The sequence below is a fragment of the Leptinotarsa decemlineata genome, unplaced genomic scaffold, assembly GCF_025532065.1.
Source record: "Leptinotarsa decemlineata unplaced genomic scaffold, Ldec_3_MD MMD2_tig00026361_RagTag_RagTag, whole genome shotgun sequence".
Taxonomy (NCBI): domain Eukaryota; kingdom Metazoa; phylum Arthropoda; class Insecta; order Coleoptera; family Chrysomelidae; genus Leptinotarsa; species Leptinotarsa decemlineata.
In genome coordinates, this window is record NW_027412704.1 from 2,223,331 (window position 1) to 2,480,481 (window position 257,151).

General features: G+C 37.0%; 14 protein-coding genes across 22 annotated transcripts in view; 8 read left to right on the top strand and 6 right to left on the bottom strand.

The window, feature by feature from the left end:
* LOC111517755 (probable cytochrome P450 6a23) overlaps positions 1-1,120 on the bottom strand; it is a 12,408-nt gene extending 11,288 nt beyond the window's left edge. Inside the window, exon 1 of the mRNA XM_023174019.2 lies at positions 1,082-1,120. The gene's annotated coding sequence lies outside the window, so the exon portion shown is untranslated. The remainder of the gene's footprint in view (positions 1-1,081) is intronic.
* Positions 1,121-3,262: 2,142 nt separating this feature from the next.
* On the bottom strand, positions 3,263-6,847 carry LOC141486656 (probable cytochrome P450 6a13). The gene is made up of 4 exons (XM_074185028.1): positions 6,493-6,847; positions 5,144-5,377; positions 4,559-4,810; positions 3,263-3,551 (listed from the first exon to the last, which is right to left on the bottom strand). Exons 1-4 carry the CDS (start codon positions 6,830-6,832, stop codon positions 3,382-3,384), a joined length of 996 nt encoding a protein of 331 aa, XP_074041129.1. The 5' UTR covers positions 6,833-6,847; the 3' UTR covers positions 3,263-3,381.
* Positions 6,848-9,285: 2,438 nt separating this feature from the next.
* LOC111502801 (uncharacterized) lies at positions 9,286-14,179 on the top strand. The gene is made up of 4 exons (XM_074185026.1): positions 9,286-9,609; positions 9,663-9,983; positions 10,513-10,814; positions 13,722-14,179. The coding sequence occupies exons 1-4, from the start codon at positions 9,508-9,510 to the stop codon at positions 14,029-14,031; spliced, it is 1,035 nt and encodes a 344-aa protein (XP_074041127.1). The 5' UTR covers positions 9,286-9,507; the 3' UTR covers positions 14,032-14,179.
* A 791-nt stretch (positions 14,180-14,970) lies between these two features.
* Positions 14,971-31,014, top strand: LOC141486652 (protein I'm not dead yet-like). 3 transcript variants are annotated; one of them, XM_074185016.1, is made up of 7 exons: positions 14,971-15,102; positions 19,468-19,639; positions 20,664-21,004; positions 21,624-21,858; positions 22,896-23,209; positions 24,334-24,717; positions 25,100-31,014. In XM_074185016.1, exons 2-7 carry the CDS (start codon positions 19,495-19,497, stop codon positions 25,343-25,345), a joined length of 1,665 nt encoding a protein of 554 aa, XP_074041117.1. In that variant the 5' UTR covers positions 14,971-15,102; positions 19,468-19,494; the 3' UTR covers positions 25,346-31,014. The 3 variants fall into 3 exon arrangements, with proteins under 3 accessions (XP_074041117.1, XP_074041116.1, XP_074041118.1); XM_074185015.1 differs by lacking the exon at positions 14,971-15,102 and adding an exon at positions 16,217-16,763; XM_074185017.1 differs by lacking the exon at positions 14,971-15,102 and adding an exon at positions 16,856-18,578.
* Positions 26,120-38,503, bottom strand: LOC141486653 (probable cytochrome P450 6a23). The gene is made up of 8 exons (XM_074185023.1): positions 38,488-38,503; positions 35,457-35,689; positions 34,357-34,500; positions 33,622-33,807; positions 30,692-31,012; positions 29,669-29,902; positions 28,564-28,815; positions 26,120-26,404 (listed from the first exon to the last, which is right to left on the bottom strand). Exons 2-8 carry the CDS (start codon positions 35,680-35,682, stop codon positions 26,235-26,237), a joined length of 1,533 nt encoding a protein of 510 aa, XP_074041124.1. The 5' UTR covers positions 35,683-35,689; positions 38,488-38,503; the 3' UTR covers positions 26,120-26,234.
* A 5,838-nt stretch (positions 38,504-44,341) lies between these two features.
* Positions 44,342-53,533, bottom strand: LOC111517753 (probable cytochrome P450 6a23). 3 transcript variants are annotated; one of them, XM_023174014.2, is made up of 8 exons: positions 53,388-53,533; positions 50,811-51,049; positions 49,231-49,374; positions 48,596-48,781; positions 47,619-47,939; positions 46,223-46,456; positions 45,638-45,889; positions 44,342-44,630 (listed from the first exon to the last, which is right to left on the bottom strand). In XM_023174014.2, exons 2-8 carry the CDS (start codon positions 51,034-51,036, stop codon positions 44,461-44,463), a joined length of 1,533 nt encoding a protein of 510 aa, XP_023029782.2. In that variant the 5' UTR covers positions 51,037-51,049; positions 53,388-53,533; the 3' UTR covers positions 44,342-44,460. The 3 variants fall into 3 exon arrangements, with proteins under 3 accessions (XP_023029782.2, XP_023029783.2, XP_023029784.2); XM_023174015.2 differs by having other exon boundaries at positions 53,093-53,407; XM_023174016.2 differs by lacking the exon at positions 53,388-53,533 and adding an exon at positions 52,070-52,184.
* Positions 53,534-54,766: 1,233 nt separating this feature from the next.
* Positions 54,767-57,109, top strand: LOC111517754 (protein AAR2 homolog). Its single transcript, XM_023174017.2, has 3 exons — positions 54,767-55,276; positions 55,513-55,840; positions 56,488-57,109. The coding sequence occupies exons 1-3, from the start codon at positions 54,874-54,876 to the stop codon at positions 56,888-56,890; spliced, it is 1,134 nt and encodes a 377-aa protein (XP_023029785.1). The 5' UTR covers positions 54,767-54,873; the 3' UTR covers positions 56,891-57,109.
* Positions 57,110-60,133: 3,024 nt separating this feature from the next.
* Positions 60,134-64,248, bottom strand: Droj2 (DnaJ heat shock protein family (Hsp40) member A4-like). The gene is made up of 4 exons (XM_023174013.2): positions 64,017-64,248; positions 63,413-63,943; positions 61,187-61,603; positions 60,134-61,060 (listed from the first exon to the last, which is right to left on the bottom strand). Exons 2-4 carry the CDS (start codon positions 63,924-63,926, stop codon positions 60,786-60,788), a joined length of 1,206 nt encoding a protein of 401 aa, XP_023029781.1. The 5' UTR covers positions 63,927-63,943; positions 64,017-64,248; the 3' UTR covers positions 60,134-60,785.
* Positions 64,249-65,870: 1,622 nt separating this feature from the next.
* Dcr-2 (Dicer-2) lies at positions 65,871-91,662 on the top strand. The gene is made up of 11 exons (XM_023174012.2): positions 65,871-66,322; positions 66,626-66,858; positions 68,337-68,577; positions 72,360-73,278; positions 75,115-75,408; positions 77,978-78,190; positions 80,624-81,918; positions 83,672-84,270; positions 86,071-86,630; positions 88,564-88,748; positions 88,873-91,662. Exons 1-11 carry the CDS (start codon positions 66,177-66,179, stop codon positions 89,027-89,029), a joined length of 4,842 nt encoding a protein of 1,613 aa, XP_023029780.1. The 5' UTR covers positions 65,871-66,176; the 3' UTR covers positions 89,030-91,662.
* Positions 91,663-94,913: 3,251 nt separating this feature from the next.
* On the top strand, positions 94,914-97,336 carry LOC111517748 (uncharacterized). Of its 2 annotated transcripts, none has more exons than XM_023174011.2 (4): positions 94,914-95,069; positions 95,124-95,373; positions 95,426-95,624; positions 95,825-97,336. In XM_023174011.2, the coding sequence occupies exons 2-4, from the start codon at positions 95,161-95,163 to the stop codon at positions 96,880-96,882; spliced, it is 1,470 nt and encodes a 489-aa protein (XP_023029779.1). In that variant the 5' UTR covers positions 94,914-95,069; positions 95,124-95,160; the 3' UTR covers positions 96,883-97,336. The 2 variants fall into 2 exon arrangements, with proteins under 2 accessions (XP_023029779.1, XP_023029778.1); XM_023174010.2 differs by having other exon boundaries at positions 94,965-95,040; positions 95,112-95,373.
* A 6,558-nt stretch (positions 97,337-103,894) lies between these two features.
* On the top strand, positions 103,895-175,503 carry Chi (LIM domain-binding protein 2 Chi). 4 transcript variants are annotated; one of them, XM_023174008.2, is made up of 9 exons: positions 103,895-104,420; positions 108,280-108,898; positions 161,335-161,431; positions 163,220-163,322; positions 163,700-163,872; positions 168,244-168,453; positions 168,565-168,688; positions 169,412-169,539; positions 170,331-175,503. In XM_023174008.2, the coding sequence occupies exons 1-9, from the start codon at positions 104,384-104,386 to the stop codon at positions 170,601-170,603; spliced, it is 1,764 nt and encodes a 587-aa protein (XP_023029776.1). In that variant the 5' UTR covers positions 103,895-104,383; the 3' UTR covers positions 170,604-175,503. The 4 variants fall into 4 exon arrangements, with proteins under 4 accessions (XP_023029776.1, XP_023029774.1, XP_023029777.1 ...); XM_023174006.2 differs by having other exon boundaries at positions 103,896-104,420; positions 168,565-168,697; XM_023174009.2 differs by having other exon boundaries at positions 103,897-104,420; positions 161,335-161,428.
* A 3,262-nt stretch (positions 175,504-178,765) lies between these two features.
* Positions 178,766-207,108, bottom strand: Nup154 (nuclear pore complex protein Nup154). The gene is given in 17 exon segments (XM_074185086.1): positions 178,766-178,976; positions 181,551-181,679; positions 184,402-184,522; positions 185,102-185,330; positions 185,391-185,631; positions 186,272-186,531; positions 186,911-187,058; positions 190,474-190,748; positions 193,064-193,314; positions 199,104-199,359; positions 199,561-199,814; positions 200,523-200,883; positions 201,899-202,292; positions 202,367-202,638; positions 203,724-203,870; positions 203,873-204,129; positions 206,578-207,108. Coding segments are annotated over 17 exon segments (4,011 nt in total). The 5' UTR covers positions 206,867-207,108; the 3' UTR covers positions 178,766-178,849.
* A 7,015-nt stretch (positions 207,109-214,123) lies between these two features.
* Positions 214,124-239,622, top strand: LOC111517735 (uncharacterized). The gene is made up of 5 exons (XM_023173987.2): positions 214,124-214,276; positions 214,350-214,461; positions 215,046-215,233; positions 218,179-218,286; positions 239,415-239,622. The coding sequence occupies exons 1-5, from the start codon at positions 214,230-214,232 to the stop codon at positions 239,605-239,607; spliced, it is 648 nt and encodes a 215-aa protein (XP_023029755.2). The 5' UTR covers positions 214,124-214,229; the 3' UTR covers positions 239,608-239,622.
* Positions 218,310-225,451, top strand: LOC141486673 (uncharacterized). Its single transcript, XM_074185088.1, has 2 exons — positions 218,310-224,526; positions 224,590-225,451. The coding sequence occupies exons 1-2, from the start codon at positions 224,375-224,377 to the stop codon at positions 225,299-225,301; spliced, it is 864 nt and encodes a 287-aa protein (XP_074041189.1). The 5' UTR covers positions 218,310-224,374; the 3' UTR covers positions 225,302-225,451.
* Positions 239,623-257,151: the final 17,529 nt, after the last annotated feature.

The window sequence follows — 257,151 nt, forward strand, 5'->3', positions numbered from 1 at the left end:
ACGTCAAAACCATATTTCTTTAGGAAACCCTTTCGTCTGAAAACTAGCATAGGTCATCCTCCTTTCCATTCAACTTTTTCTTTTTAGGTAGCAACGATTTTTGGAATAATTGGGGCGTGTCGAAGGCATAGAATCTCAATTATCAATATGGTAGAAACTGTAACAAAATTACAGCGAACATTTACAATTACTGATAAATACTAAGAAATTAGTAAAAATTATATGAATCTACAGCTGAAATTTTGCCCCGCCCCATGTTTTTCGGTTAATTATTTTAATGGAAAATGCACAATTCGAAACATTGGTATTAATAAATTTGGTAATTCAGGGGAGCAAATAGCAACAAATTCAAATATGCCTGATACGAATCTGCAACGCAACCATATTAGTTCATTCCGGTGGTGATATTACTGCATTGAAGCTTCATGGTGGCTGGAAATTCAATTCGGTGGCGGAAGGCTACATTACAATACAATATTGAACTCTGATGAGACTAGCAATTATGACATAAATGTAAGGATTTCTCCTCCTTCCAGATCAGTGACCTGGAATAAATGGTTAAAACTGCACAAGAAAGCGGATAACATCTGTTATGTTCAATATAAGTAAGAATAGATTGTTCATGGTTTTTTGATATTCATGGTAATACTCGAAGTAATACCATTAACTACAATTCTGTACAATTTTTTTAAAGAATACGAGTAATTACTATTATTGTGTTCAACACGAATATAAATAAAGTATTCATAGTTCTTCATTATTTATCGATTGTAAAAAAATAGCGTATGCACCCCTCATGTGATGGTTATTAATACCCCTGCATAAACCATTAATACTTTGTGTGATCATAACACAATCGTTGAATAATATACTATTTTCTCAACAAAAGTGTTTAGAAAATATTTGATTTGTTTCTCTCCCGCACTGTACATTTTTTTAAATATTTTCAGAGTTTTGCAAGGGGTAAATGAAACCTTTAGGATCAGCGTTTGACGAAGGGCTATTAAATTTAGTCAAATAACCAGAACGATGGATTAATTACTCAAACAACTAATTCAAAAAAAGGAAATCGTAGACTCACGGTTCTGATACAAACACCACACAAAATGGCAAACGGTTAACTGTGAGGAATGAACAAATGCCTATATATATATATATATATATATATATATATATATATATATATATATATATATATATATATATATATATATATATACGTTCTATCAATGCCGATAAAAATTTTACCGTGTTTCAGAGTCATTATCTACAATCAAGGTTACATGATAAGTATCTACAAACAATGATTCATGATGATATCAGATTGATTTTTCTCATAACAACATTTCTCAGAAAAACACTTATGCGATATCAACTCATTTACTATCTTCTGGTGATGACTCTGTTATTATACCTGTATTGTCATGTGCAGAGTTTTGCTTCTGGGGTTGCACGGTCTATTTGCTTTCGTGAAGATCAGATACCACTGTGGAGTCCCAGGGAGTTTACCAAGTGTCAAGGCTGTGACAAGACTTACATCGGCCAGACCAACAGGAGAATCAACATACGTAAAGATGAACACAAACTAGCAGAGAAGGGAAAAGTTACCACGTCTTCTCTCTTCCAACACGTGTTGGCGACACGACGCAATATCAATTACGAAAACACTAAAATACTAGCAAGTAATAGAAACTTTCACTCTCGAACAATCAGAGGCTACAATCAGACAGTAGTATGAACAAGGGGGATGATGCGGAAAGATTACCAACAACATGGAGATCCGTTTTGTCTCTTCACTCCGTATATTTCATAACTTAGCCCTATTAGCCTTGAACAGACAACGTGTTACCTCAGGGCTAGTACTAGAGTGCCACCAAGATTTAGCCAAAGCCTCGGTAGATACTAACATTATCCTAAGGTGGGTTAAAGGGCGCGACAGGAGTAAAGGTAATCGCATTGCCGACTCTTTAGCCAAGAAAGCGGCTGGGCTAAGAATTTTAGGAGCCAGTGGCACCTACGTCCTGATGACTTCGACAATTGCGGAACTAGCCAAAGGTTACACCCATGCTCAATCCCTTAAGAGATGGGATGGAAGCAAAGGATCACCCTGGGCAATGACCAGAAAAAATTGACGCTTAACAGTAGGATATCTGACTGGTCACTATCAACTTAGGAAACACCTCCATAATATGGGGCTAGTGGACACATATCTTTGCAGGATGTGTGAACAGGAAGATGAGACTGTCAGGCATGTCCTTTGTGAGTCCCCAGAGTTATTGTTAATAAGAGAGTGTGTGTTCGGCGAGTCTTGGCCTACACCTGCCGATATAAAGGGGATAAGGATATAAAGGAGATGTCTCCTGTCCACGGGATGGACGATGACCTAGGAGGACAACTCCTCGGGAGGATGTACAATGGATCACATGTAGCCTAAGAGCTATGGGCTTACACTCACCCTCCCTACTCTACAGATACAGATATACAATTGTTGTTTATGAAAACCGTTGTTTATTAACGACTCTCTTTACGACAAATACTGATAATTCTCATTGTGAGGGATTGCCACAAATTTCATTTGCTAGTTCTGTTCACTGTCGTATTAAAAATCACTTGCGATTTCGTGAAACAATAACAATTCAATCACCTTAATGGGTTACAGACGTAAACTGTAAATTATCATGCATTTGCATACATAACCTAAAATAGTATTTTATGTCAATGTCATGTCAATTCACATGCACCTCTCAATTAAATGAACACGTTGTGGAATATGCAACACTGTTCCGTCACAGCGATATTAACACGTTTTTTTAAAAAGTGTACCACGTAAATGAAATCAAATCAGCCTAACTGTTCGGCAGATTTTAATAAAAATTCTATACGTATGAGTCGCTACACCAGTGTATAGGCTTCTTGGTTCAGGTACGCAGCACGCCGTACCTCCCAGTGTTGCCGGATCATACTCACCATCACCTTTTTTGCTATTTTTGGCATCGTACAAGAAATGGATTCCTCGAGTACCAATAATGTTTGTGCTATTAAAAGATGAAGAATGGAAACACCATTTTATTTATACCTTACCATTTTTAGCGGGTTCATTTGTATATAAATGCGTGCATTTCCATTCTGCCCTTATTAAAAGTAGTAATGAAAGTATTGTTATATTCTGTTACAGAGTTAAAGGTAGTTGTGAGGAAATACACAATGATCTCACAATGATCTTTGTTCATTTGGTAATTGGGAATATGAATAGAGAAAAACATTTTCCTTCATATATATGTTTTATTCTGGTACAAAAGGTTCGAATGAAAAAAATCTCAATAATAGTAACCCAATAATAAAAACACCTTTAAAACCTGATTGTGCGAATTCTGTGTTACATTATTTCGCAATTCTCTCCAGGTTCAGCCACATCCCTCCTTCTGTTGTGGGAATAAATGAGTTGACGGCAATTTTCAGAGGTAATTTAGTTTTGCTACTGAGTTTCACTCTGAAATTCTTGAGAATACTAACGAGACCAACTTTAGACTGCATCACACCGAATCTCAACCCTGAAATGTTATGTCATGAAAGATATATTTGTCATGGTATTGATTATAGATCAGATAGCAAAGTAATTCATCATTTGGGTGAAGAATAACCTACGTATATATTCTTGTGATGCACTGTTTGGAACTACTTCGGAAGCCAGACTATTCCTATGGACATGTTGGAGGATCTGTGATCCAAACAAATCCATTTATTACATGTAATGATTTCCAGAGGATTGCCCATGCAAAAATTAGTTGCCAGGTGGTCGAGACCTTCACAGCAAACAGTTCAGATGAAGATATTTGGACTGCATTTATTTGGTTGAGTTTGAATTGGTGACGAGATCTCATGAAGGAAGTGACTCCGACCATTCCATCTATATATGGACAGATTTGACAAACTTTGGAGGAACTGAGGAAACTGCGAATAGGAATAGATTGACTATAAACTAGATGCCAGGCCATACAGGTATCATAGGCAACAAAAAATCTGACGACTGTGCCAGACACTCCATATAAAAGTCCTGAACCAGCTGTGGGTTACGGAACACCAGATTGGAAAATGAGTTTGTGAGAAACATGAGGAGTTCTGGAAAAACTTACACCGACACACATGGGATAACCTTTATAAAAAGAGAGCCCAAGAAAATAACTGAATAACTGCTTCAACATAGAAGGGATCTGCTCAGAATGATCACAGGGTTACCACTAGACACTGTTGACTAAGTTCACACCTGAACAAGATAGGGCTGTACAACGAACACCTTAGCTGCAGGCAATGCAAGAACGGTACATAGACAACTTGTCATAACTAATAGGAACGTGAGGCTTTGGATCACAAGAGGCAAACAATGAAAGTACAACCCTAATTGCATGCGGAACAAAATATGTTATATATCCAGCAAGATTCCTGTACAGGTCAGACGGTATCACTGAAAATGTCCAGTTGAACAAAGTCCTCATTCGACTTCTGGTCAAGAAAACTGAACTATGGTGCAACCTGCTTTGAAGCCAATTATAAACCTTACCTATACATATCCTGGGTCCCTCGCCGAAAGGAATATGAGCGTAAGGATGCCTTCCTTGAATGTTTTCCTCGCTGAATCTGTCGGGGTCGAAAACTTCAGGATTTTCATAATACTCTGGATCGTAATGGATTGCTTTGATAGGAATGAAAACTCTAACGCCTTTTTCTATAATAACATCCGAATCAGGTATTCGGTAGTCTTTCAGGCATCGTCTGGTGACTATCGGAAGAGCTGGATACATTCTCAAAGTCTCTAAAATCAAAAATTTACTGTAGATTTATTTGAGTAACATTTTATTGTGTGAGATTTTCAATAATTTGTTGAATCGGACTTCAGATTCAAAAAACTAGTCCTATGTTCTTTCAGCCTTTGGAAAAATGTCCTCCCTGTTTGACCAATATAAAGTGTTGGGTCTTTACCATTACTAAAGTTGATAATGAACATGATTTATCAATTTTACATTACATGTGACTTTTGAATATTTTGAAAGTATTGAAAAGCTGAGTTACTTGTGAAACAACACGAGTTGACACAAAAGCCCGTTTTGAAAATTTAGCTGAAAGTAATATTGTTTGTCCAACTTACCATCGATTACCTGTCCCATATACTTCAACTCATTCAGGGCATCATACGTGATTTGGTTGTTGTGTTTTTCCAACACAGAGTTTATTTCGCTCCTAACTTTCTCTTGAATTACGGGATGAGTAGCTAACTGATACAGTGCGAAAGTCATTGTGGTTGAACTCGTTTCGAATCCGGCAATGAAAAAAACAAAACTCTGGGCAACGATTTCGTCCATTGTTAAGCTAGTTCCATCGCCTGAAGAAAAAGAAATGTTGAGTTGGTCTATTTGTAAAGCATAGGCCTGAAGCGAAGTCAATTAATTGTCGAATCACCACACAGGGTGGAAGATTTGACCAGTCGAGCAGGGATAGGGTAGTTTGCGATCCAATTTCTTTGGATAAGAATCAACACGTCTTTCAGAAAAATTATTAGCGAAAGGGTATGATCCAAGGGCTTCCTCTTAAGCATTAAAATCGACCAAGACACCAAGAAAATATGCAAGACACACCAAGAAGGCTTTCTCTACTTGTTACTAGCTTTATAGACAGAGTAGAACGTCTACTCAGAAAATTTGAGATAAAAATCAATAACAATAAAACACCAAAGATGGAAAAGATGACCTATCCAGTCAATGTGTATATTCGAATCTAAAAAGATCAGTTAATAAAAGGGTACAATAGCGACGGCTCCATGGCAAATTCAGTATTACACCCCGCCATGAAAAAATTAATGGACCTGAATCATAAATTCAGGGAGAGACATATACAAAGAGAAAAAACCATCCATAATCTTGAATATTCCAACCGCAGACAACCAACAGCAATCTTCAGAGTCGGCAAACGAATCTACTACGATAACTTTCCAATTTTAAATCAAGCACTGCTCCCAGATACAAACATCAGAACAGTAACACTCTTCTTGACGTGACTTTCACCAAAGAAGATGGAGTCTCAAATGTGATTGATGAAGAGCATTTGTGGTGTTTGAGAGCAGAATTCAATTTTCAAATTGGAATACAAGATGATCGAAATACAAGTAAATTCACCTTCAATTTTGTCATTAAGCAGGACTACTGAATGTGTTTGGACTGAAGTCAGGAAAAAATCCTACTATGGAACAAATAAAATTAAAAAAAAACAAAACTGAGTAAATTTGAATCGATATACTATACTTTAGGATATAAAAGGGGTGAGAAATTTGGCGGGGAAGATATAGAGGAAATGTTACAGTTTCAAACTTTTTGAATCAACCCCACCATCTCTCAAGCACCAGTTTGTTGTACTGATACGTTTTAAAAAATTCAACATTCCTAGCATTCATTCGACTATACAAATCAATTTGCCATAAAGTAAATGAAATAATAACGTCACCTGTATGTTCGTTAGTTTTGTTCTTAATGTCAATCAACATCTGAAGAAAATCTGGTCTAGTAACGCCTTCCTTCTCCCTATATCTCACAGTGTCTTCAACAACCTTCGTGTAGAAATCTTCCACTTCTTTTTCGGTTAATCGCATTCTCAACATCTTGGATACATCGGGAAATGCCATCATGAAAGCTATCTTCAAACTGCGAATCCTATCTGTCTGAAATACTCGTTGGCCCAATTGGGTGAACGGGGTATTTGGTTCTTTGAAGGTATTACAGTCTAAGCCGAAAGCACAGGAGCCGATTATGTCGGTGGTATAACAAGCTGGAAAAGTACAGTTCATGATGGTGTGACTGGCCCCTCCAGAAATAATAATAATCAAGTTTTTCCCCGTCGATGGATCGGTAGACGTGGCGAAATTGAATGGCCAGCCTGTTCTTGCAATTTGACTCCACTCGATTTTTTTTGTGGGACAATTTAAAATAAAAAATTCACAAGGGGAAACCAAGGAATATTTTGAGCTTAAAACACCGCATCGGGAGATGAACGGTTTCCATATGCTTTAGACTGTTATCATTTCAAATATTGTTGAAATTTATCCGTTACTTTAGGACCGCACTGTATATAAAGTGCGGTATTCAAGGTGGTCTAGTCATTTTCATAATATTAAATCATTTCTAGAAATTTCTGTAGAATTATCTATGTAAAGTTTTAATATTCGGTCACGATGATGCATTACTAGGCCTTGAGAGTGAAGTAAAACTATGTTTTGATGGGCTCTCAGCAAACACAATTATGTAAAATTGACATGAATGTTACATAACTGATAATACGTGTTATGTAACTATGTTATGTCCGTCACAAATATAACCTGATTTTTACGTAACATTATTGTCATTATTTTACATATATTTTATATGATTTCAGTGAGTAAATACAAACAAATATAACACTAGCTCGCAGAAAAACTTGGAATCATTAACTGGAAAAAGCATCCTTTAATAACTAAAACTTCCTGACCAAACTTTGTCTCCATAGTTTTTTTGGTGAAAAATACTCATCAACAAAAAAACAAATCTCAACGTATCAAGTGATAAGAATGTCTCAAAAACTCTAGCCTCTCCCACAGAACATCACACAGACCAACATATAAATTGAAAACTCAGAGAGATTCTCATTTGTTAAAAAGTCAAGTACGTCTGTACTTGAAGTAACAACTTTACGTAGGAGTTAAGTGGAATCTAATATACCATATTGACGTAAGTTTTTACGTATTAACTACGACTACGACATGTTCATATAAATTATTTATGTAAATATGGGGTGAAAGTATCATTTCATAGTTCTGAAATAATCAACAGACAAATATTATTAGTTGCTCAAAATGTAGAAATAATCAAAACGTTCAAAGTTCGAATTGTCTTTTCATTTTGTTTAGGAAACCGTTCCTGGCCGCCCATGGTGGATCTGATATGATATGATAATAGATCAGAAAAGAGTTCGGGGATGCTCCAGCTGCTGCGAACAATGTTAAAAACACGTCGTTCTTTTGTTGTTCGAAAGGATAATCGCAGTCGACGCGTTTATCCGGAAAATCGGAACGTATGTATGAATGCGGTCGAGGCAGAGGGTTGTTAATGACGCTTCAGTGGACCCCGGCCCATTAATAAAATTCATAATGAGAGATCAAATTATGCTTTAAATAGGCGATATGAATAATGGTACGTTCCGTTTGTTATTAATGTTTATCTAGTTAATCCACACACATACTACGTATCGCGTTCCTATTAGTTGTGTTAGGGAAAGAAGGGAAGTGAAATCAACTGTTGAAAGGAAAACAGTTCTTTTTACTTCACTACAACTTTATCACTTCAATCCCAATTAAGAGAAACTGCTCGAATATTCAATTATTTTTGGTTTAGAGATACTTGGAAACAATTCATTTATCGACAATATTTAAAAAATTAATATTTCAAGTTATCTACATTACATTTTAACTAGTACCAAACTACTCATTTACTCCTATTAATTCCTAGTAATTCTTGAGTCATGAGAATCTTCTATCTTCATTCACAAAGAAGTGATGTCAAAATGACGTAATTCAACATTGTAGGACATATGTTGAAAACTTCGCATGACTCGAAAATTTGGCTGCAGAAACACATCCGCTTTGTAAATAGCTGTCAGTTTTATGTCAACTCCTAATGATACATGATACCAAACGCCTCAGAGTACTCTGAGCCAAACGCCAATAGATTACGCATGAATGGCGACAAATTACGATAATCGGTGACATCTAGCATTGGTAGTGTGAACTACTATAGCAGTGAATAACAATTATGGACTGATTTCGATTATTTCATACAAAGAATGCTCCTAATAGATGAAACCATTTCTATTGATTCATATATGTAAGACACCTGGTAAAATATATGCGATTCAGGATTAGATTTCATTTGCTTCGGAAAAAATCAGGGCATTTGCTAGTAATCCCATAAATGAAATTACTGAATATGACAACTGACAAATACATTGATGAACTGAAAAAATTATATAGTTCACAGGAAAACCACGTCACTAATTTGATAAAACTCAAAATAACACTTTTCCAAATAAACATAGCTGCTTAGGAAATACTTCTCTAAATTTTCAGAATACATGTAGCTATTTTGTTAGTGACAGAATAAGAAACTGCACTGTCCTTTCGACGTGTAGAATCGTTGGATAACGATTTTTTAGATTAGATTTAATTAGGTGGTTACGCCAGTAACCAGGCTGGATGTAGACGGACTAGAGGAGGTCGTAAGTTCCACAATAGTTATGAACATGTTTTTAAAAGAAAATCAAAATGCGTAAAAAGTATTATGGGGATTATGTAACCCAGTTACATTATCGTCGGACCTGGATAATAGTCTTAGGTAGCGAGCCCAATAATCTAAAAAGAGGAGGATTCAATAAGGTTATGATATTTTAAATGTTTTGTTTTTACCTTCTGTAGAGCTAATAATATTAGTAGTAATGAAAAATATCTGCATATTATGCTTGAAAAAAACTGTCGCAAAAAAATGTGCGGAGTCAAAACTCTTCATAGAGCTCTTAGACGTACTTTTGTTGAACCCAGTAAGATAAAAGTGAATCATTTTTTTGCATTATCAAAATGTGTTGATTTGTAGTGGTGGAACATTTCACAAACCCCTATGTTATGCTACAGCTGCAGCATGAAGATTGCCAAAGCATTCGGCTTCAAAGCAAACTGTGCGTACACTGAAGATTTGCTAGCGCCTCACATAAAAACTAAGAACGAATCGAAGTTAGATTTGCGAACTGCTTATTTGAGAATGAAGAAATGTGAAGAAAAACCCCAATCTGCCAAAGGATTTTATAATATATGCTGCCTCTGCATCAACTTGATAAATGGTTCCTTCACATTCTTGATAGATCTGCTCAAAGACCATCACTTTCAAGATAAATTCAAGAAATATATTCCAGAAGTGGTATGTCATGTTCCTTATTTTACAATATTATGACCGACTGTTCAATATTGATTTATTGCCTGTCACAAAAGTGATGCAGCAATGATCCAAATGATCTACCTTGGTACAATACACAATCATATATTTAAACATCAACTATGTTGAAAGCTTTAAACTTCCCGAAAAATAGATAGAAACTACTTTTATCTTTTTCATACAAACAGTACATCTGGCGATGTGGTAAACACAAGAAGAAACAGGGCCAAAATTTCATTTTTCTAAGAAAAGTCATTTTTTATGAATAATATTGCTTCAACATATATTATCAAGATACTCCAGTTGGATTTTATGCTAAAATAAATGTTTCCTCTTAATATGTGCAGCAGTGCATATTCAATAGGCTTTGTCAGTGATTAGAATCAATTTAGGTTTATATTATCTAGTGGTAACGCCAACTGTGTGAAAGAATTACTCATCGGAAAAAGTGTCCCAGTTTTGGTGTGGAAAAAGTGTTTCTGTTGGCATTTCCTCAGTTTTTTTTAAATTTCAGGGTCTGAAAAATATTGAAGATCCTGTCATCTGCCAGCAATGTAATGACAACCTCAGGGATTTCATAGAATTTGTTTCGTCTTGTATGGCTACCAGTAATGTAATAAAAAAATTTCGAGAAAAGAGAAAAATCAAAGATGGTGCTGAAATTGACTTAGGAAGAGTACTTGAAGAAGTTGTGCATGATAATGTGAGTCAAATTATAATAAAAGAAGCAATCGTGGAGATAAACGATGAAATTGGTTCAGGCTTGCTATCGAGAGAGGAATGTGATAAAAAATCTGAAGAAATTGAAATAGAAAGGTAACTCATTGTTCCTAATGATATTTATTGAATAACGGGGTTCTTTGGATGTACTAGAAAAAATGGGAACTTCATGAGTTAACGTGAATTGGATATTTTGTACATGAAACTTAACGAGAATTCAATTAATGAGACCCTATGGCAATCTAATACCGATCTCGATATGTTATAATCATTGTCAACTAAAATTACCTATGTGTTAATGCATCTAAATCTAATGTCATGCTTTTTGGCGAGAAATCGTTAATCTGGCCTGATGAATATTGTAATAGATGGAACAGAACTTCCCTTGAAAGGAGTTACAAAAAACTTCTTATATCTTGACAACAGCTCCAGAATGCATGCATTAGGCTCTTTGCGGGAATGAGGAAAACGAGAACATATTTCACATCTGTTCAGGGATGTGGGTTGGTTGAATATGGAATCCAGAACTCCCCAAAACAAAAAAACCCTTTTATCTTTTCGAAAAAAGAAGCCATTCCAACTTGAGATTAAGGACACATTTAACAATACCACAACATAATACCTCTATTTTGTCCATTATATTCGACACCTGTCGGATATAATCCAAAGCCCTTCGTGGTATAAGCCAGGGTAGTAGTTGTTTTCTGTTGGTTGGTGTCAGTCCATTAACCTACAGTGTAGACGAGTAGAGACTGGCCTGAACAAATTGTTTTTGTATATAATTGAAAAAATATATATTTTATACTGTTTGCACTGTTTTTGATAACATACTGTTTCTTTTGTTCTTACGGTTGGATGGAAGAGTAATCTCTGCGATGATTTATCATACGCAGATATTGAAGCCTGCCATTTGATTGGTTGTAATTGTATGAACCATCAATAAGAGCTATTATTATTATTTTTTTAACCGTAGTTTGCTCTGGTCAGGTCCTATCCTCCGAAGCCCCGATACATTCGGGAGAGCGCGTCGACATTATGAACCAATGACCGCTCCCCACACCGTGGGGTAAGTGATCATTGGGTCCGAGAATCATGTGCCCTGAGCAAGCACAGTGAGCCAAGAATGACAGCCTTCTGCATCTGTGTGGCTAAGATTTCTGCCTTAATGCAGCAAGCAGGTATGATGTTATGATTCGAGAGTAAAGAGGGCATCATTTCACCAAGGAGTCCAATAATCAGGACAACCATCTTGACAGAGTGGTCTGGATAGAGTCTGCGGAGTTCGAAGAGAAACTCTCGATATTTTATCCGTTTCTCCTCCTCTTTTCGGACGATATTCGTCTCGCCAGGAGCTGAAATCTTCACGATAAATAATATCGTCTTGCTCTGGTGGTCGAGGAGGACTACATCAGACTTATTAGCTTGTATGAGCCTGAGGGTGGGGAACGAATAGTTCCAATAAATTCGGCACTTCTCATTCCCCACAACGGATTCAATATCCCCCGGAGCGCAGGGCAACAACGGTGTCTCGTCAATACCGTAAGAGTGCCGTAGATGGTAATATAGCACTCTTAGGGCCGCGTTATGTCGATGGATATAGGCCGAGATCGCATATGCTGGACATGCTGATAGCAAGCGCATTAGGGTCTCGGGTGCCTCGCGGCAAGCCCTGCACCTTGTGTCAGGAACCTCTATACCCATCACGCGACTGCGGTAGACTAAGGTGTTGAAGACACCATCCTGGCAAGCCATGATGAACCCCCTCAGTTTCCGACTTCAACCCACTCGACCTGAGGAAAGCGAAAGTCAGGCGCTTTGATAAGCCAAGGTCTTCAATATTATTGAAGAAGCCCATGCAGCTTTTTGCTGAACGGGTTCCAACTCGGTGACAGAGTTGTGGTCACCTCGTTCAGTGCCAAAAACTTGATCGAGTTCATCAGCAACTCAGGCAGCTGCCCTGAAGAGAAATGCTCCAATTCCTGCTCTCTCATGGTCACATACCTAGAAGGGGATCCGAACTCCTGACGACTTTACAGGCTATATCCAGTACCATTCTGTCATGTAGACACTACAAACTCAAAAGACCACGGCCTCCCTGTTGTCGGGGGAAGTACAACCGTGGAACGGACGATTTGGGATGCAAACTCCTATAAAGATGCATCATTTTTCGGGTCTTTACGTCGAGTTGATACAGTTCCTCCCGAGTTCACTTCACTACTCCAAACGAGTAGAGTAAGATTGGAACGGCAAGCATATTTGTTGCAGCAACTTTGTTCTTCCTCGACAGTTCCGAGTGTGTGCTGATATTTGCCGCAGGGAGAGAGATTTCTTCACTGCTGTTACCTCTTGTGAGTGGCATTGTTCCACTCTGAGGTAAGTAAGCTCTCTGTTGAAAGCTTCGAACTGCACTAGGGCTGGAGTGTCTAAGTTGAGTGGCTGCGGGTGTTCATAGATATCCTTCCAGAAGGATTCCACCTGATCAGCGTCGGCGGATTATCCAAAACACGTGGAGGCTCTTGGAATAAGTGACAAGGTTTCTCGCGGAACTCGAGAATACTTCTCACTCGCCTCACTAGTGACTTCTTAGCAGCTACTAGCATTCGTATCCTATCAAGGCAGTGCTGTTCAGTGGTCAGAAGCACGCCTTGACTTAAAGTGTGATGGATACGTCGTAGTTTGGCGGCTATTCGCCGCACTGCGGGCGTGAAAGGCCTGTTGGCCGCCCTGTACTCCATCACACATTGGATACGAGACGCGTGTTGCCTCGCCGACGTGATCTTAGCCTCCATCTTGTGTACACGCAGTTCAATCTTCCGAATCGCAAGGCCGGGATTTCGTTCTTCCGATTGAACAACGCTATACACGGCGGTGTTGATTTGGCAAATGTCAGCCTCTTCTGTTTTGTCATTACTGATGTTGGAAAAATATATTGTTTAGTTTCGAATTTTTTGATGGAAGTAATTTGAAGTCCAGTTGCGTTGATGATTTGTTTTATTTTTTTAGCGATCCGTTGCCAAGTGACTGCGAAGAAAGCATAGACAAAATCAATAAAAATTCAGTCACGCAAGCCCCAACCAAAAGGCATCTGGGAACAGAGCAAAAAAAATTAAAGGCAACGGTAAAAGTGACACTAGCCAAGAAGGTGAAAAACCTTTCAAGTGTCAATACTGTGACTTCAAAACAGCAGATAAATTCAGAGTTGGGAAACATGTACGAAGAAAACATTCGGATCTCCACTGTGTCTCTAAGTACTCTTGCGATAAATGTGACTACCAGACCACAAAGAGGTATTATCTCACACGGCATTCCCTGAGACACAAAGACTCCTCCGAGGTCAAAATATATCGCTGCAACGAATGCACTTATGAAACAAGGTACAAAGACTGTTTGAGGGGGCATCGTTTGACGCACCTCAGTGAAGACCAGCTGAAAATCCATCGCTGTGACCGTTGCAGTTTCACTACAAAGTACAAGGGAGGTCTGACCCAGCATAAGAAAACCCATGAAGATCTATCATCTGTGAAAACGTACAAGTGCGGAGTCGGAACGTGCACCTACCGAACCTTAGAAAAGAGCTACTTGAACAAGCATATCAAAAGACACGGAAAGCCCCCAGAACTGGAGACTCTTTACTGTCTGAAGTGCGATTATCAAACGAAGTACAAGAAGCATATGAGGGATCACGTGCTGGTTCACGTTGGGAAATATGAAATTCTCAACTGCAAGTTGTGTAAATTCAAAACAAAGTGGAAGGATAATTTACAAACCCACATGTTGAGAAAGCATGGATAGACTCGTGGGGAGTGAAGGACCTGAGAAATTTCGTTTAATTACTTTGAAAACTGTAGATTCCTGAGTCGTTTTATAATTTTTTTTTCACGGATATTATCGTACGTAATGAATTATACTATGTACTACAAGAATTTGTACAAATTTTATTTGGGTGGTATTTCATTATTTATTGTTTTTCCAATATTTTGTTGATTTTTTATTCTGAATATACTTGTATGTTGTTGCAATTGGACTTTCATTTACCTGAACATTATTAAAGTAAACTTTTACTCACTTTCACCTGGTTTTAATAGTTTCATTCCATTATTTCCAAGCCTAAACACTACACCCCACAAATTTTGCTAAATGAATTCATTTATTGTACGCCACTGAAGAGACGGCATGACACGTGTTTTATCTAAATCTATTTGAAATTTGGCGCTGTTTTGACCGAAAACTATCATCAACGCTCGAACATTTGGCAGCAGTGTGCAAAAGCCATGCGTCAGATTCGTTTTGGCGGCAGTAGGCTAGTCGGTCGATTTTTGCCTCATAAAAGTTTTTATGAAGTGATTAGAAGTTGCCTCATCATTGATTGTTATTTGAAATTAAGGTAAGTCTCAATACCAAGTCCTAACCGAACCAGAAAACATGGCCCCTGTGTTTGGACGATATTTATCAACAGTGATAACTGATTTGAATGAACATTTTGGTCAACAGTTTTCCACACAATGTACCACAGGTGAATTCAATCCTGCATCAATGTTTTTTGAACCCGTCACAGAGGACGAAATACTTGAGGTCATAAACTCATTACCGAATAAAAAATCTACAGGTCCGGACGAAATACCGATTTCAGTGATTAAAGACACCAGTGATATAATTGCACCAGCTTTCGAGCATATTATCAATCTGTCCGTATTGCAAGGCAAATTTCCCTCTAGCCCCAAATTAGCCTCTATAATTCTTATTTCGAAAAAGGCGATCCAAGTAATATTGAGAATTATAGACCAATCGCTTTACTAAGCATTTTTTCTAAACTGATAGACAAAGTAATGGCCAATAGAATCACAAATTTTCTCAACACATATCAGGTTTTATGTGACAACCAGCATGGATTCCGTAGTGGTTTATCAACTGAAACAAGCACGATTGAATTTGTTCAATAAGTCAACAACAAAATGGACTCTGGCGAATTTGTGATCCCAATTTTCTTTGATCTTACTAGAGCTTTCGACTCGGTCGATAATTCTTTCATATCTGATAAATTGAATAACCTTTGTGTCCGCGGCCCAATCAATGAGTGGATCGTGTCCTTCCTCGAGCGAATAAAGTTCATTGTTAAGATTGATGACGTCATCTCGGAGAAATTTGAAACAGATATTGGTACACCCCAGGGAAGCGTACTCGGTCCTCTAATTTTCCTCATTTTCATTAACGACCTTCCCATTCATATATCTCAAGAAAGGCTGCTTATGTACGCAGATAATACTTGCAGTGGGACTCTGCTGTGATGGTTTGGCCCGGTTGCAGAAAGTTATAGTATATCACACCAGCCATCGATCACCATACAGTAACCATGCTCTTTTTTGAAAGGTTTGTGCCTTTGGGAAGTGCATGGGTGGCTCATCGATGTCCAACCACTGCCCTGAACGTCTCTATTCATCACACGTGGCGATCCGATCCAAAGAAGGATCGTTTTGGTTGCGCAAAAGCAGACCTCGAAACGTGACTATTCCTGTCGATTGTTCAAATCATGGGGCACCCACTTCTCGAACCTATTGATCATTCCAATACATTTTGAACCATCAAAAACCGCATGGCAGCCCAGTCCTTCAGCCAACCCACGCACGAAATTTCGCAAACAAGAAAAAATGAACAGCATCAATGTATAGAGCACAAAATTCTCAACCAATCAATATATACCACGACACAGTAGAATGAATATCCATGTGAAGCTACAAAAACACATGACATTAAAACGGATAAGACTTTTGAAAGAACCAATAGCAACCACCAAGTTCTGACAATGAATTGTAACACTTTGTATATTCGTTTGACACGATAACATGTTTTTAGAAAGTCATTCTGTAGATTCTCATTTTAAATTACAACACCTTGTTTATTCGATCTGTTGATACGTGTTTCATACCTGTCACGATTTGTCAAAAAGGTTATGATCATAAATGGAAATCCAGAGAAAACCGAATTCATTATTGAAAAGCTGAACAAAACCTATAATTCATTGGAATAATTCAGAAAGATAATCATCAAGTGAGTAGTCATATTTTTCCAGTACATTTTGTCTAGTTAAATATATTTATTTTCACACAACACCTTGATATATAATAAATCTGATATAAATGATGAAAACAATATTAAACACAGACATGATCCGGCTCAATTATCTCCTTTCATAAAAAGCGATTTGGGGAAATTTTCTAGTGAGAACTTTTATCACGAATGGGGGATAGAGCACTGCCAAACCATATATCTATCTGCCTTGATTGTTCCACAATGATCTAGGATTTTCTCGAACATTCCAAACTATTCTCGAACATTCTACCAGATTCGGGGGTGTCCTAGAAAGTTCCAGGATGTTGTGTACTGTTTTGGAATACTCTAGAATGTTCTTGACTGTTCTGGAACTGTCTAGAGGGGGGAACCTCCTGTCTTCATATCTTCAAAAGCACGCTCTCCAAGTAAACACTGAGACCATCTTTACGTACAAGTTATTGTGCCATTATGACAGAACAAATGCATATACCAGCTGTGTCCAAAAAGTCTCCGACCTGCGTTCATATCTCCGCACTAGTACAATTCTCCGTCATCCGGGCCGTGGCATCCTTCGTAGTAGTTCTATAGTAGTCGTCTTGATGTCGTCGAACCGCATTCCTTCTAGCGCCATTTTCGATTAGGGAAACATTCAAAAGTCGCAGTGACCAAAAAGGCGGTTGTTTTCTTCTCACGGCATCGCGCAATCTTTTCAGAACTTCAACATAATATTCCTTGTCGATCGTCTCACCTCTAAAGAACAATTAGCATTGACATAACATGGCTCCGACTTTGACCTGCTTGTTAAGGCTGTGGTTCGTCTGGATGTTTCCACTTTGAAGATTGTTGTTTAGTTTCAGTATCGTAACCATGAATCCATGTTTCACAACCAGTAATAACCTTGAGGAGATTCTTATCTTCACTGATCATTGTCAAATTATCCTGAGCGAAGGTCTTTCCGCTCGGTGGTGAGCAATTTCGAAATGAGTTTCGCACACGAGAGTCTTTCCCATGATCTTATTCAAAATTCCCCAAACAGTAGTTTTCTGTATTTCGAGAACATTTTGTAGTTCACGAAGAGTTCATCGACTATCACTTTCAATCGCAAGTTGGACACGATCAGCGACGTTCGGCCAGAACAAGGTCAACTAACTGTACATATGCCTGTACAGTTCCTTTATCTGTGTTGTGCCCGTCCTCAAAGGCTTCTGTATCATTTCAAACGTCTCTGTACAACTTTTGTCGAGATTGTAGCAAAACTTGTTGATCTATTCTTTGTGTAATTTTCAACAGTGAAACAACACAGACATGAACCACGCTCTGCACGACTCAAAACGTTAGCCGGTAACTATGGCTATCACGGATTTCGTTAAGGATTACTCTCATTCTCCGCAGCGTTCTGGCGCGAAGATATTAACACAAATCGGATACTTTTCAAACACACCTCGTATGTTCTGCTACCCTTGCAAAGTTGGGTCGTGTGAAGTGAAACATGTATTGACTGTGCTATAATGGAAATGGGGTTCAATATCATTCGAAGTCTTTAATAATTGAGTCAGTTACCCACCAATACATCGAGAGATACGGTTCGTTCTTTGATTTTTTAAATTTTTTCGACAACTCTTGTGTTGCATTTCATACTTATATATAGAGACAACATGATAAACATACACTTTATCTCAAAAAGGCAGGTATCAGTCATTACACAAACTAAATAGTTGTTAATATATGAACTGTTTCGCAAACAGGTACAGATAAAAGTGGAAAATTTATAATTTAATATACTGTTGTTATTTGCAGTTTTACTTGCGAAAGGTAATTATGTTTTTTATTGTTTTCGATTTGTATAAATATTATCAACGATTGAACATTCTTTAAGCCACATTTAGTTCAAGTTCTGAAATAACGTATGCCAACAAAGTCCCAACTGTTTCAGCAAATGAGATTATTCACAAAGATCACCTCTGTCTCACAATATTGCACACCCCGCTTCTGCGTTAGTTAGGGAAGCCACAGATTATGCTGTAGACGACCCCTCCCGATATAGAAAGCCCCGACACTCTGTCGAATGAGGCCCTCATGTCCCCCGTTAACGGATGAATAACTTTCTCATCCATCCCACCCCAGCCAGGTAGGGGTATCCCGTGAAGGGCGGCACTGATGTCTAAGGACTTCATGCCGTCATCAATCAGTCATGAACCCATTGGTCCCTCTCAATACCAACAATTAGTCGAAAGGGTAGGGGAGCTGGACTCCAAACCTGGAAGAATTGACGATGACATTCTGACCCCCACCAATTGCACCCTCGCTACCACTGCCGTTTCGTCTTTTCCACTCGTCCAAGGAGATAGATACCAGACCAGAGCCTTTGGACCCACAGTCGACCTTGGGAGTAGGCATATTGATATTCCCGCCGTCAAGTCACAAAACCCTCAAAGCGTGTCACTACCTAAGGAGTAGGCAAATTGAGATCTCAGTGTAGTCATACCCTCTTGAAAATGGCTTCAAATTCGAAGCCGAAACGTCGAACATCTAAAAACAACAGTAGGGGTTTTGTGATTTGATGCGGAGGGCTCATTTTGCCTACTTCCCATGTTTCAACCTGGCAAGGGTCTCGATCTGCCTACTCCCTAGTAATAGTCGACGGTTATTATGGAACTTATTGTATAAATATAAACCAATAATGATATGTATTCTGTTTTAGCATTGTATATTCGAAAAGGCCTATTAAATGTTACCGTCAGAAGTTTACAAAGTTTTGAAGATCTACTGGAAGTCACTATTCGTAGTAGTCTACCCATTAGTTCTACTTCCTGTATTCCTTACCAATAACGTACCTGCTTATCGGTGTCTCTATGTTGTCCTACTCATGGCAGGTAAGATATTATAGATATCATGAAATAGAAGGTGAAGATGACGATTTGAAAGCCTAGCAGCATATGCCCTTGTTACAGTGTGTCGTTTGTTACAAAAGTAAATAACGGTGATTACAATATTTTATAACGAATCAAATACCTATGACTTCTTTCACGTACATGACCTGGAGTTTAGATCACCTTCCTGATCTCTCCTTGGTAGATCGCACTTCAGGAAGGTTTCCTATTTTTCCAGTACCTGGTACCACAGCCTTAGTCACGATTAAACATAACTGACCAGGCTAGTAGATTGTGGTCGAAACGTTTCGTCTGTTACAAGAACACGGACATATTGAACGTAAGTCATTGTTTGTCGAGGAGAGCAGAGTTCTTATCGACCATTTTAGATGGCCTGCTTAAAGAAATGTTGATATACACGACCAATATGGGGGAAAACAGCAGTGATGAGTTACCATGATGAGTTTGCCAAAGCAAACAAAGCTTTAAAATTTAATTCGCTAATCTAGGTTAACTTTGGAATTATCTCGACAAAAGCACCCAATATTCGTATTGGGACTCGATATCAGACAAGACAAAAGAAAAATGAATATAGCTTTGATCAGAGGCAACGTAAAATCGGAAAAATAGTTGGCTAGTCACTCTTAATATCGACACTAAACTAACCGTGCGCAAAAGCAAGAAAAGGACAGAGATATTGTGTTGTTTTATGCGAATGTGACGCATTGGATTACATTCTGGAAAGACATGTATTTTCAATAGTAATTCCACCAGCTTCCAAAGAATTGCATTGACTTATATAAGCCAATTACCACGACGTAGGAGACAGTCTATTTTGGAAAATACAGTGTGAAGTTTCTTGATTTCAAATGGATTAACATTTTCAGACTATGGAAGTCAAACTAATGAATTGGACAAATTTATGTTGAAATTGTTCAACAATCAAGTCCACATAGCAAATAATTATCAAACTCTCTCGTATTTTCAATATTGATACTCAGTTCGTTAAATATATTTTTTTCTTCAGGACTCTGGGTGTTGGAAGCTCTTCCTTTGCCAATAACAGCTCTTATTCCCATGGTCCTTTTCCCGCTCATGGGTGTTCTGAATTCGAGTAAAACCTCGATCAGTTATTTAAATGAAACGAACATGATGTTAGTGGGAGGTCTTATTATTGCCATAGCAGTTGAACATTGTAAACTGCACACCAGAATTGCTCTCAACGTTATTAATTTAGTGGGGTGCAGCCCCAGAAGACTGAACGTGGGACTTTGCTCGGTCACCATGTTTATATCCATGTGGATTTCCAACACAGCAGCTACGGCCATGATGATTCCAATCATACAAGCAACACTGGAGTCTCTAGAGGTAGGTTAAGTTAGGTTAGGTTAAATATTGTCAAATTACAAAATTTTAGAGACTCTACATTGATGAAGGTCACTGTTGGAGTAGTCATATTGGGACGTTGAAAAAGAAAATAAGAACAAATTTAGGAGTACTATTGAAGATTAGTATTTCCATTCCTCCATATCTCGAATGTATTCTATTTTAACATATTCGAACTTGCAATTCATAGGTTCTATTTGAGGAATCATATTTGGAAGCCACGTCAAATTTTCATACACCACGTGATTTTTTTTGTAGTCAATCTCTTTCTCAATTACAGATTTCTATTTCTGAATTTTCAATAAATCATAGTCTGACCAATATTTTTTCGACCACTCCAATAGAGATTCATTTTTTAACATAATTTCATATAAAATACTTTTCATGGGTGGAAGTCGCTTTTTGATTCTGACCTTCTACCGTGAAGGTCTTCAGAATTTAATTTTCTAATTTCTTTTTGAAAATGTTAATCATTTCAATGGTTTGAATACCTTTATGTTCAAATTCTCGTTGAAAAAAAACTTGGCGATTTGACAAATTCTCTTGAGCTTTATATTCGTAAAATAATATTTCTTCTCGGTTCTCGCTACTTTCATGAAAGAGAGAAGGCGTTATAGATATGTTCGAGAAACAAGATAAATCTGAACAGATAACCGCTCCCGAGGAAGATCTGGAAAAAGATGAACAGGATAAGAGAAGACCCACAAAAATAACGATGTGCTATTTCATATCAACAGCCTACGCAGCTTCAATAGGAGGAAGTGGATGCGTTATTGGTTCAGGGACGAATTTAGCCTTCAAAGGGCTCTATGAAGCTCGATTTCCTGATAGTCCAGGTGAGATTAAGTAATAAAGTTAGAGCTTAAAGTATCTTAGCGATTTTCTCAGAAGATCCAAAAGCTGAAGTCGACCAATTTGTTTGAAAAGTAGCTATATTCCACATACCCTAGATTTACTTATATTAACCCCATTTGGAGCATTGCCACCCAAAATAGTTTGAAACCTCCAAAAATATTGCAAAAAAAGTAATGAAATGTAATCTTCAATTATCATAACTGGAACCTACTATGAATATTCATAAATCAACTGAACTGTTGTATATTAAAATTCCCGATGAAATGCGAATATGAATATTCATACACGAAAAGTTTACTTGAATATAAATTCATAAAAAATAAAATGGTACATAATTATGATACGAGACAAATTGACTGTTTTAATATAGACTAACCCACAGTTTATGGCATCGCGAAAAAAACGTATCAAGGAAATAGCTGACAGCACGCGCATCTTTCAAACATGCTCAAAGTTTACTGGCTCCGTGTACGAAATAAGCTGTGAGGGTTGCGATAAAACGTATGTTGGTCAAACTAAGCAAACCATAATAAGGGGTTTCAAAGAACATGTTACACATACTAGGTTTCGTAGACCAAAGAAGTCTATTGTTACTCAACGTTCCTTCAAAAACTAGCACAAATAACGAAAAAATGTTTGAAATTGTTGAGACCGATACATGACAACATACTTCTAGACATCTCTGAAAGTTTGAAACTCGAAAAATGTAGAATAAGATCTATAAACAACGAAGAAGGTCCTATTTCAGCCGTGGAAGCCTACATTCCGAAACGCGTATCAAGGGACGGTGTTGTTCTATAGTGGGGAAATCGTTTTCTCTAGTCAATGTCGAATATTAACACTAGGCTCATAGAAAAGACTGCAGCCTCACCCTATTGTATTTTTGCAACCTGTTTCAGTAGTCAAGTCTCAAGAGTTCAAACATTGAAATAATATGATTTTTGCCAAGGAATTGAATTACCTTTTTTTAATACTCCGCCTTGACTGTGAGTATGAATCATAAACCTCCTATTTTCAGGTGTGGAATTTGATAAATGGATGATACTGAACGTTCCGATAATGTTGATAACGATGATTATCGGAGTGGTATGGTTTCAGTTTTATTTCCTGGGACTTTTCAGACCCAAATCGGAAGACGCAAAGAAAGTTGAAGTAGGACCAGAAGGACGACTTATAGCCAAAGGTGTCATCAGGGACCATATAGAAGAACTTGGTCAAATGTCTGCCCATGAGATATCCGTAGGAATATGCTTCGTGCTCTCTATATTATTGTGGTTCTTCCGGAAGCCAGGCTTCATCAAAGGATGGGTGGAATATTTCACCAGTATAAAGGTAGGTATCTTAGTTGAAAAGATAATCTTACTCAGGGTGCAGCAGAGTTAAAGGGTAAACAGGAAGGGTAGTCTGTAATACCCTCCAAAGAACTTAGAACAATGTTGGTTGGTACCAGAGGCAGCAATACTGTGATAGTCCCTCCAGCAGAAGGAGGAACTTGGACAATTCAACTGGATCTTCTAAACAAAGCCAGACTCTTCCTATGGCCAAACTTTTCGAAAAATCTACCTAGATTCTACCTGCTTTGAAGAGGTTCATCAAAAAATTGTTAGGCTGCAGCAGGGTTGGCCTACGTTGTATAACAGACCTATTTTTATAAGTCACTGTCTTATGAATCATCATATAAAGAGATCTGGAATGTAGAAAGATCTGGCATGTCGTTACTTATAACGATAATTTACACGCACGGGGCAAAATGATCCCGCGCTCACGTACACAGTATGTATTTTGAATCTTTCAAGTAAGCAAAAGTAAAAAGTCAAAAGTCTATACCTATAAATTGAAGGGATGTCAGAAAAATAATGAAGACATGGGAAATTATTTCAGCTCTACTATTGATGCAATTATAGTACTGAGAACATTTGAGAAAATTCAACATATGTTTTGTTTTGTGGCTGTGAAATTACTTTTTTTTTCATGAAAACCATGCACAAAAACTCTAGGGACCAGAAAGTTGTAATTTCAATTGTTTAATCTGAGGATAACATTGGACTTGAGAAAAATTAGTGGTATGTCATGATTCTCGCCATGAATATCAATTAAATAGCTGAAATCCATAATTGAAAATTAGTCTTAGTTACACGAGTACCAAAATTTCCTTTGCTTTAAGTATTTCCAGTACTTCAAGTAAAAGTTTTATAAAGAACCAAGGTAGAATTTTCAGATCCCGACTGCCAGTATTTTTATTTAGAGTTCCAGTACTCTACACATGGGAAAAATGACTTTATTCGAATACCAGTACCTTTTTTATGAAATTACTTACTTAAATTACAGTTCTAATGTACCCAAAGTACCGAGTATTTTAAGTAAAATAGTACTTTAACTAAAGTACTTCACAGTACCACAGCATAGCTCACCTCCAATCTCCCAGAGTATAAAACCCAGCTTGTTCGAATTTTCAGGTAGGTGACGCTACTGTAGCCATTTTGGTTGTCATGATCCTCTTCCTCGTTCCATCCAATCCGAACTTCATATATGCGTTCAGCAAGGATGAGCAGAAGAGGCCGAAAACAGCGTCCCCGGCGCTACTGACTTGGAAGATCGTCAACCAGAAGATGCCTTGGGGCTTAGTCTTCCTGCTGGGGGGTGGTTTCGCGATGGCGGATGGATCAAAGGAGAGCGGCATGAGTGCCATGATCGCGGGATGGTTGAGAGAATTCGGTTCTTTGGACAGAAATTACGTCATGATTATCGCGTGCTGTACGGTAATTGTAATCACGCAGATTTTCTCGAGTAATGTCGCCTGTGCTACCATAGTACTTCCGGTTATGGCAGATTTGTCAGTGGTGAGTCAAAGATTACTATCATTTATAGGGTAACTTTCAGGGGGGCTTCAATGCGTCCATGTAATATAAACGTTATTGAAGGTTCTATTGTTACAATTATGTCTGGCTTCCAGGATCTACAGAGTTTTATGCTTAATATTTCATTCATAACTGCGGTAGTAAACATTATCTTTCTCGTAATTCAGGTGGCCAGAAATTATTTTTTTTCCTTGAAATTAACTATGTATAAAAAATTTAAAAAAACTGAAAAATGTCTTTGTTGGGTTGGAAACTTTTCAGATCACCGTCGTATATTTACATAAACAATTTTTCATTATTTAAATCAGTCACTTCAAAAGAACATAAAGTTATCACTACATCAGTTTTCACTACTTTTTCACAGATTTCCAAGCTACATCCAATGTTCCTCATGATGCCATCTTCCCTCTCTTGTTCATTAGCGTTTTGTTTGCCAGTGTCAACTCCTCCAAACGCGATTGCTGCTGCACCCTGTAACATGCCAACCTGGGAAATGATGAAAGTTGGATTTGGGATGATTGTTATAGCTGCTGGGGTACTTTTCTGCATATATCCCTTCTACGGAACACTCATCTGGGATTTTGATACTTACCCGACGTGGGCAGTTTAGAAACTGTTTCAAGTTTCAACCCTTACGCTGGTTATATACTTTAAGATTTATCATTTTTTCAATACAATTGTTGTTTATTAAAACCGTTGTGTATCAATGACTTTTTCCACAACAAATACTGCTGATTATTATTGTGGGGGAAAGCCATAAATTTTATTCGCTAGTTCCGCTCACTGTTGCGGTGAAAATCATTATTTGTGGAACAATAACAATTTAATCACCGCAATAGGTGACAGGCGTTTCTTCTTACGATGAGTCATACTCAGTGTTGTTCTTCGGTCTTGAGAAATGTAACAGTGTGATCATGTCAAATTTAGGCGAGTTCTTGAATTCAACAGAAATTTCCGACCGATTGCTTCAACCATGGACGCGCTGAAGTTTCGAATGAACCAATAAAAATTAATTAATCGGATTAGTCAGTGGACTCGCTGATGAATTTAGGATACCTCCTATAATGCGCATTTTTCTTCACCGATCAATTCACAATAGCTTTCAGAATTCAGCTGAGTTGTCCCTTTTTCATCTGTTTTCATCAATGAAATTCGTCGAAACCAGAGTCAATGGATCTGTTAGCTGTCAACTGTCTGCAAGTAGTGGGGGCTTATCAAGTTTATATTTATTTGTATATGAATGCATTCTGCCCTTGGTAAAGAAGGCAATGAAAGTATGGTTTATTTACTGTTACAGAGTTAAAGGTAGGTGTGGGGAATTACACAATGATCTCACAATGATCTTTGATTATTTTGGAATTAGGAATATGAATAGAGAAAAATATTTTCTTTCACGTCTATGTTTTATTTCAGTACATAAGGTTTGAATAAAAAAAACTCAAAATCACCCAATAACAAAAACATCTTCAAAACTTGATTGTGCAAAATCTCGAGTTACATTATTTACCAATTCTTTCCAGATTCAGCCACATTCCTCCTTCTGTTGTGGGAATAAAAGAGTTGACGTCAATTTTCAAAGGTAATTTAGTTTTGCTGCTGAGTGTCACTCTGAAATTCTTGAGAATACTAACGAGACCAACTTTAGACTGCATCACACCAAATCTCAACCCTGAAAAGTTATGCCATGAAAGATATATTTGTGATGATATTTACTATACATCAGACATCAAAGTAATTCATCATTTGAGTGAAGAATAACCTACGTATATGTTTTCCATCATGTTATCATATCATGTTATTATTATTATTGAAATAAAAAATAATATGATACAAACCTAAGGAAAAACACATAATAATGATTCCGAATAGTTGGTAAACTCAAATAGTTTTGGTTGCGAGACGGCTTTACATACAAGTAAGAACTATCTAATTTACATTTGTTTCGAAGTTTGACTTCGAAATCCAGACTATTCCTATGGATATGTTGGAGGATCTGTGGAGAATCTTGGGACTTAAAACACAAACAAATCCATTTATTATATGTGATGATTGCCAGGCCAATGACTCTATCTGCCGGAAAACTCTTCTCTTTATGAAGATTTGACGAGTTGTATTTGATCTGGATTTCGGCCACACTAGTCTAGAGTCTAGAAGGTCATGAAGTTGCTGACTCCCTTGCAAGGAGGAAATAGAATCAGGATCTATCACCAGCAGGTTTTTCTCAAGCACTTAGTAGGTACTGCAAAAAAAAGTTTTTAGACTTCTGGACAAATCTATCCGGATTGGCCCATTGGAAGACATCTGCACATCTTTCGAAGTATGTCACCATACAATTAATAAACTACATCAGGCCTGCTAATAGGTCACTGTCACTTAAATCAACATATCAAGAGATTCGGATGAATTTATTGAATTGATGTGTTGCATCTTAAACCCAACCTAACTTAACCAACTTGCGTTCATCTCTAAATATTTTTTGTTCGTGCTTTCCCGTAATTCTTGTTATTCGTTAAGTAAATCAAGAGTGAGTTTTGATTCGTCTCCTGATGATGCAAACTTGGTCTAGAGACAGTATTTTTGATTCTCATTCTACTTATCCAGTTAGTTTTTCGGTATATAATGGTCGTTGCTTCTAGCAAAATAACTTTTGATTTTTTAACCGAAATGAAAAGACATTTCAGTTTCGAGTTATCTTCGTAAAAATACTGCGTTTTCGTCGACTTTTTTCAGTCTGCTGTAATGAATAAATTATTTGACCTCCAGAAGTTGCTTGAGAACTATGAGTATCCGGAGGTAGACGAGATCTTATGGAGAAACTGGCTCCGGCCATTCAACAGCAATACTTCACGACAATCGCTTGGTTAGAATCCATATTGGGAAACTGCGAACAGGAATATATTGACTATAAACTGATTGTCAGGACACACAGGTATCATGGGCAACGAAAAAGCTGACAAATGTGCCAAACAAGGAACATCATCGTGAGTCCAGAAACAGCTGTGGGAGTACCAAAATCGTTGGTACAGAACCAGATTAGGAAATGGGTATATAAGAACCATAGGGAGTTCTGGAAAACATACCAGGGAACACATATGGAAAACCTTTATATGGGGACAGTCCGAGAAGAAAACTGAAGAACTGCTTTAACAAAGCAAGAATCAGCTCAGTTTTTTCCTTGTACGAGGAATTGATGAAGTAGTTGTTATCTGATAGGTGTCAGTCGATTAACCTATAGTGTAGGTGAGTTGAGACTACCCTGAAAGAATAATTTTTTAGATAATTGAATATATGGACCACTCAAACCGTATGCAGGAGAGTATGTCATACGTCAAGTAAAGAGAACAAGATTGTTGGACTTGGGAAAAATAGACAGATCATACGGCTCCCAGGAAGCGGAAAATATCCATACAACGAAGTGAAAAGAAAACGCAAGGAAGTAGACAGACAAGGATTAACGTAGACGTAGAATAGACAAGGATTAACGTTTCTCGTCCAAGAAACTGTTGGGATGTATGCATTACTGGTAGGTAGTGAGAATCCAAATTATAGTTTAGTAAGTATGTTGTCGGCAGTTAAAAATAAAACGAAACGCTCGAAAATTTCTTCCTTTTCGTTATGCGAAGTTGTCAGTAGGTCGAAAGAAGATGGAATCTTTAACAGGCATAGACAAAGGTACACGTTATCTGAATGAATCTTATTCTTTTGGGATAAAAAGAATAGATCCTAGTTGGACTGGACATGTCCAGTTGAAGAAAGTTTCCATTTGACTTATTGCCATGAACACTGAACCACGGTGAAATGTGCTATGGAACCAATTATAAACCCTACCTATACAGATCCTGGGTCCCTCGCCGAAGGGAATATGAGCGTAAGGATGCCTTCCTTGAATGTTTTCCTCGTTGAATCTTTCGGGGTCGAAAACTTCAGGATTTTCATAATACTCTGGATCGTAGTGGATTGCTTTGATAGGAATGAAAACTTCAATGCCTTTTTCTATAATAACATCCGAATCAGGTATTCGGTAGTCTTCCACGCATCGTCTGGTGACTACTGGAAGAGCCGGATACATTCTCAAAGTTTCTGAAATCAAAAATTTACTGTCGATTTATTTAAGTAACACTTCAGATGGGGCGATGACAAATAAATTGTTTGTCAAAGTGGTTAAGGCTTTCGCGGCCGAAATTTTCAATGTTACCATCTTCAAAATTCACCGATGACATCGGTGAATCATCGAGATGAATCAACCTCTGGAGAAGCCAGCCATTCATGCTGGCGAAACGTTTGGATGCAGTTCCAAACTACGACGGCCTTCAAACCCGAATGAAGATAGTAACACTGATATTGTTCGTCGTTCGCTTCAACCTAGTTCGAGGAATGATACTCTGAAAGGAATTCGATTTTTAATTATCGAATTCATGTTGATGATGGACACTACCTTGCACTGATGAGTGACTAAATAGCCCGAAACCGGTCTGTGTTAGAATAATTGAAAATCGATTCCGGCAGTTGTATTTCCAACAGCATATACGGGAATAACTTCAGTGAAAAATCTTGCACTGACACCTGTCAGATATACTCCAATAATTTAATATAATCAATAATTTGTTGAATTGGTAAAAAACTAGTCCTATTCTCCTTCAGCTTTCTCTGGGGAAATTTTCTCCTCGTTTGCCCATCTACAGTTTTGAGACATTACTGAAGTTAATTTTTGGATTTATTCCCCTTCCCCGCTTATCTTCTGCACTGTGTCATGTGTATGTACAAAAATGTAAAATAAGAGGAGAATAAATTATTATTAATATATTATTATTATTATATTCCTTGAAAACTTTACGGTACACTTAAAAACTGAGTTACTTGTAAAACAACATGAGTTCAGAAAAATAACCGTTTTGAAAATTTTGCTGAAAATAATATTGTTTGTCCAACTTACCATCGATTACCTTTCCCATATACTTCAACTCATTCAGTGCATCATACGTGATTTGGTTGTTGTGTTTTTCCAGCACAGAATTTATTTCGCTCCTAACTTTCTCTTGAATTTCGGGATGGGTAGCTAACTGATACAGTGCGAAAGTCATTGTGGTTGAACTCGTTTCGAATCCGGCAATGAAGAAAACAAAACTCTGGGCAACGATTTCGTCCATTGTCAAGCTAGTTCCATCGCCTGAAGAAAAAGAAATGTTGTGTTAGTCTATATGTACAGCATAGGTCTGAAGTGAGATCAATGAATTATCGAATCACCACATATCGAAAGAAATCGTTAGTTATGAATTTTTATCGAGTATCGACCAATTCCATCATATAACATTTCGAAAGGGTATGATTCAAAGAATTCCTCTTGAGCACTGACATCGATAAAGATAGCAAGAAAATATGTAAGACTCATCAAGAAGGCTTTTTCTACTGTTCGCTACTAGCTTCATAGACAGATGACAACTTTTACTAATGAAATTTGAGGTAAAAATTAATCACAATGGAACATCAAAAATGAAAAATATGACCTCTCTAGTCAATGTGTGTATGAGAATATCAAAAAGATCAGTAAATAACAGGGTACAAGAACGACTACAGTATCACATCACGCCACATTGAAGAAGCCATGAAAATTGACGAAAGAATCAGAAATGCAGAAAAACAAATACAAAGAATACAAAGAGAAAAAGCTAGTATTCATAATTTCGAAAATGCCAACCAAAGACGAAAGACAGCAATCTCCAGAATCGACAAACGATCCTAATAAAAGAATTTTCCAATTTTGAAACAAGCATTGCCCTTAAACACAAATACCAGAAGAACAACATGCTTCTCGACTTGCCTTAAACCAAAGAAGATGGAGTCTGAAGCACCAGTTTGCTGTTTGCTATATTCTACGTTTTAAAAAATTTAAGATGACTAGCTTTCATTCGACTATACACATCAATTTGTCATAAAGTAAATGAAATAATAACATTACCTGTATGTTCGTTAGTTTTGTTCTTAATGTCAATCAACATCTGAAGAAAATCTGGTCTAGTAACGCCTTCCTTCTCTCTGTATCTCACAGTGTCTTCAACAACCTTCGTGTAGAAATCTTCCACTTCTTTTTCGGTTAATCGCATTCTTAACATCTTGGATAAATTGGGAAATGCCCCCATGAAAGTTATCTTCAAATTGCGAATCCCATCTGTACGAAATACTCTTTGACCGAATTGTGTGAACGGAGAATTGGGTTCTTTGAAGCTATTACAGTCCAAGCCAAAAGCGCAGGAACCGATTATGTCGGTAGTATAACAAGCTGGAAAAGTACAATTCATGATGGTGTAATTGGCCCCTCCAAAAATAGTAATGATAATTATATCTGTGTGAAATTCGGGATAGATGAATGTGCAACGGTTCATTTCAAAAGAGTGCGATGCAGGAATTACAGACAAAATGTCCAGCTCGTAGACTAGGGAATTCTGGATGCCGGAGGGATGTACACTTCGAGGTGGAACACCGCCTCTCACGAAAGGTAACAACAGATCTGGTCATCGGACCTGTCGGGGAAGAACAAAGTTGCTGCAACAAATATGCTTACCTTTCCAATCTTACTATACTCATTTGGAGTAGTGAAATGGATCGGGAAGAGATGTATCAACTCAAAATGAAAATACTAAATATGATGCATCCCCTTTTCTGTACGGTCTGCGACCAAGAGACAGCAGGAATTGGAACATATCGCTTGGAAGCAGTTGCCCGAGCGGCTTCAATACTCGCTGCAAACTCCCTTTTCTGTTATTAATCGACTGAAATCGGGGCCTCCAAGTGGTTATTTGAGGTTTAGAAAAAAAAAATCGACCAGAGCCGTATCAAAAGGATACGGTGACTGTTAAATAAGATTTATTGAATCCATAAGTTTTCTTTTCGCATGTCTGGTCTCTTTCGACGAATTTGCACTAGTCGAGCGACAACGAGTTACATGCCTAAAAGCTCGTTTAAAATGGTAGGAACTGATCCGTGAAACGCTTAAATTTCAGCGGATATGATCTAAACGACGATTTATTTTACTTTAGCGATGTTAACTTCAGTTGACCACCACGTCTTGACCGCTTTTAAATGCATTGTAGGGGAGAAAGGGGTGGGAAGTTATTTTTTTTTTGAATTATCAACGATATTTTCATATCAATAGATAGTACTTTTATACTCTTGCAACAAAACCATTCTCCTTTCTTAGTACGTCGTTCGTATTTACAGGAATTATTCGTTGTTGTATAAATGTCCTTCTTTTGTCGGTTGAAGCGCCATTATTGTTTTGCATTCAATATTTTATTTTGTACTACCACTAATGAGCAATAGGCATTAAACCCGTGTGGTATTGTTGGCTACATACCCAAAAGGCCAGAATTGGCAAAGAAACTACGTTTGACGTGGATCCGGAGCATTCCACTGGAAGGACTATAAAAAACTATCTACCCTTTTCTGTAATATCGTTAATTTTATGCGAAATAAAACTCAGGTTTGCAGTGGGAAACAATTGGTTGCCATCGACATTTTCCCAATTATTACATTTCGAAACAGCTAGAGTTATTTTGAATGTCTTTGGGAGTAATCCAGAAATATAAGATATGGTGTGCCTACATTTATATAGGTAGGTTTGAATTAGTTGGTACATGGGAATGTAACTTTATTTCCAAAATGTATTTCTGGATATTAACAATTTATAGTTTTAGTTCTGTCAAGCTCTCGTACTCTCGTTGGTATCATATCTGATAGATAAACCACTCGAATAAATTGGCCAAGTCGACCGGATCCACATTTGTTCCATCTGCTCCTACAACCCCAAAAAACCCTGAGATGACGAGATTTATGACACTCTTTTGAAAAGAAATATTCTTCTTTCTCCAACATCATCCATAGAAGAAATATAACAGTTGTAAATGGAAACGAAAAGTGTGAGTTTCAACCCCGGGCCGGGATGGTTGTCACATAGGTAATTGAGGGGTAAAAAAACATTCAAATGAATATTTTCATTGAAAGTGGAATTATATAAGTACGCAAATAATTATATCAAAGAAGAGAAAAAAATGTCTTCCTCGTAGGAAAAACATAATTGCTCCAATGGTAACTTAAATAACAAACATATAAATCCATCAAGCCGCAATGCTTGTAAACTAAAATGCCAAACGTAGCGAAATCATATTCATTCAATCTAAAATTCAATGAATATTCGAAATCACGATTATGGTATGGCAAATGTAACGTTGTTTTTGGAATACCCTTTGAAAACACACCAAAATAAATACTCGAAACCATGAGTACATATTTTTCTAATTCCTTCTTCTATTGGTCGGTGAATATTTGCTTATACCTTTGATAACCAACTTTTGTTTATGGTATTGATAACACCATGTTGCTTATCTCTTCCCAGCCCCTGTCAAGTTGAGATAACCAGCCTAATCTTCCTAAAATTTACGTTATTTGTAGGCACGTCTTCCAACGGCGGACATTTACAGTACGTATAAAAATATCATCGTCTTCTTCATAAAAGGTAATTGTTGCAATACTACTCCCACGTGAACATCCAATCAACTCCGGCCTCTAACCGGCGTGAATGAGAGAATTATATCTTTTAAAACAAGAAATGAGTTTCACCTCTTCTTTGTGAGCGTTCGTTATCGGCCCATTCGACACCACTATATCAGAAACGAAACTAGTTGACAAATTGAGTGCTGTTAACACACTGAATGGCGGATGGTGCTCAAACCACAGAATAGTAAGCTGTTTACTATTCTGTGGTCAAACTCCGCGGGTGTATAGGGGACATTTGTACCAACCTAGCTTTGACAATCCCATCACGCGGGTTTTTCAAATGATCGATTCGCGCTACCTTCCAGATTTCCGGTATATGATAAAAATAAACATTACCTAAAACATTTTTTATATCCAAAGGTTCATGGTGATCTACTTCATGTTCTATATACTTCTCTAGAATATGTCCGCAGTTTGCTATGGTCTCGAACATTTGTCTCATCTTTCCTGAAGTGAACGTGGGAGTGAATTTGGTCCTCAGGTTCCTCCATTTCTTTCCTCCAATGGAAAACAGATGAGCAGCTGGGCAAAAATTGATATTTTGAAACAGAAAATCAACATAAAATAATGAACATGTAGATAGTTACAGTTAAATAAATTGTTGCATTTAACGAAGAACATCATATACAGGAGAAGACAGATCTTAAGATATTGAGCCAAAGATAAGGAAGATATAAAAAACCTTTTAGTATTTAGACTGTTCCCACATGACACTGTCAAAATTTGATTTATTTTTAAATCTTTTGGTTTTTTCTGTTCATGTTGTGCAAGTTTCTTTATTATCTCGTTAGTAAGTGTAATATGTTTATATCTCTACAAAAATCATGTGATTTACTTTAGTTTTCCTGACGAAGGTAATAAAATTGATGAAAGCTTGACAAATGACAAACAAATAGTGGCTTCTTTGTAACAACCTCAAAAACATTGGGAAGGCTCATTTATAACAACATCAGAGCTCTCTAATCGAAGGATGATAATAATAAAATACTATGGGAGGGTACGTCTAGGTGGGGGAGATTCATAGAGGGTGTTACTCTTTTTGAAAAGTACAAAAGTAATTGATATACTCACTTATTGGCTCATCTTTCTCATTAACATAAGTTCCTCTGTCAACGAAATGTTGAAAATCTTTGGTCATAATATGTTTGATTAGTTCCAAATCCACCGGTAAAAATACTGACCCTGTCATAACATATATCCCAATGTATTTCCAACCTGAAGACAGATTACAATTAGATTGTTTTGAAAGGAATTTGAAATTTGTACATGTATTTCAATTTGTAAAATAATATCCATGATAATATCTGGTTCGTTGGTTACCAATAATGTGAACACTGATTATACCTACATACATTTACTATACACTTACTAACTATTGTCGTTAATATAACAGAAAATGGAATTCGATTTTCAATTATCGAAAGTCATCGACTTTATGTTGATGATAGAGACTACCTTGCACTGACGAGTGGCAAGCAGCCCGAAACCGGTCTGCAAGTGTGTTCCAATAATTGAAAATCTAATGCGGCAGTTGTATTGCCAGCAGCAATAACTTCAGTGAATAATCCTGCACTGACACCTGTCGGATATAATCCAACGCCCTTCGTGGTATCAGCCAGAGGAGTAGTTATTTTCTGATAGGTGTCATGAACGAATTGTTTCTTTAGATGATTTGAAATTTCATAAAGGTTGAAAGATAGTATGTATCTTCATGCGCCACAGAACCTTGTACTTAACAATGGTATTAGCTAGCTCGCGGTTCACGAATAGAATACATGTTTTAATTTATTGTTGACTTAGTAACCGAGCAAGAAAATAGATTTTGATATGATAAAAAACAAAGTCAGATGATAAGAAGCATATGTGATTTCACTTCTGACGATATAATCTAGTACTTAATTGTTTAAGAGTAATTCAACGAAAATGAATAACGAGATTATGAATATAAGGGGTTTCCAAAGTTCAATGGATTTTAAAGATTAATTATTGTCTACTATGAAATTGCTGTATCTTATCGTAACCACCTTTTTTCTACTTCTCCATTAAAATACAAGGTGTCATTCTGAGAATTTCTTCCCCAAAAAACGGTATGAAAGAGGGCGTTTACAATTAACATCTTCAACCATCATTCACATTTGAACAAATACAGTTCCAATATAAGGTATACTTGCCTTTTGCCTTGGCTTTATAATAAATATTTGCTACATCATCTCCTTCTGGAATATCCCTTGAGTGGGGTGGCTGCAAGTTTCCCCATGGTATGTTAGGTGGTAGATATGGGACACCTTTTCGATCCCAATACTGAAAACTCCTTTTGATATAAACAAAGAGTACAGCAGATAAAGCTACGAGTACGCCAAATAAATCCAGAAGTAAGTTGTCAGTGAAAAAAACCATGATTGTTCTGAAATTCAAAAATGAATATTCAGTCTAACGCATCACAACGGAATAATAATAGTAAGGATATTCAACAATTGGAAAAGAAATAATAATAATAATTTATGTAATGAGAATGTTATGCGAGAAGTAATGTGTTGCAAATGAATTAAGTTGCATTGCAAAAGGTAAACCTTCAGCTTGAGCTGCTCAACTGCAAGCTAGACATTAGACATTTATAAACATACGAGTATACACAAATATAGAATTTTGAATGATCAACTAATTTTCCTTTATTTTCAGTATTTCAATTTTAATATAAGTTACAAAAAGGATTTGGAGCTTTATAACTCCTGTTCAATTATATGTGAGCGCTTTCGACAGCTGGTCGGGCTGAGTAGAGCCTTGATGATGACAGCAAGACCAGCTGTCGAAAGCGCTCGCAAATAATTGAATAGGAGTTATAAAGCTTCAAATCCTTTTTGTGAATTATATGAATATTAAAATACAAATATATAAGTACATACATAAGAAACACATAATCACAAAAGGAATAATAATTTTCTGAAACAGATTCAAATTTATTTATCACAGTGAAGCGTATTAAAAGAAACGAATGATTTTTAAAAGTAATAAATATTTTTTACATCAACATATCTATGGATTTGGAGGTAGGGGATTTGAAGAACCCCTGACTTAGTTTCCCGTTTGAAAAGTTTTGAGTTCAGGATATTTTTTTCATTTTTTTGTAAAGCATTATGAAGTTTTGGACCTAAGTAAAGAAAACTTCTTTGCAGTGTTTTTTTATGAAATATAATTGTCGAACATCTGAGATTTACGACTCATTAAAAATTTGTTCAGTTGGGTGAGTATATGGTTTTATAAAAATGACTTTGGGAATCATTTTCAGAATTTTTTCCAGGTGTTTGAGAAACGTTTTATTGGCGCACCCCAAGCAATGATTCCATAGTTGCGATCAGCGCATAATATAATATTTTCATTTGGCCTTTGGTAGGTATTTTGGAATAGTGTTTCAACCTCTATAGAATACTTCACAGTTTCTTCTCTACGTAATTTATTTTTACTTTCCATTTCGAGTTACAATCTAGGTGAATTCCTAAGTATCTGCAAATGTCTGCCCTTTCAAAACTAACAACTTCAATAGTTTGTTTGATCTTTATAGTGTTTCAACCTCTATAGAATACTTCACAGTTTCTTCTCTACGTAATTTATTTTTACTTTCCATTTCGAGTTACAATCTAGGTGAATTCCTAAGTATCTGCAAATATCTGCCCTTTCAAAACTAACAACTTCAATAGTTTGTTTGATCTTTATGGTGTCAAAATTGGGCAAATTTTTGGAGTAAGAAGTGAAGGGGGAGTGAAGTATGTTTTGTCTGTATTTACTGTTAGTAGCTGCCCGTCAAACTATTCAAGGATAGTTCCGAAGTCCCAGTCTACTAGAGTTTTCAATTCTTCCCAACTTTTGGCTTTGTAGAGAACTGATGTGTCATCAGCAAAGCTCATCACATTTCCCTCTACATTTAATTTGAATAGGTCGTTCAAATATAGGTATGTTATAGAGTATAGGTCCAAGGACGGTACCTTGTGGAACACCTAATTCAATTATTCGGGTAGGGCTCATACAGTCTTCGATTTTAGTACATTGTTCACGGTTACTTAGGCAACTCTTGATTCCTAATTGAAAAAACGTGTGCTAACACATATCTTCAAACAATATACGATACGTCAAAACCATATTTCTTTAGGAAACCCTTTCGTCTGAAAACTAGCATAGGTCATCCTCCTTTCCATTCAACTTTTTCTTTTTAGGTAGCAACGATTTTTGGAATAATTGGGGCGTGTCGAAGGCATAGAATCTCAATTATCAATATGGTAGAAACTGTAACAAAATTACAGCGAACATTTACAATTACTGATAAATACTAAGAAATTAGTAAAAATTATATGAATCTACAGCTGAAATTTTGCCCCGCCCCATGTTTTTCGGTTAATTATTTTAATGGAAAATGCACAATTCGAAACATTGGTATTAATAAATTTGGTAATTCAGGGGAGCAAATAGCAACAAATTCAAATATGCCTGATACGAATCTGCAACGCAACCATATTAGTTCATTCCGGTGGTGATATTACTGCATTGAAGCTTCATGGTGGCTGGAAATTCAATTCGGTGGCGGAAGGCTACATTACAATACAATATTAAACTCTGATGAGACTAGCAATTATGACATAAATGTAAGGATTTCTCCTCCTTCCAGATCAGTGACCTGGAATAAATGGTTAAAACTGCACAAGAAAGCGGATAACATCTGTTATGTTCAATATAAGTAAGAATAGATTGTTCATGGTTTTTTGATATTCATGGTAATACTCGAAGTAATACCATTAACTACAATTCTGTACAATTTTTTTAAAGAATACGAGTAATTACTATTATTGTGTTCAACACGAATATAAATAAAGTATTCATAGTTCTTCATTATTTATCGATTGTAAAAAAATAGCGTATGCACCCCTCATGTGATGGTTATTAATACCCCTGCATAAACCATTAATACTTTGTGTGATCATAACACAATCGTTGAATAATATACTATTTTCTCAACAAAAGTGTTTAGAAAATATTTGATTTGTTTCTCTCCCGCACTGTACATTTTTTTAAATATTTTCAGAGTTTTGCAAGGGGTAAATGAAACCTTTAGGATCAGCGTTTGACGAAGGGCTATTAAATTTAGTCAAATAACCAGAACGATGGATTAATTACTCAAACAACTAATTCAAAAAAAGGAAATCGTAGACTCACGGTTCTGATACAAACACCACACAAAATGGCAAACGGTTAACTGTGAGGAATGAACAAATGCCTATATATATATATATATATATATATATATATATATATATATATATATATATATATATATATATATATATATATATACGTTCTATCAATGCCGATAAAAATTTTACCGTGTTTCAGAGTCATTATCTACAATCAAGGTTACATGATAAGTATCTACAAACAATGATTCATGATGATATCAGATTGATTTTTCTCATAACAACATTTCTCAGAAAAACACTTATGCGATATCAACTCATTTACTATCTTCTGGTGATGACTCTGTTATTATACCTGTATTGTCATGTGCAGAGTTTTGCTTCTGGGGTTGCACGGTCTGTTTGCTTTCGTGAAGAACAGATACCACTGTGGAGTCCCAGGGAGTTTACGAAGTACCAAGACTGTGACATCGGCCAGACCAACAGGCGAATCAACTTACGCAAAGATAAACACAAACTAGCAGAGAAGGGAAAAGTTACCACGTCTTCTCTCTTCCAACACGTATTGGCGACACGACGCAATATCAATTACGAAAACACTAAAATACTAGCAAGTAATGGAAACTTTCACTCTCGAACAATCAGAGGCTACAATCAGACAATGTATACAATGGACAATGCTGAGGATATGCTATTTTTCTGGAATACCAATTTGATACATCTCTTCAATATTCATGCTCCTCACCGTACTATACGAGCAACCAAGCCGCCTTCTCCCTGGATCACTTACAATATCAAACAGATGCTCAAGCTCAAGAATAAAGCTTTTCAAAGATTTAAGAGACTTAGGACACCCGGCGCTTGGGATTATTATAAATATCTCCGTAATTATGTTGGTAATGCAATTCGACGTGAAAATGCTGCATATTTGAATCATGTCTTGAGAAAGTCAAACACTAGGGCTACCTGGAGATCGCTCAGTATACTTCGTGATAAAAGTACTCCTGCCATACCTTCAGAAATGAAAAACTTGAACTTGTTAAACGAACATTTTACAAATGCACCCATTGTAAATAAAACAGACTATCAAATTGATTTTTGCGGGAGATATGCTTCACAGATATCTGAAAATGATTTCTCCTTCAAAACTATTGATAGTGAAACAGTCAGAAGATATTTAAATAAAATCAAAAGTAGTACTGTAGGTTGTGACAAAATTTCTATCCGTATGTTACATCTGGTGATACCTCAATTACTGCCGCATATTACATTTATTTTCAATTCCATTATCACAACAAGTCGATTTCCATCTATATGGAAACATGCCAGAGTTACCCCTCTAGCAAAATGTAGCAATCCCACCGAATTGTCTGATTTTCGACCCATCAGCCTACTTCTTACTATGTCGAAAGCACTGGAAATGATAATGAAGGATCAAATTTCCAACTACTCTGTGGAGAAAAATCTCATTTCTGACGTGCAATCGGGGTTTCGCCCACAATTTAGTACAACAACAGCACTGACCCTTATCACTGATGATATTTTCAAGTCATGCGATGGAAAAAAATTCACTTGTCTCATTTTGCTTGATTACAGCAAGGCTTTTGACACCGTAGATTCTTTTATCTTGTGTAAAAAACTTCAGTTTTTTGGTTTTTCTCGCAGCGCAGTAACTCTTTTAGACACATATTTATCAGAACGGACTCAAAATGTCATACTGGATGGTGAACAATCTACTCCATTGGTCAGGAGATATGGAGTACCACAAGGTTCAGTGTTGGGACCACTTCTTTTTGCTCTCTGCATAAGTGATTTCCATAAATACATACAGACATGCAAAATTCATCATTACGCCGATGATACCCAACTATATACGTCTTTCAGTTTTCATGAAACTAAAGAGGTCGAAAAAGTCATCAATAGAAATCTCAAATCGCTATTTGATATATCCTGTGCACACAATTTAAAACTCAATCCAAATAAATCGTAAGTTATGCTTTTCGGACCAAAAAATAGAAGAAGTACGGTGCGTGAATCTCTATCTATTCACATCGATAATCGCGCTATCCCTTTTGTAGAGGCAAGTAAAAATTTAGGTTTATGGCTTGACACCGAACTTAGATTCACAAAACATGTTAATTACGTATGCAAGTCTTCTTTCAATATTTTGAGGCAGTTATATCCTAACACACTTGTAATGTCTAAAAACTTGAAACTCGGCCTCTGTGAGTCTCTGATACTCTCAAGACTGGCCTACTGTGATAGCATTTACGGACCAGCTTTACTACAAACTGATGATCGGCGTCTTCAGAAAATACAAAATAGTTGTATTCGATTTTCGTATGGAATCCGTAAATACGATCACATAAGCTCATCCTTTGAGAATTCAGGTTGGCTGAAACTTAATGCCCTGAAAGAACTGCACCTTCTCACGTTCACTCATAAAATATTGCAAACCGGAACTCCACCCTATCTGCGTGATAAACTCATTTCACTATCTTTCAACAATAACAGTCGCAATCAACACCTCTTGTTTATATCCAATCATAATTCGGCTATTTTTACACGTAGTTTCTCATACATGGCAGCTAAATTGTATAACACCATACCTGAAGACTTCAAACAGTTACCTCTCAAGAACTTTAAAAAAAGACTCAAAGCTCTAATGTCAACGAGTCAATAAGTTACCACAATACTGTCCTCATGCTTATCAAATAGGTTTCGATTTCCCAGATGTTGTTTTACCATATCGCGATTTTATCATTTTGTGTTATTTTATAAAATAGAATAGAATAGAAAAGCATAGAATAGAATAGAATAGAAATTTATTCATCATTAAAAGATTTTATACATTTGGTACATACAGTATAAAACTTTATCAGACTAGTCAGAACCGAACATAAAGCAATTGTGCTTATCTATAGTTAGTGTATATATACATGTTATTAGAAGTTAGGTAGACATAATAAAAAGATGCAAGAACAGTGACAGATAATATATGCAAGTAGCTTAAATTAGTTAAAATTGTGAAATATAATTTTTTTTTTAATTATTATTTATTGTACAAGTAAAATAAAGTAACTATACAATAATAGCTAGAGTTGAAGAAATTCTTCAGTACTATAAAATGCATTTTTGGTAAGGTAATCAAGTAAAGCACTTCGGAATTCAGTGAAATTACAAGTGTTTCCAAATAGCTGAAGTGCTTTATTACAGCAGATGATACCTTGATAACTTGAGGATCCCTGACCAAGAGCCAGTCGAGAGTAGGGTAGTCGCAGTTCATTACCATTCCGAGTGTGATGTTTATGTATCATGTTATTTTTAATGTAGCTTGATTCATTTTTCTTGATATTCATTGTTATGATTAATATATACAGTGAAGGCAATGTTAAGAGTGCCAGTTCAGTGAAGGTATTTCTACAGGATTCTCTGTGACGTAGACCTGCCATACATCTTATTATCCTTTTTTGCATAGTGAATACTTTTGTCATATGGGCGGAATTTCCCCAAAAGGCCAGCCCATAAGACATTGCAGACTGTATGAGTGCAAAATATGTCAGTTTGAGTACCTGCAATGAAACAGTTCCCCGTAACTGTCTCATTACAAAACACAAGCTACTCATTTTTGAGATAAGATTTTCTGAATGTATTTCCCAAGTCAGTTTTTGGTCAATTGTAAGTCCTAAGTATTTAATATGACTGACCTGCTCTATAGATTTATGATCGATTCTTATGAGGGGACTGTAATCATATGTAGTATTTTTTTGTTGGAAGAGCATGAAGACTGTTTTGTTTATATTAACTTGTAAACCATTATTTTTACACCAGTGTGAGAATTCTTCTGCAGTTTTATTTGCAACTTCTATCAAGAGTGGAAGGTTGTTTTTCGCTACTATTAGGCTTGTATCATCTGCATATGCTATAGTTTTATTTGGTAACAAAGATGCAAGTATTATATCACTCATAAAGATGATGAAAAATAGCGGGGCTAGTGTTGATCCTTGTGGGACCCCCATTTTAACAAGGGCAGGTTCTGATTTTACCGAATCAATAACTACTACCTGCATCCTGTTTTTTAGATATGAGGCAACCCAGTCATTGGCTATAGTTATTTTATTTTATAATAATTTATTATTTATTTACGATACCATGCATTATTTTATAGTTTGAAAGGTTAGGTTTGAAAGCAGCTATAATAGCTGAACCTCGCCCATTCATCATATTATGTTTCATCATATCTTTCTACTGTTTATTTTTATTACGATGAATAAAGACCTGTTATTATTATTATTATTAGTATGAACAAGAGGGATGATGCGGAAAGATTACCAACAACATGGAGATCCGTTTTGTCTCTTCACTCCGTATATTTCATAACTTAGCCCTATTAGCCTTGAACAGACAACGTGTTACCTCAGGGCTAGTACTAGAGTGCCACCAAGATTTAGCCAAAGCCTCAGTAGATAATAACATTATCCTAAGGTGGGTTGAAGGGCGCGACAGGAGTAAAGGTAATCGCATTGCCGACTCTCTAGCCAAGAAAGCGGCTGGACTAAGAATTTTAGGAGCCAGTGGCACCTACGTCCTGATGACTTCGACAATTGCGGAACTAGCCAAAGGTTACACCCATGCTCAATCCCTTAAGAGATGGGATGGAAGCAAAGGATCACCCTGGGCGACCCTGGGAAGCTGGCGCCGAAAAAATACCTGGCAATGACCAGAAAAAATTGACGCTTAACAGTAGGATATCTGACTGGCCACTATCAACTTAGGAAACACCTCCATAATATGGGGCTAGTGGACACATATCTTTGCAGGATGTGTGAACAGGAAGATGAGACTGTCAGGCATGTCCTTTCTGAGTCCCCAGAGTTATTGTTAATAAGAGAGTGTGTGTTCGGCGAGTCTTGGCCTACACCTGCCGATATAAAGGAGATGTCTCTAAGTGACCTGTCCACCTTCCTGGAAAGGACGGGATGGACGATGACCTAGGAGGACAACTCCTTGGGAGGATGTACAATGGGTCACACTTGGCCTAGGTGCTGTGGGCTTACACTCACCCTCCCTACTCTACAGATTCAGATTTACAATTGTTGTTTATGAAAACCGTTGTTTATTAACGACTCTCTTTTCACAACAAATACTGATAATTCTCATTGTGAGGGATTGCCACAAATTTTATTTGCTAGTTCTGTTCACTGTTGTATTAAAAATCACTTGCGATTTCGTGAAACAATAACAATTTAATCACCTTAATGGGTTACAGACGTAAACTGTAAATTATCATGCATTTGCATACATAACCTAAAATAGTATTTTATGTCAATGTCATGTCAATTCACATGCACCTCTCAATTAAATGAACACGTTGTGGAATATGCAACGCTGTTCCGTCACAGCGATATTAACACGTTTTTTTTAAAAAGCGTACCACGTAAATGAAATCAAATCAGCCTAACTGTTCGGCAGATTTTAATGAAAATTCTATACGTATGAGTCGCTACACCAGTGTACAGGCTTCTTGGTTCAGGTACGCAGCACGCCGTACCTCCCAGTGTTGCCGGATCATACTCACCATCACCTTTTTTGCTATTTTTGGCATCGTACAAGAAATGGATTCCTCGCAAAGTACCAATAATGTTTGTGCTATTAAAAGATGAAGAATAGAAACACCATTTTATTTATACCTTACCATTTTTAGCGCGTTCATTTGTATATAAATGCGTGCATTTCCATTCTGCCCTTATTAAAAGTAGTAATGAAAGTATTGTTATATTCTGTTACAGAGTTAGAGGTAGTTGAGAGGAAATACACAATGATCTCACAATGATCTTTGATTATTTCGTAATTGGGAATATGAATACAGAAAAACATTTTTCTTCATGTATATGTTTTATTCTGGTACAAAAGGTTTGAATGAAAAAAATCTCAATAATAGTAACCCAATAATAAAAACACCTTCAAAACCTGATTGTGCGAATTCTGTGTTACATTATTTCGCAATTCTCTCCAGGTTCAGCCACATCCCTCCTTCTGTTGTGGGAATAAATGAGTTGACGGCAATTTTCAGAGGTAATTTAGTTTTGCTACTGAGTTTCACTCTGAAATTCTTGAGAATACTAACGAGACCAACTTTAGACTGCATCACACCGAATCTCAACCCTGAAATGTTATGTCATGAAAGATATATTTGTCATGGTATTGATTATAGATCAAATAGCAAAGTAATTCATCATTTGGATGAAGAATAACCTACGTATATATTCTTGTAATGCACTATTTGGAACTACTTCGGAAGCCAGACTATTCCTATGGACATGTTGGAGGATCTGTGATCCAAACAAATCCATTTATTATATGTAATGACTTCCAGACGATTGGCCATGCAAAAATTAGTTGCCCGGTGGTCGAGACCTTCACAGCAAACAGCTCAGACGAAGATATTTGGACCGCATTTATTTGGTTGAGTATGAATTGGTGACGAGATCTCATGAAGGAAGTGACTCCGACCATTTCATCTATATATGGACAGATTTGACAAACTTTGGAGGAACTGAGGAAACTGCGAATAGGAATAGATTGACTATAAACTAGATGCCAGGCCATGCAGGTATCATAGGCAACAAAAAATCTGACCACTGTGCCAGACACTCCATATAAAAGTCCTGAACCAGCTGTGGGTTACGGAACACCAGATTGGAAAATGAGTTTGTGAGAAACATAAAGAGTTCTGGAAAAACTTACACCGACACACATGGGATAAGCTTTATATAAAGAGAGCCCAAGAAAATAACTGAATAACTGCTTCAACATAGCAGGGATCAGCTCAGAATGATCACAGGGTTTCCACTAGACACTGTTGACTAAGTTCACACCTGAACAAGATAGGGCTGTACAACGAACACCTTAGCTGCAGGCAATGCAAGAACGGTTCATAGACAACTTGTCATAACTAATAGGAACGAGAGGCTTTGGATCACAAGAGGCAAACAATGAAAGTACAACCCTAATTGCATGCGGAACAAAATATGTTATACATCCAGCAAGATTCTTGTACAGGTCAGACGGTATCACTGAAAATGTCCAGTTGAACAAAGTTCTCATTCGACTTCTGGTCAAGAAAACTGAACTATGGTGCAACATGCTTTGAAGTCAATGATAAACCTTACCTATACAGATCCTGGGTCCCTCGCCGAAAGGAATATGAGCGTAAGGATGCCTTCCTTGAATGTTTTCCTCGCTGAATCTTTCGGGGTCGAAAACTTCTGGATTTTCATAATACTCTGGATCGTAATGGATTGCTTTGATAGGAATGAACACTCTAACGCCTTTTTCTATAATAACATCCGAATCAGGTATTCGGTAGTCTTTCACGCATCGTCTGGTGACTATCGGAAGAGCTGGATACATTCTCAAAGTCTCTAAATTCAAAAATTTACTGTAGATTTATTTGAGTAACATTTTATTGTGTGAAATTTTCAATAATTTGTTGAATCGGACTTCAGATTTAAAAAACTAGTCCTATGTTCTTTCAGCCTTTGGAAAAATGTCCTCCCCGTTTGACCAATATAAAGTTTTGGGTCTTTACCATTACTAAAGTTGATAATGAACATGATTTATCAATTTTACATTACATGTGACTTTTGAATATTTTGAAAGTATTGAAAAGCTGAGTTACTTGTGAAACAACACGAGTTGACACAAAAGCCCGTTTTGAAAATTTAGCTGAAAGTAATATTGTTTGTCCAACTTACCATCGATTACCTGTCCCATATACTTCAACTCATTCAGGGCATCATACGTGATTTGGTTGTTGTGTTTTTCCAGCACAGAATTTATTTCGCTCCTAACTTTCTCTTGAATTTCGGGATGAGTAGCTAACTGATACAGTGCGAAAGTCATTGTGGTTGAACTCGTTTCGAATCCGGCAATGAAGAAAACAAAACTCTGGGCAACGATTTCGTCCATTGTTAAGCTAGTTCCATCGCCTGAAGAAAAAGAAATGTTGAGTTGGTCTATTTGTAAAGCATAGGCCTGAAGCGAAGTCAATTAATTGTCGAATCACCACACAGGGTGGAAGATTTGACCAGTCGAGGAAGGATAGGGTAGTTTGCGATCCAATTTCTTTGGATAAGAATCAACACGTCTTTCAGAAAAATTATTAGCGAAAGGGTATGATCCAAGGGCTTCCTCTTAAGCATTAAAATCGACCAAGACACCAAGAAAATATGCAAGACACACCAAGAAGGCTTTCTCTACTTGTTACTAGCTTTATAGAGTAGAACGTCTACTCAGAAAACTCGAGATGAAAATCAATAACAATAGAACACCAAAGATGGAAAAGATGACCTATCCAGTCAATGTGTATATTCGAATCTAAAAAGATCAGTAAATAAGAGGGTACAAGAGCGACGGCTCCATGGCAAATTCAGTATCACACCCCGCCATGAAAATATTAATGGACCTCAATCATAAATTCAGGGGCACAAATACAAAGAGAAAAAACCATCCATAATCTTGAATATTCCAACCGCAGACAACCAACAGCAATCTTCAGAGTCGGCAAACGAATCTACTACGATAACTTTCCAATTTCAAATCAAGCACTGCTCCCAGATACAAAAAAAAATACAAATAGCAAAAAACCCATAGGAAATGAGATATTTCCAAAAAAAGCGCAAAAAACCGATTTTTGTGACCTTTGACCTTGAAATTTAATAGTTGCTTACACCCTACCATATGTATGTTTTGAGATAACTTTTAGGGTGTCAATATACAAGTATTTACAGACTTACAGCTGGGTATCTCGAATTCCGAGATTCTTACCTAATTTAAGCTTAAATGACTGGATTAGAATGTTTTTGAACTGAAGTCAGGAAAAAATCCTACTATGGAACAAATAAAATTAAAAAAAAAACAAAACTGAGCAAAGTTGAATCGATATACTATACTTCAGGATATAAAAGGGGTGAAAAAGTTGGCGGGGAAGATATAGAGGAAAAGTTACAGTTTCAAACTTTTTGAATCAACCCCACCATCTCTCAAGCACCAGTTTGTTGTACTGATACGTTTTAAAAAATTCAACATTCCTAGCATTCATTCGACTATACAAATCAATTTGCCATAAAGTAAATGAAATAATAACATCACCTGTATGTTCGTTAGTTTTGTTCTTAATGTCAATCAACATCTGAAGAAAATCTGGTCTAGTAACGCCTTCCTTCTCCCTATATCTCACAGTGTCTTCAACAACCTTCGTGTAGAAATCTTCCACTTCTTTTTCGGTTAATCGCATTCTCAACATCTTGGATACATCGGGAAATGCCATCATGAAAGCTATCTTCAAACTGCGAATCCTATCTGTCTGAAATACTCGTTGGCCCAATTGGGTGAACGGGGTATTTGGTTCTTTGAAGGTATTACAGTCCAAGCCGAAAGCACAGGAGCCGATTATGTCGGTGGTATAACAAGCTGGAAAAGTACAGTTCATGATGGTGTGACTGGCCCCTCCAGAAATAATAATAATAACAATCATGTCGGTGTGAAATTCGGGACGGTGCGGGGTTTACGGAGAGGATGTGCAACTCCAGCATCCTGCAATATCTGGATGCTGGAGGGACGAACACCTCGAAAAGGAACACCTCCAATCACAGTGAAGAACTCTCTCCGCGACAAATCTCAGCCGACAGATCTGGCCATCGGAATTGTCGGGAAAGAACAAAGCTGCTAGTTCTCTACTCGTTTGGAATAGTGAAGTGGACTCGGGAGGGGCTGTATCAACTCGAAATGAAAACATGAATAATCATGCATCCCTCTAGGAGTTAGCATCCTCTTTTCTGTATGATTCGCGACCAAGAGAGAGCCGAAGTTGAACTCGGTTTTGTTTTTGACACTGAACGAGATGATTAGAACACTGTAACAGAGTTGAAACCCTTTCGAGTGGGCTAAAGTTGAAAACTGAAGGGTCTATCATGACCTGCCAGGATGGCACCTCAGTTTAGCGTTGTCACGTGACGGATATGAACAGTTGTGCCAGCCTAGCTTTGACAATCCCATCACGCGGGTTTTTCAAATGATAGATTCCCGGTACCTTCCTAATTCCCGGTATGTATCAAAATAAACATTACCTAAAACAGTTTTTATATCCAAAGGTTCGTGGTGATCAACTTCATGTTCTATATACTTCTCTAGAATAAGTCCGCAGTTTGCTATGGTCTCAAACATGTGTCTCATCTTTCCTGAAGTGAACGTGGGAGTGAATTTGGTCCTCAGGTTCCTCCATTTCTTTCCTCCAATGGCGAATAGATGAGCACCTGTGCAAAAACTGGTATTTTGAAACAGAAAATCAACATAAAATAATGAACAAGCAGATAGTTACAATTAAATAAATGTTTGCCTTTAACGAAGAGCATTCTTTAAAGGAGAAAACAGATCTTGACATATTGGGCCAAAGAAAAGAAAGACATAAGAAATTTTTGAGTAATGATAACTTTCTTTCTTTCACCTGCTCCATGCTTAATTTATTTTTTAATATGTCTTAAATTTTCGGGGGGTCCTGACCCTCCCCCTTTGCTACGCCACTGGATGTGAATATTTCTTGTATACATTCCCCATATAAAACATATTTGGGAATGAATGCATGTATATCATCAAAAAAAAAAGATTGTATAGAGTCGTTTATAACAACATCGAAGTTCTCTAATCAAAGATTGATAATAATGAAATACTAGAGGAATAGTACAAAAGTAGTTGATATACTTACTTATTGGCTCATCTTTCTCATTAACATACGTTCCTCTGTCAACAAAGTGTTGAAAATCTTTGGTCATAATATGTTTGATTAGTTCCAAATCCACCGGTAAAAATACTGACCCTGTCATAACATATATCCCAATGTATTTCCAACCTGAAGACAGATCACAATCAGATTATTTTTAAAGGCAATTGAAATTTGTACATATAGTTCACAAAGTTCAATTCGTAAAATAATATCCATGATAATATCTGGTCCTTTGGTTACCACTAATGTGAATGCCGAGTTCCTATACCTATATACATTAAATATAAACTCTTTGACAGAAAATGGGTCTGTATACATTGAAGAAAAAATTATTTTTCACCTACATTACTCACGAAATGTGGTTAGTTATTTGAATGACAGGTTTCGAGGTCACTAGACAGGAAACGGCCTCCTCGGTCACCTGACCTGGTCATTAATGAATGTCGCGAGTTGAAACAGCAAGTGCTCCAACATCAATTAAGGTTAGAAGATAATCTGTATTTTCATAGAGGCTAACGAGATTTCCAGCATTGGATTTGCAGCATTTGCATTTTGATGAGGTAGTCAACTTCCATTCCCATTTTATCATTTTATCAAAATGGCGGTGGCCCCCTGCTTGAAGGGTTGAAGGATTTGAAATCGTTTTTGGGTCAAAACTTGCAACTCTCACAAACAAACATGACATGTGTTTGAATTTTTACCCGAGAAGTATGAATTACGGTACGTTTTTGATGTTACACCCTGTGTGTGTCTCGGAACCTTGTACTTGACAATGGGATCAGCTAGTACATGGTTCAGTTACAGATAGATAGATCTTTATTGTCTAAAATATAATTTGTCGACGAAGGGTGTCATGTTTATGAATACATAAAATGTTAAAAATGTATAAAATGTTTTTTAGGACTATATAGAATTCACAAAAATACAGTGGAGATTAAAAATATCAGACAAAAAAAGGAATTGAAAATAACAAAGATAATGAAAAATTCACAAATATGTTATCAATAAAACAACACAGTTTTAAAATTACTTGACATAAATCGTAATATAGACCGTGGTATACCGAAAGACTAGAATTTTTATGCAAAATACTCTTCCAAACTGTAGAAGTATAGAATGAATGTTTTGATTTACTATTCATCTGGCAAGACGTGACAACTTGGGAAACCGAGCAAGAAAATAAATTTTGATATGAATGAAAAAACAAGGTCAGATGATAAGAAACATGTTAATTCAACAAGTTCTGACGATAAAATCCAGTAGTTCTTTGACATTGTTTTTGACGAAAATAAACACTGAGATTATAAATATACCGGGACTCCCAAGTTCAGGGGATTTTAATGATTCATTATTGCCTACCACCGAATTGCCGTATATTCCCTTGACCATCTTTTTTGGATTTTTACTTCTACATTAAAATACAAGGTGTCATTCTGAGAACTTCTTCCCTAGAAAATTGTGTAAAAGACATGTTAATTTTATTTTCAAGGGGGGCGTTGTCAATGAATATTCCAACCCTCATTAACACTTGTACAAACACAGTTCCAATAAGGTATACTTGCCTTTTGCCTTGGCTTTATTATAAATATTTGCTACATCATCTCCGAATGGAATGATCCTTCTGTGTGGGGGCTGCAAGTTTCCCCATGGTATTCTAGGTGGTAGATATGGAACACCTTTTCGATCCCAATACTGAAAACTCCTTTTGATATAAACAAAGAGTACAGCAGATAACGCTACCAGTAAACCGAATAAATCCAGAAGTAAATTGTCAGTGAAAGAAACCATAATTTTTCTGAAACTGAAAAATGAATATTCAGACTAACGCATCACAATAGAATAAAAATAAGTTTATTCAACAAAACGGATGGTGAACATATGAAAATTGAAAACCTAAAAATACAAAGTCGCTAAGAAGTTTTCCATTTCAGAGGTTATTTGAATGACGTTTTTGAAGTTTGGACATTCAAACTGGTTCTAGAGAAATTCTAATAAAACGGTGCGACTGCAATTTAATTCTCATTAGAGATGAATGGATAAAAGAAAATTGATAAACTTATAACCGATAATTGGTAGATGATTGAATGCATAGCTACTAAACAATATTTATCCAACGAACAAAGTAACCCAATCAAAGATGGATGCGTGATCAAAGCATGGTCACCACGCACATTTGCATCTATTGGGTGAAATAAACAAGCCTGCTTACGCTGGCCAATTAGATCTAACTGCAATCAGCTGGCGGAATTCTTTGTCACAGTGTTGAAGTGGTCAGTTATGTTTTAACGCATGTGGTGTGTACATATACGGTATTTTGAAATTTTTAAATCGTCAATACGGCTGATACGCTTGAAGAAACTGCTAGTTTGTGTCCCTACACTCCACTTTAATAAATAAATGGCCTGTTCCCAGCCGCATAATATTAAAAAAAAATCGGTCGTTCCTTAGTGCGACTCTGTACAAGCAGCCTTGTCTGGGAGGTCACGTGCACTCTGCATGATAATGTTTTGAAGCACTCTGTTGCTTAGATAGACAGTGCATAAAATGATTATGAAACGTAGCAGGTAGATAATCTACAAAAGATTGCTTGCAATATTGAATATAACATACCAATATACATAGAATACATCTCTTTTCATATGAAGTTAGGAATGTTTTTCCCACCATTTTCAATTTTGTTCATGTCTGATTTGATTTTTCGTACAGTTTACATGCTAACCCCTATGGCTTCAGTTACTTGTTTTGCAGTTAACTATTAGAAGGCATTTTCAAAGACAAGAAATACTCACAATTCATCACAAAGAATAATTTCTCTACTTACTCTATTAACACGATATTCACTAGTCGAATTCCTCGATGTTAATGAGCTCTCACCCCACTCCGCTGGCTGATCTACTCCGTATTTTATATTCAGAGGCACATCTAGATTTGCCAAGCTGTAAGTAATTACCGTTTGGGGAGTTTTAAGGCTTTTTCAGATCAAATCTAAGATCAAGAGGCAGATCAAACTGATCTTCCTCTTGAAGATTACTCGGTGATCAAAACACGTGTCGAGGTGTTAAAATAACGGATTGGTGTTGGAAACCCCCGAAGTTGCAAACTCAGATGTACTATCAAGGGACCTATGTCTACCATTCCACCAAATTTCTTTTCCTCTCAAACTTTTGCGGATAGAAACTACCCTCCGCTTGGACTAAGGATCTACTTTTTATCAGACGTGGCGATCAGATCCAAATAAGGATCGTTTTGGATCACTGTAGGGCTTCGGGACTCATCTTCGAAGCTAAAATCTCCGGAACGAAATTTCACAAATAGACGTCTAACAGAGCGTTCATTAACACTATCTTTGCCAAATGTCTGATCAATCCTTCGGGCTGTTTCGGTAGCGCTTCGCCTCAATTTGAATTCGTAAAGAAAAATCGGCTTAACGACATCATATAGTAATGAGCTGAGAAGGGCGAAAAATATAAATTTGGAAAAAATGAACATAATCACTGTATAGAGTACAACATTCTCTATCGATCAGTATATACCACAACACGGTAGAATAAATACTTATTAAGAAATGGAGCTACAAAAACACATAACGTTAAAACGAACGAAACTTTTGAATCAACTTAATATTATGATCCCAAAAGACGTAAAGCCGTGCATGATTTTCATAATTCCAAACTGAATCAATTCTCAGTAGATGCTCTAACTATTCACTATTAACTATCATTGATGAGCATAAGTTAGTCTCGAAACGTTGTCTGACGTTTCAGAGCATTTCTGGAGTAGCTTGATGACATAATGGAAAGTTACATAGTGAACAGTCACATAGATTGATTCCTCATATAATTACCTTTTCAGTGATGTCCTTTTAGTATATATTCAAATGATTGTCACCGAGTCACCGAAATACACCTAAATATTTTTATTCTCAACAAAAGTGTTTTAAAAATATTCTATCCGTTTCTTTTCCGGTATCACACACTGTATATTATTTTAAAATATTTTCAGAGTTTTGCAAAGGGTAAATGAAACCTTCAGGGTCAGTCTTCAACAAGGGGCTATCATCAGTTCAAAGTTATCTAAATTATTCAAGCGAAACGATTACTCAAACAACTAAATGTAGATAAGGAAAATCGTAGACTCACGGTTCTCATACGAATACAACACGAAATGGTAAACGATGAACTGTGAGAAATTTACAAACGCCTATGCATATAACGTTCTATCATAACTGGTTTATTATGTAGCATCTCTGCCGTAAGATACCGTGTTTTGAAGTCATTATCTTCCATCAAGGTTATTTGATGGGTATATACACAGTGATTCATGATCCCATCTACCAATCCAGGTATTGTAAAAAATTGATCGAAGTTATCCAGAATTAGACATATAGTTTGTGAAAGTTCATGTAGTCGAAACATTAATAATATATCAGATCATACCTAATCGAAAAACGAATTATTGAAGACAAGTTATCATAGTCCGAAATTAAATAATCACTAGTCTTTGTCCTTGCCGGATGATTATATGTTATTATTCATTTGAAGGTTGGACAACCAGATTTACATATAGTATGAGTTCCTATATAATTATGTTGAAAATGAAACGAACAAGATGTTTTTATTTTATGATACGAGTAGAATATATTAAAACTGAAAAATTTCATCTATAGTACTTTTGAAAACACGCTTTTTTGTAAAACTGTTTGGTGAAAATCTCAGAATAAAGTGGAACTACAAAGAATATTATTCACGACCAAAGAATGAGTGAAGAATGCACAAAATTCTTGGGAACGTTATATGACAGCAGGTGTTCAGATACATTCACGGGTTTAGAAATTAAACATCAAGGAAGGTCCCTTAATAATTCCAGGTAGAAAACAGCTAAAGGTTGGGAATCATAACAGGTCGTAGTAACTTTAGGAACAATGGGAACGAAAGACAATAAGTTATACGCGCGTTAAGAACAGTATTCAGTTCTGGTTACAATTCTACCTATTAATTATTCAACTCATCATAAATATGAGTTGAATTTCATATTTATCCCTTGTACGTACATATGCTCTATATTAACAAATTTAAATTTGAGTAAATTATAATATACTTGAAATTCTACAGCGAGAAGCGAATCAGAATGAATAAGCAACAGGGCCCGCTGTCGTTACATGATATTTTACTTGAACATTTAAATATTCATAACTTAGACCTTACATTCTTTTCTTACCTAATCCCATCTCAAGCTGTAACGAAAAGATTCTGTGCTTACATTGCGAACAAACTATGTGCTTGCTAGTGCGATGCTTTCGTAGTGCATGGACAACCACTGTTTTCGGCTGTTTGATATAACTGGATTATTTTCAGATTGCCATGCTTGACAAGTTTGCGGATAGTAATTTCAACCCAAATGTGGATGGGCCCACCCCAGATCCACTTGAATGTGGCCACATTTGGCTTTTACAACAACGTTCGTTACCAACTGGCCAAATAGCCTTAGTTGCTGAGGCCATTGAATCGAAAAAAATAAGAAGAACCATATCGAGATGAAGAACACAACCTCGAAATAAGATTTTATAATAATGTAAACATTGAAGTAAATTTTCGAGAAATTTGCAGAATACTCCATACCGAATAAATGGACCAACCAACAGCAAAAAAGTTGCTAGCGGAGGGAGCTTTCTTTATATTACTTGGAGTTCCAGAAGGTACCGAATTTGGTATTGACATGAAATCCTGGAACACAGGAGACAAATTCAGGGGTGTTAAAATGATCCCCCCGGGAATACATTTCATATTTTTCAGTGCTGTTTCTGAGGAAGGTGATACAGCACCCAGAACTGGGTTTTTCAAAAATTTCAGAAAATCTGAAGTTTTCGTAAAGAAATGGGATGTAAAAAATGAATGTATAAGTGTAGAAACAGTATCGGAGGATGAAGTGGTTAATCTCAAGGATAATATTATGGCGTTAGATGACTTCCTAGGCCCATATCCGTATGCAATCAAGGATAAATGGTTGAATTTAAGTTCCAGTATCACAGGTGGGCAATTTTTCTTGAAGTGCATTCAACTTTCAATGTCATATTTTGTAAATTGGGTAAGCTCGTTATTAAAAAAGATTATATTGAATGAGTTTAACAGTACTTTCATGAAAATCAGATGCGCTGGTGTAAGCTCAGCATTAGTTTTCCTTGAATTATCTTGTATTACTTGACTTCATTTGTAGACATATTCAAGACGTCTTCACAAGAATTGTTACATTTGTTTCATTTTGCAGAAAGCTTGATTGAAAAATTAACCCCACTTTCTGGTTACATCCAGTCAGCACTAGAATTGGTTTCTTGTAGTGATGCAGACCGACCACGTGGAAAATCCAAAAGTGAACATTCCCCTGGAGGTACCAGCACGAACTCAAAAAGATCGAGATTATCGGATGATTTCGAGGAAAGGTTCCTACCAGAATTGAAACCATTGGCGGGAACTGAGCTCAGGTTTACAGCTTTTCCTGAAAAAAACTACCCAGCAGGATCTACTCCCGCAGAGATAACAAGACACTCTTTGGATTCAACGTATGTGCTTGACCAAGTTTTGACCTCGTATCAAAAGTAAGTGTTGAATTGACTTTTGTTTTTTGTCAGTATTCGGAACACTGAGTTTTGACTCTCCGTTAACAAGAACTATCGGAAGTCAAAACTCGCCATTTCTAGTTTGCAAAAACCTAATGTGTTGACAAAAATGATAATTTTTACTCAAGATTCAAAAATATTTCAATTTTTTGATATTAAAGATTGAGCAGAAAGAATAATTGCAGTAAATGAGTTGTTACCAGTCGAATAGAAGACACTCTATTCGATATCCAATAGGTTGAAACTAAAAAACACTGTGCCAGTGTTGCCAACCCACAGAAACTTTTGCACCGCATAAATACTTCAGATTATGAAGTTTGAATGTACATACTAATATTCACAATTGGCAACACTGTAATGTCAATGACTCAGACTTCTGACGTCACTGAATTTCAATGTGTTTTGGCACATATGGTTGTATGCTTTGAATTTGTATACTTAGAAATTCTTTATCGATTAGTATGTACAAAGACACAGTAGAATGAATATTTATTGAGATATGGAGCTACAAAAACACATGACATCAAAACAAGCTAATAGTTTCGTGAAGGAATTTTATTTGAAATTATATATGATACTTGAAATCTTTGTTTTGGAAATTATGGTTTTTGAATATGAAATTTCAGTCCCTCCGACATCCTGGGAGAACTGCAAGCTTGCTACATCTGTTTCCTAGTAGGACACAGCCTGGAAGCATTCGAACATTGGAAAAAGTTGGTCAATTTATTCTGTTCCTGTGAAATCGCCATCAAGAAGCATCGAAGGCTGTATGACATGTTTCTATCCATCATTGAAGTTCACGTAGCTGAAATTCCGGAAGAGTTTTTAGCAGACATAGTTGCAAATGACAATTTTGTCTATATGAAACTGAGAAGGTTGTTTGGATCTATACAGGCTTCTCAGGTTGATGGCATTTTGAAAACCAAAGCAGACAGACTGAGAAAAAGTTTGACAGAAAAGTATTTGTGGGACTTTGAACATTTGAATTCAGAAGAGGAGGATGAAGCGCCTGTTGTGGTTGAAACATGAAGCATCGAACAATGTGGTATGCAAGAAGAATAACATCATATCTGATTTATCGCTGAATCTTAACCTCTGTAATGGAAGAAAATTTGGGATTTTTTGTCATAGAAGTGAACCTGAATGCTGTTACATTTTAATTCAAAATGTTTCTTTTGGTAACATTCAATGGGATACTGTTGATATACAAATTATATAACAACCTATAAAATATAAAGAGAAGCATTATGGAGTGTTTTGATGAGAACCCACATCTACCCACTTTTATGCATTATTCATTGAAAATGACTAAATGAAACAAAAATCTCGCATAAATATTTTAATTTCCATACTTAGTCTCGAAAAAATAAAAAAAGTAGCAGATTATGAAAATGCATCAATTCATATTCCCCTTCCTTTAAATCGAATAGGGGATTTCCCTTTCCATCTATGGGAAATGTCAAGTACCCAAGATGAAGGCAAAGATCGTAGCACTATGAACATTTGAAGACGAATGAATCAGAATTGAACAATTTTAATACCCTCAATATTGTTTCTGATGATTTTGCCTGCAAGGCAACTTGAAAACCAGCGCCCAAACAATGCATAGAGATCTTTTTCTATGGGATTCCATCCCATAGGTGGCGTCTTCGTAATGGGAGATGTAGACGACCTTGAATGACTTTAACTGAGGGGATTCATTTTTCTCTCTCTCCCTCTATGTTTTGCCGTTGCTTCCTCCTTGGGCGCGTTTAGCCAATTTCCTCCTGTCAACATTCCTCGTGGGAGAGGCGACAGTGTTGCAAAGCAATGCCACATGCATGGCCGCCTTTACGTGTATATCCGAACCACTCCGGCCTGGATACCGGCGTGAATAAAGGGGACCCTCACTTCACATTTAATGATACGTTCACTTCACATATGTAGTTTATTTTTGTGTCAGACTTTCGCTACATATAAAAGAGCCCCGCGATGGCACTTAACATTCTCGTACCTTATTTGTGGGCGACGTTGCCAGCACGATTGTCTGCCACCACGGAAGTTCAAGACGTTCATCTATGATTTTTATAATGAATTGGTGTTATCACATGAGACTGTGAGGGGCCCTGCTTTAGGCTTATGCCTCATCAGAGGCTGTGTTATTTACAATAATATATTTATCTTAATCTATGTTAGTATATCTAAGGGGTAATGGTGAGTTTAGGTCCGAATGCAGTAGCTGGTGGTCAAATGGGTGAATAAGTAACACTTGAGGGGGCTGTCCACTATCTAATCGTCAGCGGGAACTGGCCATAATGTCCTAGAATCGCTCCTGGATGTCCTCCAGGGCTCCTAGGAGCTAGGCTGGGGGAAACTAAAGATTCTTCCTTGGAATTCTTCTAGAACCCCGCAGGGTCTCCAGGAGTTGAGTGCCCTGCACACGGTTGATGTGTGCAGAACATCCTATCTCGTCCATCCAACCCCGTTCCTCCGGAGCGGTCTTCAACTTACTGATGGGCACTTCAGCAAGATTGACATTGGACCTTCTTCAGTCGAAAGTCAGCCTCTATGTGATTTTACTTTCTGATCTATTGTATTGTTTTATCTTGACTTTCCTAACTGAATTTTTGCATGAGATCTCCTAAAAACTAACCGGAGACTACCACGGAACTCAGGCGAATAAATTTAAACACTAATTGCCTTCTTCCAGTGATGCCAACTGCTCAAAATCTTTTTCCCTAAGCCTATTTTAAAACCCAATAAATTCAAACCAAGATACCCCAATTTTTTTAGTAAATGAAATATCTAATTAAATATTCAAAGTTGCTATAACATTCAACAAGTTAATAGATTAACTTACCTTCATATTCTTATTATAACGAAGTTTTAAATAAAAAGGTTATTGAAAAATGTTACATAAGATGTTTAAAACATGGTAACTTTTTTATTGATGTTGTGTACGTCAGTACACAACATCAACTAATGAATAAAAAAATAAATAAATCAAATGAACACACATATATGAGCATGAATACTTATAGTATATTAATTCCCAATTCATTAATAATTTCGAAAAACTCATCAGCTTCCTGTTCTTTATTTGTGTCGATATCAGTTATTCATTTTCTCCCCAAAAAAAATTCCCCCAAAAATCCCCTTTTTCATATTATATCCCCTAAATTAAGTCTTCTCACTATTATTAGATGTCAAATCAGTGTTGCCAACCATGAAACACCCCAAACTGACCGAGACGTGTAGAACAATCATTTTTATGTGATTTTGGTCAATAAACAAAACGGTCAACTAAGGACCTGTAAAAACTAGTGAAGAAAACAAAATGGGGAATGTTCCTTCTGACTAAAATCAAGTAGTTTTCATAAAAGAAATCTAAAACAACGCATTTCAAACTTATCATTTCAACCTTTTTGTCAGAAAATTATTTAAATACTTAAAAAAGAGGAATGAAATAATGCATTCAACATTTAAAGGAATTCGTTTCTATTTCACCATTTGGCAACATCGGTTATAGTTAATAAAGGACAATGAATCTGTTACCTGTACGCGACAAACAAAGGTGACATATTTCAGAGGCGTGCTGTTCTGTTTACTTATGTTCCGAGACATTCTGTGACATATGACATTTTGTGCACCTACCTATCTTCCTCTATATAAATAAATAACAAAACAACTGTTGTTTTTGCCTTAATTGTTGATTTATAAAGATTATTTTCCTTTTTAAAAGTAGAATATCTAGGTACGTATAAATTATTTCAACTTGGTAAAGGTGCTATTGCCAATATGTGAATTAGAAACAAATCCCTTTAAAAATTAAAATCCAACATTTGAAACATCAATTTGAATACTTTTCGAAGTGAATTTGAAAAACTCGTGAATTGAACTCAACTTTATTTTGTTCAAACTTGCATTTGCTGTAATAACCCAAATTGAGGAACATTCCCCATTGTCAGAACGGGCGGCATGAAAAAATGGGAGACCAGACGCAAAAAACCCACGAGGTTGTTGTTTTCTGCAGTCCTGCAGTCCCAGTAACAAAATTATGATGCTTCCATAATGGACAAGTGGACAACTGTAGTTGTAATGCTTGGTTTTGACGAGGAGCACCAAATAGAGAGCAATTTTCCGTCTCCGCAGCATTCATAACCGACAGTCAATCAGATCAAAAAAGGCTAAATTCATGACTCACTGTTCGACGGGGATTTCAATCTGCCATACACCGTTATCAGTGGTTCTCAGTAAAATTACGAATGCAACATTTGGAAATGAAACACAACCCTCAATGATACAATTTATTGAACTCAAAAAAAAGTACCAGTAAAATGTGAGATCCTAAATTTCAACTGAAACTTTCTCATTCGGGGCTTTGTACAGTAACAGGCCAACCTCCCAAGATTCGTTTGTCTGTCCAACGTGCAGCAAACATAATTCTTCGGAGGTTCGTCTAGACATATACTACAAAATTTGCTGTTGATAGAAAAAAAAATCATGCCTTCTTAAAAATAACTGTACTCAACAATTATCAGGCAGTAGACCTCAATTAGTGTATAGACTAATTCGTAAATCTAGGTCACATCGCAATTACACAGACACTTGAATAAATTATTATAGTATACCCAATATGAAAATTCAATGATCAATTTAATTAACTAAAGTCCCATTTATTCTAAATTTATTTTAAAAGGAGTGCTAGAAGTATAATAAATACCCTTGGAATAATAGAGGCTTCGAAGATCGTACACATAGAAAAACAACCTAAAAACTAGGGAGAATATTTTGCCACGCATTACAAAATACCACACTGGGCCAAAGTAGATTAGCAACAACGTTACCCCCCTCTTTTCTGATCCGGCACTAATCAACGCCAGTTCTTCCAAGTATACAACCTTCGAAAACAGTGATGCCCAAACACGAATGAGATGGGTGATTTTTAGTTAGTAGCGCACTGCACTCTCTGTCCAGGTCCGTGCATTTCGTCGTCTTCCTCATAAGCATTCCTGTGCTGGCGCTTGCGTGCCTCCTGCTCGGGATCAAAGTCGACGAGTTCCACTTCTTCGGCATGATCAGGGATCATGAATTCCTGTCGCGGGGGTAGGGCATTTTCCAGAGCCGGGATTATTTCTGGGGGTAGAGTTTTGGGGAACTGCACCCAGAACTGGACAATCAGACGTCCCTTTTCGAAGGGGTTCTTGTACTGCGGCATACCTGTTGAGGATAATAGATATGGATGAGTCTTTGGCAGATTTCATCATCGAAATATTATAATACAAAAAGTTAAAAAGAATATTACACGACATTGATTTAATGACAAGGTTTAAAGTTGACCCTCACCTTCGTTCATGATGCATTTCACATCCCCGTGTTTAATGACCTCTCCCGGCAGATTGGTTATCACAAGATCTCGATCATCCAGGGTCTTGATCAATTTCTGGAAGCCACACAAAGCCTCCACCAGCTGGATCTCCATCCTCAAGATCAGATCGTTTCCAGATCGCTTATAGAGAGGATGTTCCTTTTCGTCCAACACAATTATAATATCACCCGCTTCCAGTTCAGGTTCCTGGTCACCTTCGCCGTTGAATATGATTTTCTGACCATCGGTCATGCCCTTGTCTATGTGAACTTCGAGTACCTTTCGATCTCGAACTACCTTCTTACCCAAGCACTGCTTGCAACGATCTTTCGGGTTGATCCTTTCTCCCTGACCTCGACAATCGGAGCAAACGCTCTGGATTTGTTGCAGCATACCTGGAATCGTTACAAATCATCATTAAAATCTGAAATTTATACATATCATATCGACAAGGTGATTTGACATTCCTTGCTTTCAACTTACATTTTAATCTAAAACGCAGACTTTTTGAAAATGTTGGCAAAAATCTCATAGTTTCAGACACACTTGTGGGTAATTTGACTAATCATAGTTGGCAACAATGCTCATGCAACATGCAACAATGCTGCAAAGCAATATAGATGATTCCTAAGTTTGGTCTGGTTTCAACGTCCAAAAATGTTTGGAAACTGCGTAGAAGCAAAAAATCCCAAACAGACCGAGATAGTCTCGGACATTTGTTTAAACCAGAACGCATTTTAAGGAGACCACTTGCGCCATCTATCGTATATATGAAGAGTTTCAGTTTGGCAAGCAGGCAGGCAACTTTAAATGTTTCTTGGGCGTTTCTTCAGTGTTGTTTATTTTTTTCATTTTCTTTATCATTTTTGCAACCATGTCAAGTAAAAACCAAGTGAAAATGAAAATTATATAATTATTAACAAAATATTTTTCAGAAGGTATCAACTCTCTGAATTTTTGATCCCCAACAGTGAAAATTAAGATGTAGATAAGTTTTTTTGTAGAGAGAAAATTCTCGTACTTATGGAGTTATACGAAGTATACGAACCAAAAGTTGATTCATCATCGTCAGAAGATGAGGATGACGATGAAAACGATAAAATACTGCTGTGTGTGCCCATTTCATTATGTAGAGTATCCTTGTAGTCGAAAATCCAGTTTAAATGTAACCTAACCTCAATCACCAACTAACAAAATTAAATAAATAATAAACAAATCCTAAAAACTGTCTCAAACAAATTTCAACATGAATATACATGCGCAAAGAGAACAGTTCCCAGCAGTTCAGCCTTGAGAACATACTAACTGTAGTCTCCTTATTTATATATGAAATGATCTGTCTTCCCTTTAAAAATAGGAACTTGTTTAACAACTTGAACGAGCCAATGTATCAAACCAGGCAAAGGCTTCAAATTACCGCTGCCTTCTTCGACCCTAGTTAAAGGCTCCATTATTTATAGCGGTCTCAAAATGTTCAATTTCCTCAAGCTATAAGAATCATAAATGACCTTAGCACTCTTAAGAAAGACTTGCTTTCTGTGAGACCTTATTATAGCTTATCAGAATTCTACGATGATAATTTTAATTGAGTATGACTAGCTGTAATATCTAAGGTATTTTATTGATTTGATTTGTTTTGATTCAATTTAATTTCAAGTGATTTATTACATTTTATTGACCTTGTTCTTATATCCTAAACGTTTTTATCAGGTTATTGTTATTTACATGTTCTTTTAAAGTTCATGTTATCACTTACTTTTTGTATTTTACTTTTGTGAATTCATTTATGTTATTTATATTTCTCACGAGGCTTTATCAATAAGAATTTATTCTTAACAATAAAGTGTATTTTGAATTTGTCATAAATCAACTTTAATGTACCTGCATATAAAAGATAGAAGTCTTACAGATTTTGTATTTTATTTGTAAGAACAAACTATTTTGAGGGTGCTTCTTTAGATTTGCTAGCTTGAGAAGCGGATTATATCAAATTAAGTAGCACCTGCCATCATTATTTCATGTTGTTATTCATAATTTCCTCTTGTGAAATCACCCACTGGTGATTAACTTCCTATTCTATAATTAGGTTAAGAACGTTGCGGACACTTGTCAGTGATGATGAAATAAATAAGCACTATTTCATAAAACCCAAAACACCAATAACGAAAAAAATATTGAATAGTAAAGTGAGGAGTAAAAGTTACCTGGCCCTAACTGCTGAACCTGCACCTGCATGCCGCTACCTCTGCAAGTGGGGCACTGCTCTACAGCCCCCTTCTTTCCTCCACGGCCTTCGCATTTATCACAAATAATGTTCTTTTGTAAAGCTAATTTCCTAACGGCCCCTTTGTAAAGTTCTTCGAGAGTCACGGTCAGCTGATGAACCACGTCCTTGCCCCTTCTTTCCCTCCTCCTCGCCCTGGGACCCCCGAATCCGCCGCTGAAGAACATATCAAACAGGTCCATCGGACTGGAGAATCCGCCGCCAGAGCCACCCTCTTTGAGGGCCTGTTCACCCCCTTGGTCATAAATTTTTTTCTTCTCTGGATCGGAGAGGACTTCGTAGGCTTGCGAGATTTGTTTGAACTTTTCTCCTTCATTCGGATTTTTATCGGGGTGGTATTTCAGTGCTAGTTTTCTATAAGCTTTCTTCAAATCATCGTTGGAACATCCGGGCTTGACGCCCAAGATGTCGTAAAATTTGGTTTCCTTTACCATAATACTGTTTGCTTATTCTAGAACATCCCAAGGGAATGGGTGACAAAAATGTCAAAATCGTTTATTATATCATAAAAAATGCTAACTCACCTCTGGCAAATTAATCAATACTGCAGACTTCAACCTTCAACGACGAGCGCTAATCTTTGGTAAGTATTTTCTAGTAAAACTTTGATCCACACTGTAGACCCGTTAAACGTGAACTATCACGTACAACGCACAAAGACTAGACACGAGGCGAAGTGATGTAAATTGTATATTCTGGAATTTTCTGCAGTTTTCTTCGTTCGATTTATTCGGTCATGCTAAAAAAAGACAGAGCAATGGCCAGGATGAGAGAGAGATAAATTCAGAATCAGTTGCGCAAACCCAAATCATGAAACTTCTCAATTGGGAACTAACAGTGTATTTTTTTTATTCTTTCAAATGATTGATATGGTTCTCAAATATTTCAAACATAGTGAGACATTTCTCTGAAATCTTCTTCATTTAAAATATTTGAAAATCAAAATTAAATTATCAAAAAAAAATTCAATAGACTTATCAATGATGAATTATCAATAATAAAAAAATCACACCAAATATCTGCATCTTTATCAAGAATTATAAAAAAACGTTCTTTAATATGCATAGTATTTTGACAATCAAAAGGCCCTCACTGCGAAAAATTGGAACTAAGTCCACCACATACCGCCAGAAATACGTTTTTTGGAAGATTCAAAAGTTCGGCTCTTAAAATTTTGTTTCGTGAAAAAATTACTGTTTTATTTATTATTCCAAGCATTTTTCACAGCTTCATTTAGGGTTATGTACTTGTTGAACTGAATTGCACATTTTATAATTCTAGAGAAGTTGTTTTGCGTTTTTTAGATCGTTTTGTATACTTCTTAAGTATGTCATTTACCAAGAGATCCATCTAGATAGTAGTGAATGTTTCATAATGTGGATTTTCTTTCCTAGTTGAGTTCCCTTTGAAATATTCACACTTCTCCGCAAGAATAATACAATTACTCTCCATTTTTGAAGTTAATTATATCCATTAACCAATTTCTATTGTAATTGAAATTAATAAAAGTGTTGAAGGGCCAAATTGTAACTCGTGTAGCGGTTTTGTGAACTGTTAAGTGTTAATCTCACAATAAACTCGCAGTCAATTCCTTCGAAAATATTTAGGATTTCTAAAAATTAAAAAATTCAACGAAAATATTCATTATTTCTATAATGTTATATTCATCAATAGATAGTTGAATATGTATAAAAGAAAATTCAAGCCTTTCGCATGGGAAAAAACATGACTTTTGTGTTGTATGTAAGCAAACGAGTCAATTGGTTACTATATAGTATGTCTCTAACAGTTGGAACCTATGGAAAACTTTTTTAATTATTGATCTATTTGAGTTTTGTCAAAAAGTATCTTATATTTTTGACAAAATCAAAAATTATTTCCGAAAAAGAATCAGAAGTAACGAGCAAGTTTTAATATGCAATTGCATTCATTCACAAAATATTTTTTATATTTCTCAAAACTCACCTCCTTAATGACAACGACAATTCAACTGTGATTTGTGTACATGTAAAATAATTAGAAAACATCAAGAAAGGTAACTGTTCATTATTGAAACTAACAAAATCTACAGTGATTCGTTAACAGCTGACGGGGCTTCCTTATCGTTTTACCGTTTGACTTGGATCTGATATTTTCCGTAGATGTCGTACATGGACGATGAACTTCTCTAGAACCACTACATAGTTATGTCTACAATTATAGAAGATTTCGAATTTCGCACTACAAGGCAAAATTATAACTACTGTTATAATATTATCTTGTTAACATCACATAATGTTCCGCTAGGATCTTGAATTATGACGTCAACCTTATTTCTACAGATCGTAAAAATACGACTTTCATTTGAATGTATTTATAATTGGTCGACAGCTGAATAGTTGAGTTTGCTTTACTGCGTCAACTGAGTCAGACGTCAGATAAAAAAGTGAGGCGAGAGGGAGAAAGTCTTTCTAACCAAATTGGAACAAATTTATTATTTTTTTTGTTAAAAAAATTAACTGAAGTACTGTTTTTGTACTAACTGAATACGTATCGCTTATAGGAAATGTGTCTTGCCAGAAATGATGTCTAGTGGAGCAATAAATGATAATTGGGAAACATATTTTTAGTTGGGTTTCCCCGAATTTCAAGTTTCTTGTTGGGTGATTTTTCGATACGTTTTCTGTCATTTTGTATTACCCAAAATGAGTGATTTCACTCCCAGGAACTATCAAGTGGAATTGATGAAAATAGGTATAGATAAAAATACCATAATATTCTTACCCACAGGATCAGGAAAGACATTCATAGCCCTTATGATTTTAAAACAGATGAGCCAGAGCCTTTTGAAGTAAGTATGTTATTTCGATTTATGGATTCTGTATTGATTCATTAATATAATGAAAACTGAAATTATAAGGCAGAATGAATTATCCTTAATGGGGTCTCATTAGAACTTTTGTGCTTACAACTTTAGTACAAATATGGAGCTACAAAAACACATGGCTTGAAAACTAACAAAACTTTTGAAACAACCTAGTAACAATATATCAATGACATTTTTGCTTTTTCCTGCTTCATATATTTTATTATAAGTATCTTATTTTTTGTCACAGTTTATGATTTGATTGAATCCTTTGGTCACAATTTTCAGACCTTATTCTGAAGGAGGAAAGATCTCCATAATTTTGGTCAACACAGTGGCATTAGTAGACCAACATGCCGGATATATTCTTCAGCACACCCATTTCTCTGTGGGACGATATACAGGTGAAATGAATGTCGATGCTTGGAGGAAAGATAGGTGGAATGATGAATTTGATAATAACCAAGTATTGATAATGACCAGTCAAATTTTGGTCAACTTAAACAATCAAAACTTTATTGGTAAGTATATGCTATAGTACTCTTTGCAATAGTTTTTTTGATGAGGCCAATATTTGAAAACAAGTCCGTACCTTTGACTTCTATTGATAAGTACATCAGTTGAGTCATTAACGAACAAGTTGGATTGTAAAGGTCCACAGTGTGAACCTTGTGGGACATCCTAGTGAACAGGAATTCAGTCTGATATGTAGTTACTGATCCTGTCTTTCTGACTTTTGCCAGTGAAAAAACCCATAAGCCAAGCAGCTATACTATCCTCAATTCCTAAAGACCTAAGTTTTTCAATAATAAGTTTATAATTTGCTCTACCGATTGTTTTAGGAATCTGTGTAAATACAGTCAAATTTTTGACATTTTCACTATTGATAAGTCAATATGTTTGTGCTACTGTCAAAATCGTTTTCCATGATTTCCTGAGTAGGTATCATTTTATAGGAATGTATTTTATTTTCTTTCAATATGTAATGTTATTTCTAATAATATGTATGGCTAACACTGAATGTAGTGGATGCCTGTCTACTTGATGTATGTGGGTTTTCTTCAAACTCAAACATCACATCTAATTTGAGTTCATCACTCATTGCAATGGCAGCTGCTTTTTTTATCTGCCTCACATGACCAAGCTGGCGAAACTGCTCTATTTCGCTTATTGTTCCTTGGGCGGTAAATTAGAAAATTTCTCATGAAATAGGCGAGCTACTTCCTTGTTGTATTCATGTTTTATCTCTGTAACCAATCATTTGTAAAACTGTTATTTTATGCATTTCCGTTAATGTAACCATTTGTCAGACTTGAAGTTAACGAACTTTGAACTTAAATTCAAATACTGGCAACTAATGTTGTAACATAGAAAACAAGTTGACAAGTCATTTTAAAGTAACGTTGCCAAGGAAACTATTTACAGTTATTTAAAGGATACCATCTAAAAAGAACCTTTGATTGTACCTGCCATTCGACGGGGGTTGAAGGTAGGTGTAGCATTTTTCCGTTGAAGTATGTCAAATTATAATTTAAATTTGACGTATACCGTAACCGAAATAATGAATTCATTCCATTTGGCTTTTACACACTGTATACAGTTTAAAGGATACAAGTACAGAAATAACAAATCATGGATGAATGAATAATGTGAAATGAAAATAAAAAAGAATATCAGGGTGTATCAAGGAATCCAGTTACTTGAGAGCTTAGTTAATATTAAAGTTTGCAACTGAGTTTTCCTATCCGAAACCTTTCCACATTATCAGTAGAAATGGTAGTCACTTTTTGAAGCTCTTTTTTGAATTGGTAACAGAAACATAGTTATAAATTCTATTATTTCTATTATATGTTATGTTTTGTGTGTACACAAAAATCTGTGTAACTGTCTTTCACTGCAACTTCTTGTATTTATAGCTGGACAATTCACATATATGCTTGTGTGATACTTATGAAATATTACACTTGAATGTCCCATAATTTCTTATTGGCTCTTCTAGATCTCAATAGAGTAAATCTTTTGATCTTCGACGAATGTCACAGAGGGGTCAATGACCATTCAATGCGCCAACTTATGAAATCTTTTGGAACCCTGGTAGAACCTCCAAGGGTTTTAGGATTAACCGCACCTCTGCTCAATGGTAATTGCAAACCTGACAAAGTAATGGATGGTGTTTTGGCACTGGAAACGACTTACCATAGTAAAGTCGCTACAGTCGATGGCTTAGCAGATGTAGTAGGGTAAGTAACACCTGGACTGAACAGTCCCGGGACAAAGAAAAAACAGGCTTTTTTTGTTCAGAATTGGCTTTATTCGTCAGTGTAACCTCCAGGCGTCAGTTTCAGCAATAACCTCTTTATTCGAGAGAAATTTCTTACCGGTGAGCATTGTTTTGAGATCTGCGAACAGCCAGTTCAAATCATGTAGTTTTGCCATCGTTTTGATCGACTTGTGATGCGGTACGTTGTCTTGATGAAACAACTTTTTTTTCTTTGCCGTTTGCGGCCTTCAAAAGTCCCAATAACGCTATATAATATTCACTGTTGATGGTATTTCCTTTCTCAAGCTAGACAACGAATACTGCATCTTGCACATCCCAAAATACCGAGGCCATAATCTTTCCAGACGATTGTTGTGCTTTCAGGCGCTTTGGGCGAGGTTCACCAGTCGCTCTCTGTTCAGATGACGATCGTTTTGATTCAGGAGTAAAGTGATGGATCTGTGTTTCATCCATCGTTACATATCAACGTAAAAATTCCGGTTTGTTATTATAACGAATTAAAGAATTAACTGTCTTAAACAAATTTATTTTTAACAATAATTCACTATCACAACTAATTTATATTCAACACTTAACAAGTAACGCTTAATTTATCTTCGCTGTTCGAATTCTTTGTTTAACCGCTTGATTCGCTTTTTGAATACAGACTCCCTCTCTGGACGGGAAGCAGGGCTTATATATCGGTAACGATCGTTCTAGATTTATCTAGTGGTTTCTGTACTCGCCTATTAGTATTTTCCCGGCGAGTCAGATTGCTTTTTTCGCGGTGATGTCATGCGTTTGCTGGCTGAGATATCGGTCAGGGCGGGCTTCAGATTCGTTGCATTTTGTTTAAAAATGGCCAATCACTGCTCAGAATCACCAAGACATTCTTGTTTTTGGTCAACAGTGAGCTCTCGTGGCACTCACTTTGGACAGAGCTTTCTCATAGTCAAATGCTCATGCAATATAAAGCCAACACCGTCTTTTGATATCTTTGCAATGTCGGCCAATTCACGCAACTTCACTTTTCGATAATTCAAAACAATTTTGTGGATTTTTTTATGTTTTCTGGTGTTACTGCCTCATTTGAAAGTCCACGTAAACATTTTTCTGACTCGGAGTACAATCGCAGTATGCCACTGCAATTTCACAAGTTTCAAGTGTTTTTTCGAGCACTCAATTCCATTTTTTACACAAAGGTTGATGCAAATTCTTTGATCCATATTTTTTGGTTGTAGAAAATCGTCAAACATGCCAAACACCTCCAACTTTGATGCCTCTTTCCAGATGTACCAAGCTGTTGGTACATCTGAAATTCTCTTTTATCCTAAACACAAACAATGAAGTTTGTTTGAAGGTGTTTGACAATGTTTAGTGGTGTATTTCATTAGTTCGGACTTCCATTGTCTACTATAATATTGTTACGTTTTTACCTGTGGTTTCACCAATAATTGACTACACTGAATAATCAAACTTAAATTTATTTCACTTGAAATACAACAAACACTTCAACTGAAAATTTCAACTGTTATTTGACTGTCTATCGCCTTACTAGATCACTTCGCGTACCGCACTGTAACGTTCACTTCACTCTGTACTTGACTGTCCGAATACGCCTGCAGCCAGCGTTTAAATATCGCAATGAAACATCGTAGAATTTTCGCCGAAGTTCCATCGACATCGGTAGCGTTTCTTGCGGCTTATCGAGCGGCAGGTAACATTGGATATTCCCACGCTCTCAGCTACGTCACGTTTGGTTTCCAGTGGCGGCCGGCGTTATTTCCTTTCGGGCGTGATTTACAACAATATAAATTGATTTGAAATACGTGAAAGAATATATAAAAAATTAAAAAGATTAGCTGAAAAAAAACAATTATATTGAGCAAAAAAACTGAAATCACAATGAAATAAAATACAAGCAACAATCAAAAAATTGAACTATTAACACGAGATAAAAATTAAAAATTATTAACAATTCCAATTAAAAACTGACCAGGTTCAAGAAAGAAAAGACAAGAAATGAAAATTAAAAAATTCCAAGCCAAGTTACTTCACGACGTTTCGATTGTTAGTACCCACAATCGTCTCCGAGATCTGACTATTTATATGTCATTCGAGTGCTTTCACCTATTTCCTCTCTCCGATTCATCGGTTTTAGCGGGAGGTGACCGTTTGGCGGGAGTTGGTCGTGTTCCTCTTGATTATAGGTTTCCGTATGTTGCGTATCTCTACACTAGCTTGGCTGAATGCGTTGTTGGACAACATGCGTATCTCTACACTAGCTTGGCTGAATGCGTTGTTGGACAACATATTTGCAGCTTCTTTGAGTTCTCCGCACTCGCAGGGTAGATGCAATTCTTGGAATCGCAGTCCGCGTTTGGTGGTCTGGTTTTCGTGAGGCTGCTACGGATAGTGTTCCCAGATCTGAAGCACGTCCTGATGTTATACTTCGACCCAATCCTTCTTATCCTTTCCGATAAGTAATGGTTGTGGCGGCTTCTCTTCCTTGTGAAGTTCTTGCTGTCTTCTAGCTAAGGCCTGTTCTACCATCACTTTGGAGTAACCGATCCGTTGAAGGTCATTTTTGATGATGCCTAGTTCCTTTTCGAGACCTTCCTTTGTATCACAGAGCCCAAAAGCACGGTCTACTAGAGTCTTGATGATTCCTCTATTAGTCGATTGGTGACGGTTGGATTTCTGGTTCAGATACTGTCCTGTGTGAGTGGGTTTTCGGTATACAGATATTTCCCATCTAGTGTCAGTCCTCTTCACCAATACGTCTAAGAATGGCAATTCGTTGTGGACTTCCTTCTTCATTGTGAAAGTGATGGAAGGACTTCGGATAGCTTCCTCTGTATGATTTGAAGAGCTTCTTCGACAGGAACGTTGGTGTAGAGGCTTTCCACGTTGAGACTGATCAGTTGATCCTGCTCTGTGAATTCGATTGCCCCTAGTACTTCGACAAAATGCCTTGAATTCTTCAAAAAAGATGCTGTTTATCCTTGCAGTGGTTTTATTATTGGTAGTAAAAATCTGGACAAGTTTTGAGAAGCTGAATCTCTGGATCTAATGATCGGTCTGAGCGGAACATCCTTCTTGTGGATTTTGGGTAGTCCATACAAGTGAGGGGGCTTACTGTGGTGCGGTGTTAGCGATGATCTCTTTTTATTTTGTAGATTCTTTCGGGGATTTCAAATCAATTTATATCATACTAGCTTTTACACGCGGCTTCGCTCTCATATTATGGCATTAAATAAGTGTCAGTACAATAGAAATGAATCAATATGAGAACTATATTTTAATGCTTGGCTGGGATTATCAATTTTTTAAAATTATTATGAAGTTTCCAAAATTTAATATAAGCTTTATTGAGTTGCAACAACAAATTTTAAAACATATTTCAATGTAACAAAAATAAATAATTTTCAATTCTTACAATTTAAAAAGATAAAATGAAGATTATTAATTCAGGATGTTTTTGTAGAATATGTTATAAGTTTTTCCTAACCTAACATAACCTATCCTAACCTAGCCTAACCCAACCTAACTTTACTTCATTACTGGAATGCTAGATGACGTTAAAGTAACAAACAAACTTACATTCGCATTTATAATATTAGTAGGGATTAGACAATGGAAATCCGAACTAATATAATACTAAATAATGAAGTGTTTTGCAACAGTTCAATTACGGATTTTCATCAAGCACCGTCCGTCCTTAAAAATTTAAATCATTATTGCTGCAAACTCTAATTTCAGCTATTCTACTAACCCCACCGAGGAATTCAAATTCTGCCAAGGGCATACCTTGAGGTATCCCGAATATGTAGCAGTAGATACTCTGAAGAGGACGATAGCTGTGTTGAAAGTCATTCGAATTGAATGCTTTCAGAACAACATCTTGGGCTTGAAGCCCTTGGATCCAGGGGATACATACAAAAGACTCTGGAATTTACTAGAAGACGTCATAGTGCACATCCAGATCATGGGGACTTACGGAGGGGTCAAGGCCGCTGTATCTCACTTGATACAGATTGAACGGCTGAAACAGCACTGCGACGATGACAAATTCATGGATATCCTCAACACTGTTCAAACCTCGCTCTCTTTCATCAAACAGTTTCTGGAGGACAGCATGAAGGGTCACGACGAGAAGAGTCGCATTTACAATTTCTCCTCGCACAAAATTCTAACACTTCTGGAAATCCTGAGAGAATTCAGGACCAAATCGCAAGAGGAACTGTGCGCGATCATTTTCACTGAAAGACGCTTCGCAGCTAAAGTGATTTTCTTCATACTGGACGCGTTAAGCAAGTGCGACCCGGAATTCAAACACATGAAGACAAATTTCATTGTGGGCTTCAACAATAACCCTTACAACGACACCAGGGAATCCATGTTTCAATCGAAGAAGAACAAGGAGGTTCTGAACAGTTTTACCAACAAGGAAATTAACGTTCTGGTGGCTTCCGACGTTTTGGAAGAAGGGGTCGACATTCCCCGATGCACTTTGGTGGTGAAGTACGATAAACCCAAAGATTACAGGTCTTACATTCAGTCGAAGGGTAGAGCAAGGCACAAGGCCAGCATTTATTATATGATAGTGGAGGAAGAAGAGATCACCAAATACTCTGCCAAGTACAAGGACTTTCAGTTGGTAGAAGAAACTTTGAATAATGTGAGTAATCTTCATTTGCTTGAAGGGAGAATACTCACCTTTAATGGTGATTTATTTTTTTTTATTTATTTATTTACAAACTCTGCAGACCGTGGCCCAGTCACAGAGTAGGAAAGGTAAATATCACAAATAGATTAGTACATACAACAAAATGACAAAACAGTTGAAAAAAATATACAATTTGATAGAACTCATTTCTAAAACTAGTAAGATTTTGGAAGAAAATATCACAGTCATTTTGTACATTATTATAGGCATAGCACACAGCATTTAATGGAGCATTTTGATGATAATTTCTCCTTGAATGTGCGAAACGATCTAGATTCATAAGCAGGTACATTGAAATTGATTTTTGATAGCGGGTGAGTTTTTGAGAGGTATAGGATTTGATTTTCAAAACAACTTAAAAAATTAATGAAACCTTTATTGGAATCGATGGAACGATCAATATAATTTAATGTTTGAAGATGATTTCATGCAAATGTTGTTCGCGGCTCCGCTTTAGATGGCCCATGCGCAAGGTCCAATCTTGGCACACTCTCTCTAACATATCGACGGGTATTTCACGTGTAAATGCTTTAATATTGGCTTCCAGAGCGTCAGTTGTTGCTGGTTTATCCCTGTAGACATGAGGCTTAACATGACATCACAAGAAATAATCCAAAGGCGGTAAATCACACGATCTAGGCTGCCATTTGACGGGCCCCAAACGTGAGATAAACTGTTCACTGAAGGCGGCTCTTAATTGGGCCATTGTTTCGCGTGCCGTGTGGCATGTGGCACCGTCTTGTTGTCAGGCATGTCCAATTCTTCCATTTTGGGCAACAAAAAGTCATCAATCACCACACGGTAGCGCTCGCCATTCACAGTAACGTTCCGGCCATTGTCGTCTTTGAAGAAGTACGGCCCGATGATGCCACCGACCCATAATCCACACCAAAAGTTGACTTTTTTGGGATGAATCGGTAGCTCTTGCAATGCTTGTGGCTGGTCTTCACTCCAGATGCTGTAATTTTGCTTGTTAACGTATCCATTCAACCAGAAATGAGCCTCGTTGCTGAACACAATTTTTCGATAAAAATGTGGATCTTCTTCCAACTTTGCCAGCGCCCATTCACCAAATGTTGGACGTTGTAGAAGGTCGTGTGGCTTCGATTCTTGCACCAGCTGTATCTTATAAGGTTTAACTCCTAAATCCTTTCCCAAAATTTTCCACGTAGTGGAGTAACAGAGGCCCAATTGCTGCGAACGGCGGCGAATCGACATTTCACGGTCATCACGAACACTGGCGGACACAGCCGCAATATTTTCTTCGGTCCTCACTCTACGTATGCGTGTTGGTGGTTTAATGTCCAATAATGTAAACTGGGTTTGAAATTTAGTCACAAGCTTTTGATAATAAAATTCAATAATTTGCAAGTGTTGTTCATTCGTAAGTCGATTCATGGTTAAATTATAGACCAAACTGAACAAGTTCGACAATGACACAAGACACGATTCACGCGTGATCTGTCAAAAACAGAGTTGCCAAAAAGATATCAGCAAAAAAGTCAGTCATTAGAAAACAGGGATCATCCTCTTCACTATATATCATCTTGTACAAGTAAAGTAGTATGCAAATACTCTTCTCGAGGCATATTCCAAACAGGAATCTTTCAAGACTTAATCAATTCATCGTTTATGTATATTTTTTTTAGCTCTCAGTTATATTCATGGCTTAGTATATTTCATATATTCTTTGTCTACTTGTGACGAGCTCTATACAATATGTAATTGTCAAATGGAGAATAAATTGTTATTATCCATTATAACATTGACATCATTTGCATTTTTTAGTATTTGATTGGTAAAAATACAGAGAGGCAAGAACCAGACAAGGACGAGATTGAAAAAATGTACCAAGAAGACGAACTGCCACCTTATTATGTGAACGGACCTGGATCTGCTCAAGTCAACATGTTGTCGGCTATTCCATTATTATGTCAGTACTGCAGTTGTCTTCCTTCCGACATTTATACAGAATACGCACCTGATTGGTATATTAAAACATCTAGCGATCACACGGAAACGAAAATGTACAGTGTTGTCATTATGTTGCCGACCATATGTCCAATTGTAGATGTGATCGAGGTAGGTTTTTCAGGTTTCCCTTAACATTAACATCTTTTAAAGACTGGACATTCGTTTTTTTTGTATCTATTCAGTAATACGTTGTTAACCCCTCAGTTGCGTCAACTTAATATTTGACGCCATTAGACTGTACGGACGAGATTTTGAACGGTACGGACGAAATTTCAGACGGTACCGACGAGATCATAGACGGTACGGACGAGATCATAGACGGTACGGACGGGATTTTTGACGGTTCGGACGAGATCATAGATGGTACTGAATAGATCATAGACGGTACTTTAGATGGTACGGATAAGATCTTGAACGGTATGGACGAGATCTTAGACGGTACGGACAAGATCTTAGACGGTACGGACGAGATTATAGACGATACGGACGAGATCTTAGACTGTACGGACTACATCATAGACGGTGCAGACGAGATAATAGACGGTACGGACGAGATTTTAGACGATACGGGCGAGATCATAAATGGTAGGGACGGTAGGGACCAAATCAACTCTATTATACGGTCGCTAACCTATTACAGGGGCGGAGTACCGTGCAACGAAGTGAGTACGAAACAAAACGGCAGGGGTTTAAAATAAGCTAAGCTGTGCTAACGGAAGGTAGGGAACGCAATCAACTACGAATGATGAAGCAAACGGGAATTGGAAGCTTTGTGCAATTCACTTTTAAAAATAATGCTTGTCCCTCCCCTGCTCTAGCCATAGTAAAAATCAACCAATAAGTCCACTCCCACTACTTTCATTCATAAATTCCCGAAGTTCTCGTTGACCTCGAAACGAAAAGCGGAGACAATTTCGTTCTTTTACCATAGACGTGCGCTCATATAAAAACGAAATTTAAGGTTATTATAGAATATATTGTGTTGAATTACTTATAACTAACTACAAAAACTAAAAACAATAATAGCAACAGCGAATAAACCAAACACAATATCAATTTCCGACCGTTTATTATAACTAATCCGATGTCTGTGGTACAGTCGAATCCTTCGATACTACAGCACCGAACGCGTTGGATGAGAATCTCATCCTAAGAGCGGTTGAAGGTCCCCGGCAAGTCGGGCGAATCACGTGGTAAGAGAACCTACCGGTTGTATTATTCTATTGTGCTCCAGCTATATTCTTTGACCCGATGTTTCGAAAGCGACGACGATAACTGACGAGAGTACCGAAGCCGGTGAACGCGAAGGATAGTCCAGGTGATAAAAACGCGGAGAGAAACTTCGGACAGATGGTCCAAGTGAGGTGTACCACAAAGAACCGGAAATTGTAAGAGGAGACGCATGAAGACAAGGTAGCCCAAGTGGCGAATATCACAAAGGGCAGGAAACGCGGAGAAAGATTCGTGTCCTACCTTGAATGATTCGAAATTACCCTCTGTCGGATCGTTCCGTCGGTCGGCACGGACACAGTAGATGAACAAGGTGGGTTCTGGCGCAATTCAAGGTCGTGCGTCGCTGATAAGTATTTCAGAGAGAAATTTTTTTTTAGTGAGTGGAAAAGAGAAACGTGTGACGTCATCTACGCAGGAAGGAACGAGTATCGTAGCGATTCAAGCGTGGAACTCGGCCCCCTTAGTGCCTCACCCCTCGGCCCCCTTGTCACGTTCCAGTCACGTGATTCTAATTAAAAAAAGTTTAAAGTTGTGAGATTCGAACCCGGATCGTCCGCGTGGTAGACATTGTTCTTAGCCTCTACACCAACGTAAGATATTGAAAGTAACTGCGAATGTTGGGTATTTATAGCTTTAGCTTTGTCGGGACCGAAATTGACTCATCATACTTGACAGCATTTTTTTATTTCCGTAGAATATATTCGTCATTATCATGTTGAAGATAGGAAACTGCAATCGGCTTGATTATCCTCGCTTTCTCTGAATCCATTCGGTGGTTCTCGGTGTAGCTCCATCGGCTTCGGCTCGTTCCTCTGCTGCGGGCGCCCCACCACACATGTTCCCTACCTTCAGCTCTGACGAGGTGGTGTACGTCATCGCTACACTATCGTGGATGCTAATAATAAAGGTCAGGATTTCCAGAAATTATCCAGGAGATTGTCATCATTCGCGGATCTACTAAACGTTTTGAATTCCCTGTGTTTTATACCAATTATTCTGTTTGAAACGCGAGATTTGTAATAGAAAAACCGATGAACTACTTGTAGACGAAAATAGTAACTCTGTTACGTTTAATAGAATATTATTGGACTATAGTGAATGGTGCAAAATGGAAAGCAGTTCGATCCCAACATCGACCAGATATTTTTCTCGAGAGAATTTATCTGGTTGAAGTTAAGATGGATTCTGGCTGACGGTCTTTGAAGTCATGATGCTCCCTAGGTGGCTCGAGTTATTAATATTGTCCACCCAGGACACGAGAGTAATGACCAAGCGATCGATGACGTTGACACCTAAGAAAAAAACAAGTTTGCCGTCATACTGTGGAGTTTTCCCTGCCAATCTACAATGTGTGATTAAAGCAGAAATTGTTGCCAAAGTAAAATTTGTAATGACGGTATTGAATAAAATTACTCTGCTGCAATTTTCGAATTTGTAATTTCAGGGCCCGAGTTTGAGGTCCGCAAAGAACGCAAAAAGAGCGGCTGCATTAAAAGCTTGCATACTGCTCCACAAAGCTGGTGAATTGGACGACCATCTTCAGCCTCGCAAACAAGTAGTCAAAGATGAAGACGTCGGTTTTCTGTTCAAACATTATCCGGCGATCAAAGAAACAAATGCGGGGGTCACCAAAACTAGGAGGTTGCATAAGAAACAGGTGAGTGGATGGTTGATTTTGATTTTTGTGAAGAGTAATAAAGTGAAGGATTAATTGTTATGTTTTTATAATTGACCCAAGAACTGAACCCTGGAGGACACTACATTCAGTATGTGAAGAATTGGATTATTTGTTTTGGACGAGTTATGATTCCAATCGTTTATTTGCAATTTCTCTGAACTCAGAACGGTTCACCTTTCAAAGCAGTACTCCATGATTCACACAACTGAGAGCTTTGGAGAAATCATAGAACACAACTCCGAAAGCTTCACCGACTTTCAGTCCTATGTAAACTTCAAATTCTAACAAATTGAGAATTTCGTCATTGGTGCTCTTCATGGATTGGAAGCCAAACTAATTCGGCAATATATTCTATGAATAGTAGTATCATTTTCAAAACTAATTTTTCTTCAATTTTATGGAAAGTTGAGAGTGAAGCAGTAGATCTAAAATCAGCTGATCCAGTTGTCCACCTTTATGCGCTGGGATGATGACGGCAATTTTAAGAATGACAGCATGGGGTGTGAGGCTAGGCACAAATTGGAGACGTGTGGCGTGACGCAGTACAGCGCGATGAAAAACAAAAGAACAGCGCAAGTTGGACACCTGGACACAAGGTGGCGCGACTAGCGTGACACGTGATGTGACTCGCGTGGCACAGTGGTTGAGACATTTTTTTGAACTAATTATTTCCGTATCGCCTTGGCTTTTCATTGTTTATTTTTTAAATTCAAAATTATGGTTGTGGAAGAGTTAATTGAGGCTGTCACAAAGAGTTGTATGGCCCCAGCGATCCGAATTACATGAAAACAAAATTCAAAAAATAGGTTTTGGAATGACTCGTCTCCTTTGTTATCATAAATTGTTCACATTTCTTCTTTTCCAAGAGAATATTCTCGTTCGGTGATTGTAATGTATTATTGACGGGCAAATAATGAAGCAAAAGTTCATCGCCAGCATCACTGTCCGATTCTGATTCCGAACTCAATAGAAGCAATGCTTTTTTAACTCTGTCGGATATTGCGGTACGATTGCCAGTACGAAATTGCGTTCAATTTGCGGATCATCCACGCTACGCATGTGGCTCGTGCAGGTCAGCTCACACGCGCTCAATTTGCGCCTAGCTTAACTGGTGGCGCCATCTCTTGCATAGGTTAGGTTAGGTCCAAAGTGAGTGGGTCTATTCGACCCTCTACCGCAGCCCGCAAGGGTTTATTGTGGCCAACATCTATTCACACACGACCAAATAAACCCAGCTCCTTAACGAAGTTGATTAGTTTGTTTGATGAGTGGTCTTTCAGGTCAGCACGGCTCTGCCGTGCAGGCACAAAGTATATGCTCTGCTGTTTCATCATTAATTAGGTAGTCGGATAGTCAAGGTGCAAGATTACCACCTTGATATCCGCGACAACCTTCCCATATGAGGGTTTTTGCACGTCAGCTACACCTGACGATGCCTTAGGCCTCTGGTTTTGGTGAATTATCACTTGAGCGCAAACGTTTGATAACCTGCTCAAGGGGTGTTTGTTCTTCCACTTGAAACAGATTCTGCGTACGCCGCTTGAGAATTTGGGGCAAGGCGATTTCATAAGGTACCCCGCTCTTGAGGAGACGACTCAGTCGTCTCCTGGCTGCACCACCAAACCTAAGGTTCAGTTATTGGATCAGGAGTTGGAGAGTTGAGAAGCTCTCACTCGTGATCTAAATTTACAGGGAGGTCAGTTGGAGTCGTAAGCTCGACATACATCTCCTCTGTAAACTCACTCGTGATCTAAATTTACAGGGAGGTCAGTTGGAGTCGTAAGCCCGACATCCATCTCCTCTATAGACTCGGCGTCAGAAAGAATTTTCAAGTTTACTCTGTCCATGAAGTCCCACGAGTAGCTAGGGAAACAAGGTCAATCACGGCAGAGACCCTCATTACCGTGACAAGGCGATGCTACGACGAGAGGGCGCCCGGTACCGCGAAAGTTCCGTAAAGACAGTAAAGACCATTCATCCTTTCGACACGACTACACACACCTTAGGATCAAGCCATCGTTGGGATGCCATTCAGTTAGGGAATAACAAAACCACAAGTGATTCTGTCATTCCCGTATCCAGCGGTGCTACGTGGAAGCAGGCATCCGATGGCCGGTATGCTCAACCCCCACATCCCAAGCCAATGCACTCGCCAAAAACAGCTTGCACAGTGGTTCAGGCAGTGAAAGATGAACAAGGACAGCCAATCCGCCATCTCTTGCATAAACCGACAAGTTGTCAATCCAGCTGTCTCAAAGAGCGTCTCCTTTCTGGTGCTACTAATACTTAATAGTCCTGTTTATTTCAAGATATCCAGTTATTCTGCTAGCGAAGTTATACTTTCATAGAATCAACCAATACATTCTGTGCATTAGTATAATACCTCCTTTTGAACCCACTACTTTGTTTTAGATTTCGAAATTTGCCCAAGGCCAAATAAAACCGTATAATGAACATTTTCTTCACGTGATAGAACTAGAACCGAATTTTCAAGTCAACACCGAAGACATAAATTACAAAACAATCTACGACGTGTACACATCTCCGCTATGTTACGGAATCATAACCCCAAATCCGTTACCGACTTTGTGCAGTTTCCCGATCTACGTTACCATGGGAACGATAAACGTTACTTTGAAGGTGAACGCATACACCGTGACCTTGACGCAAGAAGAAATCGATGTCATCAAAAAGTTTCACTTCCAAGTGTACGACGATATCTTGAAGATAGTCCAATCGTTTTTGATATTCGATAACTCTGTAAACGCCGAAATGCTGCTGCTAGTCGCTGTCGATAAAATCAAGGGAGGAATCGATTTCGATGCTATGACCCTGCACGGGGAAGTGAAGCTAGACAACGAATTGACCACCACGGAAAAACAAGAACTGGAGGTCAATCAAGAGACTTACCTGCGGAAGATAATTTGTCCCTGGTATAGAGCGGACTCGCCGGTTTACATAGTAACCGAGGTTTGCCTCAACAGAGACGCCTATTACGACTTCCCGAACGAGACATACGGCAGCTTCAAGGAATATTTCGAGGAGAAGCACAAGATACGGATAGTGAACCCCACGTTGCCGCTGCTCTACGTGAAGGGACTCACGAAACGCATCAATTTCATTAAGCCTGTCGGCAAGGAGGCTAAGAAGAAGCGCGAAAGGAGCTACGAGGAGATGACGGAGTATCTGCTGCCGGAGCTAGTCGTCAAGCAGGACTTTCCCTCCGCTCTGTGGATACAAGCCAACTTGCTTCCGACCATCGTGTCCAGGATCAGCTACATGCTACAGATAGAGGAACTCCGGTGCAAAATCGCGCAGGAAGCCGGACTGGGACGAAAACTTGTACCCACCAAGAAGCCCCTGGAACTGGACAATTACGTGCTCGACTACGTTCCGTTCATGGAAGAAGAACAAAAAGACGACGTACTCATCGAAGCGAATCAATTGTTTATGAATATACCGACGCTTCAGATCAATACGGATTTCACGAAAAAGATGCTGGAGGCGCAGTATCCGTGGAAGGACGAAGAAGAACCGAAAGATTTAGAACGAGACATCACCGCGACCGTGATGGACGTTGCCTACTACGAGACTTTCATAAATAAGGGGAGGGGTAGTTCTCCGGTGAAAATGAACGGGGTGTCGTCGTCGCCTATTCGAGAGCAGCAGCTGGCCTTGACGTTCCAACAGGACTACTTAGAGAAAAGGTATGTCTTTTTTAATATTCATATCAGGTGGATTATGATTATGGAAGATTGTGTATTGTTACTGTATCAGTAGGTCCAAGGGCTCCAAGGTTAGGTTGGGTCAAAAGTGAGTGGGTCAATTCGATCCTCCACCGCTGTAATAAATGACCGTCGGGTCTGAATTGGCGTTCCCTATATACTACTAATGATACACAGTGTGACCCATTTTTAATGGAAACACCCCCCTAAGATTTGAAGTTGTAAACCGATTTTAATATTTTTTTTTTGAAATGTCAAATATTAAAAGGTCTACCTTGGGACAAAATTTGAAATGTTTATTAAAGTTTCAGGGCAAATGCCATCCTCACTGGTATACAGTATCCTCACGGTGTATACCAGTGAGGATGGCAGTGTTCTATGTAAGTGCAATTTGTTGCCATTCATTTAAAGTAGAACTCATGTGAATGATATCTGATTTTTATTCCACAACGAATGTTTGAAATACGAACTGAGTAGAGAAAAGTATCTTCTGTATGATTCAGTGTTCATATAGAAGTATTTGTTTCGAAAGAATTTTTTCTTTCGTATAATTCAATGTTTATATGAAAGTAGCTGTTTCAGGAGGACTTTCTTTCAGTTTGTGTCTGAAAGTTACTTCTTTGCATGATCTACACATCCATGTATAGAGTTACTTCCTTCCTTTCTTTGGAAGACTCCCTCATCCTTCTTTTTTGTATCAAGATGGAGTAGTAGAAAGCCAAAAACTTTCCCAAAAATTAATCACTCCTAAAAAATATAACCCCTTCAATTCAAAAAAGTACATATTTAGTCAAACCAGTCAAGGCACTAGAGTAATAAAAAAAGGTAGAAATGAAACTATTTATTTTCTCCCAGTTGGATAGATATCAATATTACTGGAGTGTTTTCCCAACACCAAATCATTATTTTCAACACCTCGACACGTGTTTCGATCACCAAGTGATCATCTTCAAAGAGGAAGATGGGGAACGTGGGGCCAATTCCCAACGAAAAAACAACAGCTAACCCAGTTAATGCCGCTCAGAAAGCTGAAGTAAAACCATCGGGCATCTGTGCAACGTCAATGGAAGCTGAAATGATTTCCATTTGGTCGGGATGACCATCGACAGACTGGTTTAGGAGTACTAGCCCCTTGTAGGTGCCGGGAGGGTCATTTCATGACGGAGTGAATTGTCTGAATATCCCGAAAAAACAAAATTAGACAAAGACAAAGTCCGGAAACAACTCCACATTCACATACTCCGGGGTGGGAGTCGGAATAATGAGCATATTTTAGAGAGCTGCTTATGATATGCCCAAGTTCTGCTGAAAATACCAAACCCACGTCTCTCATGTGAGACCTACGATTTTGTAGGAAAGTGTGGTCGATAACCGACGGAAAAACTACAGCTAACCCAGCTAATGCCGCGCAGAAAGCGAAAGTAAAACCATCAGGCACGTGTGCGACGTCTTTCATTTGGAAAATTCGTCGCCAGTAACGTCCTATGTACATCAGGAATTTTTATGTAAGTTTGTAGGGCCATTCATGTATATTATGGAAAGTAGCGGTCCCAGCAGCGATCCCTGTGGGACTCCCTGCCCAACTATTCTATTTTCGGATTCATGTACCGTTCCAACTATTTGGGCAATGGCCTATTTAGCCAATATGCTTTTTTCATATTGAGAAATTCTGGCCAGTTTATGTATACGGGTGTCTTACGTACGGAGAACTGATACTAATTTAAATCTGTTCAAGTTTGGAGATTCTCGACCGACCGTCCACCATCGACGGTCCAGAGCTGCGCGACCTCTACAGGGCGTTGACGACCGCCAAAGCGAATGACATCGTCAACTTGGAGCGGCTCGAAACTCTCGGCGACTCTTTTCTGAAATATCTCTCCTCCGTTTACATTCTGATGCGTTTCCCTCAGTACAACGAAGGACGCGCGACGAGCCTCAAGGGCAAGATGGTGAGCAACGAGAGTCTGTTCTATCTCGCGATCAAGAAGAACCTCGGAGGGATAATGAAGTACAACGAGCTCTCGCCGAGGAATAACTGGCTGCCGCCCGCGTTCACGATTCCCCGCGAGATGGCGAGACGAATCGAAGACAAGGAGCTTTCGGTGCACTCGCTGTTCGGTTTGAGCATCAAGTATGAGGAGCAGATCGCCGGCGAGGTGGATGAGGAGACGTTGGAGTATATACTCCAAGAAGATAACCCGCCCGAGGACAACGAGGAGAATTCGTATCACACCATGAGCTCGTATCTGAAGTGCCAGTACATTGGAGATAAGCAAGTAGCGGACGTGGTCGAATCACTGCTCGGAGCGTTTTTGCAGTCCAATGGGCTTTCGGGTGAGTACAATTCCTATTTCCCTGTTTGGAATTGAATCCTTCTCCTCTTCTGAACCTGTTTTCTGATGTGGAAATTGGTAATTAGTTTATTGCACGTTCACTTGATTAGTTGGTAAAATTCTCTTTGCGCGCTTCGCACATTTTACGATCGCCATAATCGTCCTAACGAGAGGTCTATTTGCAATGTGGTGGATTAATTGGAGTCCACTGGTTCAGTAAACGATCTACCGACATCTGTAGGTTGACGAAACGCAAGATCTGAAACGCTGAAACGCTGAAAACATCGCCGCTGTCTGTGAGAATGTGCAGTAGAATCCGAGGCAGTCGATTTCGCGGCGATCACAAGAACTCGGCCTTTCACAGACCACAACTTGGCGAATTTTGCGTCGTGACTTGGGCCTGCACCTACAAAATTCAACTGACCAAGAACTGTAGGTAAACAACTATAGACAACGGCGTGTATTCGCTGAACGGCGCTGGAGTAGTTGACAACTGACCCTAATTTTCATCGAAAAATCATCTCCAGTGTTTGAAGCCCATTTCTAGATAAATGGGCATGTGAACAAACGAAATTGTCGAATTTGGGATGATACCAATCCACATGAGATCCAAGAGTGTACAATGCATCTCGAAAAAGTCGAACACACGCTGTTTTTGGCAACCTTGAGGTGTCTCACAGTGTCCTCCGCGAAGGTTTTGGAAGGTGCAGCGACATTACTGTCTTTGCGCGGCTTCTTCAACCTTCTGGGGGTTCCCTCTGTGGAGGTGCACAAGTGAGGGAGCGTTCCTGCAGGGGTAGGCGGTTCCTTGCCTTTATTCAAGGCGGAATTCTTGGCGCCCGCCGCAGGAAGTGGCCTTTGCTGTTGAAGGTGGAGTGGGAGAGGAGGAGGGTGCACTTACAGTTGCTGCCACTCCTGCTTCCTTCGCTCTCTTTCTCCTTTTGACCTCGGCGCCGCAAATGGGCTTACGCCTTGGCCTTTGTGAGCACTTCTGTCCAGCCTCGGGATTGATTCTTGTTTTTGTTGTTTCTGTTTTTGTGTTTGTATCATTCATGTGTGTTTCCACGAGTAACAAGGGAAGAGTTGGTCACCTCTGGCGGAGCCCTATATTTCGGTCCATATTTCTTTGAGGATGACGTTGGTCAGACCATCACTGTCAAAGGCGAGCACTATAGGTCGATGATCACCATCTTATTTTGGCCTGAATTGGATGATCTGGACACCAACGACATTTGGTTTCAACAGGACGGCGCTACGTACCACACAGCGCAGTCACATTTGATATTCTGCAGACATGGTCATCCCACGTGGAGGTGATATGAACTGGTCCCCGAGATCGTATGATTTGACTCCGTAGCGTCGGTTGGGGTAGACGGTAATATTGGAACGCGAAGCCTATAGCAGCGACTCTGTTCTTCCCCGACAGTTCTGCTATTGTTACGTTTTCCCCCGTGGTTTGACCAATAATTGACTACACTGAATAATCATGAAATAATGAAATACTCAAATGCCTATAGCCTTACTAGATCACTTCGCGTACCGCACTGTAACGTCCACTTGACTGTGTCGATATGCTCGTGGCTAGCGTTCAAATATCGTAATCGAATGCCGTAGAAATTTCGCCGTAATTCCGTCGAAATCAGCGTTAATCTCGCTGATTCTAGAGCGGCAGGGAACATTGTGCATTCGCGCTCTCTTAACTACGTCATGTTTGGTTACCAGTGGTGATCGGCGTTATTTTCTTTCGGGCATGATTTACAATATGTTTTGAAAGTAAATTAATTATGAATTTTTTTTTCAGGAGGTATTAAATTCATCGAGTGGATGGGAATAATTCCCCATTCAGAAAACGTTCAGAATTTATTGAACCGTCCGTCCCCAGACCCCGTACTGAACGTAAAGGGAAGCAAGAAAAAAATCGAATACCACCTACCCCAAGCCGAAGTTATCGAGAAGATTTTAGGTTACAAATTCCAGAACCGTGCCTTCCTGCTGCAAGCTCTCACTCATCCGTCGTACACTCCGAACAGGCTGACGCTTTCTTACGAAAAGCTGGAATTCATAGGAGACGCCGTCTTGGATTTCCTCATCACCTGCCACATATACGAGTCGTGCGGTAACTTGGATCCCGGCGAATTGACTGATTTGAGATCGGCCTTAGTGAACAACAACACATTCGCCAGCCTTGTGGTCAGGCACGGCCTGCACAAGTTCCTGCTGATGATCAATTCGAAGCTGCAGGTGCTCGTAGATAAGTTCGCCAATATGATGGAGAGGAAGAACCACGTGATCGATGACGAGGTGATGATACTGCTAGAAGAGGGCGAGAACAACTTGGCTGAATCTGTGGATGTTCCCAAGGTCAGTGCATAATAGTAAGAATCAGAATGAGAATAGTTTATTGGTGGTGTTGAATAATTATTTTTACACAAGTGAAGAACATAATTGAATTTGAAATAATGTTGTCCCACGAAATGCGCTGTCAATCTATGTCATTCGTGATGTTACTGCTGTGATTCTCGTCATAATTATAAAAGGCATTACTGTTTAAATAATTTTTCAAATCGATTTTCTCACGTTTTGACAGCTTATAATATAGTGTGAATATTCTTCGAGTTTGAAGGCCGTGGATTTTTGGAATTTCTTCCTGACGTTTCACTGGCGCAAATGGCTAGCTTCTTGAGGAACTCAAGAGGAAATATCTCCATCGGAGATATTTACTCAAAATGAAAAAACCTCTGAAGAAGCCAGCCATTCACGCCAGTGAAACTTCAGGAAGATATTGATCTCTGGAATTTCTGCTGGAATCTATTTGGCAACACTGTTTTTGACAGATCAGGCGTGAATCGTGTCTTGTGTCAATGTCAAACTTGTTCGCTTTGGTCTATAATTAAACCATGAATCGACTTACGAAGGAACAACGTCTGCAAATTATTGAATTTTATTATAAAAATTCATGCTCGGTGAAGAAAGTGCATCGTGCACTTCTTCCAATTTATGGGCAGTTTCGTTGGCCTACTGAGGGAGCTATTCGAAAGCTTGTGACTACATTTCGAACCCAGTTTACATTATTGGGCATGAAACCATCAACACGCATACTTAGAGTGAGGACCGAAGAAAATATTGCGGCTGTATCCGCCAGTGTTCGTGATGACCGTGAAATGTCGATTCGCCGCCGTTCGCAGCAATTGGGCCTCTGTTACTCCACTGCGTGGAAAGTTTTGTGAAAGGATTTGGGTGTATAACCTTATAAGATACAGCTGGTGCAAGAATTGCAGCCACACGACCCCCCACAACGTCTAACATTTGGTGAATGGGCGCTGGCAAAGTTGGAGGAAGATCCACATTTTTATCGAAAAATTGTGTTCATCGACGAGACTCATTTTTGGTTGAATGGATACGTTAACAAGCAAAATTGCCGCATCTGGAGTGAAAACCAGCCACAACCATTGCAAGAGCTACCGATTCAATTTGTTATTATATAAAGCACACATTTTAAGTAGTAACTGTTATCATTTTAATATCACAAGGAATCATGAATTCTTAAATAAATTACTCACTGAAAAGGAGTTTCTTTGTATTGAAAATATAACTTTTTTCAGGCATAATAGATACACAATAAAAATAAAAAACACTAAAATAATACAATTTTCGTGACAACACTATACATAGACATGATACTGATAGGATGGTGTCTGTCTTTATCAATGACAGAAAAAAATGAGACTGAAAAAAAAAGGAGAATTATTGAGGTATATTACTAATCAAATTGAAATATGCGGTATTAAGGCCACTATCTGTTTCAGGTATGTATCATTTCGCTCAAAAGTCTCTTGGATAAATATGATTGAACATGTGTTCTAAAACTCGCGTTCCAAGATATCGTCCAGTTTGACCAACACCGCAAGACATACAATCCAACATAGTATACAAATCAAACTGTGAAAGCTGTCGCAAATGTTATATCGGTCAAATCTGGCGATATCTTCAGACACGAGTTTCGGAACACATGAGAGACTTTAAGAAACTAAATAGCAAAAACACCACAGCCCTTGTTGAACATGATATCATGTATCTGATATGTCTGATTATTTCAAAATAGTTATATTTTCAACATGAAGAAACTCCTTTTCAGTAACATTGAAATGATAACAGTTATAAGTTTTGTGGGAGGTATGTTTATGAAAATGCATTGTTATAGAGTCTTGAGGAAGAATTTAATTAGCTCTTCAATTGTTTGAGTCAAGTCAATCGGTCAATATGTTGATTATTCTGATTGTCTTGAATTTTCCAGATACTCGGTGATATCTTCGAGGCCTTAGCCGGCGCCATATACCTTGACAGCAATAAAAATTTGAAGACTGTTTGGAGGGTTTTCTATAAGATAATGTGGAAGGAAATCAACCTTTTCAGTGCAAACGTCCCTAAAAACGTTGTGAGGAGGCTCTTTGAATGGACCGGCGCTCATCCTAAATTTGGGTAAGAATTTCCGTCGCTTTAAGTTTCATTGCTAATAGATGTAGATCAGTATTCAGGATTGTTTCGTCCCAGTTTTTCCGATCACCGAAAAGAAATCTCTGATAACGGTTCGCTCTTCTTTCAGACAACTGGTGCCTGTGAACAAGAAGAAATGCGTCGTTCCTCTTTGTTTCATGCTGAACGGAACACCGAAATACGTCCACGGATTCGGTAGCAACAAACAAATGGCGAAGAAGGCTGCTGCTAAATTGGCACTGCGTCTCCTCGCCATTTCAAAATGATTGTAAGACTGAAGCAACTTTTTTACGAGCTGTATATGATTGCTCGTTTAGAAAAGTCTAATCTTAGACGTGTTTAGTTCTCTTTTGTTTTGTTCTTCTCAGACAGTTGCGTTTTGTGACTTCCAGTATAGGACGTGTTCCGTGAAACGTTGGTTTTCTATGAAGGGGTGGGGGCAGATATTGACAGGCGATGTTGCCGGTTGTTCACTTATTTCGGAATATACCCGGAAAAACGTGATTTTCCCAGATTAAGTAGGGTTTGTTTGGTTGTACAAATTGAGATCGAACGTCGATGTATGATTTATATTGATCTTTCAAATAATATTGATGATGACATATTTTTAATTGGTTTAACGAACCAAATTGGGGTTAGAATTTTCTTTGTTGCTTGCTTGTTGGAGGGTGGCATATTTTTAGTGAGCACTTCCCAATAATAATGATGATCATACGAAATTATTTCACTTTATTGTTATTATCCAAGTGTTATTAACAGTTATAAATATTAACAATATATGCGTACTCAAAATACAGCTTGTCAAATCTAGAAAGAGATTTGAGGAAACTCTCTCTCTCTCTCTCATATTCTTCTAATGAACGCACATCTAGTAGGCGGGAGCGTAACGGAATTTAGAAAGCTCTTCCTACATTTGGCAAGCTGAATTTTTAACGTAATTTCACTTTTTAATGTTCTGGAAATAGTCTAGGAGTTTCCAGAATCCATTCCTTTCATCGTCGTCTTTTTATGAGAATATTTTGGTTTGACAGCTTCGATTGAATTTGGAAATTTGTCAAGAACGAATGTTGATGAAAATATTTTAAAAAATTGTGATTTTACTTTGGATATTTTATTTTTAATGTTAATTTAATTAACATTCAATATATTATAGATGAGTTTATTATATTCAATGCAATCAAAATGATTGCATAAAGTCCTTTTTTCACTTTGAAAAAATAATTCATCAGAAGAATATATTGAATATTTTTATTGTGATTGTTGATAACCACTTTCGTAGTTTTCAGAATTTTTCAAAATGAGTTTGATCAACGCCTCCAAAATATTGGTTTATTTTTCGAGACACTACAGAGCTTATGAACGAGAATGTGTTTTTTATGTAATCTGCTAGATTTAATCTATAGTTACCTGTATTGCCAAGCTGGACTTGTCATCAATTAACGGGTTGGTAACATGGTTCGAGAAACGCGCGTCGAGAAAAGGGTTTTTTGTTCAATCTGATTCATCAGCCACAATTTTTATTAAAAAAATTTATTATATGTTTCACAAGAAAAAAACGAGGGGAAAATTTCGGGTAGGCTGCACAAACCGATTTTTTTTGGAAAAAATTGTGTTTACGAGGGTGGTTTGAAAAGTTTTCGACCTAACAAAGAAACAAGACAATTTTTCAGTTTTTTTCTTCCGAAATAGTCTGCTTCACCCTTCTCCCATGCTCCATATCTGTAACCGGTTCAGAATCCATCTCATCTTGGATTTGCGTAGGCTTATTGTCTTTCAAAAACAAAAATTTTATGACAGATCGATACTCGAGCTGTCAACCCACTCAAACGACTGTTACGTAACAACTGCGTGTCCAAAATGGCTGAAACTTCGGTGAGAGTAACTGTCAACAGATAACAACAAAATTCACTAGCTTTCAATTACGAGTGCTGCCATCTTCATGTTGAAGTCGGAAGCTTTTTTAGATCATCCTCGTACTTACCTGTTTTGAGGTTTAGATACTTTACGAATTTGAAAAAAAATCAGTGCTCTCTTGTTATTTCCAGATTTTCAGCGTTCTTATTGCACTATACTAACTATTGGCTCACAGGTCACATCTCAGTCCCTTTTCTTTGAAACTTTTCAGTTTAATAATCAATGTTATTCCTGTAAAAACTTGATTCAACGATGGATTCATTCTTTTGTATTTTTCTATACTTTGTATTGGGCAAAAAGATGGTTGAGACATTCGTAATCTACTCGTTAAAATACGTGGGTAGCCACAAATTTTTTTTTTCAAAAGCGGTTAGTGTGGCTTTTCCGAAATTTTATCAAAATAAGCTTTCTCTTTCTTGATCAAATATACTATATTCAAATAACTCATTTGAAATATGATAATCAAATACTAATACAGAGTGGTTGATTTTTTTAAACATATGTTCGTTCCTAGTATGTTCGTTATAGATTTTTTTGAGAAGAGTAATACTTGGGTTTATCATACTCCTATTTGGTATGCTTTGATAGCATTGATAAAGTTCATATTGAAAGCGAAAGAGTCATGAAAAACCAACGAACTCACATCGGTTCACTTATTGAGGTTATGAAAAGACATCTTTCATTCATCTGCGACTTTTCTGAGCTTTTACAATTCGCTGGAGGTTCAAATGATTATAAAATTGACCTCGTTGATGTAAAAAGGTCACCTACTTTATTTCTAGATATATATTTTATTATTCAGCTTTGTTTATTGTACAAATTTCCTCCGAATATTCTCTTTTGGTATATTAGCCAAAACTGCAGTTTACTCTTTTTTTGAATTTGAAGTGTTGTCTTACTTTAGTTGAAAGTACTGATATTGAAGGATTATTGATTTTTATATATTTTAGCTATAGTTTATAATAATAAATGCTGATTGTTCAAATTTTATTTTCTCATTTCAACCAGTAATAACGTCCCATGTTTTTTTTGGTACCTTGGGAGCTGTCTGACTTGTTCATTTAGCCCAAGTCTCCAGAGTGGCGGGGGATCACTGTCTCTCTCTTATGGGTGTTTGACAGTCCCCCTGGTGCAGACCACACGGCACTCACCCAGTAAAGTTATCGGTCAACCACCCAATCCCGCGCCTGCGGGTAACAGGCGTTGGCCGGTTTCAAGCTAGATGTGTGGGAGAGGTGTCTCGCAAGAGCCCTCGGCGGTTACTCATCCAACGCTGGAAAGGTAACTTTCCTAACATGAGTGCCCCTCGGGGTAACGTAAGGGTATGCGGTGCAGACCACGCGGCGTACACCCAAAAGTTGTTGATGAACCGCCCTATCCCGCACCTACACGGGTAATGGGTGCGACATCTTCGACATACGATGTGTGGTAGAGGATGCTCGAAAGAGTCCTCGACGGTTACTCATCAAACGTTGGAATGGGAACTTTCCTAACACGAGTTCTAGGGGGGAGGTGAGTGCCTGCTCGCGGCTGGAGGCTAGCGAGCCTCATCTCCAATTGGCGTTGGCCTCTTAGGGGCAGCGGCTCCACTAGCGGGTAAAGGGATACAGGGTTGCGGTAATCCATTCATGGGTGCATTGCAGCCCCATACCGAGGCACTGGACGGCTTATGCTGTTCCGTGATCCTCGCCAGCTTCTGTACGGATCCGAGTGTTCGAGGAGTCGGGGCTCGCGGTCCTTCCGGGCTCTAGTATCCGAGTCTAGTCTTGGAGGGCACCAAGGCAGACGCTTGAGGTGTCGGACCCCGGTTGGACGGAGCTACTAGTATCCGAGCTTAGGACCCCGACCGGCCACCTCCGGGACTATATTCCCAACTGATTTGGCATGGTTGGCGGGGGCAGGTGTGCGACGCGAGCACTCTCTGGCGAAAGAAGAGCTTAGATAACTTGTACGGTGAGTTTTTCAGTCTGAATTGGTCCATCCTGGCCTCCCCCATTATCACTAAGTGTAAAGGAAGTAGATTCAGGAGTGTCTCCAATGCAGCTATTGGGGTAGTTCTCATTGCTTCCGTCATTCCCAAACATGCAAGTCTTTGCACCTTACCTAGTTTGTTGATGGCGGTCGCCTGCTTCATCTTTAGCCACCAGACCAGAGATGCATATGTTATTATGGGTTTAACCACCAACGTGTATAGCCAATATACCATGTCTGGTTTTAGCCCCCATGTTTTTCCATAGGTGCGTCTGGCCAGCATCAGTGCTACCTCCGCTTTCCTCTTTATCCTGTCCAAGTGTTGGTTCCAGGTCAGTTTGGAATCTAGGATTACTCCCAGATATTTAACCTCCCCCGACACTTGTATTTCTTCACCTCGAAGTTTTAGAGGTCCGAGACCTTCCGTTTTAGTCCTCTTGGTGAATGCTACTATGGTCGATTTGGATGGGCTTATGGTAAGCCCTTCTTCTTCGGTCCATCTTGTTATAACATTCAGGGCCTGTTGCATGCATCCCTTGACTACATTATTGTATTTACCCTGGACTAAGTCGTCTGCATAGCCCAGTGCTTTATACCCATTGTGGTCCAAGAGACATAATAGCTCGTCCATTACAACCCCCCCCCCCTGAGGACATCCCATGGTTAGAAAATCCCTTCCAAATAACCTTTCAATAGGGTTCTAGATTTGTATCATTGCATACAAATATCACAAAATAACAGTCATAATCCAGTGACTTGAAGAATATTTATGGTAATACACCATCTGAATCACAAATATTAAGAATAAATTACCAGGAAAATGAAAAGGCGATTGAAAAACAAGAGTTCAAAAAAGATGAATATTACTGGGTTTTTTTTCCAACATCAAACCGTTATTTTAACACCTCGACACGTGTTTCGATTGATCACCAAGTGATCATCTTCAAGAGCAATTAATTTCAAAATAACATCCAAATATCGAAAGGAAAATATCGATGTTCGTTAGGTGTAAAAATGAACATTATATATAAAAAATCAAATTCATTCATTGAGAATACATTTTTCAACAATCCCAATCCCACCTTTTTTTGTGTTATATGACGGCAACGATACAACTCAAATTCGCAAAAACAGCGTTCAAACTCGAATCACAACTGTCCGGCTCGAAGGACCAAAGTTATCAGCCGTGAAAGTCTAAACCATTTAGACCAAAGTTATGTTGAGGATCAATGCATGTTAAATGTATTTTCTGTGGCATTAATGTGAAAGTTGTCTTTTCGCGTGGTTTTGGTTAATAGAGATCAGATATTTTGAATTGAATCGAACTGTGGATATTTTGAGAGTTTCGGCGACTCGTTTCGAATAATGTAGGTTTCCGATTTCACATTCTGGTTCCGGTCTAAAAATTAAAAGTCAAAATACAAAAAAGAATGCGAGAAAAGTGATGATAAACTAAAATCAAACCCAAAATAGAAGTGATGACGGAACACTGTGTAATTTGAATGTTTTTTCAAATAATATTGGTAGTAGCGCAACCAGTACACCCAATTGACGCAAGATGGCCTCGATCTAAAGTTTATTATCGATGTGTCTATATTAATTTTTTTTCATCGATGTGTCGTTATTTTCGCGGACTGGATATCGAGGTTTTTCTGCTAAACATCGATTTTTCTTCAACATCGATGAATATTGATAACCCTTACTTTGCACGCATCATGACAACTGTTATAACCTAGAAAACCGAACTTATCCAGAGGAGACAAATAAAAAAATTGTGAAAATTGGTGCAGCCAAACAAGATTTTCTGACTTTCAAATAAGGTTTTAAAAGCACTAAATCTCATTAATCGACCATATTATATATAGATTATAGCGTATTTCAGTAGGAGACTCCTATAACACATGGAATTCTATGATCTGAACTAAAAATTCTTTCCCCTTCTCTAATTGGCCAGTAACAATATTTCACATAATCCAAAATATTTTCAGTTGAGTGTACCAACTCAATTACTTTTGAAAAGTGTAAAGCTTCCTTGAACCGAAGGTAATGAAAGTAAAGTAATGTCAATCAGTGGTTTTCTTGGCTTTCCCTTTGTTCTGCATTGACGTTATCGCTATCTGGGACATCTACTGGAAATATTCAAACTAAGTCAAACGGTAAAACAAAAACAGGCCTATGGATTGTCTATAACAAATCATCACATACCTAGGTATTCTATTGCACTTCCAGTTTTCACGTTCATAGCAATTGAATTATGGAACGCCACTCTCATAAATCCATAAAATATAACACTGTTTTACGTACTGCCATATAGATAAGATTTTTACCGTATAACTTCACCATTTGTTGAACGCACTCTGTAGTAGAAGTTTAAAGAGTTATCGAATGAAATGTAAGGTTATGTTATTTGTTTATGAAAAGGTATATTTTTTTTTTAACAAATGGGAAATCTTTTATTTTCAGTTATTTTTGTAGTCACCCATCCGTTTTGACTATAATTTGAAAATCAGAGATGCAATCATCCAAAATCAGAAAAGTTAAAGGAGGTCACTCAAAAAAAGAAATCAAACTGTCCAAACTGATAAAAAATGATAGTGATTCTGAAGGAACAGAAAGTGAGCACGAGTTGTCTCACTATTTGAACGATAGAGTGAAAATGATGAAAGAGGTACTTAAAATTATCAAACCCAAGAAAATACGAACCATGGCTCCGGATTGTATGCAGGTAAGGAATTTGGATAGGCAAAGTTATATACTTTTATCGTATTTTTTTACAGAAATTGGATAATGAAGAAATAAACTCCATGCTTTTGGACGAGTTATTAGGAATATCCAACAAGCGACTGAAATATATATTCAGTGGACAGAACTTGAATGAGGAAAGCAGTTCTACTGATCCTGAAGAGGAACAGCCGATTGATGTAATATCTCTTGATGAAATTAGCGATGATGAGTTCGTCATTGATTTAGATTCAGGTTTGGTTTTTTAACTATGACTGCTTTAAAAATGTACATTGAAAAAATGATATTGGATTCTGTCAATCAAATTCAGTTTTCCAATAATTAATATCATAAAAATATGCCTCTTTCAATTTAAATTATTATTATAGTTATAATCTCCATTTCCAAACAATTTATTTCATTGGGCCTAATAATTTTTTCCTTGTATTTTTCAGATAAGGAATCTAGACCTAAGCACCACAGAAAGCACAAAACCAAAGTCAAAGACGAACCAAAAAAGAAAAGAGTCAAAAAGGAGAAACGAGATGTATCTGCTGAAAAATCGAAAGATTCTTCTAAGAACCAGATGTCTGAACAAAACCTCATGAGCGTTTTAGAATTGTTGGAGTTACAAGCCAGGGCAAGAGCCATTCGATCCCAGCTCGCTTTAGAAAGCACAAGGAAGGCAGAAGAAGCTGCAAAGGCAGCAGCAGATGTTGAATCTTCAGATAATGAGGATGCAGTAATAGTGGAAAGCCCTAAAAATTTGGAGATCATAATCACGTCTAGTGACTCTGAAAACGAGAATTCACACGTAGAAAGCGGCCAACACAATCAAAATAATCAGGTAAAGGGAGTAACTGGTGATGAGCGCAGTTGTAAAGAAGCTGAAGATACTGCGCATGAACCCATTAGCGTTGAAGCGAAGACCAAGGTTCCAAAAGAAAATCCTAGTAAAGGAACCTTGGAGCGAATCGAAAAAGATCGAGCTCCAGCTGGAGGAAATGGTGAAACATGTTCTAACAACCAAACGGAAGAAGTGGCAGATATCCCTCATCCAGAAGGCGGAGAAAACAACCAGTCAGATGATGGATTCTCAAAGAAGAATAATGGTTGGGAAGCCCCTATGTCTGATAGTTCCACCTCAAAGACCCTGCAAGGAGTGGAAGTTCGGAATGAAAGAGGTGATGGTAGCAGGAGTGAGAAAAATGTAGATGGAAGTACTACAGATTCTAACCCCAAGAAAATAGTTGCTGAAACACAAGTCAAAGACAAGAAAGATAAAAAATCTAGAATATGCAGAAGAAAATTATCCAAATTAGCAAGGCGGAAGATGCTCGAAAGTGATATTGCCGTGAATAGTTTGTCAACTGAAAAAAACATTGAAAAATCTCGGGATAAACAGGGAGACGAGTCAGCTGGTAATTTTCTAGAGAAAAGTAGGACTGATGAGGGTGAAGGTATTATTCTGAATGTGGAGCAGTCGGAAATGGATTGTATACATTTGGATTGAAATAGAAGAAAAGAAAGGTATTGGATTATAGGATTGAAGTTCAGAAATGGTTTCACTTCAAGTTTGAGAGAAAAAGATGGAATGATGTTTTGTAATGGTAATACATGAAAGCCATCAAGATTCTAACCATCCCCTAAGTGACTATAAATGAAAAATAAAATCAAGATAGGGATTCGGGTCCAACTTCTTGATAACACTCCACACACCAGAGACATCCGAGATCTGATTACACTTTGCCACAAGAACTTTATGGGCTATGAGAAAATGTACATAGAATTTTCATGTAGAATATCGTCCGACTAACTTAGAAATTCCAAATACGGATCTGAATTTTTGGTAACAATTATCTGATATATTGTTTTTATTTCATCAATGATAATTGTTCCATATGACCAATACGTCCGCCTCTTTGACACTCCATTCTGATTTGAATAAATAGCACTTTTACCTGAAATGTGTTTCCAACTCATTCTCCAGAATATTAAGAAAAATTGGTTCTTAAATTTACAGAGTATCCTATAGCATACATCCAAATTTCCGGCCAAAATTTCAAAAGAATAAGGGATACCCATTCGTTATTTTAGAAATGGCCAATTCTCGACGCAAAATTGCCGTGTCAGCGCTGAATTAAGGTTAAACAAAAAAATAGTCATTACTAAGAGCTATCTTTTGCATTTGTGGGAACGAACAATACAATAAATTAATAAAATTAACAACTAATATTGGAATACGATTCCGGTTTCTTATCCAAAAATTTGATATTTTCCCTGAGTTTGAAGTTCGTATAGAAAATCTAGATGTCGCTGACTCCGTAGTCAATACCTCAGAGTAATATTAAGTTAAATTCTGGCACCAATATGAGGTGCTTTTGACTTCAAAACATCGCGAGGTATGTATTAATTAATGACTGCCTCGCCTAATTTTTTAAATTATTTCAAGATAACTCAGGTTTTGACCTGACCAGGTCTTCAATTGTATAAATTATCGATTAAGAATAGTTCTCAATTCGTGACGAGTTTAAAGCTACGTATAATATTTAATGTCATTCTTGATGTAATATGTTTTGAACATCTTGTTTGAATTAATTCTTAAGTCGAATTATCTTTTCTTGTTATCGAATGTGATCATAGAACGATAAGTTCTGTGCAACCGTTTTTAGACAACCATCAATTCAAGTGCATGTTACACGAGTTGTGTGTTGGAGTTTACACAAATCTAAGGATTGTAAATTATAAATAGACATGCATTATCATTGGCCTAAATCTTGTGTAGTATGTCGCAATGCTTTATATCTTCAATATTTCAGTACTATGAATGAATGAATAGGCTACGATTTCTCTTAAAATTAAGAAGGGGTAGAGATATTACAAGGTTGGAACTTATTACTTATTACAAAAAGTAAAAAAATATTTAAACAATTATTTGTAATCTTCTTCTTATTTGTAATAATCCTTGGTATCATTTATTTTTGGGCCAAACTTTTAAATGTTCCATTAAGATATAAGACGCAAAAATTGGGAATTGAACTGATGGACCTGTATTTTTTGAATAAAATAGTGTTTGCGCATATCAGGTCACACAGTTTTCTATATCCCCAGTGGCGGATTTAAGGGAGGGACGAGATTCGGCCGTAGCGCCCAGATTAGGTGGGTAGTATCATATGCATAAAAAATATAATGGAAGAATAAGATACGAAAACCAACTTCAGTGCACCCTGAATCGAATTCTGAAGACGCCGCTGATGATTTATTCAAAAAGTGAACATTTATAAATATGATATTCGCAAAGAAGTACTCTCCCAATCATCTTTGTCTACCTTAAGGCCTCATAATTGAAACAACTTTGTTCATTTTTAAATGACCTTGAACCATCTGAGGTTCCGTTGATCCCTCCTTTTTGTTTAATGACAGCGGCGTAAGCGAAAAGGGAATTAGCTCGTTGAATAAACTGATTAGATGGTTCAGAAATGTGGACAATTATTATTAAACATTTGCCCAATAATGATAAAGAACAATGAATAAGGCTTTGCAAGAAAAAATATTCATGTCAATTGACAATTAACTTTAGGAACTATTCGGCCGTCGTCAATGTTTTGGATGATTTCCAGGTTTTGCCATCGTCTTCTTTGGTTATAATATACAAACATTTAGAGATTATAACGGTAAAACCCCTAACTCATTGTTTTAGTTGTGGCATAGCGGAAAAGTTGTGACGATATTAACAAAAAAAAAAGAATGAGCAACAGCCAGGCAGTTGCAGATAGGTAAGTGTATAAATTATTGTTTATCAATTGATCCTTATCGATCATACACATGACATAGGATAGGATAGAAGAATATTTAACATTGAAGAATAAGAAAAGAAACGAGGAAACATTTAATATTTGAAGCAGTACAACAAGAGCACTCTCCACAGGGAAAATTTAGGATGTTCGAACACTTTAAAATATACATGGAAGGTTGAGGTCTAGGGCTGCGCTATTGTAGGGCAGTGACTTTAGTAGAAAAAAAGTTATTCCCTCTCTAAACTAGATATTATTCGATCGAGCAGAGATTGGGAATATTTTTTGGCGGGAATAACCCAATCTGGAAAAAGATCAGTTCCAAATTTATCGGAGTTAGTCTGGCACAAGTCAGTATAATTCTCATTACCTGATTTTTTAAGTTCTGAAGAGTATCGATATTTTCCAAATCAAACAAATTCAGTGAAGTTGACAACATTAATCACTCATTTCTTTTTAACTTTGCCTGGTTTGGTGATCCAAAATATTTTCAAAAGCGGTTTTTTCTATTGGTTGGGAAAGGGATAAAAATGTTCCTAGATGAACAATTTAGTTTTATGCCAACGTTTCGGACTTTATTAAATCCATCGTCCAATTTTCATCCTTTTCATCATCGATTTTAACATTTATATTTTTATATCTCTTAGTTTTGGAGACGTTAAGCTTTGGTTTGTTGCTGTTGGGAAAAAATCAAGAATCCAATATATTGCTTTGCTGACGACAGCACCCTTAATTGTCTCGTCATTCCATTCAGATTCCAGGATATCGGCTACGAAGGTATATCTTCACTGGCAGCAGGAGGTTGCATATCTTGATGAGGATCTAGAAGTGACCAGATAAATGTCTCCGAACCGGATATTTTAATGTCAGGTCAGCCAATTCCGCTTTCTGCTTCGATAAGTTGGTCGGGGGTTAAAATGGACACCAATATGTCTTGGCACAATCATATCGCTGGAATTTCAAAGGCTGCTTCTCAAGAGCGTGGACCACTGTTCTGAACCGGAAAACTGTACTCACCTCAACAACTTTTGATGTTTTATAAAGCTCTGATCAGAATTTCTTTGGAGCATTGCTCACATGTATGGAGCTCCGCCCCCAAGCATGCCCTGAAGCTACCAGATTCCCTCCAGGAAAGATCGATCCGCCTGATTGGAGACGCGAATATCACTTACCTCGTTGATAGTCTGGAAGAAAGGTTGGAGATTTGTCTGTCTTTTATAAGTACTTTCACAAAAGATGTTCAAGTGACTTGGCCCATTTGATCCCACCAAGAGCGGTTCAGTCTGTGGCGCACTAAAGCTGCTCATTGTTTTGAGATTCAACTCAGTACACCTCGAACTTCACTGTTTATGAGCTCTTTCATCTGGAGAATTGCGTTTATGTGGAATGAACTTTCCAAATAGATTTAATCTCCAGCGATTCAAATACAATGTGAATTGCTTAAAAAAAAAACTAAATGTTGATATATTGTAACGAGTAAACCATTAATCTTTCAACAGCGCATTTCAGATTTTTATGACAGGTAATCTCAAGAGTATCGCAGGGAATAAATTCAGAATTATCAAATAAACTAGAATAAACTTCCACGGTCTCAAAATAGATCCCTGCGGTATTCCAAATTAGATTAACAGTCATATTGCCTCTGTTTCTAGCTCGTTCTCTACCTGACAGTTACTGAGCCAGCTAGATTCTGAATTTTTATTTCATAAACACACCAACATACTGTGTAAAAGATTTTACAATATTCTTTGTCAATTGTATCAATTTAGACTGAAACTGAGGTGCAACTCAATTATTATGTCAAAAATATCAAGAAGAAACCAAAAATGTATTTTGAAATGAGTTCTTGGACTGGAGAAATGTTTCTTGGCTGTTTCACTTGTCGCTACTTTTTTCTGAATGATTTATAAGTACATAGTGTTCCATAAAGCCCATTCATTAGGATCAGAATTAAAACAATGTCGAATGTCGTCTCCGCAATATATCCACATTTATTTGGTAGTCATCGACATTGAGGGGAGGGCGTTCGACGATAAACAAACATGTTTCGAGCGGAATTAATCACTTATCTTCAGTATGACAAGGAGGAGTAACTATAAAGGATTAAAAATGATGGTTGTCATTAACAAGTCGCAAATAGTATCATGATAATGATAACAAAAAAATATTTTTTAAACTAGGCTTATGCCCTACAAGGTTAGATCAAGATTTTGTCAAAATGTGTACCCCTCAAACGGCTGGCCAATACACTGATCAAACTGATGTCTCAAAAGCTCGCTTATTCGGGTCCAAAAATACAGCAATCGTATATTTGCGAAAGCCAATGTTACTTTTTATTAGTAACCTACATTATATTGATCACTCACACGAGTGTTTGAACCCGAAGTCGGATGGATTAATGAAAAATTATATTATCCAGAGAAATTACACGACATACTTGTTGATATACCAACATCTCCAACTTTCTCAATACTAGGCTAAGTATTTATCCGTCTAAATTCGGAGCATTTAATTGTATTCACGACTTTTTCTATTCGTATTTTGATAATTTTGGAAATATAACATTTTTTAGTGACGCATTTGTAAGATGCCGCCAGATGAGTCGAATGACTATATAAGTCATTTTGAAATTTCATTGTAGTATTAGTTTGCTAACCCTTTTTTTCCAAATTTCTCACTATATTTGAATAAGATACCAATATTCCTCAACCAAACTATCCAAAATTATGTGTTAAAATGTTCAGTTACTTCCTTATCACCTTTTACGTAAAACTGTAGTTTTCTATACAAGCTATCATTGTCTGTTTGGAATTGATCAATTAATTAGTTTGCTACAATAAACGCTGCCTGTTAATTCGACTGACGATGATGAAGATTTCGAGAAAAAAGTGTGGGCCATAGAATACTGCTGTCTCTATCGCAAAAGTGTTAACAGAGATTTAATAACCCCAAATATGTAGTCTGCTATCTCTTACGCATCCGAAATCCAAGAGATATTCATCGGCCGCCAGATTATGCACCTTGCTCGGCATCGCAACAAACAATCTTGATCGAACGCTTGGAATCAGAAGTAAGCGAAGTATAGTTGTCAATTGTCACCTAGAGGCGGCAGCATCCCCTCTATTGTTTGCGAGGGCAGGCCATGTGCGGTCGGTCGCACTTTTCTACTTCAACTTGCTTTTTATGCGAATGAACCAACAGTGTAAAGTCACGCTAGTAGAAGCGCGTACTTAAAGCGATAAACTGCTACCGACTGCTCTACTTACTTCACGGTTCAGACGTGGCAAAGCTGTCTCTGTGACGGAGTGACAGTCTAGAGGCGATCCTCCGTTCGAACCTTGGCTTCTTTCTGGTTCGAGAAAGTGCCCCATTTGACGCCGTCCGCTCTCGTAATGATATCCGTGATGTTGAATGAGCACCGGGTGGGGAAGGGATAAGGGGTGGCGACTCTATTGATTTTTAGGGTGACACTGTCAACTATCGCCGAGCGGTTCGCGATATGAAAAAATTACACACGGGAGTGCTTAAAAAATTAACCGTCTGAAAGTTTCGCAAGATTTTCCGCGAGTTTTCGCCTTCGGATCTAGTGTGCTGGTGTTTTAGTGTTCGAAATCGCAGCGTGCCGGTAGTGGAATGTATAATTCAAACGTAGCGCTGTCGGCAGCAGTTCATGCCTCCGCCACCGATGCTCTTATCGCCGACATCGCGAAGTGAAAATGGCCCCACTCGGTGGTTTCTCCCAGGATCATTTTTGCAGAAGGCCCAAGAAGAAATTCAGTTGACAATATTGCAATTGCTCCCTTACTAGAAAATATTTGCGGCAAAGCCGACAGAGGTGGGCGTTTTTCTTTTACTTTCACGCGTCTGTACCCCAAAAGAGTCGAAATTGTACCTGACTACCTTGACTGCAACGTTGTCAGACCGCCAAATCCGGCAAAGCCATCCAAATCATCCTATTTTGTTTTTATTACTTCTCAACAAGTCACATAAGTTACTTGCTCGTTACTTATGTTTACGTTGATTTCTAGTCACGATATTTGTTTTCGAGAACTTGACTAACATAGACAAGTCAAACAATATATTAAAATTAGTCACATATATTCTTTAGGGCCATTGATACTCATTAGTTTTACTGTGGGCACTATAAATATGTGTTTATAACCTCAAAATGCAAACGCTTTTACGTTAAAATGTATTTATCTGTTACTTGAAAATGACTAGCAAAGGAGTGTTTCAAGGTTATTGCAAATACTTGATATTTTTCATCAGTTCAGAACCAAAAATGTACCTGTTTCGACTAGCACTTGTACACTTCATAATTAACATGATTGATGTTTAATGACAGAGAACCCCTTTTTTGTTGGTTGTTATTCCGATAAATGATTGTTTTTTTCATTTAAAATGGCCCTCAGTATCTTCTCTGGGAACTGTTGATATGGAATCTAGAATAATTTGCATTGATTTACATTTAAAAACTCTACTGCTTCTTTAAACAACAGTTTAGTATGTTCGTAAACCTGAGTGATATATAAAACAGGTTTCATCATGAATGAATGCAGAAAAAATAGCTGCGACACAAAAGGAAATGCTCAGGCTACCGTGGACAATTCATTAGATTTGATGAGAAATCAACTTTAAGGATTTCTATATATCCGAAAACAAATCCCTGTTTCGGTAAAATAATCTGAATCTGGCAACGCTGCTTGACGTCATTACCTCAGTCTACCTACATACCATAAACAAAGGGTTCTAACCTATAATTCACTACAAAGAAATTCCCATTCGGCACCGATTTCAGTTGCTTCCTAATCATCGAGACTAAAATAAACACAATTTGCTCCCAGTTTAAAACCCTAGCGGATATTTGACAGATTCTGAGGTTTAGCGGCGATTTTTGAATGTCGACCGGCAAAACAGTAGACTGTAGTTTGTGTACACAATAATGGCGGCAGCCAAACATGCGCTATGGTTTAACTTGGTGTGTTTACTAGAAGTGAATCTTGTGTCGTTCGGAAGAAATTAAATGTGGACCGTAATTGTTTGTTTATTGAATCCCCGGAAATTATCGAGTCGGAAAGTTGATTGTGCGTGTCTGTGTGAAAAAATTGTGGTGTGCTAATCAGTGGTTTCACAAGAAAATACCAGGAGCTATTTATAATTCGGGAAAAAATCGTATAATGGCAAGAATGCTGGCATTATTTATATCACGATGTTAGCAATATGAGACAAGGCCGGGCAGCTCAACGTAAAACGAAATGTAATTCTGGTATTTTTATTTTTGTTATTTATGGTAATACGCAATGTATAGGTTAGAATGTGGCAAAGGATCGTAATCCCGTAATTAGGGGGTGTAACTCGGTCAGGTTATTTGGGGGTTTTCCAGTAGGGTTATCGAGGATAAATCAACCTTTATTTTATTCATGAAAGCTTACTTGACAATGTTCTGATATATATTTTCTCACAAGAAAATTTTAGGAATTGCCAAACATAATAACTGGATTGTATTAAATTGTTTTCTCAAAATATATTTTTCTTACCAACTTTATTCATTCATCTAATACGTTTAGTCATTACGTACTGTTATATAAAAGGCATTGCAGTATAGTTTGATGTATCAGTAACTGATGAAGCTCCTGTGCAGCGAAACGAATCTCGAATAAATTTTTTTGTGAAAATTCTAAATATTATCATGAGCAATTATAAAAGTTCATAATTATTTGCATGCCATCTAATCAATCACATTATAAAAAAAAATCTTTATGAAAAACTTGGGAATTATCCGATATTTTTCTGGAAGTGATTTTTCCTATATTGTAAAAATATCACGCTCAGTTTCAATGAATGTGAAAAACGAGGTAAAAGATAACCCTATAAAGTTAACGAAGCCACTTGCAGTAGAACTATTAAAATATATTTTTTTAATTGTCGCACAATTCTCCAGAATTCGTCGTAAAATAAAAGCAATTATCGCGCTCTTAACTTTTTTTAAGGGGTAGAAAAATCCCAGAAACGCATTTCTATAGATGTTAATGCATGTTTCGTGTGATATCTTGTATTGTAAGAATATTCTGCCACATATGTCAACACCGCAATCCAACAATTTTTTTTTGAGAATCAGGTTCTCCCAGTTGAGGATGTAATTCTATATCCCTGTACATTTTTTGCAATAAGCAATGTATTGACCAATGGAGGAAATCTAATTTTCCTTCCCTAATATCGATTTTTTCGAAGGAAATTCACTAAAAATCAATTCTGACCTGTTTCGTTCACGATCTTTTGAATAAATCAAAAATATGTATTGCGACTTTGGCGCATAGTGCAACATTTTTTATAACACAGAATTTCTCCTACATGGAACACTGTCATCCTCACTGCTATTCAAACAAGATTCCTATGGCTGGAATTTAATCAAATAAGCGAATGAATGTTATTTATGTACTGTCATCGATGACATGGATTGATTCAACCCATTCCGTGACAAGAAGTTGTGATTATGAAAAAAATTAGTGTTTTTTTCTCATAAAGTTATCCGTATTTGCTACTGAAAAACCAATAAGACAAGTGTCTTACGGCGAAACATCTGATGTCTAGCGTGTCATCCCTTTATTGATTTTTCAGTTGATTTTCTATTTTAAAATACCTCTACACCCCCTCTGACGAACCGTCAATGACTTTTGACAGTGTTCAGTTATAATTGAAACTGAAATGATTGTATTCCACCGCATCTCAATACGTGTTACCCTTTGTTGATTTTTAGTTACTCAATTTTTTATTTTAAAATATCTGTACCGCCTCTCTGACGGACCTAAAATGACTTTAGACAGGGCGTGGTTATATTTTATACTGAAATGAACACATTCTGCCATATTTCAATGCGTGCCATTCTTTTGTAGATTTTTCAGTTGATTTTCCATTTTTAAATCCCTCTACACCTCCTCTGACGACCCGACAATGACTTTTGCGTTATTGATAACAAATAACTCATTATTCCAATCCATTTGGTAAAACAGAGTTCAATAAAATTAGGGAGAATTTTTGAAATAAATGCCTTTACGAGTGCCTCCAGCGTTCCCCCAATAACCCGACAATGATTTTTTTGTCATGGATAACAAACTCGTCATTAAAATCGATTTGGTGAAACAAACACCGTACGATAAAGCTTAATGAAGAATAATACAGAAACTGAAAATTAAGACGGATAATTTACATCTAGAAGGCAAAAGCAAAGTGAACTTGTTACATTCAGAAGAATCGCGAAAATGTTAAAGCTAGATTTGCTAGAATATACTTAGGCGGACTTCAGTTAAAGATAGCTTGACAAACAGTTGAAACGCCTCCTCGAACAGGCCAACGAAGATGGAAATTGAAACAAGAACATTTAAATAAAAATCCTGAAATCTCATTGAAATCCATCATTTCAAAACAGGGTTCTACAAATATCAAAGAAGTGAGGTACCCATCGCCTAGACTCCTAAACGATGTTCAAAAAACAAATTTTTCGGACTATTCGAATTTAAAAGAGTGCCATTCGGATTAAAAAATGGTACCTCTACATTGCAGAATAATGAATAATTCAGCGTTGTCATGTTGTTCCCTATTTTTCTCTAGAAAACCTGTAGAAGAAGCAAAAAGACACGTGACAGGCGACTTTCCACAAGATAGAAGGAAAAATAGAGCATCTGGACCTTTAAGTTGGCACAGCATTTTGGATTCTGCATGGTATTTTTGCCAAGAAACGTGCGACATCAAAGCAAATGGAACTTGTCTTCGTGAGACAAAACGCTCATAAACTTGAATAAATCTAGATGTATCACAATTGAATATAAAAACGAATATTCAAGAGATGAGACAAACTCTAACAACAAAATATTGAACTGAAAATAAGGTTGTGGAACTCGAAACGCAAGAAACAGCAGTAACTATTCTGATATCATTATTAAGTATTATAATACACTGCACCAACCTTTTCAATATTTCAGTAAGTCATCACAATATTAAATTCACTGTCGTAATAGTGAGATTTAGTGAACTGTTCTTCGTAGAAGAGAATGAACCCTTCATACTGCAGGATCTTTCATTGAGCGCTTCCTATCTTACAATTTGAATAAAACAAGGTGTGTGTGAGGTATCATATAAATTTTTTATTTGTTTGACGAATTGATGTCATTATGTGTGGAATATAACGTCGTTCAAATGTCAGCCACGGATCTCTGGGTGGATCGCATCCGAAACGTCCAATTTTCCATGATTCTGGCTTATAAATCAGGCCAAATTTGATCGATGGCATTGATTATGTTGGCTCTGAGGAACGCTGTGGTTGATGGCTTATTCGCATACACCTGCGACTTCAGAAAACTACACAAGAGAATATCTATCGGAGTCAAATCTCACGATCTCGATGTCCAGTTTACATCACCTCCATGCCCTCAAATTGCTCGTGCAGAATATCCAATGTGGCAGGAGCTGTGTGGCACGTAACGCCATCCCGTTGAAACCACATGTCGTTGGTATCCAGATCATCCAATTCAGGCTAAAATAATTTGGTAATCATCGGCCTATAGTGCTCACCGTTGACAGTGATGGCCTGGTCAACGTCGTTCTCAAAGAAATATGGGCCGATGACGCCGCCAGCCCAAAATCCACACCAAATAGTGACTTTTTTTCGGAATGCATTGGAGGCTCGTGGATCTCATGGGGATTGTTATTGTCCCAAATTCGACAAATTTGTTTGTTCACATATCCATTCATCCAGAAATAGGTCTCATCGCTGAATATTATTTTTCAATAAAATTTAAAATCAGTTGCCAACTGCTATGATCGTTTACCTTCAGTTCTTGAGTCATTTGAATTTAGTACGGGTGCAGGCCCAAGTCTTGACGCAAGTTGTAGTATGTAAGCGACGCGAAATCGACTGCCTCGGATTCTCCTGCACTCTCTCACAGATAGCGGCGATGTTTGCTGCATATCTTGCGTTTGGTTCGACGTCAAATTCATCCACCACATATCAATTAACCGTTTGATTAATCAAGTATTTGGTCGACTCGAGTTCCAAGGTTTTACTTGTACAACAATATGATTGATGAATTCCGAAATATCATTGTCTCCTTTTGTTTCAGGCCCTAGCCGTCGCGTAGCGCCCCCCATCACGCTGCCAGTCACCCTGGAGGACCCCGCCACCAATTGGAAGGGACCGCCGCCCGGTTCGGAACCCCAAAACTTTTCGCAGAACTCCGGCAACTCGTTTTCCGGGCCGCCGGCGGGTTTCCAGGGGCCGTCTCCCTTCCAAGGCCCGCCGGCGGGTGCCGGATCTCCAGCTGGCGCCCCTCCCTACCAGGGGGGTCCTCCTCCAGGATCGACGACGCCCCAGTACACCGCCTCGCCGGCGCCGTCTGGTTCCTCCACCCCCGGCCCCGGACCGCCCCCCAACGCTGGTTTCCCTCCCCCTCCGAATAGTGCGGGACCCCCTTACAATGGACCAGGACCTGGAGGCCCGTTCGGTTCGCCGTCCGCTGGCGGGCCGCCCTTCGGACGACCCGGGTCGTCGGGACCACCATTCGTGGGCGGCCCGGGGCCGGCCGGCAACCACTTCCAGCATTTCGGACCGGGGCCGGGCTTCGGCATGCCGCCGGGATCACCTTTTGGGCCGGGGCCCGGTCATCCGATGTCCGGGCCCATGGAACCCGGCCATCCGATGATGTCTCGTCAAATGGGCGGGCCCATGCAAGTTGATCAAGGGTGAGTACAATCTATTTTTTTACTTAGAGTTCTTGGATGAAACTATACATTTCATCAGAACAAAGTATTTAAATAATGTTGTTACGTTTTTGGGTGGGTTTGATGTTTTCGACGCGCATTTCACATACCAAGTTGACGCCTTCAGGAGATGAAGTATCCTACTTTAAGCAGTCCTTGTTGTGAATTTCTTCTTCTTCTCTTTTTTTACGGTCTTTGCTTCCTTAAGGCGCAGCAGAAGACTCATCCTACGTCATACGTTTTAGTTGTACGTTTCATTTTTTGACTGCATAGGATCCTTGCCAAAGTCTCTGCTGAAATAGTCGGCAGAAACTTGATGAAGTGCTTTCACGTCATATCTTATTTTGTTTTATCACTAGGTTTGGGACGGTTCACATCATTTGTTTCAAATTGCAAATGCATTGTCTGAGGGACATCTCGTCACTTTCTTAATCAACTATTCTGAAAAAAAAATCCATACCTTTACCTGGGTTCTTTTTCTCTACCGTATGTGGACTGTATTAAGCATATGTTCTTATCAAGTTTGGAAAAATTGTTTTGGATATCTACACTTGCTTACAGTTTTTATTAGATTTTTAGCCAATTGTTAACAAAAAAGTCAAGTATGTGGTATTTTTGAAAAGGCCTGATAGTGTGACATCACTTGCCGCAGAGAGGTCGTTATCCTTTTTTTTCAAATAGAACAGGGGGTCTTGTGACAATTCGTATGAAAGGTATTTCAATTTTGTATACAATGAATTTTGATAACGGGTTACGGATTCATGTTTGGATTTGGGACTGGGAATTTTGTTAGTAAGACTGTTTGAATGTTCATTTATAATATAAACAAAAAAGCATTCTAACAAATATTCTTCTTGAACCTCCTGACAGTTCATGCGAGCAGTGGACGCCTAAAAGAGGCTCTTACCGACGAAAACATCAAATAGTCAACAAAATAACTTTGGATGACCGCAAAGTGAAGTTGATCGAGATAGCTGAGGCTCTAAAACTATTAAAGGAACGTGTTGGATATATCGTGCATGAATATTTGGGTTTGCAGAAGCTCTGTTCAAAGTGGGTGCCGCGCGAGCTGACAATCGACTAAAAACAACAACGATTGCTGATTCTGAGCAGTGTTCAAAGCTGTTCCTCCGTAAAAAACCCGAATTTATGAGTCGATATGTGACAATGGACGAAACATGGCTCCATCATTCCACACCAGGATCAAAACGATCGTCATCTGAGTGGACTGCACTTGGTGAGACGACTCCAAAGAGTGCAAAGACCCAACAGTCAGCTGGCAAGGTTATGGTATCAGTAATTTGGGATGCGCACGGTTTTATATTCATTGACTATCTTGAAAACGGAAAAACCATCAACAGCGACTATTACATATCGTCATTGGAACGGTTGAAGGACGAATTCGCGGAAAACGGCCCCTTTGCACCGTGCAACAAATCAATGGAAACGATGAATTGGGTTTAGAATTGCTCCTAAGTCCACTGTATTCTCCAGATTTGCTCCCCAGCGACTTTTTCCGTTCTCAGATCTCAAGAGAGTGCTAGCTGGAGAGAAATTTAGCGCCGACAAAAAGGCAATCGTCGGGGCTGCGGCCTATTCTGAGGCTAAAGACAAATCGTACTATTAAAATGGTATCGAAAAATTTTATGACCGCTGTAATCGTTGTATCGCCCTAGAAGGCAACTATATTTATTGATTTTTTCGACAATTCCCGTCAAAGAGATGAAAGAGGGACGTGGGAATTTTTAACTTTCTCACAGTATTGGAAAACCTTCTTCAGTAACTCTCTCGAAACGTCTAACTGAAAAGCGGACTATTTTGAATTCGAAGAAAAGCGCCGAGGTCGACACAATTCGACCTCCTCCGTATACGCGTACGTATGTAAATATTTTTGTCGGCGCCCGTACGTCTCTCTCTCCATTTTTACGCCGCGCACTCTCTCTCTCTCTCCATCCATGCCACCCCGTTCGGGGGGTTGGTGTGGGCAGCCCGAACTCGCGAGGTACCGAACGCTACTGGCTCAATACGTCTATACGGCCGTCGGCGCGTCGAGGGCCACCTGTTTTTCCTCCTTCGCTTGTCGCGTGAGTTCGCTCTTTAATATCGCTGGTGCTGCTGCTGCCGCTCCGATGATTAAAATTACGCTTATAGGGTGATGCCGCCGCTCGGTCTTTTCCGCGACGGTGAACCGAAGGAGAGCTTTTCTTATGGGTAAAAACCTGTATACCCTATTTTTGTCCCATCGCATTTAGGTCTCGCAAATTTACACACGGATCAATAATTATTCGTTCTGCCACACCGTGGCAACAATGTAAATACTGAATCATAGGTGCGCTACTAACTTCACACTGTTTGAACTTTCTATAGTAATTTTACAAAAAAAGCGTTGGAAACTTATTTTCAATAATGAAATCACGTTTTGAAAATTCAATGGATGTTGCAAAGGCATTTGACACAGTGTCTCATAATAGGATGTTGGAAACTTTACGGGATTTAGGTTTCAGGGGCAGTGTTTATAATTTGATGGTAAGCTATTTAACTGGAAGAAAGCAAAAAGTCAAAATAAATGATAAATTAAGTGAAGAAAATTCAATAACATATGGTGTGCCGCAAGGTACGGTTCTAGGGCCTACTCTGTTCACCATTTATATTAATCATTTACTTACCTTGAATACTGAAGGTTCCATTATTAGTTTTGCAGATGACACGGCTGTTTTTTATCAGAGTGAGTCATGGGCTGACCTACAACAAAAAATTAATCAAGATTTTATTCACATTATAGACTGGTTTGATTATAATTTATTAACTGTTAATTACTCAAAAACGTGCTTTGTTCCATTTAGTTGTTATGAAAATGGTTTACCAGATTTTAATGTTGTACAGTTACATGTCAACAATAAAATAATAGAAATAAATAGAGTTAGATATATAAAATATTTAGGTATAACAATTGACGATACTATGAAATGGAATATACATATACAAAATGTAATTAAAACATTAAGGCCTATGCTATATAAAATAAAATTTCTGAACCGATACTTAGACTTACCTGTGATAAAGATTGTATATTACTCTCTGGTTGAATCTAGGCTAAATTACGGAATATTGGGATGGGGTGGAGCCGCAAACTGTCATTTGTCCAAACTTGAGACTCTACAAAAAAGATTCCTAAAAATAATATTTAAAAGAGACATGTTGTATCCTACAAACCTTCTTTATCAAGAGGCTAAAATATTTGATATTAGTCAGTTGTACTACATACAGTTAGTGTATTTTCAATATAAACATAAACGTCACGATTATATAGACCACGTACATAACACTAGAAATAAAGTAAAAAAATTGATCAAAACAGAACTGACACTCAAAACAATTGGTCATCGAAGTCATTTGCATTCAGCTAGTCGAGCCTATAATATACTCTCGGAGTCCATTCGACAGGCAGAACATTTTAAAAAGTTTAAAAAATTAATTAAAAAATTCGTTTTGGACGAACGACATCAAATTAATTTGTTACTAAGAGCCTGACATCCTAGTAACATAGTATGTTGTTCTTTTTTTTGTATTGGCAAATCCTGTTGTTTGCAATGGTTTGTAGTTCTTTTTGTTTATTATTATTTTTATTAACTACTACATACAAAAGTTTTATTTACTGTCTAGATTATTTCTTCTGTATTTCTTTTTTGTTTGTTGCTATAGTTTATTTCATAAAAAAAGTATATTTTTCAATCGAAAATTTTGGCAGTTTCATCGCATACAAGCTCTGCTTTCGCGATGTTCTGTGTTGGTGTTTATTTGTATTTATTTGTATATTATATATAATATAATCGATGTAAATTAGCATGTGAACAATTGACAAATAAACATATTATTATTATTATTATTATTATTATTATTATTATATTACACGATCTATTCCAACTCTATTTAGAAAAATTTCAAAACATGTTTGAATGTTTAGTAAACTTCTACTGGATGTTAATATTGTAGTATAAGGTCTTCCAAAGGGACTTTGACAATCGATAACTGCCATCTTGTTGAAACTACATCTGTTTATTCAATCTGTTTTGCCAAATCAACAACACGTGCAATTGATAAAATTGTTTCAACAAAATGGGTGATCTGTTCGAGCAACTTACCGCGCGATTTGCCGAGATATGTATATATATATATATATATATATATATATATATATATATATATATATATATATATATATATATATATATATATATATAAGTACTCCTTGATGATTTCCATATTGATTTCAATTTAAGAGCCACCGGTATACAGCTGTTTCAGCCTATTGGACATCGTCAGTACCGGGCAGGCGGTCCTCGATTGAAAACAAAATGAGAAAAAACCAAGAAAGTACTTGATGAAAAAAGCTGCGTAAACGCAAGCGAAACATAAGTGGAACCACCTATTGGTGTGACACCCAAGTCAACTTGCCAAGTTTTTATGTCAGTGTTGGTGGTTTGACCAATCAACCGACAACTGCGGTAGCAAAAATTTGGGAAGCTAACCTGAAATGCCATCGGAAAACGAATCCACATGTAGATAAACTTTTTGACGAATATATTTCGGTTTGACTTTGAGCTTTTCCTGGCTTTAGAAAGAAAATAGTTTTTTCAGGTGGAGTTAGAGCAGAAAGAAGTACGAGTAAGTCTACATATTCACCAAGGCTCAAGGTTACAGCGTACAAATTAAGGGACTGGATTTCATTCTATCTGATATTCTTATACTTATACTTATGTATACCAATAGAAAAATATTTTTACTTAAATTACAACTTCAGAGATGTATATATGTGGCATACTTATGCATATTATGACGATTACAACTTTTTGACTCGTCGTATCTCAGAAACGGCGGCTCTAAGAGAAAAAAGTATTGATACATTTTTTGTAGAGAATTTTATGATCTACAATTTTCATTTGAGGTTATTTTATGATAAAACTTGCCGTTTTCTTAAAAATCGCAAAAAACCAATTTTTTTCGATATTCTTGACCTTTGACTTCGAATACATTTTTTTCTAGGCATCACAATCATTCGGAACTTCAAAATTTTATTTTTAACTATGTTTTGAACAATTACACGCATTTGCAGCTTGTTGTAAATGTATGTACCTTCACTCTTATTTTTTAGTCTAATTTGACCGGACTAGAAGATAAACGACTATAGAGAACAACGTGTGTCCGCTGAATGGGTTCTGGAGCAGTTGACAACTGACCCTTATTTCATCTTCAGCGATGAGGCCTATTTCTGGATAAATGAGTACGTGAACACTATTAGAGAGTGTTGAGGATGTCGGCATATCGGGTAGCTCATGCTATTTTTTCGAAAATTCTAAACATGAAGCGTGTGGCAGCGAAGTTCCAAAATTGCTGAATTTTTACCATAAAACCGTCACATGATCATCACACAGGAATTGTGGAATGACATGTTGATGTCCATTGGGACTTCAATGATGTTCCAAGAGAGCCAAGACAAATAAAATGTCTGCCCCCAGCGGGGCAGGCACAAAGTATGTGCTCTGGTGTTTCATCATTTTCCAAACAGAGGCGACACACACTGTCTTCCAAAAGTCCGAGTCTCTGCATATGATTATTGAAATGACAGTGACCTGCAAGGGAGTCAGAACTCTCATGGTCAGGAATCGAGACCAGATACAATCTGTTAAGTCTTCCTATCCAGAAGAGTCGCTTTTGGCAATTTGCTACCAATTTAGACATTGTCGGTAGGAGCCAAGAGCTACCAACGCATAGGTTCCTAGGCAGGTTGATACCTCCGTCCTGGGTCTACGACTGAAAACACCTGCACCAGAACTGGAAAGTGTTTTTGATCCATCTGTGAATCACTAGAATCAATATTTATTGAGATATAGAGCTACAAAAACACATGGAATTGAAACGGACAAAACTTTTGGACGATCTAGTACCTACTTCAGTTTTTGATAAATGTGACGTAGATCTTACTAAAATCTTCATAGAACATCGAACTCAAGTGTGTCAGCTCTGATCACTTCATATCTGCAGTTTCGAATAAAAGTTGTGGAGTTCCTCAAGGTTCCATTCTTAGACCTCTTTCATTCAATGTGTATTTTTCAGATTGTTATGCATAAAATATTGTAGCCTTCATGAAATGTATGTTTGTGGCTTTTCAATCCGAAAATGACTGAACAGATTTAGCTCATATATTAGAATAACATATAGGCTATAATTTACAAAGGTTTTGTGTAATTTTGGTCGTGATATAACGATAGGTATTATGTAAGTTGGAAGTTATGACGATATGATTAACTTGACTCAACGCAGTAAACCATTACGCGTCGCGTCTAGTGTAAGACGCGGGGGTAGAGGGGTGGTCTAAGCAAAGAAGCGCCATCGCCGAGAATGCGATCCGAACGCGGGCAGACGCGTGAGAGGGCAGACGTCGTTAACGGTTGTGTTAGTTTTGCGAATTTCTTAACAGGTAACATATTTAGATTCTCGAAGCTATTCATTATTTAGAGTGCAGTTGGCATATTTTTTTAGTTGATGTATTTTTAAAGTAAAAGTATGAAGTACTAGCAACAACTGAATGCAATTTTTTTGAGCAATCGCTCATAATTTCAAGAGCTTCCTCTCTGTTACACGAATTTCAATACGTTAACTTGACTACATGTACAAACGTACATCACAATTGTTGAGCAGTGTAAAAACATTTTTCAGGAGTAAAGGACATTTCACAATATCTTGTAATCCCTTCAAGGGATTTGTAGCACGAGTCCGATGACCTCTCTTTAACAGTAAATAGGGACAAACGCAGGTATACGAATGATGTACAATTTTCTAGTGTGGTTATATTGGTTAGCGCTAGAAGCAAGGGCGTATCGAGGATCTTTAGCAGAGGGCACCTAATTCATATAGAACAACACTACATTTTTAATAAACCACTTCTTGGGGCATCGACCTTTCTGCTCCTCGCTAGGTACGTCCTTAGGAAGTAAGGATTTTTTAGTCAGAATTTTCCATTCCAGGGGAAAAATGAAGCTAGATCCTTCTATCCTTCTTCATGTAGCCAGAATAGAATATAAACGAGTTTTTTTGTACACAAACAACTAGCAGTGTATAACAACAGACGAAATCAGATCGGGTTTTCACAGTGCATACTGTACCCGATCGTCTTACTGTTTTCTACACCCTATTGGTTGTATTCTTATCTTGTTTTTTGGAGTATGCTAAGAAACATTTGTTTACATTTAAAACTAATTCAAATTTTCCATCTCCATCTCTCGTACTAGGAACATACTGACGAAAATCCATCACTCAACTGAAAAAGTCGCGGATCAATCGATTCGAGATTGATTAGCTGAGGTGTCAAACTCAATTTTGCAGAGAATTACTACTTCGCAGTTCAACTAGAATCCTTCTTCGACCGTATCACCTCGATTACTCGACTCCACAGGCTCAAGTCACGCCGACGCACTCTTTTTATTTTGATAAGGATGGTTCTAGTCTACACTCGAAGTGCGTGGAATATTATATTGTTCTCAACAAAAATAATAGGACATTTCCGTTTGTTGCTAAGAGATGGCGTTACTGTCTATGAGTAGTGTAGATACTAGAAATGAATAGGTACCTAACTAACCCTATCGGCACGGGGTCCGGATGTGGACCGTAACTTTGACACGACTGTATTAAAATAATGCTTAGAAATAATTTAAAAGGCAAAGCAACTACGTGACTATCTATATCTATAGTGATGAATATAAAGTATCACGGCCCGTGATAATTTTGTCATCACTACCGTTACCGCAGTAGTAGACGAAGCGCCAGCCATAAAAACCTGCAGACCACTGCCAAAAACTCGGAATTCAGCTTTGAAACAGTAACTTCACGTACTCTAATAGTAGGAAGTCAAGTTATTTGATATGAATGTGCAGGTAACAGGATATATACGTCAGATATGATGACCTACTCTGACGATACTGAAAAATATGCAAATGTAATGTTATTGAATTAATTTTACCGTACCCTAGTTTGTTATCTCTCCATACTCGTTTACTAATCTTTTTGTTTATCTATGCGCCTACATTTGTTTGTTCGCCGTGGAAATTTATGGAACGTTGAAAAGTTCATTTTAAATTTTGACTTTTATATCGATATCTCGATATTGAATTTGGGATACTGACATTCATTTTCTTCTGGATAATTTCACCTACTCGCAATTTTTAATTATAGTCATCTATGATGATTTCTTGATTATCTCACCACAACATTAGATTTTTTCATTCACCACATCAATTTTACTTTATTTATTTACTCATCTTGATAGATGGTAGACAGATATACCTTATAAAATCTCAGTAAAACTTGAATCGACAATAAATATCGACAGGGCGTCGATAGGCGTTACCTCGTCCGAACAGGACACCCATTTTCATAAAATAATTTTATTATTTGCACTTGTTGAATGCTACATCCATCCAGACTGACGAAATGACAACTAATTTGACAGAAGTAACTTCAACAAGATGGCCGTTATCAAGCTTCGCAAAACGCCGTTTATTCATGTGCCTCTTCAGTCTTGAAAACAGAAAAAAGTCGCAGGGGGTCAAATCCGGTGAATACGGTGGCTGATGTATGATTACGGTTTTGTTTGGCCAAACGATTACGAACAAGCTTATCGCCTCTCTCCAAGAAACTAAACATGCGAAACATCTGAAACAGAATATATGTACCAATATAAAAAATCGCTTATCGAATGTACGTAGTCGGAACATTTACCTTATTTTTTCAATATACCTCGTATATGATGAAAGTACATTTACAGCTTTCCGGAAGAAACACATTTTACGTTCTGAAGGACGGTTGAAGAAGTTACTGTAAACATATACCCTGTTCATTCGTTTCGTCAATCCACTTCACTGTGATGTGATGCGTAAAAACACTATTCCCATTCAGGGGGTAGATTGAAAGAAATGTTTCGATATGCTTTTTCGCGTTCAATGGTTACGGAATCAATTTGATTCCTAGAATTTAGAGATTTCAATTTTAATCATGAGTGAAATATATCATACCCATCATCATTTTTTGATACAATATACGATTGAGAATATCGATTGATTTTCAAAGAATACTTTTTAAATTAGAAATAAATTTTTTCAATTATCTCAATTGTAAATTTCGAGTCTGCAGTAATAGACAGAGAATATTACCAAATTTCGACGCCCCATACCTATCCACAAGTGGTGTTCCTCAGGGTTCTGTTATCGGCCCATTGTTATTCAATATATTTGCCAGCGAACTCATGAGCGACTTTCAAACCAATATTTCTCTTTGCCGACGATAGAAAATTATATGCAAACCCAAAGCTGGATGGGATTACAATGGCCATGACCTTCAGCGTGTAGAAAAAATAGTTCCTCGATCTGAATAAGCAAAAGTGAATTATTCTCCATCTTGGCTCAAATAACCCCGAAGAACCGTATTTTATTAACTGAAACTTGCAAAGCACCTAAAACATCTCGATTATGTGATAAATCGTGACCTGAAATGTCGCATGTAATGGTGGTTCGGCTAGTAGGCTATTATCTATATTAGCCAATCTCCCGTAACGTAACACCTTACATGTTTGGCTCGTCGCGAGATGACACTCGCTTCTGGAAGCTTTAGGATTTTGACATTTGAAACGCCGCATGCAATGTAGATTGAGCTTGTAGATGCGTATTCATATAAGTCAATCATCCGTAAGTAACGTAACACCCGTAACGTTACACTGTAACGAAACACGTACTGTGTTACGTGTTCCGCTCTTCGCGAGATAACACGGTTTGCTTCCGGAGGCTTTATGCATTGCACATGTAATGATGGTTCGGCTTGTAGGTGCGTATCGATATTAAGTCAATCGCCGGTAACGTAGCACCGTAACGTAACATGTACGGTATTACGTGATCCGCTTCCGTTCTTTGCGAGATAACTCGGTTCGCTTCCGGAGGCTTTTTAAGTTGCGCATGCAATGGTCATTCAATGCGTATCCATATGAGCCAAATGTCCGTAACGTAACACCGAAAATTTTCAGCCATTTGTGAGATGACACGGTTGCGAGATAACTCGCTTCTGGAAGCTTTAGGGTTTTGACATATCAATCATTCCGTAACGTTACCGAACGGGGTACAAAATAACGCCGCATGCAATGTAGATTGAGCTTGTAGATGCGTATCCATATAAGTCAATCGTCCGTAAGTAAAGTAACTCTCGTAACGTTACACCGGAACGAAACACGTACTGTGTTACGTGTTCCGCTCTTCGCGAGATAACACGATTTGCTTCCGGAGGCTTTATAAATTGCACATGTAATGGTGATTGGGCCTGTAGTTGCGCCCGTAACGTATCACCGTAACGTAACATGTACGGTGTTACGTGATCCGCTTCCGCTCTTTGCGAGATATCTCGGTTCGCTTCCGGAGGCTTTTTAAGTACCGCATGCAATGGTAAAACAGATTGGTGAATGGATCTATGAAAAATATAAAGAGTTGTGGGGAAAATTCCGGGGAGCACACATGGGAAAATATTTGAACAGAACAGAAGACGAATGAAGTGAAGAAGTGCTTCAGTTGAGCCAGGGATTGACTCAAAAATAATCAGGGCAGCTCATTGGTAATATCATTTAGGGGAACCTAAACAAAATTGGGCTTCATAACGGAAATCTCAGGCCGCAGGCAATGTAACACAGGGAAAGGAAAAGCTCTTTATGTTTTATGTGAATGTGATGTATCTACACAATTCGTGGACTCAAATCATTTGCAGGAGAACATGACAAACTTCCAACAAAAGATCTACACAAACTAGTATAGGGCAAGTCAGACTGTTCCTAATTGGAAATAAATACTAGTTTCATTGCTGTTTAGAGGAGAGGAGTCTTCTGTCATGAAGCTGGTGAATTCAGGGGAAACGGGTTGTTCACATCACTTGAAGTAAATTCTAGATTCACAAGCAGTTATCGCGATTTAGTTATACTGCGGATAAATTAGTGATTGCGATTTTAATATTACATTCAGATACGAAATCGAAACCGATGAAGGACATTTTTTATCTTATCTTACATCAGTGTACATCATGAGTCTTGAACTTTTCTTATCTACCATAAGTTTTATTAGCGGTTTTATTATTGAAACAATCATTGATTTCTTAGAAACTTATCTTAGACTTGAATTTTTCCATATCGCCCTCAATTTACTCGTTTTGAGGTTTTTGAAATTTCGTAGTGTGACTAGTATGAGACATACTACGGGGACTGATATACTAGTTTCAATGAGAACATTGATAAGAGAAAAAATCGAATGAATAAACAGTATTCTAATTATTCTGAACCTACTATCTGCCCCGTAGGTCCGCAATGTTTACCTTTGCAGCACAGTGTTTCTCACACAGTGTTGCCTATGTGTATGATTTGGCAGATCTTCCGTTATTCGACAAGCTATTAGTGGGCTTAGTCAAATGATCTATTGATTCGGATATCAAGTGGAAACCAAACATATAACATCAGATATATAATGGGTATGATTGTGGTATTTAATATTGATGAGGATCTTCAAATATATTATTTATTAAAACAATATATACACGATACGATACCTGTTAGAGGTGGCACTAAAAATACACACTCCAAAGGTCTTCTATAAGTTTTTATAAGTCTACTTCAGATTGTAATATCTCAGTGAATAGTCATTCAATGTAATCTAAGTAAGCGCCATTTGTATAAGTGCACACAACGTAACACAAGTCAAATCAGTCCGTCAGCATAAACATTGTGTGCTCGGGATTCGATAAAGTCGACGAAGGGCGTCTCTACCTGTCCCTTCGGTTCACCTGGTTCTACCGCCATCCCACGCACCGTTTGTGATGGGTCAGTCTCCACCAGAGTCCTCAAATCCTCATCCTGGAGGTCTATCACTTCGCAAGCTTCTAATCCGGTCCTAATCTATGATAAGTTTCGATATATTATTTTCGAACTGGATCAAACATGAATTTTTCTTTTTCGAAACCACTCTCAAGATGATTCATAAATAAATAAATTATGTCAAGTCCAGTATCAGCTATGAAATTATTCAGATTAGGAATCTGAATCACGTGTTAGAAATCACACGTTAAAAGGTAAGACCTTGTTAGTTCTTATCTCGCACAAGTTTCTCAACTTCTGAGAGTTGTCGTTCGTATGGGGGCGACAGCTGATTAACGGAAAAACGGATTTTAAACAGATTTTCAAACAAAATTCTACTAGGGACCTTGCGAAATAATTTTTCTTCAAAGAAACATAGCTCCAGAAGAGTTTTGAGTTGTTTGTTGTCTTGTTTTATGCATCCCATAATATGTCTTCGAATGTCTTGGTCAGACAACAGTTCTGAACGAACCACAGTTTGAAAAATTCTTTGATTTCATATTAGGGTCTTTCTTCAAGCGTTTCCTATCTTTGAATTCATACAAAACAAAGTCTGTTTGAGATATAATCAAAATTTTGTGTATGTTTGAAAGACCTATTGATGCAATTGCTGCTCTGGCTGGAGCGCATACAATACGTCCAATTTTCTATGATTCTGGCGCATAAAACATACTTAATTTGACCGATGGCATAGGTTATGAGCTATGTGGAACGTAAGGCCGTCCTGTTAAAATCACATGTCGTTGGGATCCACATGATCTAATTCAGGTTGTAGTGGAACTTTAGAAGAAGGCTCTTTTCGAAGTACCTCTGGGTTTGGGTTGAAGGTGGGTTCAACAGAGAGATACCAGAATTGAGAGGTTCAAAACAAAGCTTATTCTTGGGTTTGTTTGAATATAACAGAGCTAGAACAATAGAACTTTTCGTTAATAGAAAAGAAACAGTATTTAAACAGACTAGACTCACCTAGAACCAGGTAACAACTTGATAACTATTTTTATAAAAATATCTAGGTTTACACACCCTAAGGCTTCTAACATTATATATTCAATGAACCAAAAGAATTACTAATCTCATTCCTGATCTAGGCACACGTTTTTCAGAGTTGGTGGTTTTTTATAACTCTCAAAACTGAAGATTCTCGTACCTTTTGATTCTCCTACCGACATATCTAGGCGAGAGGCGCAACCCTTCCAATTCTGCCGAGAGGTATATTGTTCCCTTACAAGGTCAAAATAAGTTGTTATTCATCGACTTATAGTGCTCACCGTTGACAGTGATGGCCTAGGAAACGTCGTTCTCAAAGAAATATGAAACAATAACGCCGTCAGTCCAAAATACACACCAAACAGTGACTTTTTCGGGATGTATCGGACGCTCTTGGATCTCATGTGGATTGTTATCGTCCAAAATTTGACAATTTTATTTGTTCACGTACTCATTCATTCAGAAATGGGCTGAAGATGATTTTTTGACGAAAACTAGGGTCACTTGCGTCTATGGTCACACGTCTATGGTCGCTTACCTTCAGTTTCTGGATCAGTTGAATTTTGTACAGGTGCAGGCCCAAGTCACGACGCAAAATTCGCCAAGTTGTGGCCTGCGAAAGGGCGACTAATTTGACAGATGTAACTTAAAAAAAAGCCCTTATCAATTGTCAAAGTTTGGAAATCTCTTTTGGAAGACCCTTCACCAAGTTTGTCATATAATTCCAGTGTTTTGAATCCCCTAACTATAGTCTCGGTTTGAATCGCTGATGGATCAAAATTTGAATGTTAGAATTTGAAAATGTCAGCACTCGTTTACATTTGAAAGGACACTACCGCAGATTTATTGATATTCAACAGTTTCAGGATACGTTTTATTGTCGAAGTGTGATTTCTATTATAGTAAATAGTAACTGTTAGAGTGACAACGTACCACAAACACTCTCGATCTTCATCAGTCCTTATGTTGTCGACAATCTCTTGTGGCAGATTTCCGTCGAAAAAATTCGCATCGGCAACGCCGGAATCTTCGTTCGTTCCACTCGTCCGGCGGCGATCCGGCGAGAGAGCGTCCCATCCTCGTAATAGTTGCTCTTTAGCGGGTCCCCGACGCGCCGACCGCAGTGTAGACTGCAAGGGGATGGTTATGGCTCGGCGGGGCGCCAAAGCTGGAGCTGCACATCACAGCCCGAGCAACACCGCTCGCTGCCGCCACGCTCACGGATCTCTCTCCCTGCCCTCTGCCGGCCGGCAGCGTACAGGTGTATTAGGTGGCTGTGGCCACGTGGTCTTTGCTAGGTCGCATCGCGGCTTGCTAGATGCGTATGCGAGAGATATGGATGGACGACGACGACGGTCGGATATTATGCGATGTGTGTGACGCGGAGGGAATGCTTTTCGGGGGTCTCCAGCCGGGCGTTTTGCGAGGACGGTAATTGAGTACTCGCTGCACTAATTGGTTGTTGATGATGTGCGTTTCTTGCGAGTTATTTTGACACACATTTCCTTGTTGGGGGGTCGGGAAGTCGGATGTTTTTGGGAAGCGCAGGGTTCAACTGGGATTTTATTCGAATAGTGATATAGTTGGGCATACGTCATCAGATGGTGCGGCCATGAAAGTCCATAAACTGGCACATAGTAATGGAAACGGCATGATACAGCTACTGTTCCGAACAACCCAATATTTTTAATTCAACTAGTTCGGACTTCCATTGTCTAATATGATTCTAACTTGATTTGAAATCTCTGAAAGAACAAATGAAATGAAAATGAATAACTAAAATATCAATTATATTAAGCAATAATACCTGAAATGAAATTACAATACAGCGAATGAAATTACAATACAACGAATGAAATTACAATACAACGAATGAAATAATAAAGATAAAAGATGAAAATGATCACAGAGTAAAAAAAAAACATGAAAATTGGCAAGTTATACAAAAATGAAAGTTATCGAGTGTCTTGATATAGAAACAGAAGTTAATAATCGGACTTAGCACTCAAGAAAGTGGCAAATCATGGACCCGGATGTCCCGCAGGTAGCTAGCTATAGCTAGCTTCCGTGGTGATTTTGATAGTTTTCTTGTAAACACAAGATCTCTCAACTGAAACCACAAATGTGCGTTTGGCTCCTGCTGGTGGATCCGTGCATTTTTATTTATATGTTTTGGTAACCAAGTGTTGCCCATCCTGACACTTGGCTGCACCATACTGATGAAGGGCCAAAAACCCGAAACACGTATCTATGGTTTGCCACTTTTTTGAGTGCTAAGTCCGATTATTACCTTCTGTTTCTATATCAATGTTCCATGTTCTTATGATAGTCAACATTGCAGTCCTCAAGTTTTTTTTCACAGAATTTCACAACCCATTCCTCATTCTTCACTTGCTCCGCAATGCACAATGATTAGTAGCGATCCTTTGTTTGCAGGCATGTTAGGCGTACACATTCTCGAACCATCAGTCCACCCTTTCGTAACTGTGTCGTGAGTGTCATACCAAGTTTCGTCCAAATAGAAAATTTGCCGTTGTTCTCCTATATTTAGTTATTTGTTATAAGTATTTGTTACGCAATTCCACTATTCTTCTGCTTTCCATAACTGCTTGACGTTTGTTTATTATTATTTTAAATCTAAATCCTAGTTTCTTTATCCAATTCTGAAAAGTTTTGTCACAGCGGCTCACGTTATGGCCGGAAGTATTCAATTTCTTTCCTATGATTTCAATTGTAGGAATCTCATTGCTTTTGTAACAGTCGTATATTGTTTTATTTAATGATTTTATTAAAAGAACATCACTCAACTAATTTCTCCTTTTAGTAAACCTCCTCATTTCAATGGTTTACCACAAATACATAAACCTTATGTTCCTTTAAGACCAATTGTAAGTTCCATTGCATCTCCCTGTCAGAAATTAGCAAGATACCTTGCTAATACCAGCTTCATAAAATTAAGTTGATGGTATTAAAACTTTTCCTGCGATGAAATACGATTTAACGTGAATGCGTGCGTTAACTCACTGAAAGGTTATTTGTTGTGATGTTATCTCGCTCGTGGATGACGCTTGTTGCTAGTGTTAACGATAAGCTTCTCAAGGCCAGTTTCGAGTTTATCGTGGCATGAAAAATCCAGTTTCTATTATTTATAGTGTGGAGTAGAATTCCGAACGAGTTATGCCTGTCACGATGACCGAGAGGATGTCTCGCATTTGGTGACCTCTCGGAATACAAGATGGATCGATTCGGGTAGCAGGCGGGTCATATTCATCAGCATAGTCGTTGATTATTATGTAACTTTGGATACAGTATGGAATCACCGTGAGATAATGATGCAACCTTTATTAGAAATCGAAATAAGTCTGATGTAGCTGTATCAATATTACATTGAGGTATCTTTTCCACTGAAACAGACAAAAAAAACAAAGAAAGTCAACTCTAACCCCCTCATCCCCGAACTATACAACCTCAAGAACATGGTTTCTCTATATTCAGAATGCGCGAGAGTGAACGAAAATTTCAAGGATATATGTCGTCAAGTAACTATAACATACAGGGATGAATTAAAGCAGAATACAAAAACCATGTGGCAAACTATGAATAATATCCAGAAAAAAAACTATGAGCCCAAAGATATTTCCATTTTTAGTGGAGAACATAAGGTGTCATGTGTTGACATGGCTAACAATTTTAATGCTCATTTCACGAAAGCGGAAGAACAAAGAGAATATGATCTCAATTTTATGGAAAATACAGTGGCACTCTGCCCAAACTCCATATTTCTCCACCCAATCAAGGAATATGAGGTCTTTGATTTAATGAACGAATTAAATAATTCTAATGCTAGTGGATATGATCAGGTCTCAAACAATCTTCTGAAAAAATGCATGGAAGAAATAGTCTACCCCCTGACCTATCTGATAAATCTTTCCATGGAACGGGGAATGTTCCCTGAGAAATTAAAAGTTGTAATCGTTACCCCAATCTTTAAAAAAGGAGACTCAAATAGCTATGGGAACTATAGGGGGGTAAGTCTTCTCTCTAGTATATCCAAGGTATACGAAATGAATATTAAAAATCAGTTACTATTTCTCCTCAAAAATGAATTACTTTCGACAAACCAGCATGGTTTCATGCAAAATAAAAGCACAGAAACAGCTTTATATGATTTAATGGAACACGTAGTAAAAGCCTTGGATAACAAACTGCAAATTTGTGGTTTGTTCATCGATTTTTCTTGAGCATTTGACTGTGTGGATCTTGACTGTGTGGAGTTGCCCAAGATTGGATGAGGTCATATCTAGAGAACAGGTCACAAACAGTGAGAATTCAAGGTGTTCACAGTCAGTCCTTGGCCTGCAAGCACAGAGTTCCACAGGGTCTATACTCGGACCACTGCTTTTTCTTATTTATGCGAACGACTTGATACAATACCTAAACAGTCTTTCAAAGGTACATATAGTTGCATATTCAGACGATACAAATGTTCTGGTCACTGATTGTAATACATTAGCACTTGCAGAATTAACTTGCCTTAGGGCAAGCGGCCGTGAAACCTAATAGTTGGTTGCGTTATGTTGATGACACGTTCACAATGGAACTAGAACCCGAAGGGATTCTAGCCTTCTTGGATGTTCTTGTGAGCAGACGTGAAGATGGTACATTGGCCCACAGGGTGTGGCTGACAGATACCGGAGAAAAAACTCTAACTACCAGCCACAACAAAAGAGAGGGGTAATTAGAACGTTGGTTCAGAGAGCACGATGTATCTGTGAACCTGAGCGTCTTCCTGAGGAACTCAATCACCTGAAAAATGCCTTCGAAGGGGGTGGGTACAGCGAAGGAGAATTTGAGCGGGCCATACGACCCAGGAGAGATAACGCCAGCTAGGCTGCTCAAGGAAAAAGCTTTCTTTCCGTATGTTGAAGATGTTACAGACCGGCTTGGAAGACAAAGTCTAAGGTCAGCTAAGGAACCCTGGGAATCCTCAGTAACACCTGGGGTTTACCGGTCACTTTGTAGTTGTGGGTCGGTCTACGCTGGAACCAGGAGAAGAAGTTTAGGTACCCGTCTCTCAGAACACAAGAGAAATTGTCTTCGAACAAACCGACAACTCAGCTATAGCTGAACATCCTCTAAACAAAGAAGGCACTCACATTATCGCATTAGAAGATATAGTTGTACTTGATAAAACTCAAAATCACTATTCGATAGTATATAGAGAGGCAATAAACATTTATAAGGTCTGGTTACCTGTCTACTGCAGTAGTCAGACAAAAAACCCGAAAAATAGCTTTCACACAGATATTTCCGGCCGTCAAAGTTTACATTCTTTGAAAAAATATTGCCTGAAATTATGAGCACCATAATTGCAATATCAGAACACGTGATACATTTTTAATACAAACGGTAACGAGAAACGCTTCCCAAAACTAAGTTTTTTTCATGCGGCCTACTGTGTACAGTATGTTCAGTACTGTTTATTACTGGATTGAGGCCTAATTATGTAAATAAATTCGTGTATCAATTCTATTTAGAAGGATACTCAAAAGCAATGGATACGAATATCCCCATTATACTTTTTTTGTAACTCTATCGTCGTTAACTAAGTGTTTTCTGAATTAATTCACGGTATTTTAGACGGGAGCCAACTAAATAGCGGTTATAATCAATTTTACATGATCGTTATCAAATTAATTCCAAATTGTGGCGTTAGTATTAGGGGTTCTTAATTGTAACGCTTCTCACACACCTGTTCAGTGAAATTAGTCGAATTTGTGTTGGATTCATGTGATCACGAGGGCTGGTTATAAAAAGAAAACTATCATAATAGTCCAGTCCATAAAATAATAGTTCTTTTGACATAATTTCTGTTCGCCTGCATCGAAAATCACGATTGAAGGTGGGTTATGATAGGGCACTGTTCAGTCTTCACCAGTTTTTTTTTTGTATTATGTTTTTTTTGTGTATTGCAAAATTTGTATTCAATGCGGAATTCGACTGTGTTTCCTACTGTGATGAAATATATGGGGCGCTCCTCGTAGCAATATATTTGCATCTGAGTTCTTTGAAGACCCACTCAATAAACTGAGAGAACTGCTGGCCAGCTAGTGTTGTGTGATCCAACGAGTTCTTACGCTCATCATCCTAGAAACAGAAGTATCCCTACAAGCCGCTACTAGAGCTGACATATACTCAGGTGAGAACCACAGCCACGTAATCTCGCTCTTTCTTTTTGTGTCCTAAATAAAATTCTATTGGGAACTCCATCATCAAGTCAAACAATCCTATATTATACTACAGTCCACTTATCTAATGAAGCTACATGTTATTGGTCCTTCGAGCCGGATATTCTATAGTACAAAGAAAGACTTACTCGTTTGAAAAGCATTGTAGACGTGTAAAGACACGCTTGAGGAAGTTTCTGTATAGCGACACAGGTGTTGCGTTTTTATAAAACTGTGTAGTGAAAATCAAATCAATCCAAATTGTGATGCCACCAATATTCACCATTGTAACCAGGAGATACAAAAAAGTTACAGGGAGGACCTGGTACACATCATTATTCCATACCAAACCTAAGGGCTACTCCACTTTTCGGAATGAGGGTCAATTGTTTCACCACGTATTTAAAGAAAGTTCGTATTTGCTCGAAGTTTCGGCGGAACTAAGTCGGAAGGAACTATTTGGTTCACTTGTGGGAAAGTTTCCAAGTTGTTTAATGTGTTTCGTTGCCAAGAAGTGAGAGTAAGGATATTCTTCGTCAGAAGGGATGCGGTAGTTTCATTCGGGAAGTTACTTTGGTCAGTACGGTTAGTTGTGTTTCAAATGTTTTTTTTAATACACTGAGGAAAGGACTACTTCTCAAGTTGATTCTATAAGGTCGACATTCTGTATGTCGCCGAAAAATTTTCTTACTATAAATCTAGTCAATGAATATTTTAGGGTGAATAGAGAAGATTGAGTCATTTTACAGTTCATTACTGCCAAATTTGAGGAAAAATTGATATCAAGATGTTGAAAATTAAAAAAAAAACTGCTTTTGGCATAGAATAATTCTTTGGCTAAATTCAAAGGGGTATAATTTCAGGGTAGATTAATTTTTTGGAACGAATGGTTTTGGCTGTCTACTTTTCCATCTTTATACAAAAAAAGGGGAATCTTCCAAAGAAAAACCACATTTTTCTGACGCAGAGTTCAATCACCGTATGCCATTTATAATTTGTATGCCTCTAACTGAATAGAAAAACGTTTTTTTTTGTATAATTCAATGTTTACATCAAACTAGTTGTTTCGATAGGATTTTTTCTTTTGTGTAATTCCCCCTTCCGCCCTTCGTGGTTACCTCAGGGGTACCTCAGGGCTCACACCTGGGTCCACTGTTGTTTTTACTATTCATAAATGACATACAGTCTTGTTTCCTTTATTCTAATATTTTGTTATATGCGGACGACTTGAAAAAATTTAAAAAAATTACCTCCATAAGAGACTGTTTAAAAATTCAGGAAGATCTTGCTAGATTTGTAATATATTGTGATATGAATAAGCTGAAACTCAACGTGGAAAAATGTACATGTATTTCGTTTTATAGAAATCATTCACCCATATTGTTTCAGTATTTGTTGAATAGTATTGCATTAAATAGAGTAGAATATATCAAGGACCTTGGAGTATACTTTGACACAAAATTGAATTTCAATCGCCATGTTGAATATGTCATAAATAGAAGCAACAGAACACTGGGTTTCTTCAATAGAATGTGCAGAGACTTCAACAACGAAGCCGCTATTAAAACTATTTATTATGCATTTGTTTATAGCAAGTTGAATTTCGCTAGCATTATATGGAATCCTTGCTCTAATACATTCAAATTGCGTTTAGAACGACTGCAAAATAGGTTTGTTAGACATCTTCATTACCGAATCACTAATGTCTATGTATCTCACGGTATTAATCAAATCCGTAACTATTATAACATTCAGCCTCTAGAACAACGGAGAATCACTTCGGATCTAGTGTTTGGCAATAAAATTTTAACGAATCTTATTGACTCGCCTGAGTTGATAGCAATGATGTCCTTTCATGTACCCCAGAGAAACACAAGGAATAAATATTTATTAGCTACTTCCACATATAACACCAATGTGGGGAAAAACTCTCCAATAAATAGAATTACAGACTCATTCAACAGATACTGTTCCAATTTGGACGTTTTCTCCATGTCCTTACAAATGTATAAAAGTAACATTAGGAAAATATTCAATTTTTAATCATTTATGTTTTAGATTAAGCATTTAGATCATTTACCTGTTGAACGCCAGTTTTGTTACCACAATCTGTATTTTAGTGGATACTTGTTTGGGTTCTTTTACCTGTATGTGTCCTGAATTTAGAATAAATAAATAAATAAACAAATAAATAAATTCAATTATTTGACAGTAGTTATTGAGAAAAGGCCTTTTCAGTTTGTGTCTGAAAGTTACTTCTTTGATTCCTACCATTTTTCAATGTGATACCCTTATTGACTGATTTACTGAAAAAAAGAACCGTTATAGTTTATTAAACTGTCTGAGGGGGTGAAAATATTAAAAAAAAATATAACATGAAAAATCGACATTGTACACCTACAAAATTGAGACATGTTATTCCTGATGATCTATTTGACAGAAAAAACTTCACGTCATAGTGTTCACATTCAGTTTTCGAAGATACGCTTTTTTTAAGTTTCCACCCCATTTTCACTCCCTCAGACGACCTGGAAAACTATGACGTGAAGTTTTTTCTGTCGAATAGATCATCATGGAAAACATATCTCAAAATTGTAAGTGTACACATTCAATTTTCGAAGAAATTTCCACCCCATTTTCACCCCCTCAGACGGCCTGGAAAACTATGACGTGAAGTTTCTTCTGTGGAATAGATCATCAGGAATAACATGTCCCAATTTTGTAGCTGTACAAAGTCGATTTTTCATGTTACGAAATTTTTTAATATTTTCACCCTCAGAGAGTTTAATGAACTAGAACGGTTCTTTTTTTTAGTGAATCACTCAATGAGCGTATCATATTCAAAAAATGGTAGGTGTACAGTGTCGGTAAATGAAAAAATAACAATTCGATATTTTTTTCTCAGTGTATTTTTTTTTTTTAACGCCCTGTGGATTTTACTAGCGCTCCAGCCGGAATAATTTTGTGATCAACGAGTTGGTTACTTCATACTTTCCTAACGCCTTTCAATATGTCTTTGGCGAAAACATGAAAGACAACCTGTATACCTGGCAGAGGTATGATGTACACATTTCTAGAAACTCATCAAATTATTTTGTCCACTTCATAAGTGTTTTGCTTTCAGAATTTATAGTTATCCAGTGCGAATTGCCTTCTTAAATCCAAAGTTAAGCCAACAGATCGTTGCCATCTCATTATCCTAAAATAATTCCTACAAGTTAATCAGTTAAATCTTCAGTGTTGAATCGAAAACCATTAGAAACTCGTTCTACAATAGATGTTTATAGTAACGTTGAAATAATCTTGCTATAATCACGTCAACGGAGGTAAAATCCTGAATATATGGTTATAGCCGGATTATGTGCAGTATCTTTCTTAGACGTGCTTTGTTGTTCCTGATAACTGATGCCCGTTTTAGGGTGCGGTATTTTTGGAAGGACGTGATCTCTACATTCAGGTCTAATTATAGAACGTCTTTGGGGAATAACATGTTTATTTATTTGTGTTGGGAGTTCGTTGCATTGATAATGATGCCACGAGACCATAATGTAATGCTTCTCATAGTGTTTGTCATCGACAGAGCCACGGTAAACATCATAATGCAATGTTTCTTATTAGTCCATTGAAATATTACATTTTTTTAGGCCTTAGCGTGCGTTTTTCAGAGGACGTAATTTCATTTTCTAACGTGTAGGAGGGGTTGGTACGAGGGTGGTCCCAGAAGTACCCAGCCTGACCTGGCGCTAGTTGTTTAAAAAATATCGCTGTATTAGAAAGTACCCAATCTATAAAACATATGTTTCGAGTTTGAAGACGCTGCGTTGTTTAATATTTGTTTGGCAGCCATCAGTAGCGAACGTTTTCGGTGAATTTGTGAAAATGGAGAAAACTGGTCATCGTTATGTGGTACGAGGGGGGACCTAAAAAAAACGGGAATTTCGTCACAACTTCTTTATTTCTCAATATTTTAACACGAAATTTTGATCATCTTCAAAGTATTCGCCATTGACCACAACGTACTTCTCCAAACTATTCTTCCAAAACTGTTCAAAACAGTTTTTAAATTCACTCATCGGGATGTCCTTTAAGCCTTCCAGCGATTTTTGTTTCACCTCCTCCACAGTGGAAAAACGCTTTTCTACCATATTCCTTTTGAATCTGGGGAACAAAAAGAAGTCACAGGGGGCTAAATCCGGTGAGTGTGGGCCGGCGCGCTGTCATGATGGAAGAACCAGACGTCTGTACGCCAAAAACTTCCAAGTAGAACTTCTGGTTGACAGTTTGACCCGGGGAAACGAACTCCTCGTGCACAACACAACGTTTTCATCAGTTCTTGACGTTGAAGGGCGTCCTGAACGAAGTTGGTCTTCAATAGACATTTCTCCATTTTTAAAACGTGAAAACCAATCGAAAAACTCTGGTTTTACTTAAGGCAGCATCTCCATAAGCAGTCTTAAGCATTGCAATAGTTTCCGCGGTCGATTTCCCCAACAGGAAACAAAATTTCACAGAGGCACGTTGTTCTCGACAATCTGCCATTACGCCATTACGTTTTCGCCGAAATGTAAAAAGTTGTTTTACTAAAAAAAATCTCACATGCGATCTCACAGCGACACAACTTCACACAATGACGCAGGTGGCGTGACACTAACGGACATGACGTCATACAATAGGTTCCCTCACTCTCCCTCCCCACCACAGCGTAATTTCCGTTTTTTTGGGTCCCCCTCATCCAAAACTTTTTTTTTTGGAAGGCCTCAGCCCAACCAGTATAGAAGCTGAACTGGACTCTACTCTGATTGAGTCTGCTCCTTCGTTTACAACAGTTAAATATTGGGTAGCACAGTTTAAACGAGGTCGTACGAGCTGCCAAGACGAACATCGCAGTGGTCGACCAAATGAGGGGTCGACTCCAGAAACGGTGATGAAAATCCACCAAGCGGTACTGAATGATCGTCAACTGAAAGTATGCGAACTAGCAGACTCGGTAGGCATTTCAAACGAAATTATCTGAAAATTTGGACGTGAGAAAGCTGTATGCAAATTGGTGCCGCGTTTGCTCACACTCGAGCAAAAACAGTGTCGTGAAGATATTTCTATTGAGTGTGTGGCGAAGTTTCACAGCAACAAAGCAGAATTCTTGGAGCCAGTTTCCCCCTTGCAGTCCACTGTTTGGGCTGTATTTTAGTTTCAGGCGTATTATGGCGTATTCAAGTTTCATCTACAGTAATCAATCGGCACCAAAACTCGGATTGCGTCTAAACTGCTCCAACGGAGCGTTGGAAATGTTCATTCGAACATTTATTGGTCTGAAGTGAGCAAACGCGGCACCCAATGCGTGGACAGCTTTCTCATGCCTAAATGTTGATTCAATATGTGACAAACGCGTTCTTTTGGTATGCTTATAACCTCTGTTATCTCTCTCACCTTCAATTCGGCGGTCGTCTAGCATTATTTGGTGAACTCTGGCGATGATTTCGTCGGTAGTTGCAGTTTTTGGACGTCCTGAAAGTTCATCGTCTCCCATGCTCTTACGGACACGTTTAAAATCAGCTGACACTTTCAACATATGCTTTATAGATTGTGTACTCTCTAAAACAGTGACATTCTTCAAATAACTACCGTCATTTCTAGGTCACGCTGGGTACTTCTTGAACCACCCTGGTAATTCAATGTCCAGCGTGGTATTAGCCGGTGAAGTAGTTGTTTTCCGGCAAGCATGTACTAGGCATTTTAAATTAGTTATTTTCTTGTGCGTATGTATCTCTCCTAGATAGTCTTCAGACTTGTTTTGTTGCAATCGATTATTGTTGCAATCGCTCATGAAAAACACTGGCAACAATGTAATTTTGATAACTCAGCAGCTCATGGTCGAAGACTTTAACAATATGAACTTCACATTCGGACGTTGTTATACAATTAGCAATCTTGCGTTCCGAATACAGAAAATAAGTTGTTTCGTATGTACCAACACTGTCCAGACTTGCTAGTTCAAATACCTGCAGACATTAAAAATCTAGTACTCGTCGAGGACGAGACGTGACGAATGAATATCAAATCGTTTTGATACTCTATATATACAAAGAGAATTGTGTGAGTCTTAGCGAACATGTTCCATTGTATCATCGTTTCTCGGGATTGCTGATCGTCGTTCGTTTGACTGTTTCTCAATGTTTCGCCTACATACGCTACGTACGAGGTAGCTCCAAAATATCACAAGTACTGAATTTTTAAGGTCAATTGCTGGAGGGGCCCCTCTAATATCGTAAACGGATGACACTACTGATGAAGAGACAAATTCATCCAGTTGAATAATTTTGATTAATATTCCTTTTGATTTTACATAAAATAAAAATTATCATATAATGCTTGAGTGCGTTGTGAAAAATCCAATGAAAATCTTTTTATATTACACATATTATCTGCATTTTTCCCGTTAAACTGCAAAACTTGAGCAATTCACTCGTTATTATAAAAAAGTTTTCCTAAGTACGATATAGCATTTGCGATCAACAAGATGTTGGTTCTGAATACGACCCTAGCCAATTCTTGGGATTTTCAATATCACGTGCGTAGAGCATGTCAATGTTTACATCCACTCTATCTTGGATTTGAATTTGCTTTAGAATAATTCAACCAGTAGGTTCTCTTACCGCGTGATCCGACTGAGTTGCCGGGGACCTTCAACCGCTCTTAGGATGAGATTCTCATCCAACGCGTTAAGTGCTGTAATATCGAAGGATTCGACGGTCCCACGGGCATCGGATTAGTTATAATAAACGGTCGGAAATTGATATTGTGTTTAGTTTATTCGCTGTTGTTATTATTGTTTTAAGTTTCTGTAGTTGGTTATATGTAAATTAGCACAAAATCTTCTATGATATCCTTAAATTTCGTTTTTATATGAGCGCACGCATATGGTAAAAAAACAAAACAGTAGGATAGGTTAGTTGGTCGCGATGTCGTGTGTTATAGTCGTGGTTTCGTGAAGATGCTTCATTCTTACTGAAATGATACTTCACGTTTGTACAATAGTAATAAATTGTCTCATATCCATAACTTCACACTGTTTATACAGGAGTTCTGATGAAAAACGTGACTTTCTAGACATGATCAACTTCATGAATCCCCTTTGTAATACCTCTAACGGATTGAGTGTACACGTAGAGCTGTTATATATACTATATCTCAAATGGCTCTCTACTAGGCAACTATATAATTGATTAAGTTCTTTGTGAGGTAAGTAATTTTTCAAGAAACGGAAGTTGTGAAGCGTTGTTTGCAGTTTTTTATTGTATATTTTATATGAGAGTCCCACTTTAAGTTTCTATCTATGTAGACGCCCAAGTATTTGATTTCTCTCAGTGAATCTATTTTTATTGTTTTTCCTTGTTCGCCGACATCAAGAGTTTCAAATGGACAATCATTGGATAGATTGCAGCTAAAAGGAACAAAATTAGTTTTTTCCAGATTCACTGTCAGGAGCCTTTGGCATGTAGTCTAAATGCCACTTCTGCATTGTTTTCTCTGAAAAAAAAAACGCAATTGTCTGTGTTATAGTTACAAATTTCTTGATTTACGATTGTTTGATCTGGGGGTATATTAGTCTGTTCCCAAATTTGAGGCTAGATAACCCTTGGGAAGTCTATGTCACCTACGCCACTGGCGACTGTGAGTAACAGTAACCCACGGGACGGTCGATCAATTTTGAATATTCCATTTTTGATATTACGTAAGAGACATTGTTCATTATTTATCTGGCGATCGTTCCATTGCGGTGCGGAATCGACATGTTTGGTCTAATTCGGTTCGTTGGAAATTACGTTACGGGACGGCATTCGGGGTGACCGCATAATGTGTGGAGCGGAAATCGTGCTGAACGGGGAATTTTGAATGGGCACTTAAGGGCGCGTTAATTTAAGGTTTCAATGAACGTCCTTGCCGTCAGCGTTGCCAGAGTATTTCAATTGTGAGCGGTGCCTGTGCCAATAGCTGGGGGTTTAGTGCATTTGGAAAAACGTTCTCAGATTCAACATAAACGCAGTTTTCCAGATGAAAAAGTTCTTGAACAGTGGAGTTCGAGGTGTACTGAGTTGAACCACAAAACGATGAGCAGCTACAGTTCTTCGCGTATTTCTAATATGCATTGTAAACACTGGTGTCCCTCAAGGATCAATCTTGGGACATGTTCTCTTTATAATTTTTATCAATGATATGGTGTACTCATGTCCCAATGCTGGAAAAATTGTCATGTATGCTGATGACAGTAATATTCTCATATCAGATGATGAATTGAAAAATGATGTTACCAGAGCAAGCATTTGTGGCAATGATTTTCATAAATGGTGTTCGTTTAATGGACTATTAGTTAACCTACAAAAAACATTCTTTTTGGTATTCACAACAAAAAATATAAATCGTGATATGAATTTTTTAATATTAGTAAATCATAAATCAATAGAACAGGTAAATTTCATTAAATTGAAGTGCTGCATTAGGTCACCTTTGAAAGTTCTTGTACATTAGTTACTTTGAAAGAAGGCCGATTGAAAACTGATAAAAGGGGGAGAATTAGGCTAAAAAAAACTGTAAGAAGTAAAAAAACTAAATCTCTCGTGTGTAGTCAGATACAACAATAATTTAAATAACAACGGAATGAGCTGATGAGGCTATAGCGTTCTGCGTAGACTTGGGAGATATTCAATAATCATCCATAGTCACATATCGACGCAACAATTTCGCTTTGTTATGGTTGAACATGGCAAAACACTGCTCAGAATCATCAAGACGTTACTGTTTTTGGTCAACAGTGAGCTCGCGCGGCAATCACTTCGAACAGAGCTTTCTCATAGTAAAATGCTCGTGCAATATAAAGCCAACACATTCTTTTGATATCTTCACAATGTCAGCTAACTCACGCAACTTCACTTTTCGATCATTCAAAAAGATTTCGTGGAAGAAACTGCTTATTACTCAAAAAGCTTTCGACTTTTGGGTTATCCAATGAATTAATTACCTTCTTCAAATCGTATTTTTACAACCGTAAGCAGTACGTCCAACTAAATGGCCTCAAGTCTATCGAATATATAGCCACATCTGGTGTACCACAAGGATAAAATCTAGGACCCCTACTGTTCAGTATGTTCATTAATGTCGGAGCTGAGATTGATGTCAATTTCCTTTTATTCGCAGATAACTTGAAACTCTATCACAATATAACGTGTTCTAATGAATGCGAACGTCTCGCCCTGAATTTAAATCGCGTTGCTACATGGTGTCGGAAGAATGATCTATCTCTCAACATATCCAAATGTAATGTAATGTCTCACTCACTAAAACCGAACTGGAATTTACACAAATACGTCATAAACTATCAAGTTTTGGAGCGCCTTGACACACTCACTGATCTAGGTGTTACTATTGATTCATCCCTCTCTTTCAAAAAACATATTGACACTACACGAACAGCAGCTTATCGCACGTATGGATTCTTAGTTAGAAATACAAAAGATTTCGAAAAAGCCTCAACGATGAAATTACTTTTTCTACTCCCGTACGTGAAATAGTACTTTCACACACCGTTCACGAATCGTAAAATGTAATTTCACGCCCTTGTGCGTGAAATTATTTTTACGCCCTAGGGCGTGAAATGAACCCATAAGAATAACATGGTACATTCAAGTGTTTTTATTACCAGTGCGTGAAATATACTCATAAGAAATGCATTGTAGTCTGTCCATAAGACCTAATACATGAATATTTCGCTGATAGGCGGCCTTAGTGCATCTTTTGTTTAAGAGCAGCAATAAATCATAAACTGTCAAAATAGCTTGATCATTATTGTTGTGAGCTCATTGTTGAGAGTTAATTATTAATATTTTAACATTATATTATAATGGATTCTGATCATTCAGATATACGAAGTACCCCGCCTGATGTTATGGATGCAGCCAATGAGGCTAGTAAGACTTTATTACCCCAAAAATCATTGAGCGTGTATGAAAATACGTATGAGAAATTCATGGCATGGAGGAAAACAAAGAATATCAATTCATTTTCTGAAAACGTAATATTGGCATATTTGTCAGAATTATCCAAGAACTTTAAGGCAGCAACACTTTGGAGTAATTTCTCAATGCTAAAAAGTACCATCAGCATTAAAAAAAACATAAATATTGACTATCCTAAGGTACGTGCTTTTTTAAAAAGGAAGAGTGAGGGATACATCCCCAAAAAATCCAGAGTTTTGGAGAAAGAACAAATACTGAAGTTTATACAAGAAGCTCCTGACGAAAAATTTTTATTGACCAATGTAAGTTTAATGTCTCACGGTAGTATTAAATAAATAGAAAATAATATCTATAAATTAAGTAGATCCTAATAAGTATAGTTGGCCAAATCAGATATATTATCTAAAACTATGTTAATGTGATATCTAACTATGATCTTCTAAATTATTTTGAATTGGGCGTTGAGAATCGCGTTTTCACACATATATTTGTAAATACGAATGGTTCAGCGTTAGTGCGTCGGCCTCGCGCGCCCAAGGACCTGGGTTCGATTTCTGACAGCCATAATCTTTTTTTAGTTTCTATATTGTAATTTCTTTTTCTTTTAGGTTATACTAATATTTGGACTTGCTGGAGCTCTTAGAAGAGATGAACTGTATAAACTGAAATTAGATGATATTAAAGATTTAGGTACAATACTCATAGTAAACGTCCATGATACAAAAACCAAAATCTCAAGAAAATTTACCATCACGGAACATCTTCAATTATACCGAAAATATACGGCACTCCGTCCGCAAAAATACGCAGAAAAAAATTATTTATTAATTATCAAGGTGGAAAATGTACCTGCCAGATCGTTGCTATAAATAAAATTGGTAAAGTTGCTTCGGTAATCGCAAAATACCTAAATTTACCTCATGCTGAACAATATACAGGCCACTGTTTTAACCGGTCGTCCGCCTCGTTATTAGTAGAAGCTGGAAGCGATTTGCTTACCTTAAAAAAACATGGAGGTTGGAAATCTTCTGCAGTGGCAGAGCATTATATAGAAAACTCAATTACTCAGAAAATTGATGTGGCAAATAAAATTTTATCGCCTCAAAATCAAATTTCCTCAGCCCCTATCGCCACTACTTCTATCATCTCAACTTCCAAGTCAAGAAACACACTAATAGAAAAATGAAATGCTGCAGGTGTAAGTTTTGGAATGGTCACAGGTTCCAATATTACTATTAATAATCATTATTATTCCACATCAGAATGAAAACCAAAAATAATAATCTCAGTATAAGATTTAATTGTTAATTTTATAATATAGGTACTTACTAATTATTCTGAAATTCAATAAAGCTCTTTAAGCTAATGGTGCTTAATTTTCTCTGTATGGTCGTAGAAAAAGTATAGTGTGCAACATGTGCGTGAAGACTTTTTTACACTCGCGTTGTTTGCGACACTCGCCTGAGGGCTCGCCTAGATATATTCAACTGCCAGATTATACAAATCAAAAGCCATTTCTTAGCTAACTGACAGTTCTGTTTTTAATTTTTTTTTATATAGATTCACAAATTATATTATGTAAGTACATATTTGTAAATGCCACTGTTACTCCCTATTCTGTAATTGGATTCATCCTGTAGAATAGTGTATGACATAAATAAATAAATAAATACATTTGTGTCCCTATACTCCACCTAAAAAATTTCCTACACCAGCCGCATATTATTAAAAAAAAATGGTGCGCCTCTGTACAAGCAGCCTTGTCTGGGAGATCACGTGCACTATGTATGATAATGTTTTGGAGCACTCTGTTGCTTAGGTGGACAGAGTATAGTCCCTTTCCAAGTACAAACGCACCAGGATCGTCTTCAGTTTGCGTATCGCAGCAAGGTTGGTAACTTCAACCGTTGCTGCATCGTCTTTGGTAATGTCTGCCGCAGCAGTAGACGAAACGCCAGGAAAAAAACCTGCAGAGCACGTTTAATGAACCGGAAAACGTCGGAGAATTTGTTAGACATCGGCCGTGAAAGCTTTACACCAGAGGTTCTCAAACTCACTTCGCCCACTTCGAGAATTAGTTGTTTTCTAGCGCCCCCCAATTTTGTTTACTTCTTAAGAATCACAATGGCAGTCATTATTTTAATGATTGAATTATGTGTGTCATGTGGAAATAAGACTTTCTGATGAGGGTAATGTAAAACACCATTTTGTAATATTAGGGAAACTTTCATTTATGTTATTAAAAGAAACATTTCAATTTCAATTTTAAAACTAATATAATGTGAAGGATGAATTTGATGATTTTTAACAAGTTTGTTAATATCAGGCTCGAATTCAAAAACAACCGTAAGTCACCGCGTTCGGTAATCTGCACCCGATATCTCTTTTTACTTAGCAACGTTGCCACAGCACTAAATCCACGTTCACACAAATACGATGATGGGAATGCTATCAAAAATCGTTGAACGATGGACCACAATCCAGGATACAATTGCGGATTGATATTTGAAAAAGGATCCAACACCCAGTCAGGTATTTCCAATTTTAAAATGTCTTGGAATCGTTCTGCGAAATCACTGCGGAGATTCTCCAAATGTTGGCAGTAAACAAGCAAGTCGTCGTTGTTGAAGGATACTTCTGACAAATTAGGAAAATTGCGAAACTCACGTCTGCCGATATTATTTTTGTATAAGAGCAATTTGGCTACAAACGCAGCAATGACATTTCGTCATATCGTCGAATGACATGGAGGGCGCGCGCGCGCGCGGGCGGGCCTAGTACTTTCGAGAATGGAGACTAGAAATTTCTCGCTTCGCATTGAAGCTTACCGCCATCTATTGTACAGTTTGACAACTATCGGACAGGAAATAGTTACTGTCTAGTCCCCTAGATGGCGGTACACGAGGAAACGCGCGTTTAGCGTAAAGAAACGGTAAAGTTTGTGTTGAAAGCAAAAAAACATGTTTAAATAGCCATCGCCCCCTAAACCGCTTCTATCTTCTCTGTGCCCTTTACTGCCCCCCCATAGGCCTCCAGCACCCACAAAGGGGCGTTTTCGCCCACTTTGAGAAAGGCTACTTTACACACTATGAGTAATAAAATTAGTTCATTGTTATTGGATATTCAACCAAACCATTCTGTGAAGACTGATCTAATTTCCAGTGAAAGACGCATACATCCAATTTGGATATGTATGTTGATTTGCCTCGCCGTATCAACAAGGATCAACCCATTCTAACAACTCAATCAACCTGAAGTCCACGGTCGCAAGGAAAATCCCGCAACTGGCACGTACACAATTTACTGGATACCTGAATAATTCAAACTGCATCTGTAATACTTTTGCCTGTTTCGTCGTTCCGTAGTTTTTTGTGTGAGCGATAAGTCATTCGAACGCTTCGAGTCATTCCTCGCAAGTAAGCACGTCACGATAAAGTAATTCGCAATAAAATGACAATTAGTTTACTTGCGATTTTTTCGGTCGTTGGAAGTTTTTTTTTGGATTAACGTTAATCTCTCTATCGCTGAAACGGTTCGGTTTCGCTGTGCCTGTTTTGTTGTAAGAGGTTGAAATGGAAAATTTGCTACGGGTTTCAGTTGATAGCTCTTAAGGGGGGGGGGAGGGTCGAAATTACATTTAGCCCTAGTAAAAAATTTACCAAAAAATTTTATGTTGAACGGTTTTATTGAAAAAAAAGTGATAATGATGGTGAAGAAAGTTTGTGGCTTTATACTGCTCCAAAAACTTTATTCAGTCTTAAAAATATAACCCTCTCAATTTATGATATGGACTCGCGGTTGCTGTATTTCTTGATATTGAAGGAGCATTCGACAATGCACTACCTACATCTATAGGATTGTCTCTGGCTAGGAAGGGTATAGAATCGACCATAACAGGGCTGGATCTATGCCGTGCTAGTAAACAGAACTTGTAACCTTTTTTTTTATCAGAAGGTACATTTGCACGGAGCTCTTAGTCAGGAAGCTTCTTTGGGTCGTGAGTAGGAGGAAACTAAAAAAATTTGATGTTGAATCGGGCGCCACCGGATTTAAAACAGTAGTATTTCGGAATTTTGCCAACCACGGAAAACAAAATTCATATTATATGACGTGACAAAAAAAACTATCCAGTGACTACATAAAATATTCCACTATCTCTGTTATATCATTTAATAATTCGAACATTCAAATAATCAAATGTTTAGGAGAATCTAAGTTAGATATGATCAACATTTATATTGTATAACTCGCCTGTTCATAGTACTATGTTCAGCGTAACAAGTGTGAGTCTTCTAATGACCCGCTGTAAAAAAAATTAAGATTGATTCTTCAAAGTAATTATTTTAAATGAATTGCACGTGATAATTATATCAGTTACGGAGGAGAAAATAATAATATCATCTAATAATCGGTAATCAAATAAAAAAATAATGAATCAGGAAATATCGAAAATCTGGCCTTAATTTCCCTCGATGTATGATGGTGCTTGGAGTTCTTGGTAATGTCCTAAAGAGATGACGATTGCTCTTATAAAAAAATGTTCCACTGTTACATGAATATGGAGTAGAGGAGTTCTCAGGAAATGTAGAAATATGATTCTGCCAATTAGTACCAATACTTCGGATTCGGCTGACGAAGGTGATTCGGATACTGGAGTCGATCAAACTTATTATATAACAAATTCTGAAGTCGGAAGCTTTTCTCAGCTGGCTGAGTTGGTACTCTCCAGAAGAAACCCTGCGAGAGAGTTAGGAATAAATTTTCACGTGATTGGAAAATAGGCCAATTCCCTTTTTTTTTAAAGCAAATGAAATTATAAAAAAACTATGGACTAAAAAAACTTACCCCAGTAAGGGAAGGTTTCTATTCCAAATAGGTATAAAACCTACTATTAAATGATCTACAAAGTGATGAAAAAGCAATAGCCATACAGCATAACAAATCCAATCAAGAAATAATGCATAAACGCAATTTGCTGAGGCATAGAGAGGCAAAACCGCTTATCATATCACATCACCTTGGTAACTATCCACAATATTCAAAAATATTTTCAGAGGACAGAAATGGAGTTTGGGATTCGGAAGAGTGAAGTTGTGTGCCATCTAATAGAGACAGGTAGAACTTGGAATGTTCTAGGTATAGACAACATTATAAATGATAAATATTAGCTTCGAATTCATTGTTGGCTGGTGGCACCTATCAGAAAAGAGCATCACTAGGACAGTACGAAATGAATTGATCGTGATCGAATATGACATGTATACAGGTAATTTCATAAAATAGTTCGCGTTATACTCTGAACAAAAAAAAAACGTTACAAACTGCAACTACGACTCTTCAAGGCGAGGCCATTAGGTTCAGGGTCACCAGGGCTGCCCTAAAGGTGGAGTACTATCTCCCATTCTGTGGTCGCTCCTGATGGATAATCTGCTTCATGCCTCCGACAGAAGAAAAGTTGATCTGCAAGCTTGTAATATCCTCCAAAGTGCGTTGGACGCACGGTTGGACTGTGTCTCCCTCAGGCACAGTTGGTGCCTGAGGTAGAAGATGTCTGTCAACCCCAGCAAAACTGTGTTAATCCTGTTCACCAAGAGAGAAAATTGGACGATCCAACGCCACTTTCCCTCAATGGTGAGGTCAATCCATTTGCCACGGAGGTGAAATATCTTGGCATTATCCTTGATAAAAGACTCACCTGGAACGCTCACTTGGAAAAAGTTTTACACAAAGCATGACTGTCTCTATGGACATGTCGAAGGATTTGTGGTAAAACTTGGGGTTTAGGTCCCAAACGAATCCACTGGATTTATGTGATGATTGTTAGACCAATGATCACTTATGGTGCAATTGCCTGGTGGCCGAAAGATTTACAAAAAACGGCCCAAGCGAAGCTCTCTGGTACCACACCGTCAGCGGCCATGGAAATCCTTCTAGATCTACTTCCTCTCTTCATTTTTCTGGAGAGAGAGGCTAGATGGACTGCATACAGACTTGTGCATATTGCCAATTGCACAAATCAATTTAATGCAGAGTGCAACAGAGGTCATTCTCGAAATGACCTCTGACTTTATACCTCCAACTGTCAACTACGAACTGCCTCATAAAGTACTATTCCCGAGTAGAGAGGACTGGATCCTCCGGGAGAAGGAAATATTAAGAGCAGATAGTTGTTGGTTCACAGCTGGATCAAAAACACCTTCCGGTTCTGGTGCAGGTGTTTTCAGTCGCAGACCCAGGACAGAGATATCTCCCTGCCTAGGAACTTATGCGACTATATTTCAAGTGGAAATTTACGCTTTTGTATTGTGTGCGGAGAGATTGGATAAATCCAACCTCACCCAAAAGTCAATAAAAATATTCTCAGATAGTCAAGCGGCCTTGGTAGCTCTTGGCTCCTTCCGAGCAACGTCTAAATTGGTAGCAAATTGCCAAAAACGATTCTCCTCGATAGGAAAACTTAACATATGGTCTCTGGTCTAGATTCCTGTTCATACCGGCCTGGCCTGGCCTGAAAGGCAACGAAGCTGCTGACTCCCTTGCAAAGGAGGGTGCTGCAAGCAGCTTCATCGGACCAGAACCTGTCATTGGTATCGCTTTAGGCTTTGCCAAACAAACTTTGAACACCTCGATGGCAAGAAGACTTATGGACTTCTGGCAGACTCTTCCAGGATTGGCCCACTCCAAGGCGTTTATTCACCGTTCAAAGCTTGATACCAAACAGTTGTTGGACTACAGTAGGGATGAACTACGATGTATAACAGGCCTTCTTACAGGTCACTGACATTTAAATCATCATATGCAGAGACTAGGACTGTCGGAAGACAGTGTGTGTCGCCTCTGTTTGGAAAAGGATGAAACAGCAGAGCATATACGGCTTCGTTAAGAAGCTGGATTTATTTGGCCGAGTGTGAATAGGTGTGAGCCACAATAAACCCTTGCGGGTTGCGGTGGAGGGTTGAATAGACCCACCCACCTAACCTAACCTAACATAATTGACTAAAAACTTGAAAAATTATTCGAAAGGTCCAAAAATTTCATTATTTTTTTATCAATACCGTAGATTGCTGGGGAGAGTGGTGTTATAATGGCTACCTAGGACCTTCCGACTTATTTATCAGTTTTTAGTTTATTATCTAAATCAGCATCATCTTTTTTTTCCAAAAAAAAATGGTCAACATAATTTATTTTTCACTTACTTTATTTTGAAGTTTATAGTTTCTAATTTTGTTAATTTATTCTTCTTATTATGTTTGAATTATGAATAAAAAAAATAATCGTGGTAAAAAATCCAAAAAATAATTTTTAGAGGGAACATTTTTTCTTAGTTAAATTTTTTTTTAATCATCAACAATTTAATGTTTTTTTTAGATTTTTTAAAACCAACAGAATAGCAAAACATTTTTTATAACTATTGAATTTCTATATTCGATTAATTATATTTATTTGTTGAAATCAAAACATTAAAAAAATCCTTCATTTCTTTGATACCTATAAAAATTTTCACTCGAAAAATTATAATAAACAAATTAAAACGCATTTATAAACTTTTATGCCATAATTTTGTCAAGTATGCATGTACGAAGAGCTGTAGAAGGTAAAATTTTTTAGGTTAATTATTTACACTATTATTCAACTATTTATCAGAGCAGAGATCCGATAATAATTTGTTGATAAAGAAAAGCGTAACTTCGCAAAAAACGAGGATGAATTTTTGTCCAATGAAGCTTATTCTTTGACATGTTTTGAATGAGCCATATTTTTTAAATTTCCATCAACAATATTCAATGTTTTAATTAAAATTATACAAGGGTGGTTGCAAAAGTACCCGGCTTCACCTAGAGATAACGTTAGTTGTTTGAAAAATATCGCTGTATTAGAAAGTACACAATATATTAAGCATATGCTTCAAGTTTGAAGACGCTGCGTTGTTTAGTATTTGTTTGGCAGCTGTCAATGGCGGAAGTTTCCGGTGCAATACTTTTATTTGAAAAGCTGAACTTGATTCTACTCTGGTTGAGTCTGCTTCTTCGTTTATAATACTAAAATATTGGGTAGCAGAGTTTAAACAAGGTCGTACGAGCTGTCAAGACGAACATCGCTGTGGTCGACCAAATGAGGTGACTACTCCAGAAACGGTGAAGAAAGTCCACAAAGCGGCACCAGTTGAACATATTCAAGTTCAGTCTACACGAAGTTAATCCTAACAGCTGAATAAAAGACGAATGTACCGGGTCTGATAAATTTACTAGTTAATACCATTATAAAACCTTCCACATTAAAATAATGATTAGACCCCATGATTATACCACGCCGCCCATGCCGTACAAAGAATCTGCCGACGTTCGGTAACTATTCAATTTTTATGCCATTCGTTTAGTATCATATCACCCTGTACATTTGAAAGGCTCCAAAGTGGTAGACCGTTTCGAGGCGAGAGTTTGAGGAAGAGAGATAGCCGATGCGAAAAAGAAATTCTAATTACACCAATTTACACTCCGCTCATTATTTTGTGGAGTAGTGAAGAACTGTATTTCCGTTGGTCAAGTGGAGCGTTCTAACGGCTAGTTTAACGGTTCTCGAAGACAAAAACATCGGCGGCGATGAATTTTTGCACCTTTCATATACTTTTCAATTATGGATGAGCGGCTTCTAAGAAAACCAACGGAGCAATAGTCGCCAGTAACAGTTTTTGCAATTATGCGCATAATTTGAACAGACGACGTCCAGAAAAGGCGATAAATCGAAGTCGGTTATGTTTATACATGTAATGTTTCAGCAAGCTTGTCTAGGAGATGATACTTCATTCCCCATTTTTCAAAAGTATTTCCTTAGCTCACGTTAGTCTCCTGAAGACTCAGAGGGGTTGTTTTGTAGGGGAGTAGCTGAGTGGCGTTTGTAGGGGAGTAGCTGACGGTTTGAGCGATTTTTTTTTTCGATCAATTGGCACAGCATTGCCATTTTATTATATTGGGTGATGTGTTTCATTTTTCTTTATAACTTAATATTATTGAAAGAGAGATTGGTGTTTATAAACTGTACTCACCTGCCTATTATTTTTTCAAACGCGATCAAATAAACCCAGCTTCTTAACGAAGCCGATTAGTTTATATGGTGATCTTTTAGGTCAGATGGTTCCATATGATGATTTAGACGGCAATGATTTTTGAGAAGGCCTGTTAGACATCGTATTCGATGTCTAACAGGCATCGTAATTAATTATTAAAAATCGAATGTGGTAGGCCGGTGACGTCACGGACCTATCCCGCTTCTTGTTCGATTGACCAATAGGAACAATACAATTAATCAACATTGCCAAATCGTAAAATTTACCAAGCCTATAATTATCAATTCAATTATGGAAGTGTATGTGATGTAACGGTCAATTTCTTGTTTATTGTTAAGAACTCTCACCCGTTTCCAAATCAACCCGTTTCTTGTTCAGTGTAAGTACCCTTAAGCGTTTGTGATTCTATTGATATATTTTACCTGGAACGTAGGCAAACAACAAGGCCAGTTTGATCAATGGATTGCATTGGGCTCAATACTTCTGTTAAATATTTTATATTCCCGTGATATACATTTGGAAAGATAATTGCAGATTGTATTTGTCGATAATATATTGAAATATAAACGTCAATTTTATGAAGCCACGATTCAAATTACTATTTCATTGGCGCGGGTTTCAAGATAATATCCCGAAAGTTTCCGAATCGAAACTGATAACGAAGGGTAAAAAAAAAAAAAAAAAAAAAAAAAAAAAAAAAAAAAAAAAAAAAAAAAAAAAAAAAGAAGAAAGAACTCGTCCAAAGGAATTTGTGGTGTTGATTGAGGAAAGAGGTGGCCGTTGCAATAAATATTTCCCTCAACGGATACACGGGGTACCGCCGATTATTTCTCAAGGCTCCATTAAGTTGAGTCCTACGTCAAGGAGGATTCTGACCTTTCAAGACGGAACCTTCCAGAAAAGTTTGATAAGACATTCTCCGTAAAGAACTGTTAGTTTTTTTGGTTATTTTACAAAGACGAGATTCCCCAGGCCTACGAATTCGACGATTTTCAAGATCGCTACACTGTACAAAAGTTTTTGTTTTCATTTGTTGTTTTCATTTTCTGTAACAGTTAAGGAAGCCCAATTGTAATATTTTCTTTTCTTTAGGGTGAGAAACCCACAAAGATATAATTTTTTGGATAAAATTGTCCCCAGATACAGGAACCCTCAAGTTTTTTTTCCCATTTAGTTATTAAAGTGTTAAATGTTGTTAACGAAACAGGCCTGTTCGTTATTCAAGTCTATACCTTTTTCTGTTTGTGAATTTTGCAGTTACATTTAACAAGCCTTAAAATTCAAGTTAACCAATGGCCTTGGTTGCTTATTAATTGAACTTGTTATAGTGTATATTTCAATCGAATGTAATTTTCTTAACTTTTCATTAACCTTACTAATTTCAATATTAAAATTAACTGCTTGAAAGAAGTGTTAGAAGGCTTTGTCTATTTGCCCTATTACCCCCTCCTGTTGAAGAAATATCAACTGGCGCCCACAGCTTGCTCAAAAAAAAATTATAAGAATAATACCAATAAAGAATTTTTGGGATACTCAGATATCCCGACTCGAACCCACGCCTCGCCCCATTCTAGGTGAGCTCCAGGCAGTCGTAAATTTAGGAAAACTTAAATTTGTTCTGTCTTACGTCATAGTGAACCCGTTAACGTTTCGAATAATGAAAAATTCTCCACATGGAATGAAATGTACACGAAAAATCATGTTTGATAATAAGTTCTATATCTAAAATCAGTACACAAAGTCGAAAGGTCACAAAATATTCACCTAAACTATGATTTTCTGCATTATTTGATAATATACAGTTATGAAAATCAAAAATATAGCTAACTGGATTGAAGAATCATTTCAAGAATTCAACGTTACTGGTATATTAGCCATATTGTCATCCAAATCATCCAGCGCCCCCTATAGTGTATGCGACAATGTGCTCTTTCTAATGTCTATGGTTTCCACAGATAACTTCGTATTTTTGTTAAAATAGGTAATTTCAAAATGAATGTTTTGTTAAAGCTGACTCAGACAACTTACCAAGAGTCGATTTTGAAATGATCCATGAATTTTACTTGAAAAATTTGCAATGCTTTTGCTACCGAAATGAAGAATGAAAAATGGAAATGTAGGGTGGTATATTTAGTAGGTCCCTTTTTTTTATATGGCATTCACTACAGACTTTGCCTTTCATCGAAGGATGCAAAGTTTTGATTTAATTTTAATTTCAGCTTTGCCAACTGAAGAAAACCATAAATCTCTTAGAGTGTCGTTTTTTGGAACACTGAAAACCTTTTTGTCTGGTATGGATGATCTGTTTTTACAATTAGGTATAGAACATACTTTAACCAGTTTGGTGGTAGTAATGGTGAAATTAAATCCAAAAATAACCTGAAAAATATTTTTCGGAATGTAAACTAATGACACGGAATATTCAGCAAAATAGACACCTGTCGAGACCTACCTTCTACAAAAAAAACGTTCTTTAATTAGATAATTGTAACAGTTGTATTCACACCGAGTTGACAACAATAACAACAAAAATGGCGTCTGTCAAATTGGATCATCAGTCATCAGATCTGTGATTGGATATTAAAAACCAATACACTTGGCAACTCCGCTCTAGACACAATCAATTTTATTGGTCAACAGACACGCGGCCAATTTAAATTCTTGCTTTTCGAATTGTTCTTTTTTTTGCAAATATAAAGAGATCTTGGGACCGATTAGGCTTGACAGGATAATATCAAAAGCGTAAATTTCCGGTTGAAATACGTCACATATGACGCTAGGCAGGTTGATATCCCTGTCTTGGGTCTGCGACCTGCACCAGAACCGGAAGGTGTTTTTGATCCATCTGTGAACCAACAACTATCTGCTCTTGATATTTCCTTCTCCCGGAGGATCCATTCCTCTCTACTCGGGAACAGTACTTTATAAGGCAGTTCGTTGTTGACCCATGGAGGCATAATCTTAGAGGTTATAAACAGAATGCTGCGACTTACACTTCGGTACTCTGCGTTAGATTAATTTGGACAATTGGCTTTGTGTACAAATCTATATCCAGTCAATCTAGCTTCTCTCTCCAGAAAAATGTGGAGAGGAGGTAGTTCTAGAAGGATCTCCATGGCTGCAGACAGTATTTTTCAAAAATTCGGGGTTTTCTATTTTGGGAAACTAGAATACTTTCCTTTCAGACCGAGAATATTAGTGGTGGTTTTTGAAATATTCACCAGAAACTAGAATTGTCCAATTTCGTTTTTTGACTCCACCACCCCCATTTCGAATGATATGAAAAAAGCCAGAACTTTCAATATCGTTTCATATTTAATCCTTGATAGACATTCTTCGTGGAGAAGTCAATACTTCTTACTGTTTTGAGGTGCCGTCAATTTCTCAAAACGAACCAGAACCAGCAATTTCAGTTCTGATCTGATTTTCGTTTACATGGACAGGGTTCATTGGGAATAGCCAAATCGATTTACCTATAAAATATACGACGTGGTGTACACCCCGTTCGACCTGGGTTTGTTAAACTCCGTCGTCTTCATTAAAGCGAGTGATGCGAGGAATTCATCAAAGTACCCATTGTGGGGACGGAGAGGACGGCATTCTCACGTTTCTGTCCATCCTAACGTAAATGATAATTACTGCGATCGTCAAGTCCAAGGACTCCGAAGTTTCTTAAGGAGGTCACTGACTTATTCGGGCTTGTTACGCTGCCGTATAGTACAATACTCCTAGCTAGAATCAATGGAGGGTGACCGATGCGATGGTCGTCGGTGTTGCCGGCGGTTATTTTTTTGTTCGTTGGTTTACGTGGCATGATATGTAAATAAATGAAGGTTCTGTGAGAACTTGAACTCAATTTTCAGGTATTTCAGGTTATAATACCCACTAGATGAAAGCTTTCATCAATGTAATGATTTATTTATTCCGAAACAAACAGGCAGAGCCTAGTAATATGTTTCTTAGGAGCTACAAGTACAATTTTTTATTAAAAATAAAATAGAAAGTGATGTTTTACAGAAAAAAAAACTAGGAATGTCAGATTACAAAAATAAGACTAATACTGAAAATAATGTCGATACAAAATGTTGAAACTTCTGTTACCGATATTTGTCAACTACTTTTTGTAAATGATTCGATATCAAAAAATACCTGTGATGTATTGCTATGAAGAAAATCATTGCAGTTTTCTTGATATATCTTGTGTTGTACGACTATTTTGCACCATATGGCAACACGGCAATGCTTATATTTGAATTCTTTATGAATTTTTTCAAATGATCATGAACGAATAAAGGTTCATTAAAAAAAATTCACTTGATGTAAAAAAGAAGACAAGGATTACGTTGCTGGGAAACAAATCACAGTTCCCCTATTATGATAAGGTAAAGAAATTTTAGATTTTTCTCTATTTTTTTCAACAAGGATATATGACAAATATGAAATTTAGAAAAAAATCCTTTTTAGTTTATAATTCTTCATCTTAAAGCAAATATCCGAAGGAAGGAAGACAATTGAATTCAAAACCTTTTTTTTACAATTAATAATCTCTCCTAAAAAATATATCCGTTTTAATTTGATCATTTCTGAAACAGTATATCGATGGATCAATTCTGGCTTCTTCCGTTTCCAAAATAAAAAAAATAATGAAGAAGTGACACATTTATACTAAAAAGTTGTCAAATGATACAAAATATTGTTACACACAAGTTAAAACACAAAAAATACAACATTTTTCAGAGTACCACGTTTAAGGGATTTTCGAGTACTGAACTGTTATGAATGTAGGGAACTATAGGGGTACGTTCCCACACACCAGCAGAATCAGGAATTGATAAACTCTCTTGGGTTATAATAATAATAATATTCCTCTATTTCATCATTTCAATGCACAAAGGTTACATAAATGTTTGAAAACCTCAATATTTCAGTACTGTGTGGAGACTTTTGAAGAGGAATAGGTATCATCCATATAAAATTAAAATGGTACACCAATTAACTCAAGATGACCCTGATAGAAGAACAGAATTCTACGAAATCATGACGAAAACCATTGCAAGGCACCCCACCTATCTCCACAATATTTGTTTTAGTGACGAATGTACATTTTTTTGGGCAGCAATATTGGGAAGCCATATTGTAGGACCTCTGTTTATTGATCAAAATTTAAATATGCTGGAAACTACTGTTAACCCTCCCATCACTGAAATCGTCGAAGCCACTCCTAATGAATTCGATATGGATATTGTATTCCAACAAGATGGAGCACCACCACATTACTCCAGATAAGTAAGAAACTATTTGGATACTACTTTTCTCGGTTGTTGGATTGGCCGTCGAGATCCTACAGAATGGCCAGCCCGCTCGCCAGATTTGACACCTTTGAACTTTTTTTATGGGGCTATTTGAAGCAAAAGGTGTACGAAACTGAACCTGCTTCAATAATGGATATACGGCAGAGAACAATAAATAGTTGTAGAGATATTGACGTTACTGTGTTCGAAAATGTTTGGCCTGAAATATCGGATAGGCTGTTCATATGTCAAGAAGTTCAAGGCAACCATTCCGAGCATCTTCTGAACTGACCTCAAGCTTATTACCTCATATTATGTAGTTGAATGTCAATGTATTCAATGAAAATCAATTTGGTTTTAGAAAGGGACGTTCAACAACACAAGCTATAATAAAACTACTAAAAGAGCTATGTAATAGTCTAGATATGGGTAATCGAACTCTGGGTATTTTCTTAGATCTAAGTAAGGCATTTGATCTTGTAGACCACATAATTCTACTAGACAAATTGGAAAAGTATGGTTTTAGGGGAAACTCACGTAGATGGTTTGAAAGTTATCTCCAAAATCGAACACAATACGTTGATATAGATCAGTATCAATCTAAACGTTTAAAGTATACTATTGGAGTACCACAAGGCTCTATTTTGGGACCTCTACTTTATATAATTTATGTCAATGACTTTGAAGGAAATTTTGTAATGTATGCGGATGACACAACACTACTGGTTAGTGGTAAGAATGTTACATCCACAGTAGACTTGGCTCACAGGGAAATTTTAAAAGCCCAGGACTGGTTTTCTAGCAATAAATTAATCTGCAATGATAAAAAATCATCCTTCCTAAGATTTAGTTATGCCCCAAATGGTCATGATCACAGTTTACTGTTGAAATCACAGCACGGTTTAATGAAACAGGTGAATTCAATAAAATTTCTAGGACTTACTCTCACTGGAGATTGTAAATGGAATCAACATATTAATGAAATATGTAAAAAAATAACGCCTATGTGTTACTGTATCTATCAACTCAGTAAAATTATAGATAAGTCGGTGGTACTCATGTACTATCATGCCCAATTACACTCAACAATCTCATAGAGTATAGTAGCTTGGGGCCTATCACGTGAGGCACAAAGGGTATTTATTTTACAGAAGAGAGCTATCAGAAACATTCAGAGTGTAAATAGACGTACTAGCTGCAGAGATCTATTCAAAGTTTTAAGAATATTAACTCTCCCATGCATTTATATATACCAGCTGTTAATTTTTGTAAAATCGGATCAGCGACCTTTTACCTTCTTAAACAAAAATAATTACGGCACAAGAAATTCAACATTGTTAGAAATACCAAATCATAGACTGGCTAGATCAGAATCAAGTCCAATTTTCATGGGTATCAGGCTATTTAACAAATTGGCTAATGATGTTAAAAAAATGTCACTAAGAAAATGTAAACCGTTCCTGAAAAACTTTCTGATTGATAAAGCCTACTACTCCATTGAAGAGTTTATAAATGACTTATCAATATAACTGAAGAATTGAGATTGTCATCTAGGGATGTTAATATATTATAATTTTACCTAGTTATAAGTTTTAATATATAATTTTACATAACTGTTCATATCCTATATGTACATAAGTTTATTTATATCATATTACACTGACTTGTTCTATATCATTGAGTTATGATCCAGAAGAACCAATAAAATATTATTATTATTATTAATTATTAAATGTTCCGCCATTTTATAGTAGGTGAAGATATTGACATTATATTCTAGGGTTGTGAAGTATTCATCAGGAGCTTCAAATTGATGTGTCACAAGAAGACCCCCCCTTTCCATTTAATTTTTTCTCCAGATGGCGCCCAATCGCCATCTTGAAAGTTTAATCTGTCAATTTCACTTCAAAATGAAATATTCATGCATTAATTTCCTTATCCCAAATTTCTATTTTTTGAGTTGACCCGTTAAAACAATAAAAAGGGGGGACATAAAAGAGAAGCACTGTATATTAAATAATGAAGGTCCCAATACAGATCCTTGTGGTACACCTTGGTTTATTTCACGGTAACTACTCAGAACTTCATTCAGTCTAAAAACCTGACTTCTGTTTTTATGTGTTTTTGTTCCATTGTTTTCAAAATAACAAAAGTAGTTTCACTCTTAGCATAATAACTCACAAACGAAGAATATCATGAAATTTCAACAACTTTCTGAAAAAGTTGTGAATGCAAAAAGATCAGCGCCATCTATAAGTTAGACCCGAGAATTTTTAGCCCATGTAGTACAAGATAAAAATGTCTAGCGGCAATTTGGATCTCTGAAAACAACCGGTGTTTCTGGTAAAGGTTATCTGAGAAATGACCATTGATGGCTACTAACAGTTTTTGAGAAACTTTGAGAAACGTTTCTGGACTGCATTCCAAAGGTTGTCTGTAGATATTGGCTTGCTATTGACTTCCACTTGTGCAAATTTAGTGGCACATATTTGAGTACGATGACAGGTTCTTCATAAGGACCAGAAGATGTGTCTAGCTGTTTCAGAATTCGTTCAGTTAGCATATATTTGATCAACTTCCTCCGTGTCCACATGCAGGTGACGTTACTACGGGTTGAAGTAAATCGAACTTCCCACATACTCTGGGAACTAGTGCGTGTAAACCAAAATCCCTCATTTTTTCCTGCGGTGCCGCCTCCCACGCACGATGCGCGCCGTGTGCAGGAATTCCTGCTGCCGGCCGGTTTACGCGCGCCTGCTCTCTCTCACTCCTGCACGCCTCACGTGGATCCGTCGAGTTGACATTCGATTTAGTACACTATACTAGTTGTGTGCCGTCGGAGGTTCGTTGTTGCTGCTCTCCCTCGTAGCTGGGGCACGTCGTCGCCGTCGGGTTCGTCCTGCTGGTCGCCATGTGCGGATGTCGTCGCCGGTGGATGCCTCCTTGACGTAGACGTCGGAGCGGCTTTTCGCGTGTCACGGGGTGACTGGGGGAGTTGTTGTCGCCCGAGTTCTTTTTTGTCATGGATTGGTCAAGTTCAAATGTAGGGGTGTATTACTTTAGTAGTTTGAGGTCTGACAGTTTGTCACAATCAATCCTTGTCTGGTGTTTGATAAACTATGATTAGTTGAAGAACTATATAGTCTTTAGGTACTTGAAATTAACATACTATGTATTTTTCATAAACCCTTTGGTCTATTTTAATAATTTAGGGGTAATTTGCAAGGAGCTATCATAAAACTACTTTTTGTCGTAGTAGATTTATACCCTCAGATGCGAACATAAAACGTCACTTTTTTGCGCCACTCAAAAGTCTTTCTATAACAAATTCAGTTCATTGAAATTGATGTAACAGTTAATATATTGAACTCAAAAAACCGTGTCTTGGATCGGAGAAGTGTTCAACTAACTGTAGCCTCACAACAGTAACTCAACCAATTGTATTTGACTTGTATAGGGTCTTTCATATGTATTCGTTTTCCAATGGCATTCCAGGATAGCTTCCCAAATTTCTGCTACCGCAGTTGTCGGTTGATTGGTCAAACCACTAACACCGACATAAAAACTTGGCAAGTTTACTTGGGTGTCATACCAATAGGTGGTTCCACTTATGTTCGTTTGCGTGTACGCAGTTATTTTCATCAAGTACTTTTCTTGGTAATTCACATTTTGTCTTCCGCCTGTCCGGTACTGACGATGCCCAACAGGCTGAAACAGCTGTTTACCGGTGGCTCTTAGATATAAATCAATATGGAATTATTTTCCACCAGCTTGACTGCATTATTCTTTCTCTAATATATATATATATATATATATATATATATATATATATATCAATATTAACATATGCCACAAGAAGGATTTGAATCTTTATAACTTCTATTTTGAATGCGAGCGCTTTCGATAGCTGCTTGAGCTATCATCTTCAAGGCTCTACTAAAACTGAACGTGTTTGTTCTTTTATGCGGTTAGAACGCCTTAATGCAGGTACTTCAGGTACTGCAGGTAAATTTGCTTGCATTTGGGTTACGTCAGGTAATATCCTTTGTGTTGGATTTTCTCTAGGTTCACTGTTTCTAGGAATGTGTTTTGTTTTGTGTAGTACATTGAATGTTGGTCTTGTTGTGTTTTGATTTGTATTTGTTCCTCTATAAGTGAATTTTGACTGTTAAGACAATAGATAAATTAGAAAATAGAATCAAACAAAAAATACAGAACAAGGATCAAACTCCAACAGATAAAACAACATAACGATGGACTGAATTCACATACGTAGGTCACCAAACCAAAAAACTAACAAACATCTTCAAACTCCTGAACATCAACATCACATACAAGTCAAACACGAAAATAAACAGAAGATAAATAAATGAAAAAGAAGAAGAAAAAACCTAAACGGTGTGTACAGCACATAATGCTCGGACTGCAACAAATTCTATATCGGCCAAACCAAGAAAAAACTGATCCAAAGGTACGATGAATACAAAAAGGCATGCATCAACCCAATAATATATAAATCAAACCTCGCAACACACGCCCTACAAAACAAAGATAACTTTACCCGACCAGAGAACATAAAACTCATAAAACAAGTCAATAAAGAAGACCGTATGGACATCTGGGAAAACTTACACAAAAGAATACACATTCCTAGAAACAGTGAACCTAGAGAAAATCCAACACAAAGGATACCTGATGTACCCAAATACAGACAAATTTACCTGCAGTACCTGAAGTACCTGCACTGAGACGTTCTAACCGTATGAAAGAACGAACAAGAGGATGAAACGTTCATTTTGAGTAGAGCCATGAAGATGATAGCACAGCTATCCGATTTGAGATTATACCAACCCAAATATTACTAATTTAGTTGCAAAAAAGGAGTACCAACCTTCACAGTATTGAATAAATTGCCTGAAATTTCTTCCTGCGGTTTTTATTAAGGGGGTCCTTGAAATTGTGCTCGATTTTCTAGGGGTTCGTGGACTGAAAAATGTTAAGAAACGCTGAGCTACATGATACATTGTTTTTCAATCTGATCTTACATTTGCACTTGACCAAAACCGACAAGGGTGCTAATGCAATTTCGTATTTCATTTAGATAATTCAACATGGATCGTGTGTCAACAAAAACCCTTATTAAATAGCTCAGTGAAAAATATGTACATTGAATAAAGATGAAACTACAGGGTGTTACAGTAGAAACCACTCGTTCCGTATAAGCGTACGGGAATCCGTGATTTCTCGGATATGACCGATTCTGATGCCTGTGCGCGTCCGTAAAATCGACTCGCTCCTGGACTATACCAGCACGATTTGTAACGGGGCGCAGACCTTGGTGGGCGCTCCGGGCCTCCTTCCCCCCCAGCCCAGCGGCCGCGGGGGGATTGCCGGAGGTCCGATCTGTCCCATGGTGCCGCTGATTCACAACGACCCGTTCTATTGTTCGCCCTTCGGAAATCCGTATTACAGGTAAGGCGTTCTAGATCAAAGTTTGAGCACACGCATTTTAAGTTATATAAGAATCAGAAAGTTTTCCAACTTTTTCGGGGTATTTTGTCAACAATCACAGAATTTAAATTGAAAGTGTATATTTTAAGGCCTTCTACTTCTCCATCTTGATACAAAAATACAATGAACGCCGAAGTAAACGAAAATTCGTAATGGAATTGAATCAGATATCATTTACAGGATTCCTTGACAATATAATTAATGAAAGAAGTAAAACTTCACTTACATGGAACACTGTCATCCTCACTGGTAGACATCGATGTTTCGCCGTAAGGCACTTGCCTTATCAGCTCTTCAGTAGTAAATACGGATAACATTATAAGAAAAAACACTCTCAACTCGTTCATAATTACGACTTTTTGTCGCGGAGTGGGTTGAATCCCGTAAATAACATTTATTCGCTTATTTGATTAAATCCCAGCCATAGGAATCTCAACCCCTGATACGAGAAAACATTTGGTAATTGTCAGAGTAGTAGAACAAATTCGAATCTCAGAGTATATATAATGTGTTATAATTTTAATCCAGTATGAAGTGTTATATTAATGGACATTCCTTGAACTTTATCTCACAAAGAACCTTTCGTTAATGAATTTTTCTTGCAGTTTTCATTTGTTTTATGGCAATATTGTGAAGACTGATTTGTTCACTGTCAATTGAATGTATATCTATAACTTACATTCGATAACGCTACTAGTTTAAATAGTCCCACTGTTAGAGAGAATAATAGTTGTAAAACGATAAGCTCTACGTTAAATCACAGATATGGTTTAACGACTTGGCCATCCATCTCGAATCTTGGCGGCGCGTTATCCATTCCTTTACATAAACTTTGGAGGCGGCCTAGGAAATGGGACACCTGTTGAGGTTTCTTCGCCACCACTGCCCCGACCACCCCTTTCCGAATCGGGGAACGGTTCGAGACGCGTGAAATGTTACTACGGGGATTCGACGTCGATCGAAAGTCATACGTCAAGTCGTATGACTTTTTTTGAAAGCAGCGTGAATGAAACTTGTTTAAAACATAGTTGTTGAAAATACTGTATCTGTAGAGTAGGAAGGGTGAATGTTACAGCACTTAGGCCACATGTGACTCATTGTACATCCTCCTGAGGAGTTGTCCTCCTATGTCATCGTCCATCCTGTCCTTTCCAGGTAGGTGGACAGGTCACTAGGAGACATCTCCTTTATATCGGCAGGTGTAGGCCAAGACTCGCCGAACACACACTCTCTTGTTGACGATAACTCCGGACACTTGCGTAAGACATGCCTGACAGTATCATCTTCCTGTTCACACATCCTGCATAGAGGTTCGTCCACTAGCCCCGTAATATGGAAGTGTAGGTTTTCCTGGTCATCGCCCGATATTTCTTCGGCGCCAGCTTCCCAGGGTGATACTGGCAAGACTGCATCCTTTGATTCCTTCCTATCTAGGGATTCAGCATAGGTGTGGTACTTGGATAAAGAGTCTGAAATGCGATTACCATGGAAAATACTGTGTAGTGGTGTGTTTGAAACTAAGTATATCGACGCTATGTTCCGTAGTATTGCAGCACGGTGAAGAGCAACTGAACGAATTTCTGACATGTCTGAAGTCCCTCAACACAATAAACCAATTCGTAATGGAACGGGAAACTTAAGCAACGATTACTTTCTTGGATGTACTGGCCTACAGACTTTGGGTTGTGGAGTGTCCAAGAAACTAGCACACACAATCACAGATAAATAGATAGATATGAGAATAAAATCTCCAACCATCAGACCAACAAAAGATGGAGGTTATTTAAACATTAGTTGAAAGGTTGCGACGAATCTTGGAATTTGGGAGCCTCCCGAAAAACCTATATCATCTGAAAAGTGTCTTCAAAGGGAATGGGTAATGTGTGCTGACAACATGACCCAGGAAAAAGAATACCAAGTCAAGTCTAGATAGGCCAGTGAATGGAAAAGTTTTGCTGCCCTACGTTGAGAATCTTTTTGACCGGATTGGAAAAATTCTGGAAAATCACATTCTGAAATTGATATTCTGGCCAACCAAAACCGTCGGAGAGAGTGAAGGTTAGCTAAGGACCCCAGAGATTCTTCAGTATAATCGTAGGTACACCGAATCCTCTGTAGCTGTGGATGGGTTTACTACGAAATAAAGTTTGAGAACTCTAGTCTCTAAACACAAGTTCAGATCAGCAGTAGCAGAACATGTACTCCGGGGAATCTGGGTGGTCATTCTGTATAAGCTTTTCTTCCAGATCATCAACCTGAAAACGTATTATCGAGGGTCACTCGCACTGGTACTAAGCTATGAGGAGGAGCCCTATCTTGTTGAAAAACTACCATATTTTGCAATAGGGGATTTCCAGTTGTTATGCTCGGCATAACTTGATAACTCAGCAAATTAAAATATCATCCATTTAGTTTGAAAATATGAATAATTGCAGAAGTTAACGCTAATTACAGAAACTGTGGTTTCGGGTTTTACGGCCATAGCCTGTTGGAATTTTTGTGACGTTTCGCTAGCGCATGTGGCTGGCATCTTCAGAGGTCTGTTATTGCTAAGGTTATAGGTAGCTTCAACAATATTCCAGTTACATTAGTTTAACCATCACCTCCGAATTTTAAAAAGTAGTTTTAGAAAATGATGTTGAACTTACACAGACTAAAATGAGTCTCTCTCACAAGTAATGAGAAAAATCAACCACATTCATGTATTGGTTTATTTTTCTCTTTACATTAAAGAATTATTTGACTCAAACATAAAGTTTGTTCATTATTTTTACAGTCAAAAACATATTAATTCACACTAGATGCTCTAACTGTTCTCTATTAACTGCTACACATGAGTATGAGTTAGTATCCAAACTATGTCTGACAGTTTGGAGCATTTCAAGAGTTACTTTATGTCGTTGTTTTTCCTGCAAGAGGGCGCCTAAATTATTAGTTACGTAGTGAATTACACTACCATTAAATTCAACGTCATTTCGCTATTACACTGACAGTACAATACAAAAACCCTAACTGAAACTTTAGACTAATGCTCAAATATCTATTGCCTTATTTGCTTAATTTAGCACTGTACTTTCCGAACTAGACTGCCTCTCCTACGTTGCGGTAAAGCTTATATACCCCAATGGAACTCTCTCTAAGAGCCTGGAATAACTCTTGAGAAGACACGACGTTCTAGAATGTTCGAGAGGTGACACAAGTGGGTCTGAACGTGGCCTTGACTAAATCGCAGTCGATCGGAGATAACCAGCGGCGGCCGGAGTTACTTTTTTCAGGGGATAATTTACAACAGTATATTCCATAATTGTCTATATTTATATTGATCGCTAGTTCTTTCTCTCTGATACTTTTAAATAATGTTAGAAAGATTTTGACGACTGTTTCTGTTTTTTTTTTCAGATCTCTCCCTGTTCCAAGGAGGCACACCCCTTACTTCGGCCAACCGGATTTTCGAATATATGAACTCAACAAAAGGCTGCAGCAAAGAACTGAGGTAGCGTGTATAAGTTTGAATTTTTTCCATTCTTTCATTTTTCTTGCATGGAGATAAACAAGCGCTATAAAACATCCTTGAGACAACAGTTTTTCTGAAGAAAGGTGGGTTGGGTAACAGGATCACTTTTTTTTAAAAACAATACAATTGTTTTCTTGCCGACGTTTCGAATTTATACAGAAAACATTGACTTCAAATGTTTTAACTCGGCACCATTAACTTGCATACAATTGTATTAACAAGCTTCACGAGGAATATCGGGTTCCAACCATCACCATAGAAAAAGTCCAGCGGAGTTAAATCGGGAGATCTGGGTGGCCATTCTGTAGAACCTCTCCTTCTAACCCGTCGATCCATAAAGTTATCATCAAGGAACTGTCGTACTGGTATTACGTAATGGGGAGAAGGAGCCCCCTTCTTGCAGATTTTCTAAGTTCGTAGCACAAAATCACAATTTAAACCCGCCTTTAAATGCATATTATTAAACGAAAGTAGATCAAATAATAACTCAAATTCAAACAGGGCTAAGCTGTCAGTGACTATTTCATAATAACTTTGACTTCAACTTCAGCAGTAACCAGGTGATGAAATTGCATGTTCAGGTTGACCTAATTTGGAATTGAATAGAAAAGAACATTTGATTCCTCTGATATTGCTTATCGTTGTAATGTGTTACAAGGTTGAAAAGAGAATTGAAAGACCGTTTAAATAAACTTTAAACCCCTTTAAGCTATTCTTAGTTGCGATTTGTAATGTGGAATGTTCCTCCTGACGAAAATCAAGTAGTTTTCATGAAAGACCTCTAAAACAAGGCATTTTAATCTTATCATCTCAACCTTATTCTTTAAAAAAATATTTAAATACTTAAAAAAGGGGAATGAAATAATCCATTCAACATTTAAAGGGATTCGTTTCTATTTCACCATTTGGCAACATCGGTTATAGCTAATAAAGGACAATGAATCTGTTACCTGTATGAGACAAACAAAGATGACATATTTCAGAGGCGTGCTGTTCTGTTTACTTATGTTCCGAGTTCCGAGACATTCTGTGACATGTGACATTTTGTGCACCTAACCTATCTTCCTCTATATAAATAAATAACAAAACAACTGTTGTTTATGTGGCTTGTGGAGGTGGTATTGAACTATAACTGTTGCCAATATGTGAATTAAAAACAAATCCCTTTAAAAATTAAAACCCAACATTTGAAACATCAATTTGAATACTTTTCGAAGTGAACTTGTAGTGAACTTGAAAAACTCATGAATCAAACTTAACTTTATTCTGTTCAAACTTGCATTTGCTGTAATAACCCAAATTGAGGAACATTCCCCATTCAGTACCTTATCAGATTTTATTTTAATTATAATTTAACATTATAATCCATAATTTCAATGGGCTTGCTCGTAAATAAATGAATAAATAATGCACTTTTTCATTGGTCACTGCTTGTTCGTAATTTTTTTACCAAAAACAACACCGTAATCATGCGCCTCAGCCACCGTATTCACCAGATTTAGCCACAAGAGACTTTTTTCTATTCCCAAGATTGTAAAGACCCATGAAAAAACGTCATTTTGCGACGATTGAGGACAACTTTGAAGAAAAAAAAAATAGAAATGCTGATTATATGAATTCCATGACGAATAAATTATGTTCTGTTACATTCTTTTCGTTAATGTATTTTTAAGTTACACAATTTTTGTTCTCGGGATACTGAAGTTTTCGAAACGGTTGTATCCCGATCTCAACGGCGAAAAAATGTTTCAACTGTAATTTTAATTTCAGGATAGTGATAATTTATGGTGGGATTCTTTTGCAACGGAGTTTTTCGAAGACGACGCCTCCTTAACCCTAGCATTTTGTTTAGAAGATGGCCCTAAACGATACAGTGAGTATGAATTCAACACAAATCAAATAAAAATGTTCTAATTATCAAGCATTTCGAAGTAATTTCTCATTGATTATATTTCTGTTTGCTTCGATAAATTGACAATTTGAAAGCTATTCCTTCAACGCATGTGTAGTCTTTACGAAGTCAATCCGATGTATCGGGTCTGATAAATTTACTATTTAATACCATATAAAACCTCCCACATAAAAATAATGATTACACCTCGTAAATTATACCACGCCGCCCATGCCAAATAAAGAAACTGCCGACGTTCGGTAACTATTTAGTTTTTATGTTATTCGAATTGGCTTCGTATATACTATACTATACAAGAATTATTTCTTCATAGATAATTACTGTTGTTTTGCTTTCAGCGATTGGAAGGACGTTAATCCCGAGGTATTTTAGGAGTATATTCGAAGGGGGAGTGACTGAGCTGTATTATAATATGAAGCACCCTAAAGAGTCCTTCCACAACACTAGTATTACTCTGGACTGTGATCAGTGCACTATGATTACACATCATGGTAAACCGTTGTTTACCAAGGTAAGCCAAGTAACTCATTTCATTATCACATTCCTTTACGACGGCTTTATTTCGTTTCGAGTCCTGCTGCCAAATTTCCACCGTACGCCACTGAACGCTGACGTATTCCACTCCCAAACGAGGCTTTCAAATAACTCCGGCTCATCAGCCCGTCGCGTTATTTTTTTTTCAAAACTCTTTCAAGTTACTGTCTCCAACACACTGGATTTTTTCATGTGCTGACCCTTCTAGTAACAACATATTTCTTCAAGATGCACAAAAACCTGCAGGAAAATTCTCCGAATTTTTATACTGCGAAGGTCATATCCACATGGAAAAGAGATCTCGTAAAGTGCATTCCTCAAATAAAAAGATGAAGCTTCCTACCCCCTTTCCATGTTTCAGATTATCACGATTTCTTTTAAAAAACGGAACCTCCGATCAGGCAAATTGTTTTTTTCTGTAAAATCTTGCAACTTCAGGTTAGGTCGTGTACACATGCAAATTTCACAGCTATTGGACTACTAGTTTGTGGGATAAAACATTCTGAGTGAAGCTACTTTTGTTACGTGTGTTGATAGAGCATTGCTTTTTGGCGACAAAGAAAGACTGTTGAGGCCAAGGCTTGGTTTGATAAACATTATTCGGACTCTGCACCAGGAAAATCAAACGTTGAGAAGTGGTTTACTAAGTTCAAACGAGGTGAAATGAGCATTGAGGACGATGCACGAAGTGGACGCCCAAATGAGGATGTTACCGACGAAAACATCAAAAAAGTTGATCTAGATAGCTGAGACTTTAAGGATATCAGTGGGTGCCGCGCGTGCTCGCAATCGACCAAAAACAACAACGAATTGATGATTCTGAGCAGCTGTTCCACAAAAAACCCAAATTCATGCACTGATATGTGACAAGGGGTGAAACATGGCCCCATCGTTTCACACCAGAATCAAAACGATCGTCATCTGAGTGGACTGCACGTGGTGAGCCGACTTCAAAGAGTGCAAAGACGCTGGCAAGGTTATGGTATCAGTATTTTGTGATGCACATGGTATAGTATTCATCAACTATCTTGAAAAGGGAAAAGCCATCAACAGCAACTATCACATAGCGTTATTTGAACGTTTGAAGGATTAAATCGCGGTAAAACGGACCCATTTGAAGAAAAAGAAAGTGCTGTTACGTCAAGACGATGTACCGTGTCACAAATCAATGGAAACAATGGCAAAATTGTATGAAGTGGGCTTCAAATTGCTTTCGCATCCATGTTGTTATCCAGATCTGGCCCCCAGCGACTTTTTCCTGTCTTCAAACTTCAACAGAATGCTCGCTGGAAAAAATTGCTTCGATGAAGAAGGCTAAAGACAAATCTTACCATAAGGCAACTATCTGTATCTGTAGAGTAGGGAGGGTGAGTGTAAGCCCACAGCACCTAGGCCAAATGTGATCCATTGTACATCCTCCCGAGGAGTTGTCCTCCTACGTCATCGTCCGTCCTGCCCTGTCCAGGAAGGTGGGCAGGTCACTGGGAGTCATCTCCTTTATATCGGCAGGTGTCGGCCAAGACTCGTCGAACACACACTCTCTTATTGACGATAACTCCGGGCACTCGCATAGGACTTGCCTGACAGTCTCATCTTCCTGTTCACACATCCTGCATAGAGGTATGTCCACTAGCCCCATATTAGGGAGCTGTTTCCTTAGTTGACAGTGGCCAGTTAGAAATCCTACTGTTAAGCGTAGATTTTTCCTGGTCATCGCCAGATATTTTTTCGGCGTCAGCTTCCCAGGGTCGTCCAGGGTGATCCTGGCAAAATTACATCCTTTGATTCCATCCCATCTCTCTGGGGATTGAGCATGGGCTAGTTCCGCAATTGTCGAAGTCATCAGGCCATAGATGCCACTGGGTTCTAAAATTCTTAGTCCAGCCGCTTCCTTGGCTAAAGAGTCGGCAATGCGATTACCTTTACACCTCGGGGTAATGTTATTATCTACCGAGGCTTTGGCTAAATCTTGGTGGCACTCTAGTACTAGCCCTGAGGTAACATGTCTGTTCAAGGCTAATAGGGCTTGTCTGCTGTCAGTGCAGATTGTTATGTTTTTGCCAGAAATTCCTTTCATGGTTATTTCTTTTGTGGTGATTGAGATACCAGCCAGTTCTGTTTGTACCACGCTGGTATCATTTCCCATTTCTCATTTAATCCTTAGTGATCTGGAGTACACTCCACATCCTGAGCCTTCTTTGGTTTTTGAACCGTCTGTATATATGCGTATTGCATTTGTAGCATCTGACTCTGTGCACTGCTTTATTTGTATTTTGTAGGGTTTATTAGACACACACCTGAGCAAATATATTGAATAATAAAACCAAATTTCATAAAAAAAATCTGTGTTAGCCTATGAACTTTTAACCTTTCAAAAAAGGTATCGTCAGTTTTTTGGTATAATTCAGTAGTGCCCAAAAAGACAACTTTGCTTCAAATGTATCTACGCTCTGTTTCTTATCCTTTATGAGATCCTTATAAAGACTCGAATTTGAATAAATCGGTGTATTTACATCATTCTTTGCGTCTCTCTCTGTTTTTTAATGGTCGTTGCTTCCTACTCGGGCGCATTTGGAAAGACTCCCTGTTAATAATTAACAGGAGCTTCGTCAGGGGGCGCAGCGTCTTGGTGTAAGCAATGCTACCACCCTATTTATTTTTTCTTATAATAGGGGAGCAAAATAAGGATTTAATAGAGCGTCGCAGAGACATATTAGGTTGCAAAGCTTAAATGATAAGAAGAACGAAAATTTTATATAATATATACCTTTTCATCGGAAGATATACCATTTCATCGGTGGGGAAAGCGATTATAGATTTTTAAATATGTAAAAAAATACTGTTGCATGGACATACTCGAGCGCGTCAGATTTTATAAGGGGGTGTTAAGTGCAACAAAAAAAGCTCTCATTCAATAATCTGATGATTTCGATCTGGCGCAAACTGGCGGCCATTATTATAACGTGCAAAAAAATTCGCCATTTTGAAATACTCAAGCGCATCAGATTAAGATATATATCGTTCATCTTTATATTCTAGACGTGCTGTCTCATAATCTGACGATTATCTACAGGGATTCGCCTAATCTGACAAAAAAATATTTTTTTTCAATTTTTTAAATCATTGAACTTAATTAATATTTTGAACATTTTATTAAAACAACGATAAAAATAAAATAAAAACAGCAATAAAAATTAATTGGCGCTCCTGGGCGACTTCATTTAATTAATTGAGAAGCTCAGGAAATAGCATGCAAATGAATAAGTATATGTTTTTTAAATAGAATACTTGTATTTATAAGAGAATAGTTTTAAAAAATGCTCAAAAAATGATTTTTTTATAATCAATTGATTAATTAATCATCATCTTCATCTTCATCACGAACGAGTCTCTGGGATCACCTGTGATGGCGTCATGGCAACAGAATTCAGAGTGGGGACGGAGTGAGAGAGTAATAATATATAGAGAAAAAGTGAATAGAGCAATAGAAACTCGAAGAGGGAAATATAGGTATCATACAGCTGCACGCATTAAACTTAATCGACGAATTTTTGTTATTTCGGCTTGTGGAAATCGTCAGATTATATATTTTTCGTTATCCTTGAATTATTTCCTTCAAAATGAAAAAAATTAGCTACGCTCGAGAATGTCGAAATGACGTTATTTTTTTACAACTTTGCTGTCCTCCCCTTTCTTCACGTCACTCTCAAATTGTCAGATTAGTGGAATATACACTTTTTAGCAGGTAATTAACTCACCCTACCTTAATCTGACGCGTTCAAGAATTTCTGATGATCAATTTTTTTTACTAATCTGATCCTCACAGGCGGCCTTATATATGGGGCTCATATTTGGTGGAGGTATCCCCCTGTATATTAATCTGTCCCGCTTTAGTAAATACTGAAATCCCCGCTTGGGCTCCCCTATTATTACATTTTTGTTATGAATAAAAAATTTAAAAAAAACTATATAAAGTTCGCCTCCTCTTCGGTAGACCTTTTGATTTTTTCTTTCAAATACATTTCACTTCACAGTTGTTGAAACTATTATAGAACTGATGACCTTGTCGAATCCGTCGACCTCCGGCCTGGTTACTGACGTAGGGGGCCGCCGGTCCTCTCAATACGTCTTTCACTTCAATAATTATTCGATCTCAACTGTATTTTTTGGAAAACATCTCTCTTTTGGACTCCACTCCGACCACGACATACACGTGCCTTCTTTGAGGGCGGTCGTTATCGGCACAACCGTCCTATGTCGCGGTCGGAAAGGAAGTCCAAGCACATCATTGTAACAGGAATTCATTGATTCCTTCATTCTTTTTTCTTGATACATTTTTCTCATTCAGGTGTGTACAGAGGGCCGCTTAATTCTAGAATTCACTTTTGACGACATGATGAGGATAAAATCGTGGCATTTCGCTGTACGGACGCATAGAGAGCTGATCCCTAGGACGGTGGTGGGAATGCATTCGCAGCAAGATCCCGGCATGTTGGATCAATTATCGAAAAATATCACAAGGCAAGGCATCACTAACTCGACACTGAATTATTTGAGGGTGAGTATCTCCGGTCGTGATTATTCCTGGTTCAGTTGTTTTCGCTTTGAACTATCGGGTGGTTTTTGTGAGTTACGCTGATATTTACAGTTTTCGTTTACTTCTTTTTAGTTATGTGTGATATTAGAACCAATGCAGGAGCTAATGTCGAGGCACAAAGCCTACGCTCTGAGTCCCCGAGATTGCCTGAAAACGACGTTATTTCAGAAGTGGCAGAGGATGGTAGCGCCGCCGGGTAAGAGAGGTACCAATTTTATTGCACTATAGGATTAGTCATTTTTGCTTTACTACTGAAATGCTACCACCCAAAAAAATTTTACATTTTGGAATCCTCGTTTAGGACCCATAGTGTTCAACATTTCTCCAAATTAGTTGTTAGTATTTCAATTTAAGTTTAAAGTTTGTTAACTTCAAGCCTGACAAATGGTTAGATTAACGGAAATGCATAAAATAACAGTTCTACAAAAGATTGGTTACGGAGATGAAACCCGAACACAACAGGAAATAGCTCGCCTATTTCATGAGAAATTTCCTAATTTACCGCTCATATCTCAGGGAACAATAAGCAAAATAGAGAAGCAGTTTCGCGAGCTTGGTTATGTCGGGCAGATAAAAAAAACAGCTGCCAATGCAATGAGTGAATGAACTCAAATTGGAGGAGCTCATGGAAGACGATTTTGATAGAAGAACTTCTATTTTTGCTTTGAGTTTTGCATAATTTGAGAGGATCAGACTTGAGAAATTTAAGTAATAATTTAACCGGAGCTTGGAAAAATAAATGTGTATGGTGGGTGGTAGCAAATATGTCCAACAAAATTCATAACTTGTTTAAAGTGACCGGTATGTGTATAGCAAAAATGAAAAAAATTCTGATGAACCAATTAGATGTCTGCACGAAAAAATATTCCCTCTTTCAAATAAATGTTTCATTGGTTTTTCTGATTTTATGTTCGTTTAGAATCACAAAGGCCGCCAAACAAGAGGCGGAAACGAAAAGGATCGAACTCAGGAGGTGCCGCCAATAATGCAACACCTGCGCCAAACAAGAAGAGATCTCCAGGGCCTAATTTCTCTTTAGCATCTCAGGTATGGTGTGTTTCTGTATAGTTTTTCGAAATAGTCTAAGGAGAACATGTCCCAAGTTATTTTTGAAACAATTTTGGACATTTTCACACATTACGAGTTATCAATGTGTTTGAGATTTGCATTTTATAAACCCCAGCACAGTAATGATGAAATTGTTACCATAGAAACATTATTATTTTTCTCTGATTGATTCCGCTGTTACTTGATGAAAATTCATAGTAATTTCATAAACTATACTACACTTTAAATAAAGTTTGTTGAGATCAAATCGTGAGGTGAAGGTTATGAAATTATTAATATTCTTACTGCAATCAAAAAGTCATCACAGCAGAACATGGAGGTAGAAGTTATACTAAATATCACCAGAATTATAAAAACTGAACTTTAGTGGCTGTTGACTGTCTACTCATACACAAACGAGTCATAAACCCCATTACTCGAACATTTGCTTTGCTCCGGCCTGGTTACCGACGTGGATAAGGTTAATAAGGATTGAAAAATGTTGAGATAGCTAAAACTATTGTTCCAATGACACATATACATTCAGTACTCTTTGCCATCTACTATACTGTTGATATAATAAAAATATATTATCTTCACTCACTGTACTTGTATGGGAAAGATGAAATTGGGTTTTTCGTCAATGACCAGTTGTACTAGTTAAGATTAACAAGGTCTTGCCTTTCAACGTATCATTTCCAGCACATCTTTGATGCAGTGAATATAAATTAAAATCCCGAAATATTAATGAACCATTACGTGAATATTCACCAATTTTTTTTTTTATTTAGGACGTCATGGTGGTGGGAGAACCGTCGCTGATGGGCGGAGAATTTGGAGACGAAGACGAGCGTCTGATCACGAGGCTGGAGAACACCCAGTACGACGCCGCCAATTCCTTAGACCATGATAATCATGGCTTCCATGCTGACTCGCCGATGCCGGGTTCGAACTCTTGGGGAGCGGGAGTGGGGGACCGGGGTCCGGGAGGGGTCGGCCCCTCGCAAGGCAACACCCCATCGAATCAGGACTCTGATAAGAAATCCCCGGCAGTGAGCCAGTGATAATAGTTCATATTATAAACTATAGAATCTCCGAGTCAGTATTTTTTAACGAAACTTCAGGCATTTTGGGTCACTGTGTCGTCAAGAAAAAGTATTCTTGATTCGTTTGTTCATTTACCGGCGCATTTGATAATTCTACCGAGTGATTTTCTGGAAATGAGGTCACTCTTATGAATGTATTGATGGGACAACTGAGCTTGGAGCACTGTATTACACCTTTCAATGAAACATCCACAAACTGGTGTCAGAAGTGGGATTGTTATCAATAATTCAGTTGAGAATTTTGGCAGAGGTGATTTCTAGTAATGTATAAAAACTACATTAGCAAGTTACCGTGCTGTGTTTGGAACCATTTCGAAAGTAACATGCTTAGTAGTTTATTTGCTGTTTCATTGATTAGTGTAATGAGAGTTGTTTGGCATTAAAATCAGAAACTTTGTTTCAACATTCAAATCACCACAGAATTTCAGTTCTCCAAACAAGCTTTTAAGTGATACTGTGAGTTCATGATAAAGCAATAGTTGAAAATCAATTTAGAAACCACAGAGAATATTGTCACTGTCACTTCGTGATTATACAACCACGAGAGTGTACCTTTTTGAGTCTGAAAACTAAAATGATTGTTGCAGTATACAACCTTTTTAGGAAATGACGACAGTGTTCATAGAAGGAAATGTATCTTTGAAAACAAAAATCTGAAAAATGTCAACGAATGTTTTCTCCAGCTGAATGCTGGTTTTCAATATAACATTATGAAAGAATTTACTAAAACGTGATGTTTATCACATTTTGTTGATACCAAACTTATGATTTGAAGTCTTCCGATAATCTAATTTGAAAAAATTTTGAAACATAATGTGGATTTATTGTCATTACGAAATATAAACAACAACACAGTCCTTCAAAAAAATGTACAAGAGAAATACAGTTCTTTCTTCAGAGAGTTTGTTAACTACACCTTTCAGGGTTATGTCATTTTTAAAATTTCATTTGTCAATGTATGTTGAATGAGTAGTGTTGTACAACACTTATGAAGTACCTCTATTTCTTTCTTAAATGCAACAGGAACTGAAAGTTTACAAGAAAACTCTTGTAGACATGTATTAAGACGGATTTCCACTAAATGGGCTCGCTTGCGACTAGTTTCGTTTTCAAAACCAGAAACAAAATACTTGTTTTAGTTTCGATAAGAAACTCGAATTTCATGAAACAAACAAAAACTAGTTGGAGTTTCCACTACACGAACAGCGATTAAATTGCTGCATTTTTCATCTGTTAATTGCTTTTTTGACTGTTTGTCAACTGTTTTACCTTGGAAGGAAAAACAGTCGATAAAAAACAGTTGACAAAACAGTCGCCCGCGACACAAAGTCTTCAAAATGTTTATTGTTTGGCAACTCGAGTTTTTGTTTTATCGGAATCAATACAACTGCTGTTTTGTAGTGGTTTTGTCCGTTTCATGGAAATCCGCCATTAAATGCAGTTTTCTGAAAGTTTGAATCTGATTGTAATTTATTCTGACTTGTTTTGTATGCACTGTTGCCAAACATTTGTTCATCTCTCAATATTGTGATTCTATCATGTATTGTAGCTTGAACTCTTGAGTTTTTATATATACATAATTATCAACGTGATGGTCTAGGGTAGCTCTACTTTTTTTTATATATTAATAATAGAAGTTCAAAATTTTGTGAAGATTTCAACTAAAAAATGCTTAAAAATTGTGTAACAACAATTGGCAACACTGGGCAGCGTCAAAATTTAAGGTTGAGAGAAGTGGCCTTTCAACAGTTGAAACTGTTGGAAAATCGACTATTTCAGGAACTTCTTTCAAGATCTCACCCATTTCGAATGTTGTCACTGAATGAAAAACTTCCAATTCTCCAAATTAACCTTTTTTATTTGGACTCACATGTGATTTTGCGATCCCCTACCTACGAGGAGTCCATTTTGTACACGTTTTCTTCTTTTGTTTTATGAATGACTGCCGTCCGAAGTACGTGCATCACAATCTTAAATATGTATTGTTGTCCAGAATGCTACGATTATTATTGTAAGAGTGCATTAAAATAGTTTCAGGCATCACTTCAAGTGAGACATCCTGAATGGAAAATTGCTCCAGATGGTAGAATCATAATCAAATGAGCAAGCAGAGAATTAGTTTGATAACGATAAGTGATGAAAGAATCGCAGCATGCGAACTTGAACATAATGTGTCATTTTACAAGTTACAAGTTTTTATAAAAGGAAGTGAGATCCCCAAATAGTCGATTGTTTTACTTCTGGGTGATCATATTTACGAAAGTAGATTGGAGCACCAGGTTTTGACTTGGCGTGATCAACAGACAAATATATACAAGTCCAATTACAAATATTTTGATAACATTGGTACATTTCAGAGGTTTGACCTGAAATTACACAGAATCTCGATGTGACAGAGCAATTTTGGTTATAGGTCCGGTTTTACATCCAAAGATCTATAAGAATCGTATTCTTAAGCTGGTGTAGATTGAAAATAACATTTTTTGCAGGATTGTGAGTCGTTGATCACCTAAATGAGTGTATTATTGTTATTATTTGCACTGACAGTATCACCAGTCAAGCTATCAGTGAATGTTCAGTAAATAACTGTTAGCAGTTAGCAGATATCCCATCAACATTTTGGTAGAATGTAGTGACAAATCTGGACAAAGATTCGTTTTGCGTGACCATGATTGTACTTTTATGTGAACGTTTTTACTGTAAATAAATCTCCAGGGTTTTATTGAGGTTTTTCGATATCGAGTTGTAAAATAAAAAATATATTGTAATGTAGCATTTATGTTTTTTAAATGTGAGTTTTTGAGCCTCCGAAATGCCTGAAGTCTAAGCGCGACGATAGCCAGTGACATTTAATTGTTTTTTATTGTTTAATTTTATATAAAAATGAGTAAAACAAGTGCAAGATGATTCTAAGGAGTGAGATAAAACAGTGTGTTGAGAGTGAAAAAAAATTTATTCGAGTCTTGATTGTGTTGACAATGCTAAAAGGGACCATAGAGACTAAAACATGTTTTAGTATTGACACTGCAAGCAGGGATCGTCTTTTAGACCAGGTTGAGGGAAGACAAGAAGGGCAATACCCCGAGCGAAATCTGACGTTTTGATGATTGGAGCACCGCACAAGTCATTGGTTATTTTTGTGTATTCTCTTCGCAACCTGCTATTGTGGTATGACTTTGAAAAAGTCGGAGAGAGTTTGGAATGCTGAGATGAAGTATCTTTTTTTTCTATTTTTGAATTTCCTTACCCAAAAAAAACAATACTGTCAAATGTGTTTATCTGTTGTAAAAATAGAGTTTCTGTTGAATATTTAATACATAATGATTGTTATTACTACAACAGCAGCGTAGTCTACTTCATTATCAAGTAGTTCAAATGTATCCTTGGCAGTAACACGGTTACTAGTTACAGTATTCCATCTGTTATAGAGCGATGCCTTGCAGCATACCCTAATTCAGTATCGAGTAGTTCAAATGTACCACTGACAGTAGCAGCATTATTGATTACGGTATTCCACCTGTTATAGAGTGATACATTGCAGCATACTCTACTTTAATATCGAGTAGTTCAAATGTACCCTTGGCATTAACAATATTACAGATAAGGTATTCCATCTGCTGTAGAGTGATGTTTTTCTATGAAAGTTATTCTTGTGCAGTGAATATCTGAGACAAGTGGATAATGTGGAATTGAACTGAGTTTTGTCCCAAATTCAACAAAAAAACCAAATTCACCCAGTTGAATGATTTATTTTCTTCATTATAGAAATAAATTTCACCGAATACTATCATAATAATAACTTTTTATGACAGCAACAGAAATACATAGAGTATATTATCGAGTAGGTCAAATTACTGTCTGCAGTAACATTTTTACTGAGGAAGGTATTCTATCTTGTAGAATTTAAGGATACAACACTTTAATAATGAAAAACTTGGAGTTTAAATGTCTATTATTTGTCCCAAACAAACAAAATCTCAAAAACTGGTTGAATGAAAATGATTAATTTAACTATTTCCATTAAATTCTGACTTCAATCAGAGAATACTGTTAAATTATGACTTTGAGCTCAACATTCGATTGAATTCCAATCTCAAACTCAAAATCTAGTCAATTCATTTCTAAAAAAAATGTGTGGCCCTTCTAAGCTCGAATTTAGTATGAGGTAGTTCAAATGCACCATTAGTAGTTACATTATTCCTATGCCAGTGTTCCATTTATTGTAGAAAATTTTCAGAAGAACTGAACAAAACGAAATGAGTAGAGAACATGGCATTGAATTATCTCCTTTCTTTGTTTCAAGTTTTGATGGAAAACCTACTCATCGAAATTAATTGTGTTTTGTTTCAAAAACAAGGTAGATATTTAAATCTTCAGTTGGTCAAATGTATTTACCTTTGTCGGAAGTGATAAAACTGAAAATTTCTCGAAAGTTTGATGGACTCATTTTTATATAAAGCCAAATACTTGATTGCTAAAAACATATCACAATAGCGGTTGAGAGCAAGTTATATACGCGCCAAATCTGTAAAAAAAATTATCTGCTGCAGTTGTTGAAACGTCATCTCGCTCTTCTAGGTATAACCTTTCATACCTGGACTACGTTGCACCCGAAGTAGTGCAATTTTTAAAAAAATATAATGGTTTCTTGTGGAACCGTCACCATATGTACCTCTACAGAGTGAATGTTTCTGGTTTTCGAATGGCAGCTCATTTGTACAGTAGTTTAAAACATCACACTGTATGTTGTTGTTTTGTGTTCTAAAAACACATTTACACACACACATACACACACACAGAAATTGTCCAGGTATATTGTGTAAGATTAGAACTAATTAAATTAAATATGGTGAAATTCTATTGTCTTTTTGTTCTTCATCGAATTTGCTGCAAATAGTGCAAATACTTACGATATTGGCATATGTAATATAGTATTTTCTATTAATTTATTAGTTTTATACTTCCAGCACGCCTAGATGGGAACCTAGAGAGGTGGGGGGAGGGGGAATGTAAAATATACGTTTACGGAAAGCAAATCTAAAAAAATGAACTTTAAACGTTCTATCTAGATGGAGTGACATTTGGTTGTTCGCTCCAACTTAGGAAGAGGAATGAAAAACTCTGAAACAATTCCGATTTTCAATTAAGGAATACCATTGACTATCTATCTTGCACTGATGAGTGGCTAATGAGCCCGAAACCAGTCTGCAAGTGTGCCCGATCCAAAATTGAGGGTCGACTCTTTCAGTTGTATTGCCAATTGCATATGCAGAAAATTTTCTGTGAAGATTCCTGCACTGACGCCTGCCGGATATAATCCAACGCCCTTCGTGGTATTAGTCAGGGGAGTAGTTGTTTTCTGATAGGCGTCAGTCCATTCAGCCTACCGTGTAGGTATATTTGAGACTGGCTTGAACGTTTAACGTTCTTTCTTTAGATTTGTTTACTGCTGTGGAATTGGCCGCGGTGGTAGTGCGTCCGACTCACGATCGGAAGGTCGTGTGTTCGATTCCCGCCTCGACCAGATATTTTTCTCGAGAGAATTTATCTGGTTGAAGCTGGAATGATTCTGCAACCGTGTTAGGAATCACACGTTAAAAGGTAAGACCTCGTTAGTCCTTAGCTCGCACAAGTTTCTCAACTTCTGAGAGTTGTCGTTCGTATGGGGGCGGCAGCTGAAGAAGAAACAGCCAAAATCGTCAATTTTTCATATAGAGAAAGTTCTTACAGATTCTAGCATTTGTTAGATCATAATTTGTTAGCAACTCCAGGAGTGTTGAATGTTTTGTATATCTATTCAGAGTGTCTAATTATTTACCTTGCTTATTGCTAAGTGTTTTTGTATAATTCAATGTTCATATGAAAGTAGTTGTTTTGGGAGGGCTTTTTTTCCAGTTTGTGCCTGAAAGTCAGTTCTTTGCATGAACTACATACCTTTTCATACAGATTATTTCGAAATTCATTGCTCCCTTCATTTCCTTGAAAGATACTCACTTTTTTGTATTAAATATGTGGAAGTAGAAAGCCAAAACCTTCTTTTTTCCCAGTAATCTACAATATTTTTTCAATTCTTAGGCCATAATAGCACAAAAAACAAGTGCTGATTAATAGAATTCCTAGAGAAAAAATGCAACTGAAGATGAAAGTACAGAAATTGAAAAAACAATGAAGCCTTCGACGCTGGGTTCTTGTAATGTTCTACTCGAAAACAATCTTTAAAACAAAATAACAAATACCTTGAAGCAATAAAAACCTTCAAAAAATGACACTACAAAAAAACAAATCCAAACAACACAGGTACTAGTAAACAATGAACTGTCAGAACTTTCAAGGAAATCTACATCGTCGCCAGCACGACAAGTTGATTAGGAAATTTTAGCAGATCAGAAAGTATCAAGGACATATACCACATATATTGGAGAAAAGGAAACCACAGAGGTCCAAAACAAGTACTGTTCCCGAACACCAGAACTGCGACACTCTTCTCGACGCGCGTCTATATGGGAAGTTAAGGATTTCGAAAACATAATGACTGGAGTTTGCCGTATTAGATGCTGTAACCGAATTCCAGCTAGATTCAGATTCGGACAAAACACGTGGATTTCTTTCATTAGACCTAAAGAAAGCGTTTGATACTGTTAACCCGAGGTTTAGTTTATAACTGCTTTCAAAATTATTTATGGAATAGGAGGCAATGTATATATACATGGGCGACATAATTAGTTCAAAAAAAATTATGTGGCATACCGCAAGGATCAATAATTGTACCTATTTTATTTTTTTAAATATTTCAATTCTTTGGCTATGGTAAATTAATGTGGGAAATGTTTGCTGATGACACCACTTTAATTTACAATGGAAATAGTGTACAAGAAAGATCTTGATCAGAAATGAAAATTATTATGGTTCAGTTTTCTTCAATATGATCCCTCCATCTATCAGATGCATCCCCACAAAGAGGTTTCTAGGAACAAGGAGTATAATGGGGAATGTTCCTCAATATGGGTTATTACAGCAAATGCAAGTTTGAACAAAATGAAGTTGAGTTTAATTCATGAGTTTTTCAAATTCACTTCGAAAAGTATTCAAATTGATGTTTCAAATGTTGGGTTTTAATTTTTAAAGGGATTTGTTTCTAATTCACATATTGGCAACAGCGCCTATATCAAGTTGAAATAATTTATACGTACCTAGATATTCTACTTTAAAAAAAGAAAATTATCTTTATAAATCAACAATTAAGGCAAAATATAAATTATAGTTCAACACCACCTCCACAAGCCACATAAACAACAGTTTTTTGTTATTTATTTATATAGAGGAAGATAGGTTAGGTGCACAAAATGTCATGTTACAGAATGTCTCGGGACTCTGAACATAAGTTAACAGAACAGCACGCCTCTGAAACATGTCATCTTTGTTAATCTCATACAGGTAACAGATTCTTTGTTCTTTTATTAGCTATAACCGATGTTGCCAAATGGTGAAATAGAAACGAATCCCTTTAAATATTGAATGCATTATTTCATTCCTCTTGTTTAAGTATTTGAATAATTTTTTAAAGAAAAAGGTTGAAATGATAAGTTTAAAATGCGTTGTTTTAGAGCTCTTTTTATGAAAACTACTTGATTTTCGTCAGGAGGAACATTCCCCATTCTTATTTAAAAATCATACCACAGTGTTGAAGAGTCTTTTTTATACCGGTGCTGTAGAACTGATGCAGTGGATGAAGACTTTCACGAAGAAAATCATTCATCTTTTTCCTGTTTGTTTTTGACGTATGTAATCACGAAAGTGTAAAACATGAATAAAGTACTCTATTCTATAGAGGTCAAGTATCTTTTCTGAAAGATATTGAGAAAGATTTGAAGAGGATCTCTCATTGTTGAGAAAATATTTTGCTCTACATTAGAGTTTGAAAATGTATTTTGATTCACTCTTTTAAAAAAAGCGAAGTTTTTCGCTTTGAAATTGAAGAAAAAACCCTAATGTTTGGTGTAAGGCAGATCAGATTTCAATGATCTATCTAGTTGATTAGGTGAGGCGATGTTAGGAATGTTGGGATAGAAATATTTGGGAACTGCAACAACAAAAAAAGGATTCCAAAGAAAAAACATTAATTCTTTTATAATAATTATTGACTTAAAATTACTGAAAAATAAATCAGATTGAATTAATGTAGATAAAAGTTAGTTTCGGTCCTCTCAAATCCTCGAAAGTCTTGCTTGAATACCTCTTATCCTATTAACCAAATGGTCAGTGTTCGGTTTGCTATATAAATGCGAAAGTAAGCCTACCACAGTATCCTGACACATAGAAGCAAGTTTTCTCCTGAAATTGAATATCACTTGAAGTTCTAACTATGAAAGGATCATTTTGAAAATTCATTAAATCTATTTGGAAATGAAAAAGGGTCATAAATATACAGGGTGTAACTGAATAAGTGTAAAACATTTAAGGAGGTGATTCCTTATCGAAAAAAAGTTAGAATCTCTCATATGAAGAAACTTCATTGGAGCATCCCTTGTTAAGATACAGGCCTTTAAAGGGGGTACATAAAATTTGAATAACAATTTTTTTCACAAACTAACTAACCTGACGTTTTGTACTACCAAAAAGACACTTAGCCAGTAATTTATTTGTTTTACCCCATGGTTGTGAGGGGTGGAAAACGCAACTCCTAAAATTTATTTCCAATGTAACTTTTTGTTTTATTATTTGTTTATCATTTGAAAATTCATTTCCGATAGCCTGTTTCATTCTAAACAAAAAATGTCTCTTGGGTTTTTTGCCCAAAATAAACCAGTTCGCAGCAAAAAATTATTTTACGAACAACTACAGAGATACATCGTCATAAATGCGAACTGGATTTATTGTTATTTTGTAGTTAGTACCTGCATTGAACGATTGAAGGTTAATAAACAAAACTAATTTATTAATAACAAAACACACAACATGTAGAAATCATAGTAAATGTTCAATATGTCTACCATCAGACATTACACATGCGTCTAGACGACGGCGCATTGAGCCACATATTCGCTCAAATATTCCTGGAGTCTCTCTAATTACCCTGCACGCATCGATGATGCGGTTTCTCAAGTCCTCTACATCGCGAACAGGAGTATGATAAACCAAATGCTGTAAATGGCCCCAAATAGAGAAATCGAGAGGATTGAGATCCGGGGATCGAGCGGGCCAGTTCTGTGGTCCTCCTCGACTGATTTGCATATGTTTCAGTTAAATGCTGACGTGCTACTTGACTAAAATGGGCGGGAGCCCCATCATGCATGAAAAACATATCCCTTCTGACGCCCAAAGGAATTTCCTCCAGCAGTACTGGATGCACTTCTCTTAAAAATTGAACGTATGCCTCACAATTTAATCGAGGAGGTAGAAAATTAGGCCAATTAAATCATCCCCAATAACTCCGAGCCACACGTTAGGAGAAAACTGTTCTTGATGGTTAGTTTTGACAATAGCGTGAGGATTTTCATCAGCCCATATATGGTAATTATGAAAATTAATAATCTTGTCCCGAGAAAAACTACATTCGTCTGTGAATTCTATCGTTTTCAGAAAGTCACAATTTCTTCTAATCCTTTTTAGCATCCAATTGCAAAATTCAAGACGGTTCGGAAAGTCTCGCGGTAACAGTGCCTGTACTTATACCTGTACTGTATAAGTTTTTCCTTTAAAATTCGAAATACCGTCATATGATCAACATTTAGCTCGAAAGCAATCTTTCTAGTACTGGTAGTAGGTCGTTCTTCAATCAAATTAAGTACTGCTTCCTCAAGCTGTGATGTTCGTACTTCACGGTGGCGACCACAATCTTGCATTCTTTTGTCGAATGAACCATATTCTCGTAATCGTTGATGAAGTCGAGCAAATATTCTATGTGAAGGATGCTGCCGTTGAGGATACATTTCAGAATATCTTCTAGAAGCTTCTAACCCATTCCCCTGCGACAGACCGTAAACGTAATGCATATCAGCCATTTCCTCATTTGTGTATGCCATTTTAATAAAGTGAATTATTAAAGTAACAAATAAGGAACAGAACAACAACACACAATTAGCATTAATTCAATTTCGAAAATTCACAAACTGACAGCGTCATACCAATTTAATTGTCACTATCACTAATGGCGACCTGCTAGATAGATTAGTTTCGTATTTTTGCATTTATGACGATGTATCTCTGTAGTTGTTCGTAAAATAATTTTTTGCTGCGAACTGGTTTATTTTGGGCAAAAAACCCAAGAGACATTTTTTGTTTAGAATGAAACAGGCTATCGGAAATGAATTTTTAAATGGTAAACAAATAATAAGACAAAAAGTTACATTGGAAATAAATTTTAGGGGTTGCGTTTTCCACCCCTCACAACCACGGGGTAAACCAAATAAATTTCTGGCTAAGTGTCTTTTTGGTAGTACAAAACTTCAGGTTAATTTCAATATTGTAACTTTTTTAGTGATTGTGAAAAAAAATTGTTATACAAATTTTATGCACCCCCTTTAAGGGGCTGTATCTTAACAAGGGATGCTCCAATGAAATTTCTTTATATGAAAAATCCTATCTTTTTTTCGATGAGGAATCACCTCCCTAAATGTTTTACACTTATTCAGTTACACCCTGTATAACTGAGATAGTGCTTTACACAGGGTGTTGCTTAATGTCACTCAAATATTTGAAAGGGCGATTCTATGGATGAATCCAAGACGTGAACTCTTATGAACCCATTTCCGGAAAGGATCTGCTCCCAAGGGGAATACTTAACAATATTTAGATAACATTCAGGAACACCATGTATATCTGACAAATCAATTGAAAATTTTGATATGGTGATACATGAAGATCTGTAACAGTGCCCGCATGCTTAGAATAAAAAAAAAAACTCACTTTTCTATGCTGTTGTAACAGTCACTTTTATTGAGGAAACAATCAATTAAAGCAGCAGTAGCTTCAGCCAGATGGAACTCGTGCTCTTCCAGCTGCCAGAAACGGTCATTGTGCGACATTTGGTTCAAACTAGAAAAAAATCACAAGAGATTATCTTTCAAAGTCAATTTATCTAGTTTTTTTTAGTTGAAAGGGATGTATTTTTTAACAGCGATTAGCTTCTAGACTTCCACTTCTCCATTTCCATACAAAAATTGTAAACTTCCAAAGGAAGAAAGTAAGTTGAATTTCAATATGAAAGTAGTTGTTTCCAAATCAGTCTCGAATATACCTACACAGTAGGTTGAATTTATTTATTTATTTATTTATTTGACACTTTGGTACATTGAGTACATGTGCTAAGTCATAATTAAAAAACAAAAATAAAACTACAGAAGTTGAACAATACAAAAACAATAAATATGGTTCACGTCCACAAACTTTCACAACATAGAAGTATTATATAAAAAATCGGAGAAGCTCTAGCAAATACTCTCAAAATGTCATGAAAAAGTGTCGTGCAAGAATTCCTCAAGACTGTAGTAACACTTCTGTAAGAGAAGTTTCTTCACCTCAATTTTAAAAAGTTTATCTGACTCGATTTTCCTAATAGATGCCGGCAAGTTATTGTAACAGTTTGTTGTATTAAATAGTGGGGAGCATCTAAAGTAAGCCGTTTTGTGTGAGGGGGTTCCTAACAGTTTCCCATGACGGGTGTCTCTACCATGTATATCCGCATTTGTGACAAATTCAGTTATATTGTTACGGGCAAAAGTGACAAACTTCAAGATAAATAAAGAAGGTGCCGTCAATAGGCCCTCTCTTAAGAAAATTGGTCTACAACTATCTTGAAAATCTATATTAAAAATTAGTCTCAGCAATCTTTTCTGAGCAACAAAAACTCGTGGAAATTCCCTTGCACATCCCCAAGAAATGATATTAAAGCTGATGTGAGAATAAGCCATAGAAAAATAGACATTCATCAATCCAAAATTATCTAGAGTGTTTTTCAATTGTTTGATTGAGTAATATGCGGAATTGAGTTTGTTGCAGACCTTCTGAATATGACCGCTCCAGGTCAAATTTTCGTCTAAAGACGTTCCTAAAAACAAGACTTCGCTGGAAGATCGAATACCATTTATTGTGGAAGAGTCACTGCTGAAATTTTTCCTAATAAATGATTTCATTGAAACAGATTTAGATTTATTCAGAATAAGTTTGTTACGTTGACACCAAGCACTGAATTTATCTATTATTTTATTTATTTTGTCTGACAACTCAACTTCGTTTTTGTCGGCCACAGTAATTGCAGTGTCATCCGCAAACATGGTTATGTGACACTCAGAAAAGAATTCAGACAGGTCATTTATGAAATTGAGGAACAACAATGGTCCCAGGACAGAACCTTGAGGCACTCCTAGTTTTACATCTTCGGGACTTGATAAAATTCCATTGCAGCTAACTATTAGACTACGGTTTTCCATATATGATTTCACCCAGTTCAATAGATTATTTGGGAAACCTAGGCCTGCAAGTTTAATTATAAGAAATTCGGAAGAAATGGTATTAAATGCTTTTGACAAATCGAAAAAAAGTGTTACAACTAGTTTATTCGAGTCAACCTGTGTATAAATGAAATTTAATAAATGGTATGAAGCTGATTCAATTGATTTATTCTTCCTAAAGCCATATTGGTTATTACTAAAAAGATTATTTTGATCCATGTAATTCAGAATTCTGTTACTAACAACTTTCTCAAACAGTTTAGAGAGGGAACAAAGTAAAGATATGTAAGTAAAGAATGGACTGACGTCTATCAGAAAACAACTACTCCCCTGGTTAATACCACGAAGAGCGTTGGATTATGTCCGACAGGCGTCAATGCAGGAATCTTCACAGAAAATTTCCTGCATGTGCAATTGGCAATACAACTGAAAGAGTTGACTCTCAATTTTGGAACGGGCACACTTGCAGACCGGTTTTGGGCTCATTAGCCACTCATCAGTGCAAGATAGTGACCATCATCGACCTAAAATCAATGATATTCCATAATTGAAAATCGGAATTCTTTCAGAGTACTTCATTCTTCTTCCTATGTTGGAGTGAACAACAAAATGTCACTCCATCTAGTGAACGAGGTACTAACCAACTGCATATCCGAAATTTGCCCGATTCCTCTGAATAAGGAAGTTATAATCCAACGCCCTTCGTGGTATTAGCCGGTTTGTATCTGAAAGTAACTTCTGTACGTGATCTACACATCTTTGTAAGTCTTCCACAATTTTTTTGTATATAACAGTGTCATAAAACTGGCTAAGCTTTCGTATTATCATACCAGAATTAATACTGCCCCCAATATAGTAAAGGAGAGCTGGATTATTATAAATGAAATCCGTGGAAAGAGCAAAAATCAAATTGTTAAAATCAATTTGAAATCTTGACTATATCAACTACTACTATTGCTCTATCGCAACTAAACTTATAATGAGACATTTCCACTAATATTCATATTAATCCATTGCAATATCTTGAGGATGTAACAATTGACGAAACCTTCTTTCTATTTCCAACAGACCCAGAAGAAATAAAGAGAGCTATGAAGGACATTGAGAATAAAAAGGCATCAGGAGCTGATGGTATGTCTATAAATATGCTGGAAAATCAGCCATGGCGATTCTAATTTAAAAAGGAGGGGATAGGGAGGATCCATCAAATTATAGACCAATATCCCTCCTATCTACTATTGCAAAAATCTATTCTAATCGCTCAATAACAAAATTTAAAAAAAAAACCTGTTCATTTCATAACTTACTTGTTATACGCATTAATTAAAACTTCAAATGGAATATTCACAGATTCCAAAGCTTCTGGAACAAGTCTCTTGTCACCTTTCAATTTGGAGTTGACCGATTCCAATTCGAAGATAACTGAATCTGAAATTAAAAAAATTATTATCAAGGATTGAGAACACATTATTTTCCTTTGACTTTAAGAGATTGTGGAGTACCAGTGTGACAGTTCTTTGAAAACAACTTCTGGGTCGAAGGATTGGAAGGGGAAGTTTCACAGAGTAGCCACCCAGATCCCCCGATTCGACTCCACTCGACTTTTTTCTGATGGTTGAAATCAAAAGTCTACAAGACGCAGCCAACTAATGATAAAGTAGATTTTTGTTCAGTTTTATTTTCGAATTAGAAGTGAAATACAATTTTAAACAGGTATTTTATTTTTTCTGATATTGCTCATCACTGTTGCAATGTCAATAGTGTTACAGGATTGGAGATACAAATGGAAGATCGTACAAATAAGGTGTTACTCCACTATTACTTCTATTTGAAATTTTTGTAGGAATGTGTCGTTTTTAAAATTGATGTTGAAGATGGCCTGTTTTAACTGGAATCCATTAAATATAAGTGAGTGGAAGATAGAAAAGAGAATAGGTAAAAACAGGAACCTAACCATTACCACAACTGATTATGAAATTACAATTGAACATTGAACAATAACCTCACCTAACGGAAAAGTGTAAACTGATTTTGAGTACTGCTTGGCCAAGTGTTTAACTTTAGCTAAAACTTGGCTGAGTTTGTCGTTGACGGATCCAGACGCCTTTCTCAGTTCGTCGGCTAAAATTTGCTGCCAAATCGATTCCACTAGAACTTTATCACTGTAACCGGAACAGTCAATGATCGCCAGTTGGCATTCCAGTAGTTTGAACGGTTCCGCAAAGTTTTCGTACAACTGAAATAAAAAAATAACTTGTTCTCTGTATATTAATATCATCATGACTTATGTTCTTACTTGTGAAATTTCGTACAAGCCAGAATTTAGAGCGGCGACAGCTTCTTGCACGTTCGGTACCTGCCCTTGCAAATTCGAAATGGCCTCTTGTATCTGTTCTTGTACCTTGGCCACTTCCATTCTGTCCTCCAAATCTCTCAAAAAGACTCCCAGATAAGGTGCGTAACCCACTTTGTCACTCCTCATGCACATTATAGCTTTGGCAAGGTAGGACAGTCTTTCTTTCAATGGCACATAATTTCTAGAAAATAAAAAGATATCATATAATGGAGCAGCAATGGAAAGAAAATCTAAAGCCCTCTTCACTGCCAAAAAAAACATTGAAGGATGACCTGTCCTTACAAATAAACTAAGTTTTCTTTTGTTTTTGCAAATAGTTCTTGTTTTGGCAGTAATGCCTTTTAGTAACTTTTTCAATAGATGACCCACACAGTATATTAAGTCTACAAAAAAAGATATGGAGACTTATATTATTATGCAATTTGTGCCGAACAATAAAAACAAAAGTCATAGAGAATATGAAGGTGATATTATTAAAAACGTTAACAATGATATCAAATGTTTGCAGAAAACAAGTAATATTCATCATTAACTCTGCATCAACATGTACAATGATGACCGTCTTGGTATTAGCCTAGGGAGTAGTTGTTTTCCGACTGTTAGTTGCCTAACCCTACCGTGTAGGAGAACCTTGGAGAGATGATTAATCGGTTTAAATAACATTTGAAGTCAAAAGTGGTTTTTTCTGGTGTCAGGTGTGGGGTCACCTAGTGTCGGAATTGGGGTCTTTTGGTGTCAGGTTTTCTGGTGTAAGAACTTTTTTACAAAAATACTTCCTGTCATTTATACTCACTAATTTATCGTGATTAATTAATACTTACCCTGTTTTACAAGCGATGTTATTTAGTACTTTGGCAGCTGCTGCATGATTATTATTACTTTCGTAATATTTCCACAAGAGATCCATGACACTGATATTATTCGGATTTTGAGCAGAGGTTTTTTTCAAGTAGACTTCCAAAGAGGAGTTGTGAATTTTTATGAGATCTCCGGACATATTTTTCGAAACTAGCCATTCATATAGAGCAACTTGCATTATTTCGTCGGGGGTTTCCAAAATTTCTTCGATGACCTGTTTCAACTGGAACAAAGGACATTACAATAATGGTTTGTGCCTGTATTGTAGACATTTGTGACTTTATATATAAATGAAAGGCATTCCAATTTTTCTGAAAATTATACGTGTGTTTGTGAGTGAGATAATAAGTGTGAGTGTTTTTATGAAAATGGTCAAAATGATGAACAGATGAACAACGAAATTCACTAGCTTTCATTTACGAGTGGTGCCATCTTCATGTTGAGGTCAGCAACTTTTTAGACAATTCTTGTACATACGTCAAAAATATTGAAATTGAAAGATATTTCATAAAATTTCAAACTTTGAATGGAGATCTCAATCCACTACATTTTTTCACAACATCCATTAAATTAAGGTTTTTATTATTTCAAAGAATTCTTACCGTACATCCAATCTGTGATTCTCTGGTATCATTCAACAAAATCGATTGATTAGTAGTATAGTCAGGTTCACATCTATTATTGGGAACCTGCTGCTGTTCATTATATACATATTCCAGCATTTGCAAGATATGCTTGTAGATTTCCATCCTGAAATTTTAGAGAAAATAGAACAACCACAAAAACGCTTCATTAGACATAATATAAAAAATCTGACCTAAAATGACAATTGGGATATGATTCGTCAATAGTTGGAATAGCCAGTAATTATAGGTTGAAAAGTAACGGGGCTTAGAAAATAAACACGTGATTTAGAACCTCAGGAGCAGATGGCGCACCTAGTACAAATACCCTAAAAGCCAACTTATGGACATATTGCTTCCAAAACAATTGTAAACAATAACAATGCAAACAGCAGACCGATAACCTATAATAATCGAAACAACAACAATGACAATTTCGTGGAAGTCACAATGTACAAACCAGATTTTTGGCCAAGCCGTGTAGGTATTAGAAGATTCGATATTACAAAACACAAAGATTTTCTGAATCAACTAGATGGAGATATTTTATAGAAAATGAAACACACGAGGCCCACCAGAGCAAAGAAACACACAAAAAACACAAAACTATCAGCGTGATTCATCACTACGTGCAATCTATTGAAAATGCAGTAGATCGAATAGAAAACAGTTTCCATATTCATTCAAACTGTAAGGTATTATGTAATATGTAAGGTAATATTTAATAAATTACCGAATAATCTCAAGTGTATCACGGTGCATAGGGTCCTCAAAAATAAAGTGAAACAACTTCTGTTGTATCTGGAATCGTATGATTCCAAATATTTTGAATAGAGGAAAACACTTTCGCAGTCCGACGTTTAAAAAAAGAGGAATCAACACTTAAACTGCAGCTAAAATATATAAAATGATCTGTGGTCCACTTCTCGAATATGCACATGTAATTTATTCAAGTTGTCGTAATCCTGCATTAAAAAATCCCCAAACAGCTGAAACATCTACACTAAGGAGTATTACCAAAATGGGAAAAAAAATTAAACGAAAAGTATATCCAATATTGAAGCAGGTTCAGTTTCGTACACCTTTTGCTTCAAATAGCCCCATAAAAAAAGTCCAAAGGTGTCAAATCTGGCGCGCGGGCTGGCCATTCTGTGGGACCTCGACGGCCATTCTGTGGGACCTCGACGGCCAATCCAACGACCGAGAAAAGTAGTACCCAAATAGTTTCTTACACGATTCTCTGTAGTCTAAATCATGTATCATTCAGATGAACTTTTTTTGTATTCCAAAGACTCTGGATGTTTCTGTGGACCTTCCCCATGCTATGATGTTGCAGCAGTTTCCCTGTTAAATTTTGATCAATAAATAGGACACGAGAATTGACCATTTTAGAGATTGTTGACGTGGTACCTTTCTACTAGTAACACCGAAAACTGAATGATGTCATTGTCGTACTGACATTTTTTGTCGTTCTTATAAACAAAAAATAACTTGACAAACCTTATCGGGTTTTTGGAATTGCCATAAGACAGATAAAAAGGAATAGTTCTAGAAATATCGATATTAATGTGTTTGTCTTCAGGAAATTATTAAATGTTCCGCTATTTTGTAGTTAGGTGAAAATATCGACTTCATATTCTAAGATTGTGAAGTATTCGTCAGGAGCTTCAAAATTATGTCTCACAAGACCCCCCCTTCAGAATAAAGTATTCAAGGGGGGGACATTAAAGAAATGCACTGTATGAAATAAAGAATATATTATATTACATTAACACATGGATCAATAAGTCCCGAGACTAACAATGAAAACATTTTTTTCACAAAATTTTTTTTTATTCATCAACATAATCTCCTTTTAGGGTGATACAATGGTTCCAACGCTTTTCCAATTTTTCAATACCATGTTTATAAAAAAACGTATCTTTCGCTTCAAAATAAGTTTCAGTTTCAGCGATGACCTCCTCATTTGAGCCAAATCTTTTTCCCTGGAGCATTTTTTTAAGATCAGCAAAGAGCCAGTAGTCACTGGGGGCTAAATCTGGTGAGTATGGGGGTGGGGAAGCAGATCAAAGCCCAATTCGTTTAATTTTGCCATTGTTTTCATCGACCTGTGGCAAGGTGCATTGTCTTGGTGAAAAAGGATTTTTTTCTCTGCATGTGCGGTCGTTTTTTGCGATTTCCTCCTTCAAACGTACCAGTAAGTCAATATAATAATCACTGTTGATCGATTTACCTTTTTCGAGGTAGTCAATGAAAATCACGCCATGCGCATCCCAAAAAACTGACGCCATCACTTTGCCAGCTGACTGCTGCGTTTTCGGACGTTTCGGACGGCTTTCGCCAGCTGTGCGCCACTCAGATGACTGCCGCTTTGACTCTGGAGTGTAGTGATGTATCCATGTTTCGTCCATGGTCACGTAACGACGCAAGAAATCTTTTTTGTTGCGAGTAAATAGCGATAAACAGCTTTCTGAATCATCGACTCGTTGCTGTTTTTGTTCCATCGAAAGCAATCGCGGCACCCACTTAGAAAAAACCTTTTTCATGCTCAATTTTTCATGAAGGATAGTAAATACACTTCCATATGATATCTGTGTCATCTCAGCAATCTCACGGAGCTTCACTTTACGATCTTTCATTACAATTTTTGTCACTTCACTCACATTTTCCGGTGTAACAGCTTCCACTGGTCTACCCGAGCGTTCTGTGTCATTTGTGTCGGTACGACCACGTTTAAACTCGGCAAACCACCGACAAATCGTTGCTTTTGATGGACAAGAGTCCGGGTAACATTTTTCAATCCATTCTTTCGCTTGCACGGTGTTTTTACCCATTAAAAAACAATGTTTTATCAGAACACGAAACTCGGTTTTTTCCATTTTTTAAACAAACTACAAAACGACTTTACTCTAACCTCGATAACTCAGCTGTTTCTGGTCCGATCGACTTAAAATTTCGACACGTTTCAAGCAAAGGTTAGTACTCTAGAAAGACGTGGTTACTGGTTTACTAAGAGCGCCATCTCTGGGTTAGTCTCGGGACTTATTGATCCATGTAGTATATTTTCTGGTGTTACTGCCTCATTTGGACGTCCACTGCTTTCTGCATCATCAGTGTCTCTACAACCACGTTTGAAGTCAGCAACCCAACGTTTAATTATTGTTACTGATGGAGAAGAAAACTCATAACACTTTTCAAGCCATTGCTTAGCTTGAACGGTATTTTTTACCATCAAGAAGTAGCGTAAAATCAAAACATGAAATTGTTTTTCATCCATGGTTTTCAAAATAACAAAAGTAGTATAACTCTTTACACAGTAACTCTACTCAAGTGTAAATTATCATGAAATTTCAACAGCTTTCTTTTGAAGGTTAGAACTAACTGAAAAAGCGATGAATGCAATAAAACTAGCGCTATCTATGTGTCAGGCCAGAGACTTTTCAGCCCGAGTAATAAATAAAACTTGAAGACAAAACAACAACTTTGGATAAACCAATATTTTCTAAAAATAATAAAACATTTTACGTGCTGCACATACTCACCTTCTTTGATAAAAATTGAAACCCTCCTGATCCGCCGAATTATCGTCCGTGTTGTAATAGTTCTCCGCAACTTTTTCCGGATCCATCATTCTACCGTAATGCATACACAATTCTATTACTGCTCTATAAGCTTTGAGAGATGTAAACTCCCTGCAAACTTCACCCATATTTATATTCGGCGATATGCACTTACAAATTTGTAGAGCGGACAATAACATTTCTTCCTTCTCATCTGCGTTTTGTATCGTTCGAGCTGCTTTAAGAATTTCGATGGCCTAAAAACATATCGAAAATATTCCAGCGTTCAGAAGATACAAGCTTTTATTTTTAGACAAAATTTTATAAATCAACTTTCATTGTTATAGAGATTAAGAATTATTCACAAGAATTTTTGGTTACATTTTGGATAGAGTGCACACTCTGATTTTGAAAAAAAAAAATTGTGTGCTTACGTATTTTGATGTGTAGATTAGGAATCCGAAGGAAAATATCGGTCTCTCCCTTATTTCCAGACTTCCAAAGTTCCGACAATTGGAATTTATCAGCCTTCTTTTTGCACAATACGAACTATAGAAAAACATAAGTATTTATTCACCTTTATATCTTACTTCACCTTCCTTGCCACTTTACAGTGGCAAGGCGGTTTCTTTGGGAATTTATTGAAATGGCTCACAAATTATCTATGTAACTGAACACAAGTTGTAAAAATTAAAGGATTTACATCTCAACAAATCTCGGTTAGCTCAGGAGTTCCACAAGGAAGCCATTTAGGGCCATTCCTATTTAATATCTTTGTCAATGATATCAAAACCAAAATTAGTCATTCTGAAGTATTAATGTTTGCTGATGCCTTGAAAATATTCAAAACCATTGTATCCACAGTTGACTACGAACATATTCAGAATGACATTACATCTTTTACTGAATGGTGTGTAGACAATGATATGAACGTGAATGTGTCTGAATGCAAAAGTATGTCTTTTTCTAGATCACTTACTCATTACAACAAAATGTATACTATAGCAGGTAAACTATTAGAATCAGTGAAATCCATACGAGATCTTGGTGTAGTGGTGGATGTCAAAATGGATTTTCACCTGCAGTATGAACAGATCTCTAGCAATGAAAATGTTAGGCTTTGTATGCAGGACTACAAAAGACTTCACCAACATTAATTCTATCAAGTTATTGTATTTCGCTTTGGTTAGATCGATTACAGAATATTGTAGCTGTGTTTGGTCACCAACTTATGAAATTCATAAGTACACTATAGAAAAAGTACAAAACAAATTTATAAAATATATTGCCTTAAAGTTGTCTATATCTCTCAGTGATCACTCTTTTTCAGAAATTCGGTCTGTAACTGGTTTACCGAAACTTAGTTTACGGAGAGAACATATAGATATTATATTCCTTCATAAATTGCTTAATTTTAGAATTAATTGCTCAACTCTTCTTGCCCAAGTAAATCTTCATGTTCCCTCTAGAAAAACACGAAATAATCTAACCTTTGCAATAGATTACCATTAGGTGTAACTATGGAATGCATTCTCCTTTATCAAGAATAGTCATAAACCGGAATAATACAAAATTCGATCTCTTTCATATTTCCGAGGATATTCTTAGAAATAAGTTAAGATATCTTATTCTTAAATTGCTAGTATCTGTCATTTACTTTTATTCTCGCTTCATTTCAATTCTCTACTATAACTGTTTAAATTGTTATTACTTATAATTAAATTAGATAAGATTTGTGTTAACAATCTGATATTCGTATAACTTATATTAAATGGGAGTTACCCGTGAATAAATAAATAAATAATCAACACAGCAGACCTTTTCCTGGCTCAGAGCACAATCACCTTATGCCACTGTCAACATTCCATTCCAGAAAATGGAATTAACCGCTTAAAAACACTTGAAATGTTGACAGTGGCATAAGGTGATTGTGCTCTGAGCCAGGAAAAGGTCTGCTGTGTTGATTATTAAACTGTAAAGTGACAAGGAAGGTGAAATAACTTGTAAAAGTGAATAAATACTTGTGTTTTTCTATAGTTTGTATTGTGCAAAAAGAAGGCTGAAAAATTTCAATTGTCGGAACTTTGGAGGACTGGAAATTAGGGGGAGCACCGATTTTTCTTTACAAAATCAGTGTCCAGCCTATCCAAAAGTTAACCAGAAATTCTTGTGAATAATCCCCAAATTAAGGCTGAAAAGTTTCGGAACTCAAGCGTTTCCAAGTCTTGATCATATTTAAATGATAAGAAGTAATTAATTTCTAACACAAAAGGATCACTGAAATCGGTGAAAGTTGACGTTTCTTTTCAATATCTTTGCTAAAAATATTCCCCCATTCAATAACCGTTTCTTGTTGACAAACTCTCTACATAATAATCCAACATGTTTTGAAGGCCACTCTTTGAATGAAGCATAGAAGGAAAATTCTTGAAATGCTCTGAGAGCGGAACCTATGCGAAAGCGTGAAGATATCGGCGTATTATTATCTCATTAATAATCCTCGACTTTTTCCAGGACAGATTCTTCTTTGAACCTCCACCAAAAATTTCACAAAAATTGACGAACGTCTTACCTTCGAGAAAGCAGCGTCTTCAGTCTTATACAGATGAGGACAGACCTCCCTCAGCTTATTACTGATCGAGTCGACGGAAGCATTATCGCCAAGGTAACTGTCGACTAGATTGGTGATCAGCAGCGAACAGATATCTTGCCTGTACAGGAACAGATCTTTGAACGCCATATTCTGCAGGAGCTGCTGCTCATTTTCCGGGAGAGCTCCGATCAGCGAATGGAATTGATGCTCGCACAAGATCTGCCACAGGCCTAAAGTTCAAATTTTTCAATTATAATATAATATACAGAGCCTCAGACTCATACAATGTGACCCATTTTTTAAGGAAACACCCCCCCCCTAAAATTTGAAGTTGGGAACCGATTTTAATAATTTTTTTTTGAAATGTCAAGTACTAAAAGGTCTACCTTGGGACAAAATTTGAAATGTTTATTAACGTTTCAGGGCATACTACGATATTTTTTCTTAGTCGAAAATCGGGATTTTTTATTAGCGATTTTTTATTGAAAAAATCACCACGCCACTGGATTCAGAGTGCCTCTAAACAGGTGTGACCAAAATTTCATGAAAAAATATTCATTATTAACAAAGTTATGACAACTCAAAAATTCGAAAACTCACACAGCTAACAGTCACAAAAAACACCCTATATCAACAGATATACCCATGAGAATATTTTTTTTTATGATTTCAACAATAAAGTGCCGCCAGATAAAAAAAACAAACAAATAGCGTAAATATTTTTAATGAAAATAAAGGAATTACATTCAAGTTTTCACGCAAATTAACTAAAACTAAAACCTAATATTTCATTTTAAATCTTAGTTGCCATGGAAATGATATTACAGTTTGACACTTGTGAAAGATTTAAGTGTACTATTGTCAACAATATTCACCTTACAGTTCTTCGAATTATTTTGTGTCATGGCTGCAAGATTGAGCGTAAGAGAGAAAATTGAAATTGTACGCCTTTCGGGAGATGACGTTAGAAGTGCTAGAGAGGTTTGTAGAGTATTTAATGAGAGACATCCAGATCGTCCTCGTATTAGCTGCGGTACGGTAAATAAAATAAATAAAATATACAATGAAACTGGTGCAGTATCAAAAATGATGTTAAAAGGTAATCCTGTACAAAGACGAAACTGGAATGACAGGAATGATCAAATCATTTTAGATTATTTCGGAAATAACCCTAATGCCAGTATGAGGAATGCCACTATAGATTTGAATATTCCACGAGAAACTATTTGGAGATGTCTCAAGGTGAAGAAAGAAATTTACTGAAAAATATTTTATATACCGACGAAGCCACTTTCACTACAAATGGAGTAGTGTCATCACAGAATTGTCGCTATTGGGCAGCGGATAATCCTAACTGGGTAATAAACTGTAAAAGCCAGTATTCCAAAAAAATCAACGTCTGGTGTGGGATATTGAACGAACGAATTATTGGTTCTTTCTTTTTTGAGGAAAACATTGATGCGCAGAGGTTTCTAGAATTTTTAAACACAAGAGTTTTGGGATGCTATTCACGAGCTGCCAATCAATGAACACGATCAAATTTAATTGTCCAGTAAGATGGGTGTTCAGTTCATTATGCCAGAGCTGTGAGGCAATGGCTTAACGAACATTTTCCAAACCGATGGATAAGCCGTGGTAGTCCGTTTATAGAGTGGCCACCCAGATCTCCAGACCTCACAGTTTTGGACTTTTTTCTCTGGGGACTTCTCACACGAAAGGTTTACAAAAACCGCTCAAGAGATAGAAATGAACTTTGTGCAAGAATTCGACAGGTATGTGCAGATATTAGCCCTCTAAGGAACGTAATCAGAAACATTCATAAGCGCTACGACACATGTATCGAAATACGTGGTGAATTAGTAGAGGCTACTAGAATATGAGTTAGAATTAATTGTTGCACTGAATCGAAACATTTCAATAATTAGTTATTAGTTACGTTTGTTAAAATTTTTTGCTTCATTGTTAGTTGAATTGTGTGAATGTAATTCCGTTATTTTCATTAAAAATATTTACGCTATTTGTTTTTTTTTTCATTTGGCGGCACTTTATTGTTGAAATCATAAAAAAAATGATATATTGTGACTGTTAGCTGTGTGAGTTTTCGAATTTTTGAGTTGTCATAACTTTGTTAATAATGAATATTTTTTCATGAAATTTTGGTCACACGTATTTAGAGGCACTCTGAATCCAGTGGCGTAGTGATTTTTTCAATAAAAAAATCGCTAATAAAAAATCCCGATTTTCGACTAAGAAAAAATATCGTAGTATGCCCTGAAACTTTAATAAACATTTCAAATTTTTTCCCAAGGTAGACCTTTTAGTACTTGACATTTAAAAAAAAAAATATCTAAATCGATTCACATCTTCAAATTTTAGGGGGGTGTTTCCATTAAAAATGGGTCACACCGTATAAATGTGTCCCTATAAACATTTTTCATAGATAAACCAGAAAATTTTAAAGGAGATAAATTTGCAGAGAGGTGTTAGATTGATGAAACCAATGAAAACATTTTTTGATGAGTTGCTGAGAATTTGTGAACATAACAAAAAATAATTGGACCAAGGATTGATCTGTGAGGAATGCCACACAAAACACTCTCCGGAACACTACCCTTCAAATTATTTTGTTTATTTTGTATAAAACAAATATTTTTTAGAGAATAAACACATTTGAAATTTATAATTTTTGTGGTAGGACTTTATATATTTTCATTAATCTACTAGCAGATACTCTGTAATTTCATGGACTTTGAATATGGTTTATTTCTTCGTCAAAAAAGCAATATTTACCAAAGCTTTGTGAATGAGAATTTCTCTTTAGACAATAAAGCATATTTAATATTATTATTCTTATTATATATTATGAAATCTAGAATACATAACTTTCCTTGATTCCTATTTGATGCAGTATAGTCATAGCTCTATCAACCATTCATTTATATACACGGGAAAGTCCAATTCAGATATAAGGGAATGAAGAAGTTATATGAATAATTGAATCTGTGAAAAGAAACGTAAAACGTTAGCACCTGTCTAGTTGAACGACTGGGGACACGTAAAGATATTTTGGAGAGAAGCTCAGGGCCGATACTCAGTCCATTGATAATTTTGAATAGAAGTATTAAATTCCTATGTTTTCTGCGAGCTTCAAGAGAAGGTATGTTCAAAATGCATTCCAATGCAGTATATTCATAGTATACACGCATTTTCAAGGCAAAACATCGCAGGATATTGTGCTGTATGGCCTCGAGTTTTACTTTTTTTGTAACGTAATGAGGGGACCAAACTGTGGAACAATAATCGAGATGAAATCTAACCAGGGAAAAATTAAGATATTTAATAGCAGTGACCTACAAAGTAATGAACTCTACCTCCACTTTTAATATTGAAAAGGCCATCAATAAATACCCGATAGTTGGTTTGAAACGGTACCCTGTGGGACTCAAAATTTAAATATTTTTGGATTACTGAAATTGTCATCTATTTCAATAGCATGTTTCCTGTCGCACAAATAACTTTTCATTATGTGACAGCTACTTTCCGGGGTTTTTGACCGGTTTTCACGTCTGACGTTTCGTCTACTACTGCGGTAGATACCAACACAGGCGAAGGTCAAATCGAAGTGTTTGAGCTGCTCCCAACACAGAAATTACAATGCTGAAATTTGTCTTGCTTTTTCCTAATTGGATTATCTGACATTCTGTGTGTACAATTAAGAACAGGTAGCCACATTTTAATAATGTTCATTGCCGCTTCTTTTGAAATTATCCCTGTGTTTCTGAATTTCTATTGCCTCTCTTGGATGGTAAATTCTTCTTCTCTGAACCCATTCCTTTTGAACAAATATTTTAGGTGATTGATTTCCTCGAGAAGACTCTCTTTTGTTGTGGCTGGTGTTTAGAGTTTTTGTTCAGGTACCTGTCTGTGTGTGTGTGTTGCTTTCTTGTATACTCTGTGACCATATCTACTATTTTCATGTATCTTCACAAGAACATCCAAGAAGGCCACAATTCAGCATTAGTCGAACATCCTCTCAACAATGAAAGCACGCATATTATCTCACTTGAAGATAGAGAAATACTGGATAAAACTCAAAATTACTATCCAAGAGTACATAGAGAGGCAATGAACATTATTAAAATTTGGCTACCTGTCCTTAATGGTATACAAACAGGGTTGGGTAATCCAATTAAAAGAATCCAAGCCATACTCACCAACTATAATGTAAAAGCAGAGTCAAATATCAGTATTGTAGTCACGCAGTTTCCGGTCTTGTGAGTTTATAATAATAATAATATAATATATTACTGGGTATGCTTTACATTGTTCTGCAACATAAAATGCAGCAACGTCAGACAGATTGTACGAACAATAAGAAAAACCATCAGCATTCAGTAGTATAAAAGGAAGTTAACAGCAATCCAGATATTTCTGAATTGAAAATGGTTCCAAGTCTATAAGGAAATCTTTCACATATTTTTGAAAATTTTCAAGGCTCTCACAGGATTTGATATTTTGTGATAATTTATTGAAAAACTTGATTGACGCATATGACGGATTACTTTCTTTGATCAACTATTCATTAACGTATAAGTTATTCCTCTAAATTTTGTTTTGTTTTTGAGGTAACTCTCTGTGTATAAATTTCATTTATACACAGGTTGACTCGAATAAACTAGTTGTAACACTTTTTTTCGATTTGTCAAAAGCATTTGATACCATTTCTTCCGAATTTCTTATAATTAAACTTGCAGGCCTAGGTTTCCCAAATAATCTATTGAACTGGGTGAGAAATCATATATGGAAAACCGTAGTCTAATAGTTAGCTGCAATGGAATTTTATCAAGTCCCAAAGATGTAAAACTAGGAGTGCCTCAAGGTTCTGTCCTGGGACCATTGTTGTTCCTCAATTTCATAAATGACCTGTCTGAATTCTTTTCTGAGTGTCACATAACCATGTTTGCGGATGACACTGCAATTACTGTTGCCGACAAAAACGAAGTTGAGTTGTCAGACAAAATAAATAAAATAATAGATAAATTCAGTGCTTGGTGTCAACGTAACAAACTCATTCTGAATAAATCTAAATCTGTTTCAATGAAATCATTTATTAGGAAAAATTTCAGCAGTGACTCTTCCACAATAAATGGTATTCGATCTTCCAGCGAAGTCTTGTTTTTAGGAACGTCTTTAGACGAAAATTTGACCTGGAGCGGTCATATTCAGAAGGTCTGCAACAAACTCAATTCCGCATATTACTCAATCAAACAATTGAAAAACACTCTAGATAATTTTGGATTGATGAATGTCTATTTTTCTATGGCTTATTCTCACATCAGCTTTAATATCATTTCTTGGGGATGTGCAAGGGAATTTCCACGAGTTTTTGTTGCTCAGAAAAGATTGCTGAGCAACAGATTTTCAAGATAGTTGTAGACCAATTTTCTTAAGAGAGGGCCTATTGACGGCACCTTCTTTATTTATCTTGAAGTGTGTCACTTTTGCCCGTAACAATATAACTGAATTTGTCACAAATGCGGATATACATGGTAGATACACCCGTCATGGGAAACTGTTAAGAACCCCCTCACACAAAACGGCTCACTTTAGATGCTCCCCACTATTTAATACAACAAACTGTTATAATAACTTGCCGGCATCTATTAGGAAAATCGAGTCAGATAAACTTTTTAAAATTGAGGTGAAGAAACTTTTCTTACAGAAGTGTTACTATAGTCTTGAGGAATTCTTGCACGACACTTTTTCATGACATTTTGAGAGTATTTGCTAGAGCTTCTCCGATTTTTTATATAATACTTCTATGTTGTGAAAGTTTGTGGACGTGAACCATATTTATTGTTTTTGTATTGTTCAACTTCTGTAGTTTTATTTTTGTTTTTTAATTATGACTTAGCACATATACTCAATGTACCAAAGTGTCAAATAAATAAATAAATAATCTTTTTCAATTATATTTCCAATCCCCTCTTTCATGACCTGGTTTGGTTCTAAAACTCACCTAATATCTGGCAGCAGTGACACACGAACACCTTCAACGACTTGAGAGACTGCTTTTCCTCTTGCTGGGCATCCTGTATGGTTTGATTCATTCGGGTCATGTTCATCGACGTGTTGTTCAACGACACCGAGTTCTGCAAGTTGCAGCTTCCGGTGCTAACAGCCGAAAGCTGAGTGTTGTGCATCAGGAAATTATGCAAGGCGGTCAGGTTGGTCAAGATCGAGATGCAGTCTTCACTCGAAATCGTACTGAGGTTCTGGAAGTGCCCCAAAAGTTTATTGTAAAACTGACCGGATAATTTTATAGAAGCGCATTTCGAAAATATTTAAAAAACATACTTTGATCCCGGTTCTTTTAGTATTTTCAATATTCTATTAGTTAAAAAAAATTTCTTATGGATTTCAACATTGAAAATTCCAACTCCCCAATCCCAACATTGTCATTAAGGTTCTATTACCGTTATAGTTTTTCCATCCACAGTTGTTCTTTCGATACACCTTCGATACCAGATAGGTCTCAAGATCCTGCTCAAATATAGATAGAGTCCATTATGCTTGGCCGAAAATATGAACGGACATATCATGTCAAGAGTTTGGTTGGCTGGCGACATGGTACGAGACAAATTCTGCTGAAACTGTTGCTGCTGCTGCTGAAACTGATGCGGAGCAGGAGTAGATATGATGTTTGGAGAGAATATCGAGGCTCCTGAAACTGGGAAAAAATTTTACTCAGTACTGAATTATAAAAAGATGGTTTTGTGAGTGAAGATCCCCAAGAAACTCATAAAATTGACGGAAGAGAAAATCATGTAGGTAATATATAACTTCTAGACACACTTCTAGGCTTATCAAAAAAGGGTAGGGCCCAATACTGAACCTTGAGGAACGCCCTAGAATACATATCTACTCAGCAATAGTTTTTCTTCTATTTTAAGCTTCTCTTTACAGTCAGTAAAATAGAATTCAAATGAGTTAAGACACACTCCTCTAAAACCAGAGGGACTGAGTTTCTGCAGAAGTATTTAACGATTTATACATTTTCAGGCCTCAGTGAAGTCGAGTAATAGTGCAACTGCAGGAACTTTTTTTTTTTTTGAACAAGACAATGTTTCATGATGAATGTTTGAGGCCCAAGACAAGTTTCTTATTCCGAAACTTCAAGGTCCACCATCGAGGATGGAAGTGTTCCATTAAAGTGGAATTTCATATCGTAACTCTTTCATATATTATATTGAGTAGCATTCCTATTAACGCCATTTGATTCCATTCCATAACGAATGTTCGGAGAACAAACTGAATAAGAAAACATGATTTTTGTTCAATTCAATCTTCACATGAAAATAGCTGTTTCTTGCTAAGTAAAATTTGGAACTTCTGGTGTCTGTTGAATATCAAATAATTATAACTATTAACCACTTACACATATTTCCTGAACTGACCGGCGCCAGTTTTGGTTCCCCTCCGAAAAGGAAGAACGCCCTTGTCGCATACTCCACAATCTCACTAGTGTTACTGGTTTCCAGCGATGCCAGAATCAAACAAGTGGCACACGCCTGATCGTCCTTTTGGATGGCGAAGAAAGTCTTCAGCGCTTCTGTCTCTTGCCCGCGACTGTCCTTCAAGATTTGCCGCAACAAATCCACAGGTCTGAGTTTAACGAATATCTGAACGCCGTGAGATGTGAGAACGATAAACTTTTTCGGTGGTTCGGCATGCTGGCGGATAACCAGTGGAGGTGCTTCTTCGTTTTGCGTTGACAATAAAGGTACGGATTGATGAACCTTGAATTTCAAAGGCAGTAACGTCGTATATCAATGATTTCAACAATGATCAAAGATGTATTATTAAGACCGATTAAGGTTGAATATTCTTTTGAATCTGATTTATTGTCCAAAGAATCACAGATCTAATTGACAAACACACACATACACACACCGCACATACTGCAGAAACACACACACCACATGCCACACACCCCATCCACACCACATGCCACACACAACGTCCAAACCACATGCCACACACATACATCCACACCATATGCCACACACCATCCACACCACACTTCACCACATGCCACACACCATCAACACTTTATCACATGCCACACCATCCACATCTCACCACATGCGACACCCACCATCCACACCTCACCACATGCCACCCACACAACACACGCCACCCACCACACTCACGACATATACCATCCACAAGACACCCACATACCTATCACACACCACACGCTACCCACCCACAAGCCACCCACCCACACACCTATCACACACCACAATCCATCCACACACCACAAGCCACCCACACACCTATCACACACCACAATCCATCCACACACCACAAGCCACCCACACACCTATCACACACCACAAGTCACCCACTCACAAGCCACCCACCCACCTATCACACATAATACGCTACTCACACACCACACGCTACCCACACACCACACGCTACCCACACACCACAAGCCACTCACACACCACCCACACAACTATCATCCACCACACATACACACCTATCACACACCACAAGCCAGCCACACACCACAAGCCATCCACACACCTATCACACACCACAAGCCAGCCACATACCACATACGCGCGCGCGCCACACACATATTTACCAGAACCTACGGTGTAGGTAGTTGAGAGAGAGGAATATTTCAAGATTTTATTTCAAAATATCTATTTTCTGGTATGTATGTATCTCTCCTCGTTACAGTCTTCATATAGGGTTTAACCTCGATATTTTCAGTTGAAAAACATCAAGTGATGAATTTACCTCAGCCACAGCCAGAGCAGGTCCATCCAAATTCACCGTAGTATAGGCTTCCATCAGCGTTTGACTGAAAGGAAATAAATCCGAACTTATACACCACAAAACGTCTTTCTCATTAACAGTTGAGATCAACAATGAATTCCTATCCCTGTATTGAGACACGTGGACCGCCCTGGGTCTCACCGTTACGTTGGCAGAATATCCAGGAGGCATCCTCACGTGAACGAGAGTCAAAGTGTATGGCCTCTGATTCGGCAGAAAGTTGGAAAGGCTCACCACTGACATGTAGAATCTGATTCCCGTTTGGGATACTGCGACAAGGTTCAGATTTGCAGACTCGAACGATTCTATGGCGGAGATGCTGATGATGGGACGGAAGTTTTGACTGTCCAAAGTCCTGAAACAGATTATCAGTAGATATTTTGAAATTATACACTTCCGATGCTCTTTCAGTTTATTTTCAGTACATACTTAACTGTGTTCATGGCCTGGTTGACCAGAGTGTTTTGAGTCATTTTCGCTATCCTCGAAAATGAATTTCCTTTTTCTCCCAGATCGCATACTTCGATGGTTCCTTTTTCGGTGAGAGTGTACAGAATGTGTCTGCTGTTGTCTATAGAAATTTGGGTGATGCCATCATCTTCGCTGAGGGCGGCGTTCAAGAAGGAAGGAACTAAGAAGGAGAAAGAACTAGTGGATAAATTGACTTTCTTACATCGTTTGCCAAACCAGCCGCTTTCGGCCTAAAATAAAAATTAATACAATTGAATCACTGTGTGAACATTCAACATTCAAACTGAGCTAGATTAATGACCCGCTATTTGATAACAATAAGTATGATTTTTGAATGTGATACACTAATTAGTGGTAAAAGATGTAACATAAGTTATATATGCATGGCTTTTGTTTACTTCAATTACATAAATCAGGGTTTTCATTACTTCTATACATATTTTTAATGTACGAAAACTGATTTTAGAGATAAACACAAACATAGAGAGAAAGAGGGGGAGAGAAAGAGGGAGAGAGAGAGAGGATAGAAAGAGAGGGAGAGAAATAGAGAGGGAGGGAGAGAAAGAGAGAGAAAAAGTGGGAGAGAAAGAGAGAGAAAAAGAGGGAGAGAAAGAGAGAGAAAGAAATAACAGGGAGAGAGAAAGAGAAGGAGAGAAAGGGAGATTTGATTTGAGAAAGAGGAAGAGAGAAAGATAGAGAGGGGAAGCCAGAGAGAAAGAGAGAGAGGGGGGAAGAGAAAGAGAGAGATTAATAAACATTTTCTTGGCATTATATGTAGAGGATTATATGTAGTGGTTTTTGGTATCAGCAACAATAACACATATTTATCACATCTTGTAGACATTGAGCCAATTTCAGCACTATATTTTTCATTCATCATAGACACACTTTCTAGTATAAAAATGTTCATCAAAGTTAATAATTTTTGTGCAATAGGGTTTAAACGATTCTTGGGGTTTCCTTTTGCTCATAACTGCCCGTTTTTGTATTACAAAAACGTGAATTAATAAAGCCTAGGAGGTGTTCCTAAGAAACAAATTCCATATCGGGTTATTTTGAAGTTGCTCACAACTTGTCAAGGGCAATATTGGTAGATGAAGTTTCAAATCATTTGCATATAACAACATACTAGTATCTAAATCATTCACAAACAATAAAAAAAGTAAAGGCCCCAGAATGAGGTCTTGAGGGACTCCAGAAATTGAAACATACGGGTTGGAAATAAAACAAAAAAAGAATTGTTGTTGACCTGAACACCTGAAGAACACAATTCAAGTGGTGTTTTATCAATAATCAACAATGAAAAAATCTTCACCTGATAAGAAATTTCGAATAAGCACCCCTCCTTGGTTCCAAAAAATATTCTGCCATCCTCAGTTCCTGTTATAATTGAAACAGTCGATCCGTCAGTGGGAATAGTAAATACCGGATCAGGTATAAGCTGTATTTCATCCGTACTTTCCCCGGTTTTTCTGTGAATGTGACACCTAACACAACTATATCGACCGAAGTTGCTAAGATGAGCAGGTGCTTGATGAAAGCATGAAAAACTCTATTTTTCGGTGTCACCAATCCCACACACAGGATGGTCTCGTTAATCCCATCAAAGTAAGCCAAGTCAGTGTTTTCTTCATATGTCCAGACATAAATATCGCTATCGACAGTCAGCCAAGCTCTGTTGATTTCAGAAAATAAACCCATCATACAGTGACATTGAACATCTGGGAAAATCTGTTAAGGAAATAGACCCAAGTGGGAAACATCATTCTGTAATCTGAGAGATACAAAACTTGAATGTGATTCAATAAATTATTATGAGCCATCCTAAACCTGTTATACAGAGACCAAAATAAATAAGTTGATTGCTAGGTTTCCCTATAAAGAAATCAAATAATGGAGGCCTGTGAAAAAAATATGAAGAATTTTCATTTTTCTCAAAAAATATTTATTTATTCATCAATTTCTTTCTAGTAAAAGACTGTGCATACATTTTTGCAAAGCCACTTCAATTAATTTTTAACATGGTCTTAAATATGTCCAATACTGAAATCGGGGGCTCCAAATAACATTCTGAACTATCGACCCATATTATTTCTGTCCAACTTTGCAAAGGTCTTTGAGATGTGTCTGTATAACAACATTTTTCCTTAAGTGGGAAATAGTATAACTTTATATCAGCATGGTTTCATCAATAAACGTTCAACAACAACTAATCTCATGTGTTTTACACAAACTGTCAGCACTGCCTTAGATAAACAGCTACAGGTGGATACAATCTATACAGACTTCTCAAAGGCTTTTGATAAATTGAACCATCAAATTCTACTGAATAAATTTTTTTCTGTTGGTTTCGATAGTCAACTGTTGAATTTACTACAGTCTTAACTTCAGAATCGTACACTATTTGTAGAATACAAAGGACACAAATCAACAGAATTCACTTCAACTGCTGCTCAAGGAAGTAATCTAGCTCCTCTTCCATTGTCTTTGTTTATAAATGATATTGTTTCAAATATCTCTAGTAACATATTACTCTTTGCTGACGACTTGAAGATTTTTAGACCCATTGAATCAACAGAGGACCATCTTATTCAGCAGAAGGAAGTTAATTCGATACATGAATGGTGCATGCTAAACAGGCTTCCACTTAGTATTCAAAAATGTAAATTTATGAAATACACCCTCAAGCACAACAATATACAGTTTGACTATGCAATAAATGACGTCATATTAGAACAAAGCACAGAAACTAAAGATTTGGGCATCATGTTCGATAAGAAACTTAGCTTCACGTCACAAATTAATCAAATCACCTCTGTAAAAAAATGCTTGGCCTTATCTTCAAGACGTGTAAAGACTTTCAAAACCAATAATGTTTTAAAACACTTTTTAATGCATATGTCCGATCTCGTCTGGAATATTTTTCTATTTGCCTTTGGCTAGGATCAACGTGTTGATAAAATCCCCAGTTTATGACATCTATGAAATTTATACTAGTTTCTATTGTTGTTCCATTTGGATGCTTCACGTATATAATTCGTAACAAACTATTTTTTATGCAAGTCGAACTACAATCTAATTACAACCCATAAGTGAAATACTGTGTTTCAACTCTCTGCACACTGCCAATTGTAATAGAATTATACAGTATGTTTTTTTATTATTGTATGAATGTATAACTGTTTGTATAATATACTACTCTATTACTCTGCTGATTTTACATGTATCTACTCATACTTAGTCATAGCTGTAAACTTAATTATATTTGTCTTGTAAATGGGATTAGTCCTGTTAAATTTTTTATTTTTAATTGATTTCTATTTCGTACCCTTCAAAATATTTCCCCTCAGATATAATACACCTGTACTAGCGTTGGTATGTTCTTGAGCTCTCAGTATAATTATAATATTAAACTTATCATACCCATACTTTTTTGCAGGAGAATGAATATTTTGAATGTTTGAAGTAAATATGTACATAACACACAAAAAAGAACAATGATAAGATAATGAAACTTTGAAATGACGGCAGAATGTAATACACTCAGATGCATAAAAAATTGTCAGATTAAAATGTTAACAAATGTTAATTGTGAATACCTTTTTATTTGTAGCACGATTTCGCTAATTTTTTCAACAAATAAGAGGAAATTTATCTCAGATTTCCTAATAAAGACACACATCATGTTTCTATCAACTAGGATAAAGACACCCTGTATTTTCTTGATAACACTCAAAACCATTCTGTTGCTTGGTTTATTTCCTATATATTATATCACGATTCGTTTCAAATTTATGAATCATTGAATAAAGCGTTGTATTCTCTCTGCTTGTTCGTTATTCTTCACACTGGTTGAAAAAGGAAAACATTGAACTAATTTTTCAATATGTGTCGCCGCCTCTGGCTTGGACAATAGCTTCCATTCTCCGAGGCATTCCAAGATTTAGCCTTCCAATATACTTTTAGGGTATGGTAATCTACTCCTCTATGAGCGCAACAGGAAGTATAAATCATTTCTTATTGAGAAACCTGTTCAATGTGAATAAATCAGGGATACATTTCCTTCATTCAATTAAAAAACAGGACAGGTTAACTAAATATATAGTCGTATTTTGTATCAACTGAGTTAGAACTACAACATATTCAACAAGACTGTAGGAAAAGGATACGTGTAAAATGATCTACTATTTCCGATGGCAGAGGCACGCTGTTTACGCATTTGATCTGAGTCATATTGTTGTTGACGAGTGGCAAAGCAGACAATGTAGGATAGTCATGATCTATGAGACCACTAGCTGTGGACCCAGTTTGGGGCCCGATACCCATGAGATCAACGAGTTTCGGAGCGTTACAGTCCAGTTGCAATGACTTCTCAACGTTTCTAGACGCGTGTTCCATTCTATTCAAGGGATTTTGTGAGGTATCGGCTCTCTGATTGTGGAAAGTAGATGTATTCATGTTGGCGGGCGCTTGATTTATAACCTACAAATATTCGAACTTTGTCTTGAGCAGTTTCTCAAAATTTGTTCGTATCCAATATTAAAATAATCCTGGAAATTGGTGTATATACAATTATAAACTTAATAATAATTTGAAAACCATAATAACGAACTGAATTACACCACAATAACTTTTAACGAAGAACAAGTAGTTTTGAAATTAGGGTTTTCTCTCCATTTTGAATTACGTTACTTTTCGGTTGGTAGTTTGACAATTTGTTTTTGAAGCCACGTTCAGAAAATACGGTCAGTTTTTATGTCGTCAACATAGTCAATTAGTCAATCACTTTTCTTTTCTTTGAATTTACTTTCAAGTTCAAACTAGAGTAGTCGCCAAACGAACTTAATTTACGATAAGATTACGAATCACCGAGAATAACTTGACAAAATCCAACCGAAGAATTCTTCACCCTTTTTTTATACTAATAATTAGATCTCTCAATAAACTGATGGATGTAGCCGTTACTAACGTGGTAGGAAATCATAATGAAGAAAAGAGAATTTGATATTAAACTGTATAAGTTTGAAAATGTCCTTATAGGACGAAACTGCAGTTAACATTAGTAACATTAGTTAGTTTTTTACCACTGTTACTGCAGTAACAAGTGCAAAAAACATAGAAAGTTTCAATTCTCTTTTCTCAATAAGATCTTTACTTTTTGATTATTATTGATTTTATGAACAAGATAACTTTCTCATTTTGCGTAGGGAGTGAAGAAACAAGAACCAATAAAAGGCAAAGTTGACAACTGACAAGTCTAGGCTGGTTATGTAACAAATCTTTACGGTAACGGAGCTATGATGAAAAACCCCAGTGTTTTTAACCGTTTGCTTTTGTTTGTCGAAAACTCTCAACGCGGGAAATTAGATTGACCCAACTTTGTACACATGTTGATAGATGGTGCAAGAATCGAAATTCATCACAAATATTTCGTTCAGATCTTTTATTTAGGGACCATAATGTGAAAAACAATATTTCGCCTAAAATAAGAACATTGAAAATTGAGTTGCATCTTGGAGTATTCCAAGATGCACGTTCAAGATGCATGTAACTTCTAGGCTCTTGAACAGAAGTTATGTGCTATTATAATTTTGAGCATTTTGGATTTGGATTAGTGGAAAATTATACTGATTGACCGTCTAGCAACTTTCTTTCAATTTCCTTTCTCTATTTTACTCCTTCATAAGAATAATACTGTTTTTCGGGAGTTATAGAAGAACGAGGGAGTGTACAGTGAAAGGGAGTATTTCTCATTTCAATTAAATTCAATAATAGGGAAACTGTGTATTGGTAAATAGTTTGTAGAGATCCTTTGCCTCCTGCTATTTGGTGGTTCACATTCGCAAGATTTGACGAGCTTCACTGATCCTATTTGCACTATCGGCATCTGAAGTATCTGTTATACAATCCAATAAAAGCAGGCTTATGAGGAACACAGTAGACTTCCCACTGACATTGACATTCTGGGAATTTCCTTCAACTATCAACCACGAACTCTTTTTTACTCCTCCGGAAGAAACAGCTGAATCAAAAACATCTTCAAGTTGTACATCCTTCGAAGTATATTACCAAACAAATGTCAGACTACAGCAGAGATAAACTATGTTGACATGCCCACTTACAGGTCACTGTCTTCTGAATTGTTATATGCAGAGACTTCGACTGTTGGAAGACAATGCGTGTCGTACAATGCGTGTCTGCTGTTCCTTAAAAGCAGACACGCATTGTGAGCAACTCACTCTAGACCTAGTCTAATATAACCTACAAAATCCTATTTCGTACAGATGTCCTATATATGTTCCAAGTATTGTTTATGATTAAATTTGAATGTATATTTTTGAGGAACGAATACTTTTTGAGTCTTTCCGAAATTTTCCATAATTTTCAATGAGGATGGAAAAGAAGAAAGTCAGAAAGATCTCTTCATGATTCTTATTGAACCATTACCTGATCCGGTCTCGTAGGTAAGATCCTTTTTTAGCATTCTCATCATCTTTTTGGTTGTCTTTGATTCTTGAGTGCCCAACCATCAAATATAAAGTCAATTTTTTCTGTTCGCCATTTCCTTAGCTTTCCTATAAATGGATAGTGTCTATATGGTAACGCCATAATTATTTTGTGTTGATCTCTGATACTTTGTTGACCGCCGTCACTGCAAGTCAACTGAATGGAACCAGAGCCCAAAATACCAGCCTAGCATCACCGAGGAGACTTATGAAGGATCAAAACATTGCTGTTTGATTAACTATTACGAATGCTTTATTTTCGGCTCTGGTTTCATTCAACATTATGAGATCGAGATCATTTGTTCTCAACGAGTAAATTATATGTCTTCTCAAAGTACACCTTATTTCATGTGTCTTCATTGTACTATCGTATGCAATTTTTGAATCAATTTGTATCTGAAACGAAACCCTTGTTCGAAAACTGTGAGATTTCAAGGAACAACAAAATCTATATCAACCTACTTCACAAAACATAATTTCAATTCATGGAGCTCAAGTTCGAGTTTCTTCGCGCTAAAAATAAAAAAGCGGGAGAAGCTTCCACAAAACAATTAATTAACGCTTTGTCGAACATTTCGATGTCTTCGGGCGAAATAAAAAGGGGAATTTTCCGTTAAATTTTTCATCGCTTTCAGTTCGGCTGTCGTGAAATGATTGCGGCTCGAATTGGTGCAATTTAGACGTCAAGAGAGCAGACACAACCACCTGACTGTGGAGTGGCTCTTCATTGCGGCCTCATGCACACAGCGACCGAGAATTCATCCACAGCAATTTGCCACGAGGACCTTCGGTACAAATTGAAATGTGAAAGCCGATGTCTATGCACCACAACAGAAAATCAATATATCAATTAACTTATTGAAAAATGGGTTTGTTATGTTCGATTGTTCGGAAATGTCGAGTGTTATTCGGTGAATTCGGGTCAGAATAGACTGTTCGAAAATTATATCAATTACAACACATGAACGCCAGTGGCGGACTTAGTTATAAAAAGAGTTCCTTTTTATGACATCCGTTAGAATAATCTTGATTCCTGTACTAGTTTGAATATATCCTTTGTTGAATGAGCTTTCTTTTTTTGCTAGACTACCTGCAGCTATGGTTTCCGTTTTTCAATTCTGTTCTGTTCCGGCAGCATCTTAGTGAAATTGTCTATATAGTAACTAGCTATGTGATTATTCTGAAGCGATTCCTTTTATATCGAAGTACTGTTTAATCCTGTCCCTATATACGGGGGTCATTTAAAAAGTTTCCGACTTCAACATGAAGATAACAGCACTCGTAAACAAAAGCTAGTGTTTTTATGAAAATGGACAAAATCTAGTATCGAGCTGTCGTTAAATATTTGTTTATAAAAGGCAATACGCCTACGCAAATCAAAGATGAGTTGGATTCTGTGTATGTGGACTCTGCACCATTATTTACCACAGTTAATATTTGGACAGCTGAATGTAAATGTGACCGTAAAAGCTTGGGAGACGATAAACGTTCGGGACGTCCAAAAACTGCAACTACCGACGAAAACATCGCCAAAGTTCATCAAATGGTGCTAGACGACCGCCGAATTGAAGTGAGAGAGATAGCAGAGGTTATGAACATACACGTCATAAAAACGTGTTTGAATTAACATTCAGGCATGGGAAAGCTGTCCGCGCGTTGGGTGCCGCGGTTGCTCACCTTAGACCAAAAACGTGTTCTAATGAATATTTCCAACGCTCTGTTGGCGCAGTTGAGTCGCAATGTATAGAAATTTTAGCGCTGATTAATTACTTGTACTGTAGATGAAACTTGGATACACTAATATACACCTGAAACAAAAATACAGTCGAAACAGTGGACTGCAAAGAGGAAATGGACTTAAAAAAAACGAAAACAGTTTTTTCGGCTGGGAAAGTGATGGCGACTGTTTTTTGTGATAGTAATGGAGTTATTTAAATCAATTATCTTCGAAAAAGCAAAACCATTACAGGAGCATAGTAATACTTTTCAAGCTGAATGCAGAACTTGCGGGAAAACGGCCACATTTGCAGAAAAAAAAATCCTCAAATTGTTCTATATTATTTATTCATTCATTTCATTTCTAACAGGAACATGGTCATATACGAACAGTATAAGATAAAGTTTGGCCATCAATTCATTTTGGAGATTGTTGCACAGGGTGTCCCAAACTCGAGGGTGACCATTTTGGATCTAGATCTAGAGGAAGCGTTTGATAAAACAACTTTCCCAACAATTACCCAGCAACTACACTCCAGGAATGTACCTCTGGTAGTAGGAGCATGGATACTCAATATGCTCTCTAGTACAGCAATAAGTATCAATGTAGAAGTTATCACAGTGAGAGGACTGGTCATGATATGTCCACAGGGAGGGGTCTTATCACCCCTTCTTTGGAACATAGTTCTAGATACCCAGATATTTAAACTCAACAATAATGGATTCTAAACAAAATTGCATATGCAGATGACATAGTTATCATGCGGACCTGGAAATTTGCGAACACACTGTGCGATAGAGCGCAGGATGGGCTCAAATTAATAGAAACATGATGTAGGAACACTCACTGTCGATCAATCCCAAGAAGATTGAGATGGTCCTTTTCACCAAGAAAATAAGTTTATAGGGCTTAAAACCTCCTGAAATCTTCAACAGCAAACTAAACTTCTCTGAAGAGGTGAAATACCTTGGTACTATCCTTGATAGGAAGCTAACATGCCGCAATGCTGCCGGAGTTATCGTCAATAAGAGAGGAGAGTGTGTGTTCGGCGAGTCTTGGCCTACACCTGCCGATATAAAGGAGATGTTTCCAAGTGACCTGTTCCCCTTCCTGGAAAGGACAGGATGGATGATAACCTAGGGGGACAACTCCTTGGGAGGCCTAAGTCCTGTGGGCCTACACTCACCCTCCCTACTCTACAGATACATATCGGGATCTAGAATACCACGGGAGATACAAGGTCGGTAAAAATAAGGTGAAGTTGCGTGATTTGGTACTTCTTGAAATGATGTATGGAAATGTATAATTTCAAGTGACCCGTGATTTTTATTTACTTCTGGCGTTATTTGAAGCGCTATTAAAAAACAAAAACTTACCTCGAAGCAACTTTTTTTGTTCTACAACATGCTGTGCTCAGATTTTCAATCAGAGGTTCCATTCTTCAGAAACAATCATCAGCTTTTTCACTAGTTCGGACTTCCCTGAAACAACTAAAAAAGAATAGTTAAAAATGAATAGCTGAAAATAACAATTATATTAAGCGAAATAAACCTGAAATGAAATAATAGTGAAATAAACTACAAGTAAAAATATAACAATTGAATAAATAAAAACAAAATAAAAATAAAGGGATGAAAAAAGAAAATAAAAATAAAAAGTGTTGAGATTCCAACTCACGTTAGTTCACGACGTTTCGATTGTTAGTATCTACAATCGTCTTCGGGTGATGACTGGACTGATTCCTCCGAGAGATGACTATTTATAGGTCGTTCAAATACTTTCACTTATCCCCGCTTTCCATTTTCCGCTTCAATGGTTCCGTGGGAGATGACCGTTTTGGCGGGAGTTGGCCATTTTTCGCTTGATGATGGGTTTCCATATGTTGCGTATTTCTACGCTGGCCTGGCTGAATACGTTGTTGGACAACATGTATGCGGCTTCCTTGAATTTTCTCCTAAACCAATGTTCCTCTCTGTGCAAGATCTCAGCTTGGAACCACTCGATGTTGTGTTGATGGGTCCAAACATGGTCTGCTATTCCTGATTTGCTGGTTTCCCCTCGCTGTGTGTGCTTCTTGTGCTCGGCAATGCGAACATTCAATGGCCTCTTAGTTTCACCAATATAGGATTTTCCGCACTCACAGGTTATCCGGTAAATGCAATTTTTGGAATCGCAGTCCGCGTTTGGTGGCCTGGTTTTCGTGAGGCTGCTACGGATAGTGTTACCGGATCTGAAACAGGTTCTGATGTTGTACTTGAAGAAGAATTGGTTCCAATTCCCTTATTTTTATTTTGTTTTTATTCATTCAATTGTTATATTTTTACTTGTAGTTTATTTCACTATTATTTCATTTCAGGTTTATTTTGCTTAATATAATTGTTATTTTCAGCTATTCATTTTTAATTATTCGTTTTTAGTTGTTTCAGGGATTTCAAATCATTTTATATAGTAGACAATGGACGTCCGAACTAGTGAAATTCATCATGAAACATTGTCAATCACCTTCAAACAAACATCAGCTTTTTTTTTTAAATATAGACCGATATAATGAAATACCTTGTATTCGATAGAGCTTTTCAAAACGAATTCAATATTATACCAGAATCCATTATTCGAAAATGGTTTCTGGTCAAAAATAAAAGTTTTATTTTATTTTTATTCAAACTGTAGGCCATGCATGAAGGGAGAACTGTTAGTTACGTTGTTGCTTCGAGAAAAACTGCCATATTCAGGGTGAAGTTTTGATTTCGTTCGATATCTATTTGTCTAGATTCATATTAGTCGTCAAAAAAGCTTTTTTAGAAATTATTCTTCCTTTTGGATTTTAATTTCCTGTGATTGACTGTGAATTAACTAAAATAATTCATACTCTTGACCCAAACTCTTGAAACAAATACTTTCGAATAAAACATTGAATTACCGGAAAGAAAAACACATTGGAAACAAAACTTTATATATGAACACTGAATCATACAAAAACAATTCCCTCTTTTCAATTTGTATTCCACACATTTTTTACGGAATTGAATCAGATATCATTCACAGGATTCCTACACAATATAATTAATGAAAGAAGTAAAATTTCACTCACCTACATGGAACAGTGTCATCCTAAATGGCAGACATCTGATGTTTCGGATTAAGACACTTACCCCTTCAGTACCAACCTGGTTAACATTCATAAAATTACGACTTTGTTGTTGTTGAGTTGAATCTACTCATGTCATCGATGACAGTACGTAATGACGTTCATTCGCATATTCAATTCAATCCCAGCCATAGGAATCTTGTTCAAATTGAAAGGGGAATATTTTTAGGAGGGATTGATTTCTGGGAATTCAATACATAATATGTTCTTGAACTATTAACGTCTTGACTCTACGCCGATCCAAGTGAATGCACTCTTGGAAATGAATACTCGTGATTCACATACGCTACGCGTGGAAAACGACAAGCGGTAAAAGAAAAAACAAATACTCGCGATTATTCTAGTTATTAACAAGACTTCGTTAAAATTAGTTGAAACAATAACTGATTTGGTGTAAGGTCCCAGTTACGCAGAAGTCATGTACCGCTACAAGTCAAGAGTGTCCGCATCATGACAAAGATTGATCGAAAACTTATTAAAATAGTTATGGATGGAAGGTGGGTTAGTTGAATTGTGAAATATCGGTACGGGTGTGTAAAAAACCAGTGTTTTAATGTATCTAAATTTCAGATTACTTCCTCTCATGATACTGTTCATGACGAATGTGAAATATTCGGCAGCCGATGATGTGATTCTTAATCCTTATTTCCATTTTCCTGGAGCATCGGACGTTTTCATGGGAGTAAGTTTCATTATATATTATTAATTTAAATTTCATTGAAAAACTCGTTTTCTTCGGACTTCTCGGATTTTTCCTTATATTTTGGCAACATTTTTCATTAATATTTGATGATTATAATGAATCAACGGGAAAATTATAGACAGAATACAAGCAGTTTGATCGATTTTTTATCTGAGTTTCAACAGAAATTGTCTGCATTTTGGGTGGAGACAATTTTATGTTGAATGTTGGAGAACAAGTTGCGAGTTGGACCATGGCTTTTCACAAATATAAAAATGTCTCATTCTGTATACGTGACTGTTCAAAAAATGAGATGAATGTTTGAATTCCTTTGCCTTTGCTTGTATATAAGTCTTCACATCATTTCCTACAGTTTTGAGGATTCTTCCATCAAAAACGATTCTGAAGTACTGTTAACAATTGAAGCCTTTATTGAAGTCCACAAAATTGTCGACACAAGAGGACTTTCTTCAATTTTAGCATACACTACAATGTTACTGAAAAATAATCAAGTCAATATAAGAGTTCTTGTGATCGTTTATTGAAAATTATCGAAAAATCAACTCTGATAACATTTCTTTCAGATGATTACAACAATCGCTGTACCTATAGAAGCAGGAACACCCGGAGAAGTACTATTTTCTCTGATATTTGAAGCAAATTATGAACTTCCCAGTAACGAGACTGAATTCAGATATCCAACAATCGTTGGAGCAGGATCGTCATCTGCCCGAACATTCATTTATGGAATTGTGAAAAGAAAAATAGAAGAGTGAGTTTTCATCAACATAATCTCTTTTCAAACCTCACGGTATACTAACAGTAGCCTCCTCATACATTTTGGAAACTATCTCTTCAATTAACACATTTCATTAATGGCCAATTCCATCATATATCCACGAATTACGGTTTGAACTGTTTGACCATCCGCCTCACTCACCAGATCTAGCCCAAAGCGACTTCTTCTCGTTCCCTCATCTATTTAAACATGTTACACAGATGGGAGCACGTTGGGAGAAATGTGTAGAGTTAAAAGGAAACTATGTTGAAAAAAATCCTGAAAAAAATTCTTGTATCTTTGTCAGGTCTGAAACATTTCGGGCCACCCAATCACCTGCCAGTCTCAATTGAAGGAATCAGGCTGTACAATAGATTCAGAAAATATGTCAAAATGCTTTTGGGGTCTATTATACAGTTCAGGATTATTCCGATCATACTTTCGACTCTTGATGCACTTACGAACTGATATTTATTCGCTTAGTATATTCATATTGTTATGTTCACTATTGTAGTTATTTTTTTAATGAACACGCTTTTATTAGCTTCACCTGTATATATGTATGTTTGTTTTCTTGTAACTCTCAAGCTCGGGATCTGTATTTGATAGAATTACCGACATTATTGCTTGATCTATTCTCGGGCAGATGGCGCTCTACGTAACCAACTTGATATATCGACATTATTGCTTGATCTATTCGCGGGCAGATGGCGCTGTACGGCTAATTGATCCCAAAGTTTAGATAAAATAAATATAATTTGAAAAGACTAAATACGCTTTTGTAGCATACGAAACTAAAAAAATGAAAAAATGAATATAGTTTAAAAAACTGAAAAACACGCTTTTAATGAACATCAAACTAAGAAGTGGAAAATTGTTTTCAAAAATAACAATAACTATCGAAAAATACTAGTAAAAAAAAGCGTGGGCGCTTTGTGTCACATTTTTTGTATATCAAGCGCCCGTCGCTTTTTTCACAATAATAATAGTATTTTTCATTCGTTATTGTTTTGAGCTTATTTAAAAAAATATTTTAACTTTTCAGTTCGATGTTCTTCAGAAGCGTATTTTTTAGTTTTTTAAACTATATTTATTTAATTCGTACTCATTTACTTACCGAAGCTCTGTATCTTATATCTTTATTTATATTGTTTCTTCAATTTGTTTTCATGTTTTTGAAGGATTTCACCGTGGTGTGCGTTGGTCAGGCCCTATTCCACGAAGTCCCGATACATTCGGGGAAGCGCGTCAGCATTATCAACCAATGACCACTCCTCACACCGTGGGGTAAGTGATCATTGGGTCCGAGAATCATGTGCCCGGAGCAAGCGCACCTTATGTCAGGAACCTCTATACACATCACGCGACTGCGGTAGACTAAGGTGTTGAAGACACCATCCTGGCAAGCCATGATGAACCCCTCAGTTTCCGACTTCAGCCCACTCGACCTGAGAAAAGCGAACGTCAGGCGCTTTGATAAGCCAAGGTCTTCAATGTTATTGAAGAAGACCCCATGCATTGGCTTATCCCTGTGTCTCCGCAGAAGTAAGGTGATCTCTGCGGCTTTTATCTGAGCTTTTTGCTGAGCGGGTTCCAACTCGGTGACAGAGATGTAGTCACCTCGTTCAGAGTAGACAACTATACCAAGTTCATCAGCTTCTCGGCCAGCTGCCCTGAGGAGAAATGCTCCAATGCCTGCTCTCTCATGGTCACGGACCATGCAGAGAAGGGGATCCCAACTCCTGACGACTTTCCAGACTGTATCCAGTACCATTCTGTCATGTAGACACTTCAAACTCAAAAGTCCACGGCCTCCCTGTTGTCGTGGAAAGTACAACTGTGGAACGGACGATTTGGAATGCAAACTCCTATAGAGATGCATCATTTTTCGGGTCTTTACGTCGAGTTGATACAGCTCCTCCCGAGTCCACTTCACTACTCCAAACGAGTAGAGTAAGATTGGAACGGCAAGCATATTTGTTGCAGCAACTTTGTTCTTTCCCGACAGTTCCGATGACCAGATCTGTCGAAGTTTGTGCTAATACTTGCCGCGGAGAGAGTTTTTCACTGCTGTTACCTCTTGTGAGTTGCGTTGTTCCACCCCGAGGTAAGTATACGTCTCTCCGGCATCCAGATGGTGTAGAATGCTTCCATCTACGAGCTGCACATCCTTTCCGTAGTCCCCACATCGTCCTCTTTTGAGATGGACCATTGCACATTTGTCTATCCTGAATTTCACCACCCTCAAGGACTGATGGAGATCCTTTTCTCCAGATGCATAAAGTTTAAGATCATCCATATAAAATAGATGGGTGATCTTGTGCCTCCGGTTTCCGGGGGTGCCACAGTTATACCCTCGAGTATTTCTGAACGCAACGGATAACGGCAAAAGTGAGATGCAGAAGAGAAGGGGACTGAAATACACCCCTTCTGGAAGTGGCCCACCCTGTTTGGACTCTTGCTTGACCAGATGTTATGGTGAAGCGAGTTCGCCAAAGTGGTATCAGTTGTTCAATGCATCTCCCTATGTTGACGGGTACCGCAATGCATTTGAGCAAATGCAAGATGATCTCATGCGAAATTGTATCAAATGCCTCACGGTAATCGATCCAGGCCATAGAGAGGTTACGCTTATATTGTATCGAGTCCTGCGTTACATATATTGTTAACAATAATAATAAGACTTTGTCTATAAGATGTATTTTTCTTCTGACAATAAAGTATATTTGATTTGAATTAGTCCTGGTTTTGATAACGGAGAAAAAACTGCTGGAAAACGAAAATTAGCTTCTGTAAAAATGACGAACTTCGGCCAGGATGATATGAAAATATGAATCCCAATAAGTTAAAATCCCAATAAGTTAAATCGAATTCCAAATATTGACATGCTCGTGCTTCGAGTATTTTGTTTAGATATTCAATGTTTCATACATTTTCAGGTATGGATACAATGGAAAAGAATGTCTACTGAGAACAATTTGTGAAGCAGCTGAATATTCTACCGAAGGCACTGGAGTGCTAGGAGATATTTTACATATATTATTGACGTAAGTATTTTTGTCTATTTCAGTAGTTGTTTACAGCTGATTCTCGGCCTCCCCCCACCACTATGACGTATTAATTGCTTTTTTTATTGGTTGTTGTTTGGTGAAGTTTTTTTGTTGTGCAGTGAAGTCAAGGCGTTGTGACCTTGAAGTGTCTGGTGCATGGATCGTTCAGATTTTTTTTCATATGAGATTTTGTGTGTTTATGTGTGTGTGTAGGAGAATGCACGGTACAGGGTTTCATCATGTGCTTGTTTGTCTATGTACAAACATACGTCTGCATACTTCGAAGATCCTCCAAGTAATAAATGCTCCATCGGTGTTAGGGCACCAAGTTAGTAGTGGAGTGACGTCACAGCAATAACCGTTCAACGGCTAGAGAGCGACATGTTCACTCCACGACGTGTGGCAGAGTAATGCGTATTCATCGGTCTGCCCTCACCTCTCCTGAAGCGATGAAGGTTCGCTCTAGCCCCGCTATCGATGGTGACACAACGGCAGCCGAGGACCGTTTGCCCAGCGTCTACCCTCTCCGAGACCGCAACGACCACTGCTTGCTCGTATATCGACATCTGTTATCGCATTCAGTTGGGAGGTAATCTTGGCGCATGTAGTTGAGAAGTGGGGTTGGCTATGACGTCTTGACGGGTCCTATCAGAGTGTATTTAAGAAGCGTACGAGTGTTGGCTATGTCAGTTTACATCAAGTGAGTTAGTGAGAACTATTATATAAAATGTATTCCTGTGACTGTGGTAAATCTTTCACTCGTAGTGATAATCTTCGTCGGCATCAGCTCCAGAGTTGCCAAGGAGGGCCTGCAGTGAAACGGGTGAGAGTGGATAATGCAACACCTATGTATACGTGCAATTGTTGTAATGTGACAATTCCTATGAGCCAAGTGAATTCTCACCGAAGAACCATGAGTCATAAAAATAATGCATGTGTTCAATTGTCTGACGGTGTTCAAATTATAACGAATGCATTCAATTGCCGCATTGCTACATACAGGGTGGAGAGTTCGATTGTAACCAGTGACTACATGTCATTTTTCAATAAGATTAGGCAGAAGGTCATTGAATTACTGGAATCAGCCATCAGGATCCATAAAAGCATCAAGGTGAATATGGAAGTTTTTGGGAATTATATTCTTCAGACTGATGATTCGAGGGACACGAAGTCATTTAATTCCCAAAATAAAATAGTGGACCAATCTTCAGATTTGAATGCTGTTTTTGATGGATTCCGTGATGTAATTGTGGCTCAAACGACTGAGTTCCAGGATCGTGACTCAGGTATTTATTTTTTAAAAATTTCAATAAGATTGAATAGTAATATTTTTTTTTTTATAATTCAGGTTGGACTTGTGAAAAAATATTGTTTCTCGAGGTCAACATTAATAAATACAGTCCACTGGAAGGACGTTCATATGTGAAGCTGCCTCAATGTATTCAATGGAAGAAAGCTGTTGTGAATGTTCGTAATGAAGATCAATATTGTTTTGCTTGGGCTATAACATCAGCATTATATCCTGCAGATAGTCGAGTGTCCGAACTTACGTCATATCCACATTTTTCCACTGTTTTAGATGTCACAGGTATGGATTTTCCGGTTAAAGTTAATAATAAGAGTATCGAAATATTCGAAGATAGGAATGATATTTCAATTAATGTTTACGGTTTAGAGAGTACATTTGAGAAGGGTAAAATGAAGTATGAAGTGATTGGTCCATTGCGATACTCACAGAGAAGACTCCGGAGACATGTCAATTTGTTGTTTATAACTGATGACTCCGGTAATGGTCACTATTGTTGGATCAAAGATCTTTCAAGATTAGTTTCTAATCAACTATCAGCTCATAGACAGAAAAAATATTTTTGTGACGGATGTTTGATATATTTTTCTGATGAGAGATTGCTTTTACGTCATAATATGTATGATTGTAATCACATTAGTACCACAACACCAACTACTAATTTAAAGATCAATAAATATGGTAGAATGGTTGCGGAAAATAAACTAATGTTTGAAAACTTTGAGAGGCAAATGAGGGTGCCATTTGTAGTGTATGCTGATTTTGAATCAGTGCTTAAACCGATTCATGTGAATGAGCCAAATCCTGGAAGTTCATACACGATTAAAACATTCAAACATGCCCCATATTCATTTGCTTATTTGATAAAGTGTTCATATAATGATGATTTGACAAAATTTGTTACATATAGGGGTGTAGATGCAGCTCAGAAATTTGTGAGTAGCATTGAAGATGATTTGAAAGAGATACATGAAAATCATCTCAGAAACCCTAAACCAATGGATACACAAACTGTCGAAGAAGAAGAACAGTTTGTTGCAGCCAGAACTTGTGGTATATGTAATAAAGCATTTACTGATGGTGACGTCAAAGTAAGAGATCATTGTCATGTCACAGGAAAGAAAAGATCACATGCCGCTCACTCGAAATGTAATTTAAATTTCAAAATACCAAACTTCATACCTATCATTTTTCATAATTTAAGTGGTTATGATTGTCATTTATTCATAAAAGAATTGTATAGGAATAAAGAGAAAGTTGATGTTATCCCGCAAACTAAAGAGAAATATATATCTTTCACGAAGCATCTCTTTACACACAGCTATACCGATAAAGATGGTGTGGTTAGGAAGAATTATCTCAAAATGAGATTTATCGATAGTTATAAATTTATGACTAATTCGTTGGAGAAGTTGGGTGCAAACTTGACCTCCGATCAATGTTTGGAGATGCACAAACATTTCCCACAAATTGAGAAATTCAATTTGATGAGACAGAAAGGTGTATTTCCATATAGTTTTGTTGATGACATTGACAAATTGAATTATCCATTACTTCCGACAAAAAATCAGTTTTATGACACACTCAATTGTGAACATATATCGGAAACTGATTATGATAGGGCTAGAAAAGTTTGGAATTTATTCGAGTGTCAGAATTTGGGGGAATACTCTGATTTGTATTTGAAGTCGGATGTATTGCTACTATGTGATATTTTTGAAAACTTCCGCACCACAAGTTTAGAGATATATAACTTAGATCCGGCACAATATTACACTGCACCTGGATTATCATGGGATGCCATGTTGAAGTTCACTAATGTTGAATTGGAATTACTAACTGACATTGATATGATTCACTTTTTTCAAAAAGGTATACGAGGTGGAATTAGTCAATGTAGCGAGAGGAAACATATAGCAAATAATAGATTTTTACCCAATTATAATCCCAACGAACCTTCCACATTCATTACATATTTAGATGCAACAAATCTATACGGTCACAGTATGTCACAACCTCTACCAACAAGTGAATTTACATGGTTGACACCAAATGAAATTCTTAATCTCGATGTGATGGATGTGAGTACTGATAGTCCGTATGGGTATGTATTTGAAGTGGACATTCATTATCCACAAGAGTTGCATGATAAACATTCTGACCTTCCATTTTTAGTCGAAAAAATAATACCACCTCGTACACAATCGAAAATTCCCAAATTAATTCCAAATTTGAATGATAAAAGAAAATATATTGTTCATTATAGGAATCTACAGCAAGCTGTCAAAAATGGATTGATTGTAATGAATACACATAGAGTATTGAAATTCAAACAATCATGCTGGATGAAACCCTATATAGATCTTAATACTGAAATGCGTAATAGGTCTAACAACAAATCTGTTAAAGATTTCTATAAACTAATGAATAATGCGGTGTATGGAAAGACAATGGAGAATGTAGATAATCGAATTGATGTTAGACTCGTTACACATTGGGAAAATATAAAGAAAAATATAGGTGCCAGCACTCTCATAGCCAAACCAAATTTCAAAAATTGTTCAATTTTCACTGATAATTTCGTTGCCATTCAATTGGGTAGAGTGAAGGTTCATTACGATAAACCATTATATTTGGGATTTTCCATATTAGAATTATCTAAAACAGTCATGTATGACTTTTTCTATGGATGCATCAAACAACACTTTGATGAAAATGTCTCTTTACTTTACACAGATACCGACTCGCTCATTCTTAAAGTAAACACAGAAAATTTTTATGAATTCATAAAAACTAACATAAGTAGATTTGATACATCCAATTACAGTATAGTTAACCAATTCAATATTCCAGTAACAAGTTCAGTCTTGGGTAACTTCAAAGATGAATTTCCAAATGATCCAATCATGAGTTTTTATGGTACAGGTGCTAAAGCATATTATGTGAAATCTGTTGATGGTGAATTTAAGAAAGCCAAAGGGGTTAAACGATCTGTAATAAAGAATGAATTGACATGCGAAGATTATCAAAAAATCGTCGAACAAGGTGGTATGATATTCAGAAAGATGAATTCATTTAGAAGCGTGTTACATGATATGTATACTGAATTAAAAAATAAAGTTGCATTATCATATCACGACGATAAACGATTTATCATTCCGAATACTACCCACACTCTTCCTTGGGGTCATAATGATATTGAATTTTATGAAAACGATCCAAATGAGAACATTCGTTGGATAAGTAATATTATTCAACAATCACAATCTCAGGAGACTCCATTGGATCAATTGATTAATTTATTATCTGCCGAGATCAATGATTGAAATATCATTCAATATCTTCAAAACCGGAAAATTCAATATTGATATTTATGTAGCCATTTATAATTAATAATATATGATAAAAGTAATGTGATATTAATGTATTATGTATGTATATATATATGTATTACTGTAATGAATATAAAATGATTAAAATTTTATTTGTATTATTTCTATTTCCCTAATCAATTACTGCAATATATAGTATAATGTAAATGACAGAAATATCAGTTTGAAGAGAATTATCGTAGAGTGCACAATGTCTAAAACAATCGATAAGTTTGGTAGAAAAAGAAAATGGGGTGGTAATGTCATTCGAGGTCCTCCTGGGAATGGTTTTAAATTAACAAAAGATGGTCATTATGACATGCAAAGGAAAATATTGAAAAATACAAGTGAACCAATTGACAAGAGTGATTGTGTAACTGTATCATATCTTGAGGGGGAAATTAATGGAGCAAAGGAAGTTATACTTCTAGCCCTACAAGCTGCAATACAATCCACAATAGGCAATATTGCTCGGGACGCCCGGCAAGCATTTGACGATAAAATTGCAGAGGCTCGGATAACTTTCACTCGTAAATTTGACAAACTTACAAGTGATGTAGACATAAAAATGTCTGACATAACAGCGTCTACAAATAAAAAATTTGATGCTATGTCAAACATAACAGGGACTACAATGAAAAAGTATGATGTACTGGAACAGAGAGTTGAAGTATTGGAGAAAAACCATAAAGAAGTTTTGGAGAGAAACTATAAAGTCAGGCCATCATCATCAGGTGGACTGGGATATCCAGGACTGAACATTAATCCAAATCATAGAATAATACAACCAAAACCAAAACCAACTGATGATGTATTAATGGAACCAACATGGTGAATGTATTCCCTCGTTAGGTTAGGTTAATAGCTACGTTAGGTTAGCTGCATACTTACGTTAGGTTAGGTGTTAGGTTAGTATTCCCTCGTTAGGTTAGGTTAATAGTTACTGTAGGTTAGGTTAGGTTAGGTTAGGTTAGGTTAGGTTAGGTGTTCGGTTGCATAGCGGTAGGTTAGCGTACTAGGTTAGGTTACGTTAATACATACGATAGGTTAGGTGTTCGGTTGCATAGCGGTAGGTTAGCGTACTAGGTTAGGTTACGTTAATACGTTAATACGTTAGGTTAGGTGTTCGGTTGCATATTATGTTACGAACGCGCGCGCGAAGAGGGCGTAGATGTCTCTCCAGATGTCCCGCCTACCTGGGGCCGGAGGCCCCACCCACCTGGGCGGAGCCCAGGCAGTGGGCGGGGCCCGTTAGGGCCACGCCCCCCCCCCGTCGCCACCAACTTTTCGGATACCCCGCCCCTTTCCGAAGCCCCGCCCCCTTTCCGAAGCCCCGCCCCTCCCCTCCCCGAAGCCCCGCCCCCCGACTCCCAACATTTGCGCATGTACACCCCTACCCTCATCGCGCATGTGCGCTCCCACCATTTTCCCACCGCTCACGCATCGAAGTCGATACCCTCCGGAGAGCACTCCACAACATTCAGTTCGAGAAGTCATCTCATCGAGAGCAGTCCACTCCACAACAAGGCAGTACGTTCCAACGACCAACTTGATATTTGAGTAAGTAAATTAGGAATGTTATTTTTTATATCAACTAACTTTGTATTATTTCTTCTTTTTCAGAATGGCAACCAATACACAGGAGGTGAATAATGCTGTGGCGTCTATTCTGCCGGTGTCCGCTGACCAGGAGGAGGCAGCATCTTCGAGAGCGGTGACGGTTGACCAGCCAACCACTTCGCGTTCGCGAGTTAGGTGCAGATCTTCTAGCCCTGACTTATTCGAGGAGGAGGAGGAAGTCAGGGCTGTGAAGAAGGTTTGCCAACGACCTGCAGCAAAGGTTGGTCCTATTTCAAAGTACCGAGCTACTTGCAATAGGACTAATCCTTATGCAGGTAGTTTTTCGACCTCTCGTAAGAGGGCCTCCACACCAGCAGCAGCACCAGCAGCAGTGGAAATTCCGAGGAGTCCTTCTCCGGAGTTGGTGATATTGTCGCCGTTGGTGACGCGACTACCACCGCTGCCAGCGACACCGGCGGATCCTGAGGTGTTGGTGCCACAGCCTATCGGAGAGGTTAGTGAAAAGATGAGTGTTTTTCTGCAGAGATGCAAGAAAGCAGAACGAGCTGCCCGATCTAGCGAGGCCGCGTTGGTTACCATGAAGCGACAAATGGCTGAAATGGATAACCGACGGAGGGAAATCCAAAAGGAAATGGCCGAAATAGATCGGAATTATGCATCTCTGCAGGAAAGGTGTGAAGCAGAGACCTCTTCGATAAAGCTGTACAAAAAAATAGTGACAGTTATGGACACTCTTTTTGTAGATGAAGTGTAAATGTAAGATTAGTTTTAGGTTAGTTAGGAGTATTTAATTATGGTAGTTTTAAGTTTATATTTGTTAAGTTTATATTGAATAAAGGAAAAGGAAGTGAAATAAAGGGTGTACACTGTTTTTTGGTTTGGTACACATTGAACAATGCGATGGTTGGAGCATTTTTCTTCACTTCCTCTTATTATTATTATTATTATTTTTTTTATTTCAATTCCAAGTTCTTCTAGACAAATACCTCACATCAATTTTTGTGTCCTCTAATCACTTGTAAATAATTTCATGTGAAGAAAATTTAAAAAATAAAAAATAGACATGTTTCATAGTGAAATCGACAAGTATATTTCATTTGTATTTTATCCATTCAAGTATCTCTTTCATTGAATATGTCTTATGTCACTTTGCAATTTACCCCTACTCATTGAATATGTCTTATGTCACACTACAATTTACCCCTACTCAATGTTCCACTCCTCTCCCACTCCCTCTCGAAAGTATAAAAGTAGAAATCATCTGATGAAACATTCAGTTGATCAGCTAGCATCGAGATGGAACCCGATTCAACCTCCGAACCCTATAGCTGCCCGGATCAGGGGTACAACTTCAATTACTGGGATAACAGCCAGGTACAGGTAGTCTCTTCCACCACGGAACCCCACAGTCCGCCATACGAATACCGGGATCACGACATCAGGATGCAAGTTCAACATGTCACTGGCAGTGACGAAGGACACTTGGATGACTCGGAATATCCAGATCCTGACGGATGGTGGGACCCTGCTTATGATGACATTGTCCCAATGAGTAGCGACGACGATGATGATGACGACGACGACTCTGGTGATGATGCTGATGACGAGCTTGACGTTAGACGTCCTCCACCATCCCCTATCCTCATCGAGGATAGTCCTCCGCCATCCCCAATCCTAATCGATGATGATGTCCTCAATTCCGATGATGACATATAATCATCTACTCGTCCATCATTTCCTTTCCTTTCCTTCCACGGAGTACACACTTTTTGGTTGGTGTACACGAGGCACTGCGAGGCTGGGGCAGTGTCTTCCTCCCTTCCTCTCCCTCTTATTAGTTTTTTTTTCCATAATAATCACTAGAATTTCTCCTAATAATCGCTCAGAGTTTCATTCTTGATGTTTTCGAATCTCAAACACTGTTCTACATTTCACCCCCTCCATTTCATTTCTTCCAATATAAATATAGCAACAATCCCAGTTCTATATCATTCTTCCACAATGTCGAGTACAGGACCCATCCAAGTACATGAAATAGATTCAACGTCTGATCATTTGAGTACAACCTTCGCTCAATTTCTGCAGCGAATCTATGATCTTCCTGATGATTTCGCAGAACGAGTGGAACAAGGTATTCAGGACGACATAGATGCTGTTGACGATAATAATGCGGATGATGTGATTAGTATATCATCTGATTCAGCTGATTATGACGACGACGACATCATGAGTATATCATCTGATTCAGATGACTACTATGAGGATGATATCATTAGTATATCATCTGATTCAGATGACGATACCATAATTATTGTTTCTGATGATGAGGAGCGTTAGTCCATATCATTGCATGGATTAATAAAAAAATAACAGCCCTTTTCAGGGCTACAATTAAAGACTGAAACAATAAAAAAAATAGCTCTTTTCAGAGCTACCATTATACTTTCAAACAGAAACAGATTCATACCATTGTTAACATTATGTTAACATTATAATCTCAAACGAAATATATGTATGTGAAAGTATTCATCATTATATGCATATGAATGATTGACAAATGCCAACTTCAACTTTCATTTAAAGTAGTACTCATCATATGCATAGATATTCAATGACTATCAAATTCCAAATTTCGACTTTTCAGTCAAAGTAGTAATTTATTTGTCATATAATGTATAGATATTCAAAGACTAACAAATTTCCAACTTAGACTTTTATTAGTCAAAGTATTCATTTGTCACATAATCTATGAATACTAATACAACTAACTACTGTTTGTGTGAATAATGTAGCCCTGAAAAGGGCTGTTGTTTTTTTTTTGACCAGTAGGTCCACGGTTATTGTGCCACAGGTTGGACATTATTACATATAATACATGTAGATACTCGGGTGAAGTTTGTTAGTGGCCTCTCGCAAGCTTCACACCAATTCTGTCCCATTTCCATAATTGAGACAGTGTTGTGGGTGTTGACATGGGCATACCACCCTCCATTATTGTTTCTATGCGAATAAAACCGAAAGCAGCACCAACATAGTTTTTTGTTCTCTCCATCTATTGTGCTGATCAATACGTATGCATCCAATGCACAATACAAATCCAAGGGATCTTCCAGTGTCTCACTGACATTGAGTGTTCGCATACCGATCCTCATAGCACCATCACCTTCAGTTGTGTCAGCTTCTATCCCTTCATCATCTCCTTCTTCATCCATGACCCTCTCAAACTCCATCACGTCATCATCTTCGTCGCTTTGGTTGGCCTCGTTTTCAACTTCGTCTATCTCATCTTCATCGACTCCAACATCTTCTGCTTCAACTATCACTTCCTCTAGCGGAACATTGACATCCTCATCATCTGATTCGTCTATCCAATTGTTTTCATCAACAGCAGCTATTCTATTTAATGCAGCATTTATTTTTGCAGAATTCATCTTGTTGTTGTTTGCTCACAGTTGTAGAGAGTGAATGAATGAACTCTAGGTTTGCAAGTCAACTTATATAGGAGGTGATGCGACTCCCACTTGACTCGTTTAGAGTGGAATAGTAGGAGAAGTTATCCCACTATACTTCCACATGATGTTGATTTGTATAAATAGAGATCGTAGGTATAGGAGAGAGCATTCAGAGTTTCTGTAAGTCATCTCTTAATATTTCTAATCGAATTAGTAAAATGCCGTTTCCAAAAGAGTGGAATGAAAAACCAAAAGTGTGTGTCTACCCAATGATGATTGCAGGGGCTATTGTGTGCTACTTTTGTCAAATAAGTAGACCTAAGGATTCAATCAATCCATGTACTGGTATGTGTAGTGATTGCGTGTTGCGGATTCAACTATCGCCTCCTTCTCATCCACCGAAGCGAACAAAATCGGATTATCGTCAACAACAGTTACAGTGTCTGAAGTGTTCCGAACCTATAATATTTAACAATATAGGTATCTGTAGAAATATTTGTGGTACCTGTGCTGCCGTTCCAACTCCACTGCAACGTTGTTTGCGTTGTGATACATATTCCATGAATTGTTGGAATCATGTATGCAATGCATGTAGAAGTACTTGGGATCTGTGTGAGAAGGTTGGTCAACTCTACCCCAATAGGAGAATCCATTTTTTTCAATGTTGGTGTTTGACGCACGAGCAACAACTATTGAGGAATAGAGTCAAAGAACGTTCCACATCCACAGAGACATATTAACATTTTTCATTTTTTATTATCGTTATTGTCCTCTATTATTAATAAATATATATATTTTGAATTTATTTGTATTATTTTCTAACATTTAAAAATACATGCATGCAACACAAAGTTTTCCTCTTAAATGACAAAAATTGTTACATGCGTGAATAGTTTAGTGAGAGAGCGCATGTGCCAGTTGATGAAAGAGCGCATGCGCTAATTTATTTTCTTCTATTGCTATCACATATCATTCCTCAGACCTTAATAATCATGAGCTCTATGCCGCTATTGATTGCTGAAGATGGTTCACCACTTGTTGATATCGATCAGACTGATTTTGAAAATATTCCAGTATTACATTTATCGAGTCAAGATTCGATAAATGATTTTGATATTAACGACTTCGTTAACTTTGCAGATGTGCCAGAACCAAATGAGCAAATTATTATTGAAAATCCGATCGTTTCGCAATTATCATCACTCAAACACTCTTCATCTACCCTTCCTCTTGGTGTTGATAAGAAATCTAGAACAATCAAGAGGAAGGTTACTAAGGCATCTTCATCGATTGTCACTGACTTTAAAGAAAAGAAAGAATCCAAAAGTGTTGTGCGACAGAAAAAACCCGCAACGAAAAGTGACAGATCGAAGAGGAAGCCAAAAGGTACTCCTAAAGAAATGAAGAGTGATTTGAAAGCTGAACCGCTATCTTCTTTCAGCCCCCTCCATCGGTTTGGGGAAATGAAAAGGAAAGCAAAATGCCGTCTTGTAAAGGCACAGATGACTATTGCTGAACTTGAAAAGAGTGAGCGAGCTATTAATGCTAATAATGAAACTCTTGAAGCATTAGATGCCAAGATTGCATTAGCGAAGGTTGAATTGGCTAGAATGTCTAAAGATGCTGATGAACTCCGTTCAAAAATTGGTAAAGATAAGCAATTCCATCAACGTTCGAGAATGCAAGCTCAGGCTGAGCTTGAGGAGTCGACTAAGCTTTATGAGACAGCATTATCAGTGAGAGATAATTGGCAAAAAGAGTTGGATACTGCATTTCAAAGTGACGGCGATTAGTTTTGGGAATGATAATGTGTTTTCAATATCGTGAGTTGAAAAATATAAGCGGGAATGGAGTATACAATTAATTTGGTTTGGTATACACAGAACATTGCGAATGGCTGGGGCAATGTTTACCGCTGCAATATTTTTCAGTTCACATACTTATAATTGAAATGAAAACAATAATGAACTTTAATATTACTTTATTCATAAAAGTCACTATTATATACATTTAAACCATATTTGATTCATCAATCCAAGAATTTTGTTCGCTAGGAAGGCCTAACCACTTTACATATACTTTATTTTTTCTTCTCTTCAACACCTTCTCAATCAGATATACGTCAGGATTCTCGGTTCGTAATAACTCTTCTTCGTAAAAACATCCTCTAATCGGCTGTTCATTCATATCTTCAAGATTATAAGTCGTTGGGATGGTTTTATTAATTTTAACAATCTTGAATAGCTCCGTGGTAAAATTCGCAGTGTAAGACTTTTCAAAAATATGTTTGTATTTACTTATACGTACAATATCATTTAATTGGAATTTGGGTTTACTTTGTCTTCCTCCAATTCCATTGATACCCTTGAATTTTAATTTTGTTGTTGAATCAACATTGATGGGTGCCATACCTATTGTACGATGAACTTTATTATTATATCTACTAGTTATAATTGGAAGAATATCAAGCCATTTGTGGTGACCTCTCATCGAAAATTCCTTGTAGAGCCATGCCTTTATTGTACGAATCACTCTTTCTGCTATAGCTGCCTTCTTTGTGCTAAATGTTGAATAATGATTGATATTATATTCTCGCATGAGAGATGAGAAGCTTTTATTGAAAAATTCTTTCCCTTGATCGCTTTGTATGTGTTTGGGGGAGTATTTGGCTTCTTTCAGTACATGTTTCATTGCATTAGTTACTGTACTACCTGTTTTATCTTTAACTGCTACAGTCCACAGATATTTGGAGTAACAATCTATCACTACAAGTATATATCGGTATCCTTCATTACTTTTTGCATAAGGTTGCAGTTCAGCTAAATCTATTTGCCATAGATCTGCAAAACCTTTGATGGTGGTTATTCTTCTACGAAAATCACGTCTTGCAGGTTTATGTAATTCATTAACAACTTGTCGTTTGACATCACTTATTTCATTAGTCATTCTATTTCAATATGATTAAAGAGAAAAGGTGATAATGTTACTGCATTGAATGATGATGTGACAGTGATCATTACATGTGAATATGTTAATATATTATACCTTCTTCACGTAATTCTTCAATTATTGAAATTATTTCATTATCATGTCCGGTATGTCCGGCTGACTTTGAAGCTACCAATAGTCGTAGGCGAGCAACTAACTCTTTCGGTGAATTCCAGTACACATAATTCACAGGTTTAGAATTATATATTTTCTCCATTTTCACTCGTTTGAGTGCTCCACCAATTTTACTTCTACTTCTTATTGGATATTGTCGTGAGTCTAATAGAGGTTTGATAACTTCACGAAATTTTTTAGAATTTGTATTTTTAAAACCATTCTTCAGATGATATTGTTTATATGGAGCATTCGTTATTTTCAATATTTTGGAATATACTTGACGAGTTTCTTCATTATCAACATCTTGTGGATTCTTCAAAAAAATCATATCATACAATTCTGGACTACCTGCGCATTCATATTTTTTCACTTTATTAGCATCCCAAAATGAAATGTTTCCATCTTTGAAATTTACCACTAGACTTCCCATTTTCAGCTTTTGTGTAATTGGATCCATACGTACGCCAAATGTTCCATCATATGCTGGATTTCTAGATTTTATATTATTCAAATGTTTCATCAAAACATCTTCACCACTTTCATTCATAACAGGTGAGATGTCAGGATCCGAGGAATCGATGTGGGACGATGATGGTGTTTCGAATAGAGTTGTTCTCATATCGTCTTGAAGTGTGCTCGTGTCACTATTCACAGATGATACACTACCAAAAGATTGTTTTCTTCCTATTGGAGTACTCATGGGATAATTTGAAGTAGATTGAACAGTTCCATGATTTGGTGATAACACTGGTGATTTAGAAGTAGCGTTTGATGATAAAACATTCAATGGTTTCATTATGGGCTCATACAATCTTTCAAGTGTCGTACGATTTTCAATATTATCATTCTTGATAGAGTTGAATTTCTGCCTGACAGCTTCTGTTGTCTCTACTAGTTGACGTTTCAAATTTATTTCATTGTTTTTATTTTCAGGATCTTTTTTTGTATTCATAATGCCCTTTTTTTTTGAATTAAAGCTTAATTCGTTGGTGAAGTGACCACTACAATATTCAGTGATCGAATAAGTTCCAAAAACAAGATCATGGGTATATAAAACTATCGAATCCTTTGCGATATCTACCTTCATCTATTTTTCTATCCTTATCAATGACTAGAAATCCATATTGGTCCTCCCAGCATTTAACACACATCAATTGGAATTGTTTGAATGTTACATCGGGTGAAACATGATCTGAATAAATGTGATGTAAATTCGTCTCATCTTGTTTGAACATTATAATGAAATTGGTATTGTCACGCACTAACTGTTTGGGTACCCGTGAATATGTCTGTGCTAGATAAAAACAATCAACATCCTTATGACGTCCCATACAGAAATATGATCTAATAATATCTTGCTTTTCACATATCACATCATCGAAAATGAAAACAGAATTAGGCTTAGCGTCGGAGGGTTCCACTATTTCTGCATTATTGCTGAATGTATAAAAACCTAATCCTTTTATAGGTTCCAAAACACTTCGCAAGTACTGATATTTAGGTTGATTGAGTGATTTCGAATAGAGATACACATTTCTAAATCTCAGTCCTTGTGGATGTGTTAATAGTGATATCATTGCATTCGTCTTTCCACAATTTGAAGGTCCTATAATGAGTCCTCGAACTGATGATGGAAGTAGTGGACCATGTCTGAATACCCTTTGTCCATTCAATCCACAACCAAATTTCTCATCTAGATTATCTACAGCAAACTTTTCTTTCTGTTTTACAATGCGCATCGTGCCGTGGTTGGAGACTATATAAATGTTATTAGCTTATTCATTTCAATGTGTACCATCAAACGATACGGACGTATTGAAAGTGATCGTAAAATTAAAAGAGGTTGTGGTTTTGTTAATGATTTAATAAACAAACTTCCTTTCGAATTACATCTACCGGAGGTTATCAATACTGTGGACCGGGTACAAAATTGAAACAACGTTTAGCTCGTAACGACCCTGGAATCAATAAATTAGATATTGAATGCAAAAAACACGATATTCAATATTCTAAGCATCCATCCGATCTTGCAGCAAGACATTTAGCCGACAAAGAACTTGAATACAGCGCTTGGGATAGGGTTAAATCGAAGGACGCGAGTATTGGGGAAAGAGCAGCTGCATTACTTGTCACCAACATTATGAAAGCGAAAAGACATATGGGCATGGGTTGTAGTACCAATAAGAAAAAATGTAAGAGGAAACAAACGAAGAAAAATAAAATTAAAAAAGTTGCATTTGGTGCTGGGATAGTCCATAAAGTGCGAAATGTATTGAAGAAAGCTGGTGGGAATCAATTTGTGACGAATAATAGCAAAAAAGCTATCACTGTGGCATTGCAGGCGGCACGTAAATACCTTAAAGCTGCCGGTGGAAAGAAGAAAATCCGCACACCACGCATAATTCCTGTTCCCAAGATCGGTGGACTTTTACCATTGATACCAATTTTTGCTGGACTATCCGCACTAGGAAGTTTGGCGGGAGCTGCTGCTGGTATTACCAAGGCCGTGAATTCGGCAAAAGCCAGCAGAGCGGCTTTAATGGAAGCCAATCGTCACAATAAAACCATGGAGGCTGTAGCATTAGGCAAACGCGGAAGTGGAATATATCTCAAACCATACCGTAAAGGTTTAGGACTATATTTAAAACCATACAAAGCCACAAACAAAACAAAAAACTAATTGAACCCCTACCTCAGAGGCCTCTTACTGATCTCGATCTCAGTTATTATGCACAAAAAATGAAAATTCCACATTTTCGTGGTGTTTTTATGCGTGATAGATTACCATCTTCAGGTCCAAAACAAAACGAGACAGCTATTGTTAATTTAGATGGAATAAGTGGACCAGGAACACATTGGGTGGCATATAAAAAATGTGGGAAAGAAGTCACATATTTCGATAGTTTTGGAGATCTACCCCCACCATTGGAATTGACTCGATTCTTTCGAAAATGTTCGAATGTAAAAATCAAATATAACTATGATCGACAACAGAAATTTAATACAGTTCTCTGTGGTCACTTGTGCTTGCAGTTTCTCTCTAAATAATTTTCCAAATAAAAAATGGATTCAACACCAAAACTGGATCGGGAGGCTATCAAGGGAATGGGGTTTTCACTTAGAATGTTTTCAAAATATGGTACCTTGAAAAAAATGGATAAAGTGATGCTTGCAAATATGCCTAAGGAAGTGATACTTGCATGTGTTGCACATGAGATTGCATATGTTTGGGAAAAGTTGCCTAAGCATCTGCAAGATGACATCGATATAATGAAACATAGATATTGTTATGAGCACCACCACCACGATCAAAATTCAGAATCGGATGTTAATGACGGTCCTATACCTCGGAAATCTATGTGTTGTATTTGTAATATAGAGGATGTGAATATTGGCATCAATAAAAATGATACTTATTACAATACAACACCTTCCAAAAAGTGTAAATTGTCTCAAATGTGCTGTTGCTGTGTACAATAATAAATTGAAATGTGTTTCAAAATATTCATCAGTCATGTCACGAAAGTTCGAGCTACAAGCTGTCGGGACAAGTGTCTTGAGTGCGGATTTTTTTCCACCAATTGAATTGGATAGGAACAGTCGTTATGGATTAGGACTTTTGGGATTCTATGGGTGCAATACAATCAATAATATAACTGAAGCTAATAACTTAGTTAGTTTTAGAATCAGTAATGACAACTCATCGATACCCCAAAAGTTGACAATTGAAATTCCATGTGGTGCTTATGAAATAGAAGAGATCAATGCCGTCATACAGAAACATATCATGTTCAGATTGTTTCATGATAAAAAACCAAATGATGTCGTTGCAGATGATATTTTCTATCTACACGCCAATAATAATACATTCAAATGTGAAATGCGATCCAAATATGAAATTGATCTGACACATCCAAATTCAATAGCAGAAATGATGGGGTTCGCTCATGAAATATTTCCACCAAATCAGATACATGAATCATCATTACCAATAAACATTACAACTGTGAGACTTATCCGCTTAGATTGCAATATAATATCTGGTTCATATATAAATGGTGAAGAATCCCACATTCTTTTCTCATTCGATATTGATGTTGAACCTGGCTACAATCTCACTAAAGAACCACACAGTATTATATATATGCCTGTCAGTCCAGAAGGTCGTCAATTGATTCACAACATTACAGTGCGTATTTTGGATGAAAAAAATAACCTTATCGATTTTGGAAGTGAAGAAGAGATTTTCATTATTTTGGAATTGAAGAAAATCGAATAACTGTTGTTATGGGTTTCATTTATAATAGACAAAATCGCATTGAACAATCCCAAACGAGTTGCACTATCAAAAAGAAAGGTGTGCATAAAAAGAAGCTCATTCCACAAGTGTATGCTAAACAGTTAGCACATAACGCTCTGTCTGTGAGTGATCTTAAATTTTTGAAATCGATTGGATTGAAAGTGAGAAAATAACAATGGTTCTCGAAACAAACAATGAAAAGTTGAATATATTCAATGAACCAGTGCTCGATCATTCTCTCATAAGTTTACATGAGCACACATATAAGCCCTATGGATCACCGCTATTCAGGAATTCGGATGAAATCAGAATTGCAATCAATAATCAAGATGTTATACTAGATATTGCCGAGAGCTTCATTTACATAGAAGGTAAATTCACCCCCAAAGATGTAGCGAAAACATGCTATCTCTCGAATAATGCAATTGCATTTCTCTTTGACGAAATTCGTTATGAAATGGGAGGTGAACAAGTGGCTGTTGTTAGAAAACCTGGGATAACATCTACAATGAAAACCATGATATCATTTGGACAATCTCATGCTAACACATTATTGACATCTGGTTGGGGACTTTCACAATTGAAGCAAGATATCTTGGATACAAACAGTCATGTTTTTAGTGGAAAACTACCACTGAAATATTTGATGGGTTTTGCTGAAGATTACAACAAAAGTATCTTGAATGCCAAACAGGAATTGATTTTGATTATCGCTCGATCATTCAAAAACTCATATATAGGTGAGGTTGATGCTGATTTGGAAATAAATAAAATCGAATGGAAAATAAGGCATATTGTACCAGATGATAAACACAAGCTCAAACTTTTGAGTAGAATAAACAAAAGCGGTCTGAATGCCAAAATCAAGTTGGCGTATCGTATGTGGGACCTCTATGAACTACCATCATTACGTGGGACTTCTTCAGACATATGGGCCATCAAAACAACTAACGCATTGGAAACTCCTCGTTTTGTCATCATCGCATTCCAAAGTACTACCACATCTGAAGATAGAACACAAGATATTACAAAATTCACAACTGCTGATATCAATAGTATTCGAGTATACTTGAATTCTGAAGTTTATCCATATGAGCGTTGGAATTTGAATTTCGATAAAAAACTTGATGCTCCTGCTTATTATGCTTTTGAGAGTTTCCAGCGAAGTTATTATGATAAAGATATGAGTGAACCTCTGATGGACATTGGACAATTTAGAGAGAATCCACTATTCGTCATCGATTGTTCCCATCAACCGAATGCAACAAAATCATCAACTATTGATATAAAGATTGAGTTTGAGACGAGGAAGACCAAGTTTCCAGACAACACTAAAGTATATGCATTAATTTTGCATGATACAGTTTTAACATACAATGCATTGGATGGTTCAGTTCATAGCAGATATTGACACTTTTTTTTCACTCTATCATGTACTGTTTTATGATCTTTTTTTTTTATTTGTAACTGACTTATATCATGTATTGTATTTTATATCATATTTATTGTTTTGTAATCATTTTCTATTGTATTTCATCAGATTTAAATAAATAAAACATGAAAATAATACAAAGTTTTTTATTTGACATTATTTATGATTCACAGGAACATACAGACTATCTAAAATAACTTCTTCCTCATAATCATCATTTTCGCGACCATCTTCAATTTCCTCTCGATTTTCATCATTCAATTCAAAGTGATGAATAATCCATTCTGGCAAGTATGGTTGGAGGCTATACAGGAATCTTCTTAGGTTCAGTTCAATCATAACCTCACAAAGTTGCCACAATTCCAATTCATTATCCAAAAATTTGTTGCAAACTTCTGCACCACTCCAATAGTTCTCAGCATCACGAAGGCATAATTCGATTTGTTTTTCATCATAGCATACACTCATATCATAAACGCTTGCATGTTCGGCTCCATCACCCAACACCTTCAATTTAGACGACAAATGTTGAACCGATGATTTGAGATCTACAATATCGACCCAATCTTGACTTGCGTACTGCATCCACATCTTTAAATGGTGGAACTGAAATCGAACAAAAAAAAAAAAACAATAAGCAACCTCCAATTTTTCAGTGATATAATACTCACATTCCCATTTTACTTGTAGTTACAAAGTGAGTGTATTCAACTAAGTTAGTAATGTTTATATTTCCATATAATTATCATCTAATATATGAATATTAATAAAACAATAAGAAATTCATTATAATTACTATTATTATTCAATCATATTGAATTTGACTAGAGTTATCGTTTTCACACCAAAAAAAACTTTGTAAGCTATGACCTAAAGAAATTCACTATAAATTATTACTATTATTCAATCATATTGAATTTGACTAGAGATCGCGTTTTCATGCCAGCAAAACTTTGTTGGCTCTGTCCTAAATACATCATCGTATATTTACCACCTGATGAGTTGATACAAGATATATCGTCATCACTGAATTGCAACGAAATACGTTTTGGTAGCCATGTTTTAAATAATTTATCATTGCTCACATCTTGCAAAGTTAATAAAATTGATTTACCAAATCGTGTAGAATAAGTTGACATATTTTTAATTATGTACACTTCATCAATTGGCAATGATGATAAGGCCTTTTGCTCTAGTATTTCAACCTCCTGTACAATCAAATTATTAATTTTATTCAAGTCTACTTTTGAAACGGACATGATGAAAATATATATGAAAATATAAACAATTTCCAACAGACAAATACACTCACCGTCTTCCTTCTATTACGAACTGAATAACACTCTACCAATTGCTAACTGCTGCAGATATATTCGTCTACTGATTTCATAGTGTGCCAGGCATTTCTTTTATATTAAACAGTGTGAGTCACCCCCACCATGAAACCGTGAAAGATTCACATTGCTAGTTGCTATCCACTAGAGATGCCTGACGTCACAGCCAAGCCCATCTCCCAACTTGATGCGATAACAGTTGCCGGTACGAGCAAGCAGTGGTCGTTGCGGTCTCGGAGAGGGTAGACGCTAGGCAAACAGTCCTCGGCTGCCGTTGTGTCACCATCGATAGCGGGGCTAGAGCGAACCTTCATCGCTTCAGGAGAGGTGAGGGCAGACCGATGAATACGCATTACTCTGCCACACGTCGTGGAGTGAACATGTCGCTCTCTAGCCGTTGAACGGTTATTGCTGTGACGTCACTCCACTACTAACTTGGTGCCCTAACACCGATGGAGCATTTATTACTTGGAGGATCTTCGAAGTATGCAGACGTATGTTTGTACATAGACAAACAAGCACATGATGAAACCCTGTACCGTGCATTCTCCTACACACACACATAAACACACAAAATCTCATATGAAAAAAAAATCTGAACGATCCATGCACCAGACACTTCAAGGTCACAATGCCTTGACTTCACTGCACAACAAAAAAACTTCACCAAACAACAACCAATAAAAAAAGCAATTAATACGTCATAGTGGTGGGGGGAGGCCGAGAATCAGCTGTAAACAACTACTTATTTCTATTGAATTTCGAAATATGAATGATTTCATTCATATTAGGTTACGCAATCTCACCTTTTTTCAAAGGTTCTTCTTCATGACTGAAAGGATGATATTAATGTCTCCGGAATTCAAAATGAAGTGGAATACAAAATTTGTTTCTCCAACTTTTTTTCTTTGCTTTTCTCCTTCTCAGCTTACCATGTTCAGGGTGTCTGAGATACCTCTTTCTTAAGTTATTGAGACATCAGAACTGTATCGACCTCTCTATAAAATATGACCGATCGATTGAATATTCAATATGCCAAATTGACCTGCTGATTGATTGTTGAACAAAGTTTTATCTCATGCTTCTTCGAGGAGAGTTCTCGATTTGAAGGAAACTGTTGATAGTGAATAACTGCCTGGATAGGGATTGGATTTCAAGCACTTTGTTCGTCTCCATAATTGAAAAGCATTTTTTGGTATATTCATGTAGTCACAATAACATTAATTCTTGGAATTTATTTTCAGACCGTCGACTTCTAGAAAGGAAGATAATTTGAGAGAATATGAGGAAGCTGAAGATGCTGGTAGAGAGAAAAAGTGCAACCCATACCAAACCAATTGCTCTTTCAGCATACTGGATGCTTTCAGTAGGATAGGAAATATTTTTGAAAACATAAATTCGGAACCCCTGAGTACTAATAAACTGGATACTAAATAAAAACTGTTGCTAAATATAATTCATTTTAATATTCCTACTGAGAAATGTGGGCCAAAACAAGAGGAATCCACCGAACAAAATGCAATTTCACTTATTGAATTAATACTTTCAATATTCTCCATCCTCTCGGTATATTCTCATCTTCATTCTTTTTAGTTATCAGTCGATAAACCTCATGGCTCCTCTGTATAATAATACCGAACTTCGAACGTTCCTCTAAATTCACCAAAGCTTGATTCATTCTGGGTAATATATTTTATTTGAAGCCACAAGTGGTCTTCACTGCAAAGGTGGAGAAGCTACTATAGAAGTAAGTTTGACATAGCCCAGGAAGTTTTCAAAGTTTGGTTGGGATTCTGAATTTGATGAAATGATTTTGTCAGCTGTTTAGTTGAGATTGCAATGGACATAAATGTATAGAAATTAACGCAAAATGTAGAAAAAAATGAAACGCATCTAGACCATTTCAGACCCTGCATTTCTTTATTTTCGATTGAAATTATGAAACATTCTTTCTTCAAGATCACTCCATTGAAAACTCCAAAATGGCAAGCACTGACCTTGAATTGACTTTCAAATATTTGAATCAATAAATAACAGCTCATTGATTCAAACAATTCGGATGAGAAACATGGAGAATCAAGAGGTGTTGCGCTTGTTATTTCTAAGGTCTTTGACCATGTGTTGGTTTGATGGCCAAACTTCGATGCTATGGCTGGTTGGATAATTTTTGTGTATGGTTCTCCAGCTTCTTGAAATAATGTTTTCTGCAAGTGGACGTCGATGGATATCTCTCGACTACTATCTGCGCTACTACGACCAACTACATGTATTGTCAACTTGATTCTGAAATCTGAAAACAAAGAATCAACACTTGGCATATTCCTTGATCTGAGCAAGGCGTTCGACTGCGTCTTTACTGACATTTTATTAGAAAAACTGAGATAATAATAATAATAATAAAAATAATGGAATGATGTCCTCTCTACTCTCGAATCTCAATATCATACCGGTTTGCCGCACTAAGGCAGAAATCTTAGCCGCACAGATGCAGAAGGCTGTCATTCTTGGTTCACTGCGCTTGCTCAGGGCACATGATTCTCGGACCCAATGATCACTTACCCCACGGTGTGGGGAGTGGTCATTGGTTGATAATGCTGGCGCGCCCTCCCGAATGTATCGGGGCTTCGGGGGATAGGGCCTGACCAGCGCACACTACGGTGAAATAATAATAATAATAATAATAATAATAGCTTTATTATAGATGCTTTAAATTTGTAGGCATAGCCGCCACAATCTGCTAGCATCATATCTAAATGAGAGAAAGCAATGTGTATCATATAATGAAGAGCTCAGTAGCTTACAAACGTTATTGAATGGTGTTCCACAAGGTAGTGTGCTTGGGCCACTACTTTTCTTGATTTATATCAATGACCTGCCAAATTCAATGGCAATGTTTACAATGTTATTCGCGGATGACACTTCCTTCGCCATTCGGAAAAAAAAAATTGAAGAGTCATCAGAATTAGAAAAGCGAGTTATTCAAGAAGCAACGGACTGGTTTAAAGCGAATAGCCAATGTGTGAATAAAAGGAAGACACAAACAATTATGTTCTCGCCGTCTCCTAATCTCTTAAATAATGTGAAATGTCTTGGTGTAATCATTGATTCAAAGTTAACTTGGAAACCCCATATTGACAAACTAGCAAGAAATATATCATGCAAGGTCTATGCAATCAGGCAGATAAAAAATAAAGTCGGTAATGAAGCTGCTCATACCACTTATCATGCAATGTTTCATAGTTCCTTAATTTATGGATTGATAAACTGGGGTACGTCTGTTCATATCTCGATAATATTTAAAATTCAAAAAAGAGCAATCAGAGCTTTAGCTGGAATAGGTCAAATGGAGAGCTGTAAGAGTTGGTTTATTAAATTTAATATATTAACTCTGCCATCATGTGTAATATATTGCAATTTGATGCACTTACAAGAAAATTTACAAAAGTTTACTATAAACGGTAACAACCATTCATATAATACTAGGAAGAAGGATAATATTAGATCACCAAACCAAAGACTAGAAATAACAAGGAGATGTAACTCATACATATCATTGTACAACTCACTGTCCCAATCAATGAAAAATGCAACCCTCGCTAATTTCAAACGGAAACTGAAAAAACATCTCTCAGAGAATGCTTACCGAGTGACTATCGTCAATGTAGGTACTGTCTCTATGTATCTTCATTTTTACATTTATATATCTATTTACTTTATTTTGTGCTTGTATCATATACAATTTTTATGTACCACCTACTCCTTTTCGGTAACTTTGATTGTAATTTACATTTATTTTACACATTATTGACTTGCCATAGCATTAAGGTGTAATAACTTGACCAATGAGAAATCTAATCTAATATAATCTATATCAACGACTCATTGGAAAAAAACCAAGAATCCAATTTATAGCTCTGTTGACGACAGCACACTTGTCTCGTCATTCCATTAGGATTCCAGGACATCGGCTGCAAATGCACATTTAGATATGATGAATATGAAGTTTTTTGACACAAAGAAACCAAAAAGATGACTTTGTTTTGGCTCTAAACAGATCCCCGAATACTGAATTCACATATGGAATTAAAAGTAACGAGGAGTTACCATTTTGGATGTCTTATTGATAAGACATCCAAAATGGTAATGGTCGGTCAGACTAAGCGAGCCATTAAAACACGTTTCAAAGGACACCCAGCACATTCGATTTTGGAAACCAGAAAAATCTAGTGCCGTTCAACTCGCCTTGAAGAATAGCAATTAAATGAACTGTCTAAGGTGGTTGAGATCGTATATTTCACCAGATGTAGATATCTTCAAAACGCATCTTTCGCGCTCTCGAACCTCCCCAACTTCCCGGGATATACGGAAAACCGGTATTACTCGAAACGTGTGAGACAGGCAAGCATGATGGAGTGCCAGCGCAGAGGGATGATATCCAATGTCAGTAATAGCCGTAGCGACATGGAAAACCACTAAAAATGTTGGCCGCCCTTAAGATGAGAATGAAAAACATCCCGGAATACTTTATTGTTTTAATTGATTGCTTTTTTACGACCATGTAGATTATGCACTAGAACTGTGTTAACTAGGGGTGAAACGCGCCAAATCAAATCGAGGGGGGCGGTTTGGATTTCGGTGTGGAACAAGACGAGAGAGAAGTTGATTCGATCGGGTTTAGCTTGACTTACCAGTAATTAATGATGGATTGCACTGCAACTGATTTCATTAATTCGTGGCTAAAGCGCTGAAACTAACTTGCACATGGACTTACGAATGGAATATTATTATCGAAGTTAACCTATTGCTTGCTCAGTTTGAATGGAGCAATGATGGGACAAGATATAACACATGATAACCAATTGAATTGGAACTTTATGTGGTGGAACAACACGGTGCGGTCTTGGATTATGGAGGCAAAACTTTTTTCTGGTATCACCAATAAGCCTAGAGTCAGAAAATGGATAAAATCAAGTGACAAGAGAAAGCTATCGAGTGTGATTACAGAAGAAACCAAAATTTCATGGATTATTTCCTTCAAACCGACGAAATGATGGAAAAACTGAAGGCTAGGATATGAAAACAAAGTTTTACAGTGATAAAACTTTTCTTCTCAACAGTGACAAAACTGATAGCCATGAAATTAATATCTAGCTGTGATTATTCTTAAATCACACAAAAACTTCGGAAAAAATTATATTCATTTCTCAACATGATCTCCTTGCAGCTCTATACACTTTGCCCAGCGACGTTCAATAATTTCGATATCGTATTTATAATAAGAACTGACTTGCTGTCTTCATAGTTGTAAAATATATGACCACTGAGCTATTTTTTCAAGTTTGGGGACAGAAAATAATCCAAGGGAGCTAACTATACTTCGTTAATTTTGGTCATTGCGATAATGGATTTGTGGGCTGGTGCATTGTTTTGATGCCTCATTTGGTCGTCTTGGGAGCTCGTATGGCCCCGTTTAAACTCTGCTACCCGCTATTTTACTGTTGTAAACGAGGCAGAAAGTGATACGATAAAGAAAGTGATAGGCATATGGAGCACGAATGAGAGTATGAGAGTGGTCAGTGATTCTGACATGGCTGTGGAGAGGATGCATGCGATACGAGTAAAGAAAAAAAGGGTGACAATGATTCAGAGAATGATTGAGGCAAGGAGAGAAGGGGGGCATGGCAGAGCACGTGCTTGAGTGATGCACGGAGGGAGAGAAAGTCGGATGACATGAATGGAAAGAGCGACTCGAGCGAGAAAAGAAAAGGGAATGGATTCACGTTGCGAATGAATGGGCAGAGAGTGTGGTGTGGGATGAAAGGGAACAATGAGAGGCAAACTGCTGAAAATAAAACTTGTGAGGGAAGGTGGTGAACGGTTCGCGCCCCGGTCCTGGTATGGACTTGGAGTGTGAACCCAAATTGTTGTTTAGTTTCTGGACGCCAGACATTGTAAAATGTAGGTTATTATAGTAGTTTTTGATAGTTTGTTAGTTATTGAAGATTATATAGGGAATCAGTTCTGGTTAAGTGTACTAAAAAAAAAATAATGTAAACATTTGAGTTTCTGTTAAAATTTTATTGTAATTATGTTGATTGGGAAATAAATACAAAAGGGTCTTTTACCACGCTGGTTTCGTCCCTTCGTGTGGCCGGTTTATGCGTCGACTGCACGATGGGGGGTGAGTTCGGAGGAGTAGGGGTTCCCTTGACAGTGGTAATGAACCACTTCTTTACGATTTTCTCCATCTTCATAAATTCACCGAAAACGTTCGATTTTGATAGCTGTCAAACAAATACTAAACGACGCAGTGTCCTCATGCTCAAATGAAACCAATGAAATTGTACATTTGAACATGATTGTGACTAAATATTGAAACTTGGCACAAATGATCCGAAGAAATTCACAGATTTGAATTGATTTTATAATTATGGCAGTGATTAGACCCTAACTCTATCGATTAAACTCAAATAATGTTCACCAATATAATTAACAGATACAAGGGACCAAAATGGAAAATGAATTGCCACATTTCATTGATTCACATAACCCGTCGAAAATGAGACAACAACCCTTCAATTCAATACCAATAATTTATATATGATATCCAGAAATCTCAGTATCATGATCAAATTCGTATAATACGACACGTTTTTCTGGACATCAAGGAAAAGAATACGCCACGTATTGGTGATGGATCTAGCCACGTCAAATAAGTCGGATATTGTTGGCAAATACGAGCCTAGAAATTTACATACTCTGCTCAAATATTTGAACATCGACTAACCTGTTTATACTTTCCACCCCACTGTCAAAATTTCGAGCACTTAGTTCAATAATTGAGACCTGACTCGTTAGCCTCTCTGAGAATTCTTGATAGAGAACTATAGTGTCCATAGTTTGTCACGTTGCTTCACCTTAAAATTAATCAAACTGAGTAGTTCAGGACAATAAAAGTGCCCTGATAATATTTTATATAAAAAAAGTAAATCTGTTTGAATACGCCTATTTTCCAAACTAAAGGGGTTAAACGAAGACTAGATCGTACGTCACTGTTATGGTAAAGACCTACTTGCATTACTAATTTAAAAGCGAGAGTTTTTGAATATTTATTCTGAATTCTTTCTAGTCACAGTTTGTGACTAGAATAAGAAGGACTCCATACAATAGAGGCGTATTCCAAATTTGATCTCACTAAGGAACAGAATAGAATTTTCAAAGTATTAACCGAAAAATCCTTGCTTAACCTGGATACATAACCTAGAAGTTTGTAAGATTACAGTGTGATTACATAGTATCGAATGAAACACCAAGAACTTTGACTTCATTTACACTTTTGTCTAAATGAGGTCAGTTTATGAGTTTATGCAGTATTGGCAGGTAACAGGTGACTGCGTTCGATTGAAACAAATGAATTCATATTTACTGAGATTGAGATCCAAACAATTATTCTTACACCACTCATACAAAACATTTAAATCATTTTGAAGTATTAGACAATCATCTACAGATTGAATTGAGCGATATAACTTGAAGTCATCTGCAAACAGCAATTCTTTAGAATCGGTTATTTCGTCAATAAGATCATTGACAAAAATATTAAACAACAATGGTCCACAATGACTGTCTTGAGGAACCCCACACCTTTTCATTGTATATCAACGACTTAACGAAAAAACGAAGAATCCAATACGGACAGTATTTCTTCAAAAAGATAAATGTTTCCGAACCGGAAATAATAATGTCAGGACAGACAATTCTGCTTTCTACTTCGATAAGTTTGTTGGGGGTAAAATGGCCACTAATATGTCTTGGCACAATCATGTCGATGGAATTGCAAAAGCTACTTCTCAAAACCTTTGAACACTGTTCCGAACCAGAAAACTGTACAAACCTCAGCAACTTTTGAGACTTCATAAAGCTCAGATCTTCTTTGGAGAATTGTTTAGATGTATGGAGCTTCGCTCCCAAAGATACCCTGAAGAAAAGAGCCATCCGCCTGATTGGAGACGTGAACATCACTAGCAACCTTGATAGTCCGGAACATCGAAAAAAATTGGAGATTTGTCTTTCCTCTATAGATACTTTCACGGGAGGTGTTCAAGTTACTTGGCACATTTGATTCCAACAAGAGCGGTACATATCGGAAATACGCGATGGGTAGCCGAGTGGTTTGACGTTGGTGCTTTGTTCACTCACTCGAATTGACTGCCGTGTTGGTCGGTGGTTCAACACGGGCCGTCGCCATGGGGGGACGTGGACCCCCCACCTGCTTTTTCGACTTGGGAAAGAGTTGGGAAATTTTGGGCCGTGAAGATAGAAAAAAATAATATTAAGAAAATGAAAAAAAAAATGAAAAAAAATAGAAATGAGAGAAAAGAAAGGAAGAGGTGATAAGAAAAGGTAAAAAAACCAGGAAAAGGTTGGGATTTCCCGACATGCATAACATGCATTCCCATATTTCTGAAATTTTGAGTTGTTTGAAAACTTCAAAAAAGTTCAATTTCTCCCAAGTAAGAGAACAGTCCTGAACAGTCCACAAATTTTGAAGTGTCAATTTTACAAAATTCCTAACTTTTCGCTGTTTTTTCCTGAGGATGTTTTCCCAAATGGATTTAATCTCCAGCAATTCAAATCCAATGTTGATCATTACTTTCACACAGGCAACGCTTTTTGAGCGTCTAAGGATTTTTCTGTAGTGCTTTCATGTCTCTCACCAACAAACTGAACATGCCAAACAGCTTAAATTGTGAACACTTGAGACGGGTGTACATCGCCCGAGAAATTTAAACATTCACCTTATTTTTTTGCCGCTTGACTGAGAAAAATTACCCAATTTTCCAGCATTCCAGTTATCGCTGCTCTATAAAAGTTTCAAAAGCAAAAGTTCGTCTTAAAAAGAACGTGTTGCAGGAAAGACGGGCCCAATAAACAAAAAGCTGTGACAGTATGTAAGAATAACGATCTACGTGCTTGAGACAGAAACAAGCCAATGAAAAGATTCTTCCCGTACCGAATAAACTGGACGGATTTTCGATGGATGCATATCATTCACCCTTTCGGGTAAGTTTTTCTCAGGAATATTATTTAAGCTGTGTAAATTGAGTTTGATGATACTGGTGTGATCTCAAAGTACATTATTTAGATAGATACAGGTCTTTATTTTCCATGTTAATATTTATTGTATTTATTTATTCAATTTGCGATACGCCAAAGATTACAAAGATTCGTTTGACACTGGAAAAACACCACCTAAGGAATATGGTGGGGGGATAATTGATACTAATGGCTATTGTTAGTCACAGTATAACAATATTTCCAAAAAAAATATTTTAAAATAAAACTCCTAATCATTTTTTAAGAATAGAAACTAAGATGACAGGTAAGCCATCAATCATCATTATTATAAATATGTGCTACTTCAATGAGTTGATAGAAATCAAATAATTCGATTGGATTATAGAAATATAACATTCAATAACATACCAACAAAAATATGCACAATCAATCAGAACATGGTAAAATACCGAAATACGTAACGCGTAACGGCACCAGTCTGTCTGGCTTCCTTCTGGCTTATAAAAACCCAACAACATATAAATCAAACCTCGCCACATACGCCATACAAAACAAACATAAGTTTCTCCCACCAGAAAATATTAAACTCATGAAACAAGTCGATAAAGAAAACCGTATGAACATCTGCGAAACCTAAACATCTATAAATTCAAAAGCCATAATTCACTTATCGAGGAACAAATACAAATCAAAACACAACATTCAGTATACTCTATAAAACAATAACAATTAACCTAGAGAAACACCAAAACAAAGGATATTACCTGTTATAATCCAAGTACAGGAAAATTTAATGAGACATCTGGATGAAAGGGAAGGACAAATAACTGCCCAAACCCTTATTAAAGAACCATCAACAACAATAACAAATTCACTAAGGCGATCTTACCGTATAAAAGAACAAACAAGAAGATAAAACGTTCAGTTTGAAATATTAATATACAGTGTGACTCATTTTTAATGGAAACACTCCCTAAAATTTGAAGTTGTAAACCGATTTCAATAATTTTGTTTTGAAATGTCAAGTACTAAAAGGTCTACTTTGGGACAAAATTTGAAATGTTTATTAAAGTTTCAGGGCATACTACGATATTTTTTCTTAGTCGAAAATTGGGATTTTTTATTAGCGATTTTTTTATTGAAAAAATCACTACGTCACTGGAATAAGAGTGCCTCTTAACAGGTGAGACCAAAATTTCATGGAAAAATATACATTATTAACAAAGTTATGACAACTTAAAAATTCGAAAACTCACACAGCTAACAGTCACAAAAACACCCTATATCAACAGATATAGGCATGAGAATATTTTTTTTATGATTTCAACAATGAAGTGCCGCCAGATGAAAAAAAAAACAAATAGCGTAAATATTTTCAATGAAAATAACGGAATTACATTCAAGTTTTCACGCAAATTACCTAAAACTAAAACCTAATATTTCAATTTAAATCTTAGTTGCCATGGAAATGATATTACAGTTTGACACTTGTGAAAGATTTAAGTGTACTATTGTCAACAATATTCACCTTACAGTTCTTCATATTTTTTTGTGTCATGGCTGCAAGATTGAGCGTAAGAGAGAAAATTGAAATTGTACGCCTTTCGGGAGATGACGTTAGAAGTGCTAGAGAGGTTTGTAGAGTATTTAATGAGAGATATCCAGATCGTCCTCGTATTAGCTGCGGTACGGTAAATGAAATAAATAAAATATTCAATGAAACTAGTGCAGGATCAAAAATGATGTTAAAAAGTAATCCTGTACAAAGACGAAACAGGAACGACAGGAATGATCAAATCATTTTAGATTATTTCGGAAATAATCCTAACGCCAGTATAAGGAATGCCACTTTAGATTAGAATATTCCACGAGAAACTATTCGGAGATGTCTCAAGGTGAAGAATATTAAACCTTTCAAGCCAAAATTTTTACACACACTTCAAGAAAGCGACGAAGCAAGACGCCTGGAATATTGCTTATGGGCCCAAGGGGAATATTTAAACAATAGAAATTTACAAAAAAATATTTTATATACCGACGAAGCCACTTTCACTACAAATGGAGTAGTGTCATCACAGAATTGTCGCTATTGGGCAGCGGATAATCCTAACTGGGTAATAAACTGTAAAAGCCAGTATTACCAAAAAATCAACGTCTGGTGTGGGATATTGAACGAACGAATTATTGGTCCTTTCTTTTTTGAGGAAAACATTAATGCGCAGAGGTTTCTAGAATTTTTAAACACAGAGTTTTAGGATGCTATTCACGAGCTGCCAATCAATGAACGATCAAATTCAATTGTCCAGTTAGATCAGTGTTCAGTTCATTATGCCAGAGCTGTGAGGCAATGGCTTAACAAACATTTTCCAAACCGATGGATAGGCCGTGGTAGTCCGTTTATAGAGTGGCCACCCAGATCTCCAGACCTCACAGTTTTGGACTTTTTTCTCTGGGGACTTCTCACACAAAAGGTTTACAAAAACCGCTCAAGAGATAGAAATGAACTTTGTGCAAGAATTCGACAGGTATGTGCAGATATTAGCCCTAAAGAACTAAGGAACGTAATCAGAAACATTCGTAAGCGCTACGACACATGTATCGAAATACATGGTGGATTAGTAGAGGCTACTAGAATAGGAATTAATTGTTGCACTGAATCGAAACATTTCAATTATTAGTTATTAGTTACGTTTATTAAAATTTTTTGCTTCATTGTTAGTTGAATTGTGTGAATGTAAGTCCGTTATTTCCATTAAAAATATTAACGCTATTTGTTTTTTTTTTCATCTGGCGGCACTTTATTGTTGAAATCATAAAAAAATGATATATTGTGATTCTTAGCTGTGTGAGATTTCGAATTTTTGAGTTGTCATAACTTTGTTGATAATGAATATTTTTTCATGAAATTTTGGTCACACCTATTTAGAGGCACTCTGAATCCAGTGGCGTAGTGATTTTTTCCAATAAAAAAATCGACTTTCGCCCGATTTTCGACTAAGAAAAAATATCGTAGTATGCCCTGAAACTTTAATAAACATTTCAAATGTTGTCCCAAGGTAGACCTTTCAGTGCTTGACATTAAAAATAAATTAATGAAATTGATTTACAACTTCAAATTTTAGGGGGGTGTTTCCATTAAAACTGGGTAACACTGTATATATATATATATATATATATATATATATATATATATATATATATATATATATATATATATATATTTGCCCGGGTTGAACCGCGTCTGCAATTTTCATCTTTTCGACGTTTCGGCTCCTGCTTTGGAGCCATTTTCAAGATTCACTTGGAACTGTACTTACATGACTCGAGGACGAGATGAGGTCCTGATCTCCCTTACCCCCTAGCTCTATGCTTGCTGTTGTTCGGGGCCAGAATATATATTGTTGGACAGGTATATAGAGGTAGATGTATTGTGACAGGTGTCCGGTCTGCCGGACCGGGTACCTGAGTTATTTACAGGTATCTTGCGTGACAACAATGACCTCCATACTTGTGAATCATCTCGTTTGTTAGGGCAGTTGGGAGAATACTCTCTGGACATTGATTCCAATATTTGGATACTTTTTATTGTCATCACCAAGGAAACTATAAGAGTAAGAATATGTGTATTTACGTATTGTTTGAGTTTTGATAAAACTATAGTCCGTTCATAATTTGTTGATAGCTCACTGCAAGTTTGACCCTCATTAGAGAACTGAAATACAGAGAGGACAGCTAATATGATATAATAACAAAAACCAAACTAAAACTGGCAGTTTAAGATGTTTTCGACTAACCCACCTTGTATCTGAAGAAATACAATACAGCAATAAAACTTTTAATCCGATTATGTAGGTATTTTGAGTGGAAATGAGTGACCAGTGTTGTAGAGTATATGATTAAAACATTAGTTACTTTAAATAAATAAATATATTAATATTCTTAAACTGTAGGTACTGTAAACTGTATTTTTATTTTAAAAAAATTTCTTTATTTGATTCAAAAATAATAAGTTACTTGCAATTTGTAAAAGATACATTTATTTAATTAATACCTATTTTTGAATGATATAAACTACGATTACTTACAAAACTATTCAAATTCAAAATAAACAGGATCATCTTCGGAATCCGAGTCGTCTTGCAGGTTAATAATTAGCGGTTGTTTCTCTACAGTCGCATCAATTATATTGTCAAGATCCCACATTTTTTGTTCTTCTATTGCATGTCTTACTGCATCTCGCCAATTTTGTTCTGTAATATGTTGTAAAGACTCATATAACAATTCACGTACAGCTTGTATTTTATATGACGTATTTTTTCTAGCCACATAGCTTTTCATTTGTGCCCAAATGAGTTCAATTGGATTTAATTCGCAGTGGTAGGGTGGAAGTCTAAGGACTGTGATGTTTCGTCTTTCCGCCAGTTTGTCAACTACGTATTTCTTGAACTTAGATTTGTGTTGCCGGGCAATTTTTAAAAGTTCTGCTTTAACCATTCCATCTTCGTAAGGCAGGGACTTATTCCGCAGCCAGTCAATGATATCCTGTTTCTTCCACGCAGTCGTTGGAAGTCTTTCAACTAGTCGTGAATGATAAGGTGCATTATCTAATACTATTCAATCATCTGCTCAAAATACTCTTCGAAAACATCAGCAGTCATCTCCTCGTGATTGTGCTTTTGGATTCAAATTCCAACAAACCATGCTTAGCAAATCCTTTTTCACTGCCAATGTGAGAAACTATTAATCTACTGCCTTTACCAGAGGGTGGGGAAATACCAGTAGACCAACCTTCCATAAAGGCTTGCCTGGAGCTTGATATATTTTCATCTGTCCAAATTTTTGTGAGAGTATGACCTGCGTTTACCCACGTTTCGTCCTGATAGTAAATTGGCCTTCCTTCAGCCCGAAATTTTCGTATAGATCTTAGATACTTTCTTCTCCAACATATTATCTCTTCCCGGTCAATCAAAAGTGATTTTCGGTCTGATTTCTCCCACCGGAAATTTAATTCTTTTAAAACTTGCCACAATTTGGTTCGTCCGATATGAGGCAAATCCGGGTCGTCTCTAACTTCTTGTAAAATTTTGTTTAAGTTGGGTATTTCTTTTTTGTAAAAAAATTCGTGAATTTTCCTTCGAATACCATTTTTGGCAAATTAATCAATTTCAATAGGTTTTCTCCCCCTCTTTAAGTATTCGTTTGTATTTGGGTTAGCTATACCTTTTTTTTTCTTTCTGATAGGAACCTATATATTGTTGACTCCCCTACGCCCGTCATGTTGGCACAACTCTTGATTATGTTCTGAACAGTGTTTGTGGGATTCTGAGAAACCAGAGCATCGTGAACGTTCAAAACAATAGTCTTCTCTCTTGGTGAATAGACAGACTTACTGACTGTACGCAACAGTACCGGTGTAAAACTTGATGATGTTGATGATGACGAAGCCATCGCAAGCAATCAAACAAAACAAGCAGGAACGAAAGGTACGTATATGTTTGTTGGAATATGAAAAAAAGTTACTCACGCACTGCACAAAATTCGCAAAATAAATATTAGAGACGTTAATTACTGCCGTAGACGCCGAAACACCAACGAGCCGTAAATTAAATGCGATTAAAAAATGTACTAAACCAAAAATTATTTTCGTTCGTAACAACTTCACCCTTTCAAGGCAAGTTTCGAATATAAACTGAAGCTTTATATTCAATGAATAAACACCTCAGGAACCTCCACCTATGATTTTACGAGTTTTACGACCGTTTTATGACTTGGGCCCTCATTTTGTGCTATCGACAAATTATGAACGGACTATACTTCCATTGTTCACGAGGTTATAAGCAAATGGTGGAAAAATCATCAAATATATGTACAACAAATCATTTTGATAAAGTTGACAATATAATCTGTATGGCAGATTAAAATAATATTACTATAAAACACTCTTGAAACTTTCATTCACTATTCAAAATAAGTTATTATTGTTGAAATTTAATACGATGCAGTAACAGAATAACGAGGATATTCGAATATTGAAGTTGTTGTTTTTTACTTCAAGGTCAAAATTGTAACAGTGGTGCCAATCTTATCAGTTGAGGCAACTCAAAAACCAGTTTCATAGAACATTAAGTTGAGATGTATCATAAAACACACAATGGAAAGGAAATTGACAGGTGTCCTAACATTTATTTGATTAAACTCGAAGATATATTAGAAGTTTAACAATATGTAATACTTGGAATAGATACAATGTAAGCTTCAATTTTATTCAGTAGAGAAGTAGAAAGCCGAAATATTATTTTCCCAAAAAACCTAACAAAATATACCCCCTTCAATTCAAGACATTCCCATCCTAAAAGTAAATCAACAGACAATGCGGCAAACCTCAGCAATATTTCCCCAGTAGAATTATTAACACACCCGACAATTCCCAGCTTTGTGCTCTATCTAATTTTTCCCCATATATAGGTCGGCTTTGAGCTCTTATGAAATCCTCATCATCACCGTTTCTCAAAGTGAAATTACTTTATTACCGGAATACTTTCGCGTAGTCCTCGGGAGGAGCGCGGGAAGCTGCGGAAAGCTCTTTCCGTGGGTATTCCGTGCTTATATTGAATTCTGGCGCCCTCAGTCTGGGCATTCCTGGCATATCTCTGTCGGCAATAAGCATTTGCGGACTATAAATGACTTCGGCAGTATTGACAGGTATGTCCGAATGCGACGGTTCAATTAAGAATTTCTTGCACCTGAGGACGTTTTATTGAAGTTCGCTCCACTCAATTGCAGGATTATTGCTGGCAATATCATCAATTTATTATGGAGCACGGTGAAAAATCTATAATGCTTTATAGGTTTCCGTATTTTCACCTTCCACGATCTGAGAAACATAAAAATCGTAATGGAGAACTATACAGAGTTCGATACAGATTCAATTCCGTTGACCTGGATGTCATTATGTACTCGTGATGCACTGTTTGGAAACTTTGGTGTAGTAATGAATATTACTGGAGTTTTTTTACAGCACCAAAGCCTTATTTTAACACCTCGACACGTGTTTCGATTACCAAGTGACCATCTTCAAGAGGAAGATGAAACTAGTCCTACTTACAGAGCTATCCTTATCTATACCATATATACCTGTTCTAGATACCAGTGTCTTAAGTGCCTTGGATTAATTTCACAACATTGCCTTATCTACTAGTCTTAAATTAATTTTACAATTTGTCTTTATGTAATAGTCAGGTGAATTTAATAATTAAAATATTATTTTAACAAGGCTAATAGTATAATATTAGGTATTTTGTTGCAAAATTTGATGGGCGATTGCTGATTTTTCAGGTCTTCCATATTTTAAGTGTGCTAAGTGTTCCTCATATCTAATTTTGATAGATCTTTTTGTTTGTCCATAATATTCATGGTCTAATTTGATTCTAATATGATTCAGAATCAATGAAAGAACAAATGAAATTGGAATGAACAGCTAAAATATCAAACATATATACAAAAAATACAATACAACGAATGAAATGATCAAGATTGAAGATGAAAATAACCACAATGTAAAAAAATGGAAATGAATTCAAAAAAATGATACAAAAATGTAAGTCTGTATTAGTTAAGATGTTATGTGTAGTTGACGTATCAAAACTGACAACTGCTCTTCAACCGTCGGTTTTGATATGTTTACTCAAGGTTCGTTACAAATTCTGTGGTCAACTGTCAGTTTTCGTATGTCAACTGTCAGTTTTGGTACGTCAATTGTCAGTTCTGGTGCATGGACTGTCAACTGAAAGTTTTTAAGAAGGTAACAAAATTGGTGAAAATGTAACTTTTGTTCATTTCAAACCACTAAAGTAACGTTTTGTTATTGGGGTAACACCAGAAATCCAATGCTACTTTTGAAGAGAGATTGCCTAATGATTATGATTTTTGCCTACTGTTGAAACATGATTTTCTGAAACGTCATCCCCTGTTCCGTTGCAATGTCGCTTTCCGCATCATGTAAATCAATAATGATGATGTATATCACGGTTTCATTTGACATGAAATTGTTCTGAAATTCCTTTGCTCGTTTACAACGAGATTTCCATTACTCGAAACAAAACGTAATCTTTCAGTATGTTGCTTAAAGAAATCTTAATAGGCCGTCCACAATTTCTTTGCGTTGTCTACTGATAACCTTGTTTTTCAGTTTACTGTTTTGAGACATCTTCAAAGACAATAAATACCTCACAGTTCATCACACAGAATAATTTCTCCACTTACTGTACCAACGCGATGTTCACTAGACGAGTTCCTTGATGTTAATGAGCTCTCGCACCACTCCGCCGACTAATCTACAGCACATCTAATATTTGAAAACACAGCTAGATTTTCCAAGCTGTAATTTTACTTCCCGAGGAGAGTATTTCAACGAAGAACGAAAGCAAACATTTTTCTCTCACACAATATTACATGTTTGACTTAGACTACTAGTTTAGTATTATTGCTCATGCATAAAAAATTCTTCATCTCAACTTCAACTTATAGAATCTCTTACGAAGTTCTGAAGAGTATATTTCCACTAGTGTAATTGATTTGCTCAATTTCCTCTTATATTGACAACCACAATGAAGACATTTTTGTTATCAGTTCAGTTATCAGATGCGTGGAATTCTGCGGAGTGCATCAGTAGAATAACCACAATTCCATATACTGGAGAAACTCTAAAATATTAAGGACTGACTTAATAATTTTGACAAGGATATGAACAAAATCAATCTTTGATTTTGTTTTCCTCACTAGTACATTCCATATGTACGGGCTTCCAACAGAGACTTCACATCTTTGACAATTGATAAGCAAAGTCTATTTCCGTTAATTATTATGAACTATAACAGCCAAGCAAAAGGATTTGAAAATATTTTATAGACCAAAAAATACCTGTTCGCATTTGTATTTGACATTATTATGTCATTTAAAACTCTTCAAATTCATTTATTCACTCACAAAATGAATATCAATTATCATTTAATTGAGTTCTGACTGACTGACTGACTGGGTTTATTATTCAAAGCCATAATCTCAAACACATATTGTACCACTTCTTTCTAAGGTCAGTCATAGAAAAAGTATAGTATGCACATCGAGGATAAGGCCAATTTCGTCCACTCCCGAATTATCGCACTTGGTTAACGCCTCGTGCTTACAATTTTTCGCTCGTGGGTAATACGCTTCTTATCCTACTTGGTACGTTATATAGTAATTCCCTGAATCCACATACTGAATCCCCATCCTTCATAAACCACTCCGTCAAATGATAATACTGTTGAATTCAATATCACCGGAAACCAATCCCTCTGTGCTTACAATTTATCTACTGGACAAGTTGGAGCTTTACGAGGTCCGGCCCAAATATGCGAGACCTCCACTCCAACCTACACCGTTTTACAAGCGACAATAGATCCTCACCAGGACTAGTAGACCGAGATCAAAGACCAGTCATCCCTTAGTAACAATTGTAACAATGTAATTGTAACAAAGAGCATAAAAACGATAGAAATGATAAATTCTGGTATGGGAATTGTAGCTAAATAAACGCAGGTGATTTTATCTCTGAATCCCCATCCTTCATAGACCCACTCTGTCAAATGACAATACTGTGGAATTTAACATCGTCAAAACAACTCCTTTTGTGCTTACAATTTATCTACTGGACAAGTTGGAGCTTTACGAGGTCCGGCCCAAATATGCAAGACCTCCATTCCAACCGACACCGTTTTACGAGCGACAATAGATCCTCACCAGGACTAGTGGACCGAGATCAAAGACTAGCCATCCCTCAGTAACGAATTGTAACAACTGGGACAATTGCAATATTGTAACATTTGTAATAATGAGAATCGAAGAGCATAAAAACGATAGAAA

Coding starts and splice junctions, on each gene's coding strand:
- LOC111517754 (XM_023174017.2), top strand. CDS start 54,874: ATGGACCAACCAACAGCAAAAAAGTTGCTAGCGGAGGGAGCTTTCTTT. Junction 55,277..55,512: donor TTTAAGTTCCAGTATCACAG/GTGGGCAATTTT, acceptor TTCATTTTGCAG/AAAGCTTGATTGAAAAATTA. Junction 55,841..56,487: donor GTTTTGACCTCGTATCAAAA/GTAAGTGTTGAA, acceptor ATGAAATTTCAG/TCCCTCCGACATCCTGGGAG.
- Chi (XM_023174006.2), top strand. CDS start 104,384: ATGAGACAAGGCCGGGCAGCTCAACGTAAAACGAAAT. Junction 108,899..161,334: donor CCCATGCAAGTTGATCAAGG/GTGAGTACAATC, acceptor TTTTTTTTTCAG/ATCTCTCCCTGTTCCAAGGA. Junction 168,698..169,411: donor AGCGCCGCCGGGTAAGAGAG/GTACCAATTTTA, acceptor ATGTTCGTTTAG/AATCACAAAGGCCGCCAAAC.
- LOC141486653 (XM_074185023.1), bottom strand. CDS start 35,682: ATGGTTTTTTTCACTGACAACTTACTTCTGGATTTATTTGGCGTACTC. Junction 34,501..35,456: donor TTATAAAGCCAAGGCAAAAG/GCAAGTATACCT, acceptor ATCTGTCTTCAG/GTTGGAAATACATTGGGATA. Junction 26,405..28,563: donor GGGACCCAGGATCTGTATAG/GTAGGGTTTATA, acceptor ATAACTTTTCAG/GGTTGAGATTTGGTGTGATG.
- Droj2 (XM_023174013.2), bottom strand. CDS start 63,926: ATGGTAAAGGAAACCAAATTTTACGACATCTTGGGCGTCAAGCCCGGA. Junction 61,604..63,412: donor GGTTCAGCAGTTAGGGCCAG/GTAACTTTTACT, acceptor TAACGATTCCAG/GTATGCTGCAACAAATCCAG. Junction 61,061..61,186: donor GAAATGCATCATGAACGAAG/GTGAGGGTCAAC, acceptor TATCCTCAACAG/GTATGCCGCAGTACAAGAAC.
- LOC111502801 (XM_074185026.1), top strand. CDS start 9,508: ATGAAAAATATCTGCATATTATGCTTGAAAAAAACTGTCGCAAAAAAA. Junction 9,610..9,662: donor ACGTACTTTTGTTGAACCCA/GTAAGATAAAAG, acceptor GTTGATTTGTAG/TGGTGGAACATTTCACAAAC. Junction 10,815..13,721: donor GAAGAAATTGAAATAGAAAG/GTAACTCATTGT, acceptor TTATTTTTTTAG/CGATCCGTTGCCAAGTGACT.
- LOC141486673 (XM_074185088.1), top strand. CDS start 224,375: ATGTGCGCTCCCACCATTTTCCCACCGCTCACGCATCGAAGTCGATAC. Junction 224,527..224,589: donor ACGACCAACTTGATATTTGA/GTAAGTAAATTA, acceptor CTTCTTTTTCAG/AATGGCAACCAATACACAGG.
- LOC111517753 (XM_023174014.2), bottom strand. CDS start 51,036: ATGGTTTCTTTCACTGACAATTTACTTCTGGATTTATTCGGTTTACTG. Junction 48,782..49,230: donor TGAGAAAGATGAGCCAATAA/GTAAGTATATCA, acceptor GTTTTTGCACAG/GTGCTCATCTATTCGCCATT. Junction 44,631..45,637: donor GGGACCCAGGATCTGTATAG/GTAAGGTTTATC, acceptor ATAACATTTCAG/GGTTGAGATTCGGTGTGATG.
- LOC141486656 (XM_074185028.1), bottom strand. CDS start 6,832: ATGAACTGTACTTTTCCAGCTTGTTATACCACCGACATAATCGGCTCC. Junction 5,378..6,492: donor CAAAACTAACGAACATACAG/GTGACGTTATTA, acceptor CTTTTTCTTCAG/GCGATGGAACTAGCTTAACA. Junction 4,811..5,143: donor TATGGGACAGGTAATCGATG/GTAAGTTGGACA, acceptor TTTTGATTTTAG/AGACTTTGAGAATGTATCCA.
- Dcr-2 (XM_023174012.2), top strand. CDS start 66,177: ATGAGTGATTTCACTCCCAGGAACTATCAAGTGGAATTGATGAAAATA. Junction 66,323..66,625: donor ATGAGCCAGAGCCTTTTGAA/GTAAGTATGTTA, acceptor CACAATTTTCAG/ACCTTATTCTGAAGGAGGAA. Junction 84,271..86,070: donor GCAGTCCAATGGGCTTTCGG/GTGAGTACAATT, acceptor TTTTTTTTTCAG/GAGGTATTAAATTCATCGAG.
- LOC141486652 (XM_074185016.1), top strand. CDS start 19,495: ATGTTACCGTCAGAAGTTTACAAAGTTTTGAAGATCTACTGGAAGTCA. Junction 19,640..20,663: donor TGTTGTCCTACTCATGGCAG/GTAAGATATTAT, acceptor TTTTTTCTTCAG/GACTCTGGGTGTTGGAAGCT. Junction 24,718..25,099: donor TTATGGCAGATTTGTCAGTG/GTGAGTCAAAGA, acceptor ACTTTTTCACAG/ATTTCCAAGCTACATCCAAT.
- LOC111517748 (XM_023174011.2), top strand. CDS start 95,161: ATGCAATCATCCAAAATCAGAAAAGTTAAAGGAGGTCACTCAAAAAAA. Junction 95,374..95,425: donor TGGCTCCGGATTGTATGCAG/GTAAGGAATTTG, acceptor ATTTTTTTACAG/AAATTGGATAATGAAGAAAT. Junction 95,625..95,824: donor CGTCATTGATTTAGATTCAG/GTTTGGTTTTTT, acceptor TGTATTTTTCAG/ATAAGGAATCTAGACCTAAG.
- LOC111517735 (XM_023173987.2), top strand. CDS start 214,230: ATGACAAAGATTGATCGAAAACTTATTAAAATAGTTATGGATGGAAG. Junction 214,462..215,045: donor CATCGGACGTTTTCATGGGA/GTAAGTTTCATT, acceptor CATTTCTTTCAG/ATGATTACAACAATCGCTGT. Junction 218,287..239,414: donor ATTTTACATATATTATTGAC/GTAAGTATTTTT, acceptor ATTTATTTTCAG/ACCGTCGACTTCTAGAAAGG.